The 283,483-nt window shown below is 38.8% G+C and overlaps 2 protein-coding genes and 1 pseudogene across 7 annotated transcripts; 1 reads left to right on the top strand and 2 right to left on the bottom strand.

Annotated features, from left to right (window-relative positions):
• Window positions 1-61,252: 61,252 nt before the first annotated feature.
• RALBP1 (ralA binding protein 1) lies at window positions 61,253-131,056 on the top strand. 3 transcript variants are annotated; one of them, XM_037050363.1, is made up of 10 exons: window positions 61,253-61,453; window positions 99,455-99,750; window positions 103,808-104,266; window positions 107,947-108,296; window positions 109,796-109,957; window positions 110,927-111,058; window positions 117,642-117,749; window positions 128,343-128,464; window positions 128,719-128,842; window positions 130,668-130,843. In XM_037050363.1, exons 2-10 carry the CDS (start codon window positions 99,507-99,509, stop codon window positions 130,743-130,745), a joined length of 1,779 nt encoding a protein of 592 aa, XP_036906258.1. In that variant the 5' UTR covers window positions 61,253-61,453; window positions 99,455-99,506; the 3' UTR covers window positions 130,746-130,843. The 3 variants fall into 3 exon arrangements, with proteins under 3 accessions (XP_036906258.1, XP_036906257.1, XP_036906256.1); XM_037050361.1 differs by having other exon boundaries at window positions 61,256-61,453; window positions 130,690-131,056; XM_037050362.1 differs by lacking the exon at window positions 109,796-109,957 and having other exon boundaries at window positions 61,254-61,453; window positions 130,690-131,056.
• LOC118989988 (thymosin beta-10-like) lies at window positions 124,315-124,544 on the bottom strand (annotated as a pseudogene).
• Window positions 131,057-136,763: 5,707 nt separating the features above from the next.
• Window positions 136,764-218,055, bottom strand: PPP4R1 (protein phosphatase 4 regulatory subunit 1). 4 transcript variants are annotated; one of them, XM_037050364.1, is made up of 19 exons: window positions 217,488-217,612; window positions 217,246-217,290; window positions 196,013-196,148; window positions 194,840-194,946; window positions 187,528-187,670; window positions 186,906-187,052; window positions 182,254-182,361; window positions 181,831-181,896; window positions 180,721-180,879; window positions 169,707-169,834; window positions 161,783-162,306; window positions 153,345-153,517; window positions 151,929-152,024; window positions 149,202-149,387; window positions 146,040-146,302; window positions 139,646-139,766; window positions 139,415-139,549; window positions 138,575-138,716; window positions 136,764-137,865 (listed from the first exon to the last, which is right to left on the bottom strand). In XM_037050364.1, the coding sequence occupies exons 1-19, from the start codon at window positions 217,492-217,494 to the stop codon at window positions 137,702-137,704; spliced, it is 2,850 nt and encodes a 949-aa protein (XP_036906259.1). In that variant the 5' UTR covers window positions 217,495-217,612; the 3' UTR covers window positions 136,764-137,701. The 4 variants fall into 4 exon arrangements, with proteins under 4 accessions (XP_036906259.1, XP_036906261.1, XP_036906260.1 ...); XM_037050366.1 differs by lacking the exon at window positions 217,488-217,612 and adding an exon at window positions 218,023-218,055 and having other exon boundaries at window positions 137,486-137,865; window positions 196,013-196,097; XM_037050365.1 differs by having other exon boundaries at window positions 137,486-137,865; window positions 196,013-196,097.
• Between the last annotated feature and the right edge of the window lie 65,428 nt (window positions 218,056-283,483).

Raw genomic sequence — 283,483 nt, forward strand, 5'->3', positions numbered from 1 at the left:
AAATATCTTTGGGGCAAAAATTGCATTGCTGACTCTCCAACTTCTATACTCTATGCTGCAGCAGAGCGGGATGTTCTAACACACATGTGCAGGCCATCACTGCCCCAACCCATTTCAGATTGAACAAATAGCAAGGTCTTTTTGCTCCTTTGCCTCCGAGGGTTTGAGTTACCCAGTAGGAAGTAGAACAGCACAGACAACCTGCCTTTTGTTTTCAGAAGTCTGACCTGTTCTAGGGGATTTGGCTGGGGGCAGAGGACAGTCCCAGTGACTCTGGGGCCCAGAGAGAGAAGACCTACAGGCTGCCCAGCCTCAATATGCCTTAGAAAAGGCTAGAGGTCTAAGACCTGGCAGTTCACAACAAGCCCTAGCTCCCGAGCCCACAGTTGCCTTTTCTTAGAGGTTTCAACTTAAGAATATTAGCAGCTCAGCTCAGCCCTTACTGTCCAGGGCCTCCCAGACTTGCCTCTAGGATTATGTAAGACCCAAGCAAGATAGGTGGCAGAGACTGTCTCATGGCAGACATTTGGTGGGATGGGGCTTAGAATTAGATATTATTAGATTTAAAGAAAATAATGAGGTGTGAAATGCTGCACCCTGGGTTTGTGGAATGGCAACTCTACTCCAAGCTTCATCAACCTGGGCCGCCTCGACATTTCATATCACGTTCTCTCAAGCTCTCTCCAGTTTCCTTGCTATTTGCTGAACCCTTCCACAGAACTCCAAGTTCATTCCACCTTCAGGTTTTACGTAAGTTATTTCCTTTGCTATGTCTGTTTTTGTGCACAGTTTGGCTGCTGCTTCTCCAGATCTCAGCTCAAATATTTCCATCACCATTTTTTAAAAGTCAACCCCTTCCTTCATCACCCCAACCCCACTACCGTGTTTTATTTGTTTAACAACAGGTAAGTCTCCAAAAGGATTTGTCGGTTACTTATCTCTTCTCTACTAGCATAAAGGTAGGGACCGTGTTTCTCCTGTTTATCACTACCTTAAACGGCACAGTTTGTCAGCACCCTAAAGTGGCAGGCACAAACTGTTTTGTGGATGAATGAAGGACAGTGCATCATATTATACGTCTGCAACTCCTCAGCACGCTTTTTAGGGCCCCACTCTTTGGTCCTGCCGGGCCGTCAGGCCTGCCTGAGACCTCTTCATTTCACAGTGGCTCTGCAGTCCCACGGAGCTGCTTCAGTCCCTGGGAAATGCTGTTTCATCAACCTGAGACACTTTTCCCTCTCACTCTTCCCTCACCCTTTTCACTGACTCACACAGGTCTCAGCTTAGTTAGCCTTCATTGTTCTAGATCCTCCAAATCATTCAGAGGTTGAAAAGCAGGTTTCTATTAAGCAAGATAATTAACTATGATTTCTTATGACTTCAGTAGAAATGGATACCAGAGAACCAATGACACCAATTGAAAATGAATAGAGGCCAGATTACATGGCAAGACTTGAGCCAACATTTAGCCAGACATTCCCCCTCACTACCAACCCCCCCAAAAAACAAACAAAAAACAACACATGGCCTAAAGCATGGCCTGCCCCTGGAGGAGTAAGACAAAAAAGTGTGTTCCTTATGGACAACTGACTACCAAGAGGAAAAGCATGCCCCGTCTTCCCACATTTGCTAATCAAGTTATAACTCTGTCCCCTACCCAGAGTGGAGGGGTGGGAATGGTGGTAATAAAAATATAGGGCAGAGAAAAGCCCATATGTGCACTAAATTATATCCTGCCTGGGAAGGAAACATTGCGGTCAGGGAAAAAGTGTTCTCAACAAGTAGTCCCATAACCCAGGGTCCTTTAAGCCCAAATTAGACGCATTACCTACATCTTCCCAAGTTTTCAGAGAAGTCTGCACATCCCATTGAGGTTAATAAAAAAATTGGACTTTGCATATCTCTGGTTATTACGTTTTTGTCTTATTCTCTATGTACCCTCTGATGACATCTTCAAGTATGGAATGTCTTTAGCAAAAACCCTCAAGAACTTATAACCTGATAGAATCTTGAATCTTTTCACGTTCCAAAGATCATACAACTTTTTAATATTCACATGAGGATATGCTTATTGATTTTGGAGAGGACGGGAGAAGAAAGAGAGAAACATTAATGTAAAAGAGACATCAATCAGTTGCCTCCTGTATACACCCCCACTGGGGATGGAACTCGCAATGTTTTTGTGTGTGGGACAACACTCCAAACAACTGAGTCCCTGGGCCAGGGTCAGAGGTCACACAGCTTTTAGGATCTGGGTTATCTCAAGATGGCTTTCACTAGTGGCACAACTTTGAGTTCTTTCTCTAGCTAAAGGTTTTGCCAGAGTAGCATTCTGATGTGTTTAATTTCAGTGGTTAAACTTGGACGTCTAGTTCACTCATGGTGGTCTATTTTGCATGTGTTTTAAACTTTCAGAGTGTGAGCTTGTGCTCAGCATGACTTTGTGCTATTCCTAAGAGGCCTGGATTGTAGATATATACTTTCTGGAAAGATTTTTATTTGCATCTGCAGCTACTCCCGGAGATTACTAATCCAGAAAACCTTGATGTGAATTTCTTGGTTTACAGGAGCTAAGTATACACATCAGTAGAAGACATTTGAACTGCAGAGCAGCATGAAGGTTTGCTTGTGATCATGTACTCTTGGGGAGACATTTGCTCCATCCAGAGCCCAGAACAACGTAGATAGTTGTTCTTTTGTCCTTTGTTCTCCCATTGTCAGAGGGAGGATGTTTTCCAGTCCATATTTTTTGGAAACTCTTGAAAGGGTCTCAGCTTCCTGGGGAGGGCTTCTGTGCTGTAATCCCTAAATTGTGTGGGCCTATAATTCATCCTCTGTCTTCTTGCCCAATAAGGTTCTAGTCTCTTGGTTACTGAGATTAGCCAACACCCCCAGGACAGGAGTAACAACTGTGCCAATCTGGCTTTTAGCTTAGCATCACATTTTTATTTTTTGATCTGGAGAACTACCTTAATTTTCATAAACTTAGCTTTATATTTTTAAGATTGGTTATGTTTTATCAGCATTTCTTACCAGTTTTCATCAGGAATTTTTTTCCAGTCTGCAATTTACTGGGGATTGAACTTTGAATACTTACTTTTCAATATAAAAATGTATATGTTAGTAAGGTTGAGGATTCAAAGGAGGATAGTGTCAAGAATTCAAATCTCTGGTAGACATTACCTGGGGTAATTTCCTTCTCACTATGACCACTTAGTGGCCTCTTCTTTGTTGTAATTAACAGGCATCCAGTCACAGCTGCTGTCTAGACTCCTGATCTCAGGGAGGACAGCCTGTCTCCAGCTCAAGAATTTGAAAGTTGAAGACAGACATCCAGAAACCCAGGCACCTCTTTGGAGAAAAGTTCTACCAGTGACATTGTCTAGAGCTGACATATGTACTGCCCTTCCCAATTTATTACCTTTAATTCAGGAAGTTACCCCAACAACCTTTCAGTTAAATGCCTGATCTTTCTTTAGAATCAATTTCTGTTGCTTGTACCAATACTAAATTTCTTAGAAAGCACATTTAAAATCAGGTTTGGGATATTAAAACATAAGTGATACTGTGATTAAAGCAGTGTGGCACTGATATATTAACAGACATCTATGGCATAAGTCCAGAAATAGTTCCAAATGCATAAAATGTGAAGTATAAGGTGGTCTTACATGCCAGTGGAGAATTGTTAAATGTGGGAGCAATTGGATAACTAACTAACTGTCTTAGTCAGTTTGGACTGCCATTACAAATACCATAGATTGGGAGGCACAAAAAACAAACATCTACTTTTTCACAGGTCTGGAGGTTGGAAAGTCCTAGGACAGGATGTCAGTATGGCCAAGTTTTTGGTGAGGGCCCTCTTCCTGATTAAGTGCTCACATGGTCTTTGCTTGGTGTGTACACACAGAGAAAGGGGTTTTCTGTCTGTTTTTTTTTTAAATCCTCACCCAAGGATATATTTATTGATTTTAGAGAGAGGGGAGGAGAAGAGAGAAAAAGAGAAACGTCCATCAGTTGCCTCCTGTACACGCCCCAACTGGGGATCAAACCCACAATGTAGGTATGTTCCTGACCAGGAATTGAACACACAGACCTTTTGGTGTACAGGATGATACCCCACCCAACTGAGCCATCTGGAGGGCTCTGTCTCTTTCTTTTATAAGGACATCTATCTCATCACTGGGGCTCTACTAAAATGACCTCATATAAACCCAGTGACCTCCCAAAGGCTCCATCTCCCGGCTAGCACATGAGGATTAGGGCTTCAACATATTCTTTGGGGAGAACACAAACATTCAATCCATGGTGTTAACTATATAAAAAAATAAAACTAGAATAACACCTCACGTCTTAAAGCAATTCCATATCAATCAGAGATCTAAATACAAAAAAATTTAAGCTACAAAATTTCCCCCAATAAAGTTAATGTTTAATCTTAGTGTAAGGAAGGTCTTTCTAATTTATAATTAAAAAATTTTAAAGCTAGTAAAGATTGATGCATTTACACTACAAAGCCAAAATTTGAATTTGGAAAATTTTTTAAAAGACAGCATAAACAATGAAAAGACATGATAAAATGGGAAGATTTTTTTTGAGAAGTCAGTAATAAAAAGAATAACAACTTGATTTAAAAAATAGTTGAAAGTATATAAATGGACCATTCAAAGAAACAGGAGATGCCAATGACTATAAAGATTCTCAACCTCTGTCAAAGTTTAAGAAATGCAAATTAGGATATGAACACAAAATAAAAACATAGAAGTAGCATATTTATCTATCAAATTGGCAATGGTCAGCATTTTTCATCTGTAAAATTGACAATGTTAATCTAAAAATAATTTGAGAGAACAAGCGTTTATTGTTCTTTGTGAAGCCCTGATTGAGGCACAAACCCAAATATTGTTCCAATTAGGAGGCAAGGCAAGGGTTATACATGAAAAAGGGAAGAAGAACAATTACATCCCTGAAGAGGAACAAATTAATGAAAGGGAAAAATTACAGTACAAGGAAGACATTTCTATAGGTGCAAATAAGCTAACTGATGTTAATCTAGAGAATGTTTTTCATTTTCAGTCCATTACTCACAGTATCTACTTTCTTGTCATCTTTGCATAGAGTAGTGTGGAATACAGCATTGTGTTAGGGCCACTGTGTTCGGGCAAAGATAATTTGCCCAGTTTTAACATTCCGAAGGTATGCAGTGTAGTTCCACTAGGATAGCAGCTCCTACTTCATTTTAAAGTGGTTCCATTTATATTATTGTTTTATTACAATGTTTAAAAAGCCATACAACACTTAATATTGAAGAGACCACGAGAAACCAGTCATACATCATTTATGGGAATGCAATTTTTCACAACATATTTAGAGGGGAGGGGTCCATTTGGCACATAGGCATTGACTCATTCATTTCATGTCTAGCAGTTTATCCTACAGATAGAATATACACATGTGGTAATCAGCATTGTTTGTAATGCAAAATATTGGACCTACATGTCCAACAGTGGTAGCTGATGAATTATGGGACATTCTTATAATGCAATACTATGAAAAATAATGGATAATCTCTAAGATATATTTTTGTTTTTATTTTTATTTTCAAGTATATATCTTTTATTATGCTATCACAGTTGCCCTAATTTTCCCCCTTTGTTCCCCTCTACCGAATGCCCCCCCTACCTCCAGCAATGCCTCCCTTTAGTTCATGTCCATGGGTCATGCATATAAGTTCTTTGGCTTCTCCATTTCCTGTATTATTCTCAACATCCCCCTATTTTGTACCTACCAATTATGCTTTTTAATCCCTGCATTTTTCTCCCATCCCCTGCCTTCCCCACCCAAGCTGATAACCCTCCAAATTATCTCCATACCTATGATTCTCTTCCTGTCCTGGTTGTTTGCTTAGTTTTTTGTTTTTTGTTTTTGTTTTTATTTTTATTTTTTTAGATGCAGTTGTTGATTCAATTATGAATTGAATTGATATTCGGTTGTGAATATGTTGCCTTTTTAATGTTCATACTTTTGATCTTCTTTTTTTAAAATAAGTCCTTTTAACATTTCATGTAATAAAGGCTTAGTGGTGATGAACTCCTTTAGCTTTACCTTGTTTGGGAAGCACTTTATCTGCCCTTCCATTCTAAATGATAGCTTTGCTGGATAGAGTAATCTAGGTTGTAGGTCCTTGCTTTTCGTCACTTTGAATACTTCTTGCCTGCAAAGTTTCTTTTGAGAAATCAGTTGATAGTCTTATAGGAACTCTTTTGTAGGTAACTCTCTACTTTTCTCTTGCTGCTTTTAGGATTCTGTCTTTATCTTTTACCTTTGGCATTTTAATTATGATGTGTCTTGGTGTGGTCCTCTTTGTGTCCAACTTGCTTGGGACTCTGTGCTTCCTGGACTTGTATGTCTATTTTCTTCACCAAATTAAGGAAGTTTTTTTTTCATTATTTTTTCAAAAAAAGTTTTTGATTTCTTGCTTTTCCTCTTCTCCTTCTGGCATCCCTATGATTCAAATGTTGACACGTTTGGAGATGTCCCAGAATCATCTTATACTATCCGTGTTTTTTTTTTTAATTCTTGTTTCTTCTTTCTGCTCTGGTTGAATTCTTATTTCTTCCTTATGTTCCAAATTGTTGATTTGAATCCCAGCTTCCTTCCCTTCACTGTTGGTTCTCTATAGATTTTTATTTCACTTAGTGTAATCTTCACTTCTTTCTTTATGCTGTTGCCATACTCAGTAATTTCTTTGAGCATCCTGATTATCAGTATTTTGAACTCTGCATCTGATAGGTTGGCTGTCTCCATTTCATTTAGTTCTTTTTCTGGAATTTTGATCTGTTCCCCCTGCATTTGGGCCATATTTCTTTGTCTCCTCAATTTGGCAGCCTCCCTGTGGTTTTTTTTTTCTTTCTGTGTATTACATAGAGCTGCTTTGACTCCCTATAAAAGTACCTGTAAATTGTGTGGGGCAGAGCTTAGGTAATTGTCAGCATGGTGCAGCCCGCTTCACCGCTTTGTGGCTCCACGTGGGCGGTAGGGCTGGAAGAGGGGATTGTGTTGCCGTCTGGCTTCTGGGGGTTTGCCTGGCACCTGCCCCATTTCCAGTTACTTCACCCATTCTCCGTATGCCTTTCTGGCGCCTTTCTAGCTGGCGCCTTTCTAGCTGTTGCCTTGGTGTCAGATCCCAGAGTGTGTAAGTTTGCTATTATTTATGACCATGCAGTCCTTTAAGCAAAGTTTCCTGAAAATCCAGCAGTTTCTTCTGCTGCTCCAATATCTGCTGGTTTTTACAGGCAGAAGTTGTGGGGGTTATCTTCCTGATGCTGGAATCCTGGGCTGTGTGGTCTGTACTAGGGCTGAGATCACTTGCTCCCAAGGTATCCCTCCCAGTCTTTATCTCCTGCATGAGGGGCCACCTGTGTCCATTCCGACACTGCTGTTCTACAACACACCATGTCCCCTCACCTCTCCACCCTGTCTCCACATCTCTGTCTCTCCTACCCACCTGAATGAATGTGGCTTCTTTAAATCCCTGGTTGTCGGATTTCCATATAGTTTGATTTTCTGACAATTCTGGGTGTTACTTGTTTTGAGATTTAGTTGTACTTCCTTCTTGTGGTTGTGCAAGGAGGCGAAGCGTGTCTACTTACCCTTCCATTTTGACCAGAAGTCCTCTAAGATATGTTATTAACAGAAGAAAGCAAGGTGTAAAACTATGTATAATAATCTACAATTTGTTTAAAACAGAGAGAAAATGATGTACATATCTTCTTGTATACAAACAAAAAATGGGAAGAGTCACAAGAAAATGAAAATACTGACTGCTTCCAGAGGCTCTGTATCCTTTTGTAACTTTGAATTCTGAGCTGTGAGAATGTATTACTTTTCAATAAGTAAATAACTAAAATTTAAATTTTTAAAGACACGAACAGAAATTTTTTAAAAACAATTTTGCACCCTGGCCGATGTAGCTCAGTAGATGGAGCACAGGCCTGCAAACCAAAGGATTGCCGTTCGATTCCCAGTCGGGGCACATGCCTGGGTTGCAGGCCAGTTCCCAGCAGGGGACCCACGAGAGGCAACCATACATTGATATTTCTCTTCTTCTCCCCTTCTCTCCTTTCCTTCCCTCTAAAGATAAATAAAATCTTTAAAAAAACAATTTTGCAGCACCTTAAAAAATATTATTATATATGCAGAGTCTCTAGTAAAAATGTTAAAATATGATAGGGACAAAATGCTCACTGAGCGTTTGGTCATAACTGATGCTACACTGTGGATCTAGTCACATCTTTGATGGTGGACAGTTACATATATTCACTTATCAAATTCTAATAAATAGTTTCCACATAGGATCTAAGATTTGAGTGATAAGATTTTAGGATGGATAGTCCTGTGGTTTGCACCTTGTACTACTGTGGGATTTACTTCTTTGTCATTACAGAGTTTAAGAGTATAAATTCAGTTCATACATTTATTGAAACAGCTGTGGTCCACTTCCTTAAACTAATCAGAACCTATAAAAACACCAGTAAGAAACTCCAGACCTTGATTTTAAAATTCCATGTGAATGACCTTTAACAAGAATGCATTTGGGATCACACAAAACACCTTAACCAACAGTTTTATTTGTTGGTTGCATTTGTAATCTTGGAAACTATGGCCTTCCACAGCATGCTACCTTCCTTGTTCCTCCTGCCCTCGAAATGGGACCGCCTTTACATTCTTTTTTAAAGATATATTTTATTGATTATGCTATTAAAGTCGTCCCATCTCCCCCCATTTAGTCCCCTCCACCCTACACACCCTCTCCCACCCACGTTCTCCCTCTTTAGTTAATGTTACTGTGTCATAAGTTCTTTAGCTTCTACATTTCCCACACTACTCTTGCCCTCCCCCTATTTTCTACCTATCATCTATGCTACTTATTCTCTGTACCTTTTCCCCCCTTCTCCTCCTCCCACTCTCCTGTTGCTACCCCTCCATGTGTTCTCTATTTCTGTGGTTCTGTACCTGTCCTAGTTGTTTGCTTAGTTTGCTTTTGTTTTAGGTGTGGTTGTTTATAACTGTGAGTTGAACTCCTTTGTCCCTTCACTGTTCATATTTTTTATCTTCTTTTTCTTAGATAAGTTCCTTTAACATTTCATATAATAAGGGCTTGGTGGTGATGAACTCCTTCAATTTGACCTTATCTGAGAAGCACTTTATCTGCCCTTCCATTCTAAATGAAAGCTTTGCTGGATAGAGCAATCTTGGATGTAGGTCTTTGGATTTCATGACTTGGAATACTTCTTTCCAGCCCCTTCTTGCCTGTAAGGTCTCTTTTGAGAAATCAGCTGACAGTCTGATGGGAACTCCTTTGTAGGTGACTGTCCCCTTATCCCTTGCTGCTTCTAGGATTCTCTCCTTCATTTTGGTCTTGGCTAATGTAATTATGATGTGCCTTGGTGTGTTCCTTCTTGGGTCCAACTTCTTTGGCACTCTCTGAGCTTCCTGGATTTCCTGGAAGTCTATTTCCTTTGCCAGACTGGGTAAGTTCTCCTTTATTATTTGTTCAAATAAGTTTTCCACTCATGGCTGTTCCTCTTCCCCTTCTGGTACCCGTATAATTCAGATGTTGGAATGTTTAAAGATGTCCTGGAGGTTCCTATGCCTCTCCTCATTTTTTTTTTTGAATTCTTGTTTCTTCATTCTTTTCTGGTTGAATATTTCTTTCTTCTATCTGGCCCACTCCATTGATTTGAGTTCCAGTTTTCTTTCCATCACTATTGGTTCCCTGTGCATTTTCCTTCATTTCACCTAGTGTAGCCCTCATTTTTTCATCTAATTTGCAACCAAGAGTAACCAATTTTGTGAGCATCCTGATCACCAGTGCTTTGAACTGTGCATCTGATAGGTTGGCTATCTCTTGGTTGCTTAGATGTATTGGCTCTGGGGCTTTGATCTGTTCTGTTTGAGCCATGTTTTTGGTCTGGTCATGTCTGTTACATAGTGAAGGGCAGAGCCTCAGGTGTTTGCCGGGTGGGGCAACCCGCCCCCCCACCTCGTAGCTGGGTTGTGACACTGTATGTGGGGGTGGGGTCAGAGAAGATGCAATGGTGTTTGTTCTGCTCTCTCTCGGATTTCAGTCCCTTCTGCTGCTTCCCTCAAGCAAATTGGGCCCTTCTGGTGTTGGTTCCTGGGTGTGTGGGTTTGTGTATGTTCTAGGACCCTGTGGGTCTCTCCAATGAACTCTCCTGTGAGGCTAGGAGTCTCTCCCATCACCTGAGCCCCCACAAGTGTTTTTCGGCTTTTGGGCTTTATTTCTCATTGCTGGGACCCTGGGTTGCATGGTCTGTCTCGCTGCCTGTTTTCACCTGGTTTATCTGCATGCGAATGTGGGACTGCGGTCAGCCAGCCACCTTGTGTGCCTCAGTGGGTCTGTTCATTGCCACCCCGTGCCCAGGGTCTGCCAACTGCCACCTGCGTGCCCAGGTCGCCAGCCACCGTTTTTTTCTTCTGCAGTCCTTCTCCACTGGCCGCCGACTCTACCCCTCTTACTGGTCTGGATGAATGATTGTTGGACTTACATACAGTTAAGTTTCCTGTCTGTTCTGTTTTTTTTTATTTCTGAATTTTTGTTATCCTTAATTTTGGTTGTGCGAGGAGGCACAGTGTATCTACTTACACCTCCATTTTGGCCGGAAGTCCCCTCCTTTACATTCTTGGCGTGGAATTTCCTTGCTGCTGTCAGTTTTATAAAGAACTCAGTCCATTTAGCAGGACCCAGTGCTCCCTGGGTAAGGAGGAGGAACATGAATACGTGATCACTTTAAGGTAATTGTTAATTTATTAAAGCAAACTTTGTCTTTCAGAGTGTTTACAACTCCCCTTTTGTAAGGTTTTCTGAATAGACACACCAGATTTCCTCCGAGGGACCTTTTTACACAAGACCAGAACTTGGAACAAAGAGTTTGTTCCAGAAGAGCCCCAGAGCACAGACTCTCAACGAATTCTTAGGACGGCAGCCGGGTGCCAGGCTGCTCACACTTCAGAAATGGATTTCCCCTCTTGAAAGAACAGTCTCTTACTGATTAGGGATTTCGAACGAAATTTGAGAGGTGCAGATGCTCAGTAATTCTGGAGACAGAATTATACAGCGGCTACCTTCCCCCCTCGCCACGGAGCAGTGCTGGTGAGTGACATGAGGGGGTCACTCAGGCGCTCTGTCCTCCAGTCACCAAACATCCATGTCTTTTTGTCAGAGACTCCCGCTCTTTTTCCCTTTTTGGTATCAAGATAAAAAGAAGAAATAAACATTCACTGAGAGTAGAGGAAAAGAGAAATTTATTGTTCATTTAATGCTTGATTTTCCTGATAACAATAGGTTCATAAAATGGATGGAAAAAGCAACAACACATAATTGAATCATTTTAAAATGATTGAGACCAATCATTTGTCTGTTGGGAAGCAAGAATACTGAGCAGACAGGCCTGGCAGGTCAGAGCTGGAGTTCTTCGATGTGTGTTTCAAGCCCAAACTTGAAGCGGAGATACAGCTGCCAGAAGCGGCATCACTGCAGGTTCTGCCAGGTGTGGGCAGGAGCATCCACCATCTGGAGCTTATCACTGATGACTGCATTCCAGGGTGGTGCCGTGTTGCCAGTGTGGAACCACATCCTTTATCATTTCCATTTTAGTTAGGTTCACATGTTGTTACTCACGTGTGTTACTCATGTTGATTATGCCTTAAACTGTCCTGCTGCTGGCCACAGCACTAAGGGACTAAGTCACAGTAACCCATGTTCACCGTGCTAATTGGATCAGGGAGCACAGGGATGACAAAGCAGGCTAATTTTCATTGGCTCGGTTAATAGTGAGGCTGGATGCACACAAGATGGGCCATGGATATTCTCTCCTGGGTATTCTTGCCTGTTGACTGGTGGCCAGCAGCAGAGACTTCACTGAAAGAATCACATCAGGAGGACCCGCAGAGCCCTGATGGGTTCTGTGCAAGCTGAAATTGTGAAGGGACAGAAAATCCAAGTAGCAGCTCTGAGAAAGAAAGATAGGGCAATGAGAAGTAGGTGGCCTGTTACAATGGCAAAGGGAACCCTCAGGAGGAGCACAGGCTCCTCCTACTTGCTGGGGCCTCTAGACCTGACTGGATTCCAGAATACCAGGATAATCATCAATCCTGATGGTTCCTGTACCCTTGTACAGGCGTTTCCTTGCAATGAATCTCTATTTTACTCTGGAGAAATTTTAGTCTCTGTTTTATATAGCTCCAAATTCTAAGTAACAAAATGTTCTGCTAGTCTTGTTTCCTCTAAACAAATCTATGTACTTTTTCTTAAGAAACTGGATCAGACTGAAATGCTATTTTTTAACATGACAATGCATTATGAGAATTCTCCTATATGTCACTAGCACTTTAGAGAATTTCCTGCAAGGTATCCACACTTCTGAATAGCTGTCATCACAAAAAAAAAGCCCAATTTGCTGCCATCCTACCAAAAAAATACCATTGGCCACAGAAACCCACCACAAATTTGCATGAAATTCTTCCCAAGTCTGCTTTCCTTGGGGCCCCTCCACATCCAGCCCTTGGGTATTTGTTGTCCTAGTAGTTGCCCAGAGCTCTGGCAACCGTTCTCTCTTTCTCAGTTCAAAACCAACTTTTTAATAGCAGGAACCTATTGGAACTGTCAAAAGAACAGAAAACAAGCCCAACGAGTATGAGGCATAACTTAGAGTACTATTTGTTCTGTGACATTTTAAAAATGCCAAATCTGTCATCAAGATAAAAAAATGAAACAAACTGAGCACTTTGTGTAACCCAAGTGAGCATGACCAAGCAATTGAGCTGTCTCACGGGCTGTTAAGAAAAATGGGCCTTTCAGATGACATTTAGTCACCTTTTGCCTACAACTTTCAGGCTTTAAACATCTGTTCTCTCTCTCTCTCTCTCTCTCTCTCTCTCTCTTTCTTTCTTTCTTTCTCTCCTTCTTTCTCTCCCTCTCTCTCTCTCTCTCTCTCCCCCTCCCTCTCTCCCTCCCTCCCTCCCTCCTTCTTTCTTTCTTCCTTCCTCTCTCCCTTCCTTCCTTCCTTCCATTTCTTTCTTTTTTTAGGGATTGCTGGGTCGAAAGGCAGACCCATTTTTATTCTTTTGATTTAACTCCCTACTGCTTTCCACAGTGGCTGCCACCAGGCTGCATTCCCACCAACAGTGCAAAAGGGTTCCCCTTTCTCCACATCCTCACCAGCACTTGTTTGTTGATTAATTGATGGTAGCCATTCTGACAGGTGTGAGGTGGTATCTCATTGTGGTAATTTGCATTTCTCTGTTGATTAGTGACATTGAGCATATTTTGATGTGTCCATTGGCCACCTGTATGTCCTCTTTAGGGAAGTGGCTCTTCAGGTCCTTTGCCCATTTTTTAATTGGGTTGTTTGGTTTTTGGTGTTGAATTTTGTAAGTATTTATAAATTTTGGATTTTAACCCCCTTGTCAGATGTATCAGCAAATATGTGCTCCCATTCTGTGGGTTGTCCTTTATTTTGTTGATGATTTCCTGGGCTGTGCAAAAACTTTTTAGTTCGATCCAGTCCTATTTATTTATTTTTTTCTTTTGTTTCCCTCAAATGGGGAGACATTTCCTAGTAAATATTACTAAAAACAATGTCTGAAATTTTGCTGCCTAAGTTTTCTTCTAGGATTTTTATGGTTTGGGGTCTAATATTTAAGTCTTTTATCCATTTTGAATTTATTTTTGTGGTGTAAGAAGGTGGCCTAATTTGAATTTTCTGCACATATCTGTCCAATTTTCCCAACACTGTCTATTGAATAAGCTATCTTTAGTTCATTGTATGAGCTTGCTTCTCTGTCCAATATTAATGGACTATAAAGGTGTGGGTTTATTTCTGGGCTCTCTATTCTGTTCCATTGATCTATATGTTTGTTTTTATGCCTGTACCATGCTGTTTTGATTACTATGGCCTTGTAGTATAGTTTGATACTAGGTGATATGCTTCCTCCAACTTTGTTCTTCTTTCTGAGGATGGCTATAGCTATGTGGGGTATTTAGTTATTACACATAAATTTTTGAAATATTTGTTCTAGTTCTGTGAATTACATCATTGGAATCTTGATAGGGATTGTGTTAGATGTATAAATTGCTTTGCGTAGTAGGGGTATCTTAATGATGTTAATTCTTTCTATCCATGAACACAGTATGTGCTTCCACATATTTGTATCTTTTTCAATTTCTTTCTTCAGTGACTTGCAATTTCCTGAGCACAGGTCTCCATAGCAGTTGCCGCCTGGAGATACATTAGTGTCACTGCAGCCTTGGACCTAAAGACCCTAATGTAGGGAGCCCCAGGACTTTCAGGTGCTGTGGAAGCATCGCTGTCCCTCAGTCCCTCCTTGGCTTGTTGCTTGCACAGCTGCCTGGTGGCCTCTACTTCTGACCATTGCTGACCTCAGCCAAGCTCCCTATCGATCTCTGTGTTACAGGGATGTGATGAGCACTGCTCCATCACTGCTTTAGAGGGCCATGCCAGGAGCTCCTATGGTTGAACACTGAACACAGTTGCTAAGAAATGTCCATTGTACTTGACCTCTAGCTGTTCACTCTTGGTTCCCAGGAACCTCCTTCATTTGCTTTGTCTAAGGACACACAGCCTCTGAGGACAGCTTTTCTATTATTCCTGCTTCACGGTTTGGTTGTAAGGCTGTGTCATAGGGAGATTTCTGTGCCATGATACTGTCACCACCTGGCATGCACTTTACTCTGGTGCTCAACGGATGTTTCCTTTCCCCTTCATAATTTCTCTGGGGTCATCTAGAAGATTGGAGAAAATAAAGAAATCAGGTGGCTATAATGCTGGCATTATTCCACGGCAATGTGTCTTAGATGAGTGGCAGAAAAAAAATGTGTTAAATGTTACTCACTTCTCACAGTGTCTGCACCTGGAGTTACCTGATGGTCACATTGTACTTGTATGTAGTTGTATGTAGGTTATGTAGTTGTCAAAACTTCCCAGGCTTGCCCTGGCTGGTGTAGCTTAGTGGATTGAGCATGGGCCTACAAACCAGAGGATCACGGTTTGATTCCCAATCAGGGCACATGCCTGGGTTGCAGGCCAGTTCCCAGCAGGGGATGCAAGAGAGACAACCATACATTGATATTTCTCTCCCTCTCTCCTTCCCTTCCCCTCTAAATATAAGTAAATAAAATCTTAAAAAAAACTTACCAGGCTGAACATTAACACCTATGCATTTGGTCATATGTTCATTATGTCCTAATTTTTTTTCAAGAAAAAATAGACCAGATCTTGTGGCTGTGTCACGTGCATGAGCCCTGTAGGGCCAGGGAGGCATTGGCTGCTGTGGGAGGAGGAGGCTGGAGCCTCAGCTGAAGGGAGGCTCTGGCCTCTCAGCACCTGTGTCTGGCAGAGCCAGTGAGAAACAGACAATCCTTCCCTGCCGCCGAGATCATCAAGCATTTTAGCTGGACCTTTGACCACATACTGAGATAGGGAGGAGCCATACACAAAGCAGAGACTATGGCACCGAATCAGATTGATAAGGAACTTAGTGATTTGTCCCATGACCTTCCAACACAATGTACTGTAGGTCCAGCTGGGGTCAATATGTGTCATTCATTGGCAAGCCACAACTATGGGACCCAACAACAGCCCACAGCAAGGTGGTGTATTCTTTTTCACAATTCATTTTCTTACAGACTACCCCTATAAACCACCTAAGATTGCATATACAAGAATTTATCATCCAATATTAATAGTAATGGCAGCTTTTGTCTCAATAGTCTAAGATCACAGTGCTCCCCTCTTTAACTGTTTCTCAAGTTCTTTTATCCACTGCTGCCATGTGATCCAAACCTAGATGACCCCCTAGTGCCAGAGACTGCACAGATCTATAAAACAGACAGATAAGTACAACAGAACATCTCGGAGATGGGCTCAGAAGTATGCCATGTGTTGCTACCTTTCAGTCAGAGTAACCTGCATTGTAGCTGGAATAAACTTTAAGCTGCTGTTTCTTTTTTGATTTTCTTATCTGGCTACTCCCCTAACAGACCACATCTTTTTTTAATTCTATTTTTTGCTTACCTCCCTTCATTCATTTATGTGCTCATCTGGGAAGACATAAGTTCTCCCAGCTTTGGACAGTAACTGCTTTTAGAAACCATAGTTACAAGAGAACAGTTGCCCGTGATTCAGAATTTTTAAAAAATGGAGCATGCGTATTATGTGGCCAGTGTCTTCACTTTAACTTGCTCATGAGACCAAAACCATTCCTCACTGCCCTAACACGCTGAAGAAGTCGCCTGAGGGGGAGGCACATGGGTGCTCAGCTGCCACATCAAGGGCAGTATTGTTCTAGCAGGACCATTCTTGTTTAAGCTTCCGCTGTTAGAGATCTAAGGTTGCATGCTATACTTCATGCTCCTAACTGATGTGGCTGGAGAGTTGGTTTTGAATTTTTAGAATCAACAGAATAGGAATTATGATATATTTTATGCATGTCAATAAAGGAATGACCTTCTTTTGCCACAGAGAATGGAAATTGGAAGTCAAACACCCTTTGTATTTCAATATAGTATCTCAAACATTTTGTAACTTTCATATAAATTGTTAGGAGACTTGGAGCTATTAGTTAATTTATCTTCCAATACACTGTTTGGTAGAGCACTGAATAAAATACACAGGTTGTCAATGAGTGAGTGATCAACTAACAGCTCTGCTAGTAATTGATTTATTTTTCTTCAATAAAGTTGCATAAACCAATGAGTAAACTATCTAGATTAATCAGTATGGGAAACAATCTTTTGTAAAACAACTCTTTTTGTATATACTGTTGAGATTTGCTTCATTGTTTAGTATCAAATGAGGACGTGAAGCTCAAAAGACTGAATATTTTGCCACGTTCAGTTAAAAGTGCCCACTCTGCTACAGGTTGACACATTGATTGACTTGATGTATACAACACTAAGAAACTACACGGTTAGTGTAGCTTTAGTATGCTGCACATGAGGCCGGCAACCCTGGAGTTCATAGATAGACTTGGGGCCCAGCAGTTTGGAACAGGTATTTGGAGTTTAGGAAATTTATTTTCCAGATGCGACCTCCGTCTAACTAAATTTTTTCTTTACCTTGTATAATCGACAGCTAAAAAGCACAACATGGGAGTAATAATAGGTTTAAATTTCCAAAATAAAGTACTGTTTTGGTGTGGGAGTGTCCTAGGCTGTGTTGAAGTGACTTTTAACTGTGGGATACTGAGTACCCATTGAAATGGATTTGCTCAGCCATTTACAGTAATGAGCATTGAAATGCAATAGGTATCATTTCAGGTGATTTAACATGAATGAAGTCAGTGCTATTGGGGAAAAAAATTAAACCAGAGAACAAGGCCACATCTTGCATTATAACATTAGGAGACAGTGCAAATAAATTAGCCTTTCTCATGGGCTCTCTGCCTTGGGCCTTGGGGCCGTGCATTCCTTCCCTCCCACTTCTGCCTTTCCCATCTCTCATTACGCTGAAGTGTAGCCTGCCAGCTGGCCCCTCTGCCTCTGGTCTTGGCACCTTCAACCCATCATCCTCATGGTCCCCACAAATGACCTTTGTGAAATGCAAATATTTCCATATTACTTCTCGCTTAGAATCTTCATTTCTCATCTGCTAGTTAGAAGATAAGATCCAGGTTCTTTGTGGTGTAAAAGCTGTGGCCCATGAACTGGCTATGGCCACCTTTCTAGCTTCTGCTCTCACTGTTGCCTGACCCCCATTGCATGCTCCAGAAATATAAACTCTTTTAATTCCCTACCACCCACTTTGCCCCCCTGCTGGAAATGCTGTCTCCAAAATTACTATATTAAAATTGGTGCCAAAGCAAGCAATATACAGTGTTTACAGGCTTCCAAAACAGTGGTCAAGTTTTACACATTCTCACTAAATAGGGACATTTACCCAGTTTTGTATTTGAACCAGCTGTGATGTGAACATAGAGCACTGGGTTGGGAGCCACAGGCCATCAATGAAACCCTAGCTTTGCCCCTTACTGACTGCATGGCTTTGGTCTAGTGACTGAGGATGTCTGAATCTCGCTTTCTTTTATGCAAAACCACGGTTACCAGTAGTCAACTGAAAGAGGAGTGGCACATACACTGTTGGATGAAGGGAGCCTTATGCACTCTTTAGTGCGGCACAAATGCATTCTAAGCTTAAGGTGACTGTGTACAGTGAGCAGAGAGGAGAAGAGTCCATTCTGGGACCCTGGCTATGTTTTTTTTTGGAAGGGAGCTGTTTGAGAATGTCTTGAACCCCGGGAAGAATTTTCCAAGGCCAGCTGTGGCATGTAAAACACATTATTGGCTGCTCCATCAAAAACCATAAGGATTCTTTCTCCGAAGGCATATTTAAGAGCACGCAGTGTCTGCCCTCAATTACCGGTAATGTTGCGTCTAAAACAGGCAAAATGAGCTCCAACACAACAGGCTGGGGAAGAATATGGGAGACGCAGTGGACAGAGTGCTGGATACAGGAGAACCAGACTCTAATTCCTTTTCCACCACCAGCTTGACCTCCATAGTCTCAATTCTCTCACCTCCCAGGGCTCGACTAAATTCTCTCACCTCCCAGGGCCCTTCTAGTTCTTACATTATATGTATGGCCAAGACAGTGTTATAAATGGGTAATTTAAAAATTTAGTAGTGAGTAACCTCCATCTTAAGTAGCTCCAGGATCAATTAAGCCACAAATATTAATTGATCCACACTGAACTCAGTATATACTCCGATCTTATTACTCTCACCAGGGTTGCCATCAATGACACATGAGTCACTCTATTTACTTGGATGCTAATTTCTTAGAAGAAATCCCTTTTTAAATTATACTTTATTGATTATACTATTGCAGTTGTCCCATTTTTTCCACCTTATCCCCTTCCACCCAGCACCCTACACCCTCAGGCAATCCCCACACCTTTGGTCATATCCATGGGTCATGCATATTAATTCTTTGGTTACTCCCTTTCCTATATTGTACTCTGTATTACCATGGATATTCTATAACTGCCTATTTATACTTCTTAATCCCCTCACTTCTTCATTCATTCCCTCACGCCTTCTCCCATCTGCAACCATTAAAAATCTCTCGGTATCCATGATTCTGTCTCTGTTCTGTTTGTTTGCTTAGTTTGTTTTTTAGATTCAATTGTTGATAGATATATATTTATTGCCATTTTATTGTTTGTACTTTTGTTCTCCTTTTTCTTAAAAGGTCCCTTTAACATTTCATATAGGAAACTTCTGGCCAAGATCGAGGCATAGGTGGACACACTGTACCTCCTCCTCGCACAACCAAATTTAAGGACAACAAAGATTTAGAAACAAAAACACAACCAGAACAGACAGAAAATTGAACTGTACCGAAGTCCGACAACAATGAACCATTCATTCAGACTGGTAAGAGGGGAGGAGTCGGCCACTGGTGGAGAGGGGTCCAGGCAGGAAGAGGTGGTGGTTAGCAGAACCGGGTGCAAGGAGGACATGAGCAAACCCAGTGAGACACGCAAGACAGTTGGCTGACCATGGACACACATCTGCATGCAGATAAACGAGGGTGGGGAAAGGGCAGTGAGACAGACCATGCAACCCAGGGGCCCAGCAATGAGAAATAAAGCCTAAAAGCACTGATTGAAAAAACTTATGGGGGTTGAGGTGCTGGGAGAGGCTCCCAGCCTCAGAGGAGAGTCCGTCTGAGAGATCCACAGGGTTCTAGATGGTACACAAGCCCACCCATCTGGGGAACCAGTACCGGAAGGGCCCATTTTGCTTGTGAGAAGTGGCAGAGGGGACCAAAATCCGAGAGAGAAGCAGAACAAATGCCATTTCTCCTTCTGACCCCCCCCACACACACACACACATAGAGCGTCACAACCCAGCAACTGGGTTTCCCCGCCCTGGTGAACACCTAAGGCTCCGCCCCTTATATGTAATAGGCGGGAACAGACCAAAACATTATGGCTCAAGCAGAACAAATCAAAGCCCCAGAGCCACTACATCTAAGCAATCAAGAGATAGCTAATGTATCAGATGCACAGTTTAAAATACTGGTGATCAGGATGCTCACAGAACTGGTTAATTTTGGTCACAAATTAGATGAAAAAATCAAGGCTACACTAAGTGAAATGAAGGAAAATGCACAGGAAACCAATAGTGATGGAAAGGAAACTGGGACTCAAATCAAGGGAGTGGACCAGACGGAAGAAAGAAACAACCAAACAGAAAAGAATGAAGATACAAGAATTCAAGAAAATGAGGAGAGGCTAAAGAACCTCCAGGACATCTTTAAACATTCCAACATCAGAATTATAGGTGTACCCGAAGGGGAAGAGGAACAGCCACGAGTGGAAAACTTATTTGAACAAATAATAAAGGAGAACTTCTCCAATCTGGCACAGGAAATAGACTTCCAGGAAATCCAGGAAGCTCAGAGAGTCCCAAAGAAGCTGGACACAAGAAGGAACACACCAAGGCACATCATAATTACATTAGCCAAGACTAAAATGAAGGAGAGAACTCTAGAAGCAGCAAGAGATAAGAGGACAGTCACCTACAAAGGAGTGCCCATCAGACTATCAGTGGATTTCTCAAAAGAGACCTTACAGGCAAGAAGGGGCTGGAAAGAAGTATTCCAAGTCATGAAATACAAAGACCTACATCCAAGATTACTCTATCCAGCAAAGCTTTCATTTAGAATGGAAGGGCAGATAAAGTGCTTCTCAGATAAGATCAAATTCAAGGAGTTCATTATCACCAAGCCTTTAGTATATGAAATGTTAAAGGGACTTATCTAAGAAAAAAGAGTTAAAAATATCAACAGTGAAAGGACAGCAAACTCACAGTTATTAACAACTACACTTAAAAGAAAAGCAAACTAAGAGGACAGGTAGATCAGGAGCAGAACCATAGAAATGGAGATCACATGGAGAGTAAGGAACAGGGGAGTGGGAGGAGGAGAGTGGGAGCGAGAAGGTACAGAAAATAAATAGCATAGACGGTGGGGAGAAAATAGACAGGGGGAGGGCAAGAGTAGTGTGGGAAAAGTAGAAGCTGAAGAACTTATGACAGATGGACATAAACTGAAAGGGGGGAATGTGGGGGGAGTGGGTGTGCAGGATGGAGGGGAATGAAGGGGGGGAAATGGGACAACTGTAATGGCATAATCAATAAAATATATTTAAAAAACATTTCATATAATGATGGTTTGGTAATGATGGACTCCTTTAGAAAGTTTTTTTTCCTGTCTGGGAAGCTCTTTATCTACTGTTCTACTCTAAATGATTTATCTGCTGTATAGTGCAATCCTGGCTGTAGGTCCCTGGTTTTCCTTACTTTGAATATTCCTTGTAAATCTCTTCTAGCCTGCAAAGGTTTTTTTTTTTTTTTTGAGAAATCAGCTGACAAGGTTATAAAAACTCCCATGTAGGTAACTTAGTGCTTTTCTCTTGCTGCTTTTAAGATTCTCTCTTTATCTTTAACCTCTGACATTTTGATGCATCTTGGAATGGGCTTCTTTGCATCCATCATGTTTGGGACTCTCTGTGCTTCCTGGACTTCCATGTCTATTCTTTTCACCACATTAGGGCAGATTTCTTTCATTATTTTGTTCAAGTAGATTTCCAATTTCTTGCTCTTTCTCTTCTCAGGCACCACTACAGTGTGAATGTTGTTATGCTTGAAATTGTCCCAGAGGCTCCTTATACTAGCCTTGTTCTTTTCAGATACTTTTTTTAGTCTTGTTGTTCTGATTGGTTGTTTTTTGCTTTTTTATGTTCCACATCATTGATTCCATTATCAGCTTCATCCACTCTACTGTTGCTCCCCTGTAAATTTTTCTTTATTTCAAATAGTGTATCTTTCATTTCTGACTGGATCTTTTTTATGCTGTTGAGGTCCTCACTAAATTCCTTGAGTATTTTTATAACCAAAGTTTTGAACTCTGCATGTGGTAAGTTGCTTATCTTCAAGTTCTTTTTCTGGAGGTTTTTTTCTGTTCTTTATCTAAAGCATGTTTTTTGTCTCCTCATATTGGCAGCCTCCCTGTGTTTATTTCTGTGTATTAGGTAGAGCTGCTACAGAACTGATATATCTGTGCTTGATAGAGTGGCCTATTTAGTAGGTGTCCCGTGGGGTCCAGTGGCAGAGCCTCCTCATTCCCCTGAACTGTGTACTCCAGATATACCCCCCCCCATTTGGGCTGTGCACACCTCTTTGTTGTAGTTGAGCCTTGAAACTATCAGCACCTCAAAGGGAGGAATTTACCCCCAGGCCCATTGGCTGTAAGGACTGTCTATAATCACTCCAGCTATGCTGGGGCCAACCCCATAGAGCAGGACTTACTTCGGTAGGGTTCTGATGCCTACTGAGACTGCCTCTTGAGTGTGTCTCTTGTGGAGGTGATTTTGTTGTGCTTTAACATGGTCTGAAGCTATTCTTGGGGCAGAGATCTCCAAGATGGCGGCCTAGGTAAACACGGCTTGCCTCCTAATACAATGACATCAAAATTACAACTAAATAGTAGAATAATCATCACTCAGAACTGACTGAAATAGAGCTGAATGGAGGTCCTTCAACCACAGAATTGGATGACACCACATCATCTACACTGGTAGGTGTGGCACAGACATGGAGATGATGAGACACATTTTGGGCTGGTTCCACACCCATATGTGATGAATAAAAATTGGGAGGCATATCCTTGGAGGGATGGATCCCAGCCCTACACCAGGTCCCCCACTCAGGGTTCCTGTATCAGGATGATAAATCCCCATGGCTTCTTGCTGTAAAATCCAGTGGAGATTGAGTCAGTAGAAGAGACTGCTGAATTGCCAGGCATTCCTCTTAAAGGGCCCACACACAGACTTACTCAGACACAATAGCTAAACTCCAGCACTGGAGCAGCAACCTGAAAGACACCAGTGGCATATGGGAAGGAACCAAAGTGTTGGGCTCAGAATGAGTTGGGGGACAGCTTTCTCTAAGACAGAACTGCTAGCAGAAGCCATTGCCCCTCCTCTGAACTCCCCCCCCAACCCGCCTCCCCTGACCCACCACAGAGCCACAGAGTGTGGCAGCCATCATATCTAAGACTCCATTAACCTGGCTCACAATGTTTTCCCTGCCCTGGTGATTCCCCAAGACTCCTCCCCACCCAACTTACAGCTCCACCCAAGCTCTTAACAGTGACTTTTCCATACTAATGACTTGTCTTGGCTCGTGCTTCCAATCTTCCTAAATCCTCTCAAACAATCAGAAGCTTGCATCAGCAAGCCCCTATAATTTGCTAAGTGGCCCCCGGCCTGTCACTAAGAGAGCAGCTGGCCTTGTTTCACAGCCTGTCCTTGCTAGGGCACCTCCAAGCACAGCAGCATCCAGCTACACATCACTTTATAGCTTATATCAAGTGACCCCAGACAGAACACAGGTGGGCACCAGAGTGCTCCCAAAAAAGCCCTGCTCTGTAGAGAGGGCCCCTGCACAGCAGATCTTCCATGGAGGTGGAGTTTGGTGGTCAGCGGTCACAGCCAGCCCTTGCAGCTGAGTGGCCTGGGTAAATCCCTTCCATTGACCTGCCAATAGCAATCAAAGTTCAACTACAAAAGGAGGGTGTACTCAGCCCACATGAATGATGCACTTTGGGTACCCATCTTGGGTGATAGGGGAAGCCATGCCACCAGACCCTACAGGACCCCTACTACATTAGGCCACACTATCAAGACAGGGAGTCAAAACAGCTCTATCTAATACATAGAAGCAAACATAGGGAGGCAGACATAATGAAGAGATAAAAAAACATTGTTCAAATGAAAGAACAGAATAAAACTCCAAAAAGGAACTCAACAAAGTGGAGATAAGCAGTCTATCAAATGCAAAATTCAAAATGCTGGTTATAAGGATGCTTAAGAAACTTAGGATTTCGGGACTTCCGCCAAGATGGAGGCATAGGTGGAAACACTGTGCCTTCTCCCACAACCAAGTTTGAATACAACAAAGGTTTGGAGAAACAAAGACACAACCAAAGGACAGAAAATTGAATTATACGGAAGTCCGACTACATCTAACCGTTCAACGGGGACGGTAAGAGGGGCAGAGCCAGCAGCGAGCAGGGTCGGGCAGGACAGGGCCCCCGACCCAGGCGCACAGGCAGACGGGAACCAGTTGGGGTGCGGGGCAGACCGTGGGCGCATATTCGCTCACAGTGAGACAGACCACGCAGGCCCCAGGGGGCGAGGGCTGACGGCGGTGGCACACTCGCGAGCAGTGGGACGAAACGCGTGGGCCAGGTGACGGCAGCAACTGCGGCACCGGTGAGGGCCCTGGTGGCAGGCAGCGGACAGGACGCCATAGTCCCTCTTTGACCCCACCCCCACATACAGCGTCACAACCCAGCGACTTAGTTGCCCTGCAATACCGGTGAGAGCCATTATCGCTGTCTGACTCCGCCCCCACATACATCACAACCCAGCGACTTAGTTGCCCTGTTCTAGTGAACATTTTAGGGCTCTGATCCTGCTATGGAACAGGCACGAACAACCCGAAAGATGGCACAAGAAGAACTCAAAGTCCAAGAGCCAATAACTCTAAGCGACCGAGAAATTGCCAGCCTCTCAGAAGCACAATTCAGGACACTATTTATCAGGATGCTCACAGAACTGGTAGATTATAGTCACAAATTAGAGGAACAAAGTCACAAACTAGAGGAATATATGAAGGCTAAACTAATTGAAATGAAGGGAGATGCACAGGAAACCAATAGTGATGGAAAGGAAACGGGGACTCAAATCAATGGAATGGACCAGAAGGAAGAACAAAACATCCAACCAGAAAGGAATGAAGAAATGAGAATTCAAAAAAATGAGGAGAGGCTTAGGAACCTCCAGGACATCTTTAAACGTTCCAACATCCGAATTATAGGGGTACCAGAAGGGGGAAAGAAACAGCCACGAGTGGAAAACGTATTTGAACAAATAATAAAGGAGAACTTCCCCAGTCTGGCAAAGGAAATAGACTTCCAGGAAATCCAGGAAGCTCAGAGAGTGCCAAAGAAGTTGGACCCAAGAAGGAACACACCAAGGCACATCATAATTACATTAGCCAAGACCAAAATGAAGGAGAGAATCCTAGAAGCATCAAGGGATAAGGGGACAGTCACCTACAAAGGAGTACCCATCAGACTGTCAGCGGATTTCTCAAAAGAGACCTTACAGGCAAGAAGGGGCTGGAAAGAAGTATTCCAAGTCATGAAATCCAAAGACCTACAGCCAAGATTGCTTTATCCAGCAAAACTTTCATTTAGAATGGAAGGACAGATAAAGTGCTTCTCAGATAAGGTCAAGTTCAAGGAGTTCATCATCACCAAGCCCTTATTATATGAAATGCTAAAGGGACTTATATAAGAAAAAGAAGATGAAAAATATGAACAGTGAAAGGACAGCAAACACACAGTTATTAACAACCACACCTAAAACAAAAGCAAACCAAGAGGACAGCTAGATCAGGAGTGGAACCATAGAAATGAAGAACACATGGAGGGTTAGAAACAGGAGGGTGGGAGGGGGAGAAGGGGGGAGAAGGCACAGAAAATAGCATAGATGGTAGGTAGAAAATAGATAGGGGGGAGGGCGAGAATAGTGGGGGAAATATAGAATCCAAAGAACTTGAGACACGTGGTTATAAACTAAGGGGGGCAGAATGGTGGGGGAGGGAGGGTGTGGGTGGAAGGGATTGAAGTGGGGGGGGGGAATAGAACAACTGTAATGGTATAATCAATAAAATATATTTTTAAAAAAAGAAACTTAGGATTTCAACAGCATAAAAAGATTCAGTCAGAAATGAAGGCTACACTAATTGAAATAAAGAACAATTCTCCAAAAATGAACAGTAAAGTGAAGGAAGCCAAGAACCAAGTAAATGATTTGGAACCTAAGAAAGAAAGAAGGAAAGAAAGAAGGAAGGAAGGAAGGAAGGAAGGAAGGAAGGAAGGAAGGAAGGAAGGAAGGAAGGAAAAGAAAAGAAAAGAAAAGAAAAACAATCAGAACAGCAAGTAGAAAATAAATAAATAAAAATAAAAATAGTATAAAGAACCCCTTGGACAACCTCAAGTGTACCAACATTTGCATCATAGGGGTGCCAGAAGGAGAAGAGAAAGAGAAAGCAATTGGAAATCTATTCGAAAAAATAATGAAAGAAAACTTTTCTAATTTGGTGAAGAAAACAAACATGCAAGTCCAGGAAGCACAGCGATTTCCAAACAAGATGGTTGCAAAGAGGTCCATGCCAAGACACATCATAATCAAAATGTCAAAAGTTAAAGATAAGAGAGAATCTTAAAAGCAGCAAGTGAAAAGCACTTAGTTACCTACATAGGAGTTTCCATAACCTTGCCAGCTGATTTCTCAAAAGAAATATTGTAGGCTGGAAGGCATTAGAAAGAAATAATGAAAGTGAAGAGAAACAAGGAACTACACCAAGATTATTCTATCCAGCAAAGCTATCATTTAGAATTGAAGGGCAGATAAAGAATTTCCCAGACAAGAAAAAGCTAAAGGATTTCATCATCACCAAACCAATGTTATATGAAATGTTAAAGGTATTTATGAAAAAGAAGATCAAAACTATGAACAATAAAATGGTAATAAATACATATCTATTAATAACTGAATCTAAAAAACAAACTAAGCAAACAAGCAGAACAGGGGCAGAATTATGAATATGGAGATGGTTTAATGGCAGATAAGAGTGGGGAATGAAGGAATAGCTTAGAAGGTGAAGGGATTAAGATGCACAAATTGGTAGTTACAGAATAGTCATGAGGATGTAAAGTACCATATAGGAAATGCAGAAGCCAAAGAACTTACAGGCATGATCCATGGACATGAACAAAGATGTGTGGATTGCCTGAGGGAGGGAGGTGTGCTGAGTGGAGTGGGGCAATGGGAGAAAAATTGGGACAATTGTAATACATAATCAATAAAATATAATTTTTTAAGAAGTTGACTCTCGCCTTGACTGGTGTGCCTCAGTGGACTGAGCACCAGCCTGTGAACCAAAGGGTCCCCAGTTGGACTCCCAGTCAGGGCACATGCCTGAGTTGCAGGCCAGATCCCCAGTAGGGAATGTGTGAGGAGCAATCACATATAGATGTTTCTCTCCCTCTTTCTCCCTCTCTTCCCCTCTGAGAAATAAAATCTTTAAAAAAAAGTAGTTGACTCTTTTATTATTACTTATTGTGTTATTTTCCATATGATCAACTGTGATTCTACTTTTGCCTAACTCTGTATCAGGTTAAATGAAATATACTATTAACATTTTTTTAAAAAGCTCTCCACTCAGTGCACTGACTCTAGGGCCTCCTGAAATGTTTAAGCTAAGGTCTGCTGCCACCTGTGTTCTGCCTGGGACCATCCAGCATGAGCTACAAAGCAATCTGCCAATGACTGCAGATTGTACTGGGCTTGGAGTTGCCCAAGTGACGCCAAGCTGTGAACCTAGGCTGGCTGCTTCTAGTGCTGAGCTCCTGAGATCACTTAGTGAGAGATACAGGCCATGCTGAAGCCAGATATTATATGTTTGAGAGATTTTAGGTAAGTCTGAAGCAGGAGTATGAAAAATCAATTGGAAACAGCTTTGTTGGGTCCCAAAGTTGGTGGGTTGGGGGGTCTCAGAGAATCACCAGAGTAGACTGAACCATGTGAGCTAGGTTGATAGAGACTCAGCTATGGCACCAGTCTGCCAGCTTTGCGTGGAAGGGCTCAGAAAAGGAACAATGGCCTCTGCCAGCACTTCTGTCTGGGAGGGAGCTGCCTCTCCAGCTCTCAGCCATGCCAGACAAATAAGTTCCTTCCCATATGTCTCTGGTGCCTTTCAAACTGCTCTTCTAATGATGGATCTCAGAGGGAGACAGTTGGAGTAAGGCCTTGCATGGGCCCTTTAAGTGGAAATGACTGAGACTCCAGAAGGTCCATCTCCCTCAGCCTCTATCCTCACTGGTTTTTACAGCCAGAAATTATGGAGACTTCTCTTCCTTCCACTGGAACCCTGCACTGGGAGGCCTGGTGTGGAGCTGAGACCCCCTCTCTCTTCAGCGTGGGACCTCCACAGGATATATTCCTCCTAATTTTTATCTACCACATGTGATGTGGGACTGGCCTATTCTGCATCTCCACCACATCTCCATCCCTCCTATCCTTTCCTACCTTCTCCTACCAGTCTTGATGCAGCTTCTTTTTTTAATATAATATATATTTTTAAATATTTTATTTATTTATTTATTTATTTATTTTTAGGCAGAGGGGAAGGGATGGAGAAAGAGAAGGAGAGAAACATCAATGTGTGGTTGCCTTTCACACTCCCTGACTGGGAATTGAACCAGTGACCTGTTGGTTCCTGGGCTGGCACTCAATCCACTGAGCCACACCAGCCAGGGCTCGATGTGGCTTCTTTAAATCCCTAGTTGTAGAATTTTCATTCAGCTTCATTTCAGGTGGTTCTGAATGATGTTTTTTTCTGTAGTTTAGTTGTATTTTTGATGTCCTTAGACATCTCATATCATCACAAGAATAAGGGTGAGTCCAGTACAATTAAATAATTTGAGAGAGAGATCACATTCACCTAACTTTTACTACAATATATTGTTATAATCATTCTTTTTTATTACTAATTATTGTTCATTGCTTTTTATTTCTAATTGTAAATTGTTTCTAATTTATAAATTAATCTTTATCATAGTTATGTATATATGAGAAAAAACATTTTATACAGTATCTGGTACTACATCCACTGAGAGTCTTTGAACATACCCCTGTGGGTAAGGGGAGCTTACTGCAGTTAGAAACTAGTTATAATCACTACCTATGAGGAGCTGGGCTTGACTGGAGGGAAACAAAGGGGAGATTGTGACTGATTTAGTAACTTTTCTGTCTTTGAATTTGTACTTTCTATTTATATCAGCTATTCTTTAAAATAATCACTGAAGTACTTACTGAAGAAATGACATGGTACCTTGGACTTGCTTTCAAATATTCCAGTGGTGATTGGGAGGAAGAAGCAGAATCTGCCATGTACTGATAATTGTTGATGGTGGATAATGGCTGCATGGGGGTTCCTTGTACAGGTCTACTTTTGGATATGCTCGAAATGTTCCATGATGAAAATTTTAAATATACACATTTCAATTTGTTGAAAAGCACACACAAAATAAAACCATATAGCTCAAAATTTTGCCTTATTTCTTCTTTTCCTTGAAAATATTGTTGCTATAATAAAAAACAAAAAGAAATTTCTGGAAGATGAATTAGTTAAATTATTCCAAGAGGAATTAGAATGAGTGAGAAACCAGGAAGGAGACTGGAGTCAAAGGTTGGTGCCTGCTATAGATGGCTGTTTGTGTCCACCGTGAGTGAATATGTTGAAATCCTAATGCCTGATGTGATATGTTAGAAGGTGTGGCCTTTGTGGGGTAATCAGATTTAGATGAGGTCATGAAGGAGGAGCCCCTATGATGAGACTACAGTGATCCCTCACCTATCTCGGGAGTTACTTTCCAGAGACCCCTGCAATAGGTGAAAATCCAAGAAGTAGTGGTGTTATATTTTATTATTTATATATATTTTAAGGCTTTACAAACCCTTCCCACACTCCTATAAACCTTTCCCACTCTCTTACTAACCTTTCCCACACTTTTATAAACACTTCATATGCTCTTAAACACTTTCCACACTCTTCGACCTACATAATTTTAGCAACATATAAAATTCTATATAGGTACTCACCAGTGAAGTATACAGTCCTCCCTGGCTATATTGTGGTTCACTCATTGTGGCTTCACTGTGTCCTGGTTTTCCTGTGATACAGTGAAGCAGCAGTAAGTGAACCACAATATAGTGAGGGATGACTGTAGTGTTCTCCTAAGAAGAGGAAGAGACCACATTTTCTCCCTCCCCCTCCCCCCACTATGGCAGGATACTCTAAGAAGCCAGGAAAAAGGCACTCACCAGATACAGAACTTGCTAGTACCTTGATCTTGGGCTTCCACCCTCCAGAAATGTGAGAAATAAATGCTCATTTTTTAAGCCCCCTAGTCTGTTATTTTGTTATAGCAGCCAAAGCTGACTAAAGCAAACAGAATTCTAGTGGGACAAACATGTTTTCAGGCATTCATACAAAAAAAGCAATTATTAATGCCTATTTGAGAACAGTGGGTTTGAACCTAATACTGATTTTCCTTTGGAAGACCACGTCTTTCACGGTTTGAGATACTTGAGAAAGTAGGAAATCCAGACTCTGGACCTCCTCCTCTTCTTTCTCTCACTTACCCTCTCCAGGTGTTTCTAGATTTCCTTTGTTGCTCTCTAAATCAGTGATCCTCAACCATGGGAGCAAGATTCTTTTTGGAATGAGATCTGTCAGATTCCTTTAGAAAACAAACAAAAAAATGCTGACCACGCTGTGATGGCATAAATCACAAATGCAGACAAGCCTCAGCCCGTGTGGACCACTCCCCATGGAGCATAATGTCCTGGGCTCATTGATCGCCTGCTTGTTATTTTTTAGTCCAACGTGACTAACACCAGTGGACTGTGGAGGCCAGAGAACCATGTGCCCTGGTGAACTTTGTGCACCAGAGAACTGAGAAGCAGTGTGCTGTTTCCATCCAGTTGTGTGGTCAAGGCTGAATTTGCCTATCTATGTTCAGGGTCACGTACTACAATGCCATGGCTTTGTTTGAATTTGGTAAACTTCTGACTGTTGGCACTTTGGGAACATTTTATTCCCTCAGAAAGAATCCACACCTCCAGGCAGCATCTGTACATTTTTGTATACCAAATGAAAGACACACAGAATAGTGACTGGTTATCGTAGGTAGCCAAAGATGTTCAAGGCCAAGTACCAAAATGTTGGGGAAGGCCACAAATTGCTATTATTCTATGTCAGTCTCAAACTGTGGAAGCTTGAGAAATCATTGGTCTAGCATCCTTTCTTGTTGCTGTGGGTCAAGAAAAAGAAACTGCATTCAACAGCTGGAAAATTACTGAAAACATGGATAATGACAAATGGTTAAAAAACAATTCTTGGAAGTAGGAACACAAAAGAGGTTTTGACAAGCTCCCTTACTTAATGGCATGACCCACTTCAGAATTCATGCAGTTCTCAAAACTAGGTTTACATGATGAACAAAGGATCTGCAAAGCAACACATTAAAATCATGTTCAAAGCAAAATCACATTTGGATGATGGACACTGGAACATTGCTCTAAACAAAGGCCAATCCTTGGAACCTAATGAAAACCAAGGAATGCAGAGCAGCATGGGTACTTAGAAAAAAAAGGAACCAGCCCTGGCTGGTGTAGCTCAGTGGATTGAGTGAAGGCCTGCAAACCAAAGGATCCCGGCTTGATTCCCGGTTGGGATACAACTGGGTTGCGGGCCAGTTCCCAGCAGGGGATGCACGAGAGGCAACCATACATTGATATTTCTCTCCTTCTCTACTTCCCTTCCCCTCTAAAGATAAATAAATACAATCTTTTAAAAATGGCACAATGGCAAGATGGTAACTTCAAGAAAGCAAATCTACCTCTTTTAGATGCTTCCACCTCTAAGTACACTGTTTGCATTTTTCATTCTTAGCCTAGAGAACTTGGCCGTCCTTATAGAACCATCATGGACCACTATTAGAATCAGAAGTCCCTCACACCAGGATGTAAAGGTATGCTGTCCAGTACATCCTTAAAATGGCATTCTGTGTCAGGTCTTTCCTGACACAGAATTTGTCTTAACTCTCCATGTAAATAGAATATAAACATAGTCACATTTGGAGGCAATGTCTCATACTATTTATAACAACATTAAAAGTGGACATACTTGTAAATCAATGCTTCAGGGTTTTTTTGTTGTTGTTTTATTAAATTGATGTTATTCACAAGAAAGTTTGTTTTATTGCATTTGATTTTATTGAATTATCAGGTGCAAGCTCAATATATACTTTCTAGGTTAATACTCTGTAGGTAATACTTTTCATGTTTTATTTAAATGGTGCCATGTTAACAAAGAGTAATGATACAAATATGCTATGCAGAACACTTTTACTTAGTTAATGGTTTCAGCAACAAGTGTGTCCCATTTTACATGCAAAGTTTCTCATTTTTCAGCTATTATGTATGATTTCCCCCTTAATCCACAGCATCTATTTGCGCAAACTAGAAAACTAGTCATATTTCAACATTTCAATCTTATAGTGGAGGTATTTTCATTTGCTGTTTTTGAAAAATTCAGATAAAATTGAACATTCTAAAAAGTGAATATAGAATACAGAGATGTCTTTGTATGTGATATTAGTTGGTCTTGCATCAGTTATAATCTCCTTGAACACTTTCAGCGAGGTTTCATTTGGGAACAGATTCTGACCACTGCTGAGCTTTATAGAATTTCATAAGTAAGACTAAACTGATGTGGGTGCTTTTCTTATATATGTCTGTTTTATTTTATTTTTTAATTTTATTTTTTATATTCAATATTATTTTATATTAGTTTCACGTGTACTAATTATATTAGTGTTAAAATGCTAAACTAATATTAATAGTAAATTGTATAATTTATTAACTGATCCCCCAATAATTCAAGTACGTACCTGGCATCATTCGTAGTTATCACAATGTTGTTGACTACATTCCCTGGGCTACACTTTGCATTCCTGTGACTGTTTGGCAACCACCAGTATGTGCTTCTGAATCACTTCACGTTATTCAGTCAGATCCCAAACCCCTTTCCCTCTGGCAACCATTGATCTCTTCTATGTATTTGTGAGTCTGTTTCTTCTTCATTTATTTTGTTTTTTAGATTCTACATACACATGAAAATCATTCGGTATTTGTCTTTCTCTGTATGACTTATTTCACTTAGCATATCCTTCAGCTTCATTCATGCAGTTGCAAATAATAAGATTTCATTCATTTTTATGGTAAAGTAATATTCCATTGTATATATGGATATATATTCCTATATATATATATGCAAATATATACACACACACACAACACAGCATTTTTTATTCACTCATCTGTTAATGGGCACATGGGTTGCTTCCATATCTTGGTTGTTATAAGTAATGCTGCCATGAACATAGGAGTGTATATATTAATTCAAATTAGTGTTTTGGGTTTCTTCAGATATATTCCCAGAAGTGGAATTACTGAGTCATGACAATTTCATTTTTACTTTTATGAAGAGCCTCCATACTGTTTTCCACAGTGGCTGCACCAATCTGCATTCCACCAAGAGTGCATGAGGGTTCCCTTTTCTCCACATTCTGGCCAACCAAAACTTGTTGATTTACTGACGATAGCCAATCTGACAGATGTCAGATGATATTGTGGTTTTAGTTTGTTTTTCTCTGATCATTAGTGGCATTAAACATATTTTCACATGTCTATCAGCCATCTGTATTTCTTCTTTAGAGAAGTGCCTATTCAGGTCCTCTCTCCATTTTTTAAATTAGATTGTTTGTATTTTTGGTGTTGAGTTGTATGAGTTCACTATGAAATTTAGATATTAACCCCCTTATTAGATGTATCATTGACAATCTTCTTCCATTCAGTAGATTGTCTTTTGATTTAGTTGATGGTTTCCTTTACTATGCAAAAACTCTAGTTTCATGTAATCCCATTTGTTTAGTTTTCCTTTTTGTTTCCCTTGTCCAATGAGATATATCAGAAAATTGCTAAAAGAAATGTCAAAGTTTACTGCCATGGTTTTTCTAGTAGTTTTTTGGTTTCAAGTCTTACATTTAAGTCTTTAATCCAGCTTGTGTTTATTGTTGTATATGGTGTAAGAAGGTGGTCTATTTTTATTTTTATTTTTGTATGTATCTGTCCAATTTTGAGTAGGCTGTCTTTACCCCATTGTGTCCTTGATGTCTTTGTCATATGTTACTTGACCCCAAAAGTATGGGTTTATTTCTGGGATCTGTATTCTGTATTGATTTATGCATCTCTTTTTATTCCAGTACCGTGCTATTTTGATTACTATAGCCTTGTAGTATAGTTTGAGATCAGGTAGTATGATACCTCTAACTTTGTTGTTCTTTCTCGTTTACTGTGGTTATTCAGGATATTTTATTGTTCCATAAGTTTTTGTATTATTTGTTCCAGTTCTGTGAAGAAAAACATATTGATATTTTGATAGGGATTGCATTAAATCTATAGATTGCTTAGGGTATCATGAACATTTTAACAATGTTAATTCTTCCTATCCATAGGCACAATGTATGAGATCAGTCTGGAAAAAGTCCAGCCATTGTTAATATAACAAGAATGGTTTGTGTGACATGGATGTAACCTGGTAGTCAAAGAGAGTGGACTTGAATGTGCACGTGTGAACAATGATGAGTTCACTGTTCTAGTCAGTAGGGGCAGTTGATGCTGCTGAGTGAGCATGTGAACTGTGTGGCTGTCTCATTCAAAATGACTGAGAGAGTAGAGCAATGAATCTGCATCAAATTTTGCATTAAGCTTGAACATTCCTCCATGGAAACTATTTGGATGATTCACAAGACTCCAGCTGTGGGCAGCTGGTGATTGGCAGCTTCATCATGACAATTTGCCCACTTATGCATCGCATCTCATGCAGTTTTTTTGGTGAAATATCAAATCACCCTGGTGACTCAGCCATCCTACAGCCTAGATTTGGTGCCCTGCGACTTCTGGCTTTTCCCAAAACTAAAATCACCTTGGAAAGGGAAGAGATTTCAGACCATCAGTGACATTCAGGAAAGTGTGACAGGGCAGCTGATGGTGATTGGAAGGACTGTGTGAGATCTGAAGGTGCCTACTTTGAAGAGAAGTGAGGTGTCATTGTCCTATGTACAATATTTCTTGTATCTTCTTCAATAAATGTCTCTATTTTTCATATTACATGGATGAATACTTTCTGGATAGGCCTCATATGCTTCCATTTATTTGTATCTTCTTCAATGTCTTGTAATTTGCTGAGTATAGGTCTTTTACCTCCTTGGTTAAATTTATTCATAGATATATTTTTGATGCAATTATAAATGGGACTGTTTTCTTACTTTTCCATTCTGAGAGCACATTATTGGTGTATAAAAATACAGCCAACTTCTGAATATTTATTTTGTATCCTGCTACTTTATTGAATTCATTTATCATTTCTAGTAGTTTTGGGTAGAATTAAAGATTCTCTGTACAGTTTGTCTGGAATCTCTGTACAGTATCATGTCATCTGCAAATAAGGACAGTTTTACTACTTCTCCAACTTGGATGCCTTTTATTTCTTCTCTTGTCTAATCGCTTTGGCTAGGTCTTCTAGTACTATGTTGAATGAGAGTGGTGAGAGTAGACATTCCTGTCTTGTTCCTACTCATTAGGAAAACACTTTGTCTTTTCCATGTTAAGTATGGTGTTAGCTATTGGTTTGTCATATACAGCCTGTAATAGATTGAGAAATGGTCCCTCTCTTAATACTTTATTGAAAGTTTTTACCATAAATGGATGCTGGATATTTTTTCAATTTTTTCTGCATCCATAGATATGGTCATATGACTTTTATCCTTCATTTTCTTTATGTGGTGTATTACATTAATTAATTTGTGGATATTATATCAACCTTGCCTACAAGGAATAAATCCCACTTGATCATAATGTGATTTTTTTAAATAATAAAAAATGATTATTAATGATTGCTAATGATTTGTTGAGATTTTTTCTATTTATATTTAGAGAGTATGCTTCAAGGAATTTATCCATTTCTTCCAGATAGTCCAGTTTGATAGCATATAATTTTTTGTAGAATTTTAAAATTTTCTTTGTATTCCTTCATCTTTCTTTAAGTATATTTTATTGATTATGCTGTTACAGTTGTCCCAATTTTTTCCTTTTGTCATCCTCCACCTAATACCCCACTTCACTGCAGGAATCCCCCACCCTTAGTTGACATCCCCCCACATGTCCATGTGTTGTGCATGTAAGTTCTTTGGCTTCTCCCTTTCCTATACTATACTTGACATTCCCTTTTCTATTTTGTGCCTATCAATTATGCTTCTTGACCCCACATCATTGTTTCCTCTCTCCCCATCTCCTCTCCCAGAAGATAAGCCTCCATGTGATCTCCATGTCTTTGGTTCTGTTCCCGTTCTGGTTGTTTGCTTAGTTTGTTTTTAGATTCACTTGTTGATAGTCATGAGTTTGTTGTCATTTTAACATTCATAGTTTTTAATCTTCTTTTTCTTAAATGAATTGATTTAGCATTTCATGTAATAATGGCTTGGTAATGATGAACTCCTTTAGTTTTACCTTGTTTATCGGCCCTTCATTTTAAGTGATTGCTTTGCTGAATAGAGCAATCTTGTTTGTATGTCCTTGGTTTTCATCACTTTGAATACTTCTTGCCAGTCCCTTCTTGCCTACAAAGTTTCTTTTGAGAAATGACCTGACACTCTTATGCAAACTCCTTGGTAGGTAACTCTTCTTTTTTTTTCTCACATCTTTTAAGATTCTCTCTTTATCTTTAACCTTTGGCATTTTAATTATGATGTTCCTTGGTGTGGTCCTCTTTGGATCCAATTTGATTGGGATTCTCTGTCCTTCCTGGATTTGCATGTCTATTTCCTTCACCAAATTAGGAAGTTTTCTTTTATTATTTTTTCAGATAGATTTCCAATTTCTTGCTCTTTCTCTTCTCTTACTGGCATCCCTATGATGTGAGTATTGGACCTCTTGAAGTTGTCCCAAAGGCTGTTTATACTATTCTGATTTTTTTTATTCTTTTTTCTTCGTGTTGTGCTGACTGGTTATTTTTTTGCTTCCATATGTTCCAAATTATTGATTTGATTCTCAGCTTCATCCATTCCCCTGTTGTCTCCCTGTGAGTTGTTCTTTATTTCAATTAGTGAATCCTTCATTTCTGACTGGATCTTTTTTATGCTGCTGAGGTTCCTCTAGCATCCTTATAAACAGTGTTTTGAACTCTGCATCTGATAGATTGCTTATCTCCATTTCATCTAGCTCTTTTTCTGGTGTTTTGATCTCTTTTCATTTGGACCTTGTTTCTTTGTCTCCTCATTTTGATAGCCTCTTTGTGTTTGTTTCCATGTATTCGGTAGAGCTGCTTTGACTCCATGTCTTGGTAATGTGCCCTGATGTACTAGGTGTCCTGCAGGGTCCAATGACACTGCCTCACCTATCACCGAAGGAGAATATTCAAGGCACAGCCTTCACATGGGCTAAGTATCCCCTCTTTTTGTAGCTGAGCTTTGGTTGCTCTTAGCAGATCAATGGAAAGGATGTATCCAGGCTAGTCAGCTGCAAGGATGGGCTGTGACCACTTACCACCAACGTCTGTCGTCTGTGAAGGGTCAGCTGTGCAGGGACAGCATGGCAGTGCTCCAAAGTGTTCTGCAGCTGTCCACTGGGTGCACTGGCCCTGAGGTTCCCCAGGTTGTGAAGGCCATGGTCAGTCCCAACCTGCATTTTGCCCATTGCAGCCCTTCCTGAGCTATAAAGCAATCAGAAAAGGATGCCACTGTGCTGGGCTTGGAGATTCCCATGGGGAGCCAAGCTGTGAAACTAACCTGGCTGCTGCCAGTGCCTAGCCAGGAGCTCACTGAGGCCACCTGTTGCTTGTTTGATAGGATTTAGGAACTTGTGAGCCATTTGAATGGGCACATAATTTAGGTGTAGCAGAGCCTTTGGGGATCTCAAAGGTGGGGCAAACATGGCAACAGCTTACCAGCTCTGTGGGGTGAGGGTTTAGCAAAGGGACAGTGGCCTCTGCTTGATTCCAGACACCTTTGTTTCTCCCTGTATAACACTTGGTGCCTTTCAAGCTGCCACCCTGGTGCTGGAGCTTGGAGGGAGTGAGTCTGATGTGTGGGTTTTTTTTAATAGCCTATTTTAAAAAAATTAATTTATTTATTTATCTTTAGAAGGGAAGGGAAGGAGAGAGGGAGAGAAATATCAATGTGTGGTTGCTTCTCATGCATCCCTTGCTGGGAAATGACTCCTGCTTGGAACTGGCCTGGAACCCAGGCATGTGTCCTGATGGGGAATCAAGCCACGATCCTTTGGTTCACAGGCCCATGCTCAATCCACTGAGCTACACCAGCCAGGGCTGTTGATGCGTGGGTTTTTAAGAGGAACTCCTTGGGGTTCCAGAAGTTTCTCCACCAACTCAATTTCCACTGGTTTTTGTAGCCAGAATTTGTGGGGATTTATTTTCCTTGCACTAGAATACTGGGCTGTGGGGCCTGCTGTGGGGCTGGGACTCCTTGTGCCTGAGATATCCCTCCAGAGTTTTTATCTACCATGCAAGGGTGAGAGATCAAGCCATTCCATGTCTGTGCCCCTCCTACCAGTCTCAATGGATGTGGTTTAATTCTGTAGTCATCAGACTTTCATTCAGCTCGATTTCTGATGGTTCTGAGTGATGGTTGTTTTATACTTTAGTTGTAATTTTGATGTGGTTGTGCAAAGGGGCGAGCCATGTCTGCCTACACTGCCATCTTGACCGGAACTCCAGTTTTATTTCTGATTTTATGTGTTTAGGTCTTCTCTCTTTTTTTCTTAATGAGTCTGGTTAATGCTTCCTCAGTCTTGTTTATCTTTCCAAAAAGCCAGCTCTTGGTTTCATTGATCTTCTGTATTTATTTTTAGATTCTATTTCATTTATTTTCACTTTGATCTTTATTATTTCATTTCTACTCAGTTTGGGCTTTGTTGATCTTTTTCTAGTTCCTTTAGGTGTAAGTTTAGGAGTTTAGTTGATATTTTTTTATTTCTTGAAGTGGGCCTGTAATGTTGTATGTACATTTCCCCATAGATTTGGGGTTGTTGTATATTCATTTTCATTTGTTAAAATATATTTTGATTTAGTCCTTGGTCTCATTGTTAACTCATTCATTGCTAAGTTGCATATTATTAAGCTTCCATGTGTTTGTGTGTTGTTGTTTTTTTCTTGTGATTGATTTTTAGTTATATACTATTGTGGTCAGAGAAGATGCTTGATATGATTTCAATCTTCTTATATTTATTGAGAATTGTTTTGTGGCTTAACATGTGGTCTATCCTAGAAAATGTTCCATGTGCCCTTTAAATGTTCTGTGGTGTTGGGGTGAGATGCTTTAAAAATATCAGTTAAATCCATCCAATCTAATGTGTTATAAGACCACTGTTTCCATGTTCATTTTCTTTTCTTTTTAAAAAATATATTTTATTGATTATGCCATTACAGTTGACCCATTCCCCCCCTTTACTCCCATCTACCCTGCACACCCCTCCCCCACCATTCCCCCCCTTTCGTTCATGTCCATGTGTCACAAGTTCTTTAGATTCTGTATTTCCCATACTATTCCTGCCCTCCCCCCTTTCGATTTTCTACCTACCATCTATGCTACTTATTCTCTGTACCTTCTCCCCACTTCTCCTCCTCCCACTTCCCTGTTGCTAACTCTCCATGTGATCTTCATTTCTATGGTTCTGCTCCTGATCTAGCTGTCCTCTTAGTTTGCTTTTGTTTTAGGTGTGGTTGTTAATAACTGTGAGTTGGCTGTCCTTTCACTGTTCATATTTTTTATCTTCTTTTTCTTAGATAAGTCCCTTTAACCTTTCATATAATAAGGGCTTGGTGATGATGAACTCCTTGAACTTGACCTTATCTGAGAAGCACTTTATCTGTCCTTCCATTCTAAATGAAAGCTTTGCTGGATAAAGCAATCTTGGCTGTAGGTCTTTGTATTTCATGACTTGGAATACTTCTTTCCAGCCCCTTCTTGCCTGGAAGGTCTCTTTTGAGAAATCAGCTGACAATCTGATGGGCACTCCTTTGTAGGTGACTGTCCCTTATCTTTTGCTGCTTCTAGGATTCTCTCCTTCATTTTAATCTTGGCTGATGTAATTATGATGTGCGTTGGTGTGTTCCTTCTTGGGTCCAACTTCTTTGGAACTCTTTGAGCTTCCTGGATTTCCTGGAAGACTATTTCCTTTGCCAGATTGGGGAAGTTCTCCTTTATTATTTGTTCAGATAAGTTTTCCACTTGTTGCCATTCCTCTTCCCCTTCTGGTACCCCTGTAATTCGGATGTTGGAATGTTTAAAGATGTCCTGGAGGTTCCTAAGCCTCTCCTCATTTTTTTTGAATTCTTGTTTCTTCCTTCTTTTCTGTTTGGTTGTTTCTTTCTTCCTTCTGGTTCACTCCCTTGATTTGAGTCTCAGTTTCCTTTCCATCACTATTGGTTTCTTGTGCATTTCCCTTCATTTCAATCAGTTTAGCCTTCATATGTTCCTCTAATTTGTGGCTAAAATCAACCAATTCTGTGAGCATCCTGATCACCAGTGTTTTGAATTGTGCATCTGAAAGGTTGGCTATTTCTTGGTCACTTAGAATTATAGACTCTGGGGCTTTGAGCTGTTCTTGAGTCATAATGTTTGGTCTGTTCACACCCGTTATGTATGAGGTGTGGAGCCTTAGGTGTTCACCAGGGTGGGGCGACCCAGTCGCTGAGTTATGTAAGGCACGGTCTGGCTGAGTGGTTTGTTGTTGTGGACTTTGTACAGTTCAATTTTCACTGTCATGGCTGCATTTTTGTTACTAAAACTTTGTTGTCTTTAAATTTAGTTGTGGGAGGGGGCACAGGATTTCCACCTATGCCTCCATCTTGGCCGGAAGTCCCCAAACTTCAAATCTTTAGTATGTCAACTTCATCTGGTTTCAAGATTTTATATGTATTACTAAGAAAGAAATTTCTATAAACAAATATATAAATGAACTTTGTGAAAGGACAAAAATTTAAAAATATTGCTTCAAATGTCAGTAGTCAGCATATTCTTGAAATATGATTATAGTCTTTGAAAGTCATAGATGTTTTTTTAAATTAATTATTCCAAAATCATAGTTGAGCTTTTAGTTCACAGAATGTTCAAAGGACCCAAATTTAATATTAACTGATAATTTGTTTTCCATAAGAATGGCACTGACTCTTAGTAGTTAGCTTGCATAAGTTAGTTAAATGGGACAACACTGTCACCACTGGGGCAGGACCCAGGGCAGGGAGCCAAGCACAAGTGCCAGTGTGGGCCTGCCTCCCAGCTTGGAGCTTCTCCAGGGCAGTTCTGTTTTCCTGCCTCAGAATTTACTTGTTTTAACAACTGCTGAGGCGACAGAGGACACCTATGACCCTTAGATTGAGAGTTGAGTTTGGAATCATCCTTGTTAGTGCAGAGGGGATAGCTCTTGGTGAAAATGACTATTTTAAATTGTAAAACTGTATTTCCAAATTCTCATCACCAATGCAGGTGTAAAAGAAGACCCGTGTTAATGTCCCATCCCAGAGTCTGAGGGAGGAAATGGTGGGGGGAAGTAATAAGCCTAGAAATTCTAGAGCAGCATTTCCCACTCCTGTTGAGGGAGCCCCTGATGAGTCCTGGGTGATCTCAAAGCAGTGACTTCATAAATTAGAAGGGTAAAGGGGTTTGCTTTGTTAGGAGAGAGAATGGTCACTGTTTTTGTTTTGATTAAAAAATAGTAGAGTAATTACTTTTCAAAAACTTTATTCTTAAAACAAAGTTTGAGACACACAAAATGCACGCCTCTCCAAGGAGCAGATCAGATGAGACAGCTCACATATCAGTTAGTTGAGGAGGTCATCATTCAATAGACAGAGTTGGCTCATTGGATGCGGTGGAACATTATGTAATTTTCATTCTTTTATTCTTAGTTCTGTATCATTTAATTTAGTCTATATAAAGTTCGGAACCAGGGTCAAAAGGAAACCCACTGAATGGAAGAGAATATTTGTAAATCACATATATGTAATAAGGGATTAATATCCAGAACATACAAAAGAACTCCTAAAACTCAATAACAAACAAACAGCCAGATTAAAGTGGGCAAAGTTCTTGAATAGACATTTCTCCAAAGAAGGTAGTCAAATATTTTCCACTAGATCTATAACATGTCTTTATCTGAAACAAGTGTTACATAGCACATAAAACTATTTCTGGTTCTTCAAAAATCAATGTAAAAAGAGAAAATATAGTAAAAATAATTGAACTTGGCTTTTCACATGGGTAGAAAAAAGTCTTCTATTCACACACAATGTATGATTTCTTTTTTTTTAAAGATTTTATTTATTTATCTTTAGAGGGGAAGGGAAAGAGAGAAGGAGAGAAATATCAATGTATGGTTGCCTCTCATGAGTCCCTTGCTGAGAACTGGCCTGCAACTCAGGCATATGCCCTGACTGGGAATCAAACTGCAGTCCTCTGGTTCACAGGCCCGCACTCAATCCACTGAGCTACACCAGCCAGGGCTATTGTAAATTACTTTTAAAAAAGCCACAGAGTAGAGGAGGATTTGTGGAGAAAATCATTACATCTCTCTCAACCCAGGGCAGTTCTCATATGCACTTGTCTATCTTTTGTTCCTCTGGTACTTTTCTTCATAATTCTAAATAATGTCTTCATATCACTGCTTCTAGATTAGAAAGGTATTATCTAACAACCCCCTGTTTCAAAAGATGACGCTGTTGCCCTTCTCTTCCTAGTTTTGGATATTTTATTTTTAATTATTTTTTTAAACCTTTGTAACTTGAAATAATACACTTAGACCTCTATTTCTTGTCCAATTATCAATAATTTTATACAATATTCCTTGCCTCTCCAGGATGTAACATTAGATTTCTCTAACCTTCACCTCTCAACTTAGGTTTTTAAGTCTTCAGTGGATTGTGTGTAGATTAATTTTCAAGGTCAAAACCCATTAAACAGTACGTATATTATTATGTCATGTAGGTATTATTAACTGCATAGATATTTTTTAAATGCTAGGATTCTATTTCCCTTTGTACACGGTCAATGTCAGCACTCCAGTGTCACCTGAAAGAAATGTTCCTAGAATGATAAGAAAAAATGTCTTTTCTCATACTCTACCAATTGCTCAAAATCATGCTGCCTTCTAGATTGCTCCCATGACTATCTTGCACAGCTGTCTGCTTTTCCCAAAGTTTCTAAGTGCCTTTCTTTTACCTTGTCAAAAAGAAAAAGAGACAGGCTTTTTTCTTAATAAGCTTCTGGGTCAGTTTTAATCTTTCTGGTATCCCATGTCTTCCCTTTTCTTGGCTTTCCGCTCATCTCCCTGAAATATATCCACAAGAACTTCCTTAAAAGGAATATGTGTGAGGTACATATAAAATTTTTTGTATGTGTGCAAATATCTTCACATAATTGATGACAGATTGATTATACACGGCATTTTAAATTAAAAATCATTTTAAAGTAAAAGTAGGGTATCTTATCACTTTCTGCTTCAAAAAATTTGATTTTGACCTTTTCTTTTTTGTTGCTTATTTTCTTTTTAAAATTATTTTATTGTTGTTTAAATTCAGTTGTCTGTATTTTCTCCCCACCTCTCCCCCCTACTCTAAACCTTCCTCCCTCCCTTGCTTCCACCTTCCCCTTAGTTTTGTCCATGTGTCCTTTATAATAGTTCCTGAAAACCCTTCTCTCCTCTATTCCCTCCCCTCTGGCTATTGTTAGATTGTTGTTATTTTCAGTGACTCTGGTTACATTTTGTTTGCTTTTTTCTTTTGTTGATTACGTTCCAGTTAAAGGTGAGATCATACGGTATTTGTCCCTCACTACCTGGCTTATTTTACTCAGCATAATGCTCTGCAGTTCCATCCATGCTGTCACAAAGTGTATAAGCTTCTTCTTTCTCTGTGCTGCATAGAATTATGCTGTGTAAATGTATCATAGTTTTTTGATCCAGTCATTTACTGATGGGCATCTGGGTTGCTTCCAACTCTTGGCTATCATGAATTGTGCTGCTATGAACATCGGGGTGCATAGTTTCTTTGGATTGGTGTTTCCTGGCTCTTAGGGTATAATCCCAGCAGCAGAATTGCTTGGTCAAAAGTCAGTTCCATTTTTAGTTTTCTGAAGAAATTCCATACTGTTTTTCATGGTGGCTACACCAGTCTGCAATCCCACCAACAGTGCACTAGGGTTCCCTTTTCTCAGCGCCCTCTCCAACACTTGTTTGTTGATTTGTTTATGTTGGCCATTCTGACAGGTGTGAGGTGGTATCTCATTGTGGTTTTAATTTGCATCTCTCTTACGGCTAGTGATGCTGAGCATGTTTTCGTGTGTCTCTGGGCCCTCTGTATGTCCTCCTTGGAGAAGTGTCTGTTCAAGTCTTTTGTCCATTTTTTAATTGGGTTTTTTGTGTTCCTGGAGTGGAGTCATGTGAGTTCTTTATATATTTTAGAGATCAAGCCTTTGTCCAAGGTGTCATTGGCAAATATGTTTTCCCATACGGTTGGCTCTCTTCATTTTAATGCTGTTTTCTTTAGCCATGCAGAAGCCTTTTAATTTGATGAGGTCCATTTGTTTATTCTTTCCTTTATGTCCTTTGCTTTAGGGAGCATATTTGTGAAGATGTTGCTGCGTGGAATGCCTGAGATTTTCCTGCCAATGTTTTCCTCTAGGACTTTTATGGTGTTACAACTTATATTTAAGTCTTTTATCCACCTTGAATTTATTTTTGTGTATGGTATAAGTTAGCAATCAAATTTATTTATTTATTTATTTTTGCATGTAGCTGTTCAGTTCTCCCAACACCATTTGTTGAAGGAGCTATTTTGGCTCCATTTTATGCTTCTTCCCCCTTTGTCAAATATTAATTGACCATAGAGACTTGGGTTTATTTATGGGCTCTTTGTTCTGTTCTACTGGTCCATGTGTCTGTTTTTATGCCAGTAGCAGGCTGTTTTGATTACAGAGGCCTTGTAATACAGTTTGATATCAGGTATTGTGATCCCTCCTGTTTTGTTCTTCTTTCTCAAAATTGTGCAGCTATTTGGGGCTATTATTGGTTCCATATAAATTTCTGAAATGTTTGTTTTATATCTGTGAAATATGTCGTGGGTACTTTAATAGGGACTGCATTGAATCTATAAGTTGCGCCCTAGCTGGTGTTGCTCGGTGGACTGAGCACAGGCCTATGAACCAAAGGACTGAGGTTTGATTCCCAGTCAGGGCGCATGCCTGGGTTGCAGGCCAGTTCCCGGTGGGGGACACATGAGAGGCGGCCATACATTGATGTTTCTTTCCCTCTCTCCTTCCCTTCCCCTCTAAAAATAAATAAATACAATATTTAAAAAATAAATTGCTTTGGGTAGTATGGACATTTTGATGATGTTAATTTTTCCAATTCATGAGCATGGTACATGCTTCCATTTGTTTGTGTGTTCCTTAATTTCTTTCTTCAGTGTTGTGTAGTTTTCTGAGTACAGGTCTTTTACTTCCCTGGTTAGGTTTATTCCTAGGTACTTTATTTTTCTTGTTGCTATATCAAATGAGATTTCCCCCCTGATTTCTGCTTCTGATGTTTCGTTGTTGGTATACAAAAATGCCTTTGATTTCTGAGTATTGATTTTGTATGCAGCTGTTTTGCCAAATTCACTTATTAGGTCAAGTAGTTTTTTGGTGGAGTATAGGATTTTCTATGTACCCTATCATGTCACCTTCAAACAATGACAGTTTTGTTTCCTCCTTTCCTATTTGGATGCCTTTTATTTCCTTTTCTTATCTGATTGCTGTGGCTAGGACTTCCAGTACTATGTTGAATAGGTGAAAGTAGGCATCCTTGTCTTGTTCCTGATCTTAGTGGAAAGGATTTTAGTTTTTGCCCATTGAGTATGATATTGGCTGTAGGTCTCTCATATATGACCTTTATTATATTGAGGAATGCTCCCTCTATTCCCACTTTGCTGAGTGTTTCATCATGAATGGGTACTGTACTTTTCAAATGTTTTTTTCTACATCTATTGATATGATCATGTGATTTTTGTCTTTCATTTTGTTTATGTGGTGTATTATGTTTATTGATTTGCAAATATTGAACCATCCTTACATCCCTGGGTAAATCCCACTTGGTCATGTTGTATGACCTTTTTAACATATTGCTGGATGCAGTTTGCCAGTATTTTGTTGAGGATTTAAGCATCTGTGTTCATCAGTGATATTGGCCTGAAGTTTCTTTCTTTGTTATGTCTTTATCTGGTTTTGGGATTAGAATGATGTTGGCTTCATAAAAAGAGTTTGGGAATCTTCCATCTTCTTGAATTTTTTGAAATAATCTGTGGAAGATGGGGGTTAGCTCTCCCTTAAATGCTTTGTATAATTCTCCTGTGAAACAATCTGGTCCAGGGCTTTTGTGTGTCGGAAGCTTTTTAATTACTGTTTCAATTTCATCAGGTGTTGTTGGTCTGTTCAGGCTTTCTGCTTCTTCTTTATTGAGTTTTGGAAGATTATATTTTTCTAGAAATTTGTCCATTTCATCTAGGTTATCAAATTTCTTGGCATATACTTCTCCATAGTAATTTCTCACAGTTCTTTGTATTTCTGAGGTATCAATTGCAATGTCTGCTCTTTCATTTCTGATTGCATTTATTTGGGTCCTCTCTCTTTTTTTCTTGATGAGTCTGCTTGAAGTCTTGTCAATTTTGTTTATCTTTTCAAAGAACCAGCTACTGAATTCATTGATCCTTAGACTTATGCTTTAAGTCTCTATGTCATTTAACTCTGTTCTGATCTTGGTTGTTTCCTTCCTTCTAGTTACTCTGGGTTGTCTTTGTTATTGTTCATCGTGTTCTTGTAAAGGTAAGGTTAAGTTGTTTATTTGAAATAGTTGTTTCTATCTTTTTTAGATAGGTCTGTATCACTGTGAACTTCCCTCCCAGGACTGCCTTTGATGTGTCCCATAAGTTTTGGGTTGTTGTGAGTTCATTTTCATTTGTTTTCAGAAACTTTTTGATTTCTTCTTTAATCTTATTCTTGACCCATCCATTGTTCAATAGCATGCTATTCAATCTCCATAACTTTGAGTGTTTTGGAGTTTTTTCCTTGACGTTGGTTTCTGGTTTCAGTCCCTTGTGGTCAGAGAAAATGCTTGATATGATTTCAATTTTCTTGATTTTGTTGAGGCTTGTTTTGTGTCCGATCATGTGGTCTATCTTTGAAAATATTCCATGTACATTTGAAAAGAATGTGTATTTTGCTTCTTTGGGATGAAAGGCTCTCTATATATCAAAGTTCATTTCATCTAGGGCATTGTTTACTGCCACAATATCTTTGTTGGTATTTTGTGTAGAAGATCTGTTCATTTTTGACAGTGGGTGTTAAAATCTCCTACTATAATTGTGTTGCTGTCAATATCTTTCTTGAAGTCCTCCAAGATGTATTTATGTATTTGGGTGCTCCTATATTAGGTACATATATATTTGCTATGTTTATGTCTTCTTCATGAATTCTTCCCTTGAGTATTATGAAGTGACTTTCTGGGTCTCCTTTTATGGTTCTTTTTTTGAAGTCTTTTTTTGTCTGATATGAGTATTGCTACCTGGCTTTTTTCCTGTTTGTTTGCTTGGAATATTTGTTTCCAGCCCTTCACTTTCAGCTTGTGTAGGTCTTTTGTTCTGAGGTGGCTCTCTTGTAGGCAGCATATGTGTGGGTCATGTTTTCTTATCCATTCTGCTATTCTGTGTCTTTTGATTGGGGCATTTAATACATTTTCATTTAAGGTTATTATTGATAGGTACTTATTCATTGCCATTTGTTCATACCTGTGTTCCTTTCTCTTTCACTGTTTTTCTTTCTGTTCTTAAAGTAAACCCTTTAACATTTCCTGCAGAGCTGGTTCGGAGGAGGTACACTCATTGAGGCTTCTTTTCTCTGGGAAGCTCCTTATTTGGCCTTTCATTTTTTTTAAAGATTTTATTTATTTATCTTTAGAGGGGAATGGAAGGAAAGAAGGAGAGAAATATCAATGTATGGTTGCCTTTCGTGAGTCCTCTGCTGGGAACTGGCCTGCAACCCAGGCATGTGCCCTGACTGGGAATTGAACTGCGATCGTGTGGTTCACAGGCCCGTGCTCAATCCACTGAGCCACACCAGCCAGGGCTGGCCTTTCATTTTTATTGAGAGCCTTGCTGGGTAAAGTAGTCTTGGTTGCAGGCCTCTGGTTTTCATGACTTGGAATATTTCTTGTCATTCCCTTCTGACTTGGAAGGGAATGTTTCCATTGAGAAGTCAGCTGCTAGTCTTATTGGGGCTCCCTTGTATGTTACTTCCTGTTTTACCCTTGCAGCCTTTAAGATTCTCTCTTTATCTTGGAATTTTGCCATTTTAATTATGATGTGTCTTGAAGTGGGCCATTTTTGGGTTCCTCTTGATTGGGACTCTCTGTGATTCCTGGATTTGTGTGACTTTTTCTCTCATCAAATTAGGAAAGTTTTTCATCATTACTTTTTCAAACAGGTTTTCTATCACTTGCTCTTCTTTTCCTTCTGCTATTCCTATTACATGGATATTATTATGTTTCATGTTATCCTGCATTTCCCTTAACCCCTCTCCATTCTTTCTGAGTCTCTTTTCCTTATCTCTTTCATTGCGGGTTTTTTTTTTCTACCTTGTCCTCCTGCTTGCTGATCCAATCCTGTACTTCATTGAGCTGGCTTTTGTTTCCTTCTGCTGTGTTCTTCAGTTCAGAAATTGTATTCTTCATTTCCTCTTGGCCTTTGTTGATAGTTTCTATTTCCTTTTTCATGTTGATGTAGTTTGCAGTGAGTTCATTATAATTTCCCTGTAGTTCTTTGTAATTCTCTATGAGTTCATTGAGCTTCCTTATAACAATTGTTTTGAACTGAATACCTGCTGGTTGACTTGCCTCTATTTCATTTAGCATTTGTTTTGAGACTTCCTCCTTTCCTTTCATTTGGGGATTGTTTCTTTGTCTTCCCATTGTTTGAGAGACTCTTCTTGTTAGCCTCTGCTTCCTTAATTTTTCTGTTCTTATTCCCTGGGCTTATGGTGTAAATTTCTATTGTAGAATACCTGTGATATTCAGTGGTGCCATCTTCTTGATCTCCCAAACTCACTGGTCACTGGTTGTTTATGTTGGCTCTGTGTTTGTCTTTGGGTTTTGATTGTTGTTGGGTCTTTCTTTGGTGGGTCCTTTCTACCAGCTGGTTAACTGAGGGTCACTCTGCCTACTACCTCTTGCATTTTGTTGTGTAGGTGTGGGAAGGTTGTGTTGAAGCTTGTTCTTCCATGTGTACAAGGTTTTGAGGATTCTGTCTTACTCTTGTTCAGTTGTTTGTTCTGGGTAATTTCTTCACTATTTACTTTTATTTCCAGATAGGTCCTGAGTTGAGTTAGTGTGGCTTCCACTCCCTCCTTCACCTTCTTCTGTTGTTGTCTGTTGGTGGTTCTTATGTTGGTGGGTTTCCTCTTCTAGCAGGTATCTTGGTGTTCACAGCTTCCACCATCTGGTTTTTTAATGTCCTCTATAATTTTTGGTCTCTTATCTTCATATATGCTGGGGTACTATTGGCTATTTGCTCTGTTCCTCTGTAGATTGGCTAGGTTTTGCACCTGTGTGTAGGGGGAAGTGGAATCTGCTCCCACCTACCTCACTGCCATCTTCAGTCTCTGGTGCTTATTTTCTTATATGTCTGGGAATTCTTTGTTCATATCTTCTCTCTATAAAACTATTCATAAAGCCACCCTTCATGAAGGGTTGAAATGGACTACAGGATAGCAGCAGAGACTTTTGGTAATCAAGTCAATTTTTCATTAATAAGTTTTTCTGACAGAAAAAATAATACTAAAACTTACATACTGGAAAATTGACAGCCAAGCAGTCATAAGTTTTATATTTGCAAATCAAAACATTCTTTAGGTAGTAAAAGTGATAAACTCGACAATGCATTTTGATGCAGAACCTTTTAATATAAAAAAGAGAAGTATTTCATGAGGATATACATTTTATTCAATAATAAGATAAATATAATAACTGAAATGTCTGCTATTTCAAACATGAGGTAAATGAATTCTTGGTTTCATAGTAGAAATTTTATTTTTTTAGCAGCTTAAAAACTTTTTTTTATTTTCTATTTTTTTTAAGATTTTTATTTTAACTTTAGAGGGGAAGAGAAGGAGAGAGGGAGAGAAATATCAGTGTATGGTTGCCTTTCATGCGTCCCCTGCTGGGAACTGGCCTACAGGGAACCGGCCTGCAACCCAGGCATGTGCCCTGACTAGGAATTGAACCATGATCCTTTGGTTCATAGGCCCACGCTCAATTCACTGAGCTATGCCAGCCAGGGCTTATTTTCTATTTTTTATTCTTTTGATTTCATTTTCATTGTATTTTTCCACTACCATTTAGTCCCCCCAAACCCTTCTCCCTCCAGCAATCACCACACTGTTGTCCATGTCCACGAGTCCCTTTTCCTTGTTGCTTAATGCCTCTATCCCCTAAGCTCAACCCCCTGTCCCAGCTGTCATCCTGCTCTCCATTTATGAGTCTTTCCTCATTTTCCTTTTTAGTTCAGTTTCTTCATTAGATTCCACATATGAGTGAAATCATACGGTATTTGTCTTTCTGTGACTGGATTATTTCACTTAGCATAATACTCTCCAGGTCCATCCATACTGTCACAAAGGTAAAATTTTCTTCTTTTTTTACAGCTGAGTAGTATTCCATTGTGTAAATGTCCCATAGTTGTTTCACCTGCTCATTTACTATTGCACATTTGGGTTGCTTCCATGTTGTGGCTATTGTAAATAACACTGCATTGAACATAGGAGTGCTTAGGTTCTTTTGAATTAGTGTTTTGGTTCCTTTGAATATATTCCAAAAGTGGAATTGCTGGGTCAAAATGTAGATCCATTTTTAATTTTTTGAGGTATCTCCATACTTCTTTTCACAGTGGCTGAATTCCCACCAACAATGCAAAGTGTTCCCCTTTCTCCACATTCTTGCCAGCATTTGTTGTTTGTTGATTTATTAATGATAATCATTCTGAAAGGTGTGAAATGGTATCTCATTGGGGTTGTAATTTGTATTTCTCTGATGATTAGTGATGTTGAGCATCTTTTCAAATGTCTATTGACCATTTGTATGTCCTCTCTGGAGAAGTGTCTATTCAGGTCTATTGCCCATTTTTAAATTATTATTATTATTTTTGGTGTTGAGCATTGCAAGTTTTTTATAAATTTTGGATATTAACTCCTTACCGGATGTATCAGAGAATATGTTCTTCCATTCTGTGGGTTGTATTTTTTTCTGTTGATTATTTCCCTTGCTGTGCAAAACATTTCTAAGTTTGACTTAGTCCCATTTGTTTATTTTTCTCTTTTGTTTCCCTGGTGTGGGGAGACATATATGATTAAATATTGCTAAAAGCAATATCTGAGATTTTGCTGCCTAAGTTTTCTTCTAGGACTTTTATGGTTTTGGGTCTAACATTTAAGTCTTTGATCCATTTTGAACTTATTCTTGTATGTGGTGTAAGAAGGTGGTCTAGTTTCATTTCTCTGCATGTATCTGTCCAATTTTCCCAACACTATTTATTGAATAAACTATCTTTAGCCCATCGTATGTGCTTGCTTCCTCTGTCAAATGTTAATTGACTATAAAGTTGTGGGTTTATTTCTGGGCCCTCTATTCAGTTCCACTGATCTATGTGTCTGTTTTTATGCCAGTAACATGCTGTTTTGATTACTATGGACTTGTAGTGTAGTTTGATATTAGGTAGTGTGTTCCACTGACTTTGTTTTTTTTTTTTCAGGATGTCTGTTGCTATACAGGGTGTTTTGTGGTTCCATATATATTTTTGAAATATTTGTTTTAGATCTGTGAAATATGTCATTGGATCTTGATAGGAATTGAGTCGAGTCTATAAGTTTCTTTGGGTTAAGGACATTTTAATGATGTTAATTCTTCCTATCCATGACCATGGTATGTGCTTCCACTTATTTGTATCTTCTTCAGTTTATTCAGTGTCTTATAATTTTCTCAGTTCAGGTGTTTTACATCCTTGGTTAGGTTTATTCCTAGGTATTTTATTGTTTTTAAAGCAATTGTGAATGGGATTGTTTTCTTGATTTCTGTTAGTTCGATATATTGGCATATAAAAATGCAACTGACTTCTGCATAGTAATTTTGTAACCTGTTATTTTAATGAATTTATTTATCAGCTCTAGTAGTTTCTTGGTGGACTCTGAGTTTCTCTATGTACAGTATCATGTCATCTGCAAATAATGACACTTTTACCTCTTTGTTTCCAATTTGGATGCCTTTTATTTCTTCTTGTCTGACTGCTGTGTCAGACTTCCAATACTTTGTTGAATAAGAGGTGAAAGTGGACATCCTTGTTTTGTTCCTGATCTTAAGGGGAACACTTCTAATTTTTGCCCATTGAATATGATGCTGGCCGTGGGCTTGTCACATATGACCTTTGTTGTGTTTAGGCACATTCCCAATTTGCCAACAGTTTTTATCATAAATGGGTTCTGGTTTCATAAAATAATTTTTCTGCATCTATTGATATGATCATGTGATTTTTATCCTTCATTTTGTTTAGGTTGCAAATCACATTTATTGATTTGCAGATGTTGTATCATCCTTGCATTCCTGGGGTAAATCCTACTTCATCATGGTGTATGAACTTTTTGATGCATTGATGTATTCAGTTTTCTAATATTTTGTTGAAGATTTTAGCGTCTATGTTCATCAGGAATACTGGCCTATAATTTTCTTTCTTTGTAGTGTCTTTATCTGGTTTTGGAATTAGGGTGATGCTGGCCTCATAAAATGAGTTTGGGAGCCTTACCTCCTCTTGAATTTTATGAAATAGTTTGAGAAGGAGAGGTTTAGGTCTTCTTGGAACGTTTGGTAAGATTCACCTGTGAAGCCATCCAGTGCAGGGGTTTTGTTTGTTGGGAGTTTTTGATTACTGCTTCAATTTCACTAGGTGTAATCTGTCTATTCAGATTCTCTGATTCTTTCTGATTTCATTTTGGAAGAATGTATGTTTCTAAGAATTTATCCATTTTGTCTAGGTTGTCCAGTTTGTTGGCATACAGTTATTCTTAATATTTACTTACAATCCTTTGTATTTCTGTTGTGTTAGTTGTTATTTCTCCTGTTTCATTTGGATTTTCCTTGGGTCCTTTCTCTTTTTTCTTGATGAGTCTGGTTAAAGGTATGTTGATCTTTTTTATCTTTTCAAAGACAAGTTCTTGGTTTCATTGGTTTTTTTTGTATTGTTTTTAGTCTCTATTTTATTTATTTCTTCTTAGATTTCTATTATTTTCTTCCTTCTATCCACTTTGGGCTTTGTTTAATTTTTTTCAAGTTTATTTAGGTGTAAAGTTAGATTGTTTTCTGAAGCCTTTTCTTGTTTTTTTTTTTTTTGAGATAGGACTGTAATGCAATGCATTTCCCTCTTAGGATTTCTTTCTCAGTGTCCCACAGATATTGGATTGTTGTGTGCTCATTTTCATATTTTTCAAGATATCTTTTGATTTCTTCCTTGATCTCATTAGTGACCCATTCATTGTTTAATAACATGTTATTTAGCTTCCATGTCTTGGCATGTTTTTCAGTGTTCTTGTGATTGAGTTTTAGTTTCATAGCATTGTGGTCCAAGTAGATGCTTGATATGATTTTAGTTTTCTTAACTTTATTGAGACTTGTTTTGTGTCCTAACATGTGGTCTATCCTAGCAAATGTTCTATATGCACTTGAAAAGTATATATAGTCTGCTGCTTTGTGATGAAATGCATGATAGAGATCCATTAAATCCATTTGATCTAGTATGTTGTTTAAGGCTGCTGTCTTCTTGTTGATTTTCTGCCTGGAAGATCTATCCACTAAAGTCAAAGGGGTGTTAAAATCCCCAACTGTGATTGTATTTCTATTGATCTCTCTCTTTATGTCCATGAAAATTTGCTTCACATATTTAGGTGCTCTTATGTTCAGTACATAAATGTTTACTAGGGTTATATCCTCTTGTTGGATTATTCCCTTTATACCCTTGCTTTTAAAGTCTATTTTGTCGGCTATAAGTACTGCTATGCCACCTTTTTTCTTTTCCATTTACATGAAATATCTTGTTCCATACCTTTAGTTTTAGGCTGTGTGTATCTTTCGATCTCAGATGTGTTCTTGGAGAAGACATATTATAAGGTCTTGTTTTCTTATCCAATCAGCTATCTTATGTCTTTTGGTTGGAGCATTTAAGCAATTTACATTTAAGGTGACTATTGATAGATACATATGTAGTGCCATTTTATTGTTAGACCATTTTCCTCTGCTCTTTTTTTCTCTTTTAATTCTTTTTCTTCAAGCAAGCCCTTTAATATTTGTTACAGTACTGGCTTGGTGTTAAAAAACTCCTTTAGCTTTTTCTTGCCTGGTAAGCTCCTTATTTCTTCTTCGATTTTAAATGATAACCTTGCTGGGTAAATCGGCCTTGGTTGTAAGTCCTTGCTTTTCATCACCTTGAATATTTCACACCACTCCCTTCTGGTCTGAATTGTTTCTGTTGAGAAATCAGATGACAGTCTCATTGGCGCTCCCTTGAATGTAATTACCTGCTCTTCTCTTGGAACTTCTAGGATTCTCTCCTTGTTTTTAAGCCTTGCCATTTTAATTGTGATGTGTCTCAGTATAGGCCTCTTTGGGTCCAACTTATTTGGGACTCTCTGAGTTTCCTAGACTTGTTTCTTTTTCCTTCACCATATTAGGAAAGTTTCCGGTTATCATTTCTTCAACTAGGTTCTAGATCTCTTGCTCACTCTGTTCTTCTTCTGGTATTCCCATGATGTGGGTATTGTTATGTTGCATATTGTCCAAAATGTGTCTTAAAGTCTGCTCATTAAAAATTTTTTTTTCATTTTGCTGCTCTGCCTGAGTGGTTTTTTTCCTACCATGTCTTCCAAATCACTGGTTTGACTTTCTGCTTCATCTGACCTACTGTTTATTCCTTCTAGTGTATTATTTATTTCAGATATTGCATTATTTATTTCTAACTGGTCCTTTTTTATGTTTCCATGTCTTTTTTCATTCTGTTGACTACCCTTATAATCATTACTCTAAACTCTCTATCTGAGAAATTGCTTGCCTCCATTTCACCTAGGTTTCTGAAAATTCTCTCATTCTTTCATTGGGGCCTTTCTTTGTCTTCCCATTTTGACTGTTTCTTTGTATTTGTTTCTATGTATTGGGTAGATTTGCGGAGACTCTGTTGTAGGCCTTTGTCAGACACTGCTTGTGACTGGCCCTGTTTGGAGATATCACCATCCACAATGTGCGGCTCCTTCTGCTGGGTCTCTCCCAGGCTTGTATGTGTGCAGAAATAACCAGGCTGTGCACCATGGTCAGCTTTTATCAGCCCCAGGCTCTGGGGAGGGTGAGCTCAAGTCTCAGAGAGTGCCTTAAGATCCACAGTAGTTGTTAATCAATGATATAGCCTCAAGCTGTAATCAGCAGCTGGGCTTATGCCCCATAGGGTGGGAGATGATCATTGTTATGGGCGGGGCTGTTGCTTCCCTCAGGCTGATGCCACTGGGAGAGGAATGCTCTCTGAGTAAGATGGCATCTACAGTATGAGGAATGACTCAGCGCACAGGGAACCTGGTGGCTGTTCCTTCACATCTCTACCCAGAGCCATCACTCCCAGATTCTCCTCAAGCATGTATATTTCACTCTGCCCTCCCTCTCCTGGAGCAATCAGAGACAGTGACTGCAAACAAAATTTGTTGTGTTGACCTTTAAGAGGCTTTCTGAGTCTACCACCTTTTCTTCCTGGAAGACAGAAACCCTGCTTCTTTTTACAACTGCATGTTAGCTGGCTTCTTTTCTGCCTCTGGTACTGTATGCTGGGGAGCCCAGCTTGGGGTTTAGACCCCACACTTTTGGGTTGAATCTTCTGATCACTGAAATATCCCTCTGGAACTTTAGCTGCTACCTGTGGAAGCCCAGACACCCTCTCATCCTCTACCTCATTCCCTATGAGTCTTACTGTGGTGAAGTGATTTCTTTTGTCTATGGTTGTAAGGCATCTCTCCAGCTATTCTTCAGTTGATTATTCAGGATGATTTCTCTAGAATTTATTTGTAATTCCAGATTGGTCCTGGGAGGAGTTTAGTGAAGCTTCTACTTACTCCTCCACCATCTTTAATCTCTCTAATGATAGAAATTTTAAAGTGAAAGGAGGATAATATATTAAGCAATGTTAGTAAAATAGCAAATTTTAAAATAGTATGAAATGATTGAAAAATTTATATTGGCATTGTATATCCTAACTTTTTTACCTAGATCAGCTCCTTGGTAACACATCTTATTTGTATACTTTATATTAATCATAGATTTTAAATACTAGCCTATTAAATCTCTCATTATTTTCAGATATTTCAACTATTAGCCTTTTGAAAGTACATGTTTAATTTTTAATAGTTCTTGAAAGTTTTTCCACGATTTTACTTTTCTGTTTTTTGGTTACTAATGAACAAGGTCTCTAGTTAGAAATATTATTTAAGTAAGAGATTCAGATATATATTTAATAACTAGATAAGCCTCAACAATACGACTATTTTATTCTTTAATTTTTTTCTTTCTTACTCTTTCTAGTGCATGACTATTCTAATCAGGCTGTTCTAATCACTGTAATCAGAATATAATAATTTTTTAAAAGAAAATGTTATATAAAATAAAAAATAAAAATAAAATTTAAAAATGTTATAATTTAAATTTATGACATAAATTTTACCATTACTCCCTAAATGAGTAAACAAAGCGTTGTCTTTAGAACATATGATGGATGTGGAAATAACTTTGCTACACTATATGGATGACTATAAAGTAAAATTTTATCTGAATCAGCTTTATAGTTTATTTAATTGTGGAAAAATTTTAGGATTAGAATGGATTGAGGGAGAACAGTATTAATTTACTTTCAACAAATCAGTCAACATGATAATCCATTCTATTTTTCTTCTACATTTAGTCAGTAGTGGTGCTAGAAAAAGAAAATCTACAAATTGAGTGAGCTCAACTACCACAAAGGCTTACCATCCTTTCTTTTGAGGAGGAGGTTTGATGAACTATAGCAAAAATGCAGAAGGAATGGGAAAGTTTTAGAGATAATGCTATCTCAACTTCAACAAGAAAGAGAAAGAAGAAAGAATTTGGCAGAAGTTTAAACACACAAAATAAATCATTTTACAGTATCCCCTCATGCCACCAAACTTTGAATCACATCATTTAGTATAGCTTCATTATTAATTTGAATGATTGCAAAGAACATCCAGACATGATCATAATTGAAATGTAAGTATAAACTTCATTCCAGTATTAACTACAAATTATTTGGTATAATCTGGGAGTTGTATAATATAAGGTTATATCTAGACAAACTGGCTCTAGAATCCATGATCTTAATCACTATGTGGAATAAATATTTATTTAATTGAAAATAAATATATATTTAAATTAAATGTACGGTGCTTGTTACAGAATAGTCAGTCCAAGAATAGTAGATGTTATTATTTCATATACAGTTGCAAAGTACACCATCCAAGAATAGAAACTTAGCAGTGGGTTTGTTACCACATAGAGAGGGCCTACCAGAAAATAAAGCTAGCAGAAACAAAGATGAACCAAAAGATGGTAAGAGAGAATCCTGATGATACATTTGAGGCCCAAGAACCAGCTGTGCCTAGAGACAGTATCTTGGCCTTCTTGGCTATGTACACCAATAAATCCTCCTTTTTTGTTTATGCAAAATTGAATTGAATCTGTTACTTGCTACTGAGTTTTAATAGCCTTATTGCACAAAATTTTATTAAACATCTATTATGTGTCAGGAATTCTATCAGTAGTCAGGAATGGTGGGAAAAAAATAAATGGTGAACATGCTTATGATTTTTTTCTTGGATTTACTTCCCCACAGTGCTAGCCAATTACCTGAGACAGCTGGTTCAGCAAAAGGTGTCACTTTGTGGTAATTTACAGATCCTTGGAGGATAAACAAACCATTCCTTCAGAAGCCAGGAGACTCACGAGTTCTTGTCATAAACTACAAATAAGTGACCACAAATTCTTTCTAGTCTATTTCTACATCTTGGGGCTTGCCATGTGACTTGCTGCAGCTAATGTCACACTAGTCACTTGAAATCTTTTTAAACAGTTGAAAATTTTGTGTGTGGAGCAGCAATTTTCAACCTTTTTCATCTCATGGCACACATAAACTAATTATCAAAATTCTGAGGCACCCCAAAATATATATATTTTTGCCTATCTGACAAAAAAAGGTGTAATTTTGTTTCATTCATACCAGAGAACAATTGCATTGGCTATTGTCATATATTTATTTGACAATCTAAGGGAAAAGAGATGAGTACCCCTGACTGAATAGTCAGGTATTGCATATTTTAACAATTCTTGCAGCACACCGGTTGAGAATTATTGGTGTACATGAATTGTTAACCATGTCACATAGCCATCTGAAAGTCTCTTCCACAGTTTCAAGTAGGAACTTGAATTAGCCAGGACCTATCAATGTTATGTAAAAGAAACCCAACTGAATTAGTTAGGACTTTGAGAGTTTTGAGTCACAGAAAAACCCTAATACAAACCAGCTTAAACAATACAGGACATTAATGGCTCACAATTCTAAACAGTGTACACATTAGTCTATAGGTTAAAGAGGCGAGGTCTGATAGTGCAGGTCTAATGTTGCCACCAAATACAAGGTTCTTCTCTTTCCAGCATTCATTTCTCAGTATGGACTTCATCTTCAGTCTCTCTACTGGTGCCTTTCCCTTAAACCCATTCCCTTCAGGCTTTCCTCTTGTAGGAGCAAAATGGGTGCCACATTTTCAGATATCATATACTTACACCACACCAGAAAAGCAAGGATGCTACTGTTTACTACAAGCCTCAACTCAAGTCTCTGTGGGCCTCATTGGTTGTGATTAGGTTACATGACCATCTGGGAAACTCTCAGCTACTAAAGTATATAGTTATGCTGCATAGCTTCAATGGGAAGAATGAATGCTCAGGAGACAACCAACAAATATGTTCTAGCCCTGGCTGGTGTAGCTCAGTGGATTGAGCGCGGGCCTGTGAACCAGAGGATCGTGGTTTGGTTCCTGGTTGGGGCACATGCCTGGGTTGCAGGCCAGTTCCATGCAGGCCAGCTCGCAGCAGGGGACGCACGAGAGGCAACCATACATTGATGTTTCTCTCCCTCTCCTTCCCCTCTAAAGATGAATACATAAATAAAATCTAAAAAAAAAAGAGAAAATACCTCTAAAAAAAGAAAAAACAAACAAAAAACCAATATGTTCTATAACCACGCAAATTAGTCCTAAATAATAATAAATAAATAAATGTATCAGCTCACCCAACTAGGCTCACATGCTCAAAGCATGTAAAGAAGAGTTATAAAACCCATGGCCTCTGAAACTGAAACCAGTTTTCACGCTGCCAGCTCTCGGTTTCTGTCCCTTTCCAGCCCTATCATCACACCCACCTCATTCCCACTGGCCTCTTTATGTTGTGAAGAACATGGCCAGCAGCAATTACCTCAGTAAAAAGCTCTTTCTCCTTTCATGTCTATATCCATACAGCAATTTCTTTTTTTTAAATATTTTTTAAGATTTTATTTATTTATTTTTATTTATTTTTATTTATTTTTAGAGGGGAAAGGAAGAAGAGAGAAAGATCAATGTACGGTTGCCTCTTGTGAGTCCCCTGCCGGGAACTGGCCTGCAACCCAGGCATGTGCCCTGACTGGGAATCGAACCGAGATTGTGTGGGTCGCAGCCCCGCGCTCAATCCACTGAGCTACACCAGCCAGGGCCCATACAGTAATTTCAAGCATGAACTCAAAAATGGTCCAACTTGAGTCAGTGCCTACCTTTTGGCCCAATCAGTATTGCCAGAGGTAAAGAGCATTGTAGTTGTCATGTTAACACACTTTTTAAAAATATCCCAAATCGTATTTCCCTCGAATAAGCTGCCAAATTTTATAAAACAAGAACACTTCAAAAGACCCCTGATTTCCAGCCATTTTCAACCTTTTCCCTCTCATGACACACATAAACTAATCACTAAAATTCTGAGGCTCATCCAAAAATATATTTTTTTGTTGATCTGACAAAAAAGTTATATGATTTTGATTCATTCACACCAGATGGCTATTATTGTGCCCCTGACTAAATAGTCAGGCATTGCATGTTTTAAAAATTCTTGTGATACACCAATTGAAAATTTCTGCTTTAAATATTTGTGAAGGATTTCTGGAGGAACGCCATTTCTCTTTGTAAGCTAAATACACACTGTGTGGTTCTAAGTACTAATTCAGGTGTTTCTTTGAACATGGTGAACCAAAGGAGGTGGAGGAAGACAGCAGTCCTGCTATCACGCAAAAACCAAGCACCGACCCTTGTCAATACTGATTTTAGGAATCTGAGGATGGTCCAGACAATCATCTAAGTCTTTCCTTAGAGGCCCAAAGCGCTTCCTTTAACCCAAATCCTGAGAGCAGGAGTCCTGACCTTCAAGCCAGACACCCCACCAAGCCTGAGCCCGGGAAGATGTCCTACCAGTTACAGGCTGGGCCAGCCTCCTCAGCTAGTTTAACTGGTTAGGTTGATTGAAGCCCACTAGCACAAAAGGTGTCAACTTAGGTAGCCGGGGAAGGGATTGGCCAGAGAGTCAAGAGGAAAGGTATTTCCTGTCTCAAGATCAATGCAGACGCTGTGCTGGTCTTTGCTGATAATTCGGGAACAGTGAGAAATAATGGAATGAGATGACTTGGATTTTAATTTGGGTAATTGAATAAACAATGGTAAGGAATACTGAGACAGACTTATGGAAGAGGTTCAAGTTTGGGGGCGAAGAGACTTCTGCTTTCAGATATATTGAGTGCAAGTTATCTATGAAACACTCAAGTGGAAACATCTGCTACAGAGTTGGGTGTGTGGGTTTGGATGTTCTCCGCGGGCAGAGTACCTCCCACCCCGTCCTCCTAGACGCGGAACTGCGCAGGCGTTCGGAGAGCACCAGATCGACGCGTTCTCTCTCGAGCTCCCTCTGTCTCCACAGCTAATGTCTGGGCCGCAGGAGACCCGGTTCTTCCTGGATGTTGTAGTGTGCTTCCTCGATGGAGCGCCCTCTCGTAGACTGGGCCCTGGGTTTCCAGGAACTACACCTCCCAGCGTACCCCGCGAGAGCACTGGGCGTTTGTCCTTAACAACCTTAGCAGCCTGTGCAGAGTGGACAACCCGGGAAGCCGGCTGCGGCGGGAGGAGGGAATGCGCTTGCGCTGTTGGTTGGCTCGTCTAGTTCCGTCCCAATCATTGTAAACAGGCGGACGTTGGGGCGGGGTGAGAATGGGGCACCCGAGGCCGGCCAGGGGTGCAGTGCAGGAGGTGGCTACGGTGGCTGCAGCGGCAGCGTGAGCGCGAGGAGGCGGTGGCTGAAGCTGGGGTGGGCGGTCGCGCGGCAGCGGGCACAGGTTAGTGAGGGGCAGCGTTGGCGTGCAGGGGTGGGGGGGCGGTTTCTCAGTGATGCCTTCGTGCTTTGCCCGGGGAGTCCTCTCCGCACCCTCCTTGCAGCGGTGTCTGTCTGTCAGGCAGCCTGCGGGGGCTGGACGCTCCGTTGCTCGCGCGGCTGGGGTTGGGGGTGGGGGGCGTGGCCGCCCCTAGTGCGGGTTCTTCCCCGGGAGGCTTTTCCTCGGTTCTCACCCCCTTAGCTGTGCGTTCCTCCCACACGCCTGCCGGGCCTCACTCAAGGCGGTCGCATTTGTAATTAGATGCACTAGGGGTCTGGAGGAGAATCAGGAACCGAACCCCTCCCCCCTTGGAGCGCCAGGCCTTAGGGCAGCTCTTGGGCACTTCGTCATGGAAGCGAGGGGACTCAGTCTTTTATATAATCATACTGTTTTCTTATCGCATCCGGAATATCGACCCGTATCCAGTGCTTGTTCAGTGGTCTAGGAAGAAGCTGTTGATGTTTCCCACTGCTGGCTTGTAAGCAGTGGGGATCCTTTGGGTGCCTCGGTCCTTAGTCCAGGTTTCAGTGGGAATGGATGGACAGATCTGCGATTGAGAATTACTGTCACAACTCATTTTCAAGTGTGCTTGTGCAAAAATGCTGTTATTGAGGTCAGCCTCTTTTTTTTTGTTACTTTATCGTTATGAAAGTGAAACAGGTTTTACAAAATATTACACACCTTAGTTTCACCAGAAGTAATTACGCTGTTTCGAGTTCAGGGATTCATTACTACAGAGCCTTCTTCTTGATCAAGCATCATTTTTCCCTAGGGCCTAATAGATAATTCTTGAAGATAATTAAAATGTTAATTGTAGGTAGCTTGAATGTGCATGTAAAAGAAGTACAGTTGCTTGGACATTACGTTGAGTTAACACACCATCTAACCTCATTAGAAAAGCTTTCACTGAATTCTCGGTTTGTAGAGTGTGCATGTGCAGTGTTGGAATACTTGGAGAGCATTCCATCATGTTTGCCAGTTAGTCACAAAACATTTAAGTGGTGATCACCTTTTGGTTTGGTGATCATGAAGGTAGCACTTCTAAATGGGACTGTGAATCAGAAAGATGACCTCACTTTCTGCCGTTTGAGTTATCATAGTGATTTGATCATTACTTTCTGAGTATTTTCCTGAAGAAGAGTAATTGCTGTAAGCTGTATTGGTAGTTGGAAGGGAGTTAGTTGTGTGGTCCCCACTTTTCAAAGTGACCCATAGGTTTAAGTGGGTAGGTTAATTTAACAATGAACTGTTCAGAATTATTTAAACAAAGTATCTTCAAGCAGTGTGGCATAACTTGAAATGCTATGTCTTCAAAGTAGCATTTCTCACTGCAGATCTCTCAGGGACTGTTTCTTCCTTAACTTAGGAAAATAGAAGTGGTATCAGAAAATACATATTAACTTTAATTTGTACAGTTGTATTTGCACAGTTGTTTGGTTGGCCGGGAGAGATTGGGCCCTGATTACTCCAAGAGTGTGTTCTTTTTCAAAAGAAAAATCCCAGTAGAAACTTAAGTTAGTGTATGTGGAGAGAATAAGGGGAAATGTGTACTATAGAGGAATTACTATGTAGCAGGTATTGTGCTAGGTGAAGAGGACTTAACACATGGATAAGGTAGTGTCCCTGCTTTCAGGGGGTAAGACTTTTACTTGAATTGTCAACAAGTGCAGTATGTGTCTAAGATGGCTTTGATTGGCGAAAGTATGGGGATATAGTGAGTGTGGAAAGAATGAGGTAATGGTCAGTTTCTTAAGAGAGATTGAGGAGGAGGGCAGTAGTAAGAAAAAAGTACATACAGGAGGGTATGAAAGTGGTAAGTATATAGGCATAGAAAGGATGGGCATTTAGGTAGAAGGAACAGTATGAGCAAAAGCATAGGAGACTAAACTTATACATAATGAGTTGTAGGATCTGCAAGTATAGCTAATGAGAATAGGGTGCTGGCAAGACATGAAACTGAGGAGGTAGGCAGAAACCAAATTATGGATAGTCTTATATACTGTTGAAGTGACTCAGCTTTACCTTGTAAGCAAACGTCTGGAGACAAGATAAAACAAGGAAGGCCTAAGCCATCCCCATCCATTTACTCCCTGCTATGTGGTAAGCATTATATGTGGTTCTTTATATTTTATGTCCTTAAACTAAGAGAAAGCTTAGGCAAGACTCAAGAAGAAAATGGAAAGAAAGGAATCTATGACAGGGAAATTTAGACATGATGAGAGACAGCCTGGTATGTTTTTGAGAATGGGAAGTTGCTCTGTTACAGCTCTAATGTTGGGTTTATTACTAGCATTGGATTTATGATAAGTAGCATAAGATGAGGTTGCACAGATAGATCCTCAAGTATTGCATGCCATTCTAAGAGTTCGAGAGGGTTTTTTCCCTATAGATGATAATAAAATTTATGGATTTTAGTCAGGAAATGGTCATGATGAAGTTTTATTGTGGAATATACATTTCAGAAAGGATAGAGGGAAGAGAAGGCAGGAGGCAGAAAGACTAGTTAGGAGTTTTTATAATCATTGAGGTGACAGATAAGGGCCTAAATAAAGGTAGTGTCAGTGGAGACACAGAGGAGTAGGCTAATACTAAAAGGTGTTGGGCTGGCTAAAAAGTTTGGGTTTTTTCCCTGTAATATGGCTCTAGTAGAACTTAGTTGTCTTTAATTTCATTTGAAACAATTTGGTTAGATTGTGTTGTGTCAGTTGTCACATCAGCATGCATTTAAAAAAACATCAGAATTAGTGAATTTTTGTGCGTTCATTTTAATATTGAAGATGAAAGAAAATATGCAACATTTTCAGCTTCTTATGCTTTATTATATCAAGAAAGGTAAAAATGCAACTGAAATGCAAAAAAAAAATTGGTGTGGTGTATGGAGAACATGCTGTGACTGATGGAATGTATCCAAAATGGTTCGTGAGGTTTCATGCTAGAGATTTTTCAGTGGATGATGCTTAATGGTCAGGTAGACCAGTTGAAGTTGACAGCAATCAAGTCAAGACATTGAGAGCAATCAGTGTTATAGCATGTGGGAGATTGCCGACATACTCAAAATATCCAAAGCAATAAAATTACTGGTGAAAATAAAAATGTTTTTTATTTTATCAAAAAAACCATATGGATTTTTTGGCCAACTGGGTAGAATACATAGAATTCAGTAACAGTTGGATTTGGGGAGTGAGAAATAATAGGATAAGATGACTTGTATTTTAATTTGGGTGATTGGATAAATAATGGTCAAGTATACTGAGATGGAATTCTGGAAGAGGTTCTAATTTGGGGAGGAATAGTACAAAAGGGGACCCAGAAAAACCCAAAATTCATTAATAAAAAATTTGCATATTTTTCTGACATGTTTAAACTTCAGGCACCTTCAAAGTACTCTCCATTTGATGCAGTACACCTACTGAGACTTTTTTCCACTGCTCAGAACAGTTTTTGAAATCGTGGGTTCTGATGCCTTTTATTGCTTCTGCTGTTTTTGTTTTACCTCTTCCACATCAGCAAAATGTTTCTTTTTGAGGACTTTTTTTCTTCAGGGAAACAAAGTTGCTTGGGATGAGATTAGGTGAATAGGGAGGGTGGGGCATGGGCGTGCCACTGTTTTTGTTCAGAAACTGCTGAACACTCAAGTAGGGTGTAGGCAGGTGCACTCCTAAATCACCCATTATGAAATGGGCAAACACATTGAAAGAGTCTTCAAAAAAAAAAAAAAAAGATCACTGAAGCTGAACACAGCCTCTCACAAGGCCAGCTAGTACACTGATGCAGATGGATTGTTAGAACACTCATCTGGAGGAGGAAGCCTCTACTACAAGGGGCCTTTTTTGGGGGTACCGCCCTGTATTTTGCTTTTGGATATATTGAGTGGAAGTTATCAGTGAAACATCCAGGTGGAAACAACTGCTGTGTGGGTGGGTGTGTGGGTTTGGAGTATGAGAGAGGTCTTGATAAGAGTCATTAGGTTATATATATTATAGGTGGTAGGCAAAGCCTTTGATTTAGGAAACACTACATAAGAAGAGTTTACTGATGGAGAATAGTTCCGGAAATAGGAAATGGACAACAACAAATTTAAAGCCAAGTAGAGGAAGAACTGGAAAAGGAAATTCCCAAGTGTTTTGAGATAGAGAGAAACCATGAGAAAATGTCACAGAAGCCCCAAATGGGATCATTTCAGAAGGAAGCTATACTTACTTCATAACTGAGTCCAGAAAAAAATAAAAATGAAAAAGTTACACTTCAAGTGCTTTGAAAACTTTAACAAAACAAGGATTATTAAGACTCTTTAGAATTTGGTAACAGCAGTTTGTAGCATTCTACTTAATGCTAACAATTGGGAAAGAAGTGAGGTTTCATTGAATTGAGGAGTAATTGGAGGTCAGAGAGCAGAGCAAGCAAATGTAGACTACTTCAAGAATGAATGAATTTTAGCCATGAAGGGAAGACTAGAAGGAGGTACTAATGGGAATTAAGGGGTAAAGGAGGGATTTTTTTTTAACATGGTAGACTTGAGACTGCTTTTTTTTTCTTATGACAGCTTTGTTGAGATACAATGAGTATAACATAAAACTCATCTTTTTAAAGTTTACAGTTCAATGGTTTTTTAGTATATTCACTGAGTTGTGCAACCATCTCCAGGATAAATTTTAAAATATTTTCATTACTCCAAAAGAGAAACTTCTTACTCGCTATCAGTCACTCACCATTCCCTCTGCTCCCACTCACTAGTAACAACTACTTTCTGTCTTGGTGGAGTTGCCCAGTCCATACAGATGGAATCAAATACGTGGTCATTTCTGACTGACTTCCTAAACATGAAGTTTTCAAGGTTCATCCATATTGTAGCATATAGCAGGACATAATTCCTTTCTAAAAATTATATTTTATTGATTATGATATTATAACCTGATTTTTTCCCTTTACCCCACCTCCACCCAATGTCCCCTACATGGGAGACGGATCAGGGAATTCCCCCAACCATTGTTCATGTTTGTGAGTCATAGGTGTAAGTTCTTTGCTACTCCATTTCTTACATTGTACTTTACATCCCCATTGCTATTATGTAACTACCTGTTTGTACTTCTTAATCCCCTCACCTCTTCACCCATTCTCCCCCTTCCAACTCCCATCTGGCAATCATCTGGTAACTAACTTCTTTCTCTTATTGCTTTTAAGATTCTCTCTTTATCTTTAACCTTTAGCATTTTAATTGTGATGTATCTTGGAGTGGGTCTCTTTATATCCATCATAATTGTGGGAGTCAGTGCTTCCTAGACTTGTATGTCTATTTCCTTCACCAAATTAGGAAGTTTTCTTTCACTATTTTTTCAGATAGATTTCCAATTTCTTGCTCTTTCTCTTCTCTTACTGGTACCCCTATGATGTGAGTGTTGGACCTCTTGAAGTTGTCCCAGAGGCTGTTTATACTATCCTGATGTTTTTGGATTCTTTTTTCTTCTTGTTGTGCTGACTGGTTATTTTTTTGCTTCTGTATGTTCCAAATTATTGATTTGATTCTCACCTTCATCCACTCTCCTGTTGTTTCCCTGTAAATTGTTCTTTATTTCAATTAGTGAATCCTTCATTTCTGACTGGATCTTTTTTATGCTGCTGAGGTTCCTCTAGCATCCTTATAAACAGTGTTTTGAACTCTGCATCTGATAGATTGCTGATCTCCATTTCATTTAGCTTTTTTCTGGGATTTTGGTCTGTTCTTTTATTTGGGACATGTTTCTTTGTCTTCTCATTTTGGCAACTTCCCTGTGTTTGTTTCTATGTATTAAATTCCATGTCTTGACGCTGCGCTTTGACTCCACGTCTTGGTAGTGTGCCCTAATGTAGTTGGTGTCCTGTAGAGTCCAGTGGCACTGCCTCACCTATCATCCAAGCTGAGTACTTGATGAGCACCCTTAGTGTGGGACTGTGTATACCCTCCTCTTGTAGTTGAGCCTTGGTTGCTGTTGGCAGATCAGTGGAAGGGATTTACCTAGGGCAATCAGCTACAAGGACTGGCTGTGACCACTGACCACCAACTTCTGTCCTCTGTGGAGGATCAGCTGTGAGGGGGCAGGGTGGTGGTGCTCCATCATGGTCTGTAGCTATCCACTGGGTGCGCTGGCCCTTAGGTTTTCTGGGTGGTGCAGGCCAAGGTCAGCCCCCAGCTGTGTTTTACCTGGGGCACACCCTGCCTGAGCTATAAAGCTCTCTGAAATGGCTGCTACTTGTGCTGAGCTTGAAGATTTCCAGAGGAAGTTAAGCTGTGCATCTACCCTGGTTGCCAGTGGGGCTTGCTGAAACTAGCTGTTGGTTGTGTGATAGGATTTAGGAGCCAAGACCAGGCCATTATTATGGAAAAGTAGCATGTTTGGGCCTGTAAGTTGATGGGGCAGAACCTCTGGGGATCTCGCAAGTGGGTCAAAGTGTTAGCCAGGTTGATGGAGTCTCAGATATGTCAACAGTTTACTGGCTTTGTTAGGGGAAGGGTTTAGGAAAGGGACCATGGCCTCTGCTCTCCTTGAAGACACTTCAGTTTCCTCCTATATACAATTGGTACCTCTCAAGCTGCTACTCAAGTGCTGGAGCAGAGAAGGAGTGAGTCTGTGTAGGTGAGTCTGTGTGTGATTTCTTTAGGAGGAACTGCTTGGGGCTCCAGCAGTTTGGTTCTTCCAACCTTAGGGGAAGAACCGAACCTTATCACCCCACAACCAGTAGGTTCTTCCAACCGACTCAATGCCTACTTGTTTTTAACCAGAAGTTGTGGGGACTTACTTTCTCCTGACACTGGAATCCTTGTCTGGGAGGCCTGGTTTGGGTCTGGGCCTCCTTGCTCCTGAGATATCCCTCCTGAATTTTTATCCATGTTGTTGTGGGACTAGTCCACTCCATGTCTGTGCCCCCTCCTACCAGTCTGCGTGGATGTAGTTCTTTAGTTCCGTAGTTTTCAGACTTCTATTCAATTTGATTTCATCGGAAGTTGTCAGAATTCCATTCAGCTGTATTTCTGATGTTCCTGGGTGATGGTTGTTCTATATTTTAGTTATAATTTTGGTGTGGTTTTGCAACAATGAGCCATGTGTGCCTATGCTGCCATCTTGACCAGAAATCTCATTCCTTTCTATTGCTGAATATTGTTTTGTTGTCTTATTATATCATATTTTCTATGTCCATTAATTGATGAACATTTAAGTTGTTTCTACTTTATGGCTGTTATGAATAATGCTTGTGTGAATATTCATGTGCAGTTTTTTTTTGTGGGTGTGTATTTTCATTGCTTCTGAGTACAGACCTAGGTGTAGAATTGCTGGATCATATGGCAACTCTTAGTTTAACATTTTGAGGAACTATTAAACTGTTTTCAAAAGCAGCTGAACTGTTTCACTGTTCGGTGTAAGGATTCTAATTTCTCTGCATCCTTAACAACACTTGTTATTTTCTGGTTTTTAAAATTTTAGCTCCTAGCCCTGGCTGGTGTAGCTCAGTGGATTGAGCGCGGGCCTGCGAACCAGACGATCGCGGTTCGATTCCCAGTCAGGGCACATGCCTGGGTTGCAGGTCGGTTCCCTGCAGGCCAACTCCCAGCAGGGGACACACAAAAGGCAACCATACATTGATGTTTCTCTCCCTCTCTCCTTCCCCTCTAAAGATAAATAAATAAATAAAATAAAAAAAAATAAAATTTTAGCTCCTAATCAGTGTGAATTCGTATCTCATTGTGGGTTTGATTTGCTTTTTCCTCATGGCCAATGATGTAGAACATCTTTTCAGCATCATGAGAACAAGCTTTTCCCATTTCTGCAAAAATGGCTGTTGACATTTTAAGGTTTGCATTGAATCTATAAAGTTGACTTTGAATTACCTTTACCACTCAGCCACTTGACAACTCTGTCTTAGCCTTTATTTCTTGTTTGTGTGGAGGTCAAGGTCATCCAGAGGTAAGAGTATAGGGCCTTCTCAAGTAGGATTGGAGAAGTGGCTTATCCCCTACAAGGGATCCATAATATCATTGACAGCTGACTTCTCATCAGAAACTATAGAGAACAGAAAGCAGTAGGATAACATAGCTCAAGTATTGGGGCGGGGTGGGAGTGGGGAGATGAACCCTGTCAACCCAAAATTCTTTCTGTGGCAGAATTTCTGAGCATGTGCGCAGCTCTGGGCACAATATTGCCCTTAGATTCCTGGGACTTTGTTGAAGCTGTTCAAGGTCCTTATTCCTCCCAGACATTTCATCCTTCAGCCATGCCTCTCAATGTATTTGTTCAGTGCATGCGCCTACTGTTTGTTCGATCTATTGCTTTAGGGAGGCCGCAGTGAAAACATTTCTCTGTAAATGTTTCAACAGACATTTGTTACTCCACATAGTGGGTTTAGTTCTGGGGGAGTTCTGTACCAGTACTAGGAAAGTGGGCTGTTATTTTTAAGACCACCACTAATCTGGGAGCCCAGAATAGGACTAGAGTAAGTTGAACGACGCAAAGCTGTATGATTTAGCACTCCCTGGATTGCTTAAAGCTTTTATGGAGAGGTGGACTTTTGGGCTTCCTTATGCCAACAATTTGCCATCTACTTATTTATTACTACATTTATTTTTAGGCTACTATTACTAAAGTAAATATCTTTTTTCTTTTTTTAAATATATATTTTTGATTATGCCATTACAGTTGTCCTATTGCCCCCTTCATTCCCCTCCACCCTGCACACCCCTTCCTCACCATTCCCCCCCTTAAGTTCTTTAGATTCTATATTTCCCATACTATTCTTGCCCTCCCCCCTATCTATTTTCTACCTACCGTCTATGCTGCTTATTCTCTGCACCTTCTCCCCCCTTCTCCTCCCACTCCCCTGTTGCTAACCCTCCATGTGATCTTCATTTCTATGGTTCCGCTCCTGATCTAGCTGTCCTCTTAGTTTGCTTTTGTTTTAGGTGTGGTTGTTAATGACTGTGAGTTTGCTGTCTTTTTACTATTCATATTATTCATATTTTTTATCTTCTTTTTTTCTTAGATGAGTTCCTTTAACATTTCATATAATAAGGGTGTGGTGATGATGAACTCCTTGAATTTGATCTTATCTGAGAAGCACATTATCTGCCCTTCCATTTAAAATGAATATCTTATAGGTAGCACATAGCTAGGACAATATTTTCTCTTTCTCTGTGCTTTATTTTTAAAGAATTTTAGGTGCTTATACTGATGTAGTAGAATAAAAGCTTTTTGGCTGTTAAAAACAGTGCTGGAATAAGCATCATTTTACCTACATCTGTGTTCACTTTTGGGACATAAAGTTTAATAGTGATTGCTATGTCAGAATATTAATTTTTTTAAAAGATTTTATTTATTTATCTTTTAGAGGGGAAGGGAAGGAGAGAGGGAATGAATATCAGTGTAAGGTTGCCTCTCATGGGTCCCCTGCTGGGAACTGGCCTGCAACCCAGGCATGTGTCCTGACTGGGAATCGAACTGAAATCCTCTGGTTCGCAGGCCTGCGCTCAATCCACCAGCAAGGGCAGAATATTAATTTTTGATAGGTGTTGTAAAATTGCTCTTTTAAAAGTACCAGTTTACACTTTTACCCATAGTGTGTGAAGGTCTCTCTTCACACCCTCCTTAATATTGAGTATCTCATCTTTAGAAAATTGGTGGATGGAAAAGAACATTTCTTTAATTTTCTATGCTTTCATTTAAAAAATATTTTTTTGTGTGTGCTTGTGTTTATATTTTATACCATTCTTTGCTTATCTTTTTCTAAAATGAATTTTGTAAAATATTTGTCATGTCTAGTGCTAGTATTTTTTCAGGATTTTTTTGGCTTTTAAAATTTGTTTATGGTGTTTTTAAGATGTGCTTAAGATTTTCTGAAGGTCTTTCCAAGGAAAGAAAAGGCAGAAAAATTCTTCCTTTATCATTCTTACATGGGGATGCAGTGATATAGTTTAGAAAAACTCAAGCTTTGTCCAGGTATTTTTATATTCTTGTATAGTTAATAGCACAATTAAATATTGACTAACAATTATTACTACTTAGTACCTACTGTATATCAGGAATATCATTTTATTTAATCTTGGCAGTACCTCGTGAGACACATGTCAATATTCTGTTTTACAGATAAAGAAACCTAGTCTATGAAAGGTGATGGGTGGCCCTTGGTTAAAACTCATAACTATGTTACAGACAGCTAAGATTTGAACCACGACCATCTATCAGACTCTAGAACAGGGGTATCCAGACTTTTGGCATCTCTGGGCCACCCTGGAAGAAGAAGAAGAATTGTTTGGGCCACACATTGAATACACGAACACTAACGAAAACTGATGAGCAAAAAAAAAAAGGTCCGTGCATAATTTTCATGATACCTGCCATCAGAGATAAGCAAAAAAAATCCTCATATAATAACCTAATTATGCAGTGGCCCTTTCAATAATCTTTTACAATCATTGAGCAGGTCCCAAGTTTGTGATCACTAATACAGAAAATGTACATACCTAAGTAATAAAACTTAGTAATGAAACTAAGTAATGTTTTAGGTAAATACACAATTTTTGATGGGTCACATTCAGAGCCATCCTTGGCTGCAGGCAGCCAGAGGGCCATGGGTTGGACACCCCTGGTCTAGAACCAGTATACTTCCTGTTTACCAAATTCTCTCTCCGTCAGGATATTTCCCAGTTTCTTTACAGAGGGATGATGGCCTGGGGGAGACAAATAATATTGTTTTCCTTAGCTATCAAAGATAGTGCTGAAGGTTTAACAACCTAATATTTTTTGTATATTTTTCCAAAGATGCTTTATATACATATGAACAAAGATAGATGTGGATATATGTATTATATATAGTTATAAATGATATAAATGAGCATACATATCATATATATATATGTATAAACATGTATTATAATCTTTTCAAAATAGCCATAATGTAATATGTGGAGTGAGGGAATCAGTATTTGTTGAACAGTTAATATGTACCAGGCTCTAGTCTTGCTTCTTTATATTTGAGTGAAGTCCTTCAAGCTGATCACCTGGAAGAGTTGTACAGATATTTAAATGTGAAACTGTTTTTAAAAAGGTTTTGTTTATTTATTTTTAAAGAGAGGGGAAGGAAGAGAGAAAGAGGGAGAGAAACATCCATGTGCTAAAGAAATGTTGATTGGTTACCTCTCACATGTCCCTAGTTGGAGACTTGGCCTGCAACCCAGGCATATGCCCTGATCAGGAATTGAACAGGCGACCTTTTGGTTTGTGTGATAATGCTCCACCCACTGAGCCACACCAGTCTGGGCTTAAATATAAAGCTTTTGTATAAAAGGTTATTTAAAAAAATAACAACTCCTTTGGAATTGCTTTCAGAGTTGATACCATGATATAATGGAGCATTATCAATTGAAGGTTAAGTGAATTCAAAAGCACTAAAAAATAAGAGCCAGAGATCATGGCAGGTTGAGATTAAAACTACATAGTGTTGCCATTGTTTAAAAATGGGGTGTGTTTGTTATAAAAACATTTATTTTTGTGTGACAGGGATTTTCTAAGTTGAGATCTTTCACCTACTTGCCAGTGATAGGTGTCATTAGGTAAATATATTTGGATAAGGAACTACCATCTTGAGATAAAAAGGAGGAAGGAGATGAGGTAAGAAAGCTCCCCTCCTCCTTACTAGGAAGAAAGGTTTTAAAAGAAAATTCATAAATTGAAGCTGTTACTTTAAGGTATTAGCAATTCCATAGTTCCTTCAGAGAATCAAGAACTTTGACTTTTCGAGGTTCGATTCCCAGTCAGGGCACATGCCTGGGTTGCAGGCCAGTTCCCGGCAGGGGCCAGTTCCCAGTAGGGGATGCACAAGAAGCAACCATACATTGATGTTTCTCTCCCTCTCTCCTTCCCTTCCCCTCTAAAGATAAAAAAATAAAATAAAAGAGTTTGATAAAGAAAAAAAACAACTTTGACTTTCTGCTTAGGAAAGTTATGGGAAAAAAAGTATGAATATAAAAGTGAAGAGAAAGCTCACTGAAGTACATTTTGTTATCACATTATTAATTGTAACAAACAATTGAAAAGCAGAAGATACTGTTCTAAATTTTTCAGGTTAGGTTAGCATTTTAAGAAAATGAGCATATTATGACATTAGATTTTTATTTCCTCAAGTTTTCCTCATATTACTTTGTTTTTAATTAAGACTTTATTTTTTTAACATGATTGAGCCCTGGCTGCTGTTGTTCAGTAGACTGAGTGCTGGCCTGTGAACCAAAGGGTCTCCAGTTTGATTCCCAGTCAGGGCACATGCCTGGGTTGTGGGCCGGGTCCCCAGTGTGGGATGTGCAAGAGGCAACCACACATTGATGTTTCTCTCCCTCTCTTTCTCCCTCCCTGTCCCTCTTTAAAAATAAATAAGTAAAATATTTTTTTAAATATTAGGATATGTATTACCTGTTATTGACAGATGCTTGTTAAAATCTTGAAATATGATCGTCAGATGACCTATTTCTTATTTTAGTTTTGTCCATTTTTACTTTTTTATATTTTAAGGTACATAAAAGTAAAATTGTTACATTATCTTTGCAGATTGGAACCCTTAACACTGTAATACATACAATGTTGTTTTGTACATACATGTATAATTATGTTTTAAATATACATATATAGCCAAACCCTGGACAAATGACACATTTAAAAGGTTTTAAAAGAGGCAACTAAACCATAATGTTAAAAATGAGAAATGGCCCTGGCTGGTGTAGCTCAGTGGATTGAGCACGGGCCTGCAAACTGGAGGATTGTGGTTTGATTCCCAGTCAGGGCACATGCATGGGTTGCAGTCCAGTTCCCAGCAGGGGACACATGATACATTGTGTGTCCCTGGCAGAGGCAACCATACATTGATATTTCTCTCCTTCTCTCCTTCCCTTCCTCTCTAAAGATAAATAAATAAAATATTTAAAAATTAAAAAAAAAGAGAAATGCTTTAACAAGGAAAGAGGGTAATGGTGTGCTGAGGACAGAAGAAGTCTTGTATACTAGAAATGTTTGAATTTTGACCTGGGTAGTAGTTATATGGGCATTCTGCTAAGATAATTATTGGGCATATATTTATGTTTGCCTGTTTTCTTTCTGTATGTATTTATTTTCAGTATTGTTCAAGGAAAAATAATTTGAGAAATCTATAAAAAAGACTACTGTTAGAGCATTTTTAGGGTCATAGTAAAATTGAGCAGAAGGTACAGTGATTTCCCATCTACTCTGTTCACCCAGTCCCATGCACAGTATCTCCCGTTATCAACTTTTTCCACCAGAGGGGAACATTTGTTTCAATTGAGCATAGGTTACATTACAGTTCACTTTTAGTGTTGTTCATTCTGGGTTTGGTCAGATGTGTAATGACATCTTTCCATCATTGTGGTATCACACAGTGTTTTCACTGCCTGTTTGTTCATCCCTTCCTCCTTCTCCTTGCCAACCCCAGCAACCATTGCTCTTGTAACTGTTTCCAGAATGTGATATAGCTGGAACCATACAGTATGTGGCTGTTTTATTTTATTTATTTTTATCATTGCTTACGGAAAGGAAGGGAGAGGGAGAAACATGAGTGTGAGAGAGAATTCATCTATTGGTTGCCTCCTATACTTACTTGGACTGAGGATCGAACTTACAACCCTTTGGCTACAGGACATTGCTCCAACCAACTGAGCCACAATGACCAGGGCAGTCTGTGGCCTTTTTAGATTGTCTTCTTTCACTTGGTAATATATGTTTAAGGTTTTGTTGACATAAGAAACATCCATACCTGTAGATAATTTTGTAAGAGTTTATTTCAGCTAAACTGATGACATATGCCAGCTTGCACTCAAATGCTCAGGAGAATAAGTTTAGCAACTGCTTTTATGTGTTTGAACTTAGGAAGGAAACATAAGATTATATGGAGGGAGGAGAAAGCAAGTGAGGATTGGGTTATAGGATAGTTAACAAGATAATGGGGTTAAGTATGGTTATTTCATGGGTGTGTTAACCTAGGTGCTCAGAAACAATGGACAGGGTTTGCTTGAGGCAAAGATGAGCCTTTTAGTAAACAAGATACATGCCTGGGCATGACTGGGTACTATGACTTGCTCAGTTAGGACTTTATGATCAGATCACCCTGTGAGGTTACTTTCCATAGAACCTCTCCTCCCTGTTTTATTTATTTTTATCTATCTATCTATCTATCTATCTATTTTCAATTAATTAATTAATTTTACTTATTTATTTTATTATTTTATTTTTGTTATTTATTTATTTATTATTTTATTTTATTTCATTTGTTTTATTTTTTGGTCCTCAGTTCTTCTTTGTCTTTTAATGGTTTGATAGTTCATTCCTTTTTAGTGTTGAATAATATTTCATTGTCATGAAGTACCACAGTTTCTTTAGCCATTCACCTACTCAAGGACATCTTGATTGCTTCCAAGTTTTGACAGTTTTAAATATGCATAATTCTATAAATTAGCCGCTATAATCATCATGTGCAGCTTAAAAAAATCCTCGCTTGAGGGAGCGTTTATTGATTTTAGAGAGAGAAGGAGGAAGAGAGAGAGAAGCGTCAATGTGAAAAACATTGATTGATTGCCTCCTGTAAGGGCCCCAGTTGGGCATCAAACCCACAACCTAGATGTGTGCAGCCTTTTGGTGTACAGGTGACATGCCAACCAACTGACCCACCCAGCCAGGGCCAGGTTTGTGCATATACATGCATAAGTCGTCAGTTCATTTGGCACATACCAAGGAGCGTGATTGTTGGATCATAGTTCTGCAAGAAACTGCCAGAAGTCTTCCAAAGTGGCTGTTTTGCATTCCTACAGCAAAGAGTGAGAGTTCCTGTTGCTCTACAACCTTGTCAGCATTTGGTGGCGTTAGTGTTTTGGATTTTGGCCATTCTAATAGGTGTGTATTGATATCTCTCTCTCTTTTAAAATGTTTTAAAATTTTTTAAATATTGAGCTGTTATTGACATCAAACATTAGTTTCAGGTGTATAACATAGTAATTTGATATTTGTATATTGCAAAATGATTACCACAAGTCTAGTTAACGTTTGCCACTATACATTGTAATAAAAAGATTTTAAGAAAAATAATTTTAAAAGCTATAGATTTTTCAGGTTCATCATTTTAATTTGCAGTTCCCTAAGGTGGAGCATCTTTTCATATGCTATTTTACCTTTTCATGTATCTCTTTTGGTGAGGTGTCAGTTTTAGTCTTTTGCCCATTTTTAAATTGGTTTGATTCTTATTGTTGAGTTTTAAGCATTCTTTGTATATTTTTGGATAACAATAGTCCTTTCTCAGATCTGTCCTCTATAAATATTTTTTCCCAGTCTGTGGTTTGTCTTCACATTTCTGGTCTTAATTCTCTTATTTTTTCTGTTTACTTTCCCAATCTCCCTCTTTCCTTTCTCTTTTTTTTTGCAGAGTATTAACTAAAGAAGCTAAATTGTATGCCCTATAGATTTTGGGGCAAAATCAGATTGAGCTTCTGTTTATTATTGCAAGGCTGTTTGTTGTTTGTGCCTCTAGGTTTTCTCTTTCTTTGTGTGTGATATTAGCAGCCTTTGATAATTACTGCTGGTATCCATTTTTTAAATTGCTTATTAAATGGTGACAGTCTTTCATTTTTTCAAACTGTAAGAGAAAGTTTATTTAGAAAGTCACATTATTACACTAATAATATACATAATAATGTTTTAATTTTACTTTTAAATAACTAAAATTAATGGTTTGTGCGTATTTGCTGGACACTGCACAGATTTGAAAAAAATAATGAAGGAGAACTTACCTAATTTGGTGAAGGAAATAGACATGCAAGTCCAAGAAGCACAGAGTCCCAAACAAGATGAAAGCAAAGAGGCCCACTCCAAGACACATCATAATTAAAATGCCAAATAAGAGAAATAGAAAATCTTAAAAGCAGCAAGAGAAAAGCACTTAGTTACCTATGGGGGAATTTCCCATAAGACTGCCAGCTAATTTCTCAAAAGAAATTTTGCAGGCTAGAAAGGATTGGCAAGAAATTTTCAAAGTCATGAAAATCAGGAACCTGTAGCCAAGATTGCCCTACCCAGCAAAGATATTATTTAGAACAAAGGGCAGATAAAGAGTTTCCCAGACAAGAAAAAACTAAAGCAGTTTATCATCACCAAATAATTATTATATGAAATATTAAAGGGACTGACTTAAGAAAAAGAAGAAGACCAAAGCTATGAACAATAAAATGGCAATGAATACATATCAACAATTGAATCTAAAAAACAAACTAAACAAATGAACAGAGACAGAATCATCGATAGGGAGACTGTTTTGATGCTTGCCAGAAGGGAATGGGTAAAGAGGTGAGGGGATTAAGAACACAAATAGGCAGTTACAGAATAGCCGTGGTGATGTAAAGTACTGTATAGGAAACAGAGTAGCCAAAGAACTTATACTCATGACCCATGACATGAACAATAGTTTGAGGATTGCCTGAGGGAGTGGGTGGATGGGGATAAAGAGGGAAAAAATCAGGAAAACTGTAATAGCATAATCAATAAAATATAATTAAAAATAACATACATAATAATGTTTTTATTTTTAAATAAGTAAAATTAATGGGTTTGTGTGTCTGCTGGACACTGCAAAGATTTGAGTGCTTTGCAGTCAGATTGGACATCACCACCCTCATTTCTTGTTCCACATTGATTTTTTACATGATACTTGCTTTTTTAATCATAAATACCACAGAAAACCCAGCTTCACAAAGTTGCGTCATTGAAAGGAGTGTAATGCAATCCAGTGTTAAAACCAAGGTTTTAGCTGGTAGTTTGTGCAGGGTCTGATAGATGTTGGAGATAGTAGTTCCTCTTTATTCTCTGGATATGTTTCAAGACCCCCAGTGGATGCCTACAACTACCTATTGTAACTAACCCTATATATATGTCTCTTTTCCTGTACATATACATTCCTATGATAAATTATAATTTATAAATTAGTAAGAGATTAACAACAGTAATTAATGATAAGATGGAACAATAAAAGTTACATGAATATGGTCACTCATTTCAGGGGATACCTTGCTGAAGTCTTTGCATAGGTTCATTGCTCCCTGGCACATGTTGCTGTCACCCAGAATATATTTTTTGTTGATGTTTTCTACCCACAAGTTTAATGCCTTTCTCATCTTAACTAAGCATTTATCACTCACTGTGGCCATAACTTTTGCAGTTTGAGGTACAAGAGCAAAACTAGCATAAATCTTCTTTTCTTTCTTTATAGTATAATGTATAGATGATTCCTTCTTACAGTAGATCTTAGCAACTTCAGCTTACAATTTTTTTCTTTCCTTAAGTCGAGACTTTCACCTTTACACTTAAAAGTTCTTATAAAAAAGCTTTCTTTGGTATATCTAAATGTCAACATCACTGCTGTTGTGCTTTGGGCCATTTTGAAGTAAAATAAAGGTTACTTGAACACAAACACTGCGATATCAATCTGATGACTGAGATGGCGACTGAGTGACTAACAGGTGGAAAGTGTACACAGTGTGGAGACTCTGGACAATGGGATGATTCATGTCCTGGGCAGGAATAGCCAGATGGCACGCGTTTTTATCATATACTCAGAATGATGCACACCTTAAAACTTAGGAATTGTTTATTTCTGGACTTTCCCATTTAATATTTTTGGACCACAGTTTATTCTGGGTAACTGACGCCATAAAAAGTGAAATTGTGGATGGGGGAGGCTATTCTACTCTGTTTCCCTCAAATATAAGATAACCTTATGGCGCTTTTATGAGTTTACTTACGGTGCTCCAGGTATCTGCGTGCAGTGTTTTGAAATCATGGATTGGATACTTTCAGCCAGTTTCTGTTGTAACCAATGGTGTGCTTTTACAAAAGTTATTATTAAATAATGTTTGTTGGTCCCTCCTACAAGTTCATTTCTGATTTAAGATTTACTTGAGGATAGATCATGTGATTGTGAAATGTGGTAGTAAAGAGTCTTGCCCCTTCTACCAGGGAATCTCTTATCTCTGTAAAAATGTTCTGTTTCACTGATAGGAACCAAATGATATTTATTGTTTTTTATAAGATAACTTCTTTTTTGTCCTCTGTTTTAGAATGACTGCTAGTGATAACACTTTTGATTTTGTTTAAAGGCAAGAGTCCAATGGGGTTCCCCCCCATACTATATATATATGTATATATATACACACACACATATACATACATATACATATATATATGTGTATATATATATACACATATACATATACACATACATACATACATACATACACACTTTGATTTGGGCAGCTTTTTGTAGAACTGAATTTTGTCCTTCCCAGCCTTTCTCACCTTGTAGGCTGACGGTAGAATTATTTGTCTGTCAGGCTCAGTATCTTTTGGGTGCTCATTTTCCAGTGCTTGATGTTCTAATTCTCAGAGTTTGAATTTTCAGTTTAAATGATGGATGCACAGAGTAATCTGTGCTCTTTAGATTTCAGTCTCATCTGGAGGTTGAATTTACTTATTGAAATTACTTATTTACTTATGTCAGTCTTCTAAATAATATATGAATTTTTTGTTTTCTTGTTAATCATGTAATAGTTATTGTCAGCATTATAAAGTCATTCATATTCATTGTAATGAACTTTAGAATTTCATTTTTAAACTGATTTTATACACATGTCTTAGGCATGTTTTAATCAGTAACACTGAGAACGTTGGGAAGCTGAGCAGAAGACATTAATTCACTGTGTCATTCAGTGAATTTCTCTGAATGATGTATGGGATTCGAATTAAAAGTTCAGATAAGCACCTGGTAGTAGGGGAGAAACTAAAAGATTGAATCTGATGATATATAAGAAGGGTACAGAAAAGAAACAACCCAAATTAAGAGTAACTTTTTTGTTAAAGCATAGCTTTAAACAAATGTTAATGGATTTGAAAGGACTAATTATGTAACAACTAATTTAGATGACATTTGTCTGTGGGGATATGCATCAGAAATTACTGTCAAGCCTGTAAATGTGAATACTAGATTGCATTTATTGGGTATAGGCCATAAACCTCAAACATATTATTTGGGAAAGATTTTACTTTTGATGATATGAAACCCGTTAGACTCAATCTGTTTTGTCGGAGGGATTATTTCTCTCCCATTTCACTTTGTCAACTTAAAAAAATTTTTTTGGATAGTAGTACTCATTTAAGAGAAAGCTCTCTATTGCTTTTTATTGGTTTTTAAAATAAGATTTGCAATGAATGATCTTTTCTTGTGAGACGTGATTTTAGTTTTTGTGTTTTAAATGTTTACTGGAGTGATTCATAGGGATAGTTTAAGAACTCAAGTAGTACTTGTGCAGAGATGCTATAGCAGTCGTGAGACAGCTGTCGTCGGAATCCTGTGAGATTGGCCCTTGGCTGGCACCTGGGAACTTGCCTGCTCAAGTGCCTTACAGTATACAGTATAAAACCTTTCCTGAGTGTGTAACAGTGGCTCACTGTGCCTAAACCGTTTATAAAGATAGTGTGGTTTATGCTGAATATATGCTTCTCTTCTGGGAGTTTGGAATTTTGGTACATGCTAGACGGAGTGTGCCTGCATGATCAGGATTCACAAAGACCTTGGCCTCTGAGTCTAAGGATCCACCCAGCACCCAACACTTCACACATGTTACTGTTGCTAGGAGAATTCCTCTCATCCCTGTGACTCCCCTGTGAGAGCACTCTTGGAAACTTAAGCTTGGTTTCCTCTACTTCGCCCCATGTGCCTTTCTTTTTCTTTGCTGTTTTTGCTTTGTATCCCTTTACTGTAGTAAATCTTAGCCATGAGTATGAGTATATATTGAATTATGGGAGTCCTAGCGAATTATCTACCCTGGGGGTGGCCTTGGGGACCCCCAACACAGTACTAGAAGACTTAAAGTGAAAAATGCTATTTGCTGCCTTATTCTTGTATCTCTCTCAGTCTTAGTTTATTTTCTTTCATTTATTTCTTGTGGTATTTCCTTATTTCTTAATAATATACTTAAGCTAATTTTTAAGATACTATTTTAGGTGTTATCTATTAACTAAGTATTATAGTAGATGAGGATTTAGGTTTTCATACCCTTCCCCTAGTTTCCTGCCTCGGTCCTTTAATATAAGCATGTGGGACACATTGTTTGATTAAAATCAGTATTTATTGTTTTCATTATGATGATTAGATGGATATTGTGTAATGTCGAGCCAGGCAGTAAACTATAATTTCATTTTCTCATCTACCTTTTCTTTTTCTTAGAGTTAATGGTTAGCTCTTTTTCTTTCTTTCTTTTTTTTTCATTTTTAGTTTGTTCTTGTGACAAGTTTATTCCAGAAGCCCCAATGGTTTCTTACTACATCTTACTATTCTTTTCCACATGGTCAAATGTGCCTGCAATACCATTGTCCTCTGGAGTTCTTTCTTCAGTGTCAGTGTGACATGTGTCACATGTTGGTGACAGCCCTGCTTTTTCTGGGGCTTCTTTGCTGCTGTCCAGGGTTGCATCTTAAGTCCTCAGGACTCCTGATAAAATGTATGGGAACTTGCTACTGTGTATCTGGAAATGTCTCTATCCTTCCTCTATACTTGAATGGTTATTGTAACTAATTTTTTTTCAAAACTTTGAAGGTATTCTTTATTATCTTTATTTAAATTTCCAGTGTTTCTGTTGGTTTGGTCCTGCGTCTTTGTGAGTTGTTTGCCTTGTTCCTTACCCAGCAGGAATCTTTTAGTATCATCTTTTTATCCCTCTGTGCTCTGAAACCTCATGATACGCTTTGATCTGGGTCTTTCCATTTTCTGTGTAGGGTGCCTAGTAGTACCTTATGATTTGCCCTTTAATTCTTAGAAGATTTCTCTCCACATTATTTTAAGAATAAAAATGTACTGTACAACCACATCAGAATTACAGTTGAACTACAAAACAACCACCATTCAGAAGCACCTGAAATTTGGTTGAAAGGAAGTCCTACAACTAGGGAATTAAAGGGAAGCCACATCAAGACTGGGAATAGGGGAAGAGACGAAGAACTGTCTGGTTCCACACCTACAAGTGTCAGATAGAGAGGGATATCTTGGCTGCAGAGGTCCTGACTGAGGAGTGAGGAGTCCCAGCCCCACACCAGGCCCCTAAAACCAGGGTTCTAATGCTGGGAAGAGAGGTCCCCACAACATCTGGCTGTAAAAAACAGTCAGAATTTAGGCAGGGATGAGAACTTCCGCAGTCCCAGGGAGTTCCCCTTAAAGGGGCTTCACGTGGACTTAGAGACTCACCCTCTGAGCTCCAGCTCTGGGGCAGCTCAAAAGGCAGCAAGACACATGAGGAGGAACAGAATTGTCTGGCATCTGGTCAAGAACTCTGGGGTAGCTTTCTCCCAGACAGAAGTACTGGCAGAGGCCACAGTTCCTTCGATGAGCCCTCCCTCCATAGAGCTGGCAGGTGGGCACCATGTACGAGTCTCCATCAACTTGGCTCATACTGTTCCGCCCTGCCCTGGTGATTCTCTGACATCCTGCTGTACCCAACTTTTGGGCCCACCCAAGCTGTTTCCCAGGCATTTCCATACAAATGGTCTGACTTGGCTCATCCTTCAGACTTCACTAAAATCTCTCAAATAAGCAGTGTCTGGCCTCTGCATAACCCATTCCTCTTGCTAAGTGGCCTCAGTCTTGGCACTAGTGGCAGCTAACCTTGGTTTCAGTTTGACCTCTCCTGGGCACCTCCAAGGCTAGCACAAGTAGCAGGCATCTGCAGATCATTCTGTAGCTAACACCAGGTGGCTACAAGCAGGGCACAGGTGGTGGCTGACCTTTCACCTCTCAGGAGGCCCCAGAGCCAGTGGACCTGGAAGACAGCTTCAGACCATGCTGAATAATAACCCTACCACCATCATGAACCACACACTCAGAGGGCGGACTTGGTGAACACAAAAGCCCCACAAAAGCAAGTCCTGCTCAGTAGGATCAACTCCAGCACAGCAGCTCCTCTGCTATAGTCACAGCTGGTCCTAATAGCTGACTGGCCTGGGTGTTAATCCTTCCCCGTGACTCCAAAAGCAGTCAAGATTCAACTACAGCACCCACAAAGAGGTGCACCTGGAGTACCCAGCTTGGCGACCGGGGAACGTGTGCCACTGGAACCTACAACACCTATACAAGGCCAGTCTACCAAGTCCAGGAGATGTAGCAGCTCTACATACTACATACTACAGTGGTACCTTGGTACTCATTGTTAATTCATTCCGAAACTATGACAATTGCTGAAACCGACTAGTACCGAACAGTGCAGCATTTTCTCTTGCAAGGTGTCATGATGACTCATACAAGTTCTAGCAAGTGTGACTAGTCCTGAGCAAATGCTGAGTGCTGAAATATTTTTTTTCTTGTCAAAATGCAACAAATACAGGGTTTGATGAGTTCTGTAGCAGATGAGTACCAAGGTATGACTGTACATGGAAACAAACCTAGGAAGGCAGCCAAAATGCAGAGGCAAAGAAATAGGTTCCAAATGAAAGAACAGAATACATCTCCAGAAATAGAACCGAATGAAATGGAGGGAGGCAAACAATACAGAGTTCAAAACAGTGGTTATAAGGATGCTCAAGGAACTTAGAGATAACTTCAAAAGCATGAAAGAAGATGTAGAAACCGTAACCAAGAACCAGTCAGAAATTAAGGATACACAAACTGAAATAAAGAATAGTTTTCAGAGAATCAACAGTAGAGTAGACAAAGCTGAGAATCAGATCAGCAATTTGGAATATAAGGAAGCAAAATGTACCCAATAGAACAGCAAAAAAAGAAAGAAGAATCCAAAAAATAAAATGAGAATAGTGTAAGAAGCCTCTGGGACAACTTCAAGTTGTCCAGCATTCTCTTCAAGTTGTACCGACTGTACCAAGTTGTACCAAGCCTCTGGGACAACTTCAAGTTGTCCAACATTCTCTTCAAGTTGTACCAACATTCTCTTCATGCAGATGCTGGAAAGGGAAGAGAGAAAGCAAGAAATTGAAAACCTATTTGAAAAAATAATGACAAAACTTTCCTAACCTGGTGAAGGAAACAGACATATAAGTCCAGGAGGATCAGAGGGTCCCAAACATGAACCCAAAGAGGCCCACACCAAGACATATATTTAAAATGCCAAAGGTTAAAGACAAAGAATCTTAAAAGTAGCGAGAGAAAAACAGTTAGTTACCTACAGAGGAGTTCCCAGAAGATTGTTAGCTGATTTCTTGACAAAAATTTTGTACACCAGAAGGGATTGGCAAGAAATATTCCAAGTGATGAACAACATGAACATACAACCAAGATTGCTCTACCCAGCAAAGCTATCATTTAGAATTCAAGGGCAGATGAAGATCTTCCCAGACAAGAAAAAGCTTAAGGAGTTCATCAGCACCAAACCTGTATTATATGAAATGTTAAAAGGCCTTGTTTATGAAGTAGAAGAAAAAGACCAAAAATATGAACATCAAAATAGCAATAAATATGTATTTGTCAGCAATTAAATCTAAAAAATAAAATAAACACGAAGAAAAACATTCATAGATACAGAGAATAGTTGGTCTGAAGGTTGTGGGTTATTGTTAAACTGATGAATGTAGATACAGAGAATATTTTTATGGTTGCCAGATGGGAGGGCTTTGTGAGGATGGGTAAAAAATGTGAAGAGATTAAGAAGTACAAATTGCTTGTTAAAGAATGAGTCATGTAAAGTACAGCATAGGGAATATAGTCAATAATATTGTAGTAACTGTATGATATCAGATGGGTCTGAGATTTATTGGATTGATCACTTAGTAAGTCATATAACATCTGATCACTGGGGAGTATACCTGAAACTAATGATACTGTATGTCAGCTGTAATTGAAAAGTAAAAATGATTAAAAATAAAAATTAAAGAAAAATGTATTATATATACAAATAATGCTTACAAAATTTGTCATTCTCAAATTGTAGGTTCATACTTGTAGTGTTCAGTAGGTAATAATGAGTTATATTTGGATGCCCTAGTAGAGTTTTAGATTAGAGACTTAGTTTACAGATGATTTAAAAAGCCGTAAGAATTAGGAAAAACTGCTTCTGGTGAATTTTAGCCTGGTAGTTATTAATAAAGAACATTTATAAAATATTTAGTTTGCTTGATTTATAAACCAGTTTGCAGGAATAGGCCTTTTTTTGTAGATACTATCAAGTTTAATAAACCATTAGAGTTATTCTCAAAAGCTCATTTTAGAAGGGTTTAATTTAGCTGTCTATCATCTTATATTACTTTGTCCTTTTGCATGGGCAATTGATTCTTACTATATGTACTGATTAATACTGGCGCATGAGAAAAATTATTTTAAGAACAATGTATTTTTCTAGTTCTTTGGAGAGGTGAATGTTTTTAAACCATAGTAGTTAAGTTTGATTCAAGTATTATGAGTCGTCTTTAGGTTTGTTTTATCTCAGTTCTAACAGTTATAACTTATTTTGAATTGGAATATTATTCACTCTCAAAGGTATAATTTGTTTTGGTCCTGAAGTAAAATTCTAGGTATGTGGTTTTTTGCTTTACATGTTTAACTTAATACTATTTGTTAGATATTGCAGAAGTAAATAACATTTTTTAACCTTCAGTTTCTTTCTGGAGAGAAATTAATCTTATTCACAGGAACCAGTCAGAGGCTTTCATTTGAGAAAGATTAAAAATAGACATTCCTTTTCTAGTGATTTTGGTATGGGAGTTGGTGGGATGTTGATAGTAAGAGCAAAAGTAGCAACATTTGAAAAGGAACGTTTGTGTTTTTTTAATGGCTCATGATCTGTCATCTCTGTATAGCATCCATGGCTATTTTTCCCTTCCCAGAGATTTGTGAGATATAATTTATATTCATTGAAATGCACAGTTTAAGAAATTTTAACCAATGTATACATACATGTAGCTCACATGCTTGTCAAGATAGAGCTGTCAACCAGAAAGTTCTCTCTTGCTGCTTTGTACTCAATTCCTGCCTCTTCCCCACGCTCCCACAGCCAGTTTTAAATTGTTTGACAGAGATGAGTTTGCCTGTTTTAGAACTTCATACAAAATCAGGGGTGTCCAACCTTTTGGCGTCTCTGGGCCACACTGGAAGAAGGGTTGTCTTGGGCCACACATTAAAGATACAAACAAAAACAAAAACAAAACCCTCATGATGTTTTAAGTACATTTACGGCTTTATGTTGGGCTGCATTCATAGCCATCCTGGGCTGTGGGCTAGACACCCTATAAATAGAATCGTATGTTGTATAATTTGTTGTGTCTAGGTATGCTGTCTTAAAATTCATGTGTTTTGATGTGTGTTAGTAATTTGTTCCTTTTAAAAATGCTGGTATTCCATTGGATGAATATATTGCAGTTTGTTTATACAGTTTCTTGATGGAAATGTGTTTCTTGTTTTTAGCTGTTATGAATAAAGTTAGTCTGATCATAAATTTTTCTGTGAATGTTTCCATTTCTTTTGGGTAAATAAATCAGGAGTGAAATTGGTAGATCATATGTGTAAGAGTTTAACTTAAAAGGTAATGCTTAACACTTGTCCAAAGTGGTTAAGCTTTATATTCCCACCAGCACCAACTTTAGGAATTTTCTTTCTGTTTAGATTTTAGCTAGTCTAGATAGTGTCTATTGATAGTTCATTGTGGTCTTAAATTAGCATTTGTCTGATGTTTAGTGATGCAGAGCTTTTTTTCATGGGCTTATTTGACCAGTTGTATATTTGTGTTTGTAAATTGTTTGCTCAACTCTTTTGGCCATTATTATTTTTGGATTATTTGTCTTTTTATCATTGAATTATAGGAGTTCTTCTGTTCTTAATTCATTCTGGACGGCTGTTTGAGAAATCATTTATTTAAGAACTGAATCATTTTATTCCCCAGGTATCAGCATGAAAGGGTTGTTGAGTCAAAAACATCAGATTTGTTCTACAGCTGTGATGTTTTTTCCATGAACAACTTGGTTGAGAAGTGAATTGTTCAAGATGGGAAATGTTCGAGAACTGACGTTTGACTGTATTCTGTAGATAAATATATCTCATGTGTTCTCCAGGCCTTTTGCTTGACTATTCATTTTCTCAATAATATTTTTTGATAAGCAGAAGTTTTTACTTTTGATAAAGTTCAGTTTGTCAAGTTTTAATTTTGTTGATAAGTCTTTCTGGTCCTATCTGGAAAATTTTTACCACAAGGTCTCAAAAATATGTTATATTTTAGAAGTTCTGTGGTTTTTAGCTGTTAAGTTTTAGGTTTATGATTTAACATGAATTACATTCTGTGTGCGATGTGATGGAGAGGGCTGATTCTCCCCCCTGCCTCCCGACATGGTTATTCAGCACCATTTTAAAGACTTTTCTTTCCTGCATGAGTTCCTTCAGGACCATTGTTGACAGTCAGCTGACTATATACATGTAGATCTCTTTCTGAATTTTGTTGTGTTCCATTAATTCATCTATCCTTACTTCAGTACCAAACTATCTTCATTACTTTACCTTTAATAACTCTGTTCTTTTTCAAGATGGTTGTAGCTGTCCTAAGTTCTTTGCATTTCTAAAAAATTTAGGGTCAGCTTGTTAATTTCTTTCAAAAAGGTTTTTTTTAACCTTACTGATGTACAATTTATGTATTATAAAGTAATACACCCAGTAGAAAGTGTAGTTCTTTGTGTTTTGACAATTGTATATACCTGTGAAACCACCGCCAGTCATGATAGGCAACATTTTGTCATGCCAAAGTTTCTCTGATGCCCCTTTGTGTTTGCTTTCCTAGCTGGCCACATGTAGCACTGATTGGCTTTGCACAGATTATTTTTGCTTGTTCTGGAAATCCATATACGTGGACTTGTATAGTGTGAATTGAAGGTGTCTGGATTTTTTCCTCATTATTGTATTTGAGACTCACCTGTGCTGTCATATCCACTTTATTGCTGAGCAATATTCCATTATTAGGATATATTTATGCTCTTTGCTTATTGACAGATATTTGGATTATTTCCAGCATTATTGTGAAAGATACTATAAACTTTTATTGACAAGTCTTTGGGTAGATTTAGATTTTCATTTCTCTTGAGTAAATACCTGGGAGTGTAAAATGTTATATACATATATATTTAATTATATAAGAAACTTAAGCTCTTTTCAAAAGTGTTTGTGCAGTTTTACATTCCTGCCAACAACAGATGAGAGTATCAGTTGCCCCACATCCCTACCAACACTTGGCATTGTCAGTGCTTTTCTAAAACATTTTTAAATTTTTATTTTTATTAATATTTATTGAATTGAGAGAGAGAGTGACATCAGTTTGTTTTTATACTTGTGAATGCACTCGTTGGGTGATTCTTACACGTGTCCTGACTTAGAATCAAACCCACAACCTTGGCTTATTGGCACGATACGCTAACCAACTGACCTACTTTAGGGCTTCTTTAATTTTAGTCATTGTAGTAGGTGTGCATAGTGGTATTTTTTCTTTTAATTTGCATATCCCTAAGAAGTAACAATACTGAGCATTGTTTTTATGTGCTTTTTGACTGTTGCTATGTTTTCTTTGGTGGAGTGTTCATTTGTATTGTTTGACTATTGTTTTTTAGGTTGTCTGATTTTTAAGATATCTTTATTTTACATATATCTTATAAGTGCTACTGCCAGTATTTAGCTAGATATTAATAAAAGAAAGGGGAGCAAAGGGAACTGGACATTGAGCTTAATAAAACTGGGGAGCATGAGCCTGTTTGCTTCACTAGGAAGCTACAACTTCTCACCCCAGGGGATTATAGGATTGCTCTGCCAAGGAGATTAACACTTCTCCCTTGCCCCCTCCAGTACTAGATTGTCAGGTGGGGGCAGGGGAAGATGGGCTCATGCACAGTAGAAGTCAAAGTGGAGCCAGGTCAGGTGCTGGACCATAGAGGTCTGTCAGTATGTCTAGGGGGTGTAAACCTATCAAAAGCTCATGAAACCTTGGGAAGCTCATTGGCCAGTTTGAAAAAGCTTTTGGTCTTTTCCAAGTCCAACCTAATAATAATCCCAGGGAAACAAAGGATCTTTCTTTCTTGTATTATCCCTTCCTGTCTCTCGATCATGACCTGCACTTGCCGCATTTGTTTGTGTGTCTGTTTTGGTTGGGAGCACACGACCATGTGGGTCTAGAAGCTACCAGGGCCCACAGCAACTGTGTGGGCCCTAAAGAAGTAAGCTTTAATATGAAGCAGAATCTCTGAGTACTGGCTTTGCTCTGGCATTGAAGAGGACAAGGGTGGATTTTTTCCATGGTGGGATGGACAGAGATGGGAAATTGGAAACCTAGGGGGCAGCTTCTGTTTCCACTCAAATAAACCATACCACCTGACAATCTCCTGTGCATGGGTCTTTGGGAATCTTTCCTCACGATCCCATGGAAGAGCCTGATTTCTACCAATAACATGTGTCTTGTAAATCAATGATATACACCAATACACATGTTTTTCTGAAGAAATGTGTTGTCAGCTATGTCTATTAGAGATATTTTTATCAAGTATGTGGAATGCCATTTAATTTTCCTAATTTAGTTTTCTTTTGAAGAGGAGAAGTTTTAAATTATGAAAACCAATTTATCCATTTGTTCTTTTATGGTCTGTTTTAAGTGTCTTAGCTGATATATTTTTGCCTATATTTGTCTGCTTGTTCTGTTGTTTACTGAGAAAGGAGTACTGTAATAATAATTGGATTTGTCTTCATTTTTGTCAGTTTTGCTTCATGTAGTTGAAGCTGTTATTAGGTGTGTACACATGTAGAATTATGTCTGTTATGATTGTGAGAATATTCTTTATTTCTTTTTTTAAATTTATTTTTAGAGAAGGGGAAGGGGAGGAGAACGAGAGGGAGAGAAACATCAATGTGTGGTTGCCTCTTGTGTGCCCCCTACTGGGGACCTGGCCCTGTAACCCAGGCATGTGCCCTGATTGGGAATCGAACTGACAACCCTTTGCTTCGCAGGCCCAGTGACAATCCAGTGAGCTACACCAGCCAAGGGCAGAATATTCTTTATTTCTGACACTGTCTTGAAGTCTGTTTTGTCCAATATTATAATCAGCTTTCTTATGATATATGTTTGTGTGGTATATCATTTCATTTGCTTTTAACTTTTCTGTGTAGTATTTATCTTTAAAGCACATCTCTTGTAATCAACATAGCTGAATCTTGCTTTTGCATTCAGTACAGTTATCTGTACTTTTTAATTGGAATGCTTACGTTCATTGTATTTAATGTAATTGTTGGTTTTAATTTTATTATATTGTGATTCGTTTGTAATTGATCTTTGCTTTGAAGTTTTTTTTTTTTTAAGATTTGATTTATTTATCTTTAGAGGGGAAGGGAAGGAGGGAAGGAGAGAAATATCAATGTATGGTTGCCTCTTGTGGGTCCCCTGCTGGGAACTAGCCTGCAACCCAGGCATGTGCCCTAACTGGGAGCTGAACCACAATCCTTTGGTTCACAGGCCCACTCTTAATCCACTGAGCTACACCAGCCAGGGCTGGAGGTTTTATTTTCCTCTTTGTTTCTGGCTCATCATGTGGTCTCCACTGACACTGAGGCAGGAGCACTGACACTGAGGCGGGGGTGGCCTCATTACCACTGGGTGACGATAGAAATCCTGACTCTTCACTAGGCCTTCTCAGACCACCCAGTAGGAAAAGAACGGGGTGCCTGGTTACTTCTAGGCTTTGGGATGAAAGTCCACATTCTCCATATAGTCTCCACTGATACTCCTGCATGAGAAGGGGACTTAATACTATAAAGCAGATGTGAAAAGACAGCTCCTTACTTGGCCTTCCCCGATACCACCTCCTACCCAGTAAGTGGGATTTTTGGGACACCTCATGAGGGTGCAAATCTAGACTGTTACTTAATGGTACAAGTGGAGATGAGGCCATAGATTTTCCTGTGGTGTTTGGCTGGAGTATACCATTATTATTTAAAGGTTTTGTCTTGGACTTCCACCAAGATGGAGGAGTAGGTGGAAACACTGTGCCTTCTCCCACAACCAAGTTTGAATACAACAAGGGTTTAGTAAACAAAGACAGCCAAAGAACAGAAAATTGAACTATATGGAAGTCCGACAACAACGAATCGTTCAACCGAGACTGGTAAAAGGGGTGGAGCCAGCAGCGGAGCAGGGTTGAGCAGGAAAGATCCCCCAACCCAGGCATACAGGCAGCCGGGGTAGCAGCGCGTAGGCAGCCAGAGTAGCAGTGTGGACCCAGTGAGGGTGCGGGGCAGACTGACTGCAGTCACACATTCGCATGCAGATAAACAGGCAGAGTGAGCAGTGAGAAGGACCGAGCAGGCCCCAGCACACGAACCCAGCAGTGGAGGGCTGACCATGGTCGCACATTCGTGCGCAGTGGGACGGAATGCGCTGCGGTGGCAGGGGCGGCTGTGGGAGGCGGCAGACAGGACCGCCATTGCTCCTCTTTGACCCTGCCCCCACGTATGGCGTCACAACCCAGCAACTGAGTTGCCCTGCTCTGGTGAACACCTAGGGCTCCGCTCCTTATACGTAATAGGCACAAACAGTCCAAAATATGGCTCAAGAAGAACTCAGCCCCAGAGCCAGTAAACCTAAATGAAAAAGAAATAGCGAACCTCTCAGATGCACAGTTCAAAACACTGGTGATCAGGATGCTCACAGAACTGGTTGACTATAGTCATAAATTAGAGGAACGTATGAAGGCTATACTAATTGAAATGAAGGGAAATGCACAGGAAACCAATAGTGATGGAACAGAAACCGGGACACAAATTAATGGAATGGACCAGAAGGAAGAAAGAAACATCCAACCAGAGAAGAATGAAGAAACGAGAATTCAAAAAAATGAGGAGAGGCTTAGGAACCTGCAGGACGTCTTTAAACGTTCCAACATCTGAATTATAGGGGTACCAGAAAGGGGAAAAGAAACAGCCACGAGTGGAAAACTTATTTGAACAAATAATAAAGGAGAACTTCCCAGTCTGGCAAAGGAATTAGACTTCCAGGAAATCCAGGAAGCTCAGAGAGTTCCAAAGAAGTTGGACCTGAGAAGGAACACACCAAGGCATATCATAAGTACATTATCCAAGATTAAAATGAAGGAGAGAATCCTAGAAGCAGCAAGAGATAAGGGGACAGTCACCTAGAAAGGTGTTCCCATCAGACTGTCAGCTGATTTCTCCAAAGAGACCTTACAGGCAAGAAGGGGCTGGAAAGAAGTATTCCAAGTCATGAAATCCAAAGACCTACAGCCAAGATTGCTTTATACAGCAAAACTTTCATTTAGAATGGAAGGACAGATAAAGTGCTTCTCAGATAACATCAAGTTAAAGGAGGTCATCATCACCAAGCCCTTATTCTATGAAATGTTAAAGGGATTTATCTAAGAAAAAGAAGATGAAAAATATGAACAGAGAAAGGATAGCAAACTCACAGTTATTAACAACCACACCTAAAATAAAAGCAAACCAAGAGGACAGCTAGATCAGGAGCTAAACCATAGAAATGAACACCTGGAGGGTTAGCAACAGGGGAGTGGGAGGAGGAGAAGGGGGGAGAAGAAGATACAGAAAATAGCATAGACAGTAGGTAGAAAATAGGGGGGAGGGCAAGAATAGTAGGGGAAATATAGAGTCTAAAGAACTTGAGACATGTCATAAACTAAAGGGGGGAATGGTGGGGGAGGGGGTTGGCAGGGTGGAGGGGAATGAAGGGGGGAATAGAACAACTGAACTGTGCATCTGGTATAGTCAATAATATATATATGTATATTTAAAAAAGTTTTGTCTTGGAGGGAGCAGACTTTGGTTGTTGTGGCTTTATCTGTACCCATCTGGGTGTCTAGCTTCCTGTCTCTGTCTCTGTCTGTGAGGCAGAAGCAAAAAGAAAACTCAGAGAAGTCACAACTGTGTTCTTTGGATTGTAAGGTCCCTAACCTGTCTTCCTTTTTCTCTCTGTCAGTCTGGTTTTCTCATTGTTTTGCTTTTTTAAAAAATCTGACACCCAGGATGGAGAAGAGGAAGAGCAACAAGTGGAAAAGTTATTTGAGCAAATAATAAAGGAGAACTTCCCTAGTCTGGCAAAGGAAATAGACTACAAGGAAATCCAGGAAGCTCAGAGTCTCAAAGAAGTTGGACCCAAGGAGGAACACACCAAAGCACATCATAATTACATTACCCAAGATTAAAATGAAGGACAGAAGCCTAGAAGCAGCAAGAGAAAAGGAGACAGTCACCTAGAAAGGAGTTCCCATCAGACTGTCAGCTGATTTCTCCAAAGAGACCTTACAGGCAAGAAGGGGCTGGAAAGAAGTATCCCAAGTCATGAAATCCAAAAACCTACAGCCAAGATTGTTCTATCCAGCAACACTTTCATTTAGAATGGAAGGGCAGATAAAGTGCTTCTCAGATAACGTCAAGTTAAAGGAGGTCATCATCACCAAGCTCTTATTCTATGAAATGTTAAGGGCATTTATCTAAGAAAAAAAAGATAAAAAATAAGAACGGGAAAATGGCAGGAAACTCACAATCATTAACAACCACACCTAAAACAAAAACAAAAAAAAACCAAACTAAGCTAACAACTAGAACGGGATCAGAACCATAGAAATGGAGATCATATGGAAGGTTAGCAACAGGGGAGTGGGAGGGAGAGAGAAGGGGAAAAGGCACAGAGAATAAGTAGCATAGATGGTAGATAGAAAATAGACAGGGGGAGGTGTAAGAATGGTATAGGAAATGGAGAAGCCAAAGAACTTATATGTACGACCCATGGACATGAACTAAAGGGGGGGAATGTGGGTGGGAGGGGATGCATAGGGCGGAGGGGTGTCAAGGGAGGAAAATGGGACAACTGTAATGGCATAATCAATAAAATATATTAAAAAATAAAATAATAAATCTGATACCCAGGAATTTTAGTTGTACTTAACAAGGAAGAATAGGGATAAATATTCTTTCTTCAAAATGTAAACATATTTACAGCAGTTCTCCTCTTGTCTCAGAAGTAGGAATTTCTAATTTTAGTTGTTTTATTTTCTTACCTTTGGCTGTTTATGCTTAAATTTACAATGAACCATATGAGCCCTTTCTCTTTGGTACTTTTATTCAGTGAAATTTAGGCTTTCTGTAGCTCCTCAGTGCTCAAAACAGTATATCCTAGTACAAACACATGGCTGTTTCTTATTAAATCATCCTACATTCAGGCTTTCACTCCTCTGTACCTACTTATAGCTGCTCCCCCTTCTTCTATTTATTCTTCCCTATAGATTAACCAAGTCAACAAATTTCTTTAGAATAGTTTTTTAATTACTTTATTGTTGTTCAGTTACAGTTGTCTGTATTTTCTCCCCACCACACCCCACCATCTCAGCCAAACCCACCTCCCTCCCTTGCTTTCGTCTTCCCCCTTGGTTTTGTCCATGTGTCCTTTATAGTAGTTCCTGAAAACCCTTCTGCCCACCTTCCCCTCCCTCCTCCCCTCTGGCTATTGTTAGGTTATTCTTATTTTCAGTGACTCTGGTTACATTTTGTTTGCTTTTTTCTTTTGTTGATTATGTTCCTGTTAAAGGTGAGATCATGTGGTATTTGTCCCTCGCTGCCTGGCTTATTTCACTTAGCATAATGCTCTCTAGTTCCATCCATGCTGTGGCAAAGAGTAGGAGCTCCTTCTTTCTCTCTGCTGGGTAGAATTCCATTGTGTAAATATATCATAGATTTTTGATCCACTCATTTGCATATAAAGAACTTGCACGACTCCACTCCAGGAAGACAAAAGCCCAATTATAACTTAGGGTAAGTTACTTCAGTTTTCTGAGCCTTAGTTTTCTTCCTTATAAAAATGGAAAAATACTAGTTTTCTCACAGGATGTGCTTAGGTTACTTAATATATGTGAAAGTTCATGAAGCCACAGGAACTCAAAGTTTGGGTTCCTTTCCTTTGTTTCCTTAATTAAAGTTTAAGGCTAAGAGCCAGGTTCATTTCTTATCTTTGTCTCATCAGCAGTATGCAACATGTTGAGAACATAGAAGAGACTATAGTTAGTTGGTTAAATAAATACTTGAGCCCTGACCGGTGTGCCCCAGTTGGTTGGGTATCATCTTGCAAAGCAAAAGGTCACCAGTTCAGTTCCTAGTGAAGCCATATGTCTGGGTTGCAGGTTGCATCTCTGGTTGGAGTGCATACAGAGGCAACTGATTGATACTTCTCTGTCACATTGATGTTTCTCTCCCTCTCTTTCTCCCTTCCCCTCTCTCTGAAAATAAATAAAATCTTTTATATATAAATAAATAAAGTGCTTTCTGAATGCCCTGTGTTGTATTTAATGCTGGAGCTCACAAATTATTAGGCAAGACACAGGCATAGGTATTTAAATCATGGCATGGTACATGTAATGTAGAGATGTGTCCAGGAGATTCTGGGAGGATGGAAAAGGGATATCTATGGCTTAGACCAGACAGGGTGGGTCATGAGGGAGGATTCCTGGAAAAAATCTTGCTGGTACTTAATCCTTTTTTTTATAGCTTTATTGAGGTATAATTTACATACTATAAGGTTTACCTAACTAAATATATAATTCAATGATTTTTAGTAAATATATAGGTTTCTGTAACCACCACCACAATCCAAATCTAGAACTTTTTCATTTATCCCCTAAAGCTTCTTTGTGTCTATTTGCAGGCTTAATATTAAAGGATGACTGTGAGTTAGTTATGCAAAAACACTGGAAGAAGGGCTGAGTTCCACAGCAAAGTCAGAGAAGCATAAAACAAAATAGATCATTGTGTTTGGGGTGCCTCTGAGCGTTTTATTTCCGTAGTGTGAAGCTGTGCTCCTTCAGCACAGCTGTGTTTTTGTTTCCTCAGTCTTTGGAGCTTGCTTTTCTCACTTGTAATGTGTAATTGTTAATGCTGATTGGACTCAAGCTCCCTCTGAACTCTCAAATCCTATGATTGTCAAAACTTAAGATGCCTTCAATTAAAGGAAAAGTAAAATGTGCTTTTTTTAAGTGATAGCCAAAGTCAGGGTCCATCAAGAAAAACAGAAGAAATATAGTGATGCCTGTGGATTCTACAGAAAAGTATAAAGAAAAGTTAATTACTTATAATCTTAGAATTCAGAGATAATGGTTATTAATGCTTTTTATTATGATTTTGCATATATTTGTATACTTAAAAATTGATAGTGTGTGTCAATGAAATTGCTTTTCCCTGCATTATTATATATTGTCAAAAACATAATTTTTAAAATGACATGATTTTTATGAGATTTAAAAAATGGCCTGTTCACTTTTTAAAGCTTTATTTGTTTTTAGAGAGAGGGAATGAGAAGGAGAAAGAGAGGAGAAGAAACATTGATGTGAGAAAGAAATGCTGATCAGTTACCTCCTACATGCCCCCCAGCTAAGGACCAAACCCGCAACCCAGGCACATGCCCTGACCAGGAATTGAACAGGCAACCTTTTGCTTTGTGGGATGACACTCAACCAACTAAGCTACACCAGTTAGGGAATGGCCTGCTCTGTTTAAAAAATGATAATAAAAATAATACATGGACATAGTAAGGTTCAAACTTTAAGGGATAGAATGGAAATTTTAAAAAAGTCTCTCCTCCCCTATTACCACTTCCAAAAGTTAACAGTGATTAACTATTTCTCACATGCTTTCAGAAATTGTGTGTGTGATGATATTTCTAACAGGGGTATCCAACCTTTTGGCATCTCTGGGCCACACTGGAAGAAGAGTTGTCTTGGGCCACACATTAAATACATTGCAAAATGTAATCACAAAAAAATCTCATAATGTTTTAAGTAAATTTATGATTTGTGTTGGGCTGCATGTAGCCCATAGGCCACAGGTTTGACACCCCTGAGTAGACCGTAATGTACATAACATACTGATCCTGTCAGTGGGTGGTTATTGGCACCAGTTTAATGGCAACAGGAATCCCCAATCTGAGGTGCAGTGTGAAGGAAACTTTATTCAGTGCACACAGCTCAGTAGTGTTACAGCTCAGTTATGAAGCAGCGTGGCTGTGAGGTGGTCCTGTTAGACAACTCTGCTTTGTTCCACTTGGTACCTGTCTGCTCTGCTGTGCCCTGCTGTGCTTGCTCCTCTGTCCTCTGGTGAGATGTCATCAGAAAGCAGTTTTTAGTTTTCAATGGAAAGGGAAAGTGGGCTCCCCTGAGTCAGAGGGGAGCTGGCTTAGTTAGAAGTCCTCACCCCTAGTCCCCGATTAACCAGTCTTCATGCAAACGAGGACGCAAAACATGGTTTGGTTGGTGACGACACTGATGGATACAGGTGCACACCTCCTATTGGATGGGGAAAGCCTTAGTTCTGTTGCTTGAAATAGGATTCCAGGATCTCATAAGGGCTGGCTCAGATGGCAGAAACACAGTACAGGCAGGCAGTTCTGTGTGGGAGGCAGATAGTACTGCAGACTTCTCAAAAAGTGCAGTTGGTGTGAAAGGCCCTTGTGTAGAAACATTCACTCAGTTTTTTAAAATTTAAGCCCAGTTAGTCTTAGTAGGGATCTTCTTTCTCAGGGTCCACAGTTGTCATTTATTTTGTTTTTGCTTTTACGATGCTGAAATGAATATTTCAATGTATGCATATTTGAACTCTTGTAAAAGTATATCTGAAAGATAAATTTCTAAGAAGAGAATTTCTGGGTCAGAGTACATTTAAAATTTTGATAGATATTACCATTGCTTTTTAAAAAAAGATTGTGCTAATTTATACTTTTTCCACTAGTAGTATTTTCATGAGTCCCTATTTGCTCATATCCTTACCAACACTAAATAGTATACACTATTTTGTTTTTTGTTCTTAAGTTAAAAAATGGTAACTTAAGGTTTTAATTTATATTTTAAAAATTATAGCTGTAATTTAACATTCTTTTCTATAGATATCAGTCATTTTTCTGTGAGCTTCTTGTTCATGTCCTTTGTGTAGGTCTCTTGATTTGTTTATATTTTAATTGATTTGGAAGGGTTTTCTAAAAAAATTAGGTCTGTCACAGTTTGCAAATGTTTTCATATTTACTTGTCTTTTGATTATATTTATAGTCATATTTATCAGTTTTTATTTATGGCTTGTGGGTTTTTAAAATTGCAAAATAATCTGAAAAGTGAGTGCAAAGAGAAGAAATACGTGACTCCAGTAGTATTTCAATTGAATATCATGAGAACTAATGCAGGTAAATTATGAACATGGTATTTTAATTATATATATCTTCCATCTAAAGAAGAAAAAATGCAAGCAAACCTCAGCTTTTTTATTACCCTTTGTTTTTTGTCACGTCCATTCTAGTGAAACTATTTGTGTATATTTTACAATTGAGCAAATGAAGTAATTGCAGTGCAAAATGAAATAGCTATCATTAACACATGACTCTTTGCTTGCAATATAGAACTACAGTTAATGATCTATAATTGTGTCAGTCATTAAATCTATCATTTAAACTATAGTGTAAATTTTAATTTCGATAGTGAACTATTTATGTGTAGTGATATAGTCTTTGTAATTTATTATTGTTGCTTGGACATAGCTTCAGAAAAAACAGTAATATTTTAAGTTGTATAGCAATCAAAATGAAGCCTTTTACAATAGTGAGTTTTTTTCTTTTAAAAGAATTTTATTCTGCTTTGAGTACTCTAACTCTGGTTTTCATTTGGTTTATTTTTCTAATATTTGAAGATGCCAGGGTTTCCAACTTGTGAGAACCGAATGTCTGATTCATGGAATGTAACTTGAGATGATAAAATGAAAGCATCTTTTTAAAGGAGGCTAAGGAAAAAATACTTTTGATTCGTAATTGCAGTATTAATTGCTGTGCGGTGTGTGTGTGGTGCTTTGTGCTTTGGTTGGCATTTGGTGACTCGGATGATCTTTTTTCTCTCCATGCAGGTGTCATGGATAGGTAACAGAGAAGCCTTTGGCACTGTCTCAGGGAGGCAGAATGACTGAGTGCTTCCTGCCCCCCAGCAACAGCCCCAGTGAACATCGCAGGGTGGAGCATGGCAGTGGTCTTACCAGAACCCCTAGCTCTGAAGAAATCAGCCCTACTAAATTCCCTGGATTGTACCGCACTGGCGAGCCCTCGCCTCCTCATGACAGCCTCCATGAGCCTCCTGATATAGTGTCTGATGATGAAAAAGACTATGGGAAGAAAAAAGGAAAATTTAAGAAAAAGGAAAAAAGGAGTAAGTGGCATTTTTCTCTCTAGTTTTGATATATTTTAGGTAAACATCTACTCTAATCAAATGTGCCTGCTGTCTTTTGGAAATATGTCCAAAGACTCCTTATTTGGCATTTTTTGTTCTTTATTTTTCAAATCTAAATTTTTGTAATACTAGAGTTATATTTTTGAGTTTTACTTTCAACAAAAAAGAAAAAGCAAAAAAGCTGAACTTCCACAAATGGTAAAGTTTTCTGGTGGGAGTTTCTTAAAGTAGTCATTTAAATAATGTAAAAAGTAGATATTGGAATTTTGCCCTTATGGAATTTTACTTTTTGGCTAGGTTGTGCAGGTAGTTGGGGTATACATTATTGTAACTGAGAAAATAGTACCATATTTTGTTCTGTATAGTGCGCACATTTTTGCCCCAATTTTGAGGGAAAAATAAGGTTGCACATTATACATGGGCAGTACTAATTCCATATCTGCATAAATGTTTTTAATTCTTTTATTTATGCTTCTGCATTAAAAGCGTAACTCTAGAAAGCAATAATAATCTGTATGCAAAATAATATCCTGGAATATGATAGTTTTGTTTGTAAATATAAAGAAATAAATAAGTTGAATAAAAAAATTAAAACAGAAGATTTTTTTTCTGAAAGTGGGCCAAAAACATGGGTGTGCCTTGTACATGGCAAAATATGGTAGTTATTAATTTTCTGTAAGTAAATGCCATTAGCATTCATTTATAGTCCATATTTGGTAGGTAGGATGAATTGTTTTAAGCGTTGGTCTTTTGTACATTAAAAGCAAACCAAGTGAGTTATTTAAGTGTTCCTTTTTAAAAAAATTTCATGGTGTTAAGTATATTTTATTGCTTATGCTGTTACAATTGTCTCAGTTTTTTCTCCCCTTTATTCTCCCCATCCTGCACCTCCCTCCCACAAGCATTTCCCCCATCTTAGTTCATGTCCATGGGTCATACATATAAGTTCTTTGGCTTCTCCATTTCCTGTACTATTCATAACCTCTCCCTGTCTATTTTGTACCTACCATTTATGCTTCTTAGTCTCTGTATCTTTCCCCCATTCTCCCCCTACCTCATCCCTGCTGATAATCCTCCATGTGATCTCCATTTCTGTGATTCTGTTCCTGTTCTAGTCATTTGCTTTGGTTTTTGTTTTTAGGTTGAGTTGCTAATAGTTATGAATTTGTTGTCGTTTACTGTTCGTATTTTGATGTTCTTCTTTTTCTTAGATAAGTCCCTGTAACATTTCATATAATAAGGGCTTGATGATCATGAACTCCTTGAATCTGACCTTATCTGTGAAGTACTTTATCTGTTCTTCCATTCTAAATGAAAGCTTTGCTGGATAGAGCAATCTTGGATGTACGTCCTTGCCTTTCATGACTTGGAATACTTTTCAGCCCCTTCTTGCCTGTAAGGTCTCCATTGAGAAATCAGCTGATAGTCTAATGGGAATTCCTTTGTAGGTAACTGTCTCCTTTTCTCTTGCCACTTTTAAGATTCTGTCCTTAATTTTAATCTTGGGTAATGTAATTATGATGTGCCTTGGTGTGCTGTGATGTGCTTCCTTAATTAAGTTCAACTTATTTTGGAGTCAGCTTCCTGGACTTCCTGGAAGTCTGTTTCCTTTGCCAAATTGGGGAACTGCTCCTTGATTATTTTTTCAAATAAGTTTTCAATTTCTTGTTCCTTTTCTGCTTCTGGTCCCCCTACGATTTGGATATTGGAATGTTTAAAGTTGTCCTGGAGTTTCCTAAGCTTCTCCTCATTTTTTGGAATTCTTGTTTCTTCATTCTGTTCTGGTTGCATGTTTATTTGTTCTATCTGCTCCAAATGATTGATTTGGGTCCCAGTTTTCTTCCAGTCACTGTTGCTTCCCTGTACATTTCCCTTTATTTTACTTTGCATAGCCTTCACTTCTTCCTCTATTTTGTGACCACACTCAACCATTTCTGTGAACATCCTGATTACCAGTGTTTTGAACTCTGCATCTGCTAGGTTGGCTATCTCTTCATTGCTTAGTTCTAATTTTGGAGCTTTGATCTGTTCTTTTATTTAGGTCATATTTCTTTGTCTTTGCAAACCTCTTACGTTGAGGGGGGCAGAGCCTTAGGTATTCACCAGGGTGGGGCAACCCAGGTCACTGCTCTGTGGCACTGTATTTGGGAAGGGGTCTGAGATTGAAAAATGGCACTCCTTCAGCTCTTGGCTGTCTTTCAGTCACTTCCCCTGCTACCCACAAGCAAATTGGGCCCTTCTGGTGCTGATTCCCAGGTGGGTGGGTTTGTGTGCTTTCTAGGACCCTGTGGGTCTTTCCAACGAAGTCTGCTATGAGGCTGGGAGTTTCTCCTGTCCCCCGCAATACCAATAGGTTTTTATAGCCAGAGGTTTTGAGGCTTCTTTTTCCTCACTGAAACCCTGGGTTGTGTAGTCTGTCTCAGTCCCCGCTTGTTCCTCCCGGTTTATCTGCACACAAATGTGGGATCTCCAGGTCTGCCAACCGCTGTCTTGCTGTGTGTCCTCCCTGCCCTGTCTGTGGTTCTCTCCCCTCCTACTGCTCTGGATGAATGTTTCTTCTTTAACTCTTTGGTTGTCGAACTTCTATACTTCTATTTTCTGGCAGTTGTGGTTGTTTTTGTTTTTAAATTTGTTGTTGTCCTTCTTTTGATTGTATTAGGATGCAAAGTGTATCTATCTATGTGTCCATCTTGGCCAGAAGTTGAATTTCATGGTATTTTTAAGTTATTTTATTTTTGAGACAGATAGAATACACATGCAGATTGTGTACAGCTTGATGAGTTATCACAAAACGGATGCTCCTGTGTAACTACTGCAACAATCTGGAAATGGAGCTTTATGAGCACTTAGAAATTCCCTTTATAGATCTTGCATAGGGAATTTCCTACTCCTCCCAGAGGTATACTTTTTTCAGTATAGCTTGATCTTATGTAGTTTTGCATTTATGTAAATAGAAACATTTTTATGTCTAGTTTCGTTTGTCCAATGTTTTGTTAGATCCGCCCATGTTTTTTCATGCTGTAGTATCTTGTTCATTTTCATTGATTTAATATATTAGAAAACTAGAATTTATCCTTTCAACTGTTCCTGGTCATTTGGGTTGTTTTCAGTTTGTGACTGTCATGAAGAGTGCTTCTATAAACATCATTGTACATGATTATGCATTTGTCCTGTGTATATGCCTGGGAGTAGAACTGCTCACTCACAGTCCATGCTTATTTCATTCAACATTAGTAGATCCTGCAAACAGCTTCCCAGAGTGGTTATATCAGCTTACACTCCCACCAGCAGTGTGAGAACTCAAGTTACTGTGCATCATGGTAGTATGTATTCCCTTAAAATTTCTACTATTAATGGTCCTGGCTCAGTGGATTGAATGCTAACCTATGAACCAAAAGGTTGCTGGTTCAATTCCTGGTCACAGCACATGCCTGGGTTGCAGGCCAGGTTCCCAGTTGGGGCGTGCGAGAGGCAACTGACTGATATTTCTCTCTCTCCCTTCCCCTCTCTCTAAAGCAGAGGTGTCAAACTCATTTTCACTAGGGCCCACATCAGTCTCACAGTTGCCTTCAAAGGGCCAAATGTAATTTTAGGACTATATATATGTAATTATTTCATAACTGTTAGAAGTTGAAATTATATTTGGCCTGTCATGATTTGAAATTGACTCAAATCACAGGGACAAAGTAGTAAAAAAGTCTGAGCTAAATAAGTTGGGATGATGAAAGAATGCACTGTTTTATAGAGTTACTGATTCTTTCCATTTAGCCCTTTGTATAGATCTATAATATAAAATTAACCCAAAGCAGCTCTCTGTGTTGACCTGTTGTGGTCAGGAGAAGATTTCACTGCAACATCTTTCAGCACAGAGGAAACCCATTTTTTGCTGGGAGTGAGTACCAAGGAGAAGTTGGGTGTGATGTGAAAAGCTAGGTATCTAGTGCCAGCTAGCATTTTTGTCCTGTACTTAAGAATCATATGAACAGTTTGACATTAAACAAACATATAACTTACACTCCCCACATTTCTTTCACAGCTGAAGGCTATGCTGCCTTTCAGGAGGATAGCTCTGGAGATGAAGCTGAAAGTCCTTCCAAAATAAAGAGATCCAAGGGAATCCATGTTTTCAAGAAGCCCAGCTTTTCTAAAAAGAAAGAGAAGGATTTTAAAATAAAAGAGAAACCTAAGGAGGAAAAACATAAAGAAGAAAAGCACAAAGAAGAAAAACATAAAGAGAAGAAGTCAAAAGACTTGACAGCAGCTGATGTTGTTAAACAGTGGAAGGAAAAGAAGAAAAAGAAGAAGCCAATTCAGGAGCCAGAGGTGCCTCAGATTGATGTTCCGAATCTCAAACCCATTTTTGGAATTCCTTTGGCCGATGCTGCAGAGAGGACCATGATGTATGATGGGATTCGACTGCCAGCAGTTTTCCGTGAATGTGTAGATTATGTAGAGAAGTATGGCATGAAGTGTGAAGGCATCTACAGAGTTTCAGGTATTGGGGACACGGACTTGATGGTTTTTAAAAATGAACTTCACTTCCATTTTTTTGTGTTTGTCTAATTTTTAATTTATTGGGATGTCATTGGTTAATAAAATTATATAGGTTCCAAGCGTACCATTCAGTGATACATCATCTGTATATTGCATCCGTTTTTCAAAGAAAGGGCAAATAATTTATGAGGAAAATTATGACATGGGTCCTAAGGCTTATTCATTTCCTTGATTTTTCCACTTGAACTGTGTGTGTATATGTGTGTGTTGGCAATTTGATTTTTTTATGATACTCCTTTGCATTAGGAGGATTTACATGTGAGTTGAGCACAGCTTGCAGCAGCCTGGAATGGGAAGGAGCTTGGGTGCATCAGACCCTGCCTTGTTCTTCTTACCTTCCCTTTCTGAGCAGGGGCTCAGTGTTGTGAGGGAGTTTAGTGGGAGAAGGCAGGAAATTGGGCTGAGGATGCTTCTTGGCCAAGAGACACATTTATTGGCACAATGATATAATGTATTTCCTGAGTTAGTTAAGGGACATGAAATGTTCTTTGCTAAATAAATAGGCCCCAAATGTGAATGCTTCTGTCAGCATGTGCAGCTGTCAGTGAAATCGATTTTCCATTTTTCTCTGTTGCATACGTATGAAATTAAAATTTCATAGTTGGCAAGAATGTAATTCATATTGGGTGTCTGAAATCAAGCAAAATGTATACTACATGAAGTAAAATAATTTCATACAAAGCACTGTGACTTGCATTGGTATAATATGAAAATCCTGACCTGTGGCAACATGTGTTCAAGCCACTACATTCCTATGACTCAATTTCTTGGTACTAGAGATTTATTTTATAAAATTTATTGTTAGTCACGTATTTTCATGAGTTAGTAATACACATTTAGAATTTACAAAGAAATTAGACTTAGTTTTTCCATTTAATTGGTTTGTATACATTTCTACAAGAGAGACTTGATACTTGAGTTTTGTTGAGCCCTGGCTGGTGTGGCTCAGTGGATCCAGTGCTAATGCCTGTGAACCAAAAGGTCACCGGTTCGATTCCCAGTCAAGCACATGCCTGGGTTGCAGCCCAGGACCTCAGTTGGGGGCACATGAGAGGTAACCACACATTGATGTTTCTCTCCCTCTCTTCCTCCCTCCCTTCCTGTCTCTAAAAATAAGTAAATACAATATTTTAAAAAATAGCCCTGGCTGGTGTAGCTCAGTGGATTGAGTGTGGGCCTGTGAACCACACAATTGCAGTTCGATTCCCAGTCAGGGCACATGCCTGGGTTGCAGGCCAGTTCCCAGCAGGGGACGCATGAGAGGAAACCATACATTGATATTTCTCTCCCTCTCTCCTTCCCTTCCCCTCTAAAGATAAATAAATAAAATCTTAAAAAAATAAGTTTTGTTGAGAAAGGGAAGACATTTTGATAATTGGGGAAGCCCTTTATATAATCCTATAGATAACATTATCATTTAAGAGTTTTTTGGCTCAAATGGTACTATTTTATAGAAAATAAATTAGAAATTGAATTTGACTTACTTATAAATCCTTAGTAACATAATAATAAATATTTAAATTCGAAAATTTCACTTTTAAGATTATTTTAATGATGAATTGATTTTTAAAGGAGGATTAATCAGTACTAACATAAACTGCTTCTCTTACATGGGTTTGGTAGGCAAAGAGAGAATTTTGTTTAGGTGAAAGTTTCTGTGAAGAGTTCTACAACTTTACTCAAAGAATTCTTTTGTCTTTGAGCTATTTTTTGATGTTTGTACCTTTTGGAAAGTCTGAGTTGCAGAACTCCTCTTCTTTATTTATGAGGCACAGCATTCAAACTGAGCTATTTCCTATCGACTCTTGGGGTTGAACTCCTGCATTGGTCGATTTGTTATTTATCATTTTTGCTCTGGTGGTAAGCTGCATCCCAGCACACTGTGGACTGCACAGTTTACAGCTGTGACTTTTTCGTGAATGCTAATAATATCGTTTTCTGCTGGAGATTTTTGGTTCTCACTTACTTGTATATAAGTTCCATTTTTAAAATTTAAATATATATTAATATCATTTTGCATGTGCTCTTTCTCTACCTGAGATGCTTTATTTGAAGTGTCCACTTTTTCAAAGGAAATTATTTTGATAACAATTCCAGGGTAACAGCAAGCCAATTACATTCTAATTGTTTACTTGTGTAATTTTCTGGCTTTATTCTAGCTAGAATAAAATTTCTCGCTTTATTCCAGATTAAGACAGTATGTAAAGAATTCAAACTTGAAAATAGAAATTAGATGGGGATTATTTAAGGGAGAATAATTTTCAAAGAGTTTGTTTAGATAGCAAACTCACTGTTTGCACTTGTGATACAAATTTTACTTATAAAAAAGTAATTACCCACAGTTTTTTGAAGCATGCTGATATATAGGCACTTTTGGGGGAAAAATAAATGTATAAAATATATGTGAGAGGGAGAAAGGAAGTCTTTGTCAAGAATTTCACTTAGAGTTATCACTCACTGTGTTTTACTCATCCTAATAAGAAAATGGGAATTATTTTCTAACTCTTCTCCCTCAAAATAAAGATATAAAAATGAGATTCGTATTATTTTCATGTTTGGAGGACTGATTTTGTCACTGCTAGATAAGTCCCACGTTGATTAGAGTGCCATTAAGAGGCTTCAACGTGAGCTGAGGAGCGCCAAGGCCCAGACGCCAGTGCTGTGTGTAAGGTGCTGTTCCAGTCAGACACTCCAGTGTTCTCTCATTTGCCATTACAGTCTCTCAGCCTTAAGTTGTTGCTTATTTCTAATAATTGGCCTAAAGGTGTAAGTATTAAAAACAACAGAAGGCTGCTTTGTACTCTGAGGAGTGGTCACTGTCACTCAATTATGTCACTGAAATGCAGATTGGACTAAAGAGTTAACAATTTATATAAGGTTTGAAAGACATTTATTTTGTGTGTCAGTGTTTCTTTCTGTCCAGTAAGAAAAGCAAAATAATTCGATTTAAAAAAACTAAAATTTTACTTTTTAAAAAATTCTAGCTTTATTCTAGATTAAGAAAATATGTAAAGAATTCAAACGTGAAAATAGAAATTAGACGGGGATTATTTAAGGGAGAATAATTTTCAAAGAGTTTGTTTAGATAGCAAACTCATGTTTGCATTTGTGATACAAATTTTACTTATAAAAAAGTAATTACCCACAGTTTTTTGAAGCATGCTGATGTATACTGGGTTGTTTTTATGTTTTCAGTTTTGTGACTAGTTAGAAAAAGCAGTTGGTCGCCCATGTAGAACAAGACTTTATGCTTAGATTGTAGGTTAGTTTTTGCTTTAATTTTTACCTACCTACCTACCTATCTTTAAATTAAAAAAGTGTTTTTCACACAGTTGATTGGCATATTTGCCTAATGTGTTCATGGTTGCTGTGACTTTTTTTTTGAATATTGAGTTTTTCATTATCATTTAGCTTTTGGTTAAATTCATCCTCCTTGAATTACAGTGTTTCATTATTATCTTATTTACAGAGGAATTGTACAGGTAAATACTCTATAACTAGAGATTTGTTGTTGTCAGGTTGGCTTTTTTTCAGATCTCTCCCCAGGGGTGGGTATAAGGGTGAAGAAAGCTGTTTGATTTTTTTTTCCTCGATAATGTCTTTCTCTCTGAATGTTTTAAGGAATTAAATCAAAGGTGGATGAGCTGAAGGCAGCCTATGACAGAGAGGAGTCTCCAAATTTGGAAGAATATGAGCCTAACACCGTAGCCAGTTTGCTGAAGCAGTATTTGCGAGACCTTCCAGAAAATCTGCTTACCAAAGAGCTTATGCCTCGCTTTGAAGAGGCTTGTGGGAGGAGCACAGAGAGCGAGAAAATGCAGGAATTCCAACGCTTACTGAAAGAACTGCCAGAATGTAACTATCTTCTGATTTCGTGGCTGATTGTGCACATGGACCATGTTATCTCAAAGGAACTGGAAACAAAAATGAATATACAGAACATTTCTATAGTGCTTAGTCCAACTGTTCAGGTACAGTACCCTCTGATGCTGGCCTTGGGGACTGTGGGGCGGGGAACACTTTCATTGCTTAGTTGCACCCGGAGCAATTAACCAGAAAGTAGATAATGGTTTAGCCTGAATAGTGGTTTTTTTCTTTCACAGTATGGACAATGTCAGCGTAGAAGATGATGAACATGTTTGTCTATTGGCTTGTAGCTGTAATAATATGAGTATTCTATAGTCTTTGGTATGGGTTTATGACCAGTTCCTGACAGTAGTGGTCGGTTGTCAGTAGAAGAGGAGCCCATGATACCTGCCGTTACACAGTTCATCTGTAGAATTCTAAAGATCTCCACTATTTATTCAAATAGTATTATTGCTTAGTTATATCAAACACACACATCAGATTCAGGCACAAAGAGACCTAACATTTGTTTGATTGGGGATTTAATCTGAGGATTTCATTAATGAAGATGGATCCTGGAGAAGCGTGTTGTAGAATCTTTTTTTTTTTAAGTGTTTTTATTCTTTTTTTAAAATTTATCTTTAGAGGGGGAGGAGAGAGGGAGAGAAACATCAATGTATAGTTGCCTTTCGTGCGTCCCCTGCTGGGAGTTGGCCTGCAGGGAACCGGCCTGCAACCCAGGCATGTGCCCTGACTGGGAATCGAACCGAGATCTTCTGGTTTGCAGGCCCACGCTCAATCCACTGAGCTACACCAGCCAGGGCCGAGTGTTGTAGAATCTTAATCTGAGAAGACATTACTGTTAATTGGTATCTCTTTATAATGGAAATACTTGGCCTTCATTTATTGCTGCTCACTTGGCCCTCACATAAAGCATGTGTTTTTCTTTTACTTTAGCTACTGATATTATGTGGGCTAAACACAAATGGCCAAAAAAAATGAGATGATTTTTATGTTTTAGTCATGATTTCAGAATTTGGTAAATAATACAACTCTAATAGGGATGATAGTATCATAGAAGATTCAAGTGTGTTGTAAGAGTAGGTTTTAGGTAGAAAGTAGTTTATTTAATCAGCTTTTCAGCCAACTTAATGTCCTGATCTGACATATGAACTTAATATTTAAACACGGGCTGTGCACTTGTACCCGGAGGCTTTGTTTCTGGAGTGGGGTCTCAAACTCTCAGCCCAGCTTTACAGCTGCAAGTGCTCTTACTGCCTTCATATTCTTCAGTAGACCAACTTGTGTTCAGTGATCTCAAAATAATGTTAAAAAGACATAAGATTTTTTAAAAATCAGTTAATATAGTGTTAAGAAGGAAAACATTGATGGTCATCAGCTTCTGCATCCTTTTCTTTCCAGTTCCTCTGGTGCTTAAGTACATGACTTAACTCAGATTTTTTCATTCTCTTCTTTAAATTGTGTGCTAATTAGCAAAGCAAGTATAGTCACTACTGAGGAAAACTTTCAATCACGTGTGTAGGATTAAAGGATGTACTTTGTAATAGACACAAATTAAATGAAATAAAATAACAGTTTTCTTGCAAATGTTTTTTTTTCTTAGATTAGCAATCGTGTCCTGTATGTGTTTTTCACACATGTGCAAGAGCTCTTTGGAAATGTGATACTAAAGCAAGTGACAAAACCTCTTCGCTGGTCTAACCTGGCCACTATACCCACACTGCCAGAGACCCAGGAAAGCATCAAGGAGGAGATCAGAAGACAGGTGTGTGAGCTCAGCCTGTGCTTTAGCCCTAAAGAGCCTACTTTTGCTCTGACCTCTTTGGAGACTGATGATGGTAATGAAGATGAACTCTTGTTCACTGAGTACTTTCTAACATACATCTGGAGCTCTGTTAGGCACATGTTACATGCCAGTTAAGTCAGAATATCATGGAGAAAGCATAAGTTTTGAAATAAAAAAACCTGTCTTTAAATTCTTGCTCTGCTTCCAGTTGACTGATTTTAGGGAAATTGCTTAACCTCCTTAAGCCTTAGTGATCCCGTTTTAAATCGGGCCCTCTCATAGGTTTGACGTGAAGATTACAATAAATGAGATAATGCATTAAAGATGCTCAGCATGGTGCCAGGCACAGTGTAAGCAGTCCAAAAATATTAGCTTATCCAGACAAGGTTGCTATTATTGACCATGATTTATGGATAAGAATACTGATATTTTAAATAACGTACTCTGACGCACATGGTTACTAAGCTATAGAACCAGGATTTGACCCCAAATCCTGTGCTTTTCCACTTGCTACTTTGACAGAACAACAAAAGTGTCATTTGGTTGTATATGTGTTTGGCAAGCTGAGTAAGAAATTCAGGACTGAGTAAAAAATTTACTTACATTTGATTATTGTTACATCTTTTATTTGCATACATGTTATCAAATCCCTGCTTGCTTTTTTTTCTTTTCACTTGCTCTGAGCTCCCATTTTTTAGTAGATCATGCATTGGGAAAAGGGATGTAAATTAACTTTTGTTTTCTAATGTAAATTAATGAGAACCCAATGACTAGGCAAAACAAATGAGAATTATTTTTCAGTTAAATCCTTAAAAAGAACTTGCATTGTTATTTCATTCTTTTAATGATAACTGAAAAATCGTTGATTCTACATATTTATAAATTACATCGTTTTATTTTAATATGATAAGATGAATGATCAGAAGTGTGTGGTTTATTGTTTTCTAGGAGTTTCTTTTGAATTGTTTACATCGAGATCTGCAGGGTGGGATAAAGGATTTATCTAAAGAAGAAAGATTATGGGAAGTACAAAGAATTTTGACAGCACTCAAAAGAAAACTGAGAGAAGCTAAAAGACAAGTGAGTAAATTTATTATTTTGGTGCATCATATTTATAATAAAATACAAAAAGTGTGCTGGAATCTTATATACTCTTTCACATTATTTCTTTAAAAATACATTACATACATGTCTCTTGAAATGGAGGAACCTGGTGGGACATTTGTTTGTTTACATGTTCCTAGTTCTGGATTATTGGTTCTTCAGCTTAGTATCAAAGAAATGTTTCATTTAAGTAAATTATATTACTAAAAGATGTTTTGTCATTTCCTGGTTGGCTGTACCTGTAAACATCTTTCTAAATATGAGAAGCAATTGGAGACTGATACATTTCAGAGACTGCGAAGGAATTTGAGTCAGCTCTTTGGAAGTACATGGAGGTACTAAAGGTCAGGAGGAACTTTCTTTACCTAGGAATAGGAAGAGTAGCATGTGACTCCTGATTGAGTTTGGGGTACATGAGTCAGGCTTTTGATCTCCCTTGTAGTTCAGTCTATGTTGCCTGGCTCTGGGATGGACTTTCCCAGCTGTGCACAAGGCTGAGACTCCAAATCTCTGGACCCTCTTACAACCCACATGCAGATTCAGTGGCGGATCCAAATAGTCCTTCCATGGAACATCAGTTAGCTTATATCAAACGGGGAGAGCGTGATTGGTGGTGGATTGCCATTGTGATCATGTTAATAGTCAAAGACTAATCAAGTACTTTGTTGCTTTGAGGTTAGAGGTTTACGCTGATGTGGAAGATAGCTTTGTCAGAAAAGAAACATTCAATAATTTCATTTAATGTGAAGTCTAAGAAACAAAATACGTGAACAAACAAAACAGAAACAGACTCATAGATATAGACTACAGACTGATGGTTGCCAGAGACAAGAGAAGTTGAAGGATGGGTGAAAAGTAAAGGGATTGAGAAGTACAGATTGGTAGTTAGAGCACAGTTGTGGGATGTCAAGGGCAGCATAGGAGTGTAGTCAGTAATCTTGTGGTGACTATGTATGGAGTCAGGTGGGCACTTAAATTATCAGGGGAACGTTTTGTAAATTACATAATCATCTAACTGCTGTGCTTTACACCTGAAAAGAATGTGAAATAATAATGAATGCCAACTGTAATTTTAAAAAAGGAAACATTGATGTGAATTTTACACATGCACTCCAGGACTAGCAGGAGCCCTCTGTGTATTTTGCTTCCTGTGCCTGTTTTATTATTATTATTATTATTATTGTTGTTGTTGTTGTTGTTACTGTTGTTGTTATGATTATTATTACTCCCCTCATGATTCAACCTGGAATCAGGTTTTAGACTGACCAGCCAGGCCTCACGGTTATTATTGTTAACCAGGTAGGTAGCATTGCCTGTGTCCTTAAACAAATGGTCTTTACCTAGGATAGGACTAATACAGCCTTGGCTTTTGTTTCTCTTGCTTCTGGATCTTTCTTGGATAAAGGAATCATGACATAAAAAAACAGAGCAAGTAGCAGAAAGGGATGGTTTACCATGATCAGTTTTCTTGATGTTATCTTTCTTTCTTTTTTTAAAAAATATTTTATTTATTTATCCGTAGAGGGGAAGGGAAGGAGAGAAGGAGAGAAATATCAATGTATGGTTGCCTCTGGTGAGTCCCCTGCTGAGAACTGACCTGCAACCTAGGCATGTGCCCTGACTGGGAATCAAACTGTGATCGTGTGGCTCTCAGGCCCACGCTCAATCCACTGAGCTATACCAGCCAGGGCTTGATGTTATCTTTCTATGCCTGCTCTTAATTCACAAAATAATCAGAGGTTCTGTCAGGTGGTTTTCAATTTTGAGGAACGAATGACTTTTAAAGATAGAAGTAAATAATGCATTATGTTAACAGGTTAAAAATAAGAAAACACACAAGATCATGTCAACAGAAAAACATATGGCAGAATTCAACACTCATGATAAAAACTCTCAGCAAACACATTTTTCAGCCTGATAAAGGGTGCATCTGTGAAAAAGTCTGTAACTGCTGTACTTAAAGGCAAAAGTCTAAATGCTTTCTCCCTAAGATTGGGTGTACAAGGAAAAGATTTCTGCTTTTACCACTTGTACCCAATGTTGTACTGGAGGTTTGTTCAGGTAAGTGCACTGAAGAAAAAAAAAGGCATACAGGTTAAAGAGAAATAAGTCTATTCATATGACATCATCACCTATATACTAAGGAAGACCCAAAAAACCCCGGAATTATCTTCTGGAGGGCAGGCACCTTGTAATATAGGCTTCCCTGCTAGGTGACTGTTCTAGGAACCCATCTGCATCAGTGTACCAGCTGATATTGTTGTGAGAGGGTGCGTTTGGCTTCATGACTTTTTTAAAGACTCTTTTACCACATTTGCCTGTTTCATGATGAGTGATTTATGAGTGTACCTGCCCACACTGTGCTGAGTGTTCAGCAGTTTTTGAACAAAAATATGGCATGACCCGTATGGCCCATGCCCCCTCCTATTCACCTGATCTCACCGTGAGTGACTTTTTTTTGTTTCCCCTGGTGAAAAATCTCAAAGGGAAACGTTTTGCCATGTGGAAGAGGTGAAACAAAAAATGACAGGAACACTAAAAGGCATCAAAATCAACAAGTTCAAACACTGTTTTGAGCAGTGGAAAAATGTCTCGATAGGTGTAATGCGTCAAATGGAGAGTACTTTGAAGGTGACTGAAGTTTAAACATGTAAGAATAAGTACACAATTTTTTATAAATAAATTACACTTTTTTTATGGGGCCTCTTGTATAAAATTCTAAGAAATCTATAAAAAAACTAATCAGTTAATTTAGCAAGGTTGTATGGTACAAAAGAGATACACAAAAGCCTGTTGTATTTCTATATATTAACAGTGAACAATTAAATATTGGATCTAAAAAGAAAAAAAGAAGATGTAAATAACATGGAGTGATATATCTCAATATTATTAATATGTTAGGTTTTCTCAAATTGATATGTGGATTCAGTCCCAATCAAAATATAAACAGGTGGGTTTTGTAGAAATTATTAAGTCCTTCTAAACTTTTGTGGAAATACAAATGACCTAGAGTAGCCTAAACAATTTTGAAAAAGAACAGCTCTGGTGGACTCACAGTGCCTGATTGTTAAGACTTAAATGAAGCCACACTACTCAAGGATAGACATACCTAATAGAATGTCATAGATAGACTCAGGTATAAGGGCAATTAATTTTTAGCAAAGGTGTTAGGACAGTTCAACGGGAGAAGAATTTTCTCTTCAAGTGGTGCTGGAACCATTCGATATCTTTATGTAAAAGAAGAACCGTAACTCTTTCATACAATAGATACTAAAATTAACTCAGAATGAGTCATACACAAAGACCTAAAGAAAACTTCCAGAAGATACAGAAGATCTTACTGATTTTTGCTAAGGCAGTGATAGCTTAAATGGGACTATAAAAGAAAAATTTGATAAGTTACATTTCATCAAAATTTTAAAATATGCTCTTCAAAAGACTGTTAAGAAAATAAATATGCAAGCCAGAAGCTGTGTCAAAATATTTGTAGAAAACACATACCAGACAGAGGACTTGAGCTACAATATATTTAAAAAAATATTTACAACTTAAGAAGACAAAACATTTCATTTTTTTAGACCTTACTTTTTCTTTTTTTAAATATATTTTATTGATTATACCATTACAGTTGTTCTATTCCCCCCCTTCATTCCCCTCCACCCCCACACTCCCTCCCCCACCATTCTCCCCCCTTAGTTTATAACCACGTGTCTCAAGTTCTTTAGATTCTTTATTTCCCCCACTATTCTTGCCCTCCCCCCTATCTATTTTCTACCTACTGTCTATGCTATTTTCTGTACCTTCTTCCCTCTTCTCCTCCCACTCCCCTGTTCCTAACCCTCCATGTGATCTCCATTTCTATGGTTCCACTCCTGATCTAGCTGTCCTCTTAGTTTGCTTTTGTTTTAGGTGTGGTTAATAACTGTGAGTTTGCTGTCCTTTCACTGTTAATATTTTTCATCTTCTTTTTCTTATCTAAGTCCCTTTAGCATTTCATATAATAAAGACTTGGTGATGATGAACTCCTTGCACTTGACCTTATCTGAGAAGCACTTTATCTGTCCTTCCATTCTAAATGAAAGTTTTGCTGGATAAAGCAATCTTGGCTGTAGGTCTTTGGATTTCATGACTTGGAATACTTCTTTCCAGCCCCTTCTTGCCTGGAAGGTCTCTTTGGAGAAATCCGCTGACAGTCTGATGGGAACTCCTTTGTAGGTGACTGTCCCCTTATCTCTTGCTGCCTCTAGGATTCTCTCCTTCATTTTGATCTTGGCTAATGTAATTATGATGTGCCTTGGTGTGTTCCTTCTTGGGTCAAACTTCTTTGGTACTCTCTGAGCTTCCTGGATTCCTGGAAGTCTATTTCCTTTGCCAGACTGGGGAAGTTCTCCTTTATTATTTGTTAAAATAAGTTTTCCACTCGTGGCTGTTTCTTTCCCCCTTCTGGTACCCCTATAATTCGGATGTTGGAACGTTTAAAGATGTCCTGGAGGTTCCTAAGCCTCTCCTCATTTTTTGAATTCTCATTTCTTCATTCCTTTCTGGTGGGATGTTTTGTTCTTCCTTCTGTTCCAGTACATTGATTTGAGTCCCAGTTTCCTTTCCATCGCTATTGGTTTCCTGGACATCTCCCTCATTTCAATTAGTTTAGCCTTCATATGTTCCTCTAATTTGTGACTATAATCAACCAGTTCTGTTAGCATCCTGATAAACAGTGTCTTGAATTGTGCCTCTGAGAGGCTGGCAATTTCTTGGTCGCTGAGAGTTATCGGCTCTGGGACTTTGAGTTCTTCTTGCGCCATCTTTTGGGCTGTTCGTGCCTGTTACATAGCAGGATCGGAGCCCTGAGGTGTTCACTAGCGCAGGGCAACGAAGTCGCTGGGTTGTGATGTTGTATGTGGGGGCGGGGTCAAAGAGGGAGTAAGGCGTCCTGTCTGCCGCCTGCCGCCTCAGCCCTCACCGGTGCTGCAGGTGCTGCAGCTGCTGCCGTCACCACGAGTTTCGTCCCACTGCATGCGAGTGTGCCACCACCGTCAGCCCTCGCCCCCTGGGGCCTGTGTGGTCCGTCTCACTGTGTGCGAATGTGCGACCACGGTCTGCCCTGCACCCCAACTGGTTCCGGGCTGCCTGCGCGCCTAGGTCGGGGGCCCTGTCCTGCCCGACCCCGCTCGCTGCTGGCTCCGCCCCTCTTACCGTCCCCGTTGAACGGTTAGATGTAGTCAGACTTCCGTATAATTCAATTTTTCTGTCCTTTGGTTGTGTCTTTGTTTCTCCAAACCTTTGTTGTATTCAAACTTGGTTGGGGGAGAAGGCACAGTGTTTCCACCTATGCCTCCATCTTGGCGGAAGTCCCTTTATGTATATGGAGACCTTACTTTTTCTAGAGCAGTTTTAGGTTCACAGCAAAATTAAGGCACAGAGAGTTTGCATATGCCCCTCCCCGAAATTCCTGCATAGCGTCCATCCCCAAAATGGTACGTTTATTACAATAACAATTCACTTTTAAAAAGGCAAAAATTTCAAGAAGCAACTTGTACCTTTGAACAAAGATGATGTACAGATCACAAATAATCATGTCAAAGATATTCAACATTACTAATTATTAAGGGAATAGAAATTAAAGTCACAATGAGATAGCACTGTACATCAACTAGAATGGGTAAGATTAAAAGTACCAAGTGTTGACAAGAATGTGGAGCAACTGATACTCATAGTGTGCTTGGTAATGAAAAATAGTAACAGTAATTTTAGAAAACGGTGTGGCAGTTTCTTATAGTTAAACATATGGTGACCATATAATCCAGTGAACCTACTTCTAGGTATTTAAGAAAGCATATACCCACACAGAGCATATGTAGAATCTTATAACAGCCCTAGTGATAATAGCTCAAAACTAGAAAGGACCCAAATGTTCATCGCCTGTGATTGGATAAACAAGTTGTGGTATACATTCTTCATGGCATATTACTCAGCATACTACTACTACAGACAACAGGGTAGGTGGGTCATAAAAGCATTATGCTAAACGAAAAACAGACAAAAAAGACTACTTACTGATTGACTAAATTTATATGAAACTCAGGGAAAGGCAAAACTGTAGCAATGGGGAGCAGCTCAGTGGTTGCCAGGGGCCCACGGACAGTGGAGGAGCCCCCAGGGCATTTTGCTTGGTGACAGACGTGTTCTAGACCGTGATTGTGGTAGTGGTTACTTGACTGTATACATTTGTTAAAATTAACGTGTGCTTAAAATCAACCCCCTCCTTCCCACCAAAAAAGTATCAGAAGGCAATTTGTGTGGGAGGGTTATGGAAGTGGTGAGCGCATTAACCAGAATTGCACATTTTTCACACTATAGCCACAGGTTAAGGTTTGCATGTTATTTTCCAAGCCCAGTTAACAAATGCCTGTCTATCCCAATGGCTCCTCCAACTGTTAAATGTTATTTTTTTAATTCTAGGAAACAAGTAGGAAACTTATGAAATGGTAATGACGTAAATTTATTGAGTATGTTTTATATGTAGGCTGACCAGTTATTTTTCATGTATCTTACCTGACAGGAGTGTGAAACCAAAATTGCACAAGAGATAGCCAGTCTTTCAAAAGAGGATGTTTCCAAAGAAGAAATGAATGAAAATGAAGAAGTTATAAATATTCTCCTTGCCCAGGTAAGCTAAACTCTTTTTCTCTATTTTGCAAGCTTTTAAAAAAATAAAATAAAAATTGTATATACTTAAGGTGTAAATCTGATGATTTGGTATACAGACTGAGATGATTACTGCAGTCAGGTTAATTACTATTATCTCCTCCCACAGTTTTCTTTTGTGGTGAGAGCACCTGAAATCTACTCTTAGTATGTTTTCAGTATTCAGTACTGTATCATTAACTATAGTCATTGTGCCTGTGCATTAGGTCTCTATACTTACTCATCCTATATAACTGCAACTCGTATCTTTTGGCCAACATCTTCCCATTTCCCCCACCTCTCAGCCTCTCCTAGTGACTACCTTTCTACTTTGCATTTCTTTGAGTTTGACTTTTAGATTCCATATACAAATGAGATCATACAATATTTGTCTTTCTCTGTCTGGCTTATTTTACTTAGCATGATTTCCTTCGGGTTCATCCATGTTGTTATAAATGACAGAATTTCCTTTCCGTGGTGGAATAATATTCCTCTGTGTTTGAATACACGTGTATGCACCACGTCTTTATCCATTCATCTGTTGATGATTTTTTTTCATGTTTTCGACCCTTGTGAGTATTGCTGCAATGAACATGGGAGTGCACATACCTCTTCAATATTCTGTTTTCATTTCCTTTGGATATCTACTCAGAAATGGGGTTATTGGATTATGACTGTTCTATTTTTATTTTTTGAGGAATTTCCTTACTGTTTTTCATAATGGCTGTACCAACTTACATTCCCACCAAAAGTGTACAAGGGTTCCTTTTTTCTACATCCTTGTCAATACTTACTATCTTGTTTTTGATAGTAGTCATGCTAACAAGTGTGAGGTGATATCTCACTGTGGTTTTGATTTGTATTTTCCTGATGATGAGTGATATTGAACATCTTTTCACATATCTGTTGCTATTTGTATGTCTTTTGAGATGTCTGTTAGGTCCATTGCCCATTTTTCAGTTGGGTTGTATTCTTGCTGTAGAGTTGTTTGAGTTACTTATATTATTAATAGTTTGAGTTACTTATATTATTAATATCCAAAATAATGTCAATATTTTGTATATTAATCCCTATCACAAGTATGGTTTTTTAAAAAGGATTTTATTTATTTTTAGCGAGAGGGGAAGGGAAAGAGAAAGATAGGGAGAAACATCAGTGTGGTCGCCTCTCATGTGCCCTATACCGGGGACCTGGCCTGTAACCCAGGCATGTGCCTAGACTGGGATCCAAACTGGTGACCCTTTGGTTCACAGGCGCGTGCTCAGCCTACTGAGCTATGCCAGCCAAGACAAGTATGGTTTTCAAATACATTTCTATTCCATTGGTTGTCTCTTCACCTGTTGATTGTTTCCTTTGCTATGAAGATTTTTAATTTGATGCAGTTCTATTTGTCTGTTTTTGCTTTTGTTTTCTGTTTTAAAAGGTGTATCTAAAAATTTTTTTTGCCCACATCAATATCAAGGAACTTTTTCCTATGTTTTCTTTTAATAGTTTTATGGTTCCAGGTCTTATATTTAAAATTTTAAACAATTTTGAGTTGATTATTTTTTTATGGAGATAAATGTCCAATTTCGTTGTTTTGAATATGGAAAACTAGTTTACTAACATCAGTTTTTTAAATTATATTTTATTGATTATACTATTACAGTTGTCTCATATTTCCTCGTTTGTTCCCTTCCACCATTGTTCATGCCCATGGGTCACGTGTGTAAGTTCTTTGGCTATTCCGTTTCCTATACTGTACGTTACACTCCATGGCTATTCTGTAACTACTGTTTGTACTTCTTAATCCCTTCACCTCTTCACCCATTCTGCCACCAGCCCCCAATCTGGCATCCATCCAAATGCTCTCCATGTCCATGATTCTGCCTCTATTGTTCTTGTTTGCTTAGTTTGTTTTTTTACATTCAGTTGTTGATAGATATGTATTTATTGCCATTTTATTGTTCATAGTTTTGGTCTTCTTTTTCTCAAATAAGTCCCTCTAATATTTCACATAATAATTATTTGGTGATGAACTGCTTTAGTTTTTTCTTGCCTGGGAAACTCTTTATCTGCCCTTCCATTCTAAATGAGAGCTTTATTGGGTAGAGCAATCTCTGCTGTAGGTCTCTGCATTTCATGGCTTTGAATATTTTTTGCAGTCTCGTCTAGCCTGCAGTTTATTTTGAGAAATCAGCTGACAGTCTTATGGAAACTCCTTTGTAGGTAACTCTGTACTTTTCTCAAGCTGCTTTTAAGATTCTCTCTTTAACATTTGGCCTTTTAATTATGTTGTGTCTTGGAGAGTGAACCTCTTTGCATCCATCTTGTTTGGGACTCTCTGCTTCCTGGAGTTGCATTCTATTTCCTTCACCAAATTAGGGAAATTTTATTTCCCTATTTTTCTTTTTTAAGTATATTTTATTGATTATGCTATTATAGTTGTCCCATTCTTTTTTCTCCACTTTATTCCCCTGTACCCTGCACCCTCACTCCCACCAGCATTCCTCCCATAAGTTAGTTGCACATGTAAGATCTTTGGCTTCTCCATTTCCTAAACTATTCTTAACCTCCCCCTGTCTATTTTGTACCTACCATTTATGTTTCTTATTTCCTGTACCTTTCCCGCCATTCCCTCCTCCCCTTCTCCACTAAATACCCTCCATGTGATCTCCATTTCTGTGATTCTGTTCCTGTTCTACTTGTTTGCTTAGTTTGTTTTTGTTTTTGTTTTAGGTTCAGTTGTTGATAGTTGTGAGTTTGTTGTCATTTTTCTGTTCACAGTTTTTTATCATCTTTTTCTTAGATCTAAGTCCCTTTAACATTTCATAGAATAAGGGCTTGGGAATGATGAACTCGTTTAACTTGACCTTATCTGGGAACTACTTCACCTGGGCCTTCCATTTTAAATGAAAACTTTGCTGGACTGAGTAATGTTGGATATAGGTCCTTGCCTTTCATGACTTGGAATATTTCTTTCCAGCCCCTTCTTGCCTATAAGGTTTCTTTTGAGAAACCAGCTGATAGTCTTATGGGAACTCCTTTGTAGGTAACTCTCCTTTTCTCTTGCTGCTTTTAAGATTCTCTCCTTATCTGTAATATTGGATAACATAATCATGATGGGCCTTGGTGTGTGCTTCCTTGGGAGCAGCTTCTTTCGGACTCTCTAAGCTTCCTGGACTTCCTGGAAGTCTGCTTCCTTTGTTACATTGGGAAGTTCTCCATTTTTTTTTTCCATAAGTTGTCAGTTTCTTGCTGTTCCTCTTTTCCTTCTGGCAATCTTATGATTCAGATGCTGGAACCTTTAAAGTTGTCCTGGAGGTTCCTAAGCTTCTCCTCATTTTTTGGAATTCTTGTTTCTTCATTCTGTTCTGGTTGAATGTTTATTTGTTCTATCTGCTCCAAATGATTGATTTGGGTCCCAGTTTTCTTCCAGTCACCGTTGCTTCCCTGTACATTTCCCTTTATTTTACTTTGCATAGCCTTCACTTCTTCCTCTATTTTGTGACCATACTCAACCATTTCTGTGAGCATCCTGATTACCAGTGTTTTGAACTCTGCATCTGCTAGGTTGGCTGTCTCTTCATTGCTTAGTTCTAATTTTGGAGTTTTGATTTGTTCTTTCATTTGGGCCATATTTTTTTGTTTCATTGCACCTGTTACATAGTAAGGGGTGGAGCCTTAGGTATTAGCCAGGGTGAGGCAACCCAGGTCACTGCCATGTGGTGCTATATGTGGGCCACTTCCAGGAGGGAAGAGTGGCCCTCGCTTGGCTCTTGGTTCGCTTTCAATCACTTCGCCTGCTTACCGTAAGCAGATTGGGCCCTTCTGGTGCTGATTCCTAGGTGGGTGAATTTGTGTGTGTTCTAAGATCCTGTGGGTCTCTCCAATGAACTCTCTTGTGAGGTTCAGAGTTTCTCCCACCACTGCAACCCCCACAGATTTTTTTACAGCCAGAGGTTTTGATGCTTATTTCCCCGTGCTGGACCCTTGGGTTGCATGGTCTGTCTTGCTCCCCAGTTCTTGTTCCTGGTTTGTCCACAGGCAAAAGTGGGAACTCTTGGTCTACCAGCTGGCACCTCGCCTATCCTCATCCTTCAGCTGCCACCTTGTCATGAGTCCTATCTGCCCCAGCTACCCGCTTTTACCCTTTTTACTGGTTTGGATGAATATTTCTTCTTTAACTCCTTTTGTCATCGGACTTCCATACAGTTCAGTTTTCTGTCTCTTGTGGTTATTTTTTGTTTTTTAAATTTATTGTCCTTTTAGTTGTGCAAAGATGCAAAGTGTATCTACCTATTCTCCATCTTGGCTGGAGATATTTTTTTCAAAATAAATCTCTCCTTATTTTTTCAAATAAACTTCCAGTTTCTTGCTGTTTCTGTTTTCTTTCTGCCACCCCTATGATGTGAAAATTGGCACTTCTGAAGTTGTCCCAGAGGGTGCTTCCACTATTTGCATTCTTTTGAATTTTTTTGTCTTGTTGTTCTAATTGGTTGTATTATGCTTCCATATGTTCCAAATTATTGATTTGATTCTCAGCTTCATCTACTCTATTATTGTTTCCCTGTAAATTGTTCTTTTTTTTTCACTTAGTGTATTCTTCATTTCTGACTGGGTCTCTTTTATGCTATTGAGTTTCTCACTAAGTTCTTTGAGTTTACTTATAACCAGTGTTTTGAACTCTGCATCTGGTAGATTGCTTATCTCTACTTTTTTAGTTCTCTTTCTGGAGCTTTGATCTGTCCTTTCATTTGGGCCATGTTTCTTTGTCTCCTCATTTTATCAGCCTTCCTGTGTTTGTTTCTATGTATTAGGTAGAAATATAGAACACCTAATATAGTAGGTGTTCTGTCAGGTCCATTGGCACAGCCTCCCCTATCATCCAAGCTGGGTACTCCAGGTGAGCTCTTTGTGTGTGCTGAGTACACCCTCCTGTTGTAGTTGAGCCTTGATTGCTGTTAGCAGATCAGTGGGAGGGATTTACCCAGGACCATCAGCTACAGGACTGGCTGTGACCATTGACCACCAATTTCTGCCCTCTGTGGAGGATCAGCTGTGCGGGGACAGGGTGGTGGTGCTCCAGCATTGTCTGAATATGTCCACTGCTTGTGCAGGATCTGGTATTTCCCAGGTGGTGCAGAGTAAGTTCAGCCCCCACCTGTGTTTTGCTCAGGGCCACCCTGCCTCAGCTATAAGCAATCTGAGGTGGCTAAGACTTGTGCTGAACTTCGAGATTCCCAGGCAAAGCTAAGCTGTGAATCTAGGCTCACTGCTGCTAGTGCCAGGCCTGGGGCTACTTAGCAAGATGTACCAGGGCTGGGGCTCCCCTATTGCTTGTTTGATAGGATTTGAGAAATTGTGAAGCATAAGCCAAGACCAGCCATTTAGATGGGAGAATCACTGTTTACACTTTGAGTGGGCCCGTAAGTTGGGTGGGACGGAGTCTCAGGGGATCTCCAGGGCAGGGCAGACAGTTAAGCCAGGTCGATAGAATCTCACTTATGGCATCCTCCTGCTGGCCTTGTGCCTCTGTCAGCGTAGGGCTCAGAAAAGGGATAATGGCTGCCGCTCGCCTTTATAGCTGGGAGAATGATGTCCTCTAGCTCCTGGCTTGATGCCAGACATTTTAGTTCTTCTTTGTATGCCACTGGTGCCTTTCAAGGTGCTACCCCAGTGCTGAAGCTCAGAAGGAATGAGTGTAAGTCAATGCGTGTGTTCTTTAAGGGGAACTGCTTGGGTCTCCAGAAATTTCTTCCTCCGACTCAATCCCCACTGGTTATTGTAGCCAGAAGTTATGGGGACTTACCTCCCTGGCACTAGAACTGTGATCTGGGGGCTCTTGCTCCCTATATATCCCTCCTGAATTTTTATCCACCACTCATGGATGTTGGGCCAACCCCTTCCATGTCTCAGCCCCTTCTGCCTGTCTGGATGGATGTGATTTCTTTAATTCCATAGTTGACAGACTTCCATTCAGCTTGATTCCTGGCAGTTCCAAGTGATGGTTGTTCTGTATTTTAGTTGTAATTTTGATGTGGTTATGAGAGGAGATGAGCCGTGTCTACGTATGCCACCATCTTGACCAGAAGTCCCAGCATTATTTCTTGAAGAGGCTGTTCTTTTCCCACTGTGTGTTCATGATATCTTAGTCAAAGATCAATTGATCGTAAATGTGTGGGTTTTTTCCTGGCTCTGTATTCTGTTCCATTTGTTCTGTATTTCTGGCTACGTGGTAGTACTATACTTTTTTTATTATTATAGCTAAGTAGTATATTTTGAAATCAGGTAATGTGATGCCTCCAACTTTGTTCATTTTTTAGAGATTGCTTTGGCTACTGATGTCTTTTGTGATTCTGTATGAATCTGTTCATACAGATCTGTTTGTTTAAATGTTCAGCTGGAGAAACGACTTTTTTTTTCATGCCACAATATGTGTTTTATTAATCATACAAGTAACTTTCTATAATATCCCAGGGAAAACTGGAAAATTTGGTAGTTCGAATGGGGAGGGGTCCCCTCAGAGAACCACAGGCTGATGGCGGGGGTGCAGAATGTCTGGCTTAACAGTGCAGTTTATCACTCGTTTCCATTTTGCAGGTAGTTTTTTCTCCACATCAGGACTGGGGTCCCAAAGATGATGGGAGTGGGCAATCCTCCAGGCCCTTAAGAAATTTCACTTCACTTCTGCTCAATGGTCTGTTTGGTCAGCAGAGTGTTCTCCTGCGTATCCATCTTCTTTCAGCTTGGCCTTGTCAGAGCTCGCGATTTCCCCCATGTCCAGTTTGTCTGCCATTTACTTAAGAAAGTCCTTGGCCTTGGCTCCCAAATCGGGGTCCTTGCTCCCATTCATGTTGCTGAAGCAAGAGACCTATTTCCTACTGAATGATTGATGCTCTACTTAATCTCTGAGTTGTATTTTCTCTAATTCACAGATTAGTGTTACTGGTTTCATATTCATGAGATTAGACTTTAATTAATATTTAAAACGTCCTTTAATAATAATTATTATAGAATGTTATTAACGTTTATATTAAATTATAAATATTAACAACTAAAAATTTATTAAAACCCCATCTCATTAACCCCACATAAAACAAGTGACACTTATCTGGGCAAACCACAGCTTCCCACCTCCTGAGATATTTTAATTTTATTCTTCGCAGGTGAAAACACATTGTTGATGAATTGTTTTATTTTTTATTCATTGATTTGACAAATAGCTCTTGAGTATCCTGTTTCCGCAGTAGAGCTGAAAATGAGCTTCCTTCTCCCTTTTTGAATTTCTCAAGTCAACTTTAGTCTGTTCTAGAAATTACCCGAGTTTACCAGTAAGGAGTGAATGTCATGGCTCTGACAACATAGTCTGTGCCTCCAGACTCGTGTGTGTGTGGGACACCTAGAGCCTGTTAAGTGTCAGTCCTTCTCTGTCGGTCCTGTAAAGTACTTTATTTTGCTTAGCAGGAGCATGTAACTACTGTATTTTGTTATGTATAATGCACACATTTTTGCCAAAATTTTTGAGGGAAAAATAAGGGTGTGCATTATGCGTGGGTAGTGCTAATTCCGTATCTATCTTCTATGATGCATAAATATCATAAACTTGTTACTGGTACATAAAATTTCTTATACCATAATATGTTAAAAAATAAGTGCTGAAATTCCTTAATACAAAAGTTATCTAAATATAAATAAAGATGAATTAAAGATTTTTTTCCTGGAATTTGGGGCCAAAAATGTGGGTATGCATTATACATGGGAGTGCATTATATACAGCAAAATTCAGTATTCTCCCCTGAAGAGAGAATGAAATCCTAGATTTTGCCTAAATTTCAGAATTTTTTAATCAAGTAATTCTTAGAACATAAATGTGTCTGTTTAAAAACATGAGGGAAATGCCGTATGTTACATCTCCACAGGTGAGTCTTTGTGCATATTGGGGGTCTTGAGTGGTTTACTTTATTTATTTATTTATTTATTTATTTAAATATATTTATTTGATTATACCATTACAGTTGTTGTATTCCCCTCCTTCATTCCCCTCCACCCGCACACTCCCTCCCCCACCATTCTCCGCCCCCTTAGTTTATAACCACGTGTCTCAAGTTCTTTAGATTCTATATTTCCCCCACTATTCTTGCCCTCCCCCCTATCTAATTTCTACCTACACTCTATGCTATTTTCTGTGCCTTCTCCCCCCTTCTCCCCCTCCCACTCCCCTGTTGCTAACCCTCCATGTGTTCTTCATTTCTATGGTCCCACTCCTGATCTAGCTGTCCTCTTGGTTTGCTTTTGTTTTAGGTGTGGTTGTTAATAACTGTGAGTTTGCTGTCCTTTCACTGTTCCTATTTTTTATCTTCTTTTTCTTAGATAAGTCCCTTTAGCATTTCATATAATAAGGGCTTGGTGATGATGAACTCCTTGAACTTGACCTTATCTGAGAAGCACTTTATCTGTCCTTCCATTCTAAATGAAAGTTTTGCTGGATAAAGCAATCTTGGCTGTAGGTCTTTGGATTTCATGACTTGGAATACTTCTTTCCAGCCCCTTCTTGCCTGTAAGGTCTCTTTTGAGAAATCTACTGACAGTCTGATGGGTACTCCTTTGTAGGTGACTGTCCCCTTATCCCTTGATGCTTCTAGGATTCTCTCCTTCATTTTAGTCTTGGCTAATGTAATGATGATGTGCCTTGGTGTGTTCCTTCTTGGGTCCAACTTCTTTGGCACTCTCTGAGCTTCCTGGATTTCCTGGAAGTCTATTTCCTTTGCCAGACTGGGGAAGTTCTCCTTTATTATTTGTTCAAATACGTTTTCCACTCGTGGCTGTTTCTTTCCCCCTTCTGGTACCCCTATAATTCGGATGTTGGAACGTTTAAAGATGTCCTGGAGGTTCCTAAGCCTCTCCTCATTTTTTTGAATTCTCATTTCTTCATTCCTGTCTGGTTGGATGTTTTGTTCTTCCTTCTGGTCCATTCCATTGATTTGAGTCCCAGTTTCCTTTCCATCGCTATTGGTTTCCTGTGCATTTCCCTTCATTTCAATTAGTTTAGCCTTCATATGTTCCTCTAATTTGTGATTATAATCAACCAGTTCTGTTAGCATCCTGATAAACAGTGTCTTGAATTGTGCCTCTGAGAGGGTGGCAATTTCTTGGTCGCTTAGAGTTATTGGCTCTGGGACTTTGAGTTCTCGCTCCATCTTTTGGGCTGTTCGTGCCTGTTACAGCAGGATCAGAGCCCTAAGGTGTTCACTAGCACAGGGCAACTATGTCGCTGGGTTGTGACTGTATGTGGGGGCAGGGTCAAAGAGGAACAACGGCGTCCCGTCTGCTGCCTTCCGCCTTCCGCCTCGGCCCCCACCTGTGCCGCAGCTGCCACCGTCACCGGGCCCACGAGTTTCGTCCCACTGCACGTGAGTGTGCCACCACGGTCAGCCCTCGCCCCCTGGGGCCTGCGTGGTCCATCTCACTGTGCGTGAATGTGCGACCGCGGTCAGTCTGCCCCACACCCTGACTGGGTCCGGGCCACTTGCTCGCCTAGGTCAGGGGATCTGTACTGCCCTATCCTGCTCACTGCTGGCTCCGCCCCTCTTACCGTCCCCGTTGAACGGTTAGATGTAGTCGGACTTCTGGTTAGATGTAGTCGGACTTCCGTATAATTCAATTTTCTGTCCTTTGGCTGTGTCTTTGTTCTCCAAACCTTTGTTGTATTCAAACTTGTGGGAGAAGTTTGAAGGTTGTGGGAGAAGACACAGTGTTTTCACCTATGCCTCCATCTTGGCGGAAGTCCTTGAGTGATTTACTTTAGAACTTGACTGTAGTGTTCTTGTAGTTTGATCACAGGTACTCATCCTCTTGGTACTTGTTAGCTTGGAAAGAAATGCCGTAGACTTTGTCTTTGGCTCTCATTTTCATAGCCTTACATCTCTGTTACCTCCCCAGTTTGGTCTGTGTCGAAAGGGCTGGTAGATCTTGGGCAGGTAGGGATTTTTCCCCTTTGGTGATTCAGTCAGTTTGGGAGATGCATATTCTGTTAAAGCAGACTATTTCCTGTTTGAATATTATCTCTGGGGACATGGTTTGAGGAGGATAGCGGCCTGTGGTGAGAAGAGATTTCTTCTATGAACATTTTTCCTTCAAGCATCTGGTTTAAGGTGATGCCGACACCAGCTGTCTGTATCTCCTGGGTTCTTCTGTTCTTTATGACACTGCTGGAAACCTTGTTGGCCCTGAAAGAGATTCTTCCTTTATTGAGAAATGAGAAGGTATTCAGAAGGAACTGGGAAGCAAAAACTTGAGCTTTGGCTTTGTGTCCAGAGTGCTAGCTCCATAGGAGCCTTTGCACAATGAGCACATGGACTCCTAAGTGACATTTCTGTCTTGAGAAAAATCTAGTGATTCCTCCCAGATAACTTAGTTTACTCTTCTTGACAGTAAGGAAACAAGATGTTGTTTTGGTTGCGCAGTACAAGCTTTCTCATAACTTGCGTGCTACATGTATGGGGCTAACGAATTCAAGCTAACATAGAAAATGCCCCCAAAGTGACATTTCCTAGACTCATACTCTCAGAGGTGTTCCCCATGATGCTTATTTTAGGAAAACGAGATTCTGACTGAACAGGAGGAACTTCTAGCCATGGAGCAGTTTCTGCGCCGACAGATTGCCTCAGAAAAAGAAGAGATTGAACGCCTCAGAGCTGAGATTGCCGAAATTCAGAGGTAAAGGAAAGGCAAGAGTTTCAAAATTTCCAAAAGTGTTTCCTTAAATATATGCATAATGGTTTTAGCTCTCAGACTTTCACATACAAGAATTAGGCATGCAAAATGAATCATCCTAACTTTCTGAAGTGTTACTAATGGTGTTACATTAAGTAGACTTGTGAAAAACTCGGTAAACATAAAAGGGAGGTAACAGACAAGCACCATTTTCTGTAGTTATTTGTGAAGTCTGTTTTGATCTCTCACCCTCATAGTCGTCAGCAGCATGGCCGGAGTGAAACTGAGGAATACTCCTCTGAAAGTGAAAGTGAGAGTGAAGATGAAGAGGAGCTTCAGATCATCTTGGAAGATTTACAGAGGCAGAATGAAGAGCTAGAAGTGAGTTTTGGGGGTAAATAACGAAAAATCACACTAACTGCTAGAAAGTTACAGCAACTATGTATTTCCCTTTAGAATTTTTCTCTTCCTTGGTAGCTAATTGAGGAGGCTGAGTAGAGGTGAGTTTGACTAAAGAGCATGCAAGGTGCAAACTGCCTGCTGGCTGGCTGTGGCCTTGTCGGGCTGCTCCTAAGGTGTGGCGACTTTCCCCGACTACAGTGTTCCACACAGACCTTTCTCTTCTGTTTAAAGGTGAGTCTCACCTGACTGGGCCTGTTTGAGCGGCTTTGAATGATCTGGTCTGTGTTCCCAGAGAAAATGAACAGAAAAAAGAAATGCTAGTACAAGAGTGAAAATCTCCCCCTGGGAGAAATAAGGGATGAAGTTTTCTCTTGGTCCTTAACTTGTAAAGCAGCGGGTGAGAGTAAGTTCAGCACTAGGAAATTGAGAGATAGCTGTGTGGTTACAACAAAACAAAATTAAATGATTTTGATCAGAGTTTTTTGCTTCTTACCCCAAGTAAAACATTGTCTCCAGATGTCTTACCTAAGGGTTAAGAGAGAGGCCATTTTCTTCTTAGAAAGAAATCTAATAGTGAAACAGCTTAGTTTCCCTCGCTGAAGTGCATTCTGCTGCTCCAGCAAACCAGAGCTACCCACTTCATAGAAAATTAGATGAATTCCTTACAAAAACTGCCACCCACAGAAGTCCTCTCCTCAGAACCTGTGGACAGAATTCACAGAGGCTGTCCACCGAGGCTCAGGGTCAAGGAACTCACTATAACAGGGGTGTGGTGGGAGCAGCCGAGCAGTGTTGAGACGTAGACCACCAGGTAGCTTCCATTCTTTAGAAAGCCTTCACATTTGCACTTTATTTTGCTTTCTTAACATTTTACAGACCATTTTAAAATCCTAAGTAGGAAAATATATAACAGAATTAGAGTACTTTGTGTACAGAGGTAGTGCTCTCCTGGTTTGAACCAAGGTAGTTATACTTCTCACCTAGCAGACGTCCAGGTCTGCCTTTCTCCAGATCGGGTTTTTCTATTTGGAGTCTCAAGTGGCTGCTCTAAGTCTTGTGCGCTCTTAGTCATCAGGAAGGAGAAAAGGGATCAAGGAGTGCCAGTTGTTAAGGGCAAGATACACAAGTGGAACCCAATGCTTCCACTCCTACCCTCTTAGCAAAGGCTCAGTCACATGGACATAGCTAGCTGCAAAGGAGGCTGGGAAATGCCACATGAAGAGGGAAGGTGCACTGTGCAGCCAGCAACCTGCCACAGAGGAAGGTTGGTGGGGGTTTGGGGATTAGCTATTTTGAGTTACCTCAAGTTGGCTGAACTAGAGTGTAGGTAATTTAGTGATAGTAGCAGTTTTCTGTGCTTTGACTAAGTACCACACAGTTCAGATATAAAGTAATGTTTTTCACAAGACAAAGGGCATCACTTTTGGGACAAATCTAGGCTTTTGTCCTGTCTCTAATTTCCCCCTCTAATTGTTACTTAAGTCACTTGTCTTCCCCTTATTTAAGGGCTGCTCAATGGCCAGTTCAAAACGTTAAATCTATTTTAGACACTAGAAAACTTAATTTATTAAAATTGTTTTCTATTGGTACGTTTGTGTTTTCCAGATATGCTTTCTTTTTTTTATTATTGAGGAACAGAGTTTATACTTGAATTTTTATTTGCCTCAGTTGCATATTCATGTTCATGTCTTCCACTTTGCAACTCAATTAACTAAAACAAAAATTCTTATGTAGGATAGATACCCCCGCTAACTGTTCTCTCCTCCCAGATCACTGTCGTTTTGACCTTCTTGAGTGACAATAGGTCTTTTGTGTCATTCCTCAAGATAAAGAACAATCATTTGAATCAAGCGATCCACGAAGAGCGAGAGGCCATCATTGAGCTGCGTGTGCAGCTCCGTCTGCTCCAGCTGCAGCGCGCCAAGTCTGAGCCTCAGGCACCGGACGATGAGGAGCCTGAGAGGCGTGGGGGTGCTGTCCAGCTGCCTAGAGACAGTGCCCTGGAGACAAAAGCAGCTAAAGAGCAGCCAAAGGCAGGCAAAGAGCAGGCCAAGCCATCCCCGAGCAGAGACAGGAAGGAGACGCCCATCTGAGCATTCTGTGGGTCGTGGAGTCCGCCAGACCTAACAAGACCTGTGCATCTTACTGTAAACCCGAGAGTCAGAGTGCACAACTCTCTGCTGTACATTCTGTAAAGATTCTTTTCTTAGAGACTCTTCCGTCTTTCACACATTCGACTTCTCCACCACGTCAGGCTCAGGTTACAGGGGAGAAAGCAGTGGATGAACTGTGGGCTTGTAGGAGACAGATGAGTTTTCCAGATAGCTTATTTGGAGATTAATTTTCTTTGTTAAAGTAACTATTTTAACCCTTGAGTGGCTTCTTTTTAAACCAAAAATCATCTTTGCTTTTTTATTATGGCGGAATCAGGATCTCTTTTCTCTCGTTCAAGGGGAGGGACCAAACAAGGTAAATACTCTTCCTGCCTTGTGGCTCACCCCACAGTCTCACCCTCCAGGGTCACTGCTTACTTAATCACTCTTGCTTGTGCCTTTTATACCTTTTTGGTGCAGATTATATCATGGGGAGCTGCCTCATATTTCCTGACTGGCCAGAATGGCTCTTATGGGGGTTACCTTTACTCACGCTTGTCACCCTCTCCTTTGACAGTCCTAAAACACAGTTCTTGAGCCCGAGTCACCAGAGTGACCAAGGTGGTCACAGCGCTGCAGTGGCCTGCCAGCCCTGGAGCAGCCCAGCCCAGTGTGGAGGGGCCACCTCGCTCCTTCTGGCTCCTCCAGGTTCTCATGGCTGTAGATGAGCGAATGTTTTTACTAGGTTGGTCCAAGGTAACAACTGCCTTGACCTAAAGAACCCACGAAAAGGATCTGTTTCTCAAACCAGAAGTCTTCTATGTGACTGACTTTCCATTAAAAACAGAATGACTTAAATTGCTTGGGCTAGAATGTAAATGTCTCTTTGCCTGAATAAGCCATATTATCATGTTAAACAGAAGTTCTCATTATCCACATCATCTCAGTGAACCTGCTGATGGACTTCCAATTGACAAGATTGAGCAATAGGAAACTTTTCCTTTTAATGATAGCTGTGACCCCCAACCCCGTTTTCTTGCTTTGCCACTTCCCTGGTGACCTCAGGGGTCTGGGAGGCCAACTCTTGGGCGCCTTTGTTCAGCACACTTTGTTCTGCCCGAATAAATGGCACCCATGAGGCAGGTCAGCTCTCGTGGCTATGAAGATACAGTCAAGGTGATGGAAACCAATCCCCCTCAGCCCCCTTGAGAGCTCTGTCCTCTCCTCCTTAGTATTTATTTTCAGCACCTGTTTGATGCGGTTTTTTATCCTCTACCTATTGCACTGTTGTGACTTGTTGGCCATTATTTGATTTTTTTGTACCAAAAAAAGCTTTGTTATAGAAATCAGCATACTATTTTTTTAAACCTGGAGAGATGATATTATGGTGACTGAAAATATGGTCAGGTGTCAAATATAAATGTATAAAAGCCTTCTTGCTGTCCCGTTTGTCATATTACATTCATTTTATATTTGCTGGCAATGTTGGAGGTTTCTTTTTGTTTGTGTAAACTAATTTCTATCAAGGTGTCATGGATTTTTAAAATTTAGTATTTCATTACAGTTGTCTTAGTGTTGGTTAACTAATTTTTGCCAGAACTGTTATTGATCAAGCAAATAAATTCAACAGCCATTTGAGAAAAAAGTGCTTCTCATTTTTTGTATACATTTTGAAATAAGTAAGTGCCCAATGGCTGTCAAGGAGTTGGTTTGATACTTCTTTAGGTCCTAAAGTGAAAAAAATGTTTTAACTCACTTTGTGTTCCTCGCCCAGGCAGAGCTGTACCCGCTCGCTGGCTACTGGGGTTTGCAGCAGCGCCCTCCCCCTTCCCCTCTTAAACCAGTGCTTGCCACTGAATGCGCACATTTGCACAACCCAGTTCACTGGGTCTGCAGCTTCTTCCGTGAATGTCTTGGTTCCAATGGAAAGTGAGTTTTGCCCTTCTAGCTTGATGCACAAGTCAGCTGGCCCAGCTGGGCCAAAGCAGGATGGTTATTACAGTGTGGCTTTCCTGACAAGGACCTGTCAGGTGGATTACCTGAGTAATGCTGATCAGATGATTCCTGAGGGACTGGATTCAGATTCTGTTTCTAGGAGAGCCAGGACTGACTATATGTCTCCGCTTGGTGATGTTGGACCTACTGGGTTGTTTTCACAACAGGAAACTGAGGCTCAAACCAGTGGTATAACTTGTAGGTGGTGGTTATTGCCTACATTGTCACCTCATACCCAAGGCCGAGAGGGAATGATGCAGCGTCTGCAGGCACCCTGGAATGGGAAGTTCTGGTGGGTCAAAATAGATGGGCAAGGGGAAGGTAAACAAGTATGATTCTCATCTGAACAAGAGTGCCGCAGCTCCAATAAAAGGTAGGGAACTGACGGTAAGGCCAGCTACTATTAGAGAAAGCAAGAGCCTTTTTGGGAGGGTGTGTGTAGCCTTCTGAAAAGGTTGCACCAATAATTTTTTAGTTTGTCACATAGGGATTAAAAAATATATCATTTATTGTTATTTAGATTATGCCAATGACCTTTGCTGTCAGCCTTCATAAGCAGGGAGCCAGTAGTATAGAGGGAGTGGTAAGTTTTCTGGAATCAAACGTTAACTTGGCCCTAGTGGCTGTGGCAGCCCAAACACAGGCACAACCCAAGGGCCGCTGCAGGGATGAAGAGACCTGAGGAGAAGTGTACAGCTCCCTGGGTCCAGTGTGTTGATTTAGGCTAATCTTACTACTGTGGGGTCACCAGTTGAGAGAGAGACACCTTGTTCTATCTGAAGTTCAGACCAACAGTGACTGACTAACACCTGAGTACAAGGATGTCCCATGCAATCCACATTTGAGAATCCTGGGGTTTTGGCGGGGAGGGGGATTTCTGAGCCCTTTTGCCTATAGCAGTAAGCTCAACAAAACCTTTTTCTGGCTTTTCTATTTATTTTTTAGGTCTGGTAATGCTGACGTAGTTTCTCAGCTAGCAACTGGACTAATAATGCCTACTACAAAAGGTTAAATGATTCTTAGTACTGTATACATCAGTTGTTATTACTTGAGACACAGAAAAGAACCCAGGAAGGATTTAGAATTAACCAGACTTGGCTCTTGTACCCCAAGTGTAAAAATGTGTGGATTACACACTAAGCACATGCACATACACATTCTGATGCTGATATCTGTGGGCTGCCTGTTATTTGGTCACAAACTGCAGTTCTCTATTAAAGATGAAGAGCCAAATGGAGGAGCCTGGGCAGCTGGAGCACGCAGCTACACTAATTCTGTGACCCTGTTGTACCTGGCTGGCCCTCGCTGCTTCTGGCATCTGCAGGAAATCGGCTATGTACTCATTCCTAGGATTTGGGTTCAGCAACTAGTGCTCCCATCACAGCTGCTGGACTCATGACCAACTGTCACAACGGCCACTGTGTGGGTGGTTGACAAGGCATCTAAAAGCATTCATTTGCAACTGAGGGGAGAAAATGCAAATATTAGATGTTTAACAATCTTTCTGATTATTGTGCTGTTGAAGATACAAAATAATGGGCCCTGACTGGTATGGCTCAGTTGGTTGGGTGCTGCCCCACAAAGCAAAAGGTCACCAGTTCAGTCCCTGGTCAGGGCATGTGCTTGGGTTTCAGACTCGGTCTCCACCTGGGGCACATGTGAGAACCATTCAGTTGATGTTTCTCTTTCTCTTCCCCTTTCTAAAAATGAATAAAATCTTTAAAAAAAGCCTAATTAGTGTGAAGTATCATATGCTAAAATTACCAACTAAAACTCTAAATAACAGATCTTGCCAAATTTAACTCAGCAAAATTTGATGTAAAAGATAAGAGCTTGGTAGAAGTAAACCTGCAACAGCACTGTAAAATGTCATACAGACTAAAATCTAACCATTGAATGGGGTATTTGTCAAGTTTTCTAGAAAAAGAATTAAGGAAAACAATTTTTGTAAAAATAAAACTAGTTTATTCTCTATAGAAAATGGATTCAGAAAGTGACTTAATGGAGTTCACAGAAAACTTGTTCAAAAACATCACTGCTGGAATTTTTAAGTCAAAATGTTCTCAAGGTCAAAATGTATTGGGTAAAAACATTCTTATTAAGGGGTCACAAAATTACCTCAGTTTGGAGGTTCTGATGGAGGGATTTGAGAGTTGGGCCTCCTTTCCCACCATTACCTAAAATGCAATCTGGTTTTCTAGTGAGGAGATACATGAACTGTGTAGGCCCTGACCTATCCATCCAGGTCACTTAAAAACCATGAAGGGCCTGGCCACCCTCCACATGGAGTTCCCCAATGTGTCCATTCACACATGGGCTCTGGTGCAAGGTACATTTGGGCACATAGAACCCAGCCTGCCCCATTCCTCCCACTGACACCTCTTCCCGGAGGCCAGTAATTACCAGTGGCTCTACTAGACATTCTACATTGTGTGTGAGTTTATAAAGGCTTACGGCAGAAATTCAAAAATATAAAACCTCAGTCTTGCTTACTGTTATTTCTAGACTGAACTTTTCCTCTGGTTTGTCAGGATTGTTCATTTTGCCTGGTTGAGTTGTTGGGTCCTTTTCCTCCCTGTTACTCACTGCTTCTCTGGGATTTACAGAAATGTTACCATGCATGGAAATGGTCATGTGGCCTGGAACCTGGGACACAGCACTCTTTCTACAGAGACAGTTTAAAATCCTGTCACCCTTCCTTGCGGCATCGCTCTGATGGCCAATACACTAAGCACACATGCTTGGTGTTTCAGGCATTTCATGTTCCCCTGGAGAGCTGACACTGGAAGGGACATACATTCTGGGTGTTTCCTTCGGCATTCTGAGCTCGCAGTGCACTGAGAAATGGGGATGAGAAATGCTCATCCCCACTGAAACTGCCGTGCACTTAGCACCTGCCCAAGCAGACTGCGAGTTACCCAGAACAGAGTCTCCTGACAATATGCTGGTAACTTAGGCAGCTTAGGGTACTAACCTGGTGGTGCTGTTAGGAACTCGGCGCTTGTCCGTTTCAGAGTTTGGCACCAGAGAAATACCCCTGAGTTGGCAAAGGAGGTGACTGTTGAGCCACTCCACTGAGCAGTCAAATAGGAAGTCGTCTGACTGGGTAAATTCAGTGGGGGACACTGTGAAAGCTCATGAAAGCTTGCAACATGTTTCTTTCAGACAAGGGTAAGGGTGGCAGAGATCACTTAGCATCCCCTGAGCTAGGAGTCAGGCAGAATGATGAGGAAGAAGCCTGTGTGTGAGAGGGCATGGTGGGAGGGGAGGAAGGACATCTGGCAATGACCAAGTACATGGGCTGAGAAAAATGCAGTTTTTCTTACCTTGATTATTCAAAAATCCTAAGATATCTCAGAAGCTCTAAGATTATCTGCCAGTTTTAAAAGTCCCAATTATTGCCACTCTAATCATTCTTCTATTGTGAAGTTAATAGTTTGAGTACGAAATGTTTGTTTTTGCCTCCTGGGGGATTTCAAAGAACTGTTGAATTAGTTTTCTAGACTGGTTTGCTTTTGTAACTGCCTCTGGAAGCCCATCTTTTCTCTCGGAAGAGCTCGTGTAACAAAAGCTGCACATTAGACAAGATCCAACAGCCCCTGCTATCCTCAGAATTCTGCTGCTGCAGCTTGTAACACCTGACGGAGGACAAGCCACACCTGGACCAGCCTTGGGGGGCACAGCACCCAGAACTGCCACCTTCCAAGCGCAGACCCCTGCCCGGGGGGCATGTGCAGATTTCAAAGAAATTACTAAACTAGTCAAAAGAGAAATTTTTAATCTAGTTTTCCCATTTTATACTAAGTCAGCAATACAGGTCACAAATTGCATTTATTCGCAGATAGCTATAAAACAATCAAAAGTGTATATATCTCTCTATACAGATCTTAATAAATTTTATTGGACAAGAGAACTTGTGCCACAACAGTTTAAACAGCATGATTAAAGACTGCAGCACTCCTAAGAGTGGTCACAGATATGTACAGTTTGTGAAGAAAAAGTTGCACCTCAGAGCTGATCATGATCAAGTTAAAAACACCTGACGTACAGTATATGTGCTAATTTCATTCAGGTCATGACCAGCATGAAAAAAAATATTCAGGACATATAGATAACTCAACAAACGTTCTGTAAATGTGTACAGCAATATGCTGCATTTATGAGTTAAAATCATATTCTACTTTAGTGTTAGCATCAAGCCCTTAGGAGAAATTTTAAAAATCTCCTTTTCTGTTAATACATATCAAAACTATTCACACTTACGGCTGGACGGGCGGCTAAACACAGAACCGCACAGGTCCTTGCCTGCATGGGAACAGCAAGGGCTAATACTGAATGTCTCTTTCGTAACCTGGCTCACAGCCACCTTCTGGCTATAATTCCATTTATCGGTCATTAAATAAAACCAGGAGAAAGAACACAGGTCTCTGGGAATCTCATCCCTTCCATAAGGAAAATGCTCTGCCAATTCAAGTTTCACACAGTCAGGAAGACAGAAGATTTAAGGCCTCGGTGACAATTATAATCCTCTGAGAAATTATTTTCCCTTAAAGTCAAGACAAGATAATAGTGTTTACTGTACTTTCTCTTGACTGTTAAAATCCCTGGTGTTGATGTAGGCCACTTGCATCTGCAGTCAAGCCTGCAAGAGAGGAAGGTCTCTCTTCCTCCCCAAAGCGTCTTAGCTCACACACATATGGAGCATGTGTCGAACCTCGGCTTCTTAAAAAGACACTGAGGTTTACACTTTCTAGTAGGTTGAGGAAGCTGTGCTCATGGCATCTTCGGAGACTTTGGTACTGGCAGGGTGGATGCTTGCAAAGTACTTGACATCACTGTCACGATCCATCTGAAGAGCCATGATGGTTTGTTCTACAGCTTCCTGATGACAGCTGGCAGAGGTTAGGAAATAGTCTGGAAAAGAGAAGTGAGATTACAAAATCTAACACCTCAGTTTTGCTAACGAGTACACAAAGTTCTTAGTCATGATAAAATACGATTTTTCTACAAGTAAAAACACAGCTGTGCTAAATTATAAACAGTAACTCGAATTGATCTGTTATGTCAAAAAGATCCCCAAATGTAAGAAAGATGAATCTTGACTGATTATATCACATAATGTTCAATGGCATGGGAACTAATAAATACATTAAAACCTACACTAGTTATAGCTATTAATTTGCTAAGTAAAAGGAAGAACACTTCCAAATATTAAACACACATGGAAAACCAGAGTCTTCTCTAGCCATTTTATTGTAATTGCTATTTTTGAAAAAATGAGTTCTAAAGGAGGAAAAATAAAAACTATTCATTTACTCATATTCTTTGAGGTCCAAGCAGTAATTTTTCAGTTGTACGTGAATGTCCCATTTTCAAACAAGAAAGCTTTAAGTCATAAAAAGGTTCACCAAGAACAGAAGGGCAATAATTAAAAGTCCCTTTCTTCACCCTTCAATCTTATGGGTCCTCTCAGAGAAAGAACCACTGTGAACAACTTACAATATATTCTTCTATCACATTCTTTCTATTTACGTATTATACAGCTTATATCCTTATCTATTCACATAGTCTCCGAATCTCCTTCCTGCCACAGACACTTCTCCTGAGTGAGTTGTATACCTACCTTTTTCTAGGAGAGACTGTCTCAAGGTCTTTGCAAGCAGCACTCGAACATTTGGAACCCTATCATTTGCTAAGGTGAGCAAGTGCGGCATGAGGTGCACAGCAAACTGGTCCATGGGAAGGCAATCGTCTTCAATGACAGTCTGGGGAAAAGCAGTAACTGCTTTAGATTTGCTGATTCAGTCTAAGTAAGCCATAATACTAGCTAACAGTCTTTTAGTAACAACATAACTGCTACAGACTTTAGTTACTGCTTTTTAAACCAATATTCCAGGCACTTGGGAACTCAAAGCAAAAATGTTATAATTAAGTCCCCACTGAGATCTAGTTTTTAAACTGCTCCACAGAGACCTGATGTGTTCCTGATCACATTCATTTTCACACCTGTGCTATGGTCCAGATGCCTGAGCGCCCTCTAGACCAGGGGTCCCCAATGTCCTGGCCTGTTAGGAACCAGGCTGCAGAGCAGGAGCTAAGCTTGAATGTAATGCACTAGAATCATCCCCAAACCTTCCCCTAGAACCTAGTCCATGGGAAAGATTGTCTTCCACGAAACTGGCCCCTAGTGTCAAAAAGGTTGGGGACTGCTGCTCTAGGGGACTGCTGTAGATGCACCAGCTTCCTACACAGCTTGCAGATGCACAAGGAGCTCGGTGAGCTACACAGAGAACTTGGTGAACCAGGGAGATACCCAACTGAGGAACGGAATCCTATAAACAATCAGATGGCAAAGTTTTGTCCTTTAAGAATAAGAAAGAGGGTGTTGAGAGAGGTAAAGAGTAAAGAATAAACCTAGTTCTACATACAAAAAAGTAACACAAATGGCCACGTCTCTGCTTACCTGGCAGACAAAGACAAAGGCCTGACGACCAGACCACTTGGGACATCTACCAAAATTTTCCACAAGTTCCTGGATGAGGTCTACTCCGAATGTTGGTGGTGTTGCCATGTGCAGCTTCTTCACCATCTCACTGACCTAGGAGAGTGAATATGGACAAGTGACAAGTATCTTCAATTTGTCATCTTATTAAATACTTTGCTGATCTAAAATTGTAAAAGTTTTAACACATACCAACTTGTAAGAAATCCAACGAACAGATGAAACTTTATCTGCACATAGATTCAGAGCAATGGGGCGTAAATAGTCATAAACATCTCTGGGGCTATATAATTCTAGAAGTAAAATCAGCTGTCTACAAAAATAAATTAGAAAAAGTTAAAATTTTTAACAACATGAAAATAGATTGATCATCTGAATAATCTGTAATACTGGATACTATTTGTAAGATGAACACATGCAAAGATAGTGATTTACCTGGTCTCTCGTGCATGCCATCACCTTCAGTCTCTGTATGTCTGTGTCCACAGGGACAGACAGAGCAAAGCATTTCCTAACACGAAACACATTTTTCCCCATAGCTTAGACTGTGCTAAGAAACCTTCACCTACAATCAGTTATCTAAATAAGAAAGTTCTAGGCCTGGCTGGTGTAGCTCAGTGGATTGAGCACAGGCCTGCGAATCAGAGGATCGTGGTTCAATTCCCAGTCATGCCTGGGTTGCAGGCCAGTTCCCAGCAGGGGACTCACGAGAGGCAACCATACATTGATGGTTCTCTCCCTCTCTCTTCCCCCTCTAAAGATAAATAAATAAATGAAATCTTTAAAAAAAAATAAGAGAGTTCTAGCAGTTTAAGGTAGCCTAATGTGTGCTTATTAAGGCTCTAAGTGGCTTCCAAGGGAATGATACATTTACTAGGGGTAAGATAAGTGAGTGGTACTCTAACAACTGTTCCTATTATTGCTGATGAGAACTGAAGACTAATGACATCCACTAGGCTCATTTGAGAAGACGCGACAATTCTCATAAAGGTATTCACTTGAATACAAATGAGACTACTGCCTTTCAGATTTTATGTTTGAGATTATTTACACCTGTACACAGCAGGAAGTGAACTGTGGTCATGGTCTTGGATACCAATGGTCAATCACGGTCCAAAAATATTAAATGGAAAATTCCAGAAATAAGCAATTCATAAATTCTAAATGGTACACTGTTCTGAGTAGTGTGATAAAATCTCGAGCCACCTCACTTCTTCCTGCCTGGGACTGAAATATCCCTTTGTCTAGCATCTCCACACTGTACATGCTACCTATCTGCTGGTCACCTGGTGGCTGACTAGCAGATCAACCATCAACCATGGCATCCCAGAGCTTGTTGTGTCCAAGTAACCCTAAATCTACCAGATAATGGTCCCAAAGCACAAGAGTAGTAACACTGGCAATTTGGATATGCCAAAGAGAAGCTTTAAGTGCTTCCTTTAAGTGAAAAGGGAGTAAAGATTAAGTGAAATTAAGTAAAAAGGTGAAAGTTCTTGACTTAAAAAAAAAAGACAACTGCTAAGATTGTTAAGATCTATAGTAAGAACAAATCTAACTTGGAAATTGCCTGATTTATAACTTAAACTTTATCATAGACATGTATATACAGGAGGAAACACAGCACTTACATAGGGTTTGGTACTATCTGTGGTTTTGTAATGGGGTGAAGAGCATGGGTCCCCTGATAATCCTACAGGCAGGACTGGGGGAGGAGAACAGCGGAAGGCATGGTGTTTTAAGGCACATTGCATAGTAAAGGCAAAATTAATAGCCATGTGCCTTCCTAAAGGGAAGAAGGCTACTTGCCCAGGGTACACTGCATATGTGACTGTGAGAATGTGCAGTGACTCATGACATGGAGGGGGAGGGGAACATGCCCACCCTGAATGCCTGTGCGTCACTGGGAACTCTTGCCCTGACTAAAGATGGCAGCTGAAAGATGGTCAAAGACACTGGGGAGCTGACAAAAATGGCAGACACTAACACACCACAGGAAGAGCAGGATGTAGGTCACATGGGAAGTTCCACTGAGCATTTAAATTAGGGCAGAATGAAGGTCACAGAGAAGGGAAAGACATGAGGAGGAGGAGGAGGAGGAGGAGGAGGAGGAGAAAGACTGCATAGGAATCAGCCACGAGGTCTGCCTGGAGAGGACAGCAGCAAAACTGATGGAGCTGCAAGAACCCGCCGGGCCAAGCACAGACACACGAGAGATGCCTGGAGCTGGACTGTGACCAGCGATGCTGAGTTGTAGACTCCTGCCTCTGACAGAGAAGGCAATTCTTGGTATGGGGACTCTTGGTAAGGGGCTTTAGAGCTTCATATAAGCTCTCTCTCCCCCTGGGTTTTCAGCATTTGAACGTTCTGAGCTTCTGGCCCTGCTCCCCACATGGAGAGAAGCGCTGTGGGATCAGGAGCTGTGGGGCCCACTAGGGACTGAGACCCCACAGAGGATGGGAGCCCGCTCCTGGAGGTGGGGTCCCACGCTGGGACAGTGTAACACAGCACATGGTTTCCTGAGCTGCTGCACGGGGACGGGAGGCAGTGCACCCCAGATCCTGAAGGAGAGGGCTGCTGTGAGAGGAGAAGATGGCGGCCAAGAAATCTGCAAGGGCACATTCCAGAGGGTGGAGACCTATTTGCACAAGCAGCTTAAGGACAAATTAGAACATGGGGAACTTCTGGGCATGGTTTTGGCTTGTAGTTTTTGGGGGAGCAAGGAGAGTTCTGAGTCTTACGGGAGAGAAGGGCTCTGAGCAGGAGTGTTCTCGGCAACCCCAAGGTTGAAACCCTGTTAATAAAAACCCATTTCCTTCAGTACTAGTTGTTGGGTCACGTAGACTGGAGGCACCAAGTGGCTGAGCCCCAGTTTTCTCAGCTACAGGTTCAGGTATCCACTGTGGAAGGATAAGGGGTGACTGCTGTATAACCATCAAAATAGATAATGTAGCAATGACAAAGGGGCCTGCATATATACATAAACTGAAATCCTCAAAGAGAAATGCACACTTAATGACTCTATTTACCGACACTGCAAACTTTCTCACTGGCCTCTCCTGGGTGGGCATGAGAAAGTCAGGGGTCAGGAAAGGAAACTGGTGAAGTCCCTTAATAGGCAGAAAGTGACTGACAGATGCTGGGGACAGGCATGAAACCCCATGCAATCCCCTGGGCCCTTCTCTCATACAAAGCAAAGCCTGAAGCTACTAGTGGAGACAAACTGTAGCTGCAGGTAGAAGAGAAGAAAAAAACTCTTCGAAGGAAAAGAGCAGCAAAGCTTCTCAAGCTAAGAGGCCACATTGACACAAAGCAGAATTCTTCTCCTGCTGAGCTTGTTCAGAGAAAGCCCAGGCACATACGGCCTCCAAAACCTGAAGCTGAACCAAACAGCAGCAATTCTTTCATATCTCAGAACAAGCCTATCTCATTATAAACAGTCTACAGGGAGGGGAGAGGCAAGAGAAAAGACCCATGTGTTCCCCAGGGGGCAGGAGCAGCTGAAAGCTGAGGGTGGACCAGCAACACACGAAAAGGCCCACCAGCTCTCCAGCTCTCCCCCTCACCTGCAGCAAGAGGCAGAGGCAGCCCACAGACAGAAGCTTACAGCTTTCGGGGCACTGAAGGTAACCACACAATGAAGAACCCAAAGCCAGCTCAGTCCAGGCTAGATGGACTCAACCCTCCACACTAACGGAGAAGAGGTGTGTCCGTTTCTCGTCAGAAATGAGGCATGCTAGAGCTCAGGGCAGTGCATCTTTAATGTGCTGAAAGAAAAAGTGTTGGCCTGCAATTCTATATGGCCGCTGTAGAAAATATTTTGGCAGTTCCTCAACAAATTAAACAAAGCATTACCAATGGCACAGCAAATCTACCTCAACAAACTGAAAACAGGTGTGTAAATAAAAACTTGTACATGAATGTTCAGGACACCATACTCATAAGAGTTATAAGACAGAAACAACCCAAATGCCCACCAATGGAGGAATGGATTTTAATAACTGGTATATTCATGCAGTAAAGCATTCTTCAATCATAGAAAGCAATAAAGTGTTGAAACATGCTACATTACAACATGAATAAATGTTAAAAACATTATGCTAAATGAGTCCAGACACAAAGTACGTTAAAATTCCCTTTATATAAAATGCTCATGATACTTCTGATCAAGATGGCAATGTAGGCACTCCTGCTCCCCTCTTCACACAACCACATCAAAATCACAACTAAAATACAGAACCACCATCACTCAGGAATGTCAGAAATCAAGCTGAATAGAAATCTGACAACTATGGAATTAAAGAAGACACATCCATCCAGACTGGTAGGAGGGGAGCTGACCCCACACCAGTGTGGATAAAAATTCGAGGCAGATATCTCAGGAGCAAGGAGTCCCAGGCCCATACGAGGACCCTCAGTGTCAGGAAGATAAGTCCCCACAACTTCTGGCTGCAAGAACCAGTGGGGACTGAGTCAGTGGAAGAAACTTCTGGAGCCCCAAGCAGCTGCTCCTAAAGAACCCACACATGGCCTCACCCACTGCCACTCCCTCTGAGCTCTAGTAGCTTGAAAAGCACCACTGGAGCACAGGGGGAGACCAAAGTGTCTGGGATAAGGGCGAGCAGTGGCCATGTTCCCCTACCCTAAATTCTTCCCCGCCAAAGCCAGTAAACTGTTACCGTATCTGAAACTCCATCAACCTGGCTAACACTGTTTGACCCACCTGGGAGATCTCCAGAGGCTCTGCCTCATCCAAATTTAGGGCCTGCCCAAGCTGCTTTTCCATAAAAATAGCTGGTCTTGGCCCCTAAAATTCTATCAAACAATAAACAGCTGGCTTCAGTAAAGCCTTAGTGTCAGTCAGCTTAGATTCACAACTTGGCTTCCCCTGGGAATCTCCATGCCCAGAATAAGTAGCAGCCATCTCAGATTGCTTTACAGCTCAGGCAGGGTGCCCCATGCAAAACACAGCTGTTGGGGGCTGATCTTGGCATGTACCACCCAGGAAACCCAGGGCCAGTGCACCCAGTGGACAGCTACAGACCACGTTGGAGCATCACCACCCTGCCCCTGCACAGCTGATCCTCCACGGAGAGCAGAGGTTGGTAGTCGGTGATCACAGCCAGTCCTTGCAGCTGACTGGCCTGGGTAAAATGCTCCCACTGATCTGCCAATAGCAACCAAGGCTCAACGACAAGAGGAGGGTGTATTCAGCCCACACGAAGAGTCAGCACCTTAAGTACCCAGCTTGGGTGATAGGGGAGGCTGAGTCACTGGAGCCTACAAGACACCTAACTACATTAGGCCACACTCCAAAACACAGAGTCTAAGCAGCTCTACCTAATACACAGAAACAAACACAGGGAGGCTGCCAAAATGAGGAGACAAAGAAACATGGCCCAAATAAAAGAACAGATCAAGACTCCAGAAAAAGAGCTAAATGAAATGGAGATAAGCAATCTATCAGATGCAGAGTTCAAAACACTATTTATAAGGTTGTTCAAGGAACTTAGTGAGGAGCTCAGCAGCATAAAAAAGATCCAGTCAGAAATGAAGGATACACTAATTGAAATAAAGAACAATTTACAGTGAAACAACAGGAGAATGGATGAAGCCGAGAATCAAATCAATGATTTGGGACATGAAGAAGCAAAAATCACCCCTCAGAACAAAAAAGGAAAAAAATCCAAAAAATGAGGATAGTATAAACAGCATCTGGGACAACTTCAAGAGGTCCAACATTCACATCATAAGGGTTGCAGAAGGAGAAGAGAAAGAGCAAAAAATTGGAAATCTACCTGAAAAAATAGTGAAAGAAAATTTCCCTATTTGGCAAAGGAAACAGACAAGTCCAGGAAGCACAGAGAGTACCAATTATGATGGATGTAAAGGGGCTCACTCCAAGACACATCACGATCAAAATGCCAAAGGTTAAAGATAAAGAGAGATTCCTAAAAGTGGCAAGAGAAAAGAATGGGTGAAGAGGTGAGGGGATTAAGAAGTACAGAATAGACATGGAGATATCAAGTACAGTATAGAAAGGGAGTTGCCAAAGAACTTATATGTATGACTCATGGACATGAGCAACGGTGAGAGTACCACTGCCTGAGGGGGTAAGGAGCGCTGGTGGAGGGGGGGCAAAGGGGGAAAACTCAGGACAGCTGTAACAGCATAATCAATAAAATATTATTTTTTAAAAAATAAATGCTCAGAATAGGCAAATCCAGAGACTGAGAGTAGACTAATGACTGCCAGGAGCTGGGGGCAGAGAGAGGTAAAGGATTCCTTTTTGAGATGATGAAATGTTCTAGAACAATACAGGGCTAAATGGTTGTATAATACTGTGAATATACTGAACATCATCAATTGTAACTTTGGTTATGTGTATTTTACCACAAATTTTTAAAAAGAGAAATAGAGTTAAAAAGAAAAGTTAAGAGAATTCACCGCATCAAAAAAATGTTAAAGAAATAGGATACCAGAAAAGAAACTTGGATCTATAAAATGTAATGAACATATATAGGGAATGGTAAAGATGAAGTAAATATATACCCCTCCAAACATATTCTAATAAACTGTTAGAACTTACTCAGCCAGTTCAGCTCGAAAGCGCCAATTTCTACTATTATCTGTCACCAAAAACTCCTGAAGTTGATAAAGATATTCTCTTCTTTTATCAATATGAAGAAGCTTCAGGAAATCATGCAAGTGTTTAAGGACACCTATCCTGACCTCATCGAGGTCTTTTAAAAAGCCATTAAAAATTGGAACCAGGTCTGCAGCTGTCAGCTGATCTCCAAGAATAACTGCAAGCTCATGGATGGAGAAGGCTAAAGTTCTTCGAACTTTCCACTGCAGAAATAGAAACAATTGCATTAGTAATTTAAATACAAAGTACTTTAACTCTTAGACAATACAGTAGTTCCCCCTTAGGTGCAAATTTGCTTTCCAAGGTCTCAGTTCCTCTGGTCAACTGTGGTCCTAAAATATTAAGTAGAAAATGCCAGAAATAAACAATGCCTAAGTTTTAAATTGAGTACCATTCTAAGCAGCGGGATGAAGTCTCACACCATCCTACTCCGTCCCACCCGGGACATGAATCATCCATCCCTTTGTCAGCCTCCCCACGCTGAGTGTGCCCCCAGCCCATTGGTAAAAGTCATGTTGATTATCATACTGACTATCGTGGTATTGCAGTGCTTGTATTTAAGTAATCAGGAGTTTACTTAGTAATGGTACCAAAGCACAAGAGCAGCGATGCTGGCTGGCAATTTGGACATGCTAAAGTAAAAGTTACCGACTTATTAAGGACAAAAAAAATCATATGCTGAAGCTGCTAAGACCTATGGTAAGAATGAATCTCCTATCCATGAAATTACGAAGGAGAAAGAAATTCATGCCAGTTTGCTAGGAAAGAGAAATCACATTTAAGTAACTTTCACTAGAGTGTACTGTTTTGATTGTTCTATTTTATTAGTTATTAATCTCTTACTGTGCTCAATTTATAAATTAGACTTAATCCTAGGTATGTACACATAGGAAAAAACAATACTTTCAGAGTTTGATACTAGCTATGTCTTCAGGCATCCACTGTGGGGTCTTGGATTGTAGCCCCCATAGATAAGAAAGGGTACTGTATATAAAGGCTGATTAACATCTCAATGCCATTAATCTAAAAAAATTAAATAAGAATAAATAATAATAATAATAATAATAAATACTAAGTTTTAAGTACCTACTATGCATCAAAAACTGGCAGAAAAATATTTAAATCCCTGTACAACATGTATCATCTCCCTTTCATTTATGAAGAAAAAAAAAGTTTGGAAATTATTATGGCATAGCTCTTTACAGTTTTCTGAACAGTGGATGCCTGATTTACTGATGTCCCACACTCTTGTTACTATTCCCCTACCATCCTCTTGTTACTATTCCCCTTCCAATTCCTGTGCAGCCTGCTACAGATTTAGAAAAACAACAAAAACTAGTTTTTAAGGAATTGGCAATTAAAGAAATATAAGAATTGAAAAATCCTTTGTGGACTGCCCTGGAAACAGAACTATAAAGAAATGCCTCACCCTGGCTGGGCAGCTCAGTTAGTTGGAGCGTCAATCCGCAGTCGGGGTGTGTAGGGGAGGCAACCAACCAATCGCTGTTTCTCTGTCACACCACTGGTTCTCTCTCTCTCTCCTCTCTTTCTCCTTCTCCCCACCCTGCTCTCTAAAATCAATGAAACAACCTCACATAACCTTGGGTAAAGATTAAAAAATAATAATTAAAAAAGAAATGCCTTGCCCTGGCTGGTGTAGCTCAGTGGATTGAGCATGGACCTGTGAAGCAAAGGGTCGCTGGTTCGATTCCTGGTCAGGGCACAGGCCTGGGTTGCAGGCTGGGTCCCCAACTGGGGGACACATGAGAGGCAACCACACATTGATGTTTCTCTCCCCCTCTTTCTCCTCTTCCCCTCTTCCCCTCTCTCTAACAATAAATAAATATTTTTAAAAAGAGAGAAATGCCTTGCATTTATAGGAAACTAATTTAAAAACATCTTTTTCTTCATGTTACCTCAGCTTAAAATTTTTTACTGTTACTTAGTTTAAAACTTTACCTGCTGAGAAATTGCTTAGAGCAAAGGTTTTAACCACCCCAAATACTAGAACCAGTTCTTGAAAAAAAATTATATCCATGTTCAGCATATTAAACAGATAAAGACAGGGATGTTTTGATGGAGGTGGGGGAGACAGGAGGCTTGAATTCTGTTCACCAGAGCCCACAGCACTTGCTTCACAAGAACTCAGAATTCTGTGGGATATGGATGGAAAACTAGTACTAAAAAACATAAAGCACTCTGTGGAAATGGCCTTTCTAGGGAGAAACTAAATCCAACATTCTTAAGCATTAGTCTACACACAAACCAGGCCATCCTACACAGAGGTGTGTGAGCATGGGATGAATTCACTCTGCCTGGACCCTGGTTTCCTAGCCTCACAGGTCAGAGGATGAATGTCAACTACCGTCTTGCAAGATCACTTTCCACCTTTAACTTGCTGAGTTGACAGCACTGATTCCTTGAAAACTCAGGGACAATCACTCATTTCTCATATAAATATATTAATCTAACTAGACTGCTTTCTTAAAAACTGAAATGAATTTCACTGAAGGAATAGGTTTTGTAGAAGGCAGGCAGAAGTTTTGTATAAGGGAATTATACCTAATGGTAGAGGAAATTAAGTCAACAAAACCTAGGAAAAGAATGACAAAAGTCACAGATATCCAGACAAATGGCTGAGGGTGAATGTTCCGCATTCTGTGATCTTTTGGAGGGTGCAATGGTGTGCGGTACAGGGAGGAGCACACCCACCCACACCCATTAACCTTCTCCCACCGGCACAGTCACTCACAAGCTCAAAACTCAGTTATGCCAATAATACTACTACAGTTCTATAAAGGTTTTAAACTAGTAGGAGCATTTATAACACTGTTTCTAGGGAGAAAACTAAATCCTATATTCTTAAGAACTAATTTTAGACAATAGCACATTTGTAAATTAGGAACTTAGACATGTCAAGAGTAACCATTTTTAGTATTTCAGATAAAAAAGAAATTGCAAAATTGTGGAACTTGGACCATATAAAAAGACAGCTCTCTGGAACCTGCTAGAACATGAACAGAAATTATATTAGGTACTGAAAGGCAAAACACTGTGCCTTCTATGTGTGCATTCTGTTAATTCCTTGACTATTTTACTCACCTGCATGTCTGATGCCAGAGTCTCATAAGTCTCTCTTAGGCAGTGCCAGTTCTGCCTGCCCAGGGTCAGGGCCACTCCTGGGAGGCTATACGCACAGTGCTTAGCAATTTCAGTGTCCACTGTCTGTGCCCGAGAGGGGTCAGTCATAGACAAGTACTGATCTAATAGAGCCTGAGGCACAACATCCTATGGAGAGAGAGACAGGACAGTGATGCAATCTGAACAGTGTAGATATAAATTAGGTAAACTTGTTTTTTAAATATATGAGTTTAACATAGCATCTGAAATAGCAGAGAAAACCCAATCTGAAATTTTCAGTTATCTAATAACTGAAAAGAAAAACATGCTGAGGGGAAATGCATATATAAATAAAAACAACTCTAAGAGAAAAACAATGAGTAAGATCTTAAAACAGAAAACAGCTTGAAGGACAATCAGAACTGATTTTTAAATTTAAAAGACACATTAAAATACAGCCAGACCCAGGCTAGGAGCCCTGTCCTGTACACCAAAAGGTTGTGGGTTTGGTCCCCAGTCAGGGTATGTACAGGAGGCAACTGATCAATGTTTCTTTTTCACATCGATATTTCTCTTTCCCCCTTCCTCTCTCTCTAAAATCAATAAACATATTCTCAGGTGAGGATTAAAAAATATATGACCAGTACCTTTCAATGTTAGCAAAGATTATGAAAGTTGATTAACCTAGTGAATATGGTTAAAGGTACTTCTGTGCACTATTAACAACATGTATTAGAAAAAAAAAACATAACTGCTGCTGAAAAGAGGTTCTGGCTGAAGTGGGATCTCGGGGAAATAGGTGTCATCCAGGTTGATGGAGACTCAGCCAGAAGTTATGGGACTTCTCTTCCGGGCACTGGAACCCTGGGCTGGAAACCTGGTGTGGGACCAGCACCCCTCGCTCCTCAGGAGAGACCTCCGCAGCTGAGATACCTCTTCCAGTTTTTAAGCACTGCAAGGGTGGGCTGGATCGCAATTTATGGAATCCCTGCACACCCACGTGAGCTAGCTGCTCTGAAGAGAGGAGGCATCTTCACTAAGGAGAGGACATCTCATGGTACCTATTATTGTTCTCAATTCTCCACATCAAGCCAGAAATAAACTTCAGATCTATTGAAAATTAATTACAGTGGTTTGATCCAAACTTCTGCCCCTTAGCACTGATTAAGAAATTTGAATCTTTCCAAAGATTCAAACACAGGATGTCTCTCTGTGTCTATAGAGTTAAATAAGCTAAAAAATAAATTAGCAGCTGATAACTTAAAAAAAGAAAAAAAACCACCACCTGCATTCAGATGGAAATTTGGCAATTACCTATAAAAATTTAAAGTGCATATACACTTAACCACTTGCATAAATGGGACAAAAAAGAATGTGTATATAATCTTGGTTATGAGTATATAATACAGCTTTAGAAGACTATACCAAAGAAAGGTGGAATTGGTTGCTTTTGGGGGGAAACAAAATAGATGGTATAGGAGAACAACTGAGCAAAAAAATCACTGAATGCCTTTGTACCTATTGAATTTTGAACTATGGAAACTTAGTATCTACTTTCAAAAAAGAAATTAAAATGGAAATAAATTCATTAAAAAGAATGAGACGATCTGTATGTATTGACTTGAAACTACGTGTCCAATGTAAGTGGTGAAAGCATATTTTAAACTATGAACATTTTCAAGACTATAACTCCATTTTTTATAAAGAGAAGCAATGAAAATAAAGAGCATATACCATTTGACCTAGGAAACCCACTTACAATAAGATATAGTCCCAGAGGCAAACAACATGCATGATCATGATGAATGTTAACACTGCTTACAACATGACAACAAAACTAAACCCGCTGGCGTGTGAGGAACGACTGGAGTTCCGGCCCCTTCTAACGGAGTAGGACCCCAGACGGTGTGGACGCCGTGCTGCTGTTGGGGGAGGGCGTCCTTATGTGCTCATACAGAAAGCTCTTCCAGGCAGGGAGAGCTGTCACGGCTACATGTTCTGATGATTTCGTAAGCATAGTTTCCCACACTTAAAATCTCTGAAATTGGAGTGCAACTTGTCACTGATGGCACTATACTGAACCTTTCCCCCCCTTATTTTCATCTCTAAAATTGAGCTGCATCTTATTCTAGAATTCTTGGCTACTAAAGCATGATAAAATACCTTAGTATAATGGTATAATTCTATTTGTCTTTGAAAAACAAAAAGGGGTGCACATATACCTACAATAGTTTTATATATTCACAATAAATTTATGAAGATACACAGAAGTAACTATGATCCGTGTTACTCTGCATAAAGAATGGGGTAACAGGTGTGAAAAGAGGAAGAGTTTTGCTATTTTACTCTACTATTTGAATTTCCTTGTTGAAAGCATAATATACTAGCCTTAATTATTTTTAAGATTTTATTTATTTTTAGAGAGAGGGGAAGGGAGGGAGAAAAGGCGAGGAGAGAAACATCAATGTGTTGTTGCTTCTCACACATCCCCAACTGGGGACCCGGCCCCCAACCCAGGCATGTGTCCTGATTGGGAACCAGCGACCTTTGGATTTGTAGACCAGTGCTTAATCCACTGAGTCACACCAGCCAGGGCATTGGTCTTAATTTTTAAAACTCATTATAAAAAAGGACAAAATTCAATGAGAAGTTGCTTTAAAAGAGGAATTAACAACAGACACATGAAACAAAGCAGTTTTGGTCACTTACTTGTACTTTAGATCTCCTTTCCTCATCAGGGCTAAAACTACTACTGGTGCTCAAGTCTGAATCATTGTGAATATAACGAAGGGTGGTCTCCATATTCTGTTAGGAAAAAATATTTACTTAAAAAATTGAACCATCTAACAAGTTTCCTTCATTTAAACTACCTTACTAAGTTACTTACCATTTGGGACTGCCAAAGATACAAGCACATATAAATTTTTCATGCTTTTAAAAGTTTATAAATACACATCAGGCCTCACAAGAACTTCCCTTGCCTTAAACTTGCTGAATAGGATGCCATATGTATGAAAAAGAATTTCAGAATAAAAATAATTATAGATTTGGAAGTAATTTTGAAATGGCCCAAATATCTAAAATTAGTTTATTTATAAAACAGTACCCAGAGAGAGGGTGCTTTCAGGCAACTGTTTCAAAAGCCCTGGGATGTCACATGTAATCATTCTGCTGCTGCTGCTAGTCTTGGCTATTCCTCATTTCACACATGTACCTTTTTAACAGTAAAAAAACACCCCCAAATAAAGCAAAGTACCTTCCAAAATGCAGAGATATCAGAGTATTCAAATCTATAATGATAATTAGTGGTCAGGGTTTCTTTCTGAATCACTAATATTCATACAAAATTTCTAATATACTAGATGTCACCAAGAAAAAACAAACCAGAAATCCACTAAAGGTCTAAAAACCCTCCTGCCATCCCCAATATATGCTTGTAGGCACTCTTTCCTGGGCTTTTCATTTAAGCTACTCTGATCTGTGACCATTTGATTCTGGCATTCAGTGGTGTATTTCTTCTCCCTGTTTACTGAAACAAGGGGTCAGAAATACTGATAACAAATGATGCTGGCTTGGTGGAATGTGGTAGAAAATTAAGGAAGGATCATACAGAACAGCTCCGAGTATACAGTGAAGATGATGCTAGTAACAGTACCCACCCTCACACTCCAGAGTCCAGATAATGCCACTGGCCCTCCGCAACATGGCCTCAAGTCCCGATCTTCTGCTCAGAATACTGTGTTGCTTGCTGCAGTGAAATGGTCCGATCAGAAACAAAGCACCTCTCCAAAAAGAAAAGGAAAAAGTTAATTATTCTTGATAAAGGGCTTTGTTTCCAGTAAGACTATTTCACTGCAGTGAGCTACATTAACATTGAGGCTACTAACTAAAATGGTCATGTAGACAGGATTAGGATTTACTTTTCCAAGCACTGAACATAATACTAATGTCACAAAGATAGGATGTGGTGACAATTACTTTTACTTTATGCAAAAGGGTAAGCTGAGAAAATCAGCAACAAACAGAATGTACTAACTAGAAAGTGATTAGCTACAATTAATCCCCAGTGCAACACTTCTGTTTCAAACTGCTCTCACTTGATAAACACTTTACTGAGTTTGTTACCTCAACTGCATCGCTGATTAAAGGCACAGAGGCATCATGATTTATTTTACAGTTTGGCAGCTCACTGACGCCCAGATCATCTTGCACATCACTTTTCTTCTCTGCATCACTGGCCTCTTCGTGAGCATCCAGGCTGGAAGCACGCAGTGCGGCAGACAGCACATCCACTTGTGCTATAGGCAGAATAGGGAAAGGATAATAAGTGGAAGAATTACAATGTGCTTTAAAGTTTCTTCTCCATTTGCATTATATGTTATCAATGAAATGTATACTTTTTGACACTGCACCAAAAAGCTGGAAAATAAACTCTACCATAGTAAATCATTAGTTCTTCAAGAGAAAAAAAAGTAGAAAACTAATATGCTTCTGTAAGATTAAAAATATTTATACACTACTATACATTATTCTGCGTTAGTATGAAAAGAGAAATGCTATCTAGTTTTGGAGGTACCTCCAGTTTATTAAAAGGAGTCAATTTCAGTGTGAGTTAACTATGTTTTGGTAGTGTATAAATTGAACTTATAAGACTTACTTACTAAGCTATTTTAGCAGAAGAGCAGTCACTTTACAAACCCTGCCAATATAAAACAATCGTAATTACAAAGATTTTTGTTGCAGTTAACATTTAAACATCTAATACCTTTTTCCAGTTTATTTTCTAACTTTTTTTGAAAATTAAATCAGTGACTTATCTCAAACACGGGGATCCCAAATGAGCACTGTGTTGCTTGCAGCAAACCAAACTGACAACTTCCCAAGTTCTTAAATCTGGTAAGTAGCACTGTCTATATTTTGAGTTCTACCTCTTCATAAAAGTGACTCAAAACTGAGATAAGCCATTCTTCCTTTCCCCACAAATGAGAAATTTAACAAAAAATATTGTTAACATTACTTCAGGTAACAATCCACCTGGATACTCAAAAATATAACAATTTATAAAATTTTAACTTTGAATTTATTTAGTACAAAGATTAGAAAGTGTGTCCCATTTAATTAAGATAACCTACTACTGTGCTGGTACATTTATAAAACTCTAAGTATATGAAATAGCTGGCAATAGGGTTACAGGGAACATATATGATGAGGTTCTGGTTTATTAGGTCATTATTTGCTAAATTAAGTACACAAACTAAGGTGTTTAATCATGAAGTTACTCATAAAAAATATACTCATTCTTTGGAGATTTTCAGCTGCATTGTGTTCTAAGCCTTTTAATTACTTTAGCTCCCCTTTCTGGAATCTTTTAAGTTTCCAAAACAAAGTAAAAATAGTATTAAAGTACACTGTACAATACATAAAGGTTAAAATGTTTTGTCCCACATAAAATTCATGGGGGGGGGGCTGGTGCCTAAGAGAGGGAGAAAGACAGAGAGAAAGAAAGAGATAGACAGATATCCCTAATACATCTTGTGTTCCCTAGGAAGGAACTAATAAATCAGAGTCTTTCACAGAAAATGCCTCATATAGATCCTTTATCTCTAAATGAACTATATTAAGCTTCATATTTAGGTTTGTACATTCATAAAAGTTTAAATGAATTAACACTTTGAAATTAGTTTCTTCAAAAGATTGATATAAAGATCATGAAGATACAGACTAATGCTGATTCCTTAGGAAACATGATGCTTAAATTCTCCATCAGAGAATGAGGTGAAATCTAACACTCGGCTAGTGCTGAAATTTTAGTAGGATATACCACCACAACACATTTTAAAAAAACTAAACACTTGGATCTTTATCCAGATCTCCATTTTTTAATAAACTATCTGTAATCCCAGGAACCAAAGCTCATTTAACCACAGGCTTGTGAAAAAACACAGCTGTAGTAATTTGTTCTCAGAAATAAGATCCACCTTCAAACAGAGTTTTACCCCTTCCCTGAAGTAGCTGGTACAGCAGAGCTAGACCTTTATAATCTCTACCTTTCCCACAAACTTTATTGGTAGTTAGTCACAAATTCCTATAACTTATTGATTTCAGTCAGTGAACAATATGATTTTTCTGACCATGACTGTCAAAAGGGCCCAATTCTTCTACTGAACCTAAACTGGAAAGAAATCTGTATTTCATGAGCTTGGGCCATTTTCCCTTTTGTAATCTACAAACCTAGTTGTGGCGAATCAAGCCGGCACCACTCATCCTACATGGGCAACGCTCAAACCCACCCCTGACTCAGCTGGCAATCCCGAATGCCAGGGATCTGAAACTGTCCTGGACAGACAGAAAAACCTCACATTCCCAAAGTATTTTGGGAAAGAGGATCTCTTACACCTTCTTCATATTTTACCACTCCCTTTTTGGCCTTTCATGTAGTATCTATTTCTAACTCAGAAAGGGCTTTATTTTTCTAAAAAGGAGTATTTCATTATAGTCTGGGAAAAAACTTAAAGTTTTTGGCCAAATTACACACACACACACACACAAAAAATCAACGCAAGGAAGGCAAGAGTTAAACTGTGAAACAAAGGTTGTCTTAAAATTAAAAAAAAAAAAAAATCCAAGTCTTGCTTTCCCTCCATGGCATGTGCTACCCATCAGTGACCAGGGAAAGAACAGGCAGACCCAAGGCCTGGAAAAGCTGAAGTTCACTGTGCAAGGGTTTCTCTGGACAGCGCCTCTCAGATCTTACTGTCCAACTGCCAAGAAAAAATGTATACTTGCAACATAACTAATTTGGTCCCTGATCAAAATTTAGTTTCTATTTTGCCTTAAAGTTCTACTTTTCAAAAATGTAGACATTTCCTGACAATTTGAAGAGAATGACCGCCCACAATCGCAGATTAGAAAAGAAAAAGCACCTAAAACTAAGGTGTATCCCTTTAAAAACTCAAAACACCATCTAACACTATAAGAAATTAAGGCATAGTAAAAATTTTCAATTAACTATGAAATTAACAAGGATTAAACATGCCCTCCGATGTCAGTAAAAATCAAATGCTTAAGAATTCTGTAGTCTAAGCAGAATATCCCCAACACTGCCCACCTACGTTTCATTGTAGAACACTCAACAAGTAGGCAGCTAATGGACTGTCTCACCCTTCTGTGCTCTGAGGCTGGGATTTTTGTCTGGTTTGTTGCTGCTATATATTTAGCATATAGGAGAGTATCAGGCACACAGAGGTGCGCGGTAGGTAATGTTAAATCAATCAATCAACGGATATGTTACAAAAGTTATCCTAATGGACGGAAACAACATGGCAAATTAAAAAACAGCAGGTTTAAAAGGTAAATTAGAAAGGTAAGTGATTTAACTCACAATAGAGTATTTGTGTTGAAATCTCCCAATTGTTATAATTTTATACAATTGTGTTGTTATAATTTTACAATACAACTTTAAGTCAAACATAATATTAGTAGCCATGTTCTGAAAATGTAGTCATATACTGAAATTTACAGGTACATGCAGGCCTTTTTATTTTTATTATTTCTTTATCCTCACTGGAGGAAGTTTTTTCATTGCTTTTAGAGAGAGCGGAAGGGGGAGAGGATTTAGAGAGAAGAAGAGGGGAAGAAAGATTGATGTGAGAGAGAAACATCAATTGGTTGCCTTTTGTATACGCCCCAAAGGGGACTGAACCTACAACCTAGCCATGTGCCCTGACATGTACCTAACCCATAACCTTTCAGGTTGGCAGATGACACCCAACCAACTGAGCCACATCAGCCAGGGCTGTAGGTCTTTTTAAAAAAAGCAAACTACACATGTCATAAAGTAGTTATTCAATATTTCACTATTTTTTGAAGATTTTATTTATCTTTAGAGGGGAAGGGAAGGAGACAGGGAGAGAAATATCAATGTATGGTTGCCTCTTGTGAGTCCCCTGCTGGGAACTGGCCTGCAACCCACGCATGGGCCCTGACTGGGAATTGAACTGCGATCCTTTGGTCCACAGGCCTGTGCTCAATCCACTGAGCTACACCAGCCAGGGCTCAATATTTCAGTATTTTTAAGGGCCTACTGTATGTCAGGAAACTAGAAGGTACTATAATACAGTGAGAGCTCCCAGAACAGGTTTAAAGCCTTTCTCCATAAAACTGAAATGTAAGAAAAACAAAGTATGAAAGTTACTGAAGTTTGATCAACTGAATAGAACTTAAGTTTATAAAAAAAATTTAAACAAAAAGCTAAAAATTGTAAAGACAAAAATTTATGAAGAATTGACTATCCTCATCCTGACTGCTGTAGTTTAGTGAGATGGGCATCATCCCACAAATGTAAAGGTCACCGGTGTGATTCCCAGTCAAGGTACATGCCTGGGTTGTGGGCCAGGTCCCCAGTTCAGAGCATGTGAGAGGCAACCTATCAATGTTTCTGTAGCGCACTGACATTTCTCTTTTCTTTTTCCATCCCTTCCCTTCTCTCTAAACATAAATAAAATCTTAAAAAAAAAACCCAACTGACTATCCTCATCTATGAACATCTTTAGTTTTAAGTGTAATTCTGTCTTAATTCTGTCTTTCAATCCTCCTCATCCTGGGGTGACAGAGAGTGGAAGGATGGAGAGAGACTATAAAGGCAAGATTTTGACGAATATTGTAATTTGTCAAACAAAACAAAAATCTTAGTACTTGCTAGATCATCCAGTTGTCATAAAATAAAAAATGCTGGTTCAGTGGGATACAAAATAAGTAAATGACAGAAGCCACAACTGAGGAATAAACAAAGAAAGTGAAACTTTAAGAGTTTTCCTACCATAAACTTGGCTGGTGTAGTTCTATTGGCTAAAGTGTCATCTGTAAACCAAAGGGTCATCGGTTTGATTCCCGGTCAGGGCACCTGCCTATGTTGAGGGTTTGGTCCCCATTTGGGGCACATACGAGAGGCAACTCATTGATGTTTCTCTCCTACATTGATGTTTCTCTCTCTCTCTTCCCCTCCCTTTCCCTCTCTAAAATTAATTAAGTGCATCCTTGAGTGAGGATTAAAAAAAGAAACCTACCATGAGAGATAAAAAATAGGATCTGCTACTGAAAATACTCACTCTCTGCTCTTGCCCTTGTTTCAGAATATAGTAAAAAAAAAAAGAACTACTGATCTATAAAACGAGGATAAATCTGAAATACATAGTGCTAAGTGACAAAAGTGAGACTCAAAAAGGTCTGTTATCGCTTGATTCTATGTATGTGGTATTCGGCAGCAAGCAAGATCACGGGGACATAAAACAGACCAGAGGTTGCTAGAAGCCGGGCAGGGAAAGAAGGATTGACTGTAAAGGGGAAAAGGGAGTGCTCTGGGGTGATGGAACTGTTCTGTATCTTGACTGTGGTGCTGGTTACCCACAACTGCATGTTTGTCAGGTCTCACAGAACTGTCCTTTGAAGCTAAATTTTACTGATTATGTCCCCATAAACCTTAAAAAAAATGAAATTGACCATCTGTCAGTTAAATTAACTTTTGACAATCAAGAATATGAAATTTGCTTTTCACCAAATCATTTTCCTCCAAATGTAAAATTGTAACAGAAAATCTTTTAAAAATCATGATAAATTAAAGGCAAATAAAGAAAACTGCTAATTTAATCGACATTAATGCAGCTTTCAAAGTCTGAACACAAGGTTTTGTATGTTTTAGAGGGATAATGAAAGTTATCCCTTTATGTACTATATTTTGTATCTACCTTTTTTAAACAATGGGTTTTTATTTTCTTTTGAAATATACTTTATTAATTATGCTATTCCATTGTCTCATTTTTTCTCCCCTTTATTCCTCTGTGATCTGCAGTTATTCCACCACCTTAGTTCATGTCCACAGTTCACACATGTAAGTTCTTTGGTTTATCCATTTCCGATACTATTCTTAGCCTCCCCCTGTCTATTTTGTACTTACCATTTATGCTTCTTATTCCCTGTATCTTTTCTTCCATTCTCCTCCTTTCCTCTCACCATTGATAACCCTCCATGTGATCTCCATTTCTGTGATTCTGTTCCTGTTCTAGTTACTTGCTTACTTAGTTTTTGTTTTAGGTTCAGTTTCTGATAGTTTTGAGTTTATTGTCATTTTACTGTTGTATTTTTGACCACCTTCTTTTTCTTAGATAAGTCCCTTTAACATTTCTTAGAATAAGGGCTTGGTGAAGATGAACTCCTTTAACTTGACCTTATCTGAGAAGCACTTTATCTGCCCTTCCATTCTAAATAACAGTTTTGCTGGATAAGGTCATTTTGGATGTAGGTCTATCCCTTTCATGACTTCAAATACTTCTCTCCAGCCCCTTCTTGCCTATAAGGTCTCTTTTGAGAAATCAGCTGACAGTCTGATGGGAACTCCTTTGTAGGTGACTGTCCCCTTAACTCTTGCTGCTTGTAGGATTTTCTCCTTCATTTTAATCTTGGCTAATATAATTATGATGTACCTTGGTTCCTCCTTGGGTCCAACTTCTTTGGGACTCTCTGAGCTTCTTGGACTTCCTAGAAGTCTATTTCCTTAGCCAGTTTGGGGAAGTTCTCTCAGTATTTTTTCAAAGAAGTTTTTGATTTCTTGCTCTTCTTCTTCTCCTTCTGGCACCCCTATGATTTGAATGTTGGAATGTTTAAAGTTGTCCCTAAGCCTCTCCTCATTTTTAAAAATTCTTCTTTCTTCATTCTTTTCTGCTTGAATGTTTCTTTCTTCCTTCTTCTCCAAACGGTTGATTCGAATCCAGGTTTCCTTATCATCACTGTTGGTTCCCTATATATTTTCCTTTATTTCACTTCGCACAGCTTTCACTTTTCCCTCTATTTTGTGACCATACTCAACCACTTCGAAGAGCATCCTGATTACCAGTGTTTTGAACTGTGCATCTGATAGGCTGGCTGTCTCTTCATTGTTTTGTTGTATTTTTTCTGGAGCTTTGATCTGTTCTTTCACTTGGGCTGCTTTTTTTTTTTTTACTTGGAGTCCCTGTTATGTAGTACGGGCCTTAGAGCCTTAGGTATTTGCTAGAGCAGGGCAACCCATGCTGCTGCCTTGTGGTGCTATATGTGGGGGGACGGGTTTGTGAGGGAACAGTGCCACTTGCTTAGCTCTCTGTTGGTTTCCAGTCATTTCCTCTGCCACTGCAAGCAAAGTGGGCCCTTCTGGTGCTGATTCCCAGGCAGGTGGGTTTGTGTACATTCTAGGACCCTGTGGGTCTCTCCAAAGAATTCTCCTGTGAGGCCCGGAGTTCCTCCAATCACTGCAACTCCCACATGTTCTGAATCAGTCAGGGTTTTTAGGCTTTATTTCCCCACACTGGAACCCTGGGTTGCACAATCTGTCTCACCCCACCAATTGTTCCTCCTGGTTTATCTGTATGCAAATGTGGGACCACCTGCTCTGCCAGCAGCCACCTTTCCTTGAGTCCTCTCTACCTCAGCTGCCGGTCTCTACCTCTCCTACTGGTCTGGATGAACGTTTCTTCTTTAAGTCCTTGGTTACTGGACATCCATGAGGTTTGATTTCAGTTATTAAAATCGACAATTCTAGTTATTTTTTGTTTTTAAATTTGTTGTCCTTCTTTTGGTTGTGCAAGGGGGCAGAGTGTATCCACCTACGCCTCCATCCTGGCTGGAAGCAATTTTTATCTGCTTTAAAAATGGATATTTACTAATACTGAGCAAACCAATATTTATAAATTTTAGCATTTAGAACAAGGCCAAAAAAATTCTACAAAATGATATTAATTCTAAAGACTTCTAATTATAGGATTTGTCAAATTATTTTTGTTTTAAATAGTACCTCAAATTTCATTGAATAAAGCTATGAAAGAGTCATTAGGAAGACCTTCATCTTCAAAGGAGCAAAAAGATAACATCTGCCTCAGGCCTTGGCCCCAGGATTTTAACCACTTTCCAAGTCCTGGCCCGCAGAACAATGGGGACTGCTTCAGGACTCGTCATTTTCCACACACTTACAACACATTCCACTTAATAAAAGGCAACTTTTGATTTGAACACAGGACAACTTTCTTTCAGGCTGTCATTCATAATGAAAGAATCTAGGCAATTCACATATGTAACCCAATGGAAAAGAGTCAGAACTGAAAAGTAATCTAATCAACCCTTACTGGCACCTATGGCTCTTAAAACACATCATATTCCACAGGAAAATTGGTTTATTTTGCCTACTTAGTAAACCATGGTCCTTCCTCGAAAAACACTGCATCCATTGCTGTTTATCAAAAAAGCTGAAAAGACCCAGAGCAAAACAGTTAACGCATGACAGGATTAAAACTGTAAATGTGAAACACTGTTTGAATGACTGTGAAAATTTCAGAGATTTGTAAATCAAAAATCCTGTACATATGACAGTTAGGAACATAGTGATGAGCTTATCTAAGTTATATTTCCTAAAAATAATATATTTATCAAGATAACACATTCAATTTATATTTAACAGGGCAGTTTTCCTGGGGAAAAAAGGTCAGAAAATAACATTTATATCAACTTTAGGAAAAAGAACTTGATTGAATTTTTCATACCTCTAACATCTGGATCATCAATATGCGGCTCTAGATTTTCTATCATTTCTTCAAGTTCCCTTCTGGTGGCCATAGTGATGTTTGAAGAACCTGGCATGGTTATTTCAGGTGTTTCTTCTGGTGTCTCTGGGTTGAGTGTATTCCCAGAGCCCTGCTCAAGCTCTATATCTAAATCTATTTCAGGAAGAGGAGTCCTCCAGAAATGGAAGGAGTTGTATAATTCCTGATCTAAGACCGCAGAATGTTGTGAACTGGCGCCAACCTCTGGCCGTAATGTAGATTTGTAGTTACCAGGTTTTTTATCATTCTCATTACTAGCTGCTTCCTGATGAGAGTCTGAGGACAAAGTACAAAGTAAAGAACCGTCCATTGGAACATTTATTTCACCTGGAGACTTCCTAGTAGTGTCGGCATGTTCTTCCATAGTGTTTTCCAGATTGACACTGGAATTACTGATATTGGGATCTGAAGATATGTCCTCTGGCCTGATTTGTGTATCCTCTGGGACTTCTTGATCTCTGATCCTTTCATTGTTTCATTTGGGGGTGGGGGGAAATGAAAGTATAAAAATTACTGAAAAAAATCAATGACAAATACTACATAAAGCATTTAGATAAGCTAAATATTAAAAATTATAAATTACCCATACATATTGAGTAGTTTATGTAAATTATTGATAATGCTTTTTTCCCATAAATTGTTCTATGTTCAGAGATGTAAACACATCTGTTAAGCCTAAGTCCAGATATTAAAGCATTGATATTAGTTGGTGAAGATAACATTTAAGAATCCTGGGGTTGTACAATACCATGACAATTTCAGTAATTTAATAAAAAACTAAAAAACAGTAGGAAGATAAAATCCTATGATGCATTTTAAGACACACACATTTTTAAAATTATCTGATTTTTAGGATTTTGGTACTTTCACTCTGCTCTGATGACATGTTGAAAAGCTAAGAATTAAAACCTACTTGCTTACATTAGAAAAAAAAACCCTCTATAAGGCATCAGAAAAGATCTTATTTACTATGTCACAAAATATGTAAGAATCCACTCAAGTGTCTTATTTTTATTTCTTCCAGTTTTTTAGCTTTCTGGCTCTACTCCCTTATGGAGTTATGATTTACTTGATAAGGACAGATAGTACACGTTCCTAAAGACCACTGATCACCACCATCCATTATGTCAATGTTTATCCCCTACATTTCATTAGACTCATTTAGCAAATATGTATTGAGCACGTACTAGGAACCAGAAATGGGTATTAAGGATTCATATGTGAGAGTGAGCTGAAGATCCTGCTTGTGAGATTAGAAATTAGAAACAAATAAAAAAAAACTTAACAAGGAAACAACTACCAGACAGAATTGTAAATGCAGAAGTATGCACAATGAACACAGGATGTAGAGACGGGAGCTGAAATTAAAAGGCTTTAGTGGAACTAATATAGATTGCGTTTAGAAGAACCAATAAATGTTTATGACCCTAAGGAAAAGAAAATTTTCAGAAAGAAGAAACAGAATATGCAACGGCAAGGGTGATAGAGAAAGAATAATATTTAGAAAATAGCAATGAGTTTATCATGGCTAAGAGGAGGAAATGACAGATGACAAGAATGAAAAACTGCAGAAATCACTTGTGTTCCATACTAAATACCTCTTGAATTATCCTATGGGCTATAGGAAATAATGTAGAAATTAAGAAACTTGCATTTTTAAATGTGTTATTTTTGAAAGACCATTGTGGAAGCAATATGGAAAGATGGTTGCAGGTGAGACAAGACGCAGGAAACACAGAAAAGCAGGTGAGAGACAGTGATGGCTTTCTGAGTGAAGGAAGTGTCTTTGGGACTACAGAAGTAAACACATTCAAATATACGTAAACCCAGTAGGATATGTTCACTTACTACATTCTGGGGAAACAAAGAGAGGAACCTGGGAAGATATCCAGATTTCTGATTAGAGCAATTGATTGGATGCTGGTAGCAACAACTAACAGTGAAAAATGCAAGAACAATTTAATAGGAAAGCTAATGAGTTCCAGTTTGGATAGACTGAACTGGGTATCTATGCCAAAGGTGGTGGTGATGTCCATGGGAAACTGATCAAACACTGGACACGGATTTAGAGGTCATCAACTCAGGGGACATGTGTAGGGCATATATGTGAGGCAAGAAATATAAATGAAGGGAAACACAAAAGCCATACAGAATAACAAAGAGTGAAGGCATTTTCCTTACATGAAAGGATTGTAAAGATGAGCATATTTTTAGACTTGGTAAAACAGGATTGTAAGAGATGAGGAAGGTACTGGAGAAACAGACTGATGAAATAACTGATAAAGGAAAAAGGATATGGGCTGAAGAACACAGGTAGACATATGAAGAGACACCTCTTACTAAGACACATGAAAGAGAAGTCAAGGATGGGTATGTAGGCAAATTTGTAAGGTAAATGTGGGAGAGAAACTGTATTCGGTGGGCTCAATCCCCTTGAACCCTGGCTAGTGTGGCTCAGGGGATTGAGCACCCACCCGCCTGTGAAATGAAAAGATTACTGGTTTGATTTCCGGTCAGGGGATGCCTGGGTTGCTGACCAGATGGGGGTGTGTGGGAGGCAGCTAACTGATGTTTCTCTCACACATCGATGTTTCTCTTCCTTTCTTTCTCCCTCTCTTCCCCCCTCTAAAAATAAATAAATATAATTTGTAAAAATAAAGATGCTCCCTTGAAATATTATGTGCCTTTATATATACACAATAAGATTATTAAACAGGAGGCTTTGTGCAAAAATGGAAAGTGACATTAACACCTATGTAATATCCCATACATGTTAAATAGTTAGCATATACGAGATCTGTCCAGAAGGTATCCAGCCACGTAATATGAAAAACTGAGACATTTACTGAAGAAGATATAAGACACAAGAAACACTGTACATAGGACATGACACCTCTGACACCTTCAAATGAGGCACCCTGGGACCTCACACAGTTCTCCCAATTGCCATCGGCTGCCCTGTCATATTTTCCTGAATCTTATCTACAATCTGAAATCTCTTCCTTTTCAAAGGAGATTTTAGTTTTGGGAAAAGCCAGAATTCCCAGCCACATCTGGGCTATAGGTGGACTGAATCACCTGGGTGATTTCATCAATAAATGCCACAGGCATGTTGTCGTGATGAAGCTGCCAATCACCAGTTGCCCATAACTGCGGCCTTCTCAATCTTCCAAATAGTTTCCAATGAGGAATGTTCAAGCTTAATGCAAAATCTGATGCAGAATCGTTGTCCTACTCACTCAGTTATTTTGAATGTGACAGTCACACAGTACACGGGCTCACTCAATGGCAACTACTGCCCCCACTGACTAGTACAGTGAAGTCGTCATTGTTCACACACTCACATTCTAGTGCACTTTCATTGGCTGCCAGGTCACACTGATGACGCACAAATTGTTCTCATTATATTAACAATGGCTGGATTTTTTTCTGGACAGACCTCATATATTCTCATGAAATTGTCAACTTTCCTCTGATTAGTCTTAATCTGTAGTAATAATAGTAATGTTCACATTATTTTCAGAAATATTTTTTAAAACATAATAATTATTTTTAGAAGTTTTTAAATACAAATAAAAATATTTATTAAGTCATCTGAAAACATACCACACAGTGACTGCATTTTAAATTCTGGTGTTGCCCTTCCATTCTTACAACTGCAAGATATGTAGTAGGCACACATAATAAAATTGTTACAACTGTGAAAAAACTGAATTATAAGTCTGAGATTCTTATCCCAGCATTGGCACCACATAAACAAAAAACCCAAGTCTTTTAGGGACTCAGATTTCCACATTTATTCCTTATTCATAAAAATGAGCAATTGTCCTAGATAACCTATAAGATCCTTTTCCTTTCCAAAATAGTTCTTACAGCTAGTGCTATAATGCAAAACAAGTATCTTCTATGTGTATGAATTATTTATTTTCCAATTATGTTGTTCTTAATAAAAGATCTTTTTTCTTTTGTTTTAAAGAACACTAGTGTAATAATTGGTAAAATCTGAACAAAGTCTTTTGACAATAATATTGTATCTATGTTAATTTCTTAATTTTTGTAATAGGACTGTTTGGTTATATATTAATGTCTATGTTTTGAGGAAGCACAGTCAAATATTTTAATAAGTAAAAAGAAGATGTCTAAAACTTACTCTCAAAGAATTCATAAAAAAAGAATAATAAAGCAAATATGGTAAATGTTGACATTTGGAGATCTAGGTAAAGAGTGTATAGGATGCTTTATGTTATTTTTGTAGTTTTTCTGTATCATGCAAATTTAAAATTTGCATGATATCTGTATGATATCTTGTATGATATCTGTATGTATCAATTTTAAAATTTATCGTAACAAGGAATTGTTTTGTGGGAGTGTGGAGCAAATGAATAAAACTTGTAAGGCCTTATCTATTGCCTGAGGAATTTTAGAAAGCTCTTTTAGGCCATTCAGTACATAAAACTATTCCAAGAGCCTCAAGTGTCCTGATCCCTATATCCACCTTAGCATTCAGATTGAATTTTAATATTAAAATTAATACATTAACTTTTAATATTCTTAGTAAAAACAAATACTGGCCAAGTCATTTTTTGACTAATGTAAAATCAATAGTTTGTTCAAACTTAAAACTCCTAGTACAATTTTAAAGAGACAAAAATATTCCCTAGTATTAAATTCTGGGAAGAATTATGTATGTATGAATGGTAGTTGCTTCAAACTGTCAAAAATGTGAATTCTCTAAATACTGATTTTTACCCCCCAGACTGCTAAATGCAAAAATTCTGATATTCTGTCAGACTTTCAAATACCATTGCACAAACATTGTTTTGAAAATTGAGGAGACATGATTTGCATAGTGAGAATTATCTTCTAGGATATCACAGGCAACAAGACCACCAGAGAGTAAGCCAGAGGTTTCTCTCAAAAAGAACCTTACGTCTCTTTTAGTTTATAATTAATCTTTACAGTTCCTGGCTAGAGACAGTGGGCCAAAAAATAAGCACATGGATATGTATTTCAAGGAGAAAATGACCCACAGAATATCTGCTTAAAGAAGCACTGTATCCTGAGATAAATGCAAAGAATACCATCCAAGATACATCTTTCAAGCACTGGGAACGGACTAAATAATGTTTTAACATCAGCAAAACACTTCTGAATTTGTACCAATAACAATTTTACTTTCACATAGTTGGTATTAAGCTAAATGAACAGAAACTAGTGTAAGTGGCTCAGTAATTCAAGGCTTTTGAAATTAAGTCTATTTCCTTATAATAATTTATTCAAGATTTACACAATGCCAACCATGTGCCAGGCCCAGTGAAGGTGGTAGGGTACACAAAGATAAAACACTAGATTACTACATTGAATAGACTTATAGTCTGCTATAGATATACACAAACACACAACTGAAAAGATATGATTAAAAATTAGTGTTATTCGAGTCCTCCTGACAGCCAAGATGAATCTTTCCTTGAAAAACACAGGGAAAGATTCTTGGAGGTAGTGAGTTTACAGACAGCAAACACACTGCCAGTAACCTTATTAAATGAGGTATAAATGGAACAGCAGGGTTTCCCTAACAGAAAGCAGGGAAAATGAAAAGAACAATGTGGTTCAGAAATCAATGAAACTGTTGGCTTGGCAAAATTTAGAAATGCATATTTGAATATTTAACTCTGCTTCTGGAAGTAATCTTTATTAACATCTTCAAAGAACCATTAATAGCCTAATCTGGGGTAAGTGAAAGATAAATTTTGAATATAAAATCAGATGTTTATAATCAGTAAATGATTCAAAGCATGTTAAATGATATTAAATGTTTCCAGGATTAGATAAAACAATATATAATAAATAAGCAGCAATGGAAATATATTGCCAAAAACTGGCTTACTTAGTAACATATTTGAGAAATCTGAATTCTAAGAAACTGAGAGGACCTTGACAATAGAAACTAAGTTTCCTATTTCTATCTACGGTAGCTGGTTCTTAGTAGGTGCTCAATTAATTTGTGCCTAATCAATCTCAAAGAACAAAACAACAGTTTTAACAGAATTTAAAACAAAAGCCAGTGCAATATTTAAGAGAGGACAAAATAATGCTTATTAAGATTAGTAATATATAGGATGACTCTTTTTGAAACTAGAAAGTAAAACTACACCAAAGCTTTTACAATGTTTAACACAACTCCTTCCTTAGCCAGGAACCTTCCTTTCCCTCCCCTATACCATTAACACAATTCAATAAAGTCAAATAATCTAGTGAAAATCCAATGCTACAAATAGTATTGACTTGACATTAAGATGTACCTCATTACAGTGGAAGAGAAATTACGGTTTGTAGCTAAAAGATAACTACCTTTAAATAGCTCTTCCAATAATGTCCTACATAGACCCGCAGTCAGCAAAACTACTGGCCCTGACAGCCACACCAACTATTCTTGTCAATGAAGTTTTACTGGAACAGAGCCAAGCCCATCTGTTTATATATTGTCAATGGATGCTACACACTGCAAAGGCAGAGTCGAGTAGTGACATAGACCGAAAACATAGTTATTTGGCCTTTTAAACACAGTTTGCTTACCCTATACTAAGCAGTTCTCTCTAAATTTTTATTTTCACTTTGCTAGACTAGCTCCAGATTTGAAAACAAATAAAAGTTATATCATAGCCTTTGTACAGTTAGATAGTGGAATGATACGTTGACTTTAAAAATGAAAAACAGATAATAACCCCCCACCCCCAGTCTGTATTTTTGTCAAATTTCTTGCAGCAGCTGTTTTTTGAAAGAACTGACAGATTGTGCTTGCGAGGAAGGCAGGTTTAGAGTGATTTTTCTTCCTTTACAAAAAACAGTACCTCAGGTTTGTTTGGCTATTCAGCAGGACAGTAGGAGAACGGGCAAAAAGGTAAAACAAGGCAGCAGAGAAGAAAGGAAGAACTGCCAAATCAAAACACCAAGAAAGCAAATATCACAGTATCAAGACCTACAGAAGAAAATGTCCATTAGCATCATGACAAGGGAGGGACAAGACACTATGGTAACTCAAGCATTATCGTAGGGACTGTTTCAAAAACAGGTATTCAATTATTTCAAGTGCACACTTGCAAAAGTTTGTGCTTATTTCCCATGCATTAAGTAAGGTTTGAATTGTTTTTTTCCTAAGTATAATTACAATAAATTTTCAAACCTAAAACTCAAATCAAAATTTTTAAATGAAAAACATTAAAAAATAAAAATAAGAGTGGTCTTCTAAGTTTCATTTTAAAACCTGTGGCCCTATTAGACTAATATACTTAAAACTGATATTCTGGTTAGTAAGTACACTGCTTGGGTGCTAATCATTTAAATACTCTTCTCCTCAACTGAGATTATCATCATCATTCCGTAGCAGAGACTCCAAGATCCATAATTAAATAACTGACAGGAAGGAAAAATAATAGTAAGAAATGGACTAAGTACTAAAACATATTCCTAAATTAGGTTTTAATTCTTAAAAACCCAAACCCTTTAAATCATATGATTATTACACCTCACATACTCTAAGGGTCACCAGATGATTTACTAGGTAAATAATTTGTTAAGTAAACTTCTAACCTGTTATTGTAGCGATCATTTTATATTACAGTGCCCTACATGCATGGCATCAAGCTAAGTGTGTCTTGTGTGTCTTGATCTAATCAGTTACTACACAGCCAACCGAAACAATGTTTAACAAATGTATTTAAAATAGAGAACTATAAAAATATTTATCAATTTATAAATCAAGAGAAAAATAAACTCTCCAAAAACAACACATTATAAAATAGTGAAAATTAAAAAGAAGTTCCCAAGCAGTAAAACTGGAAAGCAAAGTTGTAAAAAATTATACCTATTTTTGTCTTCTACTGATGTATCTTCTGAGCTTTTGTTTTCTTCTTTAAAATATTGGCCTGAGCTAGATGGATTAGCAAAAGTAGATATGAAAGGTCCCAGAGACTGAAAAGCTGCTTGGCGAACCTAGGAAGAAAAGAAAAGTCATAAAACATAAAAATACAGGACTATTTATTAATAATCTACTTTCCATATACTGAATGATGTGCATTTAAGATCGTAAACTTTTTCTAAAAGAAACCTAGATTCAGAACTATAAGTCATTCTTCAGCAAAAATGTAAAACTTTTTATAAACTATTTTTTGTTTTTTGTTCAATCCTGGCTTGAATATTTAAACCATGAGAGTATGAAAATGAGATCCTACAAAACATTTACATAACACAAAACTAAAGAAAGTCCTGTTGGGGTCTCAGGAACGAAAAAGATGTCAAACTGCAAATATGAAGCAATAAAGTCCACAAAATGGCATAAACCAATTTAATGTTTTCAGGTAGCAAAGACTAATTTTTTCACTACACATAAGCAAGACAGATGTATGAGAACTACATACACATTCATCAGAAATATAATATCAGCTTAAACTATATTTCGCAAAAGTCTGGAGGCATATATTATTGTGATCAATGAATGTCTCAAGTAGTAAAGCTGAAAATGTTACAGAATTTTACTTCATATTATGTTTCTGTATTATGTTTGTAATCAAGATTAAAAAACACATTTAGAAAGGAGACATTTTATGAGAGAAAGTAGAACGATGGATACAATCTAACAAAAGCAATTATGATGAGAAAAACTATTAACCAATTTCTCTGAGATTATACCTTTTAGGCATAACAATACCTTTTCCAAGTTTTAAAATGAGGATTACAGGCTATATATAAATTTCACAAAGGTAAATACATGTCAAGTACACCTATTATTGATATTTACCTGTTTGAAGAAACAGTTACAAAATGATTCGATTTTTTAAAAAAGGCTAAAATTATACACATGACAGCAAAAAGAATAGCATGTATGTGTTAACTTAGAGATTCCCCCCCTTTATATTTCCCTAACAGCATAACTTTTAAAATTATATGCATGAGTTTAGTCTACTCTGAATACTGTTAAATTCAGTATTAAATTTAATAATCTACTTTAATAAATCTACTCTGAATACTGTTAAATTCAGTCTACTCTGAATACTCTTAAATTCCTTAAAGGTATGTTTATATATACCTCAAACAACTGAGGTATATATAAATTTACCTTTAAGGAATCCTTTATTTTATACTTGATCTTGGCCAAAAGGGCAAGAAGCGATGGGAATCCTTTATTTTAATACAAAGCTATTCCCAAATTAACAGCAAATACTGCATGTTGCTCTGCCAAAACTATGACAAAATAGTTGAAACTTCAAAATGAAAACTCTGATAAGCTACACATTCTAATAATCTTATATAAGATAACAGAAAAACATCAGAATAGTACAGCCTTAGTACTAGATTTTATTTTGAAAATGAGTGTGGTGAGCCCTGGCTGGTGTGGCAAAGTGGATTGAGAGCCAGCCAGGATGCCTGTGAACCGAAAGGGTCACCAGTTCAATTCCCAGTCAGGGCACATGCCTGGGTTGTAGACCAGATCCCCAGTGTGGGGTGCACAAGAGGGAACCACACTGATGTTTCTCTCCCTCTTTCTCCCTCCCTTCCTCTCCCTTTAAAAATAAATAAATAAAATCTTAAAAAAAAAGAAAAGGAATATTGTGAGATCCTAAAATCAACTTCTGCAAGGCAGCATAAGAGCTCCACTGACCCACGCTCACCAGTGAAATGGGAAAAACCCCCAGCATTCAACCGCTCTGGAAAATGTCTGAAGGGAAAACAACAAATTAATGAATATGTAGTGGTACCTGAATGGAGAGCAGCTCAGGGAGCCAGAGCTTCCATCCAGATGGCTATAACCATACAGTGGGCTCTCCCTCCCCAAGATCCCAGCCTGCTAAGAAGGCTTTCAGCATTTCTCCGACTACCCTCAGCTACCTGTTACTGAAACCAGGTCCTGGGAAAGTGCAGTGGAGCGGTGGGGGCTCCCTTCTTCCACCCAAGGTCCATTAGTGGAACAGAGGCTATACCAGATGCGGCCCAAAATCTTGAGGTCCCGACAGTCCACGCCCCAGCTGGTGAGGCCAGGAGAGACAAGCCAAGAGTACCTCAAGCTGGTGAACCTCCCACTGCTACTAAAATGCTCTCATCCCATGGGTGACTGTGGGCATACCCAAAGCTGTGCCTCCTGGAAGGGGGAAATGAGAGTCCACTGAAGTATTCTACCAGTCACTAAACAAACAAATAACAAGCACTGGAGATGGATACCCGTACCCAACTTTACTACAGTAGCTAAAATGTCAGTTTCCAACAAAAAATTATGAGACATGAAAAGGAACAGAAAAGTATGATCCATACACTGGAAAAAATATTAGGTAACAGAAGCTGTGTGAGAGTGGTAAGATGTTGGACTTAACAACACCAAAAATCTTCAAAGTAGCCGTCACAAATTGTCCACAAAACTAAAGGAAAGCATGACTAAAGAAGTACAGATATGAGGACAATGTCACAGGAAATAAAGAAAATTAGTAAAGAGAGAACAAAAACAAAGAACCATTTTTGTCTTGGAATATGGAGACGGAGTAGAACAGAGCAGATTCCATTTCCCGTACACAAGGGAGAAAATCCTGGCAGACCTACTGAGGAACAGTGATCAACCAACAGTTACCCAGCATTTATGAAATTATGAGACCAGAGAGTGTGACAGAGGGACCAGACAGCTACAGGTCAGTGGGGTCTCGGGACCTGAGTAAAGACAAGCGTAGCGGTGGCGGTGGCCGGCACCTTCAGCCAGCACCTAGTGGCCTTGGTGCTGCCGCCATGGTCGGGGTCCAGAGGCTCCAATCTGTGACCAGTAATGGGGGCGCCTGCCACGGTCTCTTCAGGAGCCCCGGCACCTGGCGGGTCTACGGCAGACTCTTTGGGAGCTTTGGGCCTGCTGCAGGGACCTTGGGAGAGAGCTGGATCATCAGCTCCCTCCCTCCTCGTCTAAGCAAGGCTGGGCAACACCGGGCAGAGACCTGTCTGCTTGAGTTTACAGAGAAGGTAACAAGGACAAGGGGCTGTGTTCAACTTCGGACTCTGTGGCTGCCAGCATGCCAGCCCGGGAAAATTGAGAGGCACATTATTGTCACCAGTCTGCCTGGGGAATGGGCTGGGCTGAGAGGCAGGCTTTCTAGAGTTTTTTTTGGAAAGTGGACTGAGGTGTTCTCCTGCGACGGCAGCTTGGCTTGCTTCCCACCCACCCTGGCAGCGATCCAGAGGATAGGCGGAAGCCCTTGAGTTCCACCACAGAACTGGGAAGGACCATGCCAGATCCTGCAAGATCCAGGCAGCCTGGCAGGCGCCCGGGCGTTGGCACCCCAGTACAGCAGCCTAGCTGGCACACGCATGCCTGAACCCCAACCCACAAGAGAGGACCCCCGGGGAAGGTGCTCAGAAAAGAACCTAGATCCCCTTCCTGGAGCACTGGGGAGAGGCTTGCTCTTGGGAACGCACTCTCAGAAAGACTACACCAATTGACACACAGCCTGCTGCAACCAGAAAAGCGGGTTTGGACAGTTTGAAACCAACACGGGATTTTTTTTTTTTGGTGTTTTTTTCTTCTTCTTCTTCAGTAACTTTTTTTAAAAGTAATCTCATATTTTTTAAATTTTATTATTGTTTTATTTTCCAATACTTTTTCAATCCCCTTTGTTTTTTCCTGTTTTAGTCCTTCTTCCTTTCTTTCCAAACTTACCACTTTTTTCTCCCTTCTCCTGCTTTTTTTTTTCCTGTTTGTTGCTGTTTACTTTTACCCACAAGGGACACAAACAACTGAGAACTGCAAAAAGATTAGAGTGGGACCCCAAGAGGGGGCATCCGAACACCAGAGACAGAGAGACAAATTTCACTTTGCTATAGCAGAGAAGCCACAAGTTGCTGCATATTTGCATTATTTTTTTCATTACTCTCACTTCTTTTATATTTAATTGTATCTTTGTATTCCTCCTCTTTCTGCATAGGCTTCTTAGTCTGGGCTGGCTATACTGCATTATTTGACAGGTTTCCCCTGTTCTCTCCTCCACAGTACATTGCTAGCTTTCTATACTTCATACCACTTGTTTCCCTTTAGCACCATACCCAAAGCTCTATATCCCCCTATTCAGACAGATCACATAAAGTCTGTCATGATTGTTGCTCTAATATTATTGTAAATAATAGCTGTTCTACACAACTGTAAATACTTCACAACACATCTCCCAGATCTTAGCCCACTTTACAGGTTCCTGAATTCTATTACTGTATTGATTAACTCTATTTGCTCACACACTATACCTATTTACTATTCTTTACTCTCACTTTACCTTAAAATCTCAACGCCTGCAACCTCACTGCTTTCTAGATCCAACTCACAAGCCTTCCCACCCCGACAAGAGACGTATCTTTTGTCCATCGTTCTTAAAAGTGGCAAGTTGGGTTGAAGATTATGGTTAACACTATATATAGCCTAAAGATCTCCTATCTCTTCTCTACCAGCTGTGACTGTAAATAACATAAAATATTCTTCTGCTGTCATAAACTATTTTGCCTCCCCCTCCAACTGTTCACACATACACACAAAAAGGAGTAGGTGGAAGCAGAGAACATAAAAATACCTGCAGGAGACTGCACCACTGAATTTCACAGGTATTCTACCACAGAAGTGCCCACCATAAACCCAGTGAGTCAGAACAGATCAATTTAAGAAGCTGAGGCTACCAAGAAGAGTCTCACAAACAATGGGAAGACAAAGAAACAATCCCCAAATGAAAGAAAAGGTGGAAGCCTCAGAAAGACTGTTAGATGAAATGGAGGCAAGTCAACTATCAGATATTGAATTCAAAGCACTGGTTACAAGGAAATTCAAAGAGTTCACAATGAGCTACGAGAAACTACAGGGGAGCTACAACACACTCACCTCAAACTATATCAACATGAAAAAGGAAATAGAAACCATCAGCAAAGGCCAAGAGGAAATGAAGAATACAATTTCGGAACTGAAGAACACAGCAGAAGGAATCAAAAGCAGGACTGATGAAGCAGAAGATTGGATCAGTGAGTTGTAGGACAAAGTAGAAAAAAACTCCCAGGAACAGCAAGCACAGAAAAAGAGGCTCAGAAAGAATGAAGAGGGATTAAGAGAAATGCAAGACAATATGAAACATAATAATATCTGAATAATAGGGATACCAGGAGAAGAAGAAGAGCAAGGAATAAAAAACCTATTTGAAAAAGCAATGAGGGAAAATTTCCCTAATTTGATAAGAGAAAAAAAATCACACAAATCCAGGAATCAGAGAGAGTCATAATCAAGAGGAACCCAAAGAGGGCCTACTTCAAGACACATCATCATTAAAATGGCAAAATTCCAAGACAAAGAGAGAATCTTAAAGGAAGCAAGGGAGAAAAAGGAAGTAACATACAAAGGAGCCCCAATAAGGTTAGCTACTGACTTCTCAATGGAAACACTCCAAGCAAGAAGAGAATGGCAAGAGATATTCCAAGTAATGAGAATCAGAGGCCTACAACCAAGGCTACTTTACCTAGCAAGGCTCTTAATCAAGATAGAAAGCCAAATGATGAGCTTCCAAGACAAAAGAAGTCTAAAAGAATATGCCTCCACCAAACCAGCTCTACAAGCAATACTAAAAGGACTGCTTTAAGGAAAGGAAGGAAAAGAGAGACACAGGGAGGAACACAAGTACAAAACTGGCAATGAATAAGTACTGATCAATAATAACCTTAAACGTAAATGGATTAAATGCTCCAATCAAAAGACACAGAATAGCTGAATGGATAAGAAAGCATGTTCCACACATATACTGCCTACAAGAGACCCACCCCAGGACAAAAGACCATCACAGACTGAAAGTGAAAGGCTGGAAACAAATTTTCCAAGCAAAAAAAAGAAAAAAAAGCCGGGGTAGCAATTCTCATATCAAAACATACCTCAAAAAAAAGGGCCACAGAGACCCAGAAGGTCATTTCATAATACTCAAGGGAAGAATCCACTAAGAAGACATTAACACCATCAATATATACGCACCCAACATAGGAGCACCCAAATATATAAAAAAATCTTAGAGGACTTCAAGAATGATATTGATGGCGACGCAATTATAGTAGGGGATTTAAACACCTCACAGTCAAAAATGAACAGCTCTTCCAAACAAAATATCAAAAAAGATATTACACCATTAAACAACACCCTAGATGAAATGGACTTAACTGCTATATATAGAGCCCTTTATCCCAAAGAAGCTAAATACACATTCTTTTCAAATGCACATGGACCATTTTCAAAGATAGATCACATGATAGGACACAAAATGAGCCTCAACAAATTCAAGAAAATTGAAATCATACCAAGCATTTTCTCCGACCACAAGGGACTGAAACTGGAAACCAACCCCAAAGAAAGAAACCCAAAACACCCAAAATCATGGAGACTGAATGGCATGCTATTAAACAACGAATGGGTCAAGACTGAAATTAGGAAAGAAATAAAAAAGTTTCTGGAAACAAATGAAAATGAACTCATGACAACCCAAAACTTATGGGACACAGAGAAGGCAGTCCTGAGAGGGAAGTTCATAACAATACAGGCTTACCTAAAAAATTTAGAAACACTTCAAATAAACAACCTAACCCGACGCCTACAAGAACTTGAGGAAAAACAACAAAGAAAGCCCACAGCAAGTAGAAGGAAGAAAACAACCAAGATCAGAGCAGAATTAAATGACATGGAGACTAAAAGCACAATTGTAAGGATCAATGAATCCAGGAGCTTGTTTTTTTGAAAGATAAACAAATCGACAAGCCATTAAGTAGGCTCATCAAGAAAAGAGAGAGGACCCAAATAAGCACAATCAGAAATGAAAAAGGAGAGATTACAACTGACACCACAGAAATAGAAGGAATTGTAAGAAATCACTATGAAGAACTGTATGCCAAGAATTTTGAAAACCTAAGGTGAAATGGACAGATTTCTAGAAAAATATAATCTTCCAAAACTCAATGAAGAAGCAGAAAGCCTGAACAGACCAATAACAGCAGATGAAATTGAAGCAGTAATAAAAAAACTCCCATCACACAAAAGCCCTGGACCAGATGGTTTCACAGAATTCTACAAAGCATTTAAGGAAGAGCTAACTCCTATCCTTCACAGACTATTCCAAAAAATTCAAAATGATGGAAGACTCCCAAACTCTTTTTTTTTTAAAGATTTATTTATTTATTTATTTATTTATCTTTAGAGGGGAAGGAGAGAGGGAGAGAAACATCAATGTATGGTTGCCTTTTGTGCGTCCCCTGCTGGTAGTTAGCCTGCAAGGAACCGGCCTGCAACCCAGGCATCTGCCCTGGCTAGGAATCGAACTGCGATTGTCTGGTTCGCAGGCCTGCGCTCAATCCACTGAGCTATGCCAGCCAGGCCAAACTCTTTTTATGAAGCCAGCATCATCCTAATTTCAAAACCAGATAAAGACACAACAAAGAAAGAAAAATTCGGGCCAATAACACTGATGAACATAAACAATAAAATCCTCAACAAAATATTGGCGAATTGCATCCAACAATACATTAAAAAAATCATACACCATGACCAAGCGGGATTCATCCCAGGGATGCAAGGATGGCTCAATATTCACAGTAAATGTAATACATCACATAAACAAAAGCAAACACAAAAACCACATGATCATATCAATAGATGCTGAAAAAGCTTTTGATAAAGTACAACACCCATTCATGATAAAAACTCTCCGCAAAGTGGGAATAGAGGAAGCATTCCTCAATATAATAAAGGCCTTATATGAGAGACCTACATCCAACATCATACTCAATGGGCAAAAACTAAAATCCTTTCCACTAAGATCAGGAACAAGGCAAGTTTATCCATTTTCACCACTTCTATTCCATATAGTATTGGAAGTTTTAGCCACAGTGATCAGACAAGAAAAGGAAATAAAAGGCATCCAAATCGCAAAGGAGGAAATAAAACTGTCATTGTTTGCAGATGACATGATAGTGTACATGGAAAATCCTATAGCCTCTACCAAAAAACTGCTCGATGTAATAAATGAATTTGACAAAACAGCAAGATACAAAGTCAATGTCCAGAAATCAAAGGCATTTTTGTATATCAACAATGAAACAGAAGAAGCAGAAATCAGGGAAAAAAATCCCATCGATATAGCAAAAACACAAATAAAATACCTAGGAATATACCTAACCAAGGAGGTAAAAGACATGTATACAGAAAACTACACAACATTGAAGAAAGAAATAAAGGAAGACATAAACGAATGGAAACATATACCATGTTCATGGATTGGAAGAATGAATATCATCAAAATGTCCATACTACCCAAAGCAATTTACAGATTCAATGCAGTACCTATCAAAGTACCAATGGCTTATTTCACAGACATAGAACAAACACTTCAAAAATTTATATGCAACCATAAATGACCCCAAATAGCTGCACAATTTTGAGAAAGAACAAAGCAGGAGGGATCACAATACCTGACATCAAACTGCATTACAAGGGCTCTGTAATCAAAACAGCCTGGTACTTGCATAAAAATATCACATGGACCAGTAGAACAGAACAGAGAGCCCAAAAATATACCCAAGTCTCTAAGGGCAACTAATATCCAACAAAAGGGGCAGTAACATAAAATGGAGTAAAAATAGCCTCTTCAATAAATGGTGTTGGGAGAACTGGACAGCTACGTGCAAAAAATGAAACTTGAGCACCAAATCACACCATACACCAAAATAAACTCAAGGTGGATAAAAGACTTAAATATAAGCCATGATACCATTAAAATCCTAGAGGAGAACATTGGCAGGAAAATCTCAGATATTTCATGCAGCAACATTTTTATTAATATGTACCCTAGAGCAAGGGACATAAAGGAAACAATAAACAAATGGGATTTCATCAAAACAAATAGCTTCTGTATGGCTAAAGAAAACAACATTAAAATAAAAAGAGAACCAACTGTTTGGGAAAACATATTTGCCAATGATACCTCAGGTGAGGGTTTAACCTCCAAAATATCCAAAGAACTTACACGACTCCACCCAAAGACGACGAGCAACCCAATTAAAAAATGGGCAAAGGACTTGAACAGACACTTCTCCAAGAAGGACATACAGAAGATCCAGAGACACCTGAAAAGATGCTCAATATCGCTAGCTATCAGAGAGATACAAATTAAAACCACAATGAGATACCACTTTATACCAGTCAGTATGGCCATCATAAACAAAGCAACAAACAACAAATGTTGGAGAGGTTGTGGGGAAAAGGGGACCCTAGTTCACTGTTGGTGGGATTGCAGACTGGTACAACCACTACGGAAAACAGTATGGAATTTTCTAAGAAAACTAAAAATGAATATGCCTTTTGTCCCAGCAATTCCACTGTTAGGAGTATATCCTAAGAACCCTGAAACACCAATCCAAAAGAACATATGCACCCCAATGTTCATATCAGCACAATTTACAATAGCCAACAGCTGGAAGCAACCTAGGTGCCCATCAATAAATGAATGGATCAAAAAACTATGGTACGTTTACACAATGAAATTCTATGCAGCAGAAAGAAAGAAGGAGCTACTACCCTTTGCAACAGCATGGATGGAACTGGAAAGCATTATGCTGAGTGAAACAAGCCAGGCAGTGAGAGACAAATACCATGTGATCTCACCTTTAACAGGAACCTAAACAACAAAACAAGCAAGCAAAATATGATCAAAGACACTGAAATACAGAACACGCTGACAGGGACCAGAGGGGAGAGGGGAAGGAATTTCAGGGGAAAGGGGAAGGATTCACAGGAACAAGTATAAAGGACACATGGACAAAAACTAAGGAGGGCAGGGTGGGGGGGAATGGGAGGAGGTGGGGAGCACTGGGGGGGGGGGCTGGGACAGAAGTATAAGACAGAAAACTGTACTTGAACAATAATTAAATAAATTTAAAAAAAAACAAAATAAACACACACACACACAAAAACAAAGAACCAAATGGAAATTCCGAAGTTGAAACATAATAGCTGAAATAAAACATTAACTACATGAATTCAGTAACAGATCTGAAATGGCAGGAAAAAAATCAATGAACTCAATGTATATAAATATAACTTATACATAGGATGAAAAACAAAAAATAGAATATGAGAAAAAATAAACAGCCTCAGAATAATGTGAGCTACCATTTAAGCACACCAATATATTTTATGTGTAATGGGAGTACAGGAAAAGAGAGAGAGAAGACAAAGTATCTGGAGGAAACAGACAATCTAGATAGACTTATATAATAAATGAAGAGTGAAAATAGTAACAAAAAAGACTATACCAACAAAGAAAAGTCCAGGCCCAGATGGATTCACTCCTGAATTCTACTCAACAGTTAAAGGAGAATTACTACCAGTTCTTTACAAATTCTCCCAAAATATAGAAGGGCAGGAGTGAATCCCAACTTGTTTTATGAGACCATTATTACACTGATAGCAAAACCAAGCAAAAATAATAAAAAAGTCATCAAAGAAAACTACAGATCATTTCCTTATACACACACACACACATCCTTAAAATACTAGCAAAATCCAGCAACATATAAAGGATTATTACACTATGACCGAATGAGACATCCAAGAGACTGAAGGTTATTTAAAATATGAAAATCAATAGACTACATCACAGCAATAGAATGAACATGTTTTATATTTGTACTGAAACTTCTTCCAGTTTAAAAAAAGTTAATAGCTGCCTACTGTCTACTCCTAAACATAATAATAACATGCCTTAAATTAGAAATTATTTTTGAAATTATGAAATCCAAATCATGTTTGCTGTAAAATTAGTTTTTAAAAAAATGATAATTAAACAAAATCCTACCCAACGTGAAGGATCACTGATCAAATTAATAAATAGTGCTGATAATTTAGTCCTCCGGATTTCTTGGCACGTTGCACATGAAACCGCCATGAAGCATTCAGCACAAGCTTTCCGGACTCCCCATACGTTATCAGAACAAAGTTGGAAAAACCTGGGAAGCTATGCAAAGATAGTGTTTTGTTAGGCAGACAGAGTGAGTTTCAGTACAGGCACACCCAGTTTTATCATGCTTTGCTTTATAGCAATTCGCAGATACTGCATTTTTCCCCCAAATTAATGTTTGTGGCAACCTTGCACCAAGGAAGTCTATCAGCCTCATTTTTTCAACAGGCTCAGATGATGGTTAACATTTTTTAGCAATAAAGCATTTTTTAATTAAGTATGTATATTACTTATTGTAGGTATAATGCTAATGCACACTTAATAGACTGGTATAGTTTGAACATAACTTTTATACGCACTAGGACACCAAAAAATTTGTATGACTCTCTTTATTATGATATTTACTTTACTGTGTGGGTCTGGAACCAAACTTGCAGTATTTTTGAGGTATGCATGTCATTTTCTACTTTTATAATGTTTTAAAGTACGAAATTACAACAAAACTAAGAAGACCTGTTTAGTATTAATGTTCGATAATTTAAAATAATCTAATTCAAAATACTATTAGTTATAAAAAAGAAAAAACACTCCTAACAAATACAACTTAAATTTTATTATCCAAGAGCTTGTACCTATTCTGCAAAACAGATGGTTTAGAAGCTCTTAAAGTATGCTGACTTGTATGTTAAGCATATACATTATATGAATTAGCCATTTAAAAATAACCTGCTGTGGATTTGTCACTAAAAGACTGGAGGGTTGCTAATAAATATTAACTTGAATAAAAAAAAATTGATCTGTTAATAAAAATGGGAAAGGTAAAAACTGTATCAAAAATACAGTTCAGATTACAGAAATTTAAACTCCAATTCAAAAGCCAATTACCTTTCGGGTTTACATTCGTTAAATTGTGTTAATAAAATCTGGGGGTAAAAAGTATGCATATTTATGTACTATTTTGTAATGCATTCTTTACTCCTTTAGTATTCTTGTTTCTATAGTACTTACCAACATTTCCTCAGTAGCTTGCTGGCCAACTACACTGCAAATATCGCCAAAATTGGCAGCACAGACCTAATAACAAAAGCATCATTGAAACTTCAAAATATTACATATAGAGTTCTTTAAAAAATAATCTGTTAAATTTCACATATCACCCTGGCTGGTGTGGCTCAGTGGACTGAGTGCCGGCCTGCAAACCAAAAGGTCTCCGGTTCGATTCCTAGTCAGGGCACATGCCTGAGTTGCAGGCCAGGTCCCCAGTTGGAGGTATGCAAGAGTCAACCACACATTGATGTTTCTCTCCCTCTATTTTTCCCATCCTTCCCCTCTGTCTAAAAAGTAAATAAGTAAAATCTTTTTTAAAAGTTCACATATTAATATATAACTACTGGAAACATGAATTCTTAAACAAATGAAAACACTAAATACCTTTCGAACGTGAAACATTCTGCAATCACAGCACATCTCACAAAACCTTGGGAGGATAAGACGCTCTGTAATGTCCTTTCCAACCATGGGAGCCATTTTGCACATTATCTAAAATAAGAACAAAAACACAATGAAAACTTTTCCAGGTAAGTTTGCTAACTTATTAGAAGTATGTAATTTAAGAACATTAAAAGATGACATGGCATCATTACATCACATACATTACTAAAAATATTCTTCTTATTACCTGAGTTGAAGACAGAAAAACAGACATTAATACCACCAATAAAATCAGCCAATAATTACTCAATGTATACTAAACCCAGAAAAAATTCTTAAAATTTCATTTTTGTCTACAGTCCCAATTTTTAATTAAAGTTATCAGGTAAAATAAGTTATCAGGTAAAATAATTTTATCTGATAACTTTAAAAGCAAAAAACCCTACATTTTCCCAGTAGTAAAATAAATGTTGACAGTTTAAAAGGAGTAATTATCTGTAAGATGGATCTTGGTTTATCTGTATTGCTAAGAAAAGACTACAGAGGCAGTCCTTACCTTACAAAACACTGTTTTAAATAAGTGAAACTTGTGCACATTGGAACCACGCCCTCACTCTCTGCAAAGCATAGGTTCCAAGGAAGGCAAAGACACAGTTCCACCATGTACATGTTTCAGTTAATGCAGCACTAGGCAAAGTGAGGATGAACTGTTTGAAAACCAGCCCAATGTTATTTAAATAAATTGAGCCCATAGTTGGTGTAGAAAGAAATCCTCCATAGTTGGTTTAGAAAGAAATATGATCATGTGTCATCATTTATCTATTCCAGCTATACCCAGCTGTGTAAATGTGACAAGTGAAAGGCATACAGATTGGAAAGAATGCCTTAGTCATGTATGACATGATTGTCTGCATAGAAAATCTCATGGAATCTACCAAATAGGCACTAGAATAAATAAGTCAGTTTAGGAAGTTTGCAAGACCTAGTTGGAATATAAATATCAAATGCATTTCTGTAAATTAGCAATGAATAAGTAGAAACATTTAAAAAATTATTCACAACTATGTTAAAAAACATGAAATCTAACAAAACATACAGGATTGCTACTTGAAAACTATAAAACACTGGTAAGTAACAGACTTAAATAAATGGAGAGACCTACCTTGCTTATGGGTGGTCAAGCTGGCACTTATTCCCTCACTGATCTATAGTTGCAGCACAATCCCTATCAAAATCCCAGCTTCCTCAGAACTGGGGGATAACACCTACATCTCCTAAACCCCAAAGCCAGTTTCATTTTTTGACCCTGTACAGTTTCTAAGAATTTCCAACACCTAGGTTAAAGATCCAAAGTTATACTGTATTACTGATCTACCATAATTAAATATATTAGAATAAATTATTCCCCAGGTAGAGAACAACTGGGAAGCCAGGGAAAGCAAAACCTGACAAAACAAACATATACAAATTGTAAGAAAATCACAGGTTTCATACTAATACTGGATATAGTCTTTATAATTAAGTCTTTTTATAATTATAATTAAGTTTTACTATTGTTAAATCCCATCAAAAATTGTAACAAAGCAAGTTAAACTCTGCTCAGTATAAACCAACACTGATGAGGAACTTGTGAAATTTAAAAATATAAAAAATCTATGTTTTACAATTTGGCAGAGGTGGCCACTGTACAACATGTGAAAATGCTAAATGTTACTTAATTGTATACTTTAAATGGTTACTTTTTATATTATGTAATTATACTTCAATAAAAATGGAAGTGGTAGAAAAACCAAAACTTATTATTTACTGGTACCTGAGTATATAAAAATAAGTAATAAAATAAAAAAATTCCCAAGGAAAATGGACTTGACTAAATTCCTATTAATCCCACTAATGATTCAAAACTACTAGGAAATTTTGGTTTTATTTTTTTATTTCAACGAAGATGCAATATTATTATTTTACACTGAAATTGTAAAGTCTCAATATCCAAACAGATTTGAATAAATTTTCAAATGATTTTATTGGTTTTCTAATTTATTAACAGAATTCCTGCTATCTGAACTCAGGAACTATAGATGTGAACTGCAACAGATATTACTATATATTCTAATCTATGCCATATTTTAAACATATTTTATTGATTATGCTATTATGGTTGTCCCATTTCCCCACGACCCTTATTCCCCTCCATTCTGCACACCTCCTCCCACCCAGATTCGCCCCCTTTAGTTCAAGTCCATGGGTCATACACATAAGTTCTTTGGCTTCTCCATTTCCTATACTACTCTTCACCTCCTCCTGTCTGTTTTGTACCTACCATTTATGCTACTTATTCTCTATACATTTCCCCCCTCTCTCACCCTTCCACTTCCCTGATGATAATCTTCCATGTGATCTCCATTTCTGTGAATCTGTTCCTGTTCTAGTTGTTTGCTTAGTTTTTTTTTTAAGGTTCAATTGTTAACAACTGTGTTCATTGTGATTTTACTGTTCAAATTTTTTATCTTCTTTTTCTTAGATAAAACTCTTTAACATTTCATAGAATAAGGGCTTGGTGATAATAAATTCCTTTAACTCGACCTCATCTGGGAAGCACTTTATCTGTCCATTCATTCTAAATGATAGCTTTGCTAGATAGAGTAATCTTGGATGTAGGTTCTTGCCTTTCATGACTTGGAATACTTCTTTCCAGCCCCTTCTTTCCTGTAAGGTTTCTTTTCAGAAATTAGCTGACAGTCTGATGGGAACTCCTTTGTAGATAACTGTTTCCTTTGCTCTCACTGCTTTTAAGATTCTCCCCTTATCTTCTATCTTGGGTAATGTAATTATGATGTGCCTTGGTGTGTTGTTCCTTGGGTCCAACTTCTTTGGGACTCTCTGAGCTTCCTGGACTTCCTGAAAGTCTATTTCCTTTATCAGATTAGGAAAGTTCTCCATTATTTTTTCAAATAAGTTTTCAATTTTTTACTCTTTCTCTTCTCCTTCTGCCACCCCTATGATTTGTATGTTGCAATATTTCAAGTACTCCCAGAGGTTCCTAAGTCTCTCCTCATTTTTCCGAATTCTTATTTCTTCATTCTGTTCTGGTTGAATGTTTTTCTTCCTTTTGCTCCAAACCAGATTTGAGTCCCGGTTTCCTTCCCATCACTGTTGGTTCCCTGTATATTTCCCTTTATTTAATTTTGCATAGCCTTAACTTTTCCCTCTAATTTGTAAACAAATTCAACCAATTCTGTGAGCATCCTGATTACCAGTGTTTTGAATTCTGCATCTGATAGGTTGGCTATCTCTTCATTGCTTAGTTCTAATTTTGGAACTTTGACCTGTTCATTTGGAGCATATATATATATTTTTTTTGCCTCAGTGTGTCTGTTATGTAGTAAGGTGTGGGGCATTAGGTATACGCCAGAGTAGGGCAACCCATGTTGCTGTGTTGTGGTGCTGTATGTGGGGAAGGGGTCCAGAGGGAACAATGCTGCTCACTGGGCTCTCACTCAGCTCAGTCACTTCCCCTGCCACCTTTGAGCAAACTGGGCCCTTCTGGTGCTAATTCCTGTGTCGGTGGTTTTGTGTACATTCTAGGATCCTGTAGGTCTCTCCAATGAACTCTCTTGTGAGGCTGGGAGTCCCTCCTGCTGCCGAAAGTCCCACAGGTTTTTACAGCCAGAGGTGTTCAGGCTTTATTTCCCTGTGCTGCATCCCTGGGTTGCACAGCATTTTTTGCTCCCCAGGTTTTCCTCTGGTTTATCTGCATGCAAATGTGGGACCTCTCGGCCCTCCAGCTGCCGCCCTGCCTCGAGTCCTCTCTGCACCAGCTTCCCACCTTGACCCCTCCTACCCGTCTGGATGAATGTTTCTTCTTTAACTCCTTGGTTGTCAGACTTCCATACAGTTTGATTTTCTGTCAGTTCTAGTTGTTTTTTGTTTTCAAATTTGTTGTTGTCCTTCTTTGGGTTGTGCAGGGAGGCAAAGTATGCCTACCTATGCCTCTATCTTGGCCCAAAGTCTCCCATGGCTTGTTTTTGACAGCTCTCTGTAAAAATATTTGCTAACTATGTAAAAAACCCACAGAAATTAGACTATTGTATCTGACTTTATCATGTGTGTTATGAATTAATCTGTATATTGTTAATAATCATAATTTAGATCATAGTAAAATTACTTGCCTGACTATCCTTCTCCCAAAGACCACACTGTTAAGGGCAGGAGACGAGTATTACTGTTTTTTTCCTACTGTCCTTGCACAATGCCTAGAAAACTGAGGGCAATTAAATGGGTTCAAATGGTTCTTCCTTCAACACAGTTGTTTTTTTACCTTCACTGGTTATTTCTCCCATCTTATTTTTCCATTTTGACATAAATAGTAAGTTTACAGTTACTCATTCTCTTTCTATATATCTTGCTTTTCAGAGCTCAGTGACAGACTCATCTAATTTCCAGTTGTTTAGCACAACAGAGGGCCCACAGAATATATATAACTTTTCCCTTTGTAGCCAGTCATCTATTTCAGACTCAAAAATTTATGGCTACTTTTAAATCTAATAGGTATAAACCCTACGAGACATAATGTAGCATATTTATTGAGCATCCCTTATTGGTCAATATAGTGACTAATTTTTACCTAAACTGAAAAATCGCATTCTACTTACAGCCACAGCTTCTGTTTTCACATCATCATTGCTGTCTGGGGCAGTGAGCTCTATGAGGACCGGGCACACCTTGGTCTCCACATCAAATCGCTCAATTAACTCTTGCTCCAACAGAGCCAGCAAAGCTGCCTGACTTGTTTTTCTTACCTATGAAAAAATTAACAGTATAAACAAAGTATATACATAATACAGCAAAACTTTATTACTTGACTTTCACAAAAATGAAGACTTCTCATCTCAACTGGTAAAACCATGCAAATAAAAATGTGTGGCTATTTTCTTCAAGTATTACAAAGATTGAATGTGATAGACTGTGGAACAGCAGAAATGTGACAAAGATGCTGCCTTGTAAAATGTCTCACAAAGTAACTTTCTGAGGGACATCTATGAGGGAGCCAAGTGAGGATGCAGCCATGAGGCACTGTCTACAATGGCATTACAAAGACCTCCTAGATTTGCCAAACTCTCAACACATTTTGTTTAAGACAAATGGGCTTTTGAAAAACAGTAACAATGTCAAACAAAAAAAAGAAAACGTTCAAATGGGACTATCTAGGGTATGCCATTCTACATATATCATACACATAAATTTCCATTAAGAACATGTAAATGGCACTCTTACCTGATTATTCTGATCTGCGAGATATCTAACCACAATAGGTAGTAAGTATTTGGAAAAAGCATATGGGATTGAAGGCCGGTTTTCTTGACAAAACAATGCAATATGAGGCACCTGTTCCATCAGCTCTGCTCTCACAGTTGGTTCTGTTGAAATAACAGAAATGTGAGTAAACATTCTCCCCAATAACAAAATCTTTTCCTGGGCTTGAGACTAGGTCTTTCATCCTCAGTTTAATAAGGGCTTACAAGACGTTCTCTAACTCTATGATCCTTTTCACAATCATACATAGGTTAACCCTGTTATTTAGAGGACCTTACCCCATCCCAAGCTTGTATGTTCACAGTATATACTTAGTATGCATTCATTTCCAATAATGACTGAATGAGTCTATTCATCTCTTACATTATGCCACACTATGCTAGAGATTAAATATCCAAGTCACATTAAGTATAATACGGTACTACCTATAAACTCTACTATTTAAAAACCTCCTAGAACAAGTCATAAGGACTGGCTTCTGATTTAAGTTTAGTCAATGAATGGAGGATTTATAGTTAGAATTAACTAAGGCTAAAAAGGGTATGTGAATATTAAAGGAGAGCAACAGATTTTTTAAGATCTGAAAAGGCCAAAGCATATGACATATTTAAATGTCATAAATATGACATTTCAAATCTCTAGGTTTCAAAAGGAACCTAAGTAATGGTAGAAAAATCAGCTAGTTACATCAGAAAAAAAGACAAGATTCCTATATTGCATACCACACATTAATACTAGGTGAATTAAAGTTCCAAAAGTTTTCTTAAGATCAATCACCTTGAAGAAAACACATGCACAATAAAGTATTAATAAGTAAATATACAAAGAACCTATTGTTCAAATAAATAAAAGAAAGAAAATAAGGATATAAACAGGCAATTCACAGAAGAAATGCAAGTGACTGACATACACATAGACACAATGGCTTATCAGCACAATTCACTACCTCAGACCTCATTAGAACTCTGGCACCTATTACTGATATTACTGAAGTTACCTTAAGTATGAATAATGTGTCCCCAAAAGAGTTTGAGAATGCCTCTCTCTGCTTTCCTCCCAAACAATTATAAAAATAGGAACACACAAGAAATTAACATAAAACCACTCCTAGTTGCTGACCCTGAGCCTGACAGACAACTCCAAACTACTTGAGAGGCTGAACCGACACCAAGACCTATGAAGACCCACAACAGATGAGCTCACAATGGAAAACTATAAAACAATTACAAGGAAATGATCCCTTAGTAGCGAAAAAGTTAAAACACAACAGAATTATAAGACCAAGAACTTCAGCTGCTGTAAAATCTTTAGAATTTTAAACATTCTATTTTAAAGATATAATAAAAGACGATGTACTAAAAAAGAATACAATAATAGGGAAAGAAAAACAAGAGGAAATGAAAACAAAGCACTTAAGACCCCTGAAAAAGAAAAATGGAGATCCTGGCAATGAAATATTCAACAGTCAATTACAGGTTAGACTTTGGCAGCAGATACACTATGCTGAGAAAAATGGCCAAAATGCAGATGGGAGATAAAAAACTGGAAAATAAGAACACAGAACCACCATGGAAAACAGCATTTATATAACAAGAGTTCTATGTTTGGAACCATATACAAAATATGTACTTAAAAATAAACTTAAAAAAGAGTATGAGATGGAAGAGAGGCTATATTAAAAATGTTGAAGGTTGAAAATTTCCCCTGATGAAAACTAAGAATCCTCAAACTCAAGAAGCAGGGCAAAGTTCTGAGTAGAACAAAAATAAAGCTATACCTAAATACATAACAGTAAAACTGAACAATGCCAAGGAAAAGAAGTCTTAAAAGCAATCAGGAAAGAAACAGGATTACCTAGAAAGACCAAACTAAACAACAGGCTTCTCAATAGTAGTAACAGTAAGATGAGAATGCAATAGTATTAAAACTAACAACTAGATTTTTACACTTTGCTAAATGATAATTTAAGAAGAATGGTGACATTCAGGACTCCTCTAGTCAAGATGGTGGCACATGTGAACACGGCTCGCCTCCTCACACAAGCACATCAAAATTACAACTAAAATATGGAGTAATTATTACTCAGAATTCTCCGAAATCAAGTTGAATAGTCTGACAACTACATAACTAAAGAAACCACATCCATCCAGACTGCTAGGAGGGGCAGAGTTGTGGAACATGCTGTTCCTACCCCCACACGTGGCAGACAAAAATTCAGGAGGGAGCAAGGAGTTCCAGCCCCACACCAGGCCCCCCTCAGGTCAGGGTTCCAGTGCCAGAAAGATGTCCCCAGAACTTGTGGCTGCAGGGATTGAGTCAGTGAAAGAAACTTCTGGAGTCCCAAGCAGTTCCTCTTAATGAATCCACACAGATTTTTTAGACTCATTCCCTCTGAGCTCCAGCACTGGAGCAGCAGCTGGAGGACAGCTTTCTCCCAGAAATAAAGGAAGGAAAGGCCACTGTCACTTTTCCGAACTCTCCCTGCCCCACAGAGCCACATAGCTGGCAGGTGGATGCCAAATCTGAAGCCACATAGCTGGCAGGTGGATGCCAAATCTGAGACCCCGTCAACCTGGCTACACTGTTTGCACTGCCTGGGATTCCGAGACTCCACCCCATCCAATTTGCTGGCCCACCAAAACTATTAACTGTGACTTTTCCATATGAATGGCTGTTCTTTGCTCAAGCTTCACAACTTTGTAAATCATTTCAAACAAGCAACAGCTGGCCTCAGTGAGCCCAAGCAACAGCTGGCCTCAGTGAGCCCCCCAAGCCCCTGTACCACTTGCTCAGTGGTCCAGGGACCAGCACAAGGAGCAGTCATCTCAGATTACTTTATAGCTGTAGTAGGGTGGCCCTGGGCAAAACACAGGCTGGGGCTGACCTTGGCCTGCACAACTTGGTAAACCATAGAGCCTGTGTACCCAGTGGACAGCTACAGACCACATTGGAGCACCACTAGCCTGCCCTTGCACAGCTGATCCTCCATGGAGGACAAAGGTTAGTAGTGAGTAGTTATAGCCAGTCCTTGCAGCAATCCCACCAATTATCTGCCAACTGCAATCAAAGCTCAAGTTCAAGAGGAACCCATGCAGACAGCACAACTCAAGTATCCAGCCTGGGTGACAGGGGAGGTTGTGCCACTGGTCCCTACAGGACACCTACTACATTAGGCCACTCTACCAAGAGACAGAGTCAAAGCAACTCTACCTAATACATAGAAACAAACACAAGGAAGGCTGCCAAAATGAGGAGACAGAGAAACACGGCCCAACTGGAAGAAAAAAACAAAACTCCAAAAAAGTGCTAAATAAAATAGAGATAAGCAATCTATCAAATGCAGAGTTCAAAACACTGTGAGGATGTCCAAGGAACTTTGTGAGAACATCAACAACATAGAAGAGATCCAGTCAGAAATGAAGGATACACTAATTGAAATAAAGAACAATTTACAGGGAAACAACAGGAGAGTGGGAGAAGCTGAGAGTCAGATCAACAATTTTAAACATAAGGATGCAAAAAACAACCAATCAGAACAAGAAGAAAAAAGAATCCAAAAAAACGAGGATAGTGGAAGTAGTATCTGGGACAACTTCAAGCATTCCATCATTCAAATCATAGGGGCGCCAAAAGGAAAAGAGAAAGAGCAAGAAATTGGAAATCTATTTGAATAATTAATGAAAGAGAACTTCCCTAATTTGGTGAAGGAAATAGACATGCAAGTCCAGAAAGCACAGAGAGTCCCAAACAACTTGCATGCAAAAAGGTTCACTCCAAGACACATCATAGTTAAAATGCCAAAGGTTAAAGATAGAGAATCTTCAAAGCAGCAAGAGAAAAAGCAGTCTATTACCTACAGGGGAGTTCCCATAAGACTGTCAGCTGATTTCTCACAAGAAACTTTGCAGGCTAGAAGGGACTGGCAAGAAATATTCAGTCATAAAAAAGCAGGGACCTACAGCTAAGATTGCTCTACCCAAATGATAAAAGCTATCACTTAGAATTGAAGTAACATAAAGAGTTTCCCAGACAAGAAAAAAACTAAAGGAGTTCATCATCAATAAACTGTTATTATATGAAATGTTAAAGGGACTTATTTAAGAAAAGAAGATCAAAACTATGAACAGTAAAATGGCAATAAACACATTACCTACAGCAACTGAATCTAAAAAACAAACTAAGCAAACAAGAGGAACAGGGACAGAATCATGGATACTGAGAGTGTTTTGGTGTTTGCCAGATAGGAGTGGAGTTTAGGGGAATGGGTGAAGAGGTGAAGGGACTAAATAGGTAGTTACAGAATAGCCACGGGGGTATAAAGTGCAGTATAGAAAATGGAGTAGCCAAAGAACTTATACGCATGACCCATGGACATAACCAAAGGGGTGGCTGGGTGGAAGGGGGTGATGGGGGAAAAATTGGAACTGTAATAGCACAATAAATAAAATATAGCTTAAAAAAGTAATGGTGAAATAAAATCATTTTGAGACAAAAGAAAAAGAAGATTATTGTCAGACTTTCATTACTACATCTTTTTAGAAAGAGGAACTTAAACCATAAAGTAGTCAGATGAAAAATGTACTGATGAGGGGAAAAATTGGAAAATTTAGCAGTAAATCTAAACAAACATTTACTACATAAAAATTATTAAAATATGAACGCTAAGTTTAGGGGAATAGCAAGACAAAAAAGTTGATAATAAGGTAGAACAAAGGTTTAAATACACTAAGCTCCTTATTTTTTTTAGGAAGATGGGGGTATATGCATTAACTTTAAAGTTGTTTATTTTTTAATGTCTTTATCATCTTCAAACATCACAACCAACCCAATCTACCAAGTTGGAAATCTTAGGGTCAATTTCTTCTTTTCCTTCACTCTTCTCAACTATCACAGTAACTTTGAAATCCCTCCCTAGCACTTTAATTTCTCTCAAATAACTCATAACAATTACTAGTTTCCCAACTTAGTCTTCTCGTCACCCATTTTTTATATCAAGTCAATCCATACTGTTGCATTATTATTCTTAAACTTTCTAACAGGGCATAGAATAAACCTTTACAATCTAGGCTTGAACTACCTCATAATATAACAGCCTAATTTTTCTAAACTGTAAACTCAGTAAATTCACTGTGGACCAAACAGGCCAACACCTTGAATTCCTCACACCGCTAAACTTATCTTTTATTCTCTTGAGTATGCCTTCCCTTCCCTATGCCTCATCATTCTGTCAAATCTAACTCAAATGTCATTAACTTTCTGAATCCAGTCCCAACCCTCCCCATTATAATTTATTGTTTATATGCTGATTGCATTCATTAAATTGTTAATTTAATGATGAGAATCTCATTCGAGTAACCGTTCTAACACTGTTTCATGTTAACTGAGTGAATGGAAGTATAAATGTCAATAAGACATTTACTATTGAACTTGACAACTTGAGAATCTTTTAAAAATATATACACACATATATTTATAAAAACCAGCACTACGATTGATAAACAGGTAAAAGAAAACATCATACTTTGCTACATATAATGTGTTCCCATTTACAATGCACACACACGTTTTTAGCCCAAACTTCCAGGGAAAAAAATCTTCCATTTTAATTTTATTTATATAAAAAAACAATTATTGTATTCTAAGTATTATTTTGCATAGAGATATTAGTATTGCTTTCTAGATTTATACTTTTAATGCATAGGCATAAATAAAAGAATTAAAAACATTTACACAAATACTCAATTAGTACTACCCATGTATAATTGTGCATCTTAATTTTTCTCTCAGAAATTGGACAAAAAAGGTGCATTACACATGGTGAAATATGGTAAATATGTATTTTTCTTTAAAGAATATCTATATCTCTACTAAGAAAGAAGTTATCACAATGGGATGCAACATTGCCAAAAATTTAGGTTAAACTGTATTTATGCCAAATCAAAACATAAATTATAAGTAAAAATTATAGTTGATGAGACTCTCTCTAAAACTGTTCTGGAATAAGCATATACATGAGCAATTATGTACATAGATTGTCACAATGAAAAAGGTTATTAGTAAGGTTACAAATAATTTTTCTACCTTAAAAGAAAATAAAACTTATTTAAGGCTATGTCAATAATAAAAAGATATTTATAAAATGAACTGCTAACCAAAGGTGAGCTCAACTAAAAACTAAGACTTGCTGACATGCCAAAAAGTTCACTAGCAATTGAAAGATAACGCATTTTAATAGTTTTTAAGAAAAAACCCTTTCAGTTTATTTTTGAATTGTTTCTCAAGTGAAATATAAAACTTTGCTTAAAACTTAATGTTAGGTTAAAATGGTAAATTTTATGCATATTTTACAATAAAATATTTTTAGAAAAACTTAATGTAACTGTTCCATGCCTCAAATCAAGTTTACCCCTTTTTTAAGCAGACCCTCCTATTTTCACTTTGGAGACACACAGCTTTAGTTTTACAATGAGTGGTTAACATTTTTTTGCAAGTGGGAAAGCATACAAAAAGATTTTATATATGCCTAAAAAAATTTATAGCCCAAGCCATCCCTTTTGATTTATTCAAAATTATTTTTAAAGTTTTTATTAAGCCTGAAATATTAACATGCATGATGCAAGACAATGTTAAAATTTTTCTTTTAAAAAATTTGTTTTTATTTATTCAACAGAGAGAGGAAGGGGGGACAGACAGAGAGAAACATTGAGTTGTTCCACTTATATTTATGCATTCATTGGTTGATTCTATTTTAAAATATTTATTTATTTTTACAGAGAGGGAAAAAGAGACAGAAAGAAACACCAATGAGAGAGAGAAACATCAATCAGTTGCCTCTCACAAGTGCCAGGGTTCACAAGAGCAAACACACAAGCCAGGTATGTGACATGACCTAGAATGGAACTGGAGAGCTTCTGCTTTGCTGGATGACACCCAACCAACTGAGCCATGCTGGCCAGGGCAGATGATTGTTGTATGTGCCCTGACCAAGGACCAAACCCAAAACCTTGGCATATTGAGATGATGCTCTAACAAACTGAGCTACTTAGCCAGGGCCTGTTAAGATTTTTCTACTGTGAAATTTCCAAAATTAAACCACATGGGCCTACCATAAAATGTTCGGATTTTAACAACAGGATTTTACTTTCTTGTTTACTAATGGGTTTGATAATTTACTCAGGAAAAATTTTATTAAATTTCTTATCACAGTAAGTTTTTCACTAGTTTTAAAAACACAAATTTTATAAAAGAAAACTTTCTCTACATAAACATATACCTGAATCATCAGCTAATCTGCTAATTCTTTCCAAAACAGCAATACAATCTCTTTCATCATCGCAGACTTCCCTCAATGTATCCAGCAAACTCCGGGCCACCATTTGTCTACACACACAAAAAAAATTATATACTCTTCAGTGGCATCAATACTTAATATTCATAATTTCAAAAGCATAATCTATACAGTTTTTTTATTTAACTTTTGTTCAAGTACAGTTTTCTTTCTTGTATTCCCAGCCCTGCACCCCCGCCCCCAGTGCTCCCCACCCCCTCCCATCTCCGCCCCCTGTCTTAGTTATTGTCCATGTGTCCTTCATACTTATTCATGTGAGTCCATCCCCTTTTACTCTGTGCTTCTCTCCCCTCTACCCTCTGGACCCTGTCAGCACATTCTGTATTTCAGTGTCTTTGGTGACAGTTTTAAAGATGATGTCTTATTATACATTTTACATTAAAGCCTCTAATTTCCTAGGTGACAAATGCCAGTACGGATTTTATTTTAACAAGAAGAAAATGAACGTTTAACTAAAATATTTTTCATCTTTACCTGATTTAACAAATTTGTAAGGTCAATGAAACTTCATTTCAGTAATCTTCAATTGTAATAATGGAAAAATTTACTCTTCTTTATTATATGAAACATCTTTACATATTTTCACTAAATGAATGTTATATATCTATACTCAAAAAATGTAAACAAAACCTTTCATATTTCCCAGAAAAGTCTGATACAGGTAGTCTTGTGATTACAAGAGGAACAATGCATTAGGAAGAGTGTTATCTCTTAGCCACCCTATGTCACAGTTCTCTTGGTCACCACTTGGCACATAGTAGTCACACAACATCATTTGCTGAAAGAGTAATGTACTCCTCCTCAGTGATCACTTTACACAATAACAAAATTATGTCTAACCATTGCAAAGAAGCAATGGTATTTTTTTTTTTTTTTTGCCAAAAAGCAAAAAAAGATGCTATATTGTTAGCAGGATCAAGGAGAAAAACTATAAAAGAGCCTGTGGCTGTGACTATTATGAGAGCTTGGTGACTCAGACTTTACATGTTATGTTAATAATACCTACTTTAAATCGGGTAATTTTATTTTCCCCCTTGAAATTAATATAGTAAGAACCATCCTTCCACTTCCACCTTAATGAGAAGAATATGCACATACCTGTTATATACGTTCTCACTTGCAGCATACTTGTCCAATCTCCCCAGTGGCGTCAACATTTCATCTTGTGAGACAAAGTCCAGGGCTGAAGGTATAATAATCACATCAGACTCTGAGCTGTAGTCATCCACACCAACTATCAGAGACATCAGAAATACTCCTTATAACACTCTGAAACTAAATAGTGCCCCTTGCCTGTCTGAAGCAATGTAGGTAAAACTGCTCTCAATGAATCTGGAGTGGTATAAAGAATCACAGGAAAATCTTACAATCAATTCAAAAGCTATGATAGCTGAAGGATACCTCCTCTGGTTTTTTTTACAAAAAAAAAATATGTTCTAAATTGCCTCTAGAAGCACAGGAGTCAGAAGATGTAGAAACTTAGCATGGGGTGGTCACAGAAAAGAGTGATCAGAGACCTGAGAACTTATACATTCAATCAGAACACAACTTGTAAATAAATAAAATGTCAAACACTGAGAGTTCATTCTGCAATGCAGTTAGAGAAAAACCTAATATATAGAACAAAGATAAAAATTAAAGCAAACTTCTCATCGGAAACAGTACAAGCCAGAAGACTGAAGGAAAAAACAATGTCAACCTCCAGCTCTGCACTCTGTAAGTACAAATCTTTCAGATATATTTGACATTCATATCTTTCAAATACAAAGGTGAAATAAAGACTTTTTCGTACATATAAAAGGTGACAGATATCACCAGCAGACCTGCACTGTAAGATTAAAGGCAGTCCAAGCAAAAAGAAAATTATACCAGGTAGATATCTGGGTTTACAACAAAGAAATGAAGAACATCAGAAATGGTAAATATTGGGTAAATACAAAAGCCTTCTTGTTAAAAGAAAAAAATGTACTATAAAATAAAAAGATAAAAAATGTACTGAGACAACATACACGTAAGTAAAATGTATGATTACACTAGCTCGAAAGCAGGGAAAAAATAAAATATACTGTCCTGAAGTTCTCATGCTATATGTGAAAAGATACATACTACTTGAAGGTAGACTGTAATAAGTTAAAGATAATATATACTAATTATAAACTCTGTAGCAACCATTAAACATCAAAAAACCAACCCAAGACATAGAGCTAGTAAGCCAGTAAGAGCCATAAAATAAAATCATAAAAAAACTCAATCCAAAATAAAGCAGAGAAAGAGGATGAAGGAACCAACAGAACAAATGGAAAATATCAAGATGAGCGATTTAAACCCAAACACACCAAGAATCACTTTCCATGCAAAGGGTCCAAACAGCCCAATTAAAAGGCAGAGTGTCAAATTGGATTAAAAATAACACCTAACATAAAATAATTACTTAAACATAGTACAGATAAATTTTATACGGGTTATTCTGATCTGCAATTCATCACCATGTACCTTAATCATGAACCAAAGAATTATGAAAATCACTCTCTCATTTGGCCTCAGTTTTCTCCTCTGCAACTTAAGACTGTAGACCTGGCATGACTTCAAAGGTACCTCATACAGGCTCTAGAATTCTATGTCTATGACCAAACTATTTCAGTCTTGACTCACAATTATTAATCTTAGAAACGTTAGTAATATTGATTCTGATCTATGGAAATTAAGCAGCCGTGGGGGAGACTCCTAGAGCAGTGATTGTCAAACATAACTGTGTTTAAGACTAGCTTGGAGCACTTACCTGTAAAATGCAGATTCCCAGATCTCATATGTAGACATTTATATATATTATAGACTTGGAGTGAGGCTCAGGAGCATTCATTTTTTAAAAATACCCTCACCTCCTACATGCATCACACACATCTTTTCCCTCCTTGATAACCTACAGCTTCAACAATCAAATGCAAGACTGCTAAATAACCATATTTGAGAAACATATTCCTAGAGGGTAGCAAAATCATACTTTGACTCAACTCCTGTCACCACTCTTACCAATCACGGCTGACAATTATTTCTATACAGAAGGAAGTATTCCACTCCGGCAGAGGCACTGGCAACAAAGGTTCATTTCTACTTCCTAGTACTGCTGTGCCTCCTGCCAGTATCTGTGGAATCATTCTGGCCTCAGTCATACTCTCCAAATTCAAGATTTCCTCCATAATTCTTGACTGGACTAATAAGGCTCTAGCTTTCATCTTTGTGGAAGCCACAAAAATACTGCACACTCAAGTCTTACCCAGTTACACCCTACAAATTCCTGCCACAGGCTACAAAGACAAAAACAAAATACAATCAATAAAAAATTATCACCACTAATGAAAAAAATTCTATAGCATATAACCTAAGTGATGGTACAGTCAATAATAACCTCATATAAAATAGATGGCATAGAGGGAGTAAATGTAGCTATACACTGTTATAAGGATTCTATAGCTATGCAAAGTTTACATTAACTTTAAATAGATTATGATAAATTAAAATGCAAATTACAATACTTAGGAGCAATTTCTAAAACATGCAAGAAACGATAGCTAAAAAGGCCATAGCCCTGGCTGGTGTGGCTCAGTTGGTTGGAGCGTCATCCCACAACCAAAGGGTTGCAGGTTCAATTCCCAGTCAGGGCATGTACCAAAGGTTTCAGGTTTGTTCCCCAGTCTGGGTGTGAACAATCCCCAGTCTGGGTGCATATGGGAGGCAACTGATCAACGTTTCTTTCCTACATCGATGTTTCTCTCTTTCCCTCATCTTCTCTCTCTAAAAACAATGAAAAAAACGTCCTTGGGTAAGTTTATCAAATTTTTTTTGAAGGCAAAGAAAAATTAAAATTGAATACTAAAATATAGCATGAGCAGGATATCTCGCACCTTCCTGCTCCTTCCCGCCTGCCTGGAAAGTGAGTTACCCCTTTGTCCAATTTATCTATTCCTTATCATCAGGTCAGTAGTAGCCTAACACTACCCCACAATTCACCTCACTTCACCTCAGCATGCAGGCCTTGTATTGTCTCACATCATCACAAGAAGGATAAGTACAATACAGTAAGATGTTCTGAGGGGAAAAATGAGACCCCTACGTTCATATAGCTTTTATTAGAGTATATGGTTATAATTTTTCTATTTTATTGCTAGTTATTGTTCATCTTACTGTGCCAATTCTTGGAAAATACAGGAGTATGCCAAGTAGGACAGATGGCAAGAAGAGGGTATTCTAAGCAAAGAAGCTGAAAAAAACATGTCATATTTAGCAAGCTGGTATGAGGAGGAGATTAAAAGGTGCTGCAGCTGTTCTTGCACGTTTCTCAAAATAGAGCATCTTACTACCACTATCTATAGAGGTATTTTCCAACAACATGGCCTAACACCAAGCACCTCATCTGGGAATAAAGTACAAAAACAATAAATTACATATCCTAAGAACCCTGAAACACCAATCCAAAAGAACCTATGCACCCCGATGTTCATAGCAGCACAATTTACGATAGCCAAGAGTTGGAAGCAACCTAGATGCCCATCGGTCAATGACTGGATCAAAAAACTATGGTACATTTACACAATGGAATTCGATGCCGCAGAAAGGAAGAAGGAACTACTACCCTTTGCAACATCATGGATGGAACTGGAAAGCATTATGCTGAGCGAAATAAGCCAGGTGGTGAAAGACAAATATCATATGATCTCACCGTTAACAGGAATCTAAACAAACCAAACAAGCGAGCAAAATACGACCAATGACACTCAAATATGGAACAGGCTGTCAGGGTCCAGAGGGGAGAGGGGAGAGAATCATAGGGGAAAAGGGAATGGACTCACATGAACAAGTATAAAAGACACATGGACAATAACTAAGGGTGGGGGGTGGAAAGGGGAGGGAGGCTGGGAGCATGGGGTGGGGGATGGGCAGGGTTGGGAATATAAGACAGAAACCTGTACTTGAACAAGAATTAAATAAAAGTTATATTTAAAAAAAAAACAATAAATTACGGTTACAATGGTGGGAGAAAAATATGACTATTACACTTGTATGTAAAGTCACACAGATCATACTTTATGAGCAACATGTTGATAAAGGTGATTCAGGGCAATTCTGACTACATGGGTGTTTTCCTGACACAATGAATTTGGAACTTCAGCTTGCTATTCTCCAAAATAACTTTTTCAGTAAATTGCTCAAAAGTACAGTTCATTTCACAGCCTTTCAGCTCTCCATCAACACAAATGTAACCTGTCCTATTTTTCACTCTTGGGAATCCCTTCTCAAAGATTAGCAATAATATGCCAAAATAGAGGGGTCTGCTTAGACCTACTGTCTCAACTTCTTTACAGCATTTGACAAAGCCAACTCTCCCTACCCCAGCAATGTCCTCTCAAATTCTCTTTTCTTGTGTTCTCTGGAAGTACACAATCCTGAGTATTTTTCTACCTTTCTGGACTATTCTTACTTCTTTCTGACCCTTCTACGTCAAATAGATAGCACAGAGTAAATGTAGCTCTATTTCCCTCTACTTTTGTCCTCATACATGCATTACACACACACACCCTCTACTCCTTGATAATCCATAGCTTCAATAATAATCTATGATACACAGATGACTCCCCAGAGATCTTCTTCTCTGATCACCAGATCCACAGTTTCAGTACTTCACAGAATCTCCACTTCAATGTTGCATTTGTTCCAAAAATTAACTATCCAAACTGATCTTACAAAAATGATCTCTTCTTCATGACTTTTCAATTACCATCTTTCTCTTCACAGGAGGTTTTGTCACTTTTTTTTTTTTACCATAGCTTTCTTGGCCCCATATCTAATTAGATGCTAAGAATTATAAATTCTACTTTTATAAGTATTCTGTATTCTCACCTCTTATTTCTCAACACCCTAATTCAGAGGCTCTGATATCTTTTTGTTTAGAGCAATTTGGGGTATTCAAACCCCCTGAGGTACACAAAGATTTTTCTGAAAATAAATCATATGTCTAACTTTAAGAAATATTCCAGTTGTCCACCCCAAAAATGTGCCTGGGGATTTAGATCACAACCTCTGCCTCCCATCAGACAAAGAACGTATCTCAAGGCTACGTGTGATGCACTTGACAGAAAAGGGATACACTTGATGCACACCAACAAGACAAAAAAAGCCTCCAATGCCCCTCAAAAGGGGCCCTGGGAGAAGTCAACTCTCTAAAGCTACATAATTTTACAAGTCAGGTATTTTCAACCCGTTGCTTTAAAAAAACAGAAAAGTTTTGGCACATAAACTGGAAGACGTTCAAGGAAATTAATGGCATTGCTAACAAAACTCTACCAACTTATTTATGTCAAGGGAACCTCTCAGTGCTTATAGACCTTAAAATTTAAAAAAGGAATTGATGCTAAATGTTACCTCATTCTAGCAATCAATTCCAGTCATCCACAAATACCTAAATATTTGTTAAAGCCCTACCCATTTCATGAATTAATGCTTACTGAAGGGAACCAAGGTTTTATCTTTTGTGGATACTGACTTTAAGCTGTTTATTGAGAAAAACAAGCAGAAAGAACCTCTGACACTTCCCCCTTTCTTATCCAAGAGATTCGGACAGAGAAACCAGGTTCAAGAAGACTTAGGAAGTTTACCTTAGCCTAATTTGAGGTAAGTATGGTAAAATAAGAGGGCTTTAAGCAGGAAGCTGTGAGCTAAATACCCCCTGCTCCCCCTCCCCCCCCCCCCACACACAATCCCCAAGACCCACAGTTTCAGAGATGTGTAGCAAGAATTTTCCTGTCCAGTTTGGCTGGCTCTTCTTCAAGTACTAGTAAATCGCCCATTCTCACTTCTAACACCCTGCTCCACCCTTGCTCCTTTTTCCAGAAATGTCATTTATACCAGTCTTTCCTTACTGTCTTTGAAGTTTTCATGCCTTATGTATTTTCTCCTGTCTATGTTACTTTGATCAGCACAGCTACAAGAACTTAGAAGGTGGGAGGAGAGGTATTAATTAACTCTTTTTAGCCCTATTATATTTTTCAGCCACACTATTCAGTAAATTTTTTGTTTACAAAGTGTTTATCATCATTTGTAATATATTCTGATTGATCAACTGAATATTAGACACAGAAACCAAAATGTTTTGTGGCCAAATAAAATTAAAATTTTCAATTTCTTTTTATATGTGTGTTTTTGGTACAAAGAAATGTCATTAATAGTTAAAACTTTTAAGCACAAAATATATTGTAAAATTCTTATAGAAAATGAAAAGAGATCAAGAAAAAAGAACTATAAAATTCCCAATTTAAAGAGTATATTATTGAATTTTTTTAACTGGATGATAATGGCTATAAAAGTGCTATGGTATTTAGATTCTATTTTTTAAAGAGATACAACAGTATCATTTCTCTAAAGTAACTTTAATGTTAAAATGCATGAGACACAGAGTTTTCAGAATTATTTTAGGAGGTATACAGTAATCAAGTTTGAAGACCACTGCCCTAGACTATTACAATCGCCTCAATCCACCTACTGCAGTCTCTTCTCATTCAATCCAGTTTACATACCAGAAGCACATCTACCTTCATTAAGTACTAGTCTCTGCAATACATTCCCTGTCCTTCCTTCTTTCTCTCCCCCACCCCCAACCGCAACATCTCCAGGCAACATGAATTAGGGTACAACTTTCTCAGGCTGTAATTCTAGAGTCTCCATGATCTATCCCCAATCTATTCTCATCCACTGCATGTAGCCCATGCTGGGACCCATTCTCTGCCATGTGCCCTACTACTCTGCTGGATTGAGTTCATCTGTCCCATTTCTGCCCTTTTTATCATCATTTCAGTTTAAATTTACCTATTTACAAAACCATCAAGGAAGCATTTTTTATTCTTTCTAATTAAGATATCCCTGTAGTCCCTTGCTTATACTCTGCCAATAAGTACAGTGTTTGAGTTAACTCTTTTTTTCATTTTCTTCTATTTCCCTCCCCTCAAAAGAGATAAATTCTCTTTGAAGACAGACTGTCTTGCTAATCTTTTTATCACCTAAAAACCAGTCAAGGCTTCTCTTGAAGAATGCAAATTCATTTATATCTGTTAATGAAAAGGGAGTCCCTAGAGATGCTTGCAGGGATAAAGGTACTTTAACTACATCCTCCCCCAAGGTGTTCATATGAGCATGTTAATAACTTTAAGAAGTACCACACCAAAGAAAACAGATTTGTATAACCTAACTTTTACCAAGCGTGATCAAAACAACCTTCTATTCCACACAGAGCCTCTAATAATATCCTCTAAAGCAGAAAAATGCTGATAGGCTGATCTTCCCTTCAATTTTCCCCTTGATACTGCTCAGGCCATATTAAACTTGCCACATTTTATCTTCTGTTTCCCAAGTCTGTACATCTTAGAAAATGAAAGATGATGAGATACACCATAGAAATTTAATCATTTTTTAAGACTTGGGACATTAAAATAATATTTTAACAAATAAATAAACCAAAAATGAATAGAGAGGGCAACATCTTCTGTAAAGCGGAATACCAGCCAGGTAAGAACCATCAACGACACATTCTAACACTGCTGGACAGATGTGTTTCAGGAATGGGCTATTCCCCAGTGTCAAATTATTTATTTCCCTTACTAATTACAAAAGGAAAAAACCAGAATTTTGAAGTACAGGAATCTGGATGACATCACCTTCACAAAGCAGTTAAAATTACCAATAATGGACAACTGACATCAAGTGCATCTTGAGAAAACACTGATATCATAGTACTTACCCAGTACTCCTGTCAAAAAAAGAGCATAATCTGAATCAAAACACTAGGAAACAGACAAAACCAAACTGACTCTTCAAAATATCAATATCGTGAAAGATAAAGGCTGAGTACTGTTCCAAATTAAAGACATGACAACTAAATGCAACACAAAAGATAGCTGGAAAGTTGAAAAGATAGCTCCTATAAAGAGCATTACTGGACAAATGGTTAATATGAAGATAAACTACATATTACATAGTTCAATGGTACCCCCTACTGGGGACCTGGCCCACAACTCAGGCATGTGCCCTAAGAACCAGTGACTCTTTGGTTCACAGGCCGGTGCTCAATCCACTGAGCCACACTTGCCAGGGCCTATGCACAATGTTTCTTGTATCTTGTATATTCTTCAATAAATATATTTTTATTTTACTTATTATTTTTTAAATATATTTTATCAATTATACCATTACAGTTGTTCTATTCCCCCCTTCATTCCCCTCTACCCTGCACCCCCCCACCATTTCCCGCCTTTAGTTTATGACCACATGTCTCAAGTTCTTTAGATTCTATATTTCCCATAGTATTCCTGCCCTCCCCCCTATTTTCTACCTACCATCTATGCTATTTTCTGTGCCTTCTCCTCCTTCTACTCCCCTGTTGCTAACCCTCCATGTGTTCTTCATTTCTACGGTTCTGCTCCTGATCTAGCTGTCCTCTAGGTTTGCTTTTGTTTTAGGTGTGGTTGTTAATAACTGTGAGTTTGCTGTCCTTTCACTGTTCATATTTTTCATCTTTTTCTTAGATAAGTCCCTTTAGCATTTCATATAATAAGGGCTTGGTGATGATGAACTCCTTGAACTTGACCTTATCTTAGAAGCACTTTATCTGTCCTTCCATTCTAAATGAAACCTTTGCTGGATAGAGCAGTCTTGGATGTAGGTCTTTGGATTTCATGACATGGAATATTTCTTTCCAGCCCCTTCTTGCCTGTAAGGTCTCCTTTGAGAAATCAGCTGACAGTCTGGTGGGAACTCCTTTGTAGGTGACTGTCCCCTTATCTCTTGCAGCTTCTAGCAGTCTCTCCTTCATTTTAATCTTGGCTAATGTAATTATGATGTGCTTTGCTGTGTTCCTCCTTGGGTCCACCTTCTTTGGGACTCTCTGAGCTTCCTGGATTTCCTGGATGTCTATTTCCTTTGCCAGACTGGGGAAGTTCTCCTTTATTATTTGTTCAAATAAGTTTTCCACTCATGGCTGTTTCTTTTCCCCTTCTGGTACCCCTGTAATTCGGATGTTGGAATATTTAAAGATCTCCTCATTTTTTTGAATTCTTGTTTCTTCATTCTTTTCTGGTTGGATGTTTCGTTCTTCCTTCTGGTCCACTCCACTGATTTGAGTCCCAGTTTCCTTTCCATCACTATTGGTTTCCTGTGCATTTCCCTTCATTTCAATTAGTTTAGCCTTCATATGTTCTTCTAACTTGTGACTATAGTGATGCTCAACCAGTTCTGTGAGCATCCGGATCACCAGTGTTTTGAACTGTGCATCTGAGAGGTTCACTATTTCTTTTTCGCTTAGAGTTATCGGCTCTGGGGCTTTGAGTTCTTCTTGAGCCATATTGTGCGGTCTGTCTCACTGCTCACTGCTCTGCTGGTTTATCTTTTCGTGAATGTGTGGCCGCAGCCAGCCTGCCCCGCACCCTCACTGGGTCCGCTGCCACCCGCTGCTACTCCGGCTGCCTGTGTGCCTTGGGTCTGGGGATCTTTCCTGCCTGACCCTGCTCTGCTGCTGGCTCCGCCCCTCTTACTGGTCCCCATTTAACAGTTCGTTGTTGTTGGACTTCCGTATAGTTCAATTTTCTGCTCTTTGGCTGCGTCTTTGTTTACCAAACCTTTGTTGTATTCAAACTTGGTTGTGGGAGAAGGCACAGTGTTTCCACCTATGCCTCCATCTTTGCGGAAGGCCAATATCTCTGTTTTTACTACATGGCTGGATACATTCTGTACAGACTTTGTATTTAGCTTCTAACATCATCATAATAGACCAGGCCCTACGTAGGACAGAAAGTACTTAAACAGCATGCTATTACCTTTGTATCCCCCAGAAAATTTAGGAGATTAAATGACCTAAGAAAGTTATAAATCTAGGAAGGCCAAAATTGGAAGGCACTGAGAGCACAATGAAAAGTAGTTAAGTAAATAAAATAATAAATATTCTGTCAGGTTTAATTTAACCTACCATCTTCAAGTTAGGTGACCAAGCAAATTAATCATTAAATAAGCCTCATCAAGTACCACTTTTATGAATTTGTAGGACTACATACCTCTCAGGGGAATATTTGAAGCAATGTTACAGCACAATGCCCAACATACAGTATAACAATGATAAGTAAAAAAATTTTAAATCCAGAAATTTCTCCCATGTTCCTTCTGCAGCAAGTTAAAGAGCTATGTTGGATGAGAGCTAGGAAAAGAATATTAAAATCTACAAGGTCTGAGTTGTACTCCAGCCTCTACCACCATTCCACCTGTATATTCATGACACCTTGGGCCTAAGCTTCCTCATGCTTAAAATGAATATATAATCTGTCCTCTAGCTCTTGATTTCAGTAATTCTGAGATAACTGGCTCATAAGAGGTATGGAACAACTCAAATTTTAAATTTATGTGATCCTATAGATCAGGGTGTCAAACTCATTTCGACCAGGGGCCACAACAGCCTTTAGGTTGCCTTCAAAGGGCTGAAATAATTTTAGGACTGTATAAATTTAACTACTCCTTAACTATTAAGCAGTTGAAATTACATTCAGCCCTTTGAAGGCAACTGCGAGGTTTATGTGGCCCCTGGTGAAAATGAGTTTGATACCCCTGCTACAGATGATGTAACAAACCAATTTAAAATATAAAATTAAACTTTTGTTTACCAATATTCCTTTGTTACCAGTAAGGCTCACTCAAATGGGTGAAATGTACTTTAGCAAGATAAAAATAAGCAAGATGTTGCTTCTCTTAATCTGGTGATTAATGTGATTAAAATGAAAATGGGTTTAGTAATCAAAAAGATGTGCTTTATTACAGTAGAACCAGCAAGGCAAACATCTAACAAATTTAGCCCTGGCTGGTGTGGCTGTGTATTGAGTGCTGGCCTGCAAACCAAAGGGTGGCAGGTTCCATTCTCAGTCAGGGCACATTTCTCTGGGTTGTAGGCCAGATCCCCAGAAGTGGGCATGTAAGAGGCAACCACGAATTGATTCTCTCCCTCTCTTTCTTATTCCCTTCCCCTCTCTGTAAAAATAAATAAATAAAGTCTTTATAAAAGAATTTAATCATTTATTTTTTAATATACTTTATTGATTATGCTATTACAGTTGTCTCATTTCTTTCTCCCCATTATTCCCCTCCACCCTGCACTGCCCCTCCCACCAGCATTCCCCTACATTAGTTCGTGTCCATGGGTCATACATATAAGTTCTTTGGCTTCTGCATTTCCTATACAATTCTTAACCTCCCTCTGTCTATTGTGTATCTACCATTATGCTTCTTAGTCCCTGTACCTTCCCCCCATTCTCCCCCAACCCATCCCCAATGATAACCCTCCATGTGATCTCCAGTTCTGTGATTCTGTTCCTTTTCTAGTTCTTTACCTAGGTTTTTTTAGGTTCAGTTGTTGATAGTTGTGTTTGTTGACATTTTACTGTTCAAAATTTTTTCTTCTTTTTCTTAGATTAAGTCCTTTTAACACTTCACAGAATAAGAGCCCATAGATGAGGAACTCCTTTAACTTGACCTTATCTGGGAAGCACTTTATCTGCCCTTCCATTCTTAACCAAAGCTTTGCTGGATGGAATAATCTTGGATGTAGGTCCCTGCCTTTTGTGACTTGGAATTTCTTTTCAGCTCCTTCTTGCCTGCAAGGTTTCTTTGAAAAATCAGCTGATAGTCTTATGGGAGCTCCTTTGTAGGCAACTGTCTCCTTTTCTCTTGCTGCTTTTAAGATTCTCTCCTTATCTTTCAATTTAGGTAATTTAATTATGATGTGCCTTGGTGTGTACTTCCTTGAGTCCAACTTCCTTGGGGACTCTCTAAGCTTCCTGGACTTCCTGCAAGTCTATTTCCTTTGCCAAATTAAAGAAGTTCTCCTTCATTATTTTTTCAAGTAAGTTTTCAATTTCTCACTGTTGTTTCTTCTCCTTCTGGCAGCCCTATGTTCAGATGTTGGAATGTTTCAAGTTGTCCCACAGGTTCCTAAGCTTCTAATTTTTTTGAATTCCAGTTTCTTCTTTCTGTTCTGGTTGAATGCCTATTTCTTCCTTCTCGTCCAAACAGTTGATTTGAGTCCTAGTTTCTGCCCTGTCAGTGTTGGTTCCCTGTACATTTTCCTTTATTTCACTTTCCATAACCTTTACTTCTTCCTCTATTTTGTGACCACACTCAACCATTTCTGACAGCATCCTGATTACCAGTGTTTTGAACTCTACATCCGATAGGCTGGCTATCTCTTTGTCACTTAGTTGTATTTTTTCTGGAGCTTTGATCTGTTCTTTCATGTGGGCCATCTTTTTTGTTTCAGCATGCCTATTACTTTGTAAGGTATTCACCAGGGTGGGTCAAACCATGTTGCTGCCTTGTGGTGCTGTATTTGGGGGGAGGTGCCTAAGGGGGAACAATGCTACTTTCTCAGCTCTTGGTTGGCTTCCAGTCACTTCCTCCATTACCCACAAGCAAATTGGGCACTTCTGGTATTGATTCCCAGGTGGGTGGGTTTGTGTATGTTCTAGGACTTGGCTATTAAAATAATACCTCTTTGAGCAATAATATGCTCAAAGAGGTATTATTTTAATAGCCCCAAACTGGAAACAATCCAATAGCCCATAAACATTTTAAAGATTATAGAGTGATTCTCTCCAATGAACACTCTTGTGAGGCTAGGAGTTCCTCCCACCACCGTGACCCCCACAGGTTTTTCCAGTCAGAGGTTTTGATGCTTTATTTCCCCGTGCTGGAATCCTGGGTTGTCTCACTCCCCTGTTATTCCTCCCAGTTTACCTGCACATGAATGCAGGACCAACTGCTCCACCAGCCACCATCTCACCTGATCCGCCAGCTACCACCTTGCCGAGAGCAGCACTGATCGCCTGTCTCCACCCCTCCAACTGGTCTACATGAATGTTTCTTTTTTAACTCCTTGGCTGTCAGACTTCCATACAGTTTGATTTTCTGGCAGTTCTGGTTATTTTTGTGTTTAAATTTGTTGTCCTTCTTTTGGTTGTGCGAGGAAGCAAAGTGTAACCACCTACACCTGCATCTTGGCCGGAAGTCCAGAATTTAATTATTTAAACTTTCGTAAATTACCATACTATACCATAACTTTAGATGTCTTTCTATTTACAGACTGTAACATCACACTTCAAGTACATGATTGTGAAATATTTATAGTTAAAACAGAATGATACCTGGGACACCTTTAAAGTACTATAGCTACACCCTCCATGCCCTCCCATAAATTTAGACGTTAGGAAAGGACAGATGAAAGATGAAGTTAACTGGTAGGCATATATTGCCTATGCATATATCTGAAAATTCCCACTAAAAGAAGTAACAATATTTACTTTTAAAAATCAATGTAATTCATCCTATTAAAAAACTAGAAACAAAAAAAAATCATAGATAAAACATTGACAAAATCCAACATCCGTTCCAAAATTCAAGGAAGTTCTCAGTCAATTCAGGGAACTTTCTCGATCTGATAAAAAGTATCTGCAAAAAATAATTAAGCTCAACATCAAATTCAGGACTTGTGCACTTTGAAAAACACTGTAAAGACAACGAAAAGACAAGTCACAGGCTGGAAAATATTTGCAAAGCACATATCTGAGAATAGACTTGTATATGGAATATATAAGAAACCCTCAAAACTTAACAGGAAAACAACCCAATAAAAAATAGCCAAAAGATTTAAATACTTCACTAAATAAGATATACAAGTAGTAAACAAGCACATGAAAAGATGAGCAGTATTAATCATTAAAGAAATGCAAATTCAAACTACAGGGGGGAAAAAATCTTAATAAAATGGCTAACATGAAGACTGCCCATACCAAGTGCTGATGATGGTGTGGAGCACCTGGACCTCTTACACACTACTAGTGGGAGTGCAAAATGGTATAACCATTTGGAAAAACAGTCTTGCAGTTTCTTAAGATAAACAGCCATTCCACTCCTAGATAGATACCCAAGAGAAAGAGTGTATATATCCACAAAGACTTGTACATGAATGCTCAAAGAGGTATTATTTTAATAGCCAAAAACTGGAAACAATCCAATAGCCCATAAACATTTTAAAGATTATAGAGTGAATAAATGGCAAGGGTCAGAATCTGAACCCTGGTTTGAGGATTTTATGAAGCCCAGTGCTCTTTCCCCTACATAAAACTATATGGAGATACATGTGTATTTCATAATTATAGCATGGTTAGGTGCTCAAATACCAACTACACTAATCTCAATTAGGCCTAAAAACAAGTCTGCTTCTAAATCTAGGCAGATAAGGAGCTAAGACTTGACTTGAGAGTCAGGGATGGTTTTGGAGAGGGGGAACCTTACGTGATAGGCGAGCTGGAAGATCTGTATGGCTTCTTAGAAGTTATAGGTGTTGGAGGTGGTGAAAATGAAACTGGCACCAGGTGTTAGACCAGCAGAGTTAGACGGGACCTCAGTTCAGCAACCTCAGTACTTAAATTCTAACTAAAAAAGAATTCAGAGCCAAGACTTAAACTATAGGAGAAAGTTTATTTAGAAAGTCACAAAGGTAAAAGAAGTGAGCTATAGAAGAAATGGGATCTCAGGAAACAAGTTACAGAGGGAAAAAGGGGCCCTTGGAGGTTAGGGGTGAGAGAGGTAAAGGTAACCCACTTACGGGAGGAAGAGGAGAAGGGGGAAGGGTGGGCATGCTCTCCCTGAGTACACTGGATCCTCTGTCCTAAGGGCTTTCAAGGCTGGAGATTTTAGGGAAAGTCTCAAGGGAGGGGCTCAATAAAATATTTATCAGTTTTCCAGGTTGTCTTGTCATGGTTGTGGTCTCCACTGATTGGCTGGTACCAGGCCAGGGAGTCATCAGTCAATGAAGCTAGTCCTGAGGCCACTTGTCTGGTTTTGCTGCTTTTCTGAGCCTAGAGCTTAAACATAACTGAGGCCTGGATGTATCTGATGCCTGTCAGAACCTCATTGTTCTGGGGGCTTAATGCATAAGGGCTATTTTTTATATCCCTTGTTTGTTCCCCTTTTAAGGGTGTCTGGGATCTAACCTGAATGACTTGTAACCCAGCACCCACTAGGGGAAGACGGTTATCCTGGGGATGAGGTCCTTGATTCCCCAGTTTCCCCCTTTGCGAGGTACCTGCGGCTTTCCACCCTGGTGACCTACTCTACCCCGCCCTTCCCTCTCTGCTCCTGTCTAGCTGCCTACCACACAGGGAATGCAGGCCCTTTCAATCTCCTTAAGTCAAAGTCCACAGATGTGCCACCTCACTCTTCTTCCCAAACTATTAAATTAGGTTTATTTTCAGATCCAAACTAAAAGCAAACAACACCCTAATTTAATAAGTTTAGGGAATGCCCACCATATCATGCAGCTGATGGCAAAATCTGTTTGCTATCAAGAAAGAAAAATCCTAAATTCTAAAATACAAGGCATAAACACAGGAGTAAAGTAATAACATAAAATCTTTTGTTTTGATGAGAAGAGCAACTGAGGTAAAAGGACCAGAAATAAAATAACAAACCAGTGACCACACAAATATAGCAGACTAATGAACTTTACCCAAACAAGAGCTGTGTATCTTTCATAGGCAGGAAGAACAAACAAAAACCTATGTATTTAGGTGGGGTTGTTTTTTGTGTGTGCAGCTAAAATCCCAGGCAGCCAACATGTGTATTTATTTACAAAGGGTTTCCCCTGCCTTTCCCTTTTTAAAAAAAATTCTCTATGGGAAACTGTCATTTAAGGCATCATTAACTGATTCTATACACATGTTGGTACCACTAAAACCATTTTAAGCCTTCTTTTCTAGGATATCAATTGTCTTCTATCTAAATAAAGATTTCTCCTGTCCAGTCTTGCTGGTAGCATTAAAACATGCTACCAAGTCCTAAGACTCACTCTTCCAAATATTCATTTAACAAAATTTATAAATATCATGACTTCCAAGAACACCTTCCTAGGGTTTTTCACTGATTCCCTCCCTGGCTTGTACTTCCCAAGGTGGCAAGGACTTAAAGAAGCTTATCAAAACCAGTTTTAGTTTTTAAAAGTTGTTGGAAGGCCCAGACACTCCCTGAAAGGAGTGCAGTTTAGGTAGTTACACCCAATTGGTTCTGGATCCATGTAAAAGGACTCCAAAACTTACAAGTATGGAACATTCTGTGACATGGAATATTTCACAATATAGCTCCAAAAAGAAAACATAAAAATTAAATAAGCTATATTATACCAAGCTCCATTCTCATTATCTGTACCTAGAATAAATTCAACCATATGCAGCATAATCTTCAAGGGGTACTTTAGGTGTGGTTCAAACAAACTGCCTATAAAAGAAACTTGGGCTGCTCAATAAACTGGGCAATTTAAGAACAGACAATATTTAAAATACAATATTCACAATTAAGAAGCCTAGTTTAAGATTCTGACTGGTACTTACGAGTTTTCCCTGAGAAAATAATTTAGTCCCTTTTGTACCAGTTGATTTATTTACTAATTTCAGAATACCAGAGCCTACATATCACAAAGCTGCCATGAAGAATAATGTTTATGAAAGTTACTATAAAGTATTACATAAGCATTCTTTTAAAATAGTCTTCAATGTGTTCTTTTCATAAAAATGTGAATTTTAATCAAACTCCTTCAATGAAATTATTTTTACAAGCATTAACTCATTAAATCTTATTGTATCTTGAGCCTATCTTACATCTTTTAGAACTCTATTAACTTAAATGTAAATCAAAATTGAGTCTTTGGAAAACTGACAATAGAAATTTGAAGTATGCTCTCTCTTAAAGTCAATTTGTCCTTTTTTGCACTGCCTCCCATTATTCAAGAAAAAGAAAGGGCTTACCCAACTCTGAAGTCACCTATTCAAATGGAATCACTGGCTTGCTTTCACTTTGAAATTCAAAGTGTTTGATGACATAGTATCACTTTTAAACTAAAACAAACATGTTTTTCATTGCATTATTTTCTTAAAGTTAATTTTAATAGTACCTAATAGTGACTATATTTACTTAATTTTATGATCTTTCAATTAGTACATACAGAATGGGGTTAAAGTAGGTTCAATTGTTCATATGGAAAATAATACAATAATTAATAAATATTAATACAAGAATAAACTGTTTCACATACTCATAACCGTAAACCTACTTCTGCCCCACTCTGTACAATGCACCATTTTTTACATACTAGGATTTTGTTTCTCTTTCTTAGGGGTATAAGTCAAGTCAGTTTTTAACTAACCCTTTTCCCTACTTTACTGCTCTATACATAGACTTTAGGGTTTAAAACAAAACAAATCACAACAAAAGAACTGAGACTCTTACCAAAGTCTGGCAATTCCCCCTGGCCAAGATCTAGACCCTAGGTCCTCTGTCTCCACAGCTGCAGATTACCTGTACAATAGTATCTACCCTCTATTACCTGTACAATAGTATCTACCTTAGTCTAGGTTCTGCATTTAGGAATGGCAATTGAGATTCTGAAGCTTGGCTAGAAAATAATTTCTTTCCATCTCCAAGGCCAACTTAGACCTAGCTTGGATGAAGTGGCAGGACCTGGTGCACAACTTCACTGGAGGCTGGTCTGCATACTAGTGTTGCCTGAGACACAAAATTGGGCTCATAAGATACACTCGAGATGTAAGGGGAACCCGAGATCCATTTTTGCTGACATCTCTGGTTCTCCACCTTCTTTAGCTTCTCCAGGATGTGACAAGCTTTTTAATTCCCTTACCAAACATCTTGCCCTCAACCTAGGGACCATGGGCAAATTTCTCTCTCATTTTTTTTCTCTTTTCACAATAGAAGGCAAGTGGTTCTTCAACTGGCTATATGTTCAAAGATCCCTTGTTTCTGAGTATTCTGGGTAACAGTATTGTCAAAGTAGGGAGCTCTCCCTGGGATGTGCCATCCTGGCATGCAGATTACTTCAAGCTATGAACAATTAAAACCCAACAAACTCAGGCAGTGTTTTTTTGTGTGTTTTTTATCTCCCCCTTTCCTTCTAATAGGGATTCAATAGAAGAACCTGCTTCAGGAAGGGAACCTTAGGATAACCACTTTAGCACATATGAATTAACAGTGGTATACAGGAAGGATCCATGAAAAAAAATCTGTGCCCTATATTTCCCTCTGACCCATTGTTTCTGATAGGCAGCAAGAATGTGTACCACTTTGTCAGCTAACTTGTGAGTTGACTATTTCCCTTTAAGAAATCGAGATCTGCCCCCTCTTTCCGCCCCCCCTTTCTCGAAAATGACATCTATACCTCATCTATACCTCACTGTCTTGGGAATTTTTATGTTTATGTAAATTATCCATGTGCATGTAATAAAATTTGATTTTCTCCTGTTAATCTGTGTATGTTGTTTCACTTATTTAACCAGCCAGAAGAACTAAAGAGATAAGGGGAAAGTTCCCCAGGTGGTGACAATATCATCTACAAAAACTATCACCTATAAAAAGAAAAACAATTATTCTAACAAAGTCTTCAACAAAATTATACATATGCAAATAACTATTTGTGCCTTCAAATGTCTAACTTTTATCCTAAATTAAAACTCAATGAGCACTGGCTAGTGTAGCTCCATGGATTGAGCTCAGGCCTGCAAACCAGAGGATCCCAGTTCCATTCCCAGTCAGGGCACATGCCTGGGTTGCAGGCCAGTTCCCGGCAGGGGACACACCAGAGGCAACCATACATTGATATTTCTCTCCCTCTCTCCTTCCCTTCCCCTCTAAAGATAAATAAAGTAAATTAAAAAAAAAAACACAATGAAGCCCTAGCTGGTATAGCTCAGTGGATTCGCAGGTTCGATTCTTAGTCAGGACACATGCCTGCATTGTGGGCCAGGTCCCCAGCAGGAGGCATAGGAGAGGCAACCACACACACTGATATTTCTTTCCCTCTCTTCCTCCTTCCCCCTCTGTCTAAAAATAAAATCTTTAAAACACACACACACACAATGGGAACTAACAATCTATCATAAGTTAACTGCAAGCATTAGAAACATTTATAAGTATATAGTAATTCTGTAGTGAAATGCTCAACATCAGTATCTCCTTTCTGGCATTTTCTTTTCTTTTTTATTGCTTTCTTTCTTTCTTTCTTTCTTTCTTTTTTTTGAGAGGGAAACATCAGCCCATTGATGTTTCTATGCACTTATCCATGCACGCATCAGTGGCTTCCTGTATGCGCCCTGACCAAGGATGGAATCTGCAACCTTGGTGCATGGGGACGATGCTTCAATCAACTGAACCACAAGGGCAGGGCTCCCTGCTTTTTCTTTCAAGCTTCCCTTACACTTTATTCATGGGAACGACAAACACATAATAGTCACTATTTACCAGGTGCCGTTCTAAGTGCTTTTTATGCATCAATTTACGTAAGGCTCTGAACAACTCAATAAGGTACATAATACTTATATATCAATTTACAAATAACAAATCATTGGCATAGACAGGTTGAGTTACAGGAGTCTGTCCAAAGTGACAATGCCAAGAATGGAACAAAACAATCTGGTTCCAGAGTCCTGTCTACTAACTACTGTGCTATAATGCCTCTGATACTCACTATCACACTCAGCATTAAAATTGCTTATAAACCACTAGAGGGCATGGACTGTGATTATCCTTTGCATAGCTATGTCCTCCCTACTGAGCAGAAGTCTTGAGGCTCATGAATAAATCATTGTTGAGCTCTTCACAGATATGCTTTCCCCTCTAGACTATGTTCCCTTAAAGGTCAGAAACAACAAAAGTGATACCGCAGCACATCCTTTAAGAGTGCATGGTACCTAAGTGGAAAAAAATTAATACGACGAAGTTCTTACTCCAGACATTCCTAAACACCTGCTGAATGAATATATCTTTTATTTACAAAGTCTTGAAGCAAAATACAAGAATAGGAAGCCTGTTTCAAGATAACAAACAGAGCCACTTCTTTAAACTTAACTTTGCAAGAACTCAATAGCTGCCTTAAATATTTTACTTTACTAGTAGGCAGATTAGCGGACTGCGGTAAAACATTACATGAAATAAAAGCTGGCCTTCACTACATGAGTGCTCCCTTTAAAATAACTTTTTACTTAAAAAAAATACTTAGCAAAAGATAAGTTTGCACATGGTTACATTATTTTTTAAATAATGACTCTTTTCATAGAATACTTCTAAGTAGTAAATTGCCCTTCTTTCACTCAAAGCGCCCAGGAATTTAAAAATTAAGCTTAATTTGGGCAAGAGAAACAAAAACAGACAATACTAAGAATTACGCAATATTTAAAAGCGCAATTTCAAACTGTAGCCACCTCTGAATTACTTATATAGGTATTAGTTACAGTAAACCTCAGCATCAGGCAGGCTTTACCCTAAATACACCAGAAATTCTACCGTGGTTATCATTTCAACTCAGAACAATTTCCAAATTACCTTCTGATGCTAGAAGAGCATATATGAAACGAACAATTCCTTTGTGACACTATTCTGGAAACAATGTCAAAGTTTTTGCTTAAACAAAAGTATCAACTCTTTTAAAACTTAAATTTATCTCAAAGAATTAAGCTAAAATTGTAATATTTAAAGTGGTCTGGGTAATTTGTGAATATCTGCACTAAAGAAATAGCTCTCCAGATTTAGTAATTCCTGCCAAGGCCACACCTTATAACTTTCCCGTAATCCACAAGTAAAACAGATAGGGAGCAATGTGAAAACTGCTAAGAGCTAAAGTGAAATTACAGGTAAGTGATCTCCATACAATCAGAAGGAGGGGGGAAACCGAACCCGGGCAGCTATCAGGGACCAAGCTGCCCTACAGCTGGCCGCTGTGGAACACTTGCGAGCTACTACAAGAAAAAAACACCTTCCTTCCTTATAGTTTCTTCCTTCCCCAGGAGGGTTGAGGGGATGGGGGAGGCCCCCGGAAGGCACTCAAAGGAGAAAAACACGCCCCAAGTTCCTAAATCAAATTTCTGCCTACTGGTTTTTTTCCTCCAAAACGGACGGCCGGGCAGTTCTCGAACCCGCAGATTTGGGGGTAGTGAGAGGGGTGGGCGAAGGGGCAGAACCCAAGCCAAAGCTTTACACATGGTATCTTTTTACACCAGCGGAACCGGGGCACACCCTTTCCTCCAGAAAGCTCAATTTTCCCTCAAAACCGCAACCCTGGCCGGCCCAGGGCCACGCCTCGCCGAGCCCGTCCCCACGCCAGGCCGGGCCCAGGCCGCCACCGCCCGCCCGCCCTCCTTTCCCGGCTGCTCTCCGCAAGCTGCGGACGACAGCTACAGCTGAGCGGGCGCACTCACATCCGTCGGTGTCCTCCTGCAGGTCCTCTTGGAGCAGCGAGAGGTCTGCGCCGAGGGGAGAAAAGAAAGGCCTGGTCAGCGCCCCCGCGACCAGCCGCCCTCGCCACCCACCCACCGTCCCTGCCCTGCGGCGCCTCCCCGCGCCGGGACCCCGCGCCGGGCTCGGTCCCACACAGGCAGACGGGCGGACGCGGGGAGGCGCCGCCGCCGTCGCGCCGCCAGAAGAACAGGGGACCACGTACCCGCCATCTTGTGGTCACCCCCTCCTCCTCGGTCTCCCGGGGATCCGGGGCTACATGGAGCGGCGCGAGCCGGGGAGCCAGTGGACGCGCGCGGGAGGGGCAGCTAGGAGATGGGCCGGGCTGACGGAGGCGCGCGCACGGGCGCGCGCGCGGGGCGGGCCGAGGGCCGTGGGTGGAGCGGCTCCGGGGCACCGTGGATGGGCGAGCGCCGTGGGTCCGTGGCCTCGCCCCGCCTGCCCGCTCCGGGGCGGCTGGCGCTCCCTCGCGCCTACCCCGCTCCCTGTTCGGCCCGGTGGCGCGCGCTCACACCCTCGGCCGGAGTCGCCCTCAAGCCGAGAGCAGTGACGGAGATGCGCAGGCTGCCGCCGGCCCGGGACACTGCGGCTTGTGCCAGGAAACGGAGCCGGGCAGGGCCTCCCGTGGCTCAACTCGCTTTATTGGGTCACCGGCCTCGCCCACCACCTCGTCTGCCGCAGCCCTTCTCCGCAGGCGGGCCGTTCGCTGTCCTTCGCCCCCTCCCCAGGACTGCACGTACGTCGGCGGCGATTCGAGGCCCCGCGGCGGCCGAGGTTCCACCCTCTGGGTGGAGGAAGCACCGCCTCCCCGCGCACCCGGGGCCGGTCGCGAAGTGGCTGGTAACAAAGCCCAGAGCCCGGCTGCCTGGTCTTGGGAGTGACCAAATTATCTTTGTTCAGCCGGCTTTAACGCCCAGCACCTTTAAGTCTTAGACCCAGGTTATTACCCCTATGCCCTTCTAATCCGGAACTGACAAAGCAAAAATCCCCCAGCAAGGGCGTTGGCAGGCCTGGGTTCAGATCTAAATTCTGCCATTTACCGAGTAGGCTGGTGACCCATTTGTGAAATGAAATATGGTAACTGCCTCTTGGGATTTTTGGAATTAATGAAGAATGTAAGGAACCCAGAACAGTACTTAATATCTAGGAGGTGTTCAATGACGAGTGCCTATGATTAGTTTTTTCCTTTAAATAAGTAGTTAAATCATTTTGGTAGTACTTAAGATGTTCAACTGAATTCTTTATCAGAGATTTTTTACGGTTTTTTTTTTTGCATGTGCATGATTAGCTGAGGCTCCCAAGTGCAAAGTGGAAGCTAAACTTATTTTTTAATCACGTTTCACACTGTCCTATTCCCACCTTCAATTCTATCCAAAGCATCCAAAGTGATAAAGTGGAGAACAAAACCAAGACTTGTTTAACTGATGGTACATTAGGGGTCTGGTCTCTTGGGGAGGAGGGGGAATTCTAAATAGTTTATCAGCTTGTTCCTTTTTGCATGTGGTGTTAACCAAGGAAGGATCAGTCTAAAGAATCAGATCCCCTGGAATTCATAATCCCCTGTAATAAAAAACTTTCCTGTTAGATATGGAACACATTGTATATTAAGTATTAAACTTCTGAGTGTAATAAAAATTGAAATACAGTCTAATTTTCTCAAATACAGAATAAAAACTAAAGTCTAAATTATCATATATTTCTCTTCTTCCCTTGCAGAATGCCCTTATATGAACTCAGCTGACACTATCAAAATAAGGAGTTAGAAATTCACAAACCATCAACAGAAACCAGTCCCAACTGACTCAATCTGTGACAGCTTTGCCCTGTTGTGATATTTGTTGACACCTACCACTTCAGCAGTTCTGGGTGGAAGGAGGAGGGAAGAAGATTTGGCTCAACACTAACTGATGATCTCTAAATAACATAAAATTTAAAGTGTCAACTATTTTTCAGCTACATATAAAGATAAAACTGTCTGAAGGATGTACCCAGTATAATTCTCAGTGATCATGATAAAATAAATAGAAGTTATATACCAAATGCTAGCCTGGGACACAGAATGACTAACTGCCTTTGATAGCTAGGTCCCAGTAAGTTTTATGTCATTATTCTCTGGGAAGGCAGCAAAGGTGGAGGCCCTGTATAACTTTGTACTATGTATTGTTCAAGAGTTATGCAATTTGTTTATCATCTTATCTGCATTAACCATACTGGTTAATTTCAGTGAGGGTATCTTCAGACATTTCAGTGAGGGTATCTTCATTCATGATTCAGCATGAATACATATTTTTTACATTTGGTTTTCTCTCCCTCTCCTTGCTCAAAGATAAGATCAATGGTGTTTAAACAAGTATTTATGAAATGCACTCTGTTCCCTCATTATAAAAAATGATATTTAAACAAAGAATAGCAAGAATTATCCTATGCACCCTTATTTCAGTTTCACTTACAATATAGCCTGTGGGTAAACCAGAGGCACAGTGTGTTATTTAGTGGTCAGACTACAACATGATTCTTAATCCGTCTGCCCCTGAAATGTGTAAAATAGAGGGAGTGTCACAAGTCAGCTTTTAAAAAAGTATTATCCAATTATGTGTCTAGTAAGGCCTGAATTTTTCAGAATAAGTCCCCTTTCAAATGATAGTGAAAATTTTCATTAATAGCCAAGAGAACTTGGAAATTAATTAATTTGTTCTTTAAACACAAACATAATAAATATCATGGGAAAATTATTGCTAATAAACACAACCTACCTGGCATTGCTTGATGCTATCCCATTTATTAATATTTATATTGGTAATAGAACCATTTACTTTTTTCTTCAGAATGATCATTCCTGAAACTGAAAGTATATAAAAGGCAGATTATCAGTTATTTTTTTCAATAGTAAAGTATCAATCTGAAACTGAAGAAATATGATACAAAAAGTTTTTAAACAAATTTTTGACACTTACTTACTTTGGTGGAGTCTTTTTTAAGACAGGTTCATGAGATGTCCCTTATATACTGTCACCCCCAAGTAAAAAACAAATGTTTTCCTTTTTTAAAATTTATTTATTGCCAATCTTTTATCTAAACCCTCTCTATATATTTTTGGTGGATTTTATAAAAGTAAATATATGTGTGAAATTTATCTTTCTGTTCTACGCTTCTAGCTCCATGTTAAGATGACATTCTGAAATGTGAAATCTTAGCTTTTTTTAGAACTTTCATGATTTGGCTTGATTTTGGATCCCTTTTTATTGACTTCAGCTAAACATACATTTTCTTTTTTTTAAAATATATTTTATTGATTATACCATTACAGTTGTTCTATTTCCCCCCTTCAATCCCTTCCACCCACACCCTCCCTCCCCCACCATTCTGCCCCCCTTAGTTTATAACCACGTGTCTCAAGTACTTTGGATTCTATATTTCCCCCAATATTCTCGCCCTCCCCCCTATCTATTTTCTACCTACCATCTATGCTATTTTCTGTGCCTTCTCCCCCCTTCTCCCCCTCCCACCCCCCTGTTGCTAACCCTCCATGTGTTCTTCATTTCTATGGTTCCACTCCTGATCTAGCTGTCCTCTTGGTTTGCTTTTGTTTTAGGTGTGGTTGTTAATAGCTGTGTGTTTGCTGTCCTTTCACTGTTAATATTTTTCATCTTCTTTTTCTTATATAAGTCCCTTTAGCATTTCATATAATAAGGGCTTGGTAATGATGAACTCCTTGAACTTGACCTTATCTGAGAAGCACTTTATCTGTCCTTCCATTCTAAATGAAAGCTTTGCTGGATAAAGCAATCTTGGCTGTAGGTCTTTGGATTTCATGACTTGGAATACTTCTTTCCAGCCCCTTCTTGCCTGTAAGGTCTCTTTTGAGAAATCCGCTGACAGTCTGATGGGTACTCCTTTGTAGGTGACTGTCCCCTTATCCCTTGATGCTTCTAGGATTCTCTCCTTCATTTTGGTCTTGGCTAATGTAATTATGATGTGCCTTGGTGTGTTCCTTCTTGGGTCCAACTTCTTTGGCACTCTCTGAGCTTCCTGGATTTCCTGGAAGTCTATTTCCTTTGCCAGACTGGGGAAGTTCTCCTTTATTATTTGTTCAAATAAGTTTTCCACTCGTGGCTGTTTCTTTCCCCCTTCTGGTACCCCTATAATTCGGATGTTGGAACGTTTAAAGATGTCCTGGAGGTTCCTAAGCCTCTCCTCATTTTTTTGAATTCTCATTTCTTCATTCCTTTCTGGTGGGATGTTTTGTTCTTCCTTCTGGTCCATTCCATTGATTTGAGTCCCAGTTTCCTTTCCATCACTATTGGTTTCCTGTGCATCTCCCTTCATTTCAATTAGTTTAGCCTTCATATGTTCCTCTAATTTGTGACTTTGTTCCTCTAATTTGTGACTATAATCTACCAGTTCTGTGAGCATCCTGATAAATAGTGTCCTGAATTGTGCTTCTGAGAGGCTGGCAATTTCTTGGTCGCTGAGAGTTATTGGCTCTTGGACTTTGAGTTCTTCTTGTGCCATCTTTCGGGTTGTTCGTGCCTGTTCCATAGCAGGATCAGAGCCCTAAAATAAACATACATTTTCTGATGCCATCCTAAAAAGAGAAAGGGAGGGGGAAATAATGGAAAAAGAGAAGGGGTAGAGAAGGAAGGAAGAAAGGAAGAAAAGGAAAAGGAACAAAAGCTACAGAACTGAGCTCCATCCAGAGTTATTTCTATTCAGGCTGTTTTTTTCTACGTTTCCAGGGGTTGAAGGTGGCCCACAGAATGCAACACAGCTTAAGTTCTGTTCCACTTTCAGCCAAGGCTGAAAGTTTCTTAGCATATTCTTCTGAGCACAATAGTGCATCCTGTTAGGACCACCATTATAAACCAAGTATAAAGGAAAATAAATCCGCTGTTTCCTATGCACCACCATGGTAAGTACTCCAGTGCCTTTTCACTGTGCTCCAGGTTAGCCGAGCCAAAAGTATTCTCTACTGAACAGTTTTGTATTTGTTTAATACCAAATACAGAAGTAAGTCACCCTATACAATTTGTTGCATGCATTTTAATTTTATTTTTTAAAAAAACTAAGATGTGAAAATAGTAAGGGTCAAACGGATTGTGCTAATTTTTTAATACCTTTCTCTTAATGCAGAAAGTATTAGTTGCAATCACATTTAAAACAATCGGAAGAGGCTACCGAGATTTTGTTGGCAGTATATAGAGTATGTGCTGAGGAAATGCTTATTATTCTGCATCTGAATAATGGATGAGTCAAGTTGAGCCAGGAGAAAAAACATAAGCAAACCACACATTCAAGCCCAAATAAACTTGGTGATTAAACTATGTCTTGATTCTAAGGTCCTTTCACGCTAATGCTGCCCTGTGGTTCTATAACTAAGAAGAAAATGCTTCTAATTTCATCTTTCTGTGTATCTCTCTGTAACAAAACTATGCACCTGGTCCTTAATTCCTTCATTTGGCAAGAAAAATATTAGCACAATTATATTAGCACAATACAATTCATACACGAGATAGCTAATACATTTTTAACTTAAAAAAATACTTTATTTATTTATCTTTAGAGGGGAAGGGAAGGAGAGAAGGAGAGAAATATCAACTTATGGTTGCTTCTTTCATGAGTCCTCTGCTGGGAACTGGCCTGCAACCCAGGCATGTGCCCTGACTGGGAATTGAACCGCGATCATGTGGTTCGAAGGCCCGCGCTCAATCCACTGAGCTACACCAGCCAGGGCCATTTTCAACTTTTTATTTTGAAATAATTACAGATTTGCAGGAAGCTGCAAAAAAATGTACAGGGAGGTTCTGTGTACCTTTCGCCCAGTTTCTCTCGGTGGTAATGTGGTTCATTTTGAAGCATTTTTGAGACCTATGCTAAGTGCTTTTTTGCATATTTTCCAATTTAATCCCTAAAACAACCCTGTAAAGTAGGTATTGATATTCCCATTTTAAAAATAAAAGAAACCAAAGTCCAAAGATGTGAAGTATTTTGACAAAAGTCAGAGTAGAGGGGGAGGGGAGGGAAAAGGAGAAAGAAGGAGGAGGAAGAGGAGAAAGAAGAAAAAATGTTTGCTTGACTTAATTAATTTGCTTTGCTTTTTGAAACAAGATGTTGTTCAATGAGTGAGGTAAACTTTGCCTTTCCCAAGGTAGATTAGGGAAGCCAGTGCACACTCTTTTATTCCTATTTACTGTTTCTCTCTTACCCTTTATTTCTTCCTTCCCCTTTAAGTCTTCAACCCTCCTCCCCTCCACAGCAAGTTAGGAATCTCAATCTCTCCCTGCACCTCCAAGCTTCTTGGACAAAAACCACTGGCGAAGCTTTCCAAGCCTGAAACTTGAGAGAAAATACTAATGCCAATCATGAGACAATGCCTCCATCTTCCTCAGTTCACAGATACCCAGGCCATGAGGTGGTGTCAATAAGGCCTGGGCTCTGCATCCCAGGCTTTGCCACTACATATCTGTGGATTTTTAATACTTTACCTCTTTCTGACTTGCTTTCTGTGGTTGTGAAATAGAAATAATAAAATAGAAGTGCCTTTCTCATCCATCCTTGTGAGAATTGAAGGAGTTAATATTTGTAAAGTAATGAGACAGTGGCTGGTACGTGGAAAAATTCAGTAAGTAAACTCAACAGAGAATGTATTAAATAGTAGTCTATTCTGAGCATCCCAAATTACTGATGTAAAGAGTAATGTTAGTAGATCTAACTGACTTCCAAATAACTTTGCCTTTGAATTCTTTCTCTTTAGCTGTCACTGTTCTTCAGAAAACGGAAACAGCAGTCGCCGCCCTCCCGCCAATTTAATGGCGTGTCAGATGTGCCTGAATCCCCACACTCACAGAGCTCTCATTTCTATCTTCCTGCTGTTTTAGAAAGAAATAATGCATATTTTAGGGATGTAATGGCACTTGACTTCAGCCTTGGTGCTCAGCCCAAATTTGCTATTTAATTCTAGCTTTGATTTTAGCCTTTGGAAGGCCAAACAGTGCATTGTTTGCTTCAGTATCATTTCCAGCATCACTGACACTTTGCTGCTCAGTGATCATATGTGTGCACAGGTTCTCATAGCATCTAATCAGTGTGACAATCTCAATAATAGAAATAAACTTGGCATGGATTTGTTATTATCTGAAGATACCCTTTCAAATATAATTAAGCATTCTAAATGTAACTTAAGAAGAAATCTCCTTAATATGCTTCCTATGTTGAAATTCTGTCAAAGTTCTACATGAATTTATAATTATCAAAGTAAATGCTACAATAATAATAAATATTGTGAAATCTGCTATTTAAAAAAGAGAATTTTATTTTGTTTTTATTTTTTTTTCTCCATTACCATTTAGCCCTCCTATCTGGACCTTCTTCCAGGTCCCCTGTGAGAGGATCTGGAAGAGGGCATGTGAGAGGCAATTGACTGATGTTTCAATGGAAAAAAAAAAGAAGAAAAAAGGAAAACTAATCTCGTCATAGCTACAGCAGACAAAAATAAATAAATAAAAGACATCCAAATTTGAGAGGAAGAAGCAAATCTGTCATTGTTTTCAGATGACATGATACTGTATATGGAGAACCCTATAGTGCCCCCCCACACAAACTAATAGAGCTGATAGATGAACTCAGTAAAGTAGTAGGATACAAAATTAATATTCAGAAATTGGTTGCATTTTCATATACCAATATTAATGATCAAAAAAAGAAGTTAAGAAAACAGTATCATTTATAATTACACCAAAGAAAAGAAAAAATAAAATACTTCAGAGTAAATTTAACCAAAAAATTAAAAGACCTGTACTCATAAAATTGTAAGGTTTGAGGAAAAAATGGAAAAGATACAAATAAATGGATGCTTATATCATGCTAATGGTTAGAAAGAATTAACATTGTTAAAATGTTCATACTATCCAAAGTAATCTATACATTTAACACAATCCCTATCAAAATATTGATGGTATTTTTCACAGAACTAAAAGAAATAATCCTGCAATTCGTATGGAACCACAATAGACCCCAATAGCTACAGCAATCTTGAGAAAGAAATACAAAATTGGAGCCGTCACACTACATGATATCAAACTATACTAAAAGGCTGCAATAATCAAAGCAGCATAGTACTGGCATAAAAACAGGCACATAGATCAATGGAAAAGAATAAAGAGCCAAAAAATATACCCATACTTATATGATTAACCTATAGCAAAGGAGGATAGAATGGGGTAAAGACAGTCTCTTCAATAAATAGTGTTGGGGAAACTGGATAGGTACATGCAAAAAAATAAAACTAGACCACTTTCTTAGACCATATACAAGAATAAACTCAAAATGGATTAAAGACTTAAATACGATTTAAACCCAAAACTTCCAGAAGGAAGCATAGGCAGTAAACTCTCTGACATTGCTTAGTAATATATTATTATTATTATTATTTGGATCTATCTCCTAGAGCAAGGGAAATGAAAGAAGAAATATGCAGATGAAGTACATCAAACTTAAGTTTTGCCACAGCAAAGGAAATCTTCAACAAAATGAGAAGACGATCTATTGAATGGTAGAACATATATATTTGCCAATGCTACATTCGATAAGGGGTTAATATACAAAATTTATAAAGAACTCATACAACTCACCATGAAAAAAAAATCAAACAATCCAATTAACAATGATCAGAAAATTTAAATACATGTTTTCAAGGGAGCGCATACCCATGGCCAATAGACATGAAAAAATGCTCAACATCACTAATCACCAGAGAAGTGCAAATTAAAACCATATGAGGTCTTAGCTGGGTGGTTAAGATTGTTGGAGCATTGTGCCATACACCAAAAGTTTTTGGGTTTGATTCCCAGTCAAGGCATATACCTAGCTTGCCAGTTCCATCCTCAGTTGGGCTGCGTCCAATCAGTGTTTTTCTGTCATCTCTCTCTCTTTCCCCCCTCTCCCCACTTCCTCTCCCTCTAAAAGCAATAAACTTAGGTGAGGATTAAAAAAAACTCATGAGATATCATCTTACATCTGTCAGAATAACTGTCATCAATAAAAACTTGTTGGCGAGGATGTGGAGGAAAGGAAACCCACATGTACCATTGTTGGGATTGCAAATTGTTCCTCAAAAAATTAAAAATAGAGCTAACATATGACTTAGCAATTCCACCTCTGGATATTTATCTGAAAAAATCCAAAACACTGATTTGAAAAAAATATATGTATCCCTATGTTCATTATAGCAATATTTACAAGAGCCAAGGCATGGAAGTAACCTGAGTGTTCATCATAGATGATTGGATAAAGAAGATGTGGTACATACATACAATAGAATATTACCTGGACATAGAAAAGAACAAAATCTTACCATTTGTGGCAACATGGATGGATGTAGAGGTATTATGCTAAGTGAAATTAATCAGACAGAGAAAGACAAACACCATGTGATATCACTTATCTGTGGAATCTAAAAAAGGTAACAAAACAGAAACAGATACAGAAAACAAACTGATGGTTGCCAGGTGGGCGGAGGGCTGGGAGGGTGGGTGAAAAAGGTGAAGGGATTAAGAAGTACCCATTGGTAGTTACAAGATAGTTATGGGAATATAAAATCCAGCATATGGAATATAGTCAATAATATTGTAATAACTATGTATGGTGTCAGGGAGATACTAGACTTATTGTGGGGGGAATCACTTTGTAAGGTATAGAAAGGTCTAACCACTATGCTGTACACCTGAAAATAATATAATATTGAATGCCAAGTGTAATTGAAACTTTAAAAAGTTTTAAAAAATAAGAGGGAAAATATCAAACCCACAAACACGCATGTGCACAAACAAGAATTACACTCAGGTTTTGTCTTAGGCTATTGGGTATTTCATATTGAGATGTTATTTATTGAGGAGGAAAGGACTGGGGGACTGCAAGAGGGAGTATAATAGAACACGAGTTCAATGCTGGATTTGTTAAAACTGATATTCCTGTAAGAGAGCCAACTGGAGATGTTAAACAGAAAGTTTGTTGGGCCAAAGAAAGGTCCAAGGAAGAGGTGGAGAAGGGAAAGTTAAGTAAAGTGTACAGTGACCACAAAATATTGAACACAGAGCACAGCAGAAGTCTTCTGACTTCCAGTCCTGTGTTCTTGCAATCTCATGCAAATGCCTAGTCAATAATATTATGGTATCATTTAATTAGGTGTCAGAGCATACTTCCACAGGGCGTATTGAGAATAAATGCACAAGCACCTCTGTAGCAAATAAATGCACAGGCACCACTTTTGTTTTTATTTCTTAGAGCCAAGCGCACAGAAGTAAGATCCAGAAGTCTTGACATTTACTTTTAGCCTTGCCACATACCGGTTTAACTGAGCCTCACATAAGTGAATTCATAGTGTCAGATGATCTCTTAGATACCTATTAATTTAAAAATTTGACAACTCCCCAGCAATTGCACTCCTGGGTACATGGCCTAAAAATGTTCTTGTGTATGTGCACAAGGAGATATGTTCATGAATCCTGACTAAAAACATTGTTTAAAACAGCGAATGTAAAGGAACTTAAGTAACCACCAAAATAAATAAATAAATAAATAAAACATATTTACATGACAGAATGTTATTAAGGTATTTTTAAAAGTGAACTAGATCTATGTATATATAAAGATCACAAGTATAGAATGTTAAATGTGAAAAAGTAGGTCTTGGAATAGTACTCGAAATAATGCAACTTTTGTAAAAGTATGTATATGTAAAATTATAAAAAGTAGATAAGAAGGATGGATTTCTGGTTAATTATTGGAATGGGGAAGGAAACAAAACTAGGAATGGGATATATAAAAAAAGCTTCAAATTGTTTTATAGAAAGTTATATTTGAAATGCTAGCAGTATTAAAAAGGAGACTGTTATTCTTTGCACATTTATATTAACTTTATGACTCAAAACCAGAATATGATCTATAATAACTGCATTTGATTTTAAGTTCTAAAAAATATCCTTTGAGCTAAGAATCTTTTGAAAAAAAGGCCTGTTTAAAAACTCTTGCCGTGTCAATTTCACAAGGAGAAAAAAGGTCCTAAACAACATACAAAAAATCCATGTTGAACTATCTTTAATCTGAATAGATATGCCACAGTGTAAAAACAGTAGGGAAAAAAAGAACTCATAGAGAAAAAGTAGGGACCCAAATTATATTTTGTTCTTTCTTTTTTTCCCCCAATTTTTTATTTAATTATTTTTCAAGTACAGTTTTCTATTACTCCCATCCCATCCCCCCGCCGAGCTCCCCCTCTCCCTCCCATTTCTACCCTTCTCAGTTGTCCATGTATCCTTTATATATGTTCCTCTAAATCCCTCCCCTATTTCCCCTGAAATTCCCTCCCCTCTCCCCTCTGGTCACTGTCAGCCTGTTCTCTATTTCAGTGTCTTTGGTTATATTTTGCTTGCTTGTTTGTTTTGTTGTTTAGCTTCCTGTTAAAGGTGAGATCATATGGTATTTGTCCTTCAACCCCTGGCTTATTTCACTCAGCATAATGCTTTCCAGTTCCATCCATGATGTTGCAAAAGGTAGGAGCTCCTTCTTTCTTTCTGCAGCATAAAATTCCATTGTGTAAATGTACCATAGTTTTTTGATCCATTCATTTACTGACGGGCACTTAGGTTGCTTCTAACTCTTGGCTATTGTAAATTGTGCTGCTATGAACATTGGGGTGCATAGGTTCTTTGGGATTGGTGTTTTAGGTTTCTTAGGATATACTCCTAATAGTGGAATTGCTGGGTCAAAAGGCAAAACTCTCTTTATGAAGCCAGCATCATCCTAATTCCAAAACCAGATAGAGACACAACACAGAAAGAAAACTTCAGGCCAATATTTTGTTCCTTCTAATAAATTTAAAAATAGATGCCACGGGAACACTTACAGGAAAACAATTTCGTATCGATTTGTTCCCACAGACATGCAACATTAAAAGTGAAGGGGATCAAAGTTTTGCTACCCTAAAACTGGCTTTTGGAATATTGACTTAAAGCAGTTCATTAAGAAACAAAAGAATGGGAAAGAACGTTTGACTCACCCCCTTTCCTGTCCAAGAGATTCATCTGGGAACACCTGGGATTTCCAGGAAGGAAATCTTGGCACATTCACCATAGCCCAATCTTGGCACATTCACCATAGCCCAATCTTGGCACATTCACCATAGTGCAATCTAAATGAAGTGTGGTAGATAGGAAAACTCCAACAGGGCCTGCTAACTAGATTACTCCTTGCATCCCATTGTTTCTGGTTTGCCTGGCAAAATTTGCCTTTCACGTGTGTTCAGCCCTTCTTCACCTACCTGTAAATCGCCCATTTTCTTTGAAACCTCACACCCCTGCCTCCTCCCTCCTTTGTCCCCAGTGATGTATAAACCTCAACTGTCCAGTGCACTTTGGGGTCTCATATCTTATGGCTCCACATCCCTATATGTACATACATAATAAACTTTGGTCATTTTCTCCTGTTAATGTCTCTGTTAATTTGATTATTAGCTAGCTAAAAGAATATAGAGGGTGGGAAGAAAAGTAGGGGGAAAAGCCTGTCAAAATATTTACTATGGTCTGCCAACCATTTTTTGTAACTAAAGAGAGGGTTTTTTTTTTAAAAAAAAAAACGCCATTTATATATAGTGTTTATTTATTTATGGGGGAGCGAAAAAGAGAAGGAGAGAAACGTCAGTGCAAGGGAGAAACATTGATCAGCTGCCTCCTGCACGTGCATGCCCTGAACAAAAACTGGACCCGCAACCTAAGCATGTGCCCTGGCCAGGAATTAAACTGGCGACCTTTCACATTGTGGGGCAATACCTGACCAACTGAGCCAAACTGGTCAGGGTGAAGACATAGGTATTTCTTTGTTTTTTTAAAGATTTTATTTATTTATCTTAGAGGGAAAGGGAAGGAGAGAGAGAGAAATATCAATGTATAGTTGCCTCTCGTGCATCTCCTGCCAGGAACCGGGAACTGGCCTGCAACTCAGGCATGTGCCCTGACTGGGAATCGAACCGCAATCGTGTGGTTCGCAGGCCCGTGCTCAATCCACTGAGCTACACCAGCCACGGCTGTATTTCTGAGATTTTTCTAAGTGCACAATTCTTTGAAGGAAATATGGTACTGAAACCATTTTCCTGAATTATTTTGTTATGTACAAAAGATTAGTGTTACTGTTCAATGTGCAGGTGACAGTTTAGTCTCGTGAATGCACAGTAGAATGACTACAAAAGTGATTTCACAGATGAACAACACTGGCAAATTTTGTTCCTGCACAAACATTGAACTTTAAAATATTGATCACTAGAAAATTTAAGGGTAAAAATTATAATTCTAATTAAATTTTTGACAACATGCCATTTATTTCTGTATCTAGAAGTGTGATCTGTGATATTCAACTTCTACCTCAGCTTTGAGTGAATGTGAAGCTCTTCCAGGTTTGGCTAAATATGGTTTATGAGGTGTGGTAACTTGGCATATATTCAGCATGTTGCTCAAATGCATGTCATTAATAAATATGATGTGCATATGCTTGTTACATGACTTATTTATAGCTTCTTTATATTTTTCTTCAACATCTCCAACTCAATGTGGGCTGTTAAGGGATCCTAGCCTTGTGATATGATAAATATATTTTTATATATATTAAATAATTATAAGAAATGAGTTTCTTTAATGACAGTAAAAATTATTTTATATACTTAGTAGGCAAAGGACTTGAATACACATTTCTCCATAGAAGATATCCAAGTGGCCAAAAAGCACTTGAAAAGATGCTCAATATCACAAATTATTAGGAAAATGCAAAGCAAAACCTCAATAAGATACTACTTCACACCCATTAGGATGGATATGATTTTTAAAAAAGAAGAAGAAAGAAAATAGCAAGTATTGGCCAGGATGTAGAGAAAATGCCATCCTCATACATTGTTTGTATAAATGTAATATAGTCACCACCATGGAAAATAGCACAGTGGATCCTCAAAAAATTAAATATAGAATTACCATTATAATCCAGCAATTCTATTTCTGGTTATATACCCAAAACAATCGAAAGTAGAAACTCAGAGGTATGCACACCAGTATTTATAGCATCATTATTCACAATAGCCAAAAGGCAGAAGCAATCCAAATATCCACTGATACATAGATAATCAAACTGTGTTATACACACACACACACACACACACACACACAGGAATATTATACAACCTTGAAAAGAAAGGAAATTCTGATACATGCTACAAAATGAATGAACCTTGAAGACATTGCGCTTAGTGAAATAAGCCAGTCACAAAAACACAGCTAATGTATTTCAGTTACATTAGTTACCTAGATTAGTCAAATTCATAAAGAGAGAAAACAGAATGGTGGTCACCAGGGGCTAGAGGAGGGAAAAATGAAGAGTTAGTGTTTAGTGGGTACAGAGTTTCATTTGGGAAAATGAAAAAGTTCTGAAGATGGATGGTGATGATGTTTGCACAACAATGTGAATGTACTTAATGCCACTTTAGGTGATCCAAGGGACATCTTGGGTGTTCCACACAAGAGCCTTCAAGGGTGGGGCTCCCAAAGTGAAAAACTGGGCCATATGCAAATATGAGGGCCAAATGGGCCTTGATTGAATCAAGTGACAGGGAGTTATTTTGGGGGCTAGGTGGGAAATGGTAGACTGAATGGTAACAAATCCAATCATGTCTGTAGTATATGTCAATGTATTACTTCACTGTATGATGTTTTTCTTAATCCTAGAACAATGGAATGTAGTGAGAACAGTCCTTGAAACCCAGCTGGAATGCTGCGTATTTGTCACCTCAGCCTGCAGCTTGGTCATGAGATTCCGCTGAAACTCAGAACAACGGTTCGTCAAAGAGCAGTCAATGTGGTAAGGACTATGGTTGTCCCTATTTAACAGATAAGGAAACTGAAGCTGAGAGACCATATGTAAGACCTCAGGTCTTGTTGGCCATACTATTTAGTGTCTAAGGTGTAGCTAGAATTACTAAGTCCTCCAGGAAAGCATTGCCTGATTTCATAAGGGGGGCAGGAAGTGTTGCACCTTTTTGCTTCTATCAACAAACAAGACATTGAAAACACTAGTCTTTTAGTTTCCCTCAAAATTACAAGCTCAAATGTCAACAGAGAGTTGTAGCTGCATCAACAATTTAGGCATCTTTTTGGAGTCAGTTACCTGACATTTCTGAACAAGGAAGACTGAAGTAACTGAAGACTCCAAGCCAGATTCAGATCAGTACGTAAGACAAGAACAAGAAAGGCCCTGAAGACCACCTTGAAAATGCTGAGGGTCACATTTCTATTTTATCAGAGGATGGTGTGGTGTGTGGGCACATAGGACTGACTTAAAGGAGTAAAACTGGGCTGCTAGAAATGGTATAGACCCATTCTAATCACAGTTCCCCACCTCTCATGTCGCTGGTCAGCTTTACTCAGGTGTAAAACGGGAAGGCAACTGTTATTAGAGTTGCTGTGATAATTAAATGACCTGATTTATGAAAAGCTCCTTGGCACCTGATACACAGTAAGTGCTCAATAAATGCTAGTTTTTGTATTCACATGTTTCTGTTTCTGCTGTCTCCCCAGTAATGGTGTCAGTGTTATAGTGCTACCTAGGACGCAGGGGGTTACAATCTGTGAGACTAGTTGGGTTGATGTCCCACTTTCTCATCAGCTACTAGGCCCTACCTACAAAGGACATTTAATGAATATGATTGCTTGAGTCCATAACTGCCAAGTAGCCATTAAAATAATTTTTTTTCATTTTACAGTTTCTAGAGTCCTTTCTTGTGAGATATAGTCTTGTATCTCTTGTGAGATACAGTCTTGTGAGATCAAAGGGCAGGTGTGAGTCCCAATTCACCAGTGTTAGGCCTGAAGCTTTGAAAGGGTAGAGACATAGGTTAGGCCAGCTAGCTGCGTAGTCTGTGGCAGAGTCTGGGCTGAAACCCAGCCCTTCTGGGCTTCAGACACCTAACCCTCTGACTCAGTAGGTACATAGGCAACATTGCTGAGAAAGGGTACCTTATAATTTTGAATTTTAAATAATTGTTATAATCTTAAATTTACTTTCAGTGTGTGTTTAATGTATATGGAGCCATTTTTACATATATGTTGAATATGATTTTTTTCCTTTTATTTCACATAACCATTTCCATGTAAGCTAATTTAAAGTGGCTCAGTGGGATTCACTGAGGGCCTGACTTCTTTCCCTGCCTATAAGTTTGCCTCTAGGAAAACAGTTTAGCAGGATGAACAGATTGCCTATAAAGACATACCATATTTTGCCGTGTATCATGTGCATCTTTTTGCCCAGATTTTTGAGGGGAAAATGAGGATGCACACACCTTACGCGAGGGTAGTACTAATTCTGTATCCATATAATTGTTTTTAATTCTTTTTTAAAAGATTTTATTTATTTATCTTCAGAGGGGAAAGGAAAGAGAAAGGGAGAGAAACATCAATGTATGGTTGCCTCTCGTGGGTCCCCTGCTGGAAACTGGCCTGCAACCCAGTAATGTGCCCTGACTGAGAATCGAACTACGATCGTGTGGTTCGCAGGCCCGTGCTCAATCCAGTGAGCTACACCAGCCAGGGCTGTTTTTGTTTCTTTTATTTACGCTCATGCATTAAAAGTGTAACTCTAAAAAGCAATAATGATATCCGTGTGCAAAATAATACCCTGGAATATGATAACCAGTTTTGTTTCTAAATATTAATTAATTAATTAATTAATTAAAATTTAAAATGAAAGATCTTTTTCCATGGAAGTTTGGGCCAAAAATGTGAGTGTGCATCATACATAGCAAAATATAGCATCTGTTAATGCATCACCACTGACTTGTAGTCACGGTCTACTGTGAAAATTCCATTGACAGACCACACCTGGAGTTTGTCTGTAGGTCTCGCCATGCAATGAACCAGCATGATCGCTGCTTGTGGGCTCCTGTTTCTGCGTCCAGCCCTGGGTCTGCGGGCCACTCTATCACTGACCATTCATTCTATCAGGTCTGTCTTAGTCCAGAGGAGTAGGGCAGGAATGTGCATGAACGATGTCTGCAGCATATTTATTTGAATTGTATTTGTTGACTACAGCACTGATGTTTATTTAAGGACATAATGTCTTTCTACAAGTATCATCTTGAGAAGATGACATAATTGACCTTTAGTTTCCAAGAATTCAACTGACCTCCTAGGGTTAGGAAGCTTAGCTGCCTGACGAGCATGTTGCATAATACTTTTATCAGTGCTTCTCAAACCAGCTGGCTTCTGAATGCCCTGGATGGCTTTTCAAAGCACAGATTGCTGGGCCCCACCCGAGAGTCTCTGATTCAGGGGCTTGAGAAGTTTTATTTCTGATGAACCCAGTGCTGCTGGGCTGGAGGCTACCCTTGGGGACCACTGACGTAGACAAGGCTTGTAGTGAAAGCATGCACAAATTTCACAAATTTGCATTAAATAGCAATTGCTTTTTTCAAATTTCCTTTTTTAAAATAGAATACTTATACATATTACAGTGTAATGAAAAAGTTTAGAAGTAGAAGGGGTGTTGTTTTGAGAAATTTAAAAATTTCACATAACATTGTATGATTGCCCCATAGAATACACCTTTGTATTGAAAGAAAAGGTAGTCAAGTCAGCTGATTGGAGAATAGTTTTAATAAAGCCAGATCACAGGTTTCATCCTTACACTGTAAGTCCTCACTCAATGTTGTTTTTTAAAACATTTTATTTATTTATTTTTAGAGAGAGTGGAAGGGAAGGAGAGGGAGAGAAACATCAATGTGTGGTTGTCTCTTGCTCACCCTTTACTGGGGGGCCCAACCTGGCCTGCAGCCCAGGCATGTGACATTGAACCAGCAACCCTTTGGTTCTCAGGCTGGTGCTCAATCCACTCAGCCTCATAAGCCCTCACTTAATGCTGTTGATAGCTCCTTGGAAAGTGGGACATTAAGTGAAACAATGCATAGTTTAAAACCAATTTTACCACAGGCTAATTGATGTAAACAATTAATTAGCCTATAGTAAATTAGTCTGTGGTAAAATCCATGGCTTATTTCTGGCCACCAAAACACCAAACTTCTAAATAAAAACCCAAGACATTTCTAATATTAAACATGAAATAAATGTGAGCTTACACTTAATACATTCAAGAAAAATTAATACAAACAAATAAAATAATGATTTTCCAATCTGCTTATTCCAGGGTCATAGGTGGCCAGAGCACAACCCAGCAGCTCAGGGTGCGAGGGGGGACTCACCCGGGACAGGATACCCTTCCGTTGCAAGGCATACTCATACCCACATCCACGCTCCTGGAAGACAATATAGACGCACAAATTCATCTCACTGCATCACGCAGACATGCAAATTCTACCCAGACAGCGGCCCCAGCCAGTAATCTTTTATTTTTTCCTTATCAACATTATAACAAAAAAGAAATGTTGAACAGAACAATGTTATTCTAGGACATGCTGCATAGGGTCCCTGCAACTATGGGGTGGCCACAGATGCTGCTTTACCCCAAGTCGCTGTCAGTCACTGAAGGAGTCCAGCTAAGACCTGGGCCTGCAGCTCCTCAGATCACCATGACTATTTGGAAAAAGGACCAAAATTCTTTTTGCTGGCAAATTAGTAGCATTTTCTTTACATTCTTATAAGTGGAGCCTTATTCCTTTAATACATAAAGTGACTAGGAAATGAGTAGTGTTCAAATAGTCACTAGGTTATCCAGCCTGGCCTTGTGCACGATGCAGTATGAGGGAGAGAGCCCTTCTGATGTGAGTCTGTATAACCACGGAAGCCTGCTATAGCGTGCCCAGTCTTCATTAAGAATTCTTTCCTGGTTTCTCAACTTTCCAAAACAAAAAAGTCACTGACAAAACTAATCGTTAAATATTATGGATAAAATTTCTCTACAGAGAAATCCGGGTGATATAGTGGAGTGAGAACATGTTTAACCTAATATAATCAAGTTTTAACATCTAACTTCCAGGATACTGGAAATACAGGGGAGAGAGGAACAAGCTAAATACCATCTTAAGAAAACAGAGAATTCTTGAAAGTGGAGGTTAAGGAGGACAACAGGTCACCTCACGTCATTGTCAAGAATAAAAATAGAGGAGAGGAGTACTGTTCTAGATTATAAGAAAAAAAATTAGCCCTGGCTGGTATAGCTCAGTAGGTTGAGCGCGGGCCACAAACCAAAGGGTCGTCGGTTCAATTCCCAGTCAGAGCACATGCCTGGGTTGCAGGCCAGATCCCCAGTGGGGACCACATAGGAGGCAACCACACATGAATGTTTCTCTCCCTTTCTTTCTCCCTCCCTTCCCATCTCTCTAAAAAAAGAAATATGAAAAGAAATATGAAATAAAAAATTAAAAAATATTAAAAAAAATTAAAACAACTAAATGTTAGGCATAACCTCAATTAAAGTTTGGTTTGAATAAACCAGCTGTCAAAGTCAATTTTAATGCAATTGGAGAAATATGAACAGAGGTTGGGTATTCACCGATGCTAATTAGGTTTGGTGTTATGTACATGTTTTTCAGAGATACAGTCTACATATTTAAAGATGAAAAGACATGTCTGTAATAAAAAACTTTCCAAAAAAAGAAAAAGAAAACATATTGAGTATTCAGTGTTAAATCTAGGTAAAGGGTAGCTAACATTATATTTTTCTTTGTACTTTTCTAATCTTCAATTTTTGCAAAATAAAAGGTTAAAATATATTAGATTTCAAATTTATGTTTAAAGAATTTGCTGGCTTTTTCATTTATTAGCTGTATGAACTTGTACAAGTCATTTAAATTTTGAGTAGAGACTCATTTATAAGTTGGTAATAACAATAGATTCAAAGTTTTGTGAAGATTTAATAATATGTACATGAAAATGCTTGATAAATTGGCAAAACTCAAAAGTTTTGCTCCTTCTTGTTTGTACACATGACTTGAAATAGACTGGATTGTAAGGAGGTTCATCATCTTTCAAAGTGATGTAGGTTCTTTGTCAGAGTCTGCTAGAAAAACAGAACCAATGGGATGCATGTGTATAAGCACCTACATAAATGTGTCTATACATAGGATATCTCATGAGTTCTATATGAGCTGATCACTAGATTGAGTTGATTCTTGCTGAAGTACTAGAATAACAGTTTTAATATATTATTCTTTGTGGTTGCTAGGTACTCATCCATCATTGAAAACAAACAAACAAACAAATAAATAAATAAAGAGAGAGGAGAGACAGAGACAGAGATAAACAGAGACAGGGAGAAGGAGACACACAGAGAGAGAGATTAACTGATTTTAAGGAGTTGGTGATTGTGGAGACTGGCAGGTCCAAAGCCTCCAGGACTGGCAGTTTGGATACCCAGGGAAGAGATAATGCATTCTAAGTTCGAAGGCCGTCTGCTGGTTAAATGCCCTCCTCTCTGGAAGATTTCAGTCTGTATTCTGTAAAGACCTTCTACTGATTAGATGAGGCCTACCCACACTTTTGAGGGTAATCTACTCTAATTACCTATTGATTTAAATGTTAATATCATCTAAAAAACTACCTTCACAGCAACATCTAGAACAATGTTTGACCAACTGTCTGAGTACTATGGTCTATCCAAGTCAACATGTAAAATTAATTATCACAGTGTTTAATACATGATTGAGTAATGTTCTAACCAGTGTTTTGCTCTGTAGGATTCTGCTCAGTCACACAAAAGTGACTTGTTATTGGTGCCAGTCTAAGTTATTTGATGTCTTTCCAACCAGCAATAAATATTTAGGGGGTTGAAAAATACACCTAAATGTAATTGATATCTTTCCTAGAATGGCCTATCTAAACTCATTCTCAAACAGCATACAGTAAATTTCTTATCTTCCATGATAATTAGAATGTAGGATTTATGAAACAAGGGTCTTCCTGTCCCTTTATTGCTATAGGCCTGGTAACTAGGGCAGTGCCTGGCAGGGGCCTGGCACTCAGGAAATACTAATGAATGAATCCATGATGGTGGAACTGAGCAGATATCAAAAGTGTAATTAGTAAAGTGTGATCAGGATATCATATGTATACATTCTACGATAAAATCTAGCATCAGTCCACATGCATAGAAGAAATGGCATTTCAGTTTAATTTGAAACATTTTACTTTTTCCCTGGACATTTGGAGATCAGGTTTATTGACTTGGCAATTGTTAAGTAAAATATGAAGATCATGCTCAAAAATATTCTGTGTGGCATCTTTCATATGGATGAAATGACATGCCAGACATTGAAATTATTCAACTCTTTCTAGAGAGAATTGTCAGTGAAGCAAGTCCTGGGGCTTACTAGCTGGCAACTGTATGGGGTTTGGGACTGCCTTTCTCAAAATATTTCCATGTCATTTAAGAGCATACAATGCCTGAAGTGTCACCCTTTGTGGGGGAGTGGGTATTACTTTTAATCTTGAGGGGATTTTTAAGTTTCCAGTATTCTCAATCAAAACATAAATACCTTACAAAGGATATATTAAAACTGTTATTTCAGTGCCTCAGCAGGAATTAACTGAATCTAGGGATCAACCTATCAGTTACTAGATATCCCAAGTTTCTTTTCCTTAGTGATGACTTTTTCCAATTTGGACAATTCAGAAATATCTGTAATCAATTCTGGCCTTACATCTATAGAGGAATCAAACCCTATGAAAGCCATAGAGTTTATATTTAGTGCATTTCTCACCCCTGCCAATACATTTTACTTCTATTTACATTAGAAATCATCTGTTTCCACGTTTATGAAAGAGGAAAGCAATGCTGGAGCTCCCCAGGCCCAGGAAGAGTCATGGCTGTGGAATGCTGCTGGGCGACTTTCTGCTGACATGCTGGCCCTCTGCGGTTGCTAGGGTATTCACCCATAGGTTCACACACTTACATAAAAATGACCTAAGGGATGAAGAATGAGCACAAGTACTTCAGGGATTTGGGGATCATTTTCACAAACCTATTCGATTTTTATTTCGTCAGTTCTTCCAAAGTCAAGACCATATATTTAGTAGAAAACATAACCAAGAAATTTTATATAAACTCATGTCATGCTATTGAACTCTGGTAAATATTATCATTTGAGCAAATATAACAACAGCGAGAAATGTAATTTTAAAAATAAGTCAGCCAAAATCCTATAGGAATAGTTTAATGCTCCTCAATTGTATGTTAAGGCCTATTATGAATGTATGTAACTCATACTACCTGTCATTCGAGTTAAATATCAGATGATACAAAAATATACCAAGATTTACAAAAAGATGATATATAAAAACTTGCATTTTGACTAGAAAAAATTCTGTGTGGGTCCTTTCTTGGATAAATTTTACAATACCAAATTAGTTATAATAAAATCACCAGGGGTACAAATGATTTAACAGTGATAAAGTCATATTCTCTGAGAAAAGAAATTGCATGCCCTAATTTTATTTTTGGGGGTACCAGACACTGATATAAACAAGTGCCTTATCTTTGTTACACCCAGAAGCTGTACCACTACACATTCTCTAGAGCAGCTCCTAACCACCTATCTCATAGAGTTCTGGTGAAAATTAAATAAAACAATGTATTAAGGTTCCTGGCAAAAATGCCTGGCATATTTTCCACACTCTCCAAGTGATAGTTTTATTTATCATAAGGGATTTCAAATTTGTATATAGAAGATTTGAAAAGTCAAATTTTATGAATCAAACAAAATTCTATTACAGGTCAAGTAGTTTTGTTGTGTTTATATTTTAAATAAAATCAAAACTATTAAAACTTTTTAATGAAGAGACTGAAACCCTTTCCCTCCCTCTTCTAAGAAAGCAAACCTTGTAGTGTTAAGATGTTGTTCTTTTATAAGGGTAAAAATTCTGTACATGTTACATGTTCAGAGTGCATCCATAAAACAAATGTGCCCGTAATAGTATGGCAAACATTATTTGCTAGGCAGAAATACCATTATCTTGTCCTGTAAACTGATTCTCAGTTGTTTGGGTCAACGAATTCTGAAGGTTAATAAATCGCTCACAAAATTATGTATCTATTGTAAGTATACAAGATTGTCTTTAAAAATTTAGAACAATTTTAGAGTAGAATATCAGAATTCATTATTATATTTATACTTACAAGGTGTCGCAGGTATTTGAGGAAATCTCTTGCCCTTTGCGGTTCCCTTCTCATACTTCCTTTTATGCTAAATGTTTGGTGTGGCTTTGATATTATGGTAGATGCATAGTCTCTTAAAAATCTACTCTGTTTACTAACAATTCATTTCACTAAATAAAGGTTTGAAACCTTATTGGTCAATATGATTTTGTCTCCTGTTACAGACACCGAGCTAGTTATCAGTGCTCTCTCTTTTACAAATGACCATTGTTTCTAGCTGTCCAACCCCCAACCTCTGCTTCCAGAATTCAGGTCCCACAATGTTGGAACTCTACTTGTTTGTAGTTACCTAGGTAATTTCAAGATACCCATCTAATAGAATGTTCAAAAATAGAAGTTTCTAATATGAGAGTCTCTCAAATAACAGATAAAAAATTAGACAAGATACCATGTTTTCAATTTCTTTAAATAAAACTTAGGCATTTACAGTGACAGGCTGGCACTGACGTGCTGTAACCTGGAACACCAAAACCAAGCCATTCATATCATCCGTAAAAGAATATTGACTCTTGTCCCTTTAAAATGTGTGATACTATTTGGCATTCACACTTATCTGATTTGTCCTCTGTATTAAATTTTTCTTTTGACCTATTTCACCTGTCTCTTTGTCTCACATCTTTGTCTCTTTTAAACCCTGGTTGAGAATGGTTCTTTGCACAATTTTATCAGTTTTTGCTGCTCCAAATGCGTCAATAACAGAAGACTGCAAGAGTCCACTGAACTTGGGTATCAAGGACAATTACGTTGCTGGATATCACATGTGCCTCATTTACTACTTTCTGGCCAGGAGAACAAAAATGCATGGCACTGTGTGCTCAAGGAAATTCCAGTTTGTTAGGATCAGTACTAAAGGCCATTGGGCTGTGCCATGTGTTGCTATCCTGTGAAATTTGAGTCTAGGGCAAACAATACGAATGAGCAATATTGTTGCTCCCCCATCTCTTATCCCAAAGTCAAACTTGAAGCAACTCAGAAATGGCAATGAGCAGTAAATGGGTTGGAGAAACTGAAGGAGCTGCTGGAAGTGAAGGGGAAGTCACAGCAGCTGTTTCAGTCCCCTTGTGGCTCCCACAAAGGACAATCATGCTAATGCAAAGAAAGAAATGATTCTGGGCTGTCCACTGCTTCTTGATATCCTGGAACCAAAAATTATTCCAGGCTAAAGACTCAATTAAAAAAATAGAGAAAGCTGGATGGCATAGGCTGTATAATCCCAATTTGGAATATCATTTGGATATAATGAGATAGAAATATCACTTACTGTTTATTATAAATCTGCCTCTATGCCCATTACATTTAGTGCTCATAATACTACTATAAAGAAGTACTTCCTCTAATTATAGAAAATTGATGAGAAAATTGAGACTTAAAAAGCTTAAGTAGCTTGTCCAAGTTTTCAGAATTAGCAAGAGTGAGAAGATTCTCACCACATCTGTCTAATAACAAAACTTTAGTGGCTTTAATCACTAGAAACATGACTAAGGTGATGGAAAAGGCAAACTTTAAATGTGCAGAATTTAGGTGGAGCCCCAATTCCCTCACCCATCATTTATCCTTCGTGCCCATACCCTCTTGCCTTTCTCTAGCATTTCCAGGGTTCAAGCAAGATCTTTTTTCCCCATGAACAATCAAGCAAGATCGTGAGCTACGCACTTATGTTTTCTGGGCCTGACTTTCCTCATATATGAACTGAGGTGACAAGATAGCAGTGCTGACCCAAGGGTAAGCCTGTCATGATGGGGCACACACACCATTTTGTTTTGACATGGACAAGCTGTGTGCTGACACTCTCTCAGTGGCACTGATTCTGGGTTTCTTGCTCTGATTTGACTTCATAGAGACCCTCCTATGGGTCACTATGTATAACCCCTGGAACACTATAATACAACCTGAACTGGATATTTGTTTGTGTAGCTTTTATCTTGTTTATAAAAATGCATGGAATTTCTCTCTTTAAAAAGTGCCACTTTGTTTCAGACCACTTTAAAGCAAAAGAATGTTCTGGTAATGGCTTAGAGAAAAATTGATTCAGCCCTTTGGTCACAAGCCCTGTGTGCCCTTATCTTGAGGCTATAGCTGTCCCTGACTCACATCTGTCCTTGTTCAAAGTGTACTAGGAGGAGCCTCAGGCAAGGACTCTCTGTGTTGTTCAAGGTATGAAAACAAAATTAATTCTGTCAACTCTCTACTACACCTATGGGGATAGAAACTCAATCCTTACAAGTAAAATATCAATTCTCTTTAAGGAAAAAAAGAAAAGTGTCCAATCTAAGATGATGATATAGACCAATATAAGTACTCTTTTGCTTTTTTAGTTTCTTGATATGAAATTTTATTTATTTTTAAATAAATAAGTACTCTTTTGCTTTTTTCAGTTTCTTGATATGAAATTTTATTTATTTTTTTCACTTTCAACTTCATTTTCTTTAAAGGAGTTACTACTTTTTTATTGTCAGCAGTTCAAGGGGTTCCAGGACAACCTTGTTGCAGACCTGGTAGTAACGATATTTAAATAGACTAGGAATACTCTCAGTTATGCTGATCAGTATCAGATTTCTGGTAGCTCATTTTTCCTGAGAGTGAATGAATGACTGATACATCAAGGCCTACTTATATTTAATAATTGTGTGATCCTACAAATTCTAAAGTACCAACCAATATTTACTATGCTTCTACTCTGCACAAACTCTAGTGTTCATCACTGAGGAATATTAAAAAAATGGAGGCCATGATTCCTTCTTAGAGAAGTTTAATTTCTTTTTGGGGAGAGAATGGGAACAAATCAAGAGCTATCACAAGGAATATGTAATAAAATTAAATGCTGAAGGAAAAATAGAAATGTGATTTAGAAGTTGAAAAGAGATGGACCCCTAACAAAGGGAATTTCATTCACCTCTAACACGGGAATTTCATTCACTCAATTACCAATTTATTCATTCACTCAGCCAATGAGTGTTTATGGACTGTTTTGTTTATGTGCTAAGGGAATTTCAAGATGAAGAAGAAAGGGTCCTTCTCATTGACTTTGTCGTAAAGTAGATAAGCTAAGTCATGTACACTAATAACTATAATTCAGGGAAGGAGGTGATATGTGACACAAGAGAGGTGTTGGAATTTCAGAACATGAAGGGATAATTCAGCCTAGAGCCATTCCAGGAAGGCTCACAAAGCAGATACTTGACTGAGCCTTGAAGAATGGGCAGGATCTGTACATGTGGAGTTGATTAAAGTCACTTCCATCAGTGGTGTACTGACAACTTTTCTCAAGTTGACCATTGATATTTGGAACATATTTTGTGTAGAAACAGTATTCTATCTGGTCTTTGATCTTCCTGGTCAGTCCACCAGAGCTCAGTTAATCCACAATGTTATCTGAGGAACATTGTATATATATCCTTTCAACGACCCATAGATATGCCAGGATTTCTATGGGAAAAATCAGGCCAATCAAAAGTTTAGAAATAGGCTGACTACTTCCTGCCGTCCTGTCATGAGATCAGGGCCTGCTCCTGGCTGCAGCTCCCTCAGGTCTTAAGCTAACACATAAGGACAGTGAAGGCTTCTGAGATGGGGGAGATGTGCAAGGGAAGATCCAGATTATGGAAGCTAACATCACGTTGGAGGATCTATTAAGAAAAAAGAATTTAAAAATCACTTGCTTTTGCCCATTTTACAAAAAAATAAGTTTGTGTGGGCAGACTAGTGGAGCACTTCTCAGGGGCTTGCAAGAGCCTCAGCAAGTGAAATACCCTGTAATTTTAAGCTTCATTAACTTTCTGAAAAATCAAAATCTGATATTTGAATACTTGGACATCAGAAATCTGTTTATTCTCTGTTCTTCACTAAAATACAGAAAAGTGTTTTGTATTAGGGGGTAGAGGGACTAGAGTTCCAGCAGTCAACTGCTTTGCTGCCCCTGAGGTAGAGGGAAAGGAAAGGATAAAGGTGAGAGAAGAAAGGCTGGGATTGGAGGAGGCCTGATGTAGTCGATCATAACACAGACAAAGGAGCCAGATGACATGGGCTGGTATTCCAGAATATTCCAGAGTTGATCCTGGACAAGTGATTCCACCTTTTTGATTCTGAGGCTTCTCATTTGTAAAGAAGGGGAACTGCCAACTTCAGAGGACGGTTTCAATGAAATAACATGTCTAATATACCTAGCCCAACCCCTGGCTCACCACAAGTGTTTAACAGTATGGAGGGATGAGTCATCTGGAAATCATGATATATTTATTTTAAACAGCTCTGCAAAACCCCACTTTCCTGCCTATGAGTGTAGTTCACCTGTCTCTACATGTGAAAAAGAGAAGAGATTGCAAGAAATGTCGCCAGTGTTGGCTGGAATGTAATGTGTTCTGGAGATGATGGGTATGCATATGTCTAAGTTCTTTGTAAACTGTAAAATCCAGTGCAAATGGGAATTAGTGTTCATATGAGTTTGGCTGTCAGAAGTGGTTCACAGATTCCCCAGCTGCTAGCCAATTACAGTGTTTTCAAAGAATAAAGCTTAATTCAAACAGACTGTTAGGAGAGCAGGGCCTGGAAAAGAAGATTGGGCAAGAGAAACAAAACAACTGAGCATGAGTATTTTTATTTTTTACTGTTATTTATTCTTTAATCTTCATCCAAGTCTATTAATTTTGAGAGAGAGAAGAAAGAGAGACTGATGTGACAGAGAAACATTGATCAGTTGCCTCCTGTGCATGCCCTGACTGGGGAACAAACCTGCAATCTAGGTATGTGCCCTGACTAGGGATTGATCCCCCAACCTTCTGGTGTATGGGAAAATGCTCCAAACAACTGTGCCACGTGGCCAGTGTGCATGGGTATTCATATTAAAAACTGACCAGGTAGAGCCCTGGCTGGTGTGGATCAGTGGGCGGAACACTGGAATTCGAGTTGGTTCAATTCCCAGTCAAGGCACAAGCTGGGGTTGCAGGCAGGTCCTCAGTATGTGGTGTGTGAGAGGCAACTACACATTATGTTTCTCTCCCTCTCTTTCTCCCTCACTCCAAAAATAAATAAATAAAATCTTTATTAAAAAAACTGGTCAGGTAGAGTTCTTACTTTTTAGAGACAAATGCTGAAATATCTACAGATGAAGCGATATGATGTCTGGGAATTGTTTTTCTGGTGGCAAGTAATTGGGGGTAAAAATAAAATTCTCTCTTTTTTGGTATACATTTGAGGTATTTCATAGTCAAAATTAAAAAATGACGAGATAGCCCTGGCTGGTGTAGCTCAGTGGATTCAGTGTGGGCCTGTGAATGACACGATCGTGGTTCAATTCCCAGTCAGGGCACATGCCTGGGTTGCAGGCCAGTTTCCGGTTCCCAGCAGGGGACACACGAGAGGCAACAATACATTGATATTTCTCTTTCTCTCTCTCTCTCCTTCCCTTCCCCTCTAAGATAAATAAATAAAATCTAAAAAAAAATGACCAGGTAAATAAAAACATTTATTCTGTAATTAAGCAAACATCAAATGTGTCCTTCGAAGTGGTCCTATACTACCTGACACCAAGACTAACCTCACTAGTGTATTCCTAACACACATCACCAAGTTCTACCTCTGTTCTCCCAAAATAACTTTTTTAAAAAATATATACATATATATATATTTTAGTGATTATACTATTACAGTATAATTATTACAGCACTATTACAGTTGTCCCAACTTTTCCTCCTTTGCCCCCTCCACCTAGCACCATCTACTCCCTCAGGCAGTTCCCATGTTTGCTCATGTCTGTGGATCATATGTACAAGTCCTTTGGCTACACCATCTCCTATACTGTACTTTACATATCCATGGCTGTTCTGTAACTACCTATTTGTACTTAATCTCCTCACCTCTTCACCCATTCCTCCACATTCTTCTACTCTCTGAAAACCATCAAAATACTCTCTGTAGCCATGATTCTGTCTCTGTTCTTCTTGTTTGCTTAGCTTGTTTTTTAGATTAAATTGTTGCAGGTGTGTATTTACTGCAATACTGTTCATAGATTTGATCTCCATTTCTTTTTTTCTTAAATATATTTTATTGATTATGCCATTACTATTGTCCCATTCCCCACTTCACTCCCCTCCACCCTGCACACCCCTCCCCCACCATTCCCCCCTTTTCGTTCATGTCCATGTGTCACAAGTTCTTTAGATTCTTTATTTCCCATAGTATTCCTGCCCTCCCCCTGTCTATTTTCTACCTACCGTCTATGCTACTTATTTTCTGTACCTTCTCCTTCCTTCTCCTCCTCCCACTCCCCTGTTGCTAACCCTCCATGTGATCTCCATTTCTATGTTTCTGCTTCCGATCTAACTGTCCTCTTAGTTTGCTTTTGTTTTAGGTGTGGTTGTTAATAACTGTGAGTTTGCTGTCCTTTCACTGTTCATATTTTTCATCTTCTTTTTCTTAGATAAGTCCCTCTAACATTTCATATAATAAGAGCTTGGCGATGATGAACTCCTTGAATTTGGCCTTATCTTAGAAGCACTTTATCTGCCTTTCCATTCTAAATGAAAGCTTTGCTGGATAGAGTAATCTTGAATGTAGGTCTTTGGATTTCATGACTTGGAATACTTCTCTCCAGCCCCTTCTTGCCTGTTAGGTCTCTTTTCAGAAATCAGCTGACAGTCTAATGGGCACTCCTTTGTAGGTGACTGTCCCCTTATCCCTTGCTGCTTCTAGAATTCTCTCCTTCATTTTAATCTTGGCTAATGGAATTATGATGTGCCTTGGTGTGTTCCTTCTTGGGTCCAACTTCTTTGGGACTCTTTGAGCTTCCTGGATTTCCTGGAAGTCTATTTCCTTTGCCAGACTGGGGAAGTTCTCCTTTATTATTTGTTCAAATAAGTTTTTTACTCGTGGCTGTTCCTCTCCCCCTTCTATTACCCCTATAATTCGGGTGTTGGAACATTTAAAGATGTCCTGGAGGTTCCTAAGCCTCTCCTCATTTTTTTGTATTCTTGTTTCTTCCTTCTTTTCTGTTTGGTTATTTCTTCCTTCTGGTTCACTCCCTTAATTTGAGTCCCAGTTTCCTTTCCATCACTATTGGTTTCCTGTGCATTTCCCTTCATTTCAATCAGTTTAGCCTTCATATGTTCCTCTAATTTGTGGCTAAAATCAACCAATTCTGTGAGCATCCTGATCACCAGTGTTTTGAACTGTGCATCTGAAAGGCTGGCTATTTCTTGGTCACTTAGAATTAGTGACCCAGCATCTAATGCAACCCATCTAATGCAACCCAGCATCCCAACGTAGGGAAATAAAGCCTCAAAACACCAATTGAAAATACCTGTTGGGGCTGAGGTGCTGGGAGTGACTCACAACCTCTCTGGAAAGCTCATTGAAGAGACCCACAGGATCCTAGAATGTACACAAGCCCACCCACATGGGAATCAGCACCAGAAGGGCCCAGTTTTCTTGGGGGAAGTGGCAGAAGGGACTGAAATCCGACAGAGAGCAGAGCAGTGCCATTGTTCCCTCTCAGACTGCTCCCCACATACAGCGTCACAAACCAGTGACTGGGTTGCCCCACCCTGGTGAACACCTAAGGCTCCACCCATCATACCTAACAGGCACAACAGGAGAAAGGAAAGGCCCAAAATGGAAGAACAGATCAAGGCTCCAGAACAAATACAACTAAGCGACAAAAAGATAGCCAATCTATCAGATGCACAGTTCAAAGCACTGGTGATGAGGATGCTCACAGAAATGGTTGAATTTGGTTGCAAATTAGATGAAACAATGAAGGCTGTACTAAGTGAAGTGAAGGAAAATGCACAGGGATCCAATAGTGATGGGAAGGAAACTGGAACTCAAATCAATGGAGTGGACCAGGAGAAAGAAACAACCAAACAGAAAAGAATGAAGAACAAGAATTCAAAAAAGTGAGGAGAGGCTCAGGAACCTCCAGGACATCTTTTAAATGTTCCAACATCCGAATTATAGGGGTACCAGAAGGGAAAGAGGAAGAGCAACAAGTAGAAAAGTTATTTGAACAAAAAATAAGGGAGAACCTCCCCAGTCTGGCAAAGGAAATAGACTTCCAGGAAGTCCAGGAAGCTCAGAGAGTCCCAAAGAAGGTGGACCCAAGAAGGAACACACCAAGGCACATCATAATTCCATTAGCCAAGACCAAAATGAAGGAGAGAATCCTAGAAGCAGCAAGAGATAAGGGACAGACACCTACAAAGGAGTGCCCATTAGACTGTCAGCTGATTTCTCAAAAGAGACGTAACAGGCAAGAAGGGGCTGGAGAGAAGTATTCCAAGTCATGAAAGGTAAGGACCTACATGCAAGATTACTCTATCCAGCAAAGCTTCCATTTAGAATGGAAGGGCAGATAAAGTGCTTCTAAGATAAGGCCAAGTTAAAGGAGTTCATCATCACTCAGCCCTTATTGAATGAAATGTTAAAGGGACTTATTTAAGAAAAGGAAGAGAAAAAACCTGTATAGTAAAATGACAGCAAACACAATCATTAACAATCACACCTAAAACAAAAGCAAACTAAGGAGACAACTAGAACAGGAACAGAACCACAGAAACGGAGATCACATGAAGGGTTAGCAACAGGGGAGTGGGAGGAGAGAGGAAGGTACAGAGAATAAGTAGCATAGACGGTAGGTAGAAAATAGACAGGGGGAAGGCAAGAATAGTATGGGAAATGTAGAAGCTAAAGAAGTTATGACATGTGGACATGAACTAAATGGGGAGAGTGGAGGGAGGGGGTATGCAGGGTGGAGGGGAATGAAAGGGGGGAATGGGACAACTGAAAAAGCATAATCAATAACATATATTTTTAAAAACTTTCATTTTGTATAGCTCCTTAGAGCACCCTTCCATCTGCTGGATGGGATGGTGCCCGGTGCATAAATTGCTTAATAAAGCCAAGTAGATCTTTTAAAAAAAAGATTCTGTCTCTGTCTTTAACCTTTGGCATTTTAACTATGGTGTGTCTCAGATGGGCCTCTTTTCATTGAACTTGTTTGGTACTCTCTGTGGTTCCTGGACTTGCATGTTTATTTCCTCATCAAATTAGGAACATTTTTTTTCATTATTTTTTCAAATAGATTTCCAGTTTCTTGCTCTTTCTCTTCTCCTTCTGGCACCCCTATGATGTGAATGTTGGAAGTTGTCCCAGAGACCATACTAGTTTATTTTAAATTCATTTTTCTTCTTGTTACTCTGATTGGTTGTTTTTTCTTCCTTATGTTCCATTCGTTGATTTGATTCTTGGCTTCATCCACTGTACTGTTGTTTCTCTGTAAGTTATTCTTTATTTCAATTAGTGCATACTTTGTTTCTTACTGGATCTTTTTAATGCTGTTAGGTCTTCTCCAAGTTCCTTGAGCATCTTTATAACCAGTGTTTTTAGCTCTTCACCTGATAGATTGCATATCTCTATTTCATTTAGTTCTTTTTCTGAAATTTTGATCTTTTTTTTTCATTTGGGCTATGTTTCTTTGTCTCCTCATTTTGGCAGCCTCCCTGTGTTCGTGTCTATGTATTGGGTAGAACTGCTATGTCTTCCACATTGGTAGGGTGGCCTAATGTAGTAGGTGTCCTGTAAGTCCAACGGCACGGCCTCCCCTATCACCAAAGCTGTGTATTCAAGTTGCAAGCTGTGTGAGGGCTGAGTACACGCTCTTACTGTAGGTGAGCCTTGTTTGCTATTGGGAGATCCATGGAAGTGATATACCCAGGCCAGTCAGCTGCAAGGATTTTTGGCTGTGACCCCTGATTGTCAACCTCTGTCCTCCATGAAGGATCAGCTATGCAGGGGCAAGGTGGTGGTGCTATGACATGGTCTGCAGCTGTCCACTGGGTCAGCAGGCTCTGGGGTTTCCCAGTTAATTCAGGCCAGTTTAACCCCCTCCTATGTTTTGCCCAGGGCCACTCTGCTTGAGCTATAGAGCAATCTGAGATGGCTGTTACTTATCTTGAGTTTAGAGATTATCAAGCAAAGCCAAGCTGTGGTCCAAAGCTGGTTGCTGCTAGTACTGTGCCTGAGGCCAATTAGCAAGAGGTATGTAGGCTATGGGGCTACTGAGGCTGGCTGTTGCTTGTTTGAAAGGAGTTACGAAGTTGAGCTTGAGCCAAGACCAACCTTTCAATTGGAAATTCTACTGTTAACAGCTCTAAGTTGTGTGGGACTGAGTTTCAGGGGATGATCTCCAAGGTGGGGCAAACAGTGTTAGCCAGTTTAATGGAAACTCAGAAATGGCACCTGCCTGCCAGATCTGTAGCCTTGTCTGACTTTTTGTCTGGGAGAAAGTTGTCTCCTAGCTCTCATCTTGATGCTAGATAGTATAGTTCCTCCTTATATGCCACTAGTGCATTTCACGCTGCTACCCTGGTGCTGAAACTCAGGAGTGAGTCTGAGTAAGTTCGTCTGTGGCTCTCTAAGAGGAACTGCTTGGGATTCTCCCCTTGAGGGGAAGAAACTTCCCTTAAAGGGAATGACTCAACCCCTGCTGGGTTTTGCAGCCAGAAGTTATGGGGAGTTATCTTCCTTACACTGGTACCCTGGGCTGGGGACCCTGTTGTGAGGCTGGACTCTATATCCTCCTGAATTTTTATCTACCACACGTGTATGTGAGACCAGCCTGTTCCACATCTTTACCCTTCCTACCAGTCTGGATGGATGTAGTTTCTTTAATTCTGTAGTTGTCAGACTTCCATTCATCTCAATGTCTTCTGATTCTGATTGTTGTTTGTTCTATAATTTAGTTGAAATTTTGATGTGGCTGTGCAATGAGGTGAGCCATGTTTACTCATGCTGCCATCTTGATTGGAAGTAGCAACTTTATTTTCCAAAGAGAATCTTAAAAGCAGCAAGAGAAAAACAGTTATTTAACTACAAGGGAGCTCCCATAAAAGGGTCAGTTGATTTCTCAACATAAGCTTTGCAGGCCAGAGGGGATTCACAACTATTCAAAGTGATCAACCACAAGGACCTATAACCAAGATTACTCTACCCATAAAAGCTATCATTTGAAATTGAAGAACATATAAAGAGCTGCTTGAACAAGAAAAAGCGGAAAAAGTTCATCACCGCCAAACTGGTATTACATGAAATGTTAAAGGTTCTTTTTTAAAAAGATGAAGATAAAAAATATGAATAATATGGCAATAAATTCATCTCTATAAATAATTGAATATGAACATCAAAATAAATGGTACATAGAATAGAAACAGACTCATAGATAGAGAACATTTTGATGGTTACCAGATGGGAGGGGGATTGAGGGAGTACATGAAAAAGTTAAAAGGATTAAGAAAATAAATTAGTATTTAGAATAGTCACAGGGATGTGAAGTATAGCATAAAGTCAATAATATTCTAGTAACCATAAATGGTGTCAGATGGGTATGAAATTTATTGGGATGATCACTAGCAAGTTATATAATGTCTAATTACTAAGGTGTACCTGAAACTAGTATGATATTATATATCAAGTAAAATTGAAAAATATAAAAAAAGATAGGAAAAGAATAATGTACATTTAATTTCCTTGTAGTTTTATTATGGAGTTTTTAATTTTGCATTTGTTTTGTTTTAAATTTATCTATTTTGAGCCATCTTAATGATATTACTATTGTAACTCTCTGGAGCATTAGAATACATGCTATTTAGTAGTTTCTTGCTCCTACAGCTACAAATAAGAACAAAATAGTGACTGAAAACTACATAGTTATTCTCTTACAGTTCTGGAGGGCAGAAGTATGAAATGGGTCTGAGTTAAAGTCAAGGTGTCAGTAGGGCTATATTCACCCAGAGGCTTTAGGGAATAATCGGTTTCCTGGCCTTTTCCAGCTTTTAGAGGCAGCCCGCTTTTTATTGCCTCATGTTCCCTTCCTCTATCCTCAAAGCCAGCAGCATAGTATCCTCTGAGCTTTTGTGCCTCCCTCTTCCACTTTAAAAGGCTCTTGTGATTATACTGAGCCCACCTGAGTAATCCAGAAAAACCTCTTCAAGGGCAACTGATTAGTCATCTTAAAAACATCTATAACCTTAATTTTTCTTTGCCATGTAACCTGAAATATACAGTTTTCAGGGATTAAGAATTGGACATCTTTTAAGGGGGGCATTAGTTTGCCTATTACATACCATATTAGAGATTAACTGTCACTTTAAGGGGACTCAGGACAAAAATTATCCCAAGAATAAAGTGCTTGGTTTTAAAATAATTCTAAAATTGATTTTAGAGAGAGATGGACAGATATTGATTTGTTGTTCCATTTATTTATGCATTTATTGGTTCATTCTTGTATGTGCCCTGACTTGGGTTCAAACCCACAACCGTGGAGTATTGGTATGATACTCAGATCAACTGAGCTACCCAACCAGGGAAAGGACTTGATTTTATAAAAACCATACAGATGACCAAGATTCTTTTCAGTTAAATTTGTTTAAACAAATTGGCAACTGAATCACTCATGTTAACAACACCACTGATTTTTCACTCAGCTTCTCTATAAACTGAAGATTTCCAGGACGGGCACCTGGTGGTTTCAAGTGGACTTCTGATTCTTACAATGCTGCCTTTTAGATAACAGAATAAATGGCATATGCTTATCATTTATTGCTGTTGGCCCAGCACAACCCTGGAGTTTGTCTCTGCTCAGCCCCAGGGCACCAGCTGTGCTGCATGAGGGCACACATCCCAGGGATATGACCTTAGTGTCCAACACAATCCAACCTCAGTCATCTTAGTGTCTAGCACTGTGGTGGGTGCAGCAGACCGACAAGCAAAGAGGAGAATTTTGAAGCTACAAGGAAACCTAGAGACCATCTATTGTTTTTTTCCAGCTTATCTTATAGTTGAAGAAAATGAAACCTCAGGATGCTAGGTGACTTTATAAAGAGACCAGAGCCAGAAGCATATCTTTGAGGAGCCAGAAAGAACCCACCCTATTTTCTTCCCAAGTCACCACTGGAAATAATCCATAATTCTTTTAGAAGAATACTTGCTTTTAATAAGAAAGTCAATGTCACTCACATGTTACAAGACTAGAGCCCTATAATAATAGAAGAATGAAAGTCTTTCATTTCGAAAGTATAAACAAGATAACCAGAGACACATGAAAAGATGCTCAATATTGCTAGCTATCAGAGAGATGCAAATTAAAACCACAATGAGATACCACTTTACACCGGTCAGAATGGCCATCATAAACAAAGTAACAAACAACAAATGTTGGAGAGGGTGTGGGGAAAAGGGAACCCTAGTTCATTGCTGGTGGGATTACAGACTGGTACAACCACCATGGAAAACAGTATGGAATTTTCTAAGAAAACTAAAAATGAATATGCCTCTTGACCTAGCAATTCCACTGTTAGGAGTATATCTTAAGAACCCTGAAACACCAATCCAAAAGAACCTATGCACACCAATGTTCATAGCAGCACAACTTACAATAGCCAACAGCTGGCAGCAACCTAGGTGCCCATCAGTAAATGAATAGATCAAAAAACTATGGTACACAAAACTATTTATAACTATGGTACACAAAACTATTTACACAATTAAATTCTCAGCAGAAAGAAAGAAAGAGCTACTACCCTTTGCAACAGCATGGATGGAACTGGAAAGCATTATGCTGAGTGAAATAAGCCAGGCAGTGAAAGACAAATACCATGTGATCTCACCTTTAACAGGAAGCTAAACAACAAAACAAACAAGCAAGCAAAATATAACCAAAGACACTGAAATAGAGAACAGGCTGACAGGGACCAGAAGGGAGAGGGGAGGGAATTTCAGGGGAAAAGGGGAAGGATTTACAGGAACAAGTATAAAGGACACATGGAAAAAAACTAAGGGGGGTGGAAATGGGAGGGAGATGGGGAGCACTGGGGAGGGGTGGGCTGGGAGGGGAGTAAAAGACAGAAAACTGTACTTGAACAATAATTAAATAAAAAAGTATAAGCAAGATAAGTGTGGTAGAAGAAAGAGAAGCAACACAGTGAACATTAAGATTAAACCTATATTCAGAATAAGCTATTTATATGGTCAGGGCAAGCTTAAAGAGGTGGTACATCCTCTTTAAGTTCTCTCAATGGGGCCAAAAAGGGGTGTGTCCCTCTCCCCAGATTCTGGTATGAGGTGGAAACTCATGAGACCAGCTGTACCCCACCATTGGTGGTCCCCATTGCTGGCCAAAGAAACAATGACAAACAGATTATCCAAGTACTTCTTCCCACGCCCCTGCTCATGCTGTATGTATTCATTAATTCCATTCATTTTCAGTCAACAAACATGTAATAAATACTGCTCTGAGAGTCAGTGCAGTGGGGACTGAAGAGAATGACAGGACAAGATGAATCACCTTTGGGCACTGACTTTACAGAGCCTACTGTCCAGTGAAGCTGGTCACTGTATTTAACTTTCATACCACTGAGTTTTCTCAAACAATCCACAGAGGTAGATACAGCCTCAGAAGTACTGTAGTCAGAAATGTCTGAGTGTGCTGAAGGCAGAAGGTCCTCCCCAGGGCAATCCTGAAAGAAAGCATACACTCACACAGAAAAATACTCTGAGAGGATGGATCAAATAGACCAGGGGAGAGGCAGGAACGTCGATCAGGTTTTTAAAATGTGAGTTTGACATGCTGCTTAGCACTATTTCATGGTCCCTAGGAAACAACTCAATGACCATTTATAATCTGTTCATTTTGATTTTTCGAATGAGTAGATTCTTGGGCAAGCAATCAATAAATATATGTTCACTACCATTCCTGAGTTTGGAATGTGCCAGGTGCCTCCATATTTAACAATTCCATTTTTAAATTGACCAAAATCTTAACAATAGGGACACTTAACAAACTGTACACATATTTTGTGACATTTTTAAAAGAACAATTGATGGTACAATTTTTAAGTTGTATACTTGATTATGAGGCATTCTCCCAATCAGGACTAGCTGTTTAATTCAACAGCATTTTGTCAGTTCTCCCACGATCAGACATCTGAGTAAGCTGTATGTTCCATATGTATAGAGAGAAATATGTTCCCTCCAAAAAGCATATTGTGATGATTTATACATTTTTAATGCATAGAAGTAATGTCTAGTTGAACAATGAATCATTTTATATATTAAATAATACAATATGGGGGACTTCTGGCCAAGATGGAGGCATAGGTACATACACTTTGCCTCCTTCCACAAAAGAAGGACAACAACAAATTTAAAAACAAAAAATAACCATAATTGCCAGAAAATTGAACTATATGGAAGTCCAACAACCAAGGAATTAAAGAAGAAATATCATCCAGACTGGGTAGAGAGGCAGAGACAGGCAGCCAGGATGGAGAGGCAGCCAGGATGGAGCAAGGTGGTGGCTGGTGCAGTGGGTGAGGTGACTGCTAACAGAGCTGGCATTCCCACTTTTGCATGCAGATAAACTGGGAGGAACAACTGGGGAGCAAGACAGACAGCATAACCCAGGGTTCCAGCATGGGGAAATGAAGCCTCAAAACCTCAGACTTTAAAAACCTGTGAGGGTTGTATTGGTGGGAAGAACTCTCAGCCTCACAGGAGAGTTTGTTGGACAGACCCAAAGTGTCCTAGAATGTACACAAACCCACTCACCTGAGAATTAGCACCAGATGGGCCCAATTTGTTTGTGGGTAGTGGAGGAGGTGACTGAAAACTGGCTGAGAGTCAAGCAAGTGGCATTGTTCCCTCTCGGACCCCTCCCCAACGTACAGCACTGCAACTCAGCAGGGTGGGTTGCCGCACCCTGGCAAATACCTAAGGCTCTGCTGCTTACAACGTAACAAGTGTGCTGAGACAAAGAAATATGGCCCAAATGGAAGAACAAATCAAAGTTCCCAAAATAGAACTAAGCAACAAAGAAATAGTTAACCTATTAGATGTTCAAAACACTGGTAATCAGGATGCTCACAGAAACGGTTGTGTATGGTCACAAAGTACAGAGAGAAGTGAAGGCTATGAAAAGTGAAATAAAGGAAAATATACAGGGAACCAACAGTAACAGGAAGGAGACCAGAACTGAAATCAACGGTTTGGAGCAGAAGTAAGAAATAAACACTCAATCAGAACAGAATGAAGAAATAAGAATTAAAAAAAAAATGGGGAGAGGCTTAGGAACCTCCAGGACAACTTTAAACACTCCAACATATGAATCATAGGGATGTGAGAAGGAGAAAAGAAAGAGCAAGAAACTGAAAATTTATTTAAAAAATAATGAAGGAGAATTTTCCTAATTTGGCAAAGGAAAAAGACTTCCAGGAAATCCAAGAAACTCAGAGAGTTGCAAAGAAGTTGGACCCCAGGAGGAACACACCAAGGCACATCATAATTACATTACCCAAGATTAAAGATAAGGAGAGAACCTTAAAATCAACAAAAGAAAAGGTGACAGTTACCTACAAAGGAATTTCCATAAGACTATCAGCTGATTTCTCAAAGGAGACCTTATAGGCAAGAAGGGGCTGGGAAGAAGTATTTAAAGTCATGGAAGGCAAGGACCTACATCCAAGATTGCTCTATCCAGCAAAGCTATCATTTAGAATGGAAGGGCAGATAAAGTGCTTCCCAGATAAGGTCAAGTTATAGGAGTTCATCATCACCAAGCCCTTATTATGTGAATACTAAAGGGACTTATCTAAGAAAAAGAAGAAGATAGAAACTATGAACAGTAAAATGACAACAAACTCACAACTATCAACAACTGAACCTAAAATAAAAACAAAAACAAACTGACCGAATGACTAAAACAGGAACAAAATCTCAGAAATGGAGATCACATGGGGGTGGGTAATGGGAGGAGTGCTACAAGGAATAAGAAGCATAAATGGTAGGTACAAAATAGGCAGAGGTAGATTAAGAATAGTATGGGAAATGAAGAAGCCAAAGAATTTATGTGTACAACCCATGGACATGAACTAAGGTTGGGGAATGCTGGTGGGAGGGGGTATGCAGGGCAGAGGGGAATAAAGGGGGGAAAAATGGGACAACTGTAATAGCGTAATCAATGAAATATATTAAAAGAAAATAATAAATAATACAATATGAACTTTGCCAAAAAGTGTCAGATTAAAAATTATGTAGGCTATGTGATTCAGTTTTATATATTTGACATTAATATTCTGATTAATTGCCACATAAAATAAGCTCTTATGAGAAGGACTGATTATTACTATTACCTTTCTTCCTATTTTCTTTTGGTGGTTCCTTTTTTGTAGTACTCCTAAAAAAGGTGTAAAGAGTTATTTTTAAAAACAATTCTTTGTATGTGCCTGCTCAAAATCAAAATAATTTAGAATTTTAAATATACTTGAGGGTCCTTATAAACCTCACCAAGGAGACCACAGAGTGAACCGTTGCCATGGAGACATTTGTAAGTCCGCCACATTTGGAGTTATGATTACCACATTTTCAGATATTAGCATGAATCAAATAGCATATGCAAAACATTTTAAGTTCCTCAGTGAAACCATGGAGATGAATGAGACGAATATTAAATAGACACTGGTGCACTGGAAGTTGCCTTATCCCTGATACAGGAAGAGGAAGTCAATAGCTCCCAGGCTTGGCCCCCATTTCTGATTCAGTTTTAAAATCCATATTTTAAATAGAAGTTTGAGAACCAGTTCAGTGTGAGAATCTCACAAATATGTGTGTCTGGGCAGTTAGCCATCACGAATGTTGTCTTAGTTAAATAAGAGATTTTTGCTGGTTTTTCAGGGGTTTACTTTGATGTTAAAATTAATGGCAATGAATTAAACTTGGTAAACATCTAGTTCTTTCTTAAACATTTACATTTGACTCATATTTTACTCTAATTAATAATTTGATACATTTTAGCCATTATGTTAGGGGAGCTTTTACAAATGAAATTCCCTTAAAGATTTCTTTTTTTTTAAGATTTTATTTATTCATCTTTTTTTAGAGAGGAAGGGAAGGAGAGAAAGAGAGAAATACCAATGCATGGATGCCTCTCGTGAGCCCCCTGCTGGGAACTGGCCTGCAACCCAGCAATGTGCCTTGACTGGGAATCGAACCGTGATCATGTGGTTTGCAGGCCTGCACTCAATCCACTGAGCTACACCATCCAGGGCCCCTTAAATATTTCTTTTAAAAAATATATTTTATTGCTTATGTTATTACAGTTGTCCCATTTCCCCCCTTCATTCCCATCCACCCTGCAGACCCTCTCCCTCCCACATTCCCCCCCTTTAGTTTATGTCCATGTGTCTTAAGTTCTTTAGCTTTTACATTTTCCATACTATTCTTGCCCTTCCCCTGTCTATTTTCTGCCTGCCATTTATGCAACTTATTCTCTGTACCTTTTCCACCTCTCTCCTCCTCCCACTCCCCTGTTGCTAACCCTCCATTTCTGTGGTTCTGTTCCTGTTCTAGTTGTTTGCTTAGTTTGTTTTTATTTTAGGTGTGAGTTAATGATTGTGAGTTTGCTGTCATTTTAGTATACATGTTTTTTATCTTCTTTTTCTTAGATAAGTCCCTTTAACATTTCATATAATAAGGGCTTGGTGATGATGAACTCCTTCAATTTGACCTTATCTGAGAAGCACTTTATCTGCCCTTCCATTCTAAATGAAAGCTTTGCTGGACAGAGCAATCTTGGATGTAGGTCTTTGGATTTCATGACTTGGAATACTTCTTTCCAGCCCCTTCTTGCCCGTGAGGTCTCTTTTGAGAAATCTGCTGACAGTCTGATGGGAACTCCTTTGTGGGTGACTGTCTCCTTATTTCTTGCTGCTTCTAGGATTCTCTCCTTCATTTTCATCTTGGCTAATGGAATTATGATGTGCCTTGGTGTGTTCCTTCTTGGGTCCAACTTCTTTGGGATTCTCTGAGCTACCTGGATTTCCTGGAAGTCTATTTCCTTTGCCAGGTTGAGGAAGTTCTCCTTCATTATTTGTTCAAATAAGCTTTCCACTTGTTGTTCTTCCTTTTCTCCTCCTGATACTTCTATAATTTGGATATTGGAATGTTTAAAGATGTCCCGCAGCTTCCTAAGCCTCTCCTCATTTTTCTGAATTCTTATTTCTTCATTCTTTTCTGGTTGGATGGTTCTTTCTTCCTTCTGGTCCACTCCATTGATTTGAGTCCAGTTTCCTTCCCATCACTATTGGTTCCCTGTGCATTTCCCTTCATTTCACTTAGCATAGTCTTCATTTGTTCATCCAATCTGTGACTAAAATCAACTGGTTCTGTGAGCATCCTGATCACCAGTATTTTGAACTGTGCATCTGATATGTTAGCTATCTCTTTGTTTCTTAGAATATTGGCTCTGGGGCTTTGAGCTGTTTTTCTGCTTGAGCCATAATGTTTTGGTCTGTTCGCACTTGTTATGAGGAGCAGAGCCTTAGGTGTTCACCAGGGTGGGGCAACCCAAGTCGCTGGGTAGTGAGGCTATATGTGGGGGCGGGGTCCGCTTTGCTTCATTCTCTATTGCACCTCAGTCCCTTCCACCGCATCCCCCAAGCAAACTGGGCCTTTCTGGTGCTGATTCCTGTGTGGGTGGGCTTGTGTGCATTCTAGAACCCTGTGGGTCTCTCCAACGAACTTTCCTGTGAGGGTGGGAGTCTCTTCCTGTGCCTCAACCCCAAGTGTTTTTAATCAGTGTTTTGAGGTTTTATTTCCCCGTGCTAGGACCCTGGGTTGCGTGATCTGCCTCGTTCCCCAGTTATCTGCACTTGAATGTGGGACCGCTGCCTGCTCAGCCAGCCACCTTGCGCAAGCTGCCCTGCTTCTCAATCGTTGCCCCGCTGGGCCTGTACATTGCCATCCCATGCCCAGGGTCTGCCAGTCACCACCTGGGTGCCCAGGGTCTGCCCTGGTGCTGCTTTGCCCGCCCGGGTTCCTTGCTTGCCTGGGGTGCCTAGCGAGCCTGGTGTCACTGCTTCCTGTGCTGAGACTCCTCTCTGCTCAGCCTCCCGACTACGCCCTACCTACCAGTCTGGATGAATGTGTCTGTTTTAATTCCTTGGTTGTTGGACTTCTATACAGTTCAGTTTTCTTTCAGTTTTAGTTGTTACTTTGTTTCTGAATTGTTTTTGTTTTTATTTTGGTTGTTTGAAGAGGTACAGTGTATCTACCTACACTTCCATCTTGGCTGGAAGAAATTCCCTTAAATATTTCAAATTGTTTGTATATTGAAAATATACTTGATTTTAAGAAGTACTTCAAACTTTAATGAAACAAAATTTTCTTAATTTCTCAAATAGCTAATTAAACTTGGAAATTAAACTTACATTTTCTTCAATATTCAAATAGTAGAAAAGCATAGTGAGATTTCAACTAAATAATTACATCTCAAATGATTATACATGTTAAATTTGAATCACTATGCTAACTTCTCTGACTCTAATAACATAATATAAAGCTTTAGAAGTATATAAAATTCAAACTTGTAAGTTCCATAACAAAAATATAATACATTTATTAAGTGTTGCAGATTTAATTTTCTTAAACATTTTTTACTTAGTTCTAAATCTTATCAGCAATGAAACTTCCTCCTTATCAATTGGATGGGATTGGATTGATGCTGAGCACAGTTTTAATCATGTGTGTATGTGTTTGTGAATGTGTTTTTGAGTTTTTACTTGGAGCTCTTAGGTGGCAGTCCCTGTTTGGCCAGTGATAATCCCCATTGCTGAAGATGTTGAGTTGAAGACTTAGAACCCAGGATTTGGATACACCACTGAGTAGTGGGGCTCTATGTCTGAGCCACCTGATCTAAGCACCAGAAGGTTATAATTTTTCAGATTGTATATAGCTTATCTTTTTATTTTGAGATAATTTTAGACATTCAGAGTTGGTATTGTAATTTTAAGTCAGAGCTCTTTAACATGGTTTCACTTCTGAATTCATGCCTGGAGACTGAGATGGGAGAAAGAATGAAAAGGGGAGGGAAGGGACAGACAGTAAGGGCCTCACTTGGTAAATTCCTCTTCTCAGAGAGGATAATTGAATAGGTGATTTTAGCAGGCAGCTGATTCCCAAATAACCGGGGTCTGAGAAATAGTTTCCTACTTAGATTTAGTGAAAGAGAATCATAAGTTTATGAATTCACCTAGTAGTGGTCTGCATTAATTAGGGTAAAGTCTAAGCTTCTATAATAGAGGGACCTAAAACAGGATAACTCATCAAAAATAGAAGTTTATTTCACTCTCAATAGCCCTGAGAGAAATGCGCCAGACTGATAGGCTCTGCTTCACGTGGTCATTGTATGATCCAGGTACCTCCACATTGTTGCTCCGCCATCCCTCAGGGCTTCTTAAACTCTGTTCTTGGACCTCCAAAGATCCTATGGATAGAGTTCAGAGGCTCCACAAATTTGAATGGGAAAAAATTATATCTCTATTTCATATTGAACATTTTCTTTAATTAGCAGTACTTGTGAATTTATCACCAGAACAAATAATAGATATTTTATATACTTTTTAATTATCTTCAATTATCAGCTATATTCATCATTACATTGAATTCTGGTATTTATTAAACCTGCTACTGCTTATTATTTGATACATCACTGAAAAAGAATATATGAGGTCTGTCTGGAAAAAGTCCAGCCATTGTTAATATAACAAGAACAGTTTGTGTGGCATCAATGTAGTCTGGCAGCCAAGGAGAGTGGACTGGAATATGCATGCATGGACAGTACTAGTACTAGTACTAGTACTGTTGTACTAGTTAGTGAGGGCAGTAGACACTGTTGAGTGAGCATGTGTACTGCGTGGTCACCGCATTCAAAATGACTGAGAGAGTAGAGCAATGAATCTGCATCAAATTTTGCAGTAAGCTTGAACATTCCTCTGCAGAAACTATTTGTATGATTCAGAAGGCCACAGCTATGGACAAGTGGTGACTGGCAACCTCGACACAACAACCCACCTGTTCATGCATCACATCTCATGCAGAGTTTTTTGGCAAAAACATCAAATCATCCAGGTGACTCAGCCCCACTACAGCCCAGATTTGGTAACTTGTGACTTCAGGCTTTTCCACAAACTAAAATAATCTTTGAAAAGGAAGAGATTTCAGAACACTGATGAGATTCAGGAAAATATAATGGGCAGCTGATGGCAATTGGGATAATTGTGTGAGTTCCTGAGATGTCTACTTTGAAGGGGACTGAGGCATCCTTGTCCTATGTGCAATGTTTCTTGTGTCTTCTATCTTCTTCAGTAAATGTCTCTGTTTTTCATATTACATGACAGGATACCTTCTGGACAGACCTTATATATTACAATATCACAAATTAGCTTTTAAAACATTTGTAATAAATAGCCAAGATTTGGAGGCAGCCTAAGTATCCATCAGTAGATGAGTGGATAAAAAAACTGTGGTACATTTACACAAAGGAGTAGTACTCAGCTATAAAAAAGAAGGAAATTTTACCCTTTGTGCCAGATGGACATGAAGAGTATTATGCTAAATGAAATAAGCCAGGCAGAGAAAGACAAGCACCATATGATTTCACTCATATGTGGAATCTAATGAACTAAATGAGCTAACAAGAAAATAGACTCACATATAGCAGACTGACAGCTGTCAGGCGTGGGTTGGGTATGGAAAGTGGGGGCCTTGGCAGAAAAGAAACAAAAGCAGGAAAGAGCTCATGGACACAGACAAGAGTATGGTGATTCCTGGGATAAGGGGGGGGGGGAGATTGAAGGAGTATATGGCAGGGTACATGATGATGGAGTGGAGATGTGACTTGGGATGGTAAACACACAGTACAGTGTACAGATGATGTGTTGTAGAGTCATACACCTGAAACCTGTATGATTTTGTTAACCAGGGTCAGTCCAATAAATTCAATAAACAAGAAAAAATATAATATTTGTAATATTTTAACAATGTATTTCAAAATAATTTCTTTGTAATTTTAAGAATTTTCTTTTCTTTTTTTAAAAAATATTTTATTTATTTATCTTTAGAGGGGAAGGGAAGGGAACATCAATGTATGGTTGCTTCTGGTGCATCCCCTGCAGGGAACTGGCCCCTGCAGGAAATTGGCCTGCAACCCAAGCATGTGCCCTGACTGGGAATCGAACCACGATGGTCTGGTTCGCAGGCCCACGCTCAATCCACTGAGCTACACCAGCCAGGGCCAAGAATTTTATTTTCTATTTATTTGTATATTCTATTTCACTGAGTCATAATACCCAGTCAGGCAAATAAAATATACACACCTTTTAAGTGTACAGCTAGGTGAAATTATGCTTTTCAATGCCATCAAAATACAGAACTTTTTCATCACCCTACAGAGTTTCTTTGTGGTCTTTCCCAGTTCTTTGTGGTGCCTCTCTCACAAAGGTAATTATTATTTGGACTTCTGTTATCAGTAAGTGGTGTTACCTGCTCTTGACATCCATGTATATTCTATCATATAGTGTGTATACTTTTTTTAAAAAATGACAGACTTTATTTTTCAGAGCACTTTTAAGCATATAACAAAATTCAGAAGGCAGTACAGGGATTTTCCCGTATACCCCCTGTTCCCACACATGCATAGCTTCATTGCCAATCTCACTTCAAAATTACAGTTTTTGTACCAAGGATGAACCTACATTGACACGTCATAATCACTCAAAGTAAGTCTGTAGTTTACGTATGCTTTACAGTTTATGGGTTTGGACAAATGTATAATGACGTATAGCTATATCATAATATCATAGAGGGTATTTTCAGTGCTTTAAAAATCCTATTTGCTCTGCCTATTCATTTTGCTCCTCAACCTCAGAATATTACTTTATTTTTATCTTTATGGTTTTTAGAGAGATGGGGAAGGAAGAAGAAAGAAAGGGAGAGAAACATTGAAGTGAGAGAGAAACATAAATTGGTTGCCTCTCACATGCAGCCTGACTGGGGACCTAACCCAGGCATGTACCCTGACCACAAATCTAACCCACAATCTTTTGTTTTGTGGGATGACACCCAACTAACTAAGCCACACCAGTCAGGGCAAAATATTATTTTTAAATTTTTTATTATTTCTAACCCTCATTGGAGGATTTTTTTCATTGCTTTTAAAAAGAGGGAGAAAGAGAGAGAGAGGGAGAGAAACATCGATGTGAGAGAGAAATATCAATTGGCTCTTATTCTATGTGCCCTGATCAGAGATTGAACCCGCAACATGGGTATGTGCCCTGACAGAGAATCAAACCCATGACATTTTGGTCTGGCCTCTATGCTCCAGCCAACTGAGCCACACCAGCCAGGGCATATTATTTTTTACTGAGATATAATTGACACACCTATATAATGGTTTCAGATATACAACATAATGGTTTGATATTTGTATGTATCACAAAATGATTACCAAAATAAATCTAGTTAAGTGGGTACACTTTTTGTTGTCTTCTTTCAGTAAGTATAATGTCTGTGAGATTCATTCAAGTTTTTACATGTATTGTTAGTCCCTTCCCTTTATTGTTGTGTAGTAGCAACTGATTGATTTATTTTATTATTGATGGACATGAATTATTTCCAGTTTTTGAGTATTACAAATAAAACTACTATATACATTCTCATATGTATCTTGGGTATACATGTGCACTCATTTCTGTTGCCTATAAACCTATGGGTGGAATTGCTGGGTCATAGGGTAACTATATGTTAAACTTTAGTAGATACTGCCAAACTGTTTTCCAAAGTATTTGAATGAGATTATACTCTTACTAACAAGCAGTCTATAAGAGTTCCAGTTGCTCTACATTCTCACAAATATTAGGGATTATTTGTCTTTAAGAGTTTATCCACTCTAGTGGGTGTTTTGTGGTATATTTTTCTGAGAAGGGATCCATATATGTCATCAGACTTTTAACAGGCCACATGACACAAAAAGTTCTAAGACCTTGGCATTGGATCACAGTCTTGGTCAAACTATGATCTGTTCAAACTCTGGTCAAATTTTGGCACTTTGGTTTTACACCTCGAGGTCAGAACAAAAAGCAGAAGTTCCAGACCGGCAACTTCCTCCTCATTGCATTTCCTTTCAAGCAATGAGGAGGAAGTTGCTCATCGCTTAGTCACTTAGTGAAATACTCACTTGGCCACACCTAGCCTCATGGGTAGCTGGGAAATGTAGTTTCTATCTGGGCAGCCACGTGCTCAGTTTAAACTCTACTAATATGGAGGTAAGTGTGATTGACTACTAGCAATCTCCACCACAAGATGCTATGGAGGGGTTGTGATTTTTTAGTGGGGATAAACATTCACAGCAGCATAAATGGACTTCCACCAGGATGAGGAACCACTGAATCACCTAGCTGCTTTGTCCTTTCTTTCAGCAGTCTATTTCCAAGGTCTTGGACAGTCTCCTGGGGGAAATAAGGCACTGGTTTCAGGACCTCATGCTGAGCTTATCCCTTAGGCAAACATGAAAGGAGATCAGGTCCATGAGGTTCTCCAATGTTAGATACATAAGACATGATATTTTGGGTGTGTTAATAAGTAAGCCAAGGGCCAGCAGAGTAGTTTTACTGGGTGTTGGAGAAGAATGCTTGGTGTAGTGGTGATCTGAGCCATGCCTCTGTCAAACACATTGTGTGGCACTTTACTTTTAAACAGGATTGCCAAAAACATGTTAAAACTTTTCCAGGAAGTTGTTATAGTGTTTCAATCAAGGCCTCTTGGGTCATCTATGATTGTAGTTTTTATCCATCTCACACATTGGATACAGCAGCTACCTAAAGACATATGTGGGCTAGTCAGCTGCCCCAATTTCTTCACTCTACACCCTTAAACAGTAGTTATAGAGGAAAGCAAATGATGAGGTGAGAAGAAGTGAAAACATGTCTTTCAGTGGAAATATATAGATGGTATTGAGATTTTGCGGTTGAATTACTCAGGAATTAGGGAAAGGTTCTTTGGCCTTGCTCCTACCAAAGCTGAATTGATAGGTGATGCTTTGTCATGTAATTCAAGGTCAGAGTGGAACCAATACTCCTTTCTCATCACAAGCTCACACATGTGAGCAGCGGTTGGGATGGAGATTTGAGTCCATATGAAAACCCAAAGAGGACAATGATAAAGAGATTAAATCTGGACTTCTGGCCAAGATGGAGGCATAGGTGGAAACACTGTGCCTCCTTGCACAACCAAGTTTAAAGACAACAAAGTTTTAGTAACAAAAATGCAGCCAAAACAGAAAATTGAACGGTACAGAAGTCTAACAACAAACCGTTTAGCCAGACCAGTAAGAGGGGTGGAGTCAGCGGCTGGTGGAGCGGGGTTGGGCAGGAAAGATCGACCAGACTGACCCAGGAGTGCAGGTGGCGGTTGGCAGATCCCAGGTGTGGGGGGGCAATGGGCAAACCCAATGAGGGTGCAAGGAGGCTGGCTGACTGTGGTCACACATTCACAGGCAGATAAACTAAGCAAAGGAGCAAGCAGTGACACAGACCACTCAGACTGCTCAGGCTAGGGCCCCAGCGACGGGAATTAGAGACTGAAAGCACCAGTTGGAAAGACTTTCAGGGTCAAGGTGCTAGGAGAGGCTCCCAGGCTCCCAGAGAGTTTGTTGGAGAGACCCACAGAATCCTGGAGGGTACACAGGCCCACATACCCAGGAGCCGGCACCAGGGGGGCCAGGTTTGCTTGTGGGAAGCAGAGGGGACCAAAATCCGAGAGAGAGAGGAGCAAATGCCATTGCCCCTCTCTGACCCCACCCCCACATACAGCATCACAACCCAGCAACTGGGTGGCCCCACCCTGGTGAACATCTATGGCTCCACCCCTCATACATAACAGGTGACAACAGACCAAAACATTATGGTTCAAGAACAGCTTAAAGCCCCAGAGCCTATAATTCTAAGCAACCAAGAGATAGCCAACCTTTCATATGCACAGTTCAAAATACTGGTGATTAGGATGCTCACAGAACTGGTTGATTTTAGTCACAAATTAGATGAACAAATGAAGGATAAACTAATTGCAATGAAGGGAAATGCACAGGAAACCAATAGTGATGGAAAGGAAACTGGGACTCAAATCAATGGAGTGGACCAGAAGGAAGAACAAAACATCCAACCAGAAAAGAATGAAGAAACAAGAATTCAAAAAAATGAGAAGAGGCTTAGGAACCTCTAGGACATCTTTAAACGTTCCAACATCCAAATTATAGGGGTAACAGAAGGGGAAGAGGAACAGCCATGAGTGGAAAACTTATTTGAACAAATAATAAAGGAGAACTTCCCCAGTCTGGCAAAGGAAATAGACTTCCAGGAAATCCAGGTAGCTCAGAGAGTCCCAAAGAAGTTGGATCCAAGGAGGAACACACCAAGGCACATTGTAATTACATTAGCCAAGATGAAAATGAAGGAGAGAGTCCTAGAAGCAGCAAGAAATAAGGGGACAGTCACCTACAAAGGAGTTCCCACCAGACTGTAAGCTGATTTCTCAAAAGAGACCTTCCAGGCAAGAAGGGGCTGGAAAGAAGTATTCCAAGTCATGAAATCCAAAGACCTACATCCAAGATTGCTCTGTCCAGCAAAGCTTTCATTTAGAATGGAAGAGCAGATAAAGTGCTTCTCAGATAAGGTCAAGTTGAAGGAGTTCATCATCACCAAGTTTTTGTTATATGGAATGTTAGAGGGACTTATCTAAGAAAAAGAAGATAAAAAACATGTATACTAAAATGACAGCAAACTCACAATCATTGGCAACCACACCTAAAACAAAAGCAAACTAAGAGGCCAGCTAGATCAGGAGTGGAACCATAGAAATGGAGATCATATGGACGATTAGCAACAGGGGAGTGGAAAGAGGAGAGAGGTGGAAAAGGTACAGACAATAAATAGCATAGATGGTAGGTAGAAAATAGATAGGGGGAGGACAAGAATAGTATGGGAAATATAGAATCTAAAGAACTTGTGACACAAGGACATAAAAAAAAGGAGGGGAATGGTGGGGGAGGGGTGTGCAGGGTTGGGTGGCGGGGAATAAAGGGGGGGAAATAGGACAACTGTAATGGCATAACCAATAAAATATATTTTAAAAAGATTAAATCTTTCTTTCAGAGCTATGTGTAATTAAAAATAAATGTACTTGAAAACAACAACAACAACAAAAAAGCAAAAAGACAAACTATACCTGGGAAGTGGAGAATCACCCCAAATCCCTTCTTTTCCACCCCATCTAATCTTGGGCTTCTGTGTTTGTTCTTCCCCTCCACTTAGCAGCAGGTACACTCAAAGATGAGAATAGCCTTGATTTACAATTCATGGAGGGAACTGGGAAAACCTGTGACATCAGAGGAGGTTTGGGATCTGCTAACATCTTGGGGGTAAGCATGGGGGAATACAGTGCTACTAAGAAATAGGAAGGTCGGATTTTGGGAGAAGAAAAGGAATTAAAAGGACAAATGGAATTGAGGGGCTCATGGGAAGAAAGTGTGCTTACCTGGTGAATTTCTATTAAGGGAAGTCTGAGCAGTGAGGTGGGGCTGTCTAGTATGAACAAAGGGATGCATTTGTGAGACTAGTTTTATCACCCTCTCTCCAATGCCTCCAAAACTACGTACTACATGTATTTTAATACTGGAGACCTTCAGCTGCTTAAGTCCTGTGTGATGTGTATGAATGCACTAGATGATCCCCCACACGCTCATTAACCCAGGAGCACTCAGGACACAGTTTGTGGGATACTCAGGTGCTTTGTGGAAACCTAAGTTCTGAATGCTATGGCTCTTCACTTGGTTACAGGGGTTGTTTACACCACACTTAAGGGTTGAATCTGTGAATTTCATTCGGTTATGTTCAGAAATTCTAGTTCAGAAAAGTTATAAACAGGTTTCTCATGAACTTTTAGGAGGAAAAAACACAAGTAAAACCATACCCATTGGCTAAGGCTCTGCAGACAGATCTGAACAATAACTTTTTCGTTGGCACAAAATACACTGGGATTGTTTGAAATAAGCCTCATGCTCACTTGGCAAAAACATGAGTGCTGACTGTGTATTAAAAGGGCATACTATCCTCACTTGGCAATACACACAAAAAGTATGCTTATCAGAGAATAAAGTTCTTAATTCTCCCCCCACCCATTTACAATATTTGGTTTAATTAAGAAGTTTAATTGTAAATGTTTTCTTGGCAAGTTGGCAATAAACATGGATATCTGTGTTGAACTCAAAGTTTCATTTGGTATTTGGGGGCAAAGTTACCAGTTCATTAATGTAGGGCTAAGTTTCTTGGGAGGTAGAGGAGGGTCAGTGTTGGGATTCAGCCTTTTTCTTAAACATGGTAATGTGCTGGGCTGTGCTGACGAGGAGCAGCATGAGACTTGGCCAACTCTTCATCAGCAGGGCAAGAATACTTGAGAAGCCCATGCACAGTGAGGAAATTGTTGATAGTGTCGGAAATCACTTCTAAGCAATGGTTCATCAGCAATCTTCCTACAGCTGCAGATATGGAAAGAACACAGCCCCCATTTACAACATAACAGAGGTGATGCAAATAAAGGAAGAAAGGGATGCTGAGTCAGTAAACGGCACTTGCTCATTTGTTCCCAATCCTTAACTAAAATGAAGTTCATTAGAATCAGAAGCTAAGGGAAAAAAAGTGGCAGCCATAGGAAGAGTAGAAGAAAATAGAACTAAATGTTAATAAAAACTTTGGTGTATGTACAGTATGTGAGGGGGCCTTTCAAGTTTACAAGAAATTAAATAGAAAAAAGATAGATGTGACTATATGATATTTTGAAATTCAGCATCTACAAATAAGAAAAAAAGCAAAAAAAAGAAGTAGAAAAAGAATGGGAAATAATCACAGGTCATTGAGAAATAAATCAGGTTTCCTGGCAACGGGCTCAGAGGAAGCTTTGTACACAGGAAGTTTTTTAGCTCTAAGTGTCTGTCAGTGGATGATTGGATCAAAGAAATATGGTATACACACACAATGGGATATCAGTATCAAAAGAAGGATCTGTCATTTGCAAGAACATGGATGAAACTGGAGGGAATTATACCAAATGAAAGCCAGACAGAGAAAGACAGAGAAGGCCAAACATTGCATCGTATCACTTGTGGGTGGAATTAAAAAGAAATAAGTCAAACTCAGAAATGGAGAGTAGAAAAGAGACGGAGGATGGGGAAATAGGGAGAGGTTGGTAAAATCGTATAAACTTTCAGATATAAGATTAATAAGATCTGAGGATATAAATATGTAACATGATGACCATAGTTAATAACACTGTTATATAATTGAAATATGCTAAGAGAGTAGAACTGAAATGTTCTCATCCAAAAAAAGAGACAAATATGTGAGGTGAGATAAATATGAGATGTGTTAATTAACTCGATGGGGGAATCCTTTCACAATGTATACATATATCAAAAAATACATATCTTAAAATTATATTCATCGGTTATACTTCAGTAAAGCTGGAGAAAAATTTATTAGGAAGGGCTCTAGAAACAGCACCCATGAGGGAGTGAGGGTGGCAGACCTGAGCAGAGGGAGACTCTAAGTGGTGGTGCAACAGCAGTGGCTGAAGCCTCAGACGGTCCTTAAGAATTGTCTCAAGTTATGGCAAGGAAGCTGGTCTCCAGTGCACTCATCCTTGGGTGGGCCAGAGAGGGAGTCTAACCTGAGGCAATGCACTCCCTTCCCTGAAAACCAGAGAGGGAAGCAGTTGCAAACTGTTAGCAGCTAGGCTGCCTGGCAGCTGCAGATTGGAGGCTCCCATCTTCAACAGGGTTCTGGGTGGTACTCCATAGCTTTCACTCTCAAGAGCCAAACACTCATGAGCTCACCAAGTCAGGCTTCTCCAGGTGCCTGCCAAAGATGGCAAATGGGTAGGTCTAGTGCTCAATTGCTAAGGGCATGTCCTGGCCAAGTGGCAACTATAGTGGCCAAGCAGGTACTTGCTGGGTTGGAAAGTAAAGGTTGTGCTGTGAGGACATCAACATTTCTGGCATTTTATATAAAAACAAGTTGAAGTACCTGGCCTTGATGAACACCAGCCCACGGGGCTTACCACTTCCGAGCCCCTGGGCATATCTTTAGGCTTGCTGCCCCACAAGACCCAGTGAGGCCTGTTGATGGGATTCTGTGTCTTAATTTTGTTTTATTTAGTTTTAGAGAGGAGAAGGGATGTAGAAAGAGAGGAAGAGGAACACTGATGTGTGAGAGAAACATCAGTTGGTTGCCTCTTGCAAACCCCCAACTGGGGACCAGGCTCACAACCCAGGCATGTGCCCTGACTGGGAACTGAACCAATGAACTTTTGGTTCACAGGCCAGTACTCAATCCACTGAGCCACTGCAGGCAGGGTAAGGGATCCCATTGCCTTTAGACAAGAAAAGTTGAATGATGGTTCCTGCTGCCCTCAAGGCTGAATGTCTGAAGCCTACACAGAAGTTTGCCTACCTAAGGGCGCCTGGCTCATTAAGTTGGCTGGAAGTACCAGGCAGTTACAGTCTCTCTGGAGAAGAGGAAGGGAAAGGCCAAGATTCATTACCAGGAGGGAAAAAAAATACCCAGCTCCTGAGACTAGGAAGCAGGCCTAAAAGAACACGGAGAAGAAAATTGACGGATACACAGAGATCCTCAAGGTTCATGGACTCTTGGTTTGAGCCCAATATAATTGAGTGTTAATTCCTAAACGAACAAACAAAAAACAAATAAACATACCTCACAAAGTTAGTAGAAAAAAGATTCCAATAAATTAATAAAGGACATGAATAGACAATCAGTAATTCACAGATGGTAAAATGTCCAACATCACTAGTAATCAAAGAAGTGCAAATCAAACCAAAATATAAAAAAAACATTTGCTAATTGAAATATACAAAATGTTACAGGCAGTTCTAGAGTAACTGTGGTGTTATCTATATGCATTACTGGTGGGGAGTGTAAATTGTTATAACTTTTTTTGGAAAACAACTTGGCATTCTGTACCAAACCCCTAAAAATGCTCTTACTTTTTTTACCCAATAATTTTCACCTCAGAAAAATTGTACTAAAGAGGTAATTCACTATTTGAAAACATTATATACATGAAGATATTTGTTATAGAAATATTTAAATTGGGAAAAAGATAACTTAAAGCTCCAATAATAGATATAGAATTTAAGTAAATATAATTATGAAGCTATAGAAAAAAGTTTTAAAGGTATTATTTTAAAAGAGTAAGATTCTATATAGACATGGTTACAACTGTAATAATAGATTCTAAGAAAAGAAACTAGAAGGAAGTAGGAATGGAAGGAAATCGTTCTAAAATTTGTGAAAAGAATGAATAGATGAAAAACTAATGACAGTTACAAGAAAAAATGACGAACTATTTTAAAACTTATTATAAAGTGCTCTGGTGATCTATTGGTGCACAATAAATCCCCCCCAATTCAATAGTTTAAATTAAAAAATCATTTTATTGTCATCTCTCATGAATCTGGGAGTTGACTAGACTTAGCTAGGTGGTTCTCACTGGGGGTCCATCAATGTTTCTCTTACTCTCTTTCCCCCTTTCTTCTCCCTCTCTGAAAGTAAATAAATAAATAAATAAATAAATGTTTTAAAAATTGTGATACAATACATAATACATAAACTTTTGGGTTGGTCAAAATATGTTTAGTTTTTTTCATAAAATAAAAGACACATTTTTCATTTTCACCAATTTCTTTATTGATTTGGATATTTTGAGTATGATTTACCTCCTGCTATTGGCTTCTAGAGGGGTAGAGGCCAGGGGTGCTGCTAAACATCTTCCAATATATAAGACAGCCTCACAGCAAAAAATTACTTGTCAAATGTCAATAGTACCAAGAAACTTTGCAAACCAGTTTTGACACATTCTATCAGTCACAGTACCTTCTCCATACCCTGCACAAATCTTTTTCTTTGCATTTCAGTTACATTTTAACCTTTCTTGAAATAACAAAGCACAATAAGCTGAAAACATTGCGTGTTTCCTTTCATCTTCAATATTAAAATGGCTACACAGAAATTCACCAATTTTGAGCAGTTTTTAAAAAAATTTATGGTCATATGACAGTTGTTGCAATACAATCTAACGAAATTGTTTTGAATGAAGTTAAAGACAACTGAGCACTACTAGAGCCATTGTACAGAAAAAACTAAGTGAACTTTTGGTCAACCTATAAAATTTGCCATGTTTATGATTTTAAGGACATTCATGTTGTTGTACAACCATGACCACCATCGACCTCTAGAACTTTTTCACCTTCCCAAACTGAAAATTTGTACCCATCAAACAACAATGCTCTGTTCCCCCTTTGGCAGCCCTGATAACTACCATTCTACTTTATGTCTCTAAATTTGACCACTCTAGGCACCTCATGTAAGTGCAATTATGTAGTACCATTTTTTTGTGTGTGTGTGACTGGTTTATTTCACTGAACATGTCTTCAAGGTCCATCCATGTTGTTAGCACGTGTCAGAATATCCTTCTTCAGGTTGAGTAATACTCCATTATATATATATATATAAGTATATATATATATATATACTTATATATATATAAGTATACTAGTATATATATAAGTATATAAGTAATATATATATATATTACTTTTTTTATCTATTCATCCATCAATGGAGAAACCTTTTTGTAAAATTATAAGACTAAATACATATTTATGTTTAGAAGTTCAAACAATTGAGAGAAACATAAGAGAAAAAGTACAAGTTTTTCTTTCGTACTCCTCTTTATCCTTCACATTCACTGCAATAACTCCTGTTAGCATTCAATTGTGCATCTATAAAAAAATTGGTGTTTGTAGAAGCACATGTAGATGCTTACCCTGTCTTTCTTTTTTTGGTCATGAGACTGTCTTCTAAGTCTAGCATTGAATCCTGAAGGCCTTAGATATAAAACTGACTGAGGCAACTTGATTATAGTATAATGTCAACAGTAGTGTGTTTGTAGTACTATGAGTGCAGTGTGTTAAAAAAGTATTTGTAGGGTACTTGTCCTGATCAATAAAGACTTCTGAATGCTTGCCTACTCTTTTATATTAAACTTCAGAACATTTATTTATTTATTTATTTTAACCCCCTTGCCTTCAGAGTCAAGAAATTCTTCCCATTGATTTCAAATCTCCTTTGCTGCCATTTCCCCTTGTTTTAAAAAATTATTTATCAATAACTGTTTACTTTCAATATATATTTTGTATTAGTTTCAGGTGTACAGCATAGTGGTTAGACAATTATACATTTACAAAGTGTTCCCCATGATATTTCCAGTACCATCAGGCACCATGTGTAGTTATTGCAATATTTTTTAAATAATATTTTATTGATTATGCTATTAGAGTTGTCCCATTTTTTCCCCTTTAGCCCCCCTCCACCCAGCCCCCCACTCCCTCAGGCAATCCCCACACAACTCTGCATGTCTATGGGTCATGCATATATGTTCTTTGGCTACCCTAAGTTTATTTCCTGTACTTTACTTTACATCCCTGTGATAATCCTGTAACTATAAATTTGTACTTCTTAATACCTTCTTTCTTTAGCTTGTCTCCCTAACCCCTGTCACATTGGACAACCATAAAAACATTCTCTTTATCTATGATTCTGTCTCTGTTCTGCTTATTTGTTTATTTTGATTTTCTAAATTTAATTGTGGATAGATATGTATTAATTGTCATTTATTGTTCATATTTTTATCTTCTTAAAGAAGGCCCTTGAACATTTCAGATAATATTGGTTTGGTTTGATGAATTCACTTACTTTTTTCTTATCTGGGAAGTTCTTTATCTAACCTTCAATTCTAAATGGTAGTTTGCTAGGTAGAGTAATCTTGGTTGTAGGTCCTTGCTTTTAATCAGTTTGAATATTTCTTTTATATATATACTTTAAAAAGATTTCACTTATTTATCTTTAGCAAGAGGGGCAGAGAAGGAGAAAGAGAGAGAGAGAAACATCAATGTGCAAGAAATACATGGATCAGTTGCTTCAGGCATACTCTGTCCTGGGGACCTGACCTGCAACCCAGGCATGTGCCCTGACTGGGAGTTGAACCAGTGAACTTTTGGTTCACAGGCCAGCACTCAATCCACTGAGCCACACCAACCATAGCACAGTTTGAATTTTTCTTGTCATTCCCTTCTAGCCTGCAAAGTTTCTTTTGAGAAATCAGGTGACAGTCTTATAGGGTCTCCCTTGGAGATGACTAACTGCTTTCCTCTTATTGTTTTTAAGCTTCTCCCATTTCTTTAACCTTTATTATTTTAATTATGATGTGTCTTGGTATGGTCCTCTTTGGGTTCATCTTGTTTGAAACTCTGTGCTTCCTAGACTTATACGTCTATTTCTTTCGCCAAGTTAGGAGAGTTTTCTGTCATTGTTTTTCCAAATAGCTTTTCAATTTCTTGCTCTCTTTCTCCTTCTGGTACTGCCATCACACAAATCTTGGTATACTTGAAGTTGTGCCAGAGACTCCTTATACTGTCCTTATTGGGGGAGGGGGGATTCTTTTTTTCTTCTTCTAGTTGTTCTGGTTGGTTGTTTTTACTTCCTTATATTCCAAATTGCTGATTTAATTCTCAGCTTCATCCACTTTACTGTTGATTCTCTATAAATTGTTCCTTATTTTGCTTCTGACTGGATTTTTTTATGCTGTTGAGGTCCTCACTAGGCTCCTTGAGCATCCTTATAACCAGTGTTTCAAACCCTGCATCTGGTAGCTTGCTTGTCTCCATTTTATTTAGTTCTTTTTTCTGGATTTTTGTTTTATCCTTTCATTTCAGCCATGTTTCTTTGTCTTTTCATTTTGGGAACCTTTTGTGTTTATTTTTATGTTATTAGGTAGAGCTGTCACGTCTTCCAGGTTTGGTAGCATGGCCTAATGTTGTAGGTGTCCTGTAGGGCCAGTGTTACAGCCTCCCCATCTCCCAAGCTGGGTACTCAAGGTGTTGTGGTTCAGCCTTGATTGTTGTTGGCACATCCAGGGTCAGCCACCATCTGTGTTCTGTCTGGGGTCACACAGCATAAGCTATAAAGCAATCTGCAGATGACTGCTATTTGTGCTGTGCTTCAAGGTATCCAGGTGAGGTTATGGCTAGCTGTGAACCATGGCTAGCTGCTGAAGTTTCCAGGCCTGGGGAAATGTCAGATCATTTCATTGACACAATAATAATGAATATTCTTAGCTTGAATCACTATATACATGTAAATTATTATTATTGTTATCTTTATTTGAAATATGTCATCTTTATTTGAAAAATTTTATCAATGATCAAAATTTAAACATTATTTCATTCTTATTACTTCCACAATGTGTTTGTTAATATTTTTGCTTTCCTAAATATATATCTTATATAGAGTTCTTGTTAATTTTACCTTTGCTCCTGTCAAGAAATATAAGGATATATGCATAACAACTCATACAATGTACAGTTGCATAAAGTATATGCCTATAGAATAATAAGAGTTGACAAAACAAATAGAACACTGGACCCTGTTTGGCGATCTGACTTCTAACCTCAATTTGGCAAACAATTAGGTGCAAATTTGGTTAATTCACATAAAGACTTTGGTTTCTCTCTCTCTCCTTCTTTTTTCCTTAGGATATCAGTCTTTACTTATCAACAGGCTTATGGTCAGATTTTTTAAAATATTTTTTAAATTTATTTTTAGAGAAAGAGGAAGGGAGGGAGAAATAGAGGGTGATAAATATTGATGTGCAAGAGAAACATTTATTGGTTGCCTCTCGCATGCCCCATACCAGAGACCTGGCCTGAAACCCACGCATGTGCTCTGACTGGGAATTGAACCAGTGACTTTTTGGTTTCCAGGGCAATGCCCAATAGAGCCACACCAGTTAGGGTGAGGCCCCTCTCTTCAAAGAAAACTAACCTGCCTCTTTGGAATTAGGTGGTAAATCCTTAACCATCACTCATCTAAATAGTCAAAGTGAAGATTGCAACAAAGACATAATGCTGAATGCTTTGAGTTAGGAGATGAAATGGCTACAAGTTTTTCTTTTTAAAAAAATATATTTTATTGATTATACCATTACAGTTGTTCTATTCTACAGTTGTTCTTGTATGCACCCTGGCCAGAGATTGAATCAGCAACCTAGGTATGTGCCCTGAGTAGGAATGGAACCCCCAGACTTTTTTAGTGTACAGCCTATGCTCCACCCAGCTGAGACACCTGGCCAGGTCATTTTCCTGGAAATTTTAAACCTGATTGGTAGGCCCTGCCTTTTCTCTAACTCCATGCACCATCTCTTGGGTGGTTTCCCTAGTTATGAACTCTCTGTCTTTAATAATAACAGAGTTCTTAGAACTGGAGTTAATAATTTATATGTATTGTCCTGAGACGGCTTAGTCAGAGCATGGTCACACTGGTGTCTTCAAACCTACACAACCTCTAAAAACCATGAGCTAGTGAGCTAAGAAGCCTTAGAATTAATTAATAGTCACATGGTCCTCTAGTAACCTAGGAAAGTAATTAGATACTAAGAACCATTTCACCCAAAATGTCACTATCTCACCTCTACATAAATTTCATGCTATTTTCAGTGTATACTTCCTCAAACAATTTAATCATATCTTTTTTGTATAGTAAATGGATGTAGTCCAGAAATAAAACTTTCTACTGGAGCAGTTCATAAGGCAGTAAAAGATAACCTTTTCATCTTTAAGTTTCTGTAACACAGATGTTTCCTTTCCACTTCTTAATACAAGCATAGTAGACCTACAAGGGCTGTTATTTTTTTAAAAAATATATTTTATTGATTGTGCTATTACAGTCATCCCATTTTATTCCTCTGCTTTATTTACCTCCATCCTGCACCCCCTCCTATCAGCATTCCCTTTCCTTAGTTCATATCCATGAGTTGTACATGTAAGTTCTGTAGCTTTTCCATTTCCTATACTATTCTTAACCTCCCCCTGTCTATTTTCTACCTACCATTTATGCTTTGTATTCCCTGTACCTTTTTGCCCATCTCCCCCTTTGTCTCCCTGCTGATAACCCTCCATGTGATCTCCATTTCTGTGATTCTGTTTGTGTTTTAATTGTTTGTTTAGTTTTGTTTTTGTTTAGGTTTAGTTGCTGATAGTTGTGAGTTTGTTGTATGTTACTACCTGTATTTTTTATCATCTTTTTCTGCCATCTAATGTTAGATATTAGAAACCACTCAGAAAGGCTAGCCCCACTCCTTTGCCAAAAAAGGAGTGAACTACCCAAGGACACTGGGGAGTTTGCAGATGTGGGTAGCTCTGGTCCCAGGTCTCCCAGATCTTCCCATGCTATTTCATCTCCTCATCTATAAAGCCAAGGCAATCATAGCAATGGTAAATACTATTATTGTATTAACAGAGAGAGCACATGAAGTGTGTAGTAACTGGTATATTTAGTAAGGGTACCTTTAAAATTAAAACTTAAAAGATACCTGGATACCCCAAATTTTCAACATGTCAGAGATCATGGTGTTCCTGGGAACCTAGAATCAGACGGTAAAGAAAATAAAGCAGTGTTGGATTGTAAAATTTGGGGTAGTTTTAACATATATCATGGAACAAAAGTGAGCTGACTGCAGCATTTTTGCCTAAGAAATGGTTAGAGATAGTAATCGGGCAGAAATCAGAGTAGTGTTTCATAGTCAACCCACAGTTTTTACTTAGATATCATATTTATTTGCACATTATTTAAGATGGCATAGATTTTATTCAATTTATACAATATTGAGTAAAAGGTCCATTTTCCATACAAAAACTCACACTGTGGGTTCATTGCTGGGAAGATGCTATGGAGATTAATCAGCACTTCAAGCCCCCTTTGTATGCTTCTTTGCTTCCATCACTGTAAGTCATCTTCGTGACTTCTTGTAAAACAATTCAAAGTAACGAACCTATTTTTAACCAAAGTTTTGAATAAATCAAGCCCTGGTCCATTATGTTTATTTACTGTACTCCTCCCACCCTCCAGCATCATGCTGGTGTGAGAATTTAAACACCAAGGAGACAGCGTTTTTTACCTTGGGGTAGTACTCATGACCTTTGAATATTCATTTGACAGAGAGCATTTGCCATCCCCTGATTGGGCAAAGAATCAGGAGGATTTTTTGGCCCCAGGGAGTTTTCCTTCTTTAAAAATAATAGAGATAAGGTCAAGGTCTATTGAAAATATACAGGAAAAATGAATTTCAGCTGAAAAGGAGAATGTTTGATTCTAGAAAGGGATATAGATCTTATCCTGAAGAGTGGAAGAATTAAAACAGCTTTTGACTTCTGCTCCTTAAGCTGGTTACTCGGTACAGCTCATCCTGATGATGTTTGAATATTCTCTTTTTTTTTCAAATAAGTGAAACTCCACAAGACCTTGCAACTGATTTATGGCATAAATGGGCAATGCCTGTCTCCCATTTTACGTGGGATGGAGAATCAATCTTGGCTTCTTATTTTGGGGGGAAAGGGAAAGGGAGTGTGCAGCAGATTTGCCTGCATATACCACCGAATAGTACAGCCTCTCCTGCATTTCCTCACAATTCTACCTGCAGACTACTTTTATACCCTCAATACGACTTCCCACTGACATGTTGAAAGGTGTGGATGTTTTCCCACACCAAGTAGTTTTCTGACACCAGCTGGTTGTCCTACAATTTAACTCACTTCTGACACTATCTATATAGATAGTATCTATATAGATAGATCTATATATCTATATATCTATATAGATATACATAGATATATATCTATATATCTATATAGATATATATCTATATAGATATATAGATATCGATCTATCTATATATCTCTATATATCTCTATCTCTATCTCTATCTATCTATCTATCTATCTATCTATCTATCTATCTATCTATCTATACAGTATCAGACTCCACATGTGAAGGGTCCAGTCCCACAAAACTGCCTCCACTTCAGATGCCAGTTGCAAGTCTAAGTTGTTACCTGTGCTTCTGACCCACCAGCTGTAAATCAGAGGTTCCCATGACTTTCTCCTCATGTTTGTCCATTTGCTAGAAGAGTTCACAAAACTTAAGGAAACACTTTACATACTGTCGCCAGTTTATTACAGAGTCTGTTTCAAAGGCTACAGATGAACATGCAGATGGAAGAAATGCATAGGGCAATGAATAGGGAAGGAGCACAGGCTTCCATGTCTTCTTCCTGGCATGCCACCCTCCTAGTGTTCGCCAACCTAGAAGCTTGGAAGATCTCTCTCTATCTCTCTAATGAAGGCTTCATTACATAAGCATGCTTGATTGAATCACTGGCCATTGATGATTAAGTCAACTTCCAACATACCCCAGCCCCCCAAATCAGGGAAAGAGGTTGAAAGTTCCAAACTTCTAATCACATGGTTGGTTCTCTGACAACCAGCCTCATCTGGTCCATTAGTTATACTAGGAGCTTTTCAAAAATCATCTCACAAACATACACTCAGGTATAGTTGAGAAGAGCTTGTTATGAATAACAGAAGATTCTCCTTTCCCCTTTATGGCTCTTACCACTTAGGAAGTTCAAAGGGTTTTAGGGATTCTGTGCTGGAAACAGGGACAAAGATCAAATATATATTTATTTTTCTAAATCACAATATCAAAACCACAACTTGTTTATCAATTCACTTGTTGATAGACTTTGGATTGTTTCTAGTTTGGTGTAATTACAGATAAAGTGCTAAGAAGATATGTTTTCATTCTTCTCGATAAACATCTAAAGTGGAATATCTATATCATATGACAGGTGGATGTTTAAATGTTTAAGAAGCTGCAAAACTCTTTTCCAAAGGCGTTGTAACATTTTACATTCTCAGCAGTGTGTGAGGTTTCCAGCTGCTCCACATCTTCACTTGGAGTAAGTCTTAATAACTCTCATTCTAATAGGTGGAAAGTGGTATCTTTGGGGGGCTTTAATTTGCATTTTCCTAATGTGTGATAATGTTGGATATTTTTTCATGTGCTTATTTTCTATTCAGATCTTATTTGGTGAATGTTCATTCAGATCTTTTGCCCATTCTATAATTGTTTGTTTTCTTATTATTGAGTTTTGAGAGTTTTTTTTTTTTCTAAATCCTCACCCAAGGATCGAAACTGCAACCTTTTGGTGTACAGAACAGAGCTCCAACCAACTGAGCCACCAGGCCAGGGATTGCAAATTCTTTATACACGCTACATACAAGTTATTTATACACACTTTGCAAATATTTTCCTGTAGTCTGTGGTTTGTATTTTCTTTTTGCTATTGTTGTTTCCTCACTTTTAATTTTTTCCAATTTTTTAATTTAATTCTTTTTCAAGTACAGTTTTCTGTCTATTTCTCCCATCCCATCCCCCACCATGTTCCCCCCTCCTTCCCATTTCCACCCTTCTCAGTTGTTGTCCATGTATCCTTTATATATGTTCCTCTAAATCCCTCCCCTATTTCCCCTGAAATTCCCTCCCCTCTCCCCTCTGGTCACTGTCAGCCTGCTCTCTATTTCAGTGTCTTTGGTTATATTTTGCTTGCTTGTTTGTTTTGTTGTTTAGCTTCCTGTTAAAGGTGAGATCATATGGTATTTGTCCTTCAACCCCTGGCTTATTTCACTCAGCATGATGCTTTCCAGTTCCATTCATGATGTTGCAAAAGGTAGGAGCTCCTTCTTTCTTTCTGCAGCATAAAATTCCATTGTGTAAATGTACCATAGTTTTTTGATCCATTCATTTACTGACGGGCACCTAGGTTGCTTCCAACTCTTGGCTATTGTAAATTGTGCTGCTATGAACATTGGGGTGCATAGGTTCTTTTGGATTGGTGTTTCAGGGTTCTTAGGATATAATCCTAGCAGTGGAATTGCTGGGTCAAAAGGCATGTTTATTTTTAGTTTTCTGAGAAATTTCCATACATACTGTTTTCCATAATGGTTGTACCAGGCTGCAATCCCAACAACAGTGAACCAGAGTCCCCTTTTCCCCACAGCCTCTCCAATATTTGTTGTTTATTGCTTTGTTTATGATAGCCATTATCACCAGTGTAAAGTGTTATCTCATTATGGTTTTAATTTGCATCTCTCTGATAGCAAGCATATTGAGCATCTCTTCATGTGTCTCTGGATCCTCTGTATGTCCTCCTTGCAGAAGTGTCTGTTCAAGTCTTTCCCCATTTTTTAATTGGGTTAGTTGTCTTCTTAGAGTGAAGTCGTGTGAGTTCTTTGTATATTTTGGAGATTAAACCTTTGTCTGAGGTATCATCGGCAAATACGTTTTCCCATACAGTTGGTTGTCTTTTTACTTTAATCCTGTTTTCTTTAGCCACACAGAAGCTTTTTATTTTGATGAGATCCCATTTGTTTATTCTTTCCTTTATAGTCCTTGCTCTAGGGGACATATCAGTAAAAATGTTGCTGCGTGAAATACCTGAGATTTTCCTGCCAATGTTCTCCTCTAGGACTTTAATGGTGTCATGGCTTATATTTAAGTTTTTTATCCACCTTGAATTTATTTTGGTGTATGATGTAAGTCGGTGCTTGAGTTTCTTTTTTTTTTTTTTGCATATACCTGTCCAGTTCTCCCAACACCATTTGTTGAAGAGGCTATCTTTACCCCATTTTATGTTACTGCCCCCTTTGTTGAATATTAATTGACTGTAGAGAGTTGGGTTCATTTCTGGGTTCTTTATTTTGTTCCATTGGTCTATGTGCCTGTTTTTATGCCAGTACCAGGCTGTTTTGATTACAGTGGCCTTGTAATAGTTTGATATCAGGTATTGTGATCCCTCCTACTTTGTTCTTCTTTCTTAACATTGCAGCTGCTATTTGGGGTCTTTTATAGTTCCATATAAATTTTTGAAGTTTTTGTTCTATGTCTATGAAATATGCCATTGGTACTTTAATAGGTATTGCATTGAATCTGTAAATTGCTTTGGGTAGTATGGACATTTTGATGATGTTAATTCTTCCAATCCATGAACACGGTATACGTCTCCATTTGTTTGTGTCTTCCTTGATTTCTGTCTTCAGTGTTGTGTAATTTTCTGCATACAGGTCTTTAACCTCCTTGGTTAGATTTATTCCCAGATATTTTATTTTTCTTT

This window comes from Sturnira hondurensis, unplaced genomic scaffold, assembly GCF_014824575.4.
Source record: "Sturnira hondurensis isolate 20B ecotype Veracruz unplaced genomic scaffold, ASM1482457v3 Scaffold0006713, whole genome shotgun sequence".
NCBI classification, from domain to species: domain Eukaryota; kingdom Metazoa; phylum Chordata; class Mammalia; order Chiroptera; family Phyllostomidae; genus Sturnira; species Sturnira hondurensis.

Coding starts and splice junctions, on each gene's coding strand:
- RALBP1 (XM_037050361.1), top strand. CDS start 99,507: ATGACTGAGTGCTTCCTGCCCCCCAGCAACAGCCCCAGTGAACATCGC. Junction 104,267..107,946: donor AGGCATCTACAGAGTTTCAG/GTATTGGGGACA, acceptor GAATGTTTTAAG/GAATTAAATCAAAGGTGGAT. Junction 117,750..128,342: donor TAAATATTCTCCTTGCCCAG/GTAAGCTAAACT, acceptor TGCTTATTTTAG/GAAAACGAGATTCTGACTGA.
- PPP4R1 (XM_037050364.1), bottom strand. Junction 182,362..186,905: donor TGAAAACAGAAGCTGTGGCT/GTAAGTAGAATG, acceptor TTCTTATTTTAG/ATAATGTGCAAAATGGCTCC. Junction 139,767..146,039: donor TTTCGAGCTGAACTGGCTGA/GTAAGTTCTAAC, acceptor TTATTTTTGTAG/ACAGCTGATTTTACTTCTAG.